Source organism: Balaenoptera borealis (genome assembly GCF_965194805.1).
Source record: "Balaenoptera borealis genome assembly, chromosome: X".
In the NCBI taxonomy this organism is placed as follows: Eukaryota; Metazoa; Chordata; class Mammalia; order Artiodactyla; family Balaenopteridae; genus Balaenoptera; species Balaenoptera borealis.
Window position 1 is genome coordinate 15,817,063 of NC_138881.1, and position 288,358 is coordinate 16,105,420.

The 288,358-nt window shown below is 41.9% G+C and overlaps 3 protein-coding genes and 1 long non-coding RNA gene across 17 annotated transcripts in view; 1 reads left to right on the plus strand and 3 right to left on the minus strand.

The window, feature by feature from the left end:
- Positions 1-2,707: 2,707 nt before the first annotated feature.
- On the minus strand, positions 2,708-30,343 carry RS1 (retinoschisin 1). The gene is made up of 6 exons (XM_082375965.1): positions 28,104-30,343; positions 19,670-19,695; positions 18,954-19,059; positions 11,773-11,914; positions 9,354-9,549; positions 2,708-7,273 (listed from the first exon to the last, which is right to left on the minus strand). The coding sequence occupies exons 1-6, from the start codon at positions 28,153-28,155 to the stop codon at positions 7,121-7,123; spliced, it is 675 nt and encodes a 224-aa protein (XP_082232091.1). The 5' UTR covers positions 28,156-30,343; the 3' UTR covers positions 2,708-7,120.
- A 477-nt stretch (positions 30,344-30,820) lies between these two features.
- On the plus strand, positions 30,821-179,055 carry PPEF1 (protein phosphatase with EF-hand domain 1). 7 transcript variants are annotated; one of them, XM_082375678.1, is made up of 24 exons: positions 30,822-31,237; positions 31,467-31,574; positions 32,176-32,363; positions 32,473-32,525; positions 33,640-33,680; positions 51,106-51,192; positions 54,480-54,579; positions 60,528-60,691; positions 91,159-91,286; positions 106,452-106,512; positions 111,485-111,511; positions 116,095-116,255; positions 125,331-125,445; positions 129,447-129,493; positions 138,572-138,738; positions 141,299-141,335; positions 142,308-142,457; positions 146,704-146,850; positions 154,826-155,011; positions 156,429-156,571; positions 168,781-168,887; positions 176,195-176,358; positions 177,446-177,530; positions 178,434-179,055. In XM_082375678.1, exons 8-24 carry the CDS (start codon positions 60,643-60,645, stop codon positions 178,640-178,642), a joined length of 1,983 nt encoding a protein of 660 aa, XP_082231804.1. In that variant the 5' UTR covers positions 30,822-31,237; positions 31,467-31,574; positions 32,176-32,363; positions 32,473-32,525; positions 33,640-33,680; positions 51,106-51,192; positions 54,480-54,579; positions 60,528-60,642; the 3' UTR covers positions 178,643-179,055. The 7 variants fall into 7 exon arrangements, with proteins under 7 accessions (XP_082231805.1, XP_082231804.1, XP_082231802.1 ...); XM_082375676.1 differs by having other exon boundaries at positions 30,822-31,574; XM_082375674.1 differs by lacking the exon at positions 32,176-32,363 and having other exon boundaries at positions 30,822-31,273.
- LOC309620002 lies at positions 61,149-73,871 on the minus strand. The gene is made up of 2 exons (XR_014239361.1): positions 63,892-73,871; positions 61,149-61,182 (listed from the first exon to the last, which is right to left on the minus strand). It is a non-coding gene; the product is annotated as an uncharacterized lncRNA (long non-coding RNA).
- A 33,315-nt stretch (positions 179,056-212,370) lies between the features above and the next one.
- The window catches only part of PHKA2 (phosphorylase kinase regulatory subunit alpha 2), an 85,133-nt gene continuing 9,145 nt past the window's right edge, over positions 212,371-288,358 (minus strand). For 2 of the 8 annotated variants that reach the window (XM_082375484.1, XM_082375485.1), the window contains 32 exons: positions 264,865-265,023; positions 261,597-261,644; positions 260,497-260,665; positions 257,965-258,047; positions 255,569-255,649; positions 254,347-254,445; positions 252,423-252,569; positions 250,937-250,990; positions 250,213-250,335; positions 246,492-246,587; positions 242,692-242,799; positions 240,577-240,655; positions 237,778-237,912; positions 236,994-237,103; positions 235,681-235,825; positions 235,346-235,424; positions 232,147-232,316; positions 231,196-231,369; positions 227,451-227,539; positions 226,317-226,450; positions 225,752-225,908; positions 223,902-223,981; positions 223,629-223,707; positions 223,399-223,528; positions 222,701-222,802; positions 220,002-220,120; positions 219,189-219,218; positions 217,907-217,960; positions 215,955-216,125; positions 214,345-214,398; positions 213,477-213,677; positions 212,371-213,013 (listed from right to left, as the gene is read on the minus strand). In XM_082375484.1, coding sequence (XP_082231610.1) covers positions 212,843-213,013; positions 213,477-213,677; positions 214,345-214,398; positions 215,955-216,125; positions 217,907-217,960; positions 219,189-219,218; positions 220,002-220,120; positions 222,701-222,802; positions 223,399-223,528; positions 223,629-223,707; positions 223,902-223,981; positions 225,752-225,908; positions 226,317-226,450; positions 227,451-227,539; positions 231,196-231,369; positions 232,147-232,316; positions 235,346-235,424; positions 235,681-235,825; positions 236,994-237,103; positions 237,778-237,912; positions 240,577-240,655; positions 242,692-242,799; positions 246,492-246,587; positions 250,213-250,335; positions 250,937-250,990; positions 252,423-252,569; positions 254,347-254,445; positions 255,569-255,649; positions 257,965-258,047; positions 260,497-260,665; positions 261,597-261,644; positions 264,865-265,023 — 3,630 coding nt within the window. In that variant the 3' untranslated portion in view covers positions 212,371-212,842. Of the gene's footprint in view, positions 213,014-213,476; positions 213,678-214,319; positions 214,399-215,954; positions 216,126-217,906; positions 217,961-219,188; positions 219,219-220,001; positions 220,121-222,700; positions 222,803-223,398; positions 223,529-223,628; positions 223,708-223,901; positions 223,982-225,751; positions 225,909-226,316; positions 226,451-227,450; positions 227,540-231,195; positions 231,370-232,146; positions 232,317-235,345; positions 235,425-235,680; positions 235,826-236,993; positions 237,104-237,777; positions 237,913-240,576; positions 240,656-242,691; positions 242,800-246,491; positions 246,588-250,212; positions 250,336-250,936; positions 250,991-252,422; positions 252,570-254,346; positions 254,446-255,568; positions 255,650-257,567; positions 257,684-257,964; positions 258,048-260,496; positions 260,666-261,596; positions 261,645-264,864; positions 265,024-288,358 lie in introns of those variants that run through there. The other 6 variants (XM_082375486.1, XM_082375487.1, XM_082375489.1 and 3 more) reach the window with 6 other exon arrangements.

The window sequence follows — 288,358 nt, forward strand, 5'->3', positions numbered from 1 at the left end:
AATCTCTAGGAAGTTTGAAGGGGGTATCTGGGAAGACACAGGGCAGGGAGACTTTGAGAACCCTGCTTGTGCCTGAAAACAAAAATAGGGATAAGCCAGAATGATGTAACATCTAAGTTTGTGGTAGATGAAGAATCAGTTGAAATTCTTAATTGCACAGACTTTATAATCCATAATATAAAGTGTAATTCCATACTTTGTACTGTGGCAAGGGTGTGACGTGGTGTTAACCTTTTTAATTTTTGAATCCAAGCTGAATTTAAAGTGTTGAATATTTAAATTCCTCACAAGCTAATTATGAACCATTTGTAAAGTGTTTATATAACTCTTTGTATCTATCATGTATTGGTACATCTTATCAAGTTTTTTCTGGCATGTATTCCATTCTAAACTTCTGTAAAATTTCTATTGTTGCTGTAAATATTATACAAATATCTATTCCATGGTAACCTTAATTATCAGCATGAAATGGTTAATTTTTACTGAGCACAATGTATTTTTGAATGGATCTTCCCAAATGTCTTTAATAAAATGCAGATTTTGCACTGACTGATGTGATTGCAGGCCTTCCCCATCTTGAGCACTGTGGTCCCTCGTGTTTGAACAACAAGCAGCTCCGTGGTAGTTCCTTCTTTGTAAAGAACTCGTTTGAATTCAAATGAGGGATAATGGGCCTTTGAAGTTGGAATCAGTTTAAGGGACAGAAATTATTGTAAAGCAGGGCAAATCCTGTTATTTACTGATGTTGATAATTTTTTTTTTTTTTTTTTGTATTTATAAAGCTTTTTTCCCCTTCTGGCATTTTGAAAACTTTGGTTTCTTTTACACTTGAGTGTTGCCTCATTTGCACGTTGCCAGACGCTCACTTGGTGGTTTGGGGAAGATGGGAAGAGATGTCAACCTCCTGCTTAGTGCCATGGAGGAAGCAAAGATGAACAGCTTAATAAGGATGTCTTCATGTTTTAGAGCAAGGGGTTGGCAAACTCTTTCTGTAAAGGGCCAGATAGTAAATATTTGAGGCTCCATGAGCCATTGGATCTCTGACTACTCAACCCTACTCACCATGCAACTCTGCCATTGTAGTGCAAAAGCAATATAGATGATATGTAAATGAATGGGTGTGACTGCGTTCCAGTAAAACTTTATTTACAAACACAGGCAGGGAACCAGATTTGCCAGCCTGTTTCAGGCCCTCACTTTTGTCTTTAAGGATAAGAAGACCAACTAAGTAAATAGGGTGGCAGGGGAGAGCTTAAATTTTGTGATAACATGTATAAATATTCTCCAACTTTATCTTTCTAAACAAAGGATAGGAGCTAAAACCCTGTGTCACCAAAATCTTCACTCCAAGTTTCTCAAGTGTCATGGAAACTTGTGGCCTGTGATTTCAACTATACTGTTTATCAAGACTGAATCAAAGTAACTGGGGCGGGCTTCCCTGGTGGCGCAGTGGTTAAGAACCCACCTGCCGATGCAGGGGATACGGGTTCGAGACCTGGTCCGGGAAGATCGCACATGCCACGGAGCAACTAAGCCCACGAGCCACAGCTACTGAAGCCAGCGCACCTAGAGCCAGTGCTCTGCAACAAGAGAAGCCACTGCAGTGAGAAGCCTGCGCACCGCAACGAAGAGTAGCCCCCGCTCGCTGCAACTAGAGAAAGCCCACGCGTAGCAACGACGACCCAACGCAGCCAAAAATAAAATAAAATAAATAAATTTAAAAAAAAAAACGCACTGGCCGCCTCCCCCTCCTCCTCGCCTCCAGCTGTGGGCTGAGCCCAACACTGTGTGTTGAGCACGCCAACCAGCACACACAGCTGTTTAAAAAAAAAAAAAAAAGTAACTGGGGCTTGTCATTTTTTTATGTTCATAGCACTTACTATGGCTGGGCACATTGCCAAGTATTTTACTTTTATTATTACATTTATTTTTTGGAAGACAACAAAGTGGGTAGTATCCCCATTTAGTAGATGAGGAAACTGAGGTTTATGGACTTTATGTTAACCTGCCCAAGGTCACCCAGCTAGGATTTGAAACCAAGTATGTTCACTGGAAAGCCCATACCCTTTAACACTACTATACAGTGCGATCACTATGTCTCCATGTATAGAAACTGACATGGGTTCATGACATGGGGTGATTCATGTACCACCCTTCTTCCCATCTCCCATCAAGTGGTAATCGAACTGATTTGAGAATAGAACATTTCATTGAAACAAGTCACTAGAGGTCCAGAGACTAGAGAAATGGCTGAAAGCACAGGATCTGGGGTCGGATTACCGGAGTGCAATCCTAGCTCCATCACCTACATCTTGTGTGGCTTTATGCAAGTTACTTAACTTTTCTATGCCTCGGTTTCCTTATCTTTAAATGGTAATAATAATAGTGCCTACTTCATAGGGTTGTTGTGAGGATTTTTTTTTATTATTTATTTATTTATGGCTGTGTTGGGTCTTCGTTTCTGTGCGAGGGCTTTCTCTAGTTGCGGCATGCGGGGGCCACTCTTCATCGCAGTGCGCGGGCCTCTCGCTATCGCGGCCTCTCTTGTTGCGAAGCACAGGCTCAGACGCGCAAGCTCAGTAATTGTGGCTCATGGGCCTAGTTGCTCCACGGCATGTGGGATCTTCCCAGACCAGGGCTCGAACCCGCGTCCCCTGCATTGGCAGGCAGATTCTCAACCACTGCGCCACCAGGGAAGCCCTGTTGTGAGGATTTAATGAGATGATAACCTGCAAAGCACTTGATAGATTCTCAATAAATACTAGCTGCTACAATATTTTTGCTATTATTTGTGCCCCAGTTGACAGCCCTATGAAGTTAAAAAGGAATGTCACTGAATCTTGACTACCACTTAATACAGAGCTCATTAAGCACTTTAGGTGCGTTTATCTTATTTGATCTTCGCATTAGCCCTGTAAAGTTCTCATAATTAAGAACCACCCAGCTTAGAGCTACTCTTGGGATCACAGGGGAAGCAATAGCCCTTACAGGTGTGCATTTGTCAGCAAGCCTCAGCAACCATGCTCCAGGCAGACAAAAAGATGGGCTTCTGTCGGTGTCTGTTCAAAGGCTCAATTCAGGGGCGCAATCTTCTGGGCTCTGAGACTGGGATCATAGCAGTACCTTTATTTTGAAATACCTTTTACCTCGTCTAAGTAACCTCCTCCCACACTGAATACCAAAATCGGCTCAGACTTTTTCTTAACCTTGCCAACACTTAATGCTACTTCTTTGTTCATAGGATTTCATCTAGTTGTTTAAAAATCTCCTGCAGTATGTTACGTATATTTTAACCACAATTAAAAAAAAATGTCCTGCAAGTATAGGCCACACTCTAGAATTTCTGAAAATATTCTTCAACCAAAAGTTTCCCCCACAAAAGAAATAGTACTGCAAACATAGTTCATGTGTTTAATGGCAAGATTCTGTTGGGCTTCAGATGTCCCTCAATAGAAGTTCTATTTTTTATACATTCTGTCATGAATTAAATGAAGTAAAAAATTCATATGCTGTCATAAAGAAATTACCTACAGATAAATGTTTTATGAATCTCACTGTTTATTAAATTCTGAAGTACTGAGCAATTTCCAATAGGAAATCTCAGCTGACTTCTTTGCAGAAATTGACAAGTTGATCCTAAAATTCTCACGGAAATTCAAGGGACTCAGAATAGCCAAAATGATCTTGAAGAAGAACAAAGTTGGAAGACTCATGCATTACAATCTGACAACTTCCTACAAAGCTACAGTAATCAAAACAGTGTGGTACTAGCATAATGATAGACATATAGATCAATGGAATAGAACTGAGTGTCCAGGGAATTCCCTGGCGGTCCAGTGGTTAGGACTCCATGCTTTCACCGCTGAGGGCGCAGGTTCAATCCCTGGTCGGGGAACTAAGATCCCACAAGCTGCGTGGCATGGCCAAAAAAAAAAAGAATTGAGTATCCAGAAATATAAACCCTCACCTTTCTGGTCAATTGATTTTCCATAACGGTCCAAGGTCATTCAATGGGGAAGGAATAGTCTTTTTGACAAATGTGCTGGGACATTTGGATATCCACATGCAAAGAATGAAGTTAGACCCCTACCTCATATCATACACAAAAATTAACTCAAAATCAATCGAAGATCTAAATGTAAGAGGTAAAACTGTAAAACTCTAGGGGAAAAAAAAATAGGAATAAATCTTCATGATCTGGATTTGGCAATGGTTTCTCAGATATGACACCAATAGCACAAACAACAAAAGAGAAAAAATAAGTTGGACTTAAAATTTTAAAATATGTGTTTCAAGGGACTCCTTCAAGAGAGTGAAAAGACAACCTATGAAATAGAAAATATTTGCAAATCATATATCTGATAAGGTAATTGTATCTAGAATATATAAAGAACTCTTACAACTCAATATTTTAAAAACAGCCTAATTTCAAAAATGGGCAAAGGGTCTGAATAGACATTTCTTCAAAGAAGGTGTACAAACATAGTAGACACATGAAAAGATGCTTAACATCATTACTCATTAGAGAAATGCAAATCAAAACCACAATGAGAGATACTACTTCATACACACCAGGATGGCTACAATCAAAAAGATAATAACAAGTGTGCAGAAATTGGAACTCTCATACATCACTGGTGGGAATGTAAAATGGTGCAGCCACCTTGAAAAACTGAAAGTTCCTCAAAAGGTTAAATTGAGTTACCATATGACCCAGCAATTCCACTCCTGGGTATATACCCAAGATAAATGAAAACGTCCACACAAAAACTTGTACACAGTTGTTCATAGCAGCATTATTCATAATAGCCGTAAAGTGGAAACAACCCAAATGTCCATCAACAGATGAATGGGTAAATAGAATGTGCTTTATCCATACAATGGAATGATATTCAGCCATAAAAAGGAATGAAGTACTGATACATGTTACAGCATGAATGAACCTTGGAAACACTATACTAAGTGAAAGAAGCCAGACAGGAAAAAACCACATATTGAATGATTTCATTTATATGAAATGTCCAGAATAGGCAAAATCTACAGACAGAAACGAGATTAATGGTTGCCCGGGGCTGGGGTGGGCAAGTGGGTTGGAGAGGTGATGGCTAGTGGGTACAGGGTTTCTTTTGGGGGTGATGAAAATTTTCTAAAATTGATTCTGATAATGGTTGCTCAACTCTGAATATACTAAAGTCATTGAATTATACACTGTAAATGGGTGAAATTTGTATGGTATGGGAATTTTATCTCAATAAAGCTGTTCCAAAACAAAAATTTCCAATATAAACAATTATTTGGAGAACCTTTATCCCTGCCTCATCCTGTTTACTTCTTTTTTTCCCTTAACTATACTCCCCTCCTGTGTCTGGTGTGCCAGTTGTAGAGTCCTGAACTCTTAGGCTATCGCCATTTTCTCTGACAATCCGTGTCACGATAAAAGTTCATTCAGCTTTCCTAGTAAGGATCTCTAGGCATTCTGTTCAAAGTGGATTTGTCCATCTGTCCTAAGGCCAGAGAAGGATTTTTTTTTTCCCAACCCTGAATTGATACCTTTATATGTGAGAGAAGATTGAGCAGAGAAAAGCGTTTTTCCAGGTTTAAGTATACAGCATGGGGATTGGAAAGATGCTAGGTTAAATAAGCTGTTATAAGCCCAAAAACACCAGGGAAGAGATTTGGGGATTTTAGGAGGCTGGCCGTTCACAGAGAAGGTGAATACGATGTCCAGGATCGTGTTGGTGTGAGTCCATTCCCTCGGCTTGGCGTTTGAAAACAGAAAGTAACTCAGAGAAATGAGCTGCTAGCAGAGGCTGCACTGCCTCAGGACCAGGACAGTCTTGGATTCCCCAGTCTCGCTGGAGGGCCTTCATCCTCTGATTCCAGCCCTTCTCAGCTCCTGCTTTCAAATCCTCTCCTGCCCACCCGCCCTGTCATCAGCCTCTTCCAGGGAAAGGCCTGAAAACTCAGGCTGAGCTATAAACGACAAAGGCGGACTGTCCTTCCCCCGAGCTCCCTGCTTACGGAGCTTCTCCAGGAGGGGAAGGCCAGGCTGAGCCCAGATGTTACGAGGCAAGGGGGCAGAGGTTGGAAGGTTGGGCTCACCAGCGGCCTAGCCGCATCACGCTTCTCAGATTGTAGGGCCTGACCACTTCCTGCAGACTGTACTCAGCTGATGGGCCTCCTCTGTGTAGCCAGTGATAGCTCCTGGCCAACTGTTTTCCAAGTGTTAAGCTTGTTGAAAAATGGTAGCCCTAGATAAAAGGAAATTCTGGTGTGTTCTGGTCATTTGGGGTTCCTAAATACAGGGAAACTTTGCTCCTTACATATGCAGCCTGTCCCGTGTATTCACCTAACTGGTGACCACAGACTGGGATCATTTGCCTGAGGGGACTGCAGAATGGAGCTATACGTGATGAGAGCTCTGGACCTCCCCCCATCCCTGTGTTCAGGGTTAGGTGTGAGGGGTGAAAGCTCAAAGCAGGGGAGGCCCTCCTACCTCTGGGGTGTTTGGTCATGCACAGCTCTCACGAGACTGGGACATGGGCTCCCATCCACCAGACTCATCTGCGCCACCCAGTCACCCCAAAACTCTGCAAACGCAGTGCTCTAAAGTCCTAAAAGGCCATGATTTAATGAAAACTTAGGAGAAACCACAAGCTTGCTCCCCCTTTGCGTTCAAAGGGAGGCTTTATGAAACTCTATGTTCCTGTTTTGAACGTGGTAAAGCAAAAGAATTTTCAAATTATCAGGGCTGCTTTGCATTCCCCTGGGACTGCACCTTTCACGGTGTCACTGAGACCAAAACCAAAAACAAACCAAAAAAACCCGAGAGCAGCAAATTACTCCTGCTACTTAGGCTTTCGCTTGAAAATTGCTTTTAGGGACATTTTCTTTGTTCTTATTTTCTTCGGCCCTGAGTGGGGAATAAGTTAATTTTCTTTTCCTTTCACTGAAATTGGAAACTATATCTTACAAAAAAGAAAGAAGTATTCTCTGTCCAGGTCCTCATTGAAAGGAGCCTGTAAAATCCAGCCCTTTTGGTCACAGTGGTAAGTCAGCGTTCCCCCATGGGCCGCGCTGCACCCTCCACCCCCTGGCAGGTGCTGAGCTGAGGCGGGCATCAGGTACACTTGCTGACGCACTCCAGCAATTCCATCCGGATGGCAATGCGGACGTGCCAGCCCAGCGGGATGAGCCGGATGAAGCGGGAGATGATGGGGGGCCGCAGCAGGTTCTGGACTGTGGAGGTTCGGTCCGAGTTTCCATAGAAAACCTAAAGAGAGGGAGGAAATCCTATCACCATCACAGAAGGGGAGAGAAAAGGAAGACAGATTCCTGTCTGGAGTTGGCCCCAACTTTTAACTATGGAAAATCTCAGTGCTGAAAGGGCAGAGAATTTGCTGATGTCCCCCAAAATCTGACCTTGAATGATTGTCAGCACCTACATGCTCCAGGCATCAACTTAAATGAATTAAAATTAGGTAACAATTCTTCCTCAGTAACACCAGCTGCTGTTCAAGTGCTCAATACTGTATGTGATTAGTGGCTGCCATATTGGATACTGCAGATAATATTTCCTTCATTGCAGAAAGTTCTATTAGACGGCGCTGATAGAAAATGCTGCTTGGTTCTTATCACCAATTTTGTGATTTAATCCTTTGCATTTTGACAAGAATTTTGAAAAGGAGCACATCACACTTAAGAGAGGAATGTTCCCATGTTCCGAAGGTAGCCAAAGTGGGGCTCAAGTGAAAACTTGTGAGCTGGCTCTAAAGTTGTGAGCCAAAGCTTAACTGTGTGTATCTACATTGATACAAATGGCAAGTACTTTTTAGACTTGGAAAAAAATGTTTTTAAAAAAGAAAAAGACATAAAAACTAGAGAGAAGATTCTCGAAGTGGGAGAGCAGTGCCCAAAATAGAAAAAGGGGTTGCTTCCTGTTTTTCGGGATGTAACATAGCAATTACGCAGTGGCTGTAACATAAGGTACAGTGGATATTTGGCTATATCTTCAAAGAAACTTCTGTGCACTTTTTCCAGAGTCCTAGTGCTCTGCCCAATGACACTGGAACATTTCATTTCCTTCTGGGATTATCTCCTGAAAAAAATCTGGCTGCCACATTGACCTCATCCATACACAAATCAAGAAGGACCTCAGCTGCCATGATCTTGCCTTTATTTCTTCCCAAGAGCAACACCCCACATCCCCTTCTCTAAGCTGTTTGCCCTTGAACCTCTTTAAGTCAGGAGCCCAGTGAAGAAGGAGGATGGAACAGGCTCCAGATCTCACAACTGCTGGAGTGGAGCGCTTCTTTGCAAAGAACTATCAAGGCCTTCAGAAACACAGATAGAGCTTGAAAAAGAATTTTCATATCTTTTTGAAAAGCCAACTAATAAGAACAAAAATGAAATAAAATATCCAAGTATCAAGATGGTTTTTCCTATTGTGTTCAAACTCCTTGAAATTTCAACCCATGAATGTCTTGCTGTACAAATTGTCATCAAGAGAGTACAGAGCCTTCTGATGTTCAGCTGCACATGTCTACTTAACCTGATGAAATGTCCAAATTAGCTGGGGGAAGTCCTCTCAGACAAAAGGGCAGTTAACATTTCCAAACAGCTGGTGAGTTTTTAATTCACTGCAGATAACATTTTATATATATATATATGTAAAATATTGATTATATATTTATATGTGTATATATGTGTATGCATGTATGAATATACATATGTGTGTATATATGTGTATATATTATATAAAATATATAAAATCAAAAGCCTACTGTGTTCAGTCTGTGATGAGCAAGACTTGGGTGGGTCTCAGCCCTCAGAGATTAGTAGGATATAAAGTTGCTCAAAGGTTTAAGTGACTGTTTCTTCTCAGCTGGACTTGTTTTAACCATTTACACAGTTTAGTGGCTAATTTGTTGAGATTGTCGGTCTCAGTAGTAAGGAGAGGCCATATCTACATAAAAGGACGAGAACCTAGCCACATCAGTAGTAGATCAAGCCAGACCCATGCAGCAAAGTGTTCAAGGTCCAGTGACTTTTGCAGAATCCAAATGGCCAGTCTTGATTATTCAAGCAACTCTATGCTGATGTGAGAATTCAAAGACTTCTTTTGCACATACGATGGCACTCATTCACAAACTGTGCTAGACATGAGGGATACAAGAAAAGACCCTTGCCTCGTCGTCAGAGAGCAGATAGTGTTGTGGGGAGGAAGCACGGATGATTCACCATACCGTGGGGTCAGTGTTCTGACAGAGGGTGGTGACAGGGACACAGGGACGGGTGGGAGGGGTGTCCCAGAGGGGCTGTGTTGAAGTTGGTTTGGGGTAAGCCCGACATACCCGGTTGTTTCCGGTCTGGTCCTTATAGTAAATCCAGTTCAGGCTCTCATCGGTCCTGTACTGCACACTGTACTTGGTCATCCACTCGTCGATGTCACAGCGCCCCTGGGTGAGGATCCCCGAAATCACCTTGACCTCCTTCAGATCTATCTGCAACCACTGGCTGCTGTCCTGGAACTTGGAGAGCCAGGCGCACCTGCCGCGGACACAGCGAGTCACCAGGAGCCTTTCCCCGTGAGCGCCTCCAAAGAGCTGGGAGGTGCTGTCTTTTGAGGGGATGCCAGCACCTGAAGAGATCCCACAAAGCTCGGGCAGTCTGAGCTGCAATCTGTTAAGCACCCAGAGGCTTGTCTCCGAGAAGTGTCCGGCCTCTGGGATACTTGTATAGTTTCTCTCTCCCTGCACCTCCACCGCCCAAGGAAAAATTGCCAGATTCAAATAATTTGTCAAAGAAATGCCTTCAACTGTAGCTGAAATCACCTTTGGGGTGTGGTTGAGCATGTTTTTCTTCAAAACATGCGAATCCCTGGTAATCGCACCTTCCAGCCCCCTTCCCTTTTCATTAGTCTCTTCTGATGTTCTTTTTCCGTAAGTCTTTTTTTTTTTTTTTTCTTTAATTTCACTCTCTTCATACCTATCTGCGTCTCCTTCAGGTGCTGTCATCCACGCCATGGTAGGCAGCATGTGCAGAACATGGAACCAAGTGGCTCTGGAAGGGCTTTTCACAATTGTAAAGCAAAGCAACCACTGAAGGAACTGATTTATTTTTTGGTTATATCCTCATAAGTTGTGGAAACCTATAGTTTCCCTTTGTGGTGTGTGCGTGTGTGTGCGTGCCTGTGCGCATTAATAAGCTTCTCGGGGACTCGGCCCTTGGCTGCCTTCTCTTCTAATTCTGGACTTGCTCCTTGGGTGGCTCCTGACTTTTAGGTCCATCTCAGACTTTTTCTAAATTCTAAACCCTGAGAATCAATTGCTAGCTAGACAACTTCTACTGGATGCCATATTCATCTCAAATAAAACATGTCCAAAAAGAGCTCCTAATTATCCTCACCCCAACCCCTCATTCCAGTGTTCATCTCTCTGAATTCTACCCCCTTCCTCTCTGTCACCTCAAACATCTAATCCATCTCTTGGCTCCATCTCCAAATTTCTCAAAGTCATTTACTTCTCTCCATTTCACTGCCACCACTCTAGCCCACGTCACCCTCAGTTCTTGCCTGGACGGCTGCCATAGCTTACTTAACTGGTCTCCTTGGATTCCTCTCCCCACCTCACCCCCCACCCGTACCCCACACTAAACAGCTCTTCCCACAAGATCCAGAAGATTTCACTTAAAACATAAATCCGATTGTGATACTTCCCAACTTTAAATCTTCCTCTGATAGAGTCTGCTCATTGTCTCCCAATATCCTCTTCCCATTTCCTTTAGTAATAGAACCCCTGAGTTTTCTCTGGGCAAGTGGCCACCCAGCTAAGATCACATTTCCCAGTCTCCTCTGTAGCTGGGTGGGACAGTCGGACCAAATTCTGATCAATGGGATGTAGGCAGAAGTGGCCAGCAGGATTATGTATGTATCCTTAAAGGAAAAATATATGCACTCTGCTCTTCTTTTCTCCCTCCTGACTAGAATGTGGATGTGATAGTGGAAGCTAGAACAGCCATCTTGGACCCCAAGGTGGAAACTTCATGTTAGGGTGAGAGAACAAGGTAGAAAGAGTCTGGGCCCCTGATACCATCCAGCTGCCATAACAACCCTAGACTGCCTAATCACCTCCAAGTTAAGTCTCTGTATTTTGGGGCTGTTTGTTACAGCAGCACAAACCTGTATTCTAACTAATGCACATTCAGGGTTCTCCCATTATCCCTAAAATAAGGACCACAGTCCTTAACATGACTTATAAGGCCTTGCACCATCTGATTTCTTTCTACGTCTCCAGCCTCATCTCACCTGTGCGCTAACCTCGCTGGCTTTCTTTACAGTCCCCATCCATGCACTTGAGGGATCTTCCCAACTCAGGGCCTTTGCACCTGCTGTACCCTGTGCCTCTCTCCCCCTTCCCCCCACCTGGCCAACTGCAACTCTCAGGTCAAAGATCTTTTCCTTAGAAAGCCTTCCCTGGTGCTTCAAGTGGACCAGGTCTTTCTTCTTCTCCTCTGCAGCACTCATCACACTTGGCAGATGGCCAGTTGTGTGACAATGTGCTTAGAGTCCCTCCTCTAAACTGCGTGCTTCTCGAAGGCGAGGAGCTCATTCACCTTGTTCACTGCTGTATCCACTGTCCTTGGCAGGTGGAAGGCACTCAGTCAGTATTTGCTGAATAAATAAATGCATTCTGTGTTGTTCATTTATTACAGAGACCTACTTTTTCAAATCACATGGAAAAAAAACTCGCCTGAGCCTCCTGCTCTGCTTACCCAAAGCCTTGACTATTGAGTCGGGCCTTGTTGGCGGTCCAGGAGGAATACCAGCCCACGTACTGCTCCAGGTTGGAGCAGGTGATCTGGTCTGGTGTAACCTCTCCTGACTCGAAACCCAGGGGCTTATGATATGGGCATTCTGGGAAAGGAAAAACAATGCACATTAAAACACTCATATCGCATGGCAAGACTCAACAAACACGACATGATCGAAATGACAAATCCAACCCTCTCGTTCGTGCTTTGTAAGGTGGAGGATGTTTTCCTTGTCAGCGCCGTTCGCAATGGGTAGGACTGGGTCTTCATCCTCTTCACTGCTCTTGCGAGAAGAGAGTGAAGATGAAGTAAAGGGATTGCCATAGAGACTCACAACATTCATAAAAGCAGAGGGAAGTAGTTCCATGGCAACCTCGTGGAGGGGGGGGAGAATTTTGAGAAATACTTCACATCCTCCACAAACTCAGCGACCTAAAAACCAAGAGGTTCACAGGAAAATATCATACTTAAATGTCATACTCTTTATTTTCCTCATTAACACGGGTTAGCCATCCCACATGATGGCATGAAGGTCCCTAATTGTCCTCAGGCAGCATATGATGCCAATTATAGGAACAAAACAATGGTGAGAGGCAAGAAGGGCAGTTATATATTGAGACTGACTTCCTACTTGTAAATTGCAGTTTTTCACTAGTCTAATGAAAAAAAGGAGGGGGGGAATGACATGCGTCTAAGTGACTGTTGAATAAGGAACAGTTGAAAGGAACTGCTTTTTCCAAATAAGAGTAGCCGAAGCTGGTTCTTGTATATTAATTGCTGCCTCTCACAGATTTCCTCTCACTAATATAGCATTCAGTTACCTGGTCAGAGACTGCCAATTGCCAACCCAGTATCCATTCTCCCCTGCTTTTAGACTAAAGAACCCTAATTTTGTTGGGTGCAGCAACGTAGCCAGCTAAAAAAACAAAACAATCTTTCCCAGCCACCTTTGCAGTTAGAAGTGACCACGTGACACAGTTTCTAACCCATGAGATAGAAGCGGATGTCTGCTGGGGAGTTCCGATCAGATTTTGCTTGCCCCCTCTTTCTTCCTCTTGCCTAGAAGGAAGACCTGATGGTTGGTGCAACAGTAGCCATCCTGCACCCTGGGGGTAAGGCCAAGAGAACTGAAGAGACCTCAGCCCTGACATCTTTAAGCTGCTCCTTACCCCTGGTCTTTTTACCGTGTGAGTCAAAGCAAAACTCCTATTTCAATAAGCCACTATTTAGGGGGTCTCTTATTTATAACCAAACCCAGATTCTAGCTGAATTTCTTTAGAAGACAAATGATAAACTTAGGCAAATGCATTCTCCTAGTTTCCCAGTTGTGAATGATAAACTTCAAGTAAGGCAGATCAAAATACTTTCTTTCCATGTATAAATTTGAGTTCAGATTGAAAAGCCAAGTGTATTTACTGGGGCATCATCACCTTCAGCAAAGTGAGTGCTGAGGTCTTTCTGGCAGATAATTTTCAAAAGTCAGTAAAACTGAATGAGGCATGTAAAAACTTGAATGCCATCCTGAGGCTCCAGAATGCCTGCGGGGATAGTCATGCCCTGTCCCCAGAGGCTGAAGACAGAAGGACAGCTTCAGGCCTCTGGCCAGGGCGACTTAACTGCCTTTCTGCCCAGTGAACCAAAGAAATAGGGCCAACTCCCACCAGTAACTGCAGCTCAGCGGGGCTGGGGGTGAGGGGACAGCATTTGTAGTTTATCAAGTACCCGAAGCTTTGGGGGGGCCTATTAAAATAATGTCAAGGGAGAGAGAATAGGAGCGCTTTCTGAGCCACTCCATCACGCCTTGTGTGGCCAAATCATCAGGGGGGCTTGTTAAGAATGCAGTTTCCAGGATTCCACCCCCAGAGTGGCCACATTTTTAACAAGCACACTTTGAAAACCTTGGTCTGCCAGGGAAGGCGTTGGCTGGAGGATTCAGGGGGCCTGGTGCCTGTGGCCTTGGGGGCTCCTCCACCTCCTCAACTCCCCTCTGACCTGGAAGACAAGCTCAGCCATGCCACTGGAAGGAGGGACAAGGCCCCGGCGTCAGAAAGCTGGGTTTCAGTTGGGCCCTCGGTCGCCACTTAAATTCTAACTGTGGATATCTCTAAAGACCCTCCATCCTGAACCTCCCTTTTCTTGCTCCAGGGCCACCAGCTCAGAGGCAAGAGGCAGAGGGGAAAGAAAAGCCATGGCCACCTCTCCCGATTGCTTTATTCTTGGCATTTTGCTCTTTCTCTATTTTCCCCTCACATCTCTTTTGCCATCTCTTCCCAGTTAGCCCATCTAACAGTTAAGAGTTACACTGAAGGGACCTGGCCAGTGGCAATGGTCTTGGAGGCCTGTGAGGGCTTGTCCAGACGTGGATCCTGCCCACACTTTCCAGGGGAGGCGATGAGCTCACCATCCCCATGGTTTCAGCCAGTGTCTGAGAGCCAGTGCCCAACCCCCAGGCCCCAAGCTCCATCCCACTGCCGCCTGGATATTCTCTAAGTGAACAGTTCCATCTGGGTGACCCAAAGGTGCTTCACACTCGTATGTCCAAAACTAAGCCCTTCAGCGTCCAAGCCCCAAGCCTGCCCCTGTCCAGTGCTCCTGTCTCAGGCATTGGCACCTCCAGCTACACAGCTGCTAACCCAGAAAACGCAGTGTTTTGGCCCAAGGCACAGAGCAGAGACTCTGTGATGGGTCTCAGCCTGGGCGTCACCTGGAAAGTTATAGAAGTGCTGGTGTTCGGGCCACACCCCCAGAGATTCTGATGTCATTGGTCTGGGGCATGACCTGGGCATGGGGTAAATCTTCAGGTGATGGTAATGGGCAGCCAAGGTCAAGAACACCTGCTTAGAGCCAATTCGACCTAGGATTGGATCCCACTCTCCCTCCGGTGAGCTTAGGCAAGCTGCTCAACCTCGCTGGGTCTCAATTTCCTCATCTGTGAAATGGGCACAACAGTAGTCCCTGCCTCCATAAAGTTGATCTGGGATTACATGAAGCAGTGTTTGTAGAGTGTAGAGCCTGTAGTGCCTGACCAAAAATAAGCAGCTATTACTGGTGTAATAGGGTGAATTTATGAGAGTATATTAATGTCTTGAGTTGTGTATGTTCGTTTTTTATGGTGAAGACTCACCAGGAGAAAAAAATCTAACACCCCTCTACCCCAGTCTGTCTTGCCTCCATCATCCTCTCTACATCACCCTGAGAAGGTCAGCTTCCTATTTCTAAACATTTGGAGTCTCCTTGCATCAGGAGGGAATAAGCTGTTTGCACACGCATGCATGTGATTTGAGAGAGGAGAAGCCTGTTGACAGCCTAGCATCTCTCAGGCTTATGGATTTGGAAGGCCTAGGCCTCAACAGGAATTAGCTGACTGTCCCAGAGGAGGTGGCCAGAGGCTTTGGGCTTTGACCCTTGCTGGGGGGTGGGGGGCTCGTGGTAGGCGCCTGATCTCAGTGGGGAAATGGTTCCTCTGAGGGGGCTGGACCAGGGATGGGGGGGCGGGAGCCCTGAACTCTTGACACCCTCAGAGACTTGGGAAGGTCCCAGGACTGAGCTTGGTTCAGAGGGAGAAGGGCCACCAACAAGGTGTCTGCCTTCCTCTGGGGGCTGCCGGCCGGGCAGGGAGCTGCCCTCAGCCTGAGCCTGCCTTTGCAGGCCCCTGGGGTGCAGGGGGGTGGTGGGTGGGGAGGTGTAGTCTAAAGGGGATGGACAGGATCTTCAACAATCCTCCTGTCTTTAGACTCCTGACAGCCCATGATAAAGGGGGACTCAAACCGGAGTTATCTGAAAATTGGAAAAATAGAAAATGTAACATTTCTCCTGCTCTTTGTGCACTGGAGTGAAGGGCACTCCAGTTACATGATTACTATTTTCCCTGTCTCCTCCTTTCCCCTTCACCTGGACGCCTCTCCTCATCCTTTGGATCTCTGCCCACTTCCCCAGCTCCCCCGGTCTGTCTAGCTCACCATGCTTTCCTGAGCCGAGCAGAATGCCTGCGTGTGCTAGGCACTCAATAGATATTGACTGGATGGATGAATGGAGGGATAAACAAACTTCATCACTCCATCTCAGGTGGCCACTGGGGATAAGCAAAGAAAATGGCAGGAACAGGAAGCAGGGAGGTCAGGGAGGAAGTGGGAGTTGACTGGCCCAGAGAACTCCCACTGGCCTAATCAAAAAGAAACTGTCAATTGAGTCTAAACTAGTATCAAGCAACATAAATAATGTTGCTGGAGGAATTAAAGGGATCCTCTTTACACACACAGAATATGTCCTTCCCAAGTTTTCTGCTCAGTGGAGGTTACTGTAAGCTATTAAGCCTGTTTCTACACTCATTTTACTCTTAAGGAAACACCTGCCTCTTCTGTGGCACAAGTGTCTCTTCTGAGCGATGATTTGATAATGAGATCGATAAAGTCATAGTCATATGTGCTGTTAATCCAGGCTATGCACACTTAACATACTAGCCTTTCTTATGCAGTAGATAATTTCTCGATGTGTAGACATATAAAGGCCAGACGTGCTTTTAAAGAATATTAACCTAAAGGAACACAAAGAGAGCTCAGGGCCATTCTTGACAAAAGACATGTGAACATTATTATGCACGTGTGTTAGACTTGAATCTATATGACGATGTAGTGGAATACAGAATAATATTTGTAGGAGAATAGGGTATAAACTTGAATATAATATGGAAATATAAAATCCAGAATATAAGTAAAGCGTTGAGTCATTAGATTTCTTATGCTTTGATACCTTCCCTGCCGTATTTCCCCCTCTCAGAGTGACGGGGTAATCTTGGCTCAACTGTGGAAAGGACAGACCTTTTAATATAATAGTGTTAAGCTGAAGATTGGGAGGCCATAATGCACCTAGCTGGTCACCTTCTGTTCTGTGGGTAGGGCCCCCTGGCAGTAACAGCCAGTGTGCACTTGCGAGCGTCTCCTGGCGGCTCTGAATGACCCTCCTGTCCTGTGCTTTCTAGGGTCTTCTTCCGTGCTAAGGCGGGCTCTGGTGGAAGCGCTGAATCTCAGGATCCAGAAGGACCAGGCAGCGTTCCTGACGTTCCAATGAGGATCTGAGGCATTGACAGGCAAGTGAATTCTGGAAGGTTGTGGCTAGTCCTGCTGCCCTGAATCATCTCTTTCATGGAAAAACATATGAACATTAATGAATCAACCATTTAACACTAAGGTTGCATTTTTTTCCTTCCTGGGAATATCTGTGTTGTTAAAACAAAACAAAACAAAATGAAAACCCCAGTGGGGAGAGGATAACACTTAAGCTAAAAGAATTTCTGATTTCCGAACTTCAAGTTCATGGCAACTGTGTAGGGGAGAGAGCCTGGGCAGCCCAGGTCATCTTGCACATTCCTCAGACACACAGCCCTCCTCAGCTGCACAGTTGATCAGGTCAATGAAACCAATCCGTATAAATAATCTCTTTTCAATTTCTTCTTAGAAAGAGCTTCCGTGGACTGCAATTCCAGTACGTCTCATGTCTCTAGTGAAGAGAACATTTGTTTCCACTAAATGGTAAACTCCTCCAGGGTAGAGACAATGGTTCATTTTTGTCTCCCCATCGGCACATAATACGCACATGATGACAGAGGGTGGAATTGAATTCTAAATGGATTATCAAGGAGGGTGCCTCAGTCTTGACTGGGCAGATCACCCCAGCACAGAATGGCTGCGGGAGCTCACGCCGTGGAGCTCAGTGAGACGTCCCTCCCGTGGGAGAAGCCCGCTGAACTCATCAGCACTTACTGCTTTCCTCGCTACTGCGCCCCACTGTTCCCTTCCAGAAGGCTTAGTTCAGAAACCAATTCCTACCCCTTTAGTAAATAGGAAAACAGGCAGAAAAGCCTTTGTGGACGGCCCCCTCCCCCACATTTGCTATTTTAATGCAAATTTAATGAAATAATGCAGAGAAGCTCACACGCTATACACAAACCTCTCTCCTGGAGCTATTATTAGGTGATTATGTAAGGTGAATGACGCGCCGCCGCATGGCACCATCATAACCCTGGAAAGGGGGGGCAAGGACAGTTTCAGCAAAAGAGGTTCCGAGCTGTGGTAAATACTGAGCATGGCACATGTGTGATAGGCCGCCTGAGCCTCTGAAAGTCAGAGTGTGACCTCTTAGGAGGCAGGAAGAAAAGGAGCTGCAGTGTGCCAGGTCCAGGACAAGATGCTTTAACGCCTCATCCATTTTATTCCTCGTAACAACTCCTTACAGCAGGGTCCGTTTTTATAAATAACGTTTTATTGGCGCACAGCCATGCTCGTGCATTTACATTCAGTCTGTGGCTGCCTTCCATTTGAGGTGTTGAGGCCCTATGGCCCACAGAGCCACAAAGATTTACCGCCCGGTCCTTTACAGGCAAAGTTTGCTGGCCCCTGCTTTAGGGGAAGTCATTCATATTGGTCAGGAGAGGCTGTTTATGCTGCAGAACGAATTGTCACAGAAATTTCAGAGGCTTAACACAACAAAGGTTGATTTTTCACTCAGGTGATTCATTGTGGGTCAGCAGGAAGTTCTACTCCACTTAACCTCCCCGGCACCCAGACTAAAGGAAAAGCCACTTTCTCAAGCAGGGAAATGGACCTCATTTCAGAAGAGACACGGCTCCCATTGGCTGGAACTGCTCCTGTGAAGCCACCTGACTGGGAAGGGGCTGAGAATGTGGGGAAGCACGTGGTTGTTTGGTGAGCAATAAATATCCGGGCACAGTAGTATTGCCTCCATTTGACAGAAGAAGGCCAAAGTGGGAGTCCCAGAGTTAAAAAACGATGCAGCCAAGATTCCAACTCTGGTATTTCTGGCTCAAAAGCCTGTGCTCTTCTCAAAATTGCTGCCTATCATTAGTTTATTTTCGATAAATTCCATCAGTCTCTTTCATTGAAAGTTAGGTCCCATCTTACCATCTCACCGAGGCCAACTAGAGATCCAGGAAACTGTTCTGAACAATGACATCAGTGCAGTTTGTTGGAGCAGTGGCCATTGAGATTTGAAGTTCAAAGGCCAACTGGAGAAAACCCAGAGCGTGGCATTCAGGGGGTTTAATTCATCAGGGTTGAAAGAGGAGAAACAGGGTGTTCCCAAGGATACCCCAAGGATCTGGTGCCCCAAGGAGAGGGGACACTCACCCGGTATGCAGTCTAAGGGGGTGGAGCCTGCAGACCACAGGGCATTGGCACCTCCTTGGCAATCGCACTTGCACGCTTTGTGGTACCAGGGATCCTCACCCTCATCCTGCGGGAAGCCAGAGGGGCAGGAGCTTCAGAAAAGTCACAGTCAAAGGCAACTGTGGTCAGCGCCACTGGAAAAGCTCGCATTCAAAAACCTTGCTCATTCATTTCCTATTGTCTGTGGCGGCTTTCACACTACAGCAGCACAACTGAATTATAAACCCAGTTTAACCCACACAGTTGCCACTCATCTTTGAGTCTAGATAAACAAATATTTGCCACCTTGGGTGACGAGCTAAAAATCTCACAGACACACCCACGTAGAGAGCCATGTCCACCCCATTATATTTATCTTCAGGGGCTCGAGGAGCCCCAGTCCGAGGTCAGGCGCCTTACATCTCCTGGAGGTCCCTTCTGGGGATACAATTTTAAAAGGGACTGGATTCAAGATTCCGCCATCTGATTTAAGACCTGGTTTACTTGCATTCACTCATTAAAAAAACCAGTCTTGGAGCTTGTCCAGATAAAACGTGCTATTGCCACCACCAGAAAAAAAAAAAAAAAACCTTTAAAAATACGTTTTAAAAAAAGTGATAATCCTATACATTGTTTTGGCTAGGAAAATCTTCAAAAATAGTATCCACATGAATTCCAGCCTTCTTACTGTAACATACCTCAGTAGACGATAATCCCAGTGTGGCTGAGCAAAAGGACATGAAAGGAAAAATCAAGTTAAAAAAAGAAACAAAAATTCAACAAATGATTCATTACATGGAAAAGCGAAATGATCACAGTCACATAAAAGTTAACAAAGCCCCTTCTGGAAGAAGTCAAAGTAAGTAAATACGTGCCAGGAAAAACATCCACAGATGCTGAGGAAGTAGGGATGTGACACATTCAGGTGATTTAGAATTAGGACATTGTTAAAAAAAATTTTTTTTAATTTTTTTTAGGTTTGTCTATTATCTACAGGAAATATCAAACCACAATCAAAGTGTAAATACCGTATAAATGATGTGGAAAAATTGAAAATGTGTAAAATTTAACCTAAGACTAACATTTAACCTATCTTCATAGAAGTATGAATAAATAGAATGAATGCACAATTTAATGGGAAAGGAGTTTGTCTATATTAGCATAAGCTGATTGTTTACAGCTGAACTGTCCATTGTGGTAGTCACTAGTCCCATGTGGCTATTTGAATTTAAATTCATTAAATTAATAAAATTAAAAATTCAGTTCCTCAGTCACACCAGCCACATTTCAAGTGTTTGCTGGCCACACGTGGCTAGTGGCTCCCCTACTGGACAGCACAGATACAGAACATTTCCATCATTGCGCAAGGTTCCATTAGACAGCGCTGGTTTAACACACCAGGTTCCATTTCCCATTTTCAACAAAACAAATGCCTTTATTTATTTTCTGATTATAAAAGCAGCACATACCTATTATAAAAATCTCAAACAAAACCTGAGTGTAGACAGTAGATATAAAAGTCCCTCCTTAACCACTTTGCTATCTAAAAATTGAATCTGATGCCCACCAAAAATTATCAGATTGTTTTAGAGAGTTAAAGGAATGGTCTCATCCTTTTCATTAGAATTATAAAGCTATTTTTTCAAATTGTGCCTTTCTTTAAATAATATGTATCCATTTCACATACCACTTTCACGTGTCCACTGTGAGCCTGGCCCTGCACCAGAGCCTGGGCCTTCTGAAATGGAAACCTCGCTCTCTGCCCACAAGGGACTTGAGGACTCAGGAGAAGATAGACCACTGGATGACACACATGGTGAGTCCTCTGCTGGGTTATGCATAGGCTGTAAGGGGAGTCAAGGGGGCATATCTTTTCGCCTGGGCGGATTCAGGGCCATCTCTCAGCTGTGGTCAGCAAACTGCTGTCTCTCCTGGTCCCTTGTCCACTGATGATTCGTTCCTAGAGACTCCTTGGTTCACTTGCTATGGGCAGAATTGACCGTCTCAGGTAGCAATGTAGACTAGGGAGCACCATCTTGGTAGGAGGCCAAGCCCTGTGCTGGCAAAGGAAGTGACCAACGACTTCTTTTTGTTTGTTTGTTTATAATTTTTATTGGGGTATAGTTGATTTACAATGTTGTGTTATTTTCAGGTGCACAGCAAAATTAATCTGTTATACATATATCCACTCTTTTGTAGATTCTTTTCCCATATAGGCCACTACAGAGTATTGAGTAGAGTTCCCTGTGCTATACAGTAGGTCCTTATTAGTTATCTATTTTATATATAATAGTGTGTATGTGTCAATCCCAATTTTCCAATTTATCCCTCCCCAACTCTTCCCCCCCCCCCCCGCCACATCGACTTCTTACTTTCACATCCAATGGACTCTTCCCAACACTAACCTTACATCTTCATGCTGCAATGTTGGGTGCTGTCAGTTCCTCCCATCTTCCTTTAGCTTCCATCACACTACTCACCTGCTTCTCCCACCACTCTAAATAATCCTTCTTAATCTCTCTCAAGAGCTCTGCTTCCTCTACTCCCGCCCCCAAGATCCCGACATGTGCATTGAATGGCTTATTGGATATCTCCCCATAGATGTCTCTTACTATCTAAAACTGGACCCAACCAAGTGCTGGCCAGGTCATGAAGAAACCTGAACTCTCATATGTTGCTGGTGGGGGTATAAGTTGGTCTAACCTATTTTTAAAACTCTTTGGTAATTTATACAAAGGCTGGACATATATGTGCCCTATGACCCAGCAATTCCACTCCTAAGTATTTACCCACTAGAAGTGCATACATATGTTCTCCAACAAAGAAAAACATGTACTAGATTATTTGTAACAACAGTATTTGTAAAAAACCCAAACTGGAAACACTCATATGTCCATCACGAGTAGAATGGATACGAGTGGTAGATTTACACAGTGGAACACTATACTGCAATGAAAATGGATGACCTACAACTCCATGCCACAATATGGCCACACCTCACAAACAATGCTGAGTGGAAAGTCAGATGATAAAGTGGACATACTATATGAATCCATTTAAAATGTACACAAGCAGGCAGAAGTCATCTATGCCGCTAGACATTAGGGTCGTGGTCACACTTGAGGTGGGGACTGGCAAGGAGGAAGCCCAGGGAGGGTGTCTGGGGAGCTGGTAAAGTTCTGTTACTTGATCTGAGTGTTGGTTACTTGGGTGTGTTTAGTGGTAAAAATTCATTGAGCTGTACACTTACCTGTACTCTTCTGGATGTATGTTATACTTCAGGAAAAAAAATTTTAAACACTGAACTCATTACATCCTTCCTCAGATTGTTCTCCTTTCTCTATTTCTTAGCCTACTGATGGCTCCACCATCCCCCTACTACCCCATCCAGAAACCTGGGACTCCTCCTAGTTACTTCTTTTTCCTAAACCCCCACATCAAGTGTCTACCAGGAGCCATCTTTCCTCTCTACCCACACTACCACTTCCTCTCTCCTCTGGATATTCTCCTTGCTAAAGAGAGACCTTGCCTCATCCATCCTCCGTACTGCCAATGCCTGACTGTGTCACTTTCCTGCTCCAGACCCTTTGTTGGGTCCCCATTACCATGGCCCCAGTTTCACCTCTGACATTTATTAGTTGTATGACTGCATCTCTCTATTTCCTCATCTCTAAAATGGGTATAATAATAATGTGTCCTTCAAGGGGTTGCCGTGATGTATCTCCTGGCTACCTCTCCAAATTTATTTTTTGCACTCTCTATTACTTATAATTCATCAAATGTGCCAGGCTGTTTCATGCCTGTATGCCTTTGTGCATATGATTTCTTGGCCTCAAATGCCTTCCCCTCCCAACTTTTCTGCCTACTTATCCCCTTCCCTATGAAGAGGACTTTTTCTGTCCCTCACGTAGAACTCACCACTTGCTCTGGCCTTTGTATCCTATTTCTTTCTTATCCACAGGTTTATCTAAGCACCCGTGCAATTATAGAAATTGATATAAAAGATAGCTGATAATGACTGGTCCCAAAGCATTCATTCATTAATTTTCTTTGAGCATCTGCTATATTCCAGGCCTAGCTTTAGGTGCTGGGGAAATAGCAGTAAACAAAACAGAAAAAACACCTGCCCTCCTAGAACTTAGAGTCTAATGTGGGGGGGTGAGGGGATAGTGAATGTATGAATAAAATATATAATACATAAAATAATGATGACTGCTATGGAGAAAAATAAAGCAGGGAGGTGGAGGGACAGGGAGTGGTACTTTGGGGCTTAGGTAAGGCTTCACTGAGAAGGTGATATTGGAGCAAAGACCTGAAGGAAGTGAGATACCTGTGGCCAGAGCCTTCTGGGCAGAGGTAATAGCATGTAAAGACCCCGAGGTAGGCCAGTGCTTGGCATGTCATCTAGGGGAGACATGATGGTGGCTTGGCCCTGGGGTGGTGGCAGTGGAAGTGATGAGAAGTGGCTGGATTCTGACTGTCTTTGGAAGGTAGTGCCAACAGAATTTGCTGACAGATGACGTGGGTGTGAAATAAAGAGAGGTTCAAGGCCTGAGTGCCTGGGAGGATAGAGCTACCATTTACTAGGGGAGGAGAAGATTCCAGGGGAAGCAGGCATTTAGGGGGGATGGGGTAGAGATATTCCGTTTGAGAGACCTACGGGACACCCAAGTGTTGAGGTTGAGTGGGCAGCTGGCTAGAAGATACTAGAGCTCAGGGGAAAGGCCAGATAGGCTGGGTGGTGCCGTGTGCTTCTCACAGTTAATGTGTACATGAAGCCATAGTATCAGTCCCACAGCTGCTCCCCAAGAACTGCAAAGTAGATGAGCAATTGGCATCTAGATGGTTTAAGGGCTGTTAATGCAGAAGGCACTCGGCTCTGCCCCATCTTCCAGAGAAGCTGGGTTGGCAGAAAAGCAGAAAGGCTTTGTCAGCTGTGCCAAGACTCTCTTTTGGGGGGACCAGAGGTGAGGTGTGTGGGTCACTGACAGAGCGGCCTTACTAACCAGATCAAATTGGCCCAGAGGACGTGCCCTGGCACTGAAGAGGGTCTATGCAGCTGCAACTGAACAAACCCAGAGTTCACATGAGGCCCTCTAAATTGCCAGGGCGCTCAGGGCCTTTGCATTACCTGGGTCCATGGGTGGGCCCCCAGAGAGGCTCCAAATTGTGCAGAAACAAAGCAGAAGGCAAAAAGGAAAGGGCGGGGAGGTTTCTACCTGTGGAGAGGAAGAGGCCCAAGAGGGAGACCTGGTTTCAGAACCACCGCCTGTGCTCAATCAGATTTCTGGCGTTGTTTCCCCTCCCGGGCTCCTCTCCCCAGAAAGCGTTTGTCTGTAGGCAGCCTGGGGTTGTGAGGCACCAGATCTTATGGAAATGAGCAGAGAGAGAAGGAACAACAAGCCTTTTACAGGAAAAGCTGTCAACAAGGGAGCAGCAACGTGGCTGCTCTCGTCCCTGAAATGATTTAATCACCCCAAAGCTGGCGAACAAAAGCAAAAATCGTGTTGACGACAACGTCTTATGATACCAGAAAATAACACTGTTGGGATGAGCAAAAGAAAACAGGTCAGCCTTTAAAGGAAAAAGGACAAGGTTTCGATTACATGGTTGCCTATTCTTCTCCTCACTCAGATCGTCTTCGTGATTCCTCCAGGTTACGGGTTTCCACCAGAGGGTCTGCGACGTCTGCCACTCACCAGCCTTAGATTTATGCAATAAGGGACGATTCTGCCCTTTTGCTCAAAGGGCTACTCCATAGGGAAATGCTTGTTACCGCAGCCAGAAAATTCAAGCATGCCTGTTTCTCGAAATGTACCTTGCAAGCCCAGAAAGCAAAGTGTGCATTAGACACACTTAGGGAAGACTATTTCAGTCTGTTTGCTTGGTTGTCACTAAATACGGAGTTTTCCTTTCCATGGAAACAGGTGAAGCCGAGGAGAAAAGCACAAAATTATGAATGATAGAAACTGTCTATAACTACCTTCCAATCTATTTGAGAAACAAGAATAAGACACAGGAGAAAAACAGCAGGCTGCAATAATGTCTCTCTGGCGAAGAAGAAAGAAGGAAATTGCTTCTGGTGTGAAAGTGTTACTCTTTTAGGTGACAGGCATATTCATGGGTAAATCTGTTATCTGTACATGCTTCAACACAGGTGAATGTCAAAAATATATGTTAGGGACTTCCCTGGTGGCACATGCCAATGCAGGGGACACGGGTTCGAGCCCTGGTCTGGGAAGATCCCACATGCCGTGGAGCAACTAGGCCCGTGCGCCACAACTACTGAGCCTGCGCTCTAGAGCCTGTGCTCCGCAACAGGAGAAGCCACCGCAATGAGAAGTCCGCGCACCGCAAAGAAGAGTCGTTCCTGCTCGCCACAACTAGAGGAAGCCCGCGCGCAGCAACGAAGACCCAACGCAGCCAAAAATAAATAAACTTATTAAAAAAAAATATGCTAAGTGAAAGACAAAAGACCATATGTTGTATGATTCTGTTTAAATGAAATGTCCACAAAAGGCAAATCTATAAGAGACAAAGTAGATCAGTGGTTGCCAGTTGCTGGGGGGAGGGGGAAGTGGGGAGTGAGTACTTAGTGTCTACTGGTTTCTTTGGGGGATGATGAAAATGTTCTAAAATTACATTGTGTGCTCCACAAATCTGTAAATACACTAAAAACCATTGAATTACACACTTTAAATGGGTGAATTTAGTGGTATGTAAATTACATCTCAATAAAGCTGCTTTGAAAAAAAATCTGCTATCCCTGATGCTTGATACACCTGATGCTTGATACACCTGTGTATCACCTGTAAGATGAGGCTTGGTGATTTTTTTTTTTTTTTTTTGGCTTGTTTTTATATAATAGCCATGACCAAGCAGTGGAACAATATACTTCAGTAAGGTGGATGTTTTAAAAATCATCATCGGTATGTAACCCAAAATGTACAATGCAAGATAAATAGAAGCTTGCCTCAGTTAAGAGACAGAGGTAGTGCTTTACTATGATGATTTGTGTGTACCCAATGACCCTTCATCCAACGCATAAGTGGAGTCAATCCATTTACCTTATTTCACTGTAGTAAGGATCCACTGCTGCCGTGGAACAGAAACAGCAAAGAGTAAATTAGACAAAGAAACTTTGTCTTCAGGTTCCCAGTTGTGCAGGATACATCTTTCCCCTGTGCGTTGGCCTTATTTCTCTATCTGGATTGTAAACTGATTAAGTGCAGCAATTGTATTCTGCCTTTTTTCTCTGCCTCCTGGCGTATCCCTCTAGCTCAGGGTAGAGCACACCTAGGTTGCCAAGCCAAGTTTTGGTGTGGCTGCTTTCCTTTGATGCCGCGTGAGGGTGGAGGGCCTGGGTTAGGTGGGTAAGAGAATTTAAGTGTTTCAAGCCTACCTGCTGGACCACATTCCATTCCACCAGGACAGATGGGATTCTCTGTTCTTCGTGGAAATTTCTGGAGCTCCCCAGCCATGCACAAAGATTGATAAGCTATAGAACAGGAAAGAGTGCTGTGCCCTGTGCCTCCTGACAGCATGTCTTTTATTATAGTTATCCCCTGACTGCGCGGGTGTAATTGAAAAGTGGCCTGATAACCTTTTCTAGGGCTTATTCCCATTTAGGGGTCACAGAACAAAGATTTTAGAGTTGGCACAGCGAAAACAAGAATCTGCCAGGTGTATCAAGTTCTTACACAGCATTTAGCCTGTCATAGCAGGAACTCAGTAATGGATTCTTGAACTGACATCAATGGATTCTTGAATGAATCAATGGATGAATGAATCTCAATGCCAATCACAAATAAGAGGAGTCTGAGGGTGAGCCCTGTGGATGTCTGAGAACCAAGGGTATTGGGATCTAAGCCTTGAAAGGTTCTGTTTAGATTTTCTTGCTGAGGAAGAGGCACGGAGTAAAGGGAAAACAACAACCCCCCCCCAAAGCATCTTAGAGTAGTAAGAGTTTCTGGGACGAGTTGCTGACTCTTAATTGCAAGGGGGGAAAAATCCCAGACAATTGGTCTAAATGAGCCTTACTTAGAAATGTGTCTTGGGGGTTTGCAAAATAACCTTGGGGTTATATTTTTACAGGTCTTTCCAAATATTGAGAAATGTGACCAACAAAAGTTTTGAGATTGGGTAATCATGAAAGTGAGTATTCTACCAATAAAATATAATGACAGAGTAGAGAAGAGAATGATTTAAACCAGGGATTCTGACTCTGTGTGAGTTTTGTCATGTCTGTCTACCAGGTCATTGGCAGAGCGGAGAGGTCTCCTTCCTGCCCTCCGTATTTATTTCCTGTAACGCACATAAATACACAGTGACCACAAAGAACCAATTTCTAATGTCTGGAATGAACCTAAAAAGGAATTCTGAGTTGATGGGTCCTTAAGAGTTGAGAGAGGCATGGAAGAGCATGATTTCAAAGATTGACAGATAATTTAAAAGTTGAATTGGATGACATTTTAGAGATTTGCCTTTAATTTCTCCTTAATTAAGCATTTCACTCCCGCCAGGGCTATATTTAGAAATTTTAAAATGATTGAGTATATTGAGTCTTTGGGGATTCCTGACTCTCAGTTGGATTATGCTTTCTATTAGTGTCCAGTGGTATTCGGCATGCTATGTTAATCCATATTTAAACTAGGGTGACCTTACATCCTGATTTGCCTGGGACAGTCCTGGTTCACACCTGTTGTCCCAGCAAAATTATTAATAGCATCCTCCACCACTCTCAGTAGTGTCCTGGTTTGGAAGATTAAATTCTATAGTCACTCTAACTTTGACTCCCAAAAACTTTCAAGAATACACCACACTTTCTTATTAATTGTTGCAATTTATAGCTATTTTATACGATTTTTGAGACCCTTCTTTCTGTCCCATTTTAAGCATCCTTTGAACGTTAGAAGGCTCCTCACAGAACCAGAAAGCCAGTGGTGAGACAAAGAGGACTGCATCACACAAAGACAACTGTTGTTCATTAATAACACATATTAATTAATTAGCATGCTTTGCTAATTAATAATATTTTAATTATTCTGGTTGCATTTCTATTAATCAGCTGTATGATTAAGTCAGTTGTATTATTAGGTATTTAATGAGTGCTAATGGTTTGATAGCACATACCTTCAGAGCCAAAGAGAAGTAAAAACAAGAAGCCTTCTATCTTGCGTGGCATTCTCCCCTTGTCCTTGGCTGCTGCTCTTCCTTATCAAAGTGGAGAGCTTTCCTAGGAACAGCAGCTTAACTTGAGCACTGGCCTCATTAAGCATCTTATTTCATTTACTTCTTAGGGCTTTGGCCAAGCCCCGCTAAGTTAACCCACATAGTTACCTGCCTCAATAAGAAGTCTCAGAGGAGAAGCTAATGTCAACTGAGGTCGGTTTAGCAAAGGAAGGTATTGGCTTTATTCTATCTTTAAATGTAAGGGAAGCAGTGGAGGAAAATAGAAACTAGAATCAGAAGACCCAGGTCTTAATCCTTTCTCTGCCATCATCTTCTAGGGGGTGACCTTGAGCAATTTCCTGCCAAACAAACACTAACATTCTCGAATTCTATGAAAATGACATGGATTCCCCCTCTCAGAAAGCAAGTTGGCATCATGTTTACACCTATTCACTCAGGAAAATACTAAATTGGGAGGGGGTGGTCAGTTACACACAAAGATTTACATTGCTGTGTTATATATAATAAGACAAAATTGGAAACAATCTACATAGGGGATTCAGGACAGCAGGCAGGGTTAAGAGCACAGATTCCCAAGCCAGACTGGATGCAAATCCCGGCTCAACCAGTTGTTATGTAGCCTTGAGAAAGTCACTTAAGGTTTCTGGGCCTCAATTTTCTCATCTGTATGATGGTGATAATAATGCCTATTTCATAGAGTTAGTTTGAGGCTTAAATGGGATGATATACATAAAAAATACTTAGAATAGTGTTTAACATAATTAGCTATTATTATTACTATACAGCCAATAAGAATAAAGTTGATGGGGTGGGGAGGGGAGTTGCTTAATGGATACACAGCTTCAGTTTTCCAAGATAAGAAAGTTCTGGAGATCTTTTTCACAACAGTGTGACTTTACTTAGCATTTTGGAACTATACACTTAAAAACGGTTAAGAAGGTTTAAAAAAAAAGTTAATGAAGTGATTGTAATAAAAAGGACAATCATGTGTTATACTCCTGAGTTAGAAAAGGATACAAATTTACCCGCTGTATGAACAAAACTATGTGGAAAAACTCAAAGAAAAATACTGAGTTTCCCCTTCCCTTTTTTTTTTCGTATACATATATATTGCAAAATGATTACCACAATAAGGTTGGTTAACACATCCATTATCTCACAAAGTAACCATTTTTTGTGTGTCTGGTGAGAAAATTTAAGATCCACTCTCTTAGCAAATTTCAAGTATACAATATTGTTAACTGTAATCACCATGCTGTACATTAATCCACTTCCCTCTTTAGTTCTTGGCCACCACTTTAGCTCTTGACCTTTTTCACCTCAATCCCCCAGGGTCCCAGAGACCTTTACTTCACTCCTGTTGTCAAAGATGAAAAAGGTCAATATTGAAAAGATAATACTAACCCCCCAAAGCGAAGCTGTAATGAACTAATACAGAGGAACAAAAAGGAACTAAAGTTTACTCATTCAATCAGCATTTTGGGGGTGTCCACAAGCCTGACGCTTATTCTATACTGTGTATGGATTCTTCATTAAACAGACAAAGGTCTATTTAACAAACCCTACTGCAGTACTAGAAAGAAAAGAACTATTTTTTTCTCTGCTCTGTATTTTAGAGTTTAATGAAAAAATTAAACCTTTAATAATAATAAACCTTTAATAATTTAACTGCAGTCAAAGCACCGCTGTACTGCCATATTTTAGTTGGAGGCTTTGGAGGGCCGGCCTGCCCTGGTTTGCAAGGAAGGGGCCGTGCTGGGTGATCTCGGTTCCCAAGAGCGCCGGATTTCCCGAGGTCGCCCCGGAGCACCGAAGGAGAGGTGGGGGTAGGACCCTGGCGGGGCGGGGTCGCCCTCGGGACTACAGCGCGGCCAGGCCCCCACTTCTGCTGTTTCCTAGGTCGGGCGAGGGCGGCGGGGATGGGAGGAGTGGCTATCTGTCATTACGCTTCTGCGATAAAGACATTCCAAAAAGTAGGCAAAGATTAAAAATAATAATAATAATGGGAGAAAGAAAAGCACTTCTTTAAATAAAGAGTGAAAAATCAGCTTTTTAAGCTTGGTTCCACTGGGGCTCGAACCCAGGACCTTCTGCGTGTAAAGCAGACGTGATAACCACTACACTATGGAACCCCCGCGAAAACCGCTTTTATCGTTACTTTATTCATAGTGTCACATGAGAACCGGCTCCTCGGCTGAAACCCCGCCCATCCGCCGTAACTCCACCCCCGCCGTAGCCCCGCGCCGCCTGCGAGATTTGGTGTTCGCGGCCAGGTGGCGGGCTCCGGCTCAGGCGTCTGGGTCGCTCGTCCTCCTTCCCCGCCGGACTCGTCGCCCCTGCGACCACGGGGAGGCCGGGGCGAGGGGTTACCCTCCTGGCGAGAGCGCCACCCCACTAGTCACCCTTCCCCAAACTTTCCCGCAGCCGGGGCGTCGGCGAGGTCGGCCCGGTGGGCGGAAGGGGACAGTGCCCGGGGCGCGGCCCCTTTTGGCAGCTTCCCTCAGCCTGTGAGGGACCCGCACTTCCCCACTTTCCCCACGGGCACACTGAGCCGCTTCCGGCAGCGTTGGAAGCCTTGAGTCCGGAGCAGGGCGCACAGGAGCACCACAAGGAGTCGAAGATTCAGGCAGCGCGGGGCTAGGGGGGTGGGCTGGGGGGTCATTTTTATATTGGCCTTTGCCAGGGCTGGAAAAGGCAGCTGGTCAGTCTGCCTCTTCCCCGAGGATACAGGCTCTTAATGGTCCCCTGACCTTTTCCACAACATTCTTCCCCTTCCGAAGCCCCAGAGGGGCTAAAAATTACTGGGCTTTTGTTTGATCTTATTTGTCTGGGGTAGGGGAGGGGTGAGGAGGCCGGTATAAACAGGCCGTCTCTTTGGCTGGCGCGGGGAGGGGGAAGCAGGACCGGCCACAAGATGTGAGGGGCCCAATGCAAAATGAAAATATCAGGTTCCTTGATCATAAGTTATTGAGAATTCCACAACCATGACAGCAGAGCATTAAACGCAGCGCGGGCCCGTGAGAGTGCAGCCCATGAGCCTGCCCCTGTGCTTCCAGGACTGTGGTCCCGATAAGGTGCTGGGACCCTCCATTACGAAGGGCGCCTGTATGGTATCGTTTCTTGGTTTCCATTGTCGGTGCCGTTTGCCCTCCCCAGTGCTTCTGGATGGATCTTCGTCACCGTCCTGGGATTGCTCGCCATCCTCAAGCTTGAAAACTCACTTGAAACCATTTGGGTGGGTGGGGGGCGGCTCTTTCAGTGGTGAGTTGGAGTGGCTGAAGGCTGCGGCTGTCCTTTTCCCAGGCGTCTTCCTTTGAGGCTGGCAGAATGATGGAGAAGTGATACTAATTGTGTGAAAGCAACCCCTTCAGCCAACTCCTGTCTTCCTGGGAAGGCCCCTGGAAGAAACAGGTGGGTGGAAGGCGCACTAATCTGGGGGTGGTGATGTGGATTCTAGCGCTGCCTTGGCTACTCACTAGCTGTGTATTCTTGAACATCAGTTCACTTTCCAAGCCTCTGTATACCCCTTTGTGAAATGCATGGGCTGGACTAGACACCCCCTTTCCCCTCTGGGTCTAAATGTTATCTCTACTTTCCGGGTTGGGAAAATGGAGGCACTTATCTGCCATGTAAATTTTTCCACAGAAATAGTTAGAGGCAGGCTGGCTTAGGTTCTTTAGTACCAGGTTTCCTATATCCTAGTTAGCTCCCTGTAATGTTCATCATGGACCCCTTCCAGAATGTCTTTTTGTTGATAGGTTTCGAGAGGCCTCTTGAGCACTTGACGCTTAGGTTGTGAGCCATGAGATGACCATGGGTGGACAGCCACTAGCCAGAGGGTGAATTCATGAAAACTCCATGTCTCCTGCTAGTCAGTGAGCCATAATGACTCCCATGATGCCCAGTAATCAGTACATTTCACCCGCTGCCAAACCCTTGTCAGTTCAAAACTAGGCTGTCAAGAATTGGGCCTAAAATTACACTCACCAGTCGTGGTTTGGTTTGTCTCTAGGGAATACTTTGCCCTTCCTCGAGCTTTCTGTCTGCCCTTGCTCTAAGGGTGGGTTCACCACATGCAAGCTTTCGCCAGGTTCCCACACAAAGAAAAGAGGCTGGTACACCTCTGATGCACGCAACACAGGATTCTGCCTTTAGCAAAAAAGAGGGAGACTTTTGTTCCACTCCTCTGCTGCCTTCAAGGTGTATTCACAATCTCTGTTGCTAGTAAAGTGCAATATGGTTTACAAAGCACTTTCACATACATTCCTGTGAGGTAGCCATGGTAAGTATTACTATCTCCATTTTTCAGCTGAAGAACTTGAAGCCAAAGAGTTCGAATGCCTTGCCGAGACCATTCTGCTGGTGAGTGGCAGGGCTGGGCTCATACTCAGTTTTCTGATACCTAAGTGATGTGGGGAGGCCCTTGTTCATAGAGGCTACATGTTGTTCCCATAAGTGCCATTGGTCTCTTGTAATATTTTGTATGCATGCCAGTGGATACCTTTTTTGTCTTTTGTAATTTTTAAATGAAATCCCTAAAAGCCAGAACTAAGAGCCTGTCGTAAACCGCTGTTGATGACTTTCACCTTGATACCACCAGCGTCATGGCTAGTGCCGCAGCTGGCCACAGTTTCCCTTGGCACTTTAGTCTGTTCAGTCAGATTTGTGAGGCCTGTCACCCCCGGGTCTGCCCATAATCATCTGAACAACTACCAGAGAAACAAACAAACTAGCAAATAAAGACTAGAAGTCACTTCAAACTTTTTGAGTCCTCTGATTTCTCAGGTGTTTAGTGTGGCTTTCCCCAGTGTTTGGCTTCACTGATGGTTTCCTCACTGATGGCTTCCTTCACTGATGGTTTGGCTTTCGTCAACCAAGGAAACCATGGCCCCAAACACCGAGCTGACTTAGGAAGCTCCATTGACCTGATTTCATTTAGAAATGATTGTACTTTGTCTTTCAGTGTATATTCAAGTACTTACTAAGGAAAGTGAGTGGTTACCTTAGTATGGCAGAGTTCACCTTATTTTTCCCCTTTTACGGCTCATCAAAACATTTGAAACTAGCCTGTTGGGATGGGTATTCGTTACTTTTTGCCCACCTACCTTTTCATAGTTAATTACATCCCTCAGTCTTCTTACCCAGTTCAAGTTCTGTGGTCATTTTTATCACTCCTTTGCCCCTTTGTTGCTTGCACTTGTTGGCAAAATCAGTCTGTTAAATCCACCTGTTTCCCCACTCCACCTCTGAATATGGCCCCAGGAGGAACACACCTTCAGGCCTACTGGTTTCACATTAAATTCTTGAGTAAGTACCTCAAATGTGTTCTTAATGCGGCCTAGAATCATGTCTACTTTCCCTGTCCATTCATTTTCCACCTCACTTAGAGGACAGGTTCATGTCTTCTCTCCCTAAACTTCCTGTACCTCCTTCCCCAACCTCACCTACAGCTGATGACCTTGCTTCCTTATTTCAGTGAAAAAAAAAATGCAAGCAACCTGAAGAGAACTTCCACAGGTAAGCCCCACATCTGCTCACCTGCCTGCATCTGTGCCCTCCTAGATCTAGACCAGGGCCCTGCCTCTAGATCAGGGATTTCCTACCACAGCCCTGTTGACATTTGGGACCGGGTAACTCTGTCGTGGGGGGCTGTCCCGTGTATTGTAGGGTGTTGCACAGCATTCCTGGCCTCGACTCACTAGATGCCCATAGCACCATCCCCTGAGTTGTGAGAACCCAAAATGTTCCCTGGGGGAGGGGGCAAAATCTTGGGGGCTATCTGCCGATGTCCGGAGACGCTCTGGGCTGTCGGGGTTAGTGTGCTACTGGCATCTAGTGCGTAGAGACCAGGGATGTAGTGAAACATTCTGCAGCGCACAGAACAGCCACCCACCACAAGAAATAACTGGGCCCCAAATGTCAATCGTGCCATGGTTAAGAACTGCCCTAGATGACTTGTTTGAGTTCCTGTCGACACCCAGCCCTCCACCTGCGCTTGCCTACTCAAGGAAAGCCCTGCAACAACTCCCCTCTTTCTCCTGCATCTTTATTTATTTATTACTATTATTTTTTTAAATTTTATTTTATTTAAAAAATTTTTTTAAATTTTTGGCTGCATTGGGTCTTCATTGCTGCACGTGGGCTTTCTCTAGTTGCGGCAAGTGGGGGCTACTCTTCGTTGCGGTGCGCAGGCTTCTCACTGTGGTGGCTTCTCTTTGTTGCAGAGCACAGGCTCTAGGCACGCCGGCTTCATTAGTTGTGGCACTGAGTTTGTGTAGTTGTGGCACTGAGGTTCCATAGTTGTGGCTTGCGGGCTCTAGAGCGCAGGCTCAGTAGTTGTGGCACATGGGCTTAGTTGCTCCGCGGCATGTGGGATCTTCCCGGACCAGGGCTCGAACCCGTGTCCCCTGCATTAGCAGGCAGATTCTTAACCACTGCACCACCAGGGAAGTCCCTCTCCTGCATCTTTATTTACCTCCTCTATTGGATCATTCCCGTCAGCATACAAACATGCTGCAATTTTTAAAAAAATTTTATTTATTATTTATTTGGTTGCACCAGGTCTTAGTTGCGACCGGTGGGCTCCTTAGTGTGGCTTGCCAGCTCCTTAGTTGTGGCATGCGAACTCTTAGTTGCGGCATGCACGTGGGATCTAGTTCCCCAACCAGGGATTGAACCCAGGCCCCCTGCGTTGGGAGCTCAGAGTCTTAACTGCTGCGCCACCAGGGAAGTCCCATACTGTAATTTTATTCTCATCATTAAAAAATAATCTCTTAATCTCATTGCTGCCTCAACTACTCCCATTTCTCTGCTCTCCTTTATAGCAAAACTCTTAGAAAATGTGTCTTTAGGTGCTCTCTCCGGTTCCTCTCCTCCTCTTGGAAGCACTTTCCCCTCCCAGCTTTTAGGATGCCACCCTCTCCTGATTTTTGCTTCCTACCTCACCAGTCACCCTTCTCAGTCACCTTTGCTTTATCTCATCTCTTTGACCTCTAAACATGGGTGTTCCACAGGTCTCAGTTCGTGGACTTTTCTATTCATTCTCACCACTCTGGTGACCTCATTTAATCTAATGGCTTTAAATATGCTCTGTAACCTAGATGAATTCCAAATTTATATCTCTAGTCCAGACTTTTCTCCCAAACTCCAAATCTACCTGCTATACATGTCCATTTAAATGTCTAATAGGTATCTCAGTCCTATTCTGTCTGTGTCTAAACTCCCGATCTCCACCCCCTCTCCTTTCTCAGTCTTCCTTGTCTCAGATAAGGGCAACCTCGTCTTTCCAGTTATTTAGGCCTCAAACATAGAGAAAAATGGAAGAAATCATACTTGATTCTTTTTTTCCCCTCACACTTCAAATCTAATCTCACTAGCGAATCCTATTGGCTGCACCTTCAAGATCTATCTAGAATCTAATCACTTTCTACCATCTGCCCTGCTACCATACTAATCAAAGCCACCATCACTTTTTGTCTGGATCATTGTCGAGAACCTCATGTTCTGGCCTCCCGGCTTCTGCCGTTTTCTGCCTACAGACTATTCTCCACACAGTAGCCAGTGATCCTTTTTTTTTTTTTAAACTTAGGAATTATTACAACTTTTTTTTTAATTTATTTATTATTTATTTATTATTTATTTTTGGCTGTGTTGGGTCTTTGCCTCCGTGCGAGGGCTTTCCCAAGCTGCGGCAAGCGGGGACCACTCCTCATCGCGATGCGCAGGCCTCTCACCATCGCGGCCTCTCTCGTTGCGGAGCACAGGCTCCAGACGCGCAGGCTCAGCAGTTGTGGCTCACGGGCCCAGTTGCTCCGCGGCATGTGGGATCCTCCCAGACCAGGGCTCGAACCCGTGTCCCCTGCATTGGCAGGCAGATTCCCAACCACTGCGCCACCAGGGAAGCCCGAGTGATCCTTTTAAGACCTAAGTTAGATCGTGTCACTTCTGCTCAAAACCCTTCAATAGCTCCCCACCTTAACTAGAAAGAAAGCCAGAGCCTTACAGTGGCTTGCAAGGCCCTACATGATCTGATCTTCCATTTATTACCTCTCTGATCATATATCCTATTACATTGCCTTTACAAGACCACACTTGCCTGCTTGCTGTTCTTCAAACACAGTAGGACTCTTCTGCCTCAGGGCCTTTGCACCTGCTGTTCTCGCAGCCTTTACTGCTCTTTCCCTAGGTCGCCCCATTGCTTGCTGTCTCATCTTGCTCAGGTATTTGCCCAAATATCTTCTCAGTGAGGCCTTTCCTGACTGCCCTATTTAAAAATTGCTATTTTCCTTTCCCCTTCACCCTGGAAACTCAGTATCCCCCTTTCCTGCTTTATTTTTCTCTACAGTGCTTGTCGCTATCTAATTTTCTAGATATTTACTTATTTCTAGATATTGTCTGTCCCCTATCATTCTCAACTAGAATGAAAGTTCCGTGAGGCATGGATTTGGTTTTGTTCACTGCTGTATTCCACAGAACCTAAGTAGCGCCTAGTACATAGTAACCACTCAATGAATATGTCTTGAATGTATCTGTTCAGGGTTGGGGAATGACTCACGCCAGGTCAGTCCCAATCACAGCTAATCCTGGGCCTTTGTGTGAATTCCTGAGAAGAGACATTTCCGTGTTCACCCTGGACTCAACGTGAGCTAATCCAGAGGCTGGAGGTTCTGCTGCCATCTGATTATTGCATTGTATCAGACGGGGCTCTGAGTCGGGTTTACTGACTCTTGCAACTGAAGGAGTCCTGATGGTTCACGTCTAAAATGTTGGGCATCACCGCAGTGGCTGGCAGTGCTTCCCTGGCTCAGACACTGGAAAGTTTTGTTGCCCTCGGTTCCCAGGAAATGCGAAAAGAGGCTGATGGTCATGGGAATCGCCGCTTTGGCAGGTCAGGGCTTTGGTTTTCCGACGTCCTGGGCAGCCATCAGTTCTCAGATGCAGCAGGGCACTTGTTCCCACGTATTACAGTAACCAGGAAGGTTGAGGTTACAGAGTGGCAACACATCTGTGGCAGATACTGCTAGTTGCTTATCCAATATCCATTCTTCTTTTTGTCAGTAATAAAAATAAGAAGAATAAACATTTCTATAATGCTTGCTATGTATTAGAGACTATTCAAACTCTTTACTCATATTAACTCATTTAATCCTCACAAGAACCCTGTGAGAAAGGTATTGTTACTATGCTTAGTTTACAGATGAGAAAACCAAAGCACAGAATAATTAGGTAACTAAGTCACACAGGTAGTAAATAAAGGAGTGGGGTTTTAACACCCAGGCCATCTGGCTCTATAGGCTGTATTTAACCTTTACACTGCACTCCCTGATTTTGTTTGACTCAGCAATGTGTCCAGCTAAAACAGTTTGATTTCCCAGGTTTGCTTACAGCTAGAAGAGACTGTGTAACACAGTTCTGGCCAATGACTTGTATGGAAGTAGTTGGGCTTACAAAACCATTTCTTTAAAAGGAGATAGACTCAGCTGGTATGCCCCATTTTGCCCTTAGCTTCACTTTCTCCTCAGAATGCAAATGTGATGCTGGAGGGAGAGCAGCCATTTTGTGACCATGAGTTGACAGTTATGAGGAAGAAAGCTACATTGCTCAGCAGAAAGAAGGAAGGTACCTGGGTCCCAGCCCCAAATTTACTACTTCCAGACTCCTGGTTATACGTGAAAAGTAAAATCCCTAATCTTTAATGCTACTGTTTAGTGGGAGTTTCAGTTATACGAGGGAAAATACAATCACTACTGATTCAGCATTTCCACATTTCTCTCCTATACCATTTTGACAGTGTCTTTAATCTGCCCACCAGCTACTGAGGGACTGCTCCTCACTGTCCCAGTCCCTTGATTGAAGTTGTTTATTGTCACATACCTGCAGTATGTCTAGGAGCTCAGTGTTTGGTAGTGTGGGAATTTTTTGGGTTGTTTTTTTTAAGTGTATGACATGGCCCCATCTCAAGGAGTTTGAAGAACATTAATTAACCCAAAGGACTGATTTATTCCAAGATATTAATGGATGATAATGGCTTGATGTGGTTTTTCCTAACTTTGGATGTTACTGAATTTTAATTAGACCCTGTCTTCTTCTTTCTTAAAGAAGAAACTCAAAAGAGAAGGCAGAGGGGCAGGGTGATATGCAAAAGCCTGTCTAAAAGGAAAGATGGCCTCGTGTAGTATTCCCCTCAACACCAGCTATATATAATCTACAAAATCATCTGCAATCACATTCAATGAGCTTAGATTTGATAGCCGCTCAAGAGAGAAAGAGATCAGCTGAAAATACTTTGTCTCCCCCTCCCTTATTTATGTGACTTGAGATGCTTCCAGTTTCTAAAGTCACTCCCCTGGGACTATGCGTCCAGCCAATGCTAATTGGTGACGGAAATGAAATTTCACTCTACTGCCACCAAACTTACTGTCTTTAGATTTAAGTGGATTCAGCTGTGCACACAATGGGACTTGCCTCTAAGCTTTCCTCATAGTCTGATGGGAAGATTTCAAGAATGGTGGAGGTGTTAAACAAAGATCATCTTATCTGTTTGTATTACTGATTTTAAGTGTTTGTGATTTTTTGGATACAGTTAGGGTACAGTCTGAAGGCTATATATAATAATAAAACCAAAACCAATTAATAGGTTGTTTAACTCAGTTAGAGGCTGTCTGCAGGCTAGCAGCTTTCCTTTGCTAAATCCCGTTAAAATGCAGTGAGTTCTATTTTGTGCAGAATGAGCAGGCTGCCATGACAACTGTCTGTGAATATTATTTCAATATTAGTCATAGGTTTCCAGTGTCTGCCTCCGGGTCCAACGTTCATTCTAAAACCCAGATGCACATCTGTTCTTAAAGGAGTTCTCCTGGACGTGTTTACAAAAAACAAAAACAAAACAGTTTCAGCCGGCTGGGGTTTTTTTCTTTTGGAAGAGAAATTTGAATGAATTCACACAATTGCAAATGGTAGATTTTATTGCTGTTTCTTTTCTTTGGGAAAGGCGATTTGGATATGAATTTTTTATTGTACTTGACTGTAGATTTGATTAAATAGATTAAATAGGAGCCCGGAGATTACTCATATTGCCTGTCTTTAGTTACATGCCCACCTGAACACTCCCTTTTGCCAGGAGAAGAGGATGTGCGAGCTGCCTAGGCCTGTGTTATGTGCCCAGCCCTGGGCAGTCACTGTTGCTTGGGAAGTGGGCTCATGCTGATTGAATTAAGCCAGTCAAGTCTCACACTTAGAGTGGAGGGTGGTGTCAATCCCATGCAAACCACAGGGCTTAGAATGGGGAGAGGGTTGATCTCATAAAGGAAAATTGGGGTACTATTGCGAGGGATCGAGGGGAATACTTGTCGGCCACCTGGTTAGGCAACAAAATGCTGAGCAAATAATAACATTTACTGAATACTAACTGTAAGCCAGGCATCACTCAAACAGCTTTACGAGTGTATTGCTTAGAGAATATTTGGCTGCGTGTGATGAGGTAAATGATGAAATAACAGGGACTTAACACAGAGGGCTTGGCTTTTATCTCATGTGATATGAAGTTAGGAAAGAAGCAACTTCACATCATCATCTGTGTCCCAGGCTCATCCTTCAGTCTTTCTGCAATATCATTCTCAGCATGAGCCTCTCTTCCTAAGGCACTCAAGAGGGCTGCTCCTTCTCCAGGCATTATGTCATGGTTCCAGGCACAGTGGGGGAAGGGCAAAAAGGAAAGGGCTCATGACAGCTGAGTCTTGTCTTTTTTAGCAGAAAAATTGCTTTTCTGGGAGCCTCAGCCAGTAGATTTCAGCTTATATCGTATTGGCCAGAACAGAGTCACATGACCACCCCTAACTGCGAGGGATCCTAGCAAATCAAGTTTTGGTGGCTGAGTCCATTGCCACCTAGAATAAAATTGAGACTTTATTGGTAAGGAAGAAAGGAGAATAGATACTGGCTAGGCAACTAGCAGTGGCTGCCACAATATGTATGAACCCATTTATTCCTTACATCAACCCAGTGTGGGTGGTGCTATTACTATCCTGGATTTTAAGAAACAGGCACAGAGAGGTCATGTAATTTTCCCAAGCTCACACACAGCTGTTAAGTGGTGGAGCTAGAAAATTACCCCAAGCAATCTGACTCTGGAACTGAATTCTCTGATGCTCCCAGACACATCCCGACCCACCGGTCAGACCACATTTCTTCTCCAGGATGTGTAACCACTCAGGAAATTTAGGCCTCTCCTAGAAATGGTAGCTAATATCTGTTTAGCACTTTATAGTTTATGAAGAATTTTCCACTTAGATTATTCCATTTAAATATTATTATCCCCATATTAAAAATGAGAAGACTGAGGCCCAGAGAAGTAATAAAAGTTACCTAAGGTGCCCAGCTTGTAAGTGGCAGAGCTGATGTTTCCTCGAAATTACAAGAACTTACTCCTGGTCCCCTTTCCTAATCCTCCTATTCTTCCACGCACAGAGACTTCATTTTTAATTTTTAAAAATGACAGTAGTTTGCTCCAGACCCTATATTAACTTCGCAACCTTCTCAGGAAAAACAATGCAGAGAAATCTTGGCTCTCTCACCAACTGGTTTTCCTAGTGTCCTTTTCATGTAGCCATACCAACAGGATCATGGCGTATCAGCAGGAATTGTGTTTAGTAGTGAGAAACAGAGACCTAAGCGGGGAGGTTATTCTTATCTCATGTAATGTAAAATCCAGAACTTCATTCAAAATGTGAGAGTATTCATTACAAATAGCTCTTATCTACCTGTTAAAGTAAAAGAGTCATTAAACGTATAGAAATTGCCTGTCCTTAGTTACATCAGGTTAATTTGTATTACATTTCCTTAAAACCACTTTGTAAATCAAACTTATTACAAAATAAGAATAACAGTCCACCTCACTGGGGTAAATTAGTGAAGTTTTAGTACATTACTGATACCTCAGTTTGCTTATAATTGTTATTTCTCTCATTCTTTCCAAATATTTGAAATCTTTAGCTTATGGCATTGTTTGATTTATACATCACAACATTCTCTTGTTCTGGTGATACTACTGAATTGACCGTAAAAATCACAAAAGCATTGTAGAATATAGTTTGACTTTAAAAGTCATGAAAGAGTGGGTTGAAAAAGAGAGATTTAAACAAATATCATACTGTGTTATGAGGCAGTGCCTCTCAAAGTGTGCTTTACCATCACTTGGGAATTAATTAGAAATACAGATTCATGAGCCCTACTCCAGACCTACTAAATCAGAACCTCTAGGGGCTGGGCCCAGGAATCTGTGTTTTAACAGGATCCCCAGGTTATCTATAAGTACATCAGAGTTTGAGAAGCACTGTTTTAGAGAGTTTTATGTAAATGACACTCACAGATTGTGCCCTCTTTGGGATATTGGTGAAGATACTAACTTCAGCTTTAGTAAACTAAGACCTATATTAAACCCTAGATTCTCCTTTGAAAGTCTCCAAATCATAGAGTCCAGTTATGTACTCCCGGTCACTGAACCTTAATTCAAGTGTATGCTTGACTCCATTCCCCTATCAGCACTTTTTCAACTAAGTAATCAGTATTTGTCTTTCCGATGTCAGTTTAAAGATCAACCTCAGGTACTTCCCTGGTGGTCCAGTGGTTAAGACTCCACACTCCCAATGCAGGGGACATGGGTTCGATCCCTGGTCGGGGAACTAAGATCCCACCTGCCGTGCTGTGCGGCCAAATAAAATAAAATTAAAAAAAAAAAATGTTATCTTCAGAAGCTTTTGCTTGACCTCCTGACTCACTCTTATAATACATGTACTTCTCCTTTGCAATTTCACATTTATTTTTATGATTATTTGATTAACGTTTACTTCCCCCACAAGGCTATAAACTTCATGAGGGAAGGAACCAACCTTGTCAGTTCTGTTGGTAGTATATCCCCAGGGTCTAGAACAGTGCCTTGCACACAATAGATGCTCAACAAATATTTGTTGAATGAATGTATGAATAAAACCAAGACAAGAATAAGTTTTTGTTTTGTTTTGTTTTTGGCTGCGGCTTGTGGGATCTTAGTTCCCCAATCAGGGGTGGAACCCGGGCCCATGGAAGTGAAAGTGCCGAGTCTTACCACTGGACCGCCAGGGAATTCCCAAGAATAAGTATTCTTAAACTAAAAACTTTTCCACAGTCTTCACCATAAACTCTTAGTCATCTGAGGCAATACTAACAAGTGTTTTGAAAAGAAAGCCGTGGATCTTTCCTCGGCCTTGCTTTAGGTAATAGTTTCAACATTCCTCTATGAAACCAACTGTTGTTGTCTGTGTTCATAAAAACAAAAATGGTTGAAAGGGAGGCAACGGTTGGCAAAAAGAAAGCTTGAAGAACCTGGGACCTGCCTTCCCAGTACGCAGGAAGTGGTTCTCTCAGCCAGGTTGTGTTGTTCACATTCTGCTGGCAGGTACTGTCATACCTGCCTCCATCATTGTGGGGTTGCCAAGGCAACCTATTAAAGACTAATTCTAGAATCTACCTCTGGAAAATTCCAGATGAGCCTGAGGAATCCTCTTCAAGTAAATCTACAAGCGTGACGATGGATTGTGTCCTGAGCCTGCAGGTCAGACTAAAAGATTCAGCAACCAGCAAAGTGAAAATCTAGGAGTCTGTTTTCCTTCAACCTGTGTGGAACAGGTAAAACTTAGAGGGAAGGATAAAAACTCTTAAAGTAGCAGATAAACTGAATGAAATCTGGGTAGACATGGAACTATATGTTTAAAAGTTAGCCTTCCTCTGTCTAGTTGTTTGGCCAACTCTAGTAGAGTTAATGTTTTGTGTATGGAGTTTGTCATACTTTAATATATATTGTATTGGAGCTATCTTTTAGAAAGGTATTTATTTGTTATTATTATTTTGGTCACACCGTGCAGCCTGCGGGATCTTAGTTCCCCAACCAGGGATCAAACCTGTGCCTCCTGCGTTGGGAGCGCAGAGTCTTAACCACTGGACTGCCAGGGAAATCCCTGGAGCTATCTTTATAGGGTGGAATTGGATCACCTTGATGTAATAGAAAGAGTACTGGCCACCAAGTTGTACAACTATGATGTTGGGGAGACTACTTAAACTCTTTGGGCCTGGTTTCCTCTCCCATAAAATGAAGGGCCTTTCTGAACAAGTCCAGAGGACCAGAGTATCTTACCATATCACAGGCTCACCTGTTACAGAGCTCTGGGCCAAGGCCCTCGTGATGATCTTGCAAGGGGACTCCGTTGTCTGTGCCTAGGTCAGTTTTGCCCAATTCGCAGTGCTTTGACATGAGAGGGAATTGCATAAATGTGTATTCTTTGTTTTACATTTGTCTTGGAATGACAGATTATAGCTCCTGCAGAAGGAAAAATAGAAGGAATTACATTGCTCTGCCATTGACTCATGCTAGATGTCAAACTGAGGCGCCTGCAAAACGCAAGCACATGCAAGCTAAACGAACAGATTGTGGCAATATTTAAAAATATCACAACTCTCTAAATAAGAAGCAGTTCTGATAAGCCTATTTGGAATTCATGCAAAACACCCATAAACTCTGAAAATCTGAATTGTACATTGCCAAGGTAGATTACTCTGTGCAGTAATTATAGATAAAGGCATATTGGATTATATGATAATATGTCTCCCTTGGTTTACAGATACCCCTCTCTCCTGGGCCTCTTCCTTTCCGGACTGTTGCTTTTTTAGTCTCCTTTGTTTGCTCCTTCCTTCTCATTCCCTTTAAATGTCCCTATTCCCCCGGGCTTCTGATTTTGCCCCTATAGCCTTGTGACTTTACAAGCTCTCCCTGCCTGTTTTATCTTCTCTAATCACTTCAGCTGTTATCGGTAACCTGATGACCTCTTTAATCAGAATCTGCAGACCTGATTTATTTTCTGGGCTTTAAAAGGAGCTTCTACTGGCTATGGGACATTTTAACTCGTTATTTTTCTCCACCATAAACACGCCTGTCCCCCTTCATGTCCTACCCCATACCCGGTAACACTCTCTACCGCAATTAATGGCGTCACTCACTAGACCATAAATGACGAGAGGGCAGGGACCATGTCTGTCTTATCCACCACTGTACCCCCAGGGCCCAGTGCAGTGCCTGGCACCCAGTGAGCATTGTTGAAGAAGTGATGAATCCATCTGGTATTCCAAACTAGGACCCTTGGAATCATTCTGGATGCCTCTGTCCCCCTTGCTACCTGTACCCAGTCTGGGACCTGTGGGACTTATTACCTAAAAGACTTTCACATTAAAAAGCAAAAGGCCTTCACATTTGGCCCCTCGTCTCCACTGCCACTGCTTTAATTCAGCACTTATCATCCATCTCCTGGATCCTTGCAGGAGCTTCCTCATTGGTCTTTCTCTGTCTGGCTTTTTCCCAGCTCATCACATCTGACCTTCAGAGTGATCTTCCTAAAGTGTGAATCTAATCAGATTACTCTTAGGCTCCCCTTCACTTAAACAGAGTTTGCAATCTGGCAGCCTCACCCCAGAGTCTATACAGTGTTTTGAGAAAATGAGAATTACTGCATTTCATTGATTCTAAGATGCACATTTTTTCACATTTTAGCACCTCTGAAATTGGAACGTGCCTTAAAATCGATGGAGTGTCATTGTTTGATGGGTGGCTTTTTTCTTTCTTATTCGTACATAAAATAATAATACACTTTGTAATCGATGGCATCTTATAATTTGTAGAAGTATACTCATACTGACATTTAAAAATAGGGAGATTTTACAGAAAAGTATGTCAGTTTCTCTTGAAAAATTACACTGGGTAACACTGGGCCAGGATTTCTGGATGGCAGCCTAAGAGGGAGCTACTGGTAAGTAGCAGCTGCCTCATTTAGACAAGAACTCTCTAGAATGTCCCATCATTTCCACCCAGGCTGCTTTATTCATTTATATTATGTACTCCAGCTTATGTAAGCATTTGAAATTGCAATCCCTAACTGACAGATTAAAGTATGAATTCTTTGCTGCGATTTTCAAGAACAGTCACACTTGGCACCAGTCTGCCTCCTCAGGTTCACATCCCCATCCTCTGCTGTATACACCCTCTATCCCCTAGTCTCAGGAAACATTACTCAAATGTAACCTGCTCCCGAGTTCCCTGGAATGCCTTTCTCCACTTTGTATGCTCCAGGAAGCATTACCTGACTTGCCCTGGCAGGGCTCATATCCTTCTGGGCTCCAATAGCACATGGCATATCTCTGTACCTACACCTCCTGTCTTGAAATTATTTGTGGACGGGCCCGTGTCCCTCATTACACTGTGAACCTGGTAGGGAAATGAATCAGACTGTGTTCATTGTTGTATCCCTGCCTCGTAGCTAGAACTTGCTCAGTAAGTATCTGTTAAGTAAAGGATGGATGGGGTGCGTTTTCTCACTGGGATCTCTGTTTTTTGAGTTTTGCCCATGTATAGAGAGCTAAAAGTGAAGTCAGAGGGAAAGGCAAGTGTTTTCCTTAGTGCTCGTAGTTTACAGCAGCAGACACTGCTTCTGGCTGTGCTTTAAGAAGGCCCTTGGCAGTCAGAGTCAGCCCATGGACACTTTAATATCTACAGACCCAAAGGTGCTAAGCCAGAGCCAGCTCTGAAGTTTTTTAAAAAATTTATTTTTAAATTAGTGTACAGTAAAACCAACTTGTACAGTTCTGTGAATTTTAACACATGGGTAGATTAGTGTTACCACCACCATAATCAGGATACAGAACATCGCCTCCAAAACTCCCTCTTGCTATTCCTTTGTAGTCATATCCCCCCCCACCCCATAAACCTTGGCAACCATTAATCAGTGTTCCATTACTACAGTTTTGTCTTTTCGAGAATGTCATATAAGTGTACTCAACGTTTTAAGCCTGGCTTCTTTCAGCATAATGCCTTTGAGATTCATCCAGCTTGTGTGTATCAGTAGTTTGTTCCTTTTTATTGGTAAATAATATTCCATTGTATGGATGTCCCACAGTTTGTGTATCCATTCACTCATTGAAGGACATTTGGGATGTTTTCGGTATTTGACCATATGAACCTGTGTACAGGTTTTTGTATGAATATAAGCTTTCATTCCTTTGGTGTAAATATCCACGGATGGGTAGGATTGCTATGTCATATGGCAAGTGCCATATGCATGTTCAACTGTATGAAAAACTACCAAACTATTTTTTCAGAGTGGCTGCACCATTTTGCATTCCCACCAGCAAAGTATAAGAGTTCTAGTTGCTCCATATCCTAGGCAGCACTGGATATTATTAGAAGTTTTAAAAAATCTAATAGGTGTACAGTGTTAGCTCACTGTGCTTTTTTTTTTTTAACGTCTTTATTGGAGTATAATTGCTTTACAATGCTGTGTTAGTTTCTGCTTTATAACAAAGTGAATCAGCTATACATATACATATATCCCCATATCTCCTCCCTCTTGTGTCTCCCTCCCTCCCACCCTCCCTATCCCACCCCTCTAGGTGGTCACAAAGCACCGAGCTGATCTCCCTGTGCTATGTGGCTGCTTCCCACTAGCGATCTGTTTTACATTTGGTAGTATATATAAGTCCATGCCACTCCCTCACTTTGTCCCAGCTTACCCTTCCCCCTCCCTGTGTCCTCAAGTCCATTCTCTACATCTGCGTCTTTATCCCTGTCCTGCCCCTAGGTTCATCAGAACCTTTTTTTTTTTTTTTAGATTCCATATATATGTGTTAGCACACGGTATTTGTTTTTCTCTTTCTGACTTACTTCACTCTGTATGACAGACTCTAGATCGATCCACCTCAATACAACTAACTCAATTTCGTTTCTTTTTATGGCTGAGCAATATTCCATTGTATATATGTGCCACATCTTCTTTATCCATTCATCTGTTGATGGACACTTAGGTTGCTTCCATGTCCTGGCTATTGTAAATAGCGCTGCAATGAACATTGAAAAATATGGAATGCTTCACGAATTTGCGTGTCATCCTTGCGCAGGGGCCATGCTAATCTTCTCTGTATCGTTCCAGTTTTAGTATATGTGCTGCCGAAGCAAGCACTCTCACTGTGCTTTTGATTTTCATTTCTGCTTCCTTGAATCCAGTCTGGGGGAATTGGAGGGGAAAAAGTGGTCAACTCACCACCAGCGTGGTGGTACTTCAAACTCTGATCTTCCTCAGTATGGCTTCTGCTATTTACTTTCTAGAGTCCTTGTGTTACTTATTTATTGCTGTATAACAAATTACAAAAAACTTAGAGGCTTAAAACGCTCATTTGTGATCTCACAGCTTCTGTGGGTCATGAATCCGGACAAAGCTTACATGGGCCCTCTACTTCAGGATCTCTCACAAGCTGCTGCAATCAAGGTGTTGGCTGGGCTGCAGTCATCTTAAGGCTTAATTGGGGAAGGATCTGCTTCCAAGCTCACGTGGTTGTTGGCAAGATTCAGTTCCTTGAGGTCTGACTGAGGGCCTCAGTTCCTTGCTGGCTTTTGGCCAGAGACTTCCCTCAGTCCTGTGTCATGTGGGCCTCTCCAACACGGCAGCTTACTTCATCAAAAGCACACGAGTTGTGAAGGCAATAGAGAGAGTCTGCTAGCAAGACAGAAAGTCACAGTCTTTCATAACTTAGTCACGGAAGTGACAGGCCAACACATTTGCCATATTCTGTTGATTAGAAGGCAGTCACTAGGTCAAGCCTTATACTGAAAGGGAGGAGATTACACAAAGGCATGAACACCAGGAGGCAGGGATCATTAGGAGCCATCTTGGAATTTGCCAGTCTTCAAATAGCTGGCCCATGGATTCTGTCCAGGTTTTGGTTTTTTTAAAAATAAATTTATTTATTTAATTTATTTATTTTTGGCTGTGTTGGGTTTTCATTGCTGTGCGCGGGCTTTCTCTAGTTGCGGTGAGCGGGGGCTACTCTTCGTTGCGGTGCACGGGCTTCTCATTGCTGTGGCTTCTCTTGTTGCAGGCGCACGGGCTTCAGTAGTTGGGGCTTGAGGGCTCTAGAACGCAGGCTCAGTAGTTGTGGTGCACCGGCTTAGTTGCTCCGTGGCATGTGGGATCTTCCCGGACCAGGGCTCGAACCCTTGTCCCCTGCATTGGCAGGCAGATTCTTAACCACTGCACCACCAGGGAAACCCTTTGTCCAGGTTTTATAGCTTCATTCCGTGGGAGAGACAGGATAGAGTGGGTAGAGTGTCCTTATTCCCTCTTACTCTCTGTGAAGCTTTTTCATTTGATTTATGAACATTCAAGGTTAATGTAAGGAGTTTTTTTGTTTGTTTTGTTTTGCTTTGTTTTAAACTCAAGCCATCTAGGACATAGCTAGGGTTAGATTATCAGTGGTCAAAATTTAAATCCTGGTATCTACTAATCTTGTATTTATTAAGTCACAACCATGGAAAGCTCAACTTTTGTACCCAAGATGGAGCCTTTCAATGATGAATTTATAAACTTCAACACAGGACAGCTATTTCAGCCTGCCATTGTGGCTGCTGACCAGGTGACCCCAATAGACAGATCTGCCCAGCCCTGACCTTTATGAATTTCTTTCACCTGATAGTGACTTATAACCCACCTTTGATTTATTTTAATAACTTTCTAATGACTTGCCAAATATGACCTCTCTTTTCTCCTACTTAATGTGGTTTTTCAGTACCCAGAACTCATCCCTGGAAATATGCTTGATCCTTTCTCTTTATGAAAATGTAAAACTACTTAGTATTCCTTCCCTCTCTTCAAAAGAAAGCAGGCTCTTTAAATCAAGGTTCTTCAAATGTTTTTGATCATGAACCTCTCGCAGTGAAAGCTTTTTGAGAATGGACTTCTGATACAGTTATATTTATTTACTTACAACTACTACTACTGAACTCATATTTGTTTACATTACCAAACATAAACGAAAATAGAAAATTCAGAAAGAATAAGAAAATATGAGTTCTAATATTGTACTTTCTATTGTCCAACACACCTTCTGTGTATTTACTGTGGGGCAGGTACCTCAGTTTGGAGACTGCTAGGTGCTAGGAAGCTGGGATTGGGTGTGATTGCTTACCACTGGTCCTGAAATGGAACAGGACCCTGTGGAGCCCTCCCAGGTACAGATCCTTTCTGTGTCCCCTGTTTCTTGTTTGTACGAAATAGGCTTCATTCAGTCTCCTTGACCTTCCTGGAGTTCCAAAGGGCAGATTCAAACAGTTGCTAATCAGAGAAGGGAGGGAATGCAGAAACAGGGAAGGAGCTGTCAAGAAACAACAGTGCAGCAGGGTCCTGGTTCCTCCTCAAGTAATACACTAACAATACCTTTGAGTTCTTCTGCAGGGAACTAAGGCCCCACCCAGGTGGAGGATGGTAACTTCAGGCTGAGCACAAGCTCCCAGGAACTCTGCCCTGTTACCTCACCACAGACTTTAAAGTCTGAACACATTGGAAGATAAGGAAGACTCTGACCACCCTCCCCAAATGATTCTCCCTTTAAAAACTTTCATGGTTGAACAGAATCTTCAGAGTTGGTTTTTGGACACTAGCCCACCTTCTCCCCAGGTTGCCGGCGTCCTGAATAAAGCAGCCTTTCCTTTCCAGCCAACACTGAACCTGAGTTTGGTAACAGCCCCAGCACCAGAGGGCTAGCTGAGAGTTGTCAGAGCTGGAAGGCCAGCCCCATCTGAGTTCCCCACTTTGGCGCTATCAGGTATTAAGGTATCAGGGGCCATGAGTGGGCAGACACCTTAAGTACTCAGCACCAAACAGATCTGCACACATCATTTCTTTTCTCAGTCTATTCCCAAGTCCAGCTGCTTTGCCTAGATTCTAGCATATTCCCCAGGGTGTGTCATGACCAATTATAGGAGCTGCCCATTAGAATGACTTTTCCTTGGTAGAAATTGGAACTGTGGCCAGCTTCAGGAAGCTTGTGAAATAGTAGAGGTTTGCCTGCAATGCCCAATTTCTCCCTTGTGAGGAAACCAGTCTTCTCTGTTCCTCTCTGTCTTTCTATAGCTTGCTACTACCATAGACTAACCGAGCATCCTGGTTTGGATTCTCTCAGAAGCTGACCCTGAGACAAGCATTTGAGACCAAGTTTATTTGAAAGGTGAAGGCAAACCCAGTAGGGGAGTGGGGAAGTGAGAAAGGAAGGAGAGACCACCAAGACAGCCAAGAAAGAGTAAGTCCAGCCTGCAGAGGTGGAGAGGCCACCATTTTTCAGTCACAGCAGATGGACAGTTTTCTCTATCTGCTTATAAGTCTAATTGCAGCATTATAATTAGGGACTCACTTCATTCTGATTTTTGTTTCATCTCTCCCATTTCACATCCTTGTTAAGTACATACCTACAAGAACACTCTCTTTTCTCCCTCACCTCTTTTCTTCTGGGTAACTCCTAACTTCTGGCTGTGAAATCATCAGGTCTCAGGGCATCACTTCTTCTAGAAAGCCTTGCTTCATCACCCTTTCTGGGGTAGGGCTCTTTCTCTGTGCCTCATACCTGTCCTATTAGAGACTTTGTCATACTGTATTGCTTTCATTTATTCATGTAATAAATATCAATTATGCGCCTGGCACTGTTTTAGGTTCCTGGAGCTTATATTCCAATAGGGGAGTTACTCTTTATTTGTAATTTTATTTTGATTTCTTATTTACCTATGTGTTTACCTCACCTAATCATACCCATTTTGTTCACCATTTATGTCCTTGCTTCTCAGCACAGTGCCTGCCACATAGAGGGAGCTCAATAAAAATGTGTGGAATTGAGTAGAAGAGCCCAGTGCATCTTAGTTCAGGATGATTTGTAATTTCTATGGCCTTTTCCAAGGGGGAAATTGAACTCTCACCTTTCCTATTGGCTGTTTTCATATGACGATGTGCCCATTGACAGATAAATTGACCCAACTTGCCTGTTGGGGGTATAAATCTGTTATTGAGTGAGTTAATGGTATTTTGCCCATCATTTTTTCTTTTTTCAGGCCGGGAGAACATAGCCCTGCCTAGCTGGAGGAAAGTCAGAGAGCATCTGCGAAGAGGCTGGAAGCTTCATTTTGCAGACACACAAGGTGCTGACTGAAGCAGTATAGTGTAATGATCATAAATAGAGGTTCTAGAGTCAAAGTGCCTTGAGTTCAAATCCCAACTCTGCCACTCGCTTGCTGTTTGACTTTGGGCTATAGTTCCTAATACGTAAGTAGGGATAATAATAGTATATACCTCATAGGATGGTGTGTGAATTAAATAAGATTAACACCTTTAAAATTAACAAGTGACTAGAATATGGTAAGTGCTCAATAAATGTTATTATCATTATTGTGATTTGTTCCCATACATCAGTGCTGGTTCATTTAACAATTGGAAGCTGGCTACAGGACTCTTTGTGGTGCTCAAAGTAACATTTTAGTGTTCTTCATACAGTGGAAAAATATGGTGAAGTTCTTCATTTTAAGCAAATTCTAAATTTTAGACAAATCACATAAAGATCACAGCCAATCCAATTCATGGTCCAGAGACTGGCTGTTAAAATAACCACCTAAATCATGAGTTCTTTCCGTGATTAAACAAATATTTAGTGAGTACTGTAGGGGCAGAAAAATTTTCCCTTCTTCCCTTCTAGGTTCTTTGGCTAGTCTAATAGTTAAATTGATATAAGACAGATTAACAGGAGAAAAACAAATTAATTATGTACACATGGGAATCCCATAAAGATATGAAGACTCAAAAGGTAGCCAGATAATTGGAGCTTATATAACGTCCTGAGCTAAGGAAAAGGGTGGGGGTCTGGGGATACAAAGAAAAGGAAAGCCATTCGCAGGCAGGCAGAGGAGAGGTTTGGAAAACAGAGGTTGCCCTGTAATACAGATAAGTTTGTTAGGTAAAAAGGTATCTCTGGTAATAGTTCTCTTCCTGGCACAGGGCCCCTTTTCAATGTAAATTTAGGCAGTTGAGGGGGAGGTAAAGAACTTTTCCTGGATCTGTTGGGTTTTTGATTGCCTTTAGCTCAAAATAATTCTCATGCCAAAGTGGCATATTTTGGGTGGAAAAACCTGCTCCCCTTCAGTACCTCTTATGCATTTGGAACTGGAGATGCCAAGAGGAATGAAATGGATCCTTTTCCTTCAGGATTTCACATGTAAAAGGACAAATTACAGCACACTTTGGAAAGTTCTATAATTGGACACACACATGGCTTTGAGAGCCAGAAGACAGAATGACTAACTCCCCTTTGGTGATTCAGGAAAGGCTTCACGCAGAGGAGGTGACATTTGAACAACTGTAACTAGACGTAGCCATCATTTAATCACGTGGATTGAATAGGCATTTGGCTGGAAACCCAGCCATATAGTGACATTGTCCACTATTTTTGGGGAGCCTGGGTAATTATATTCTCATTTACAGTGTGTATGGCAGCCTCACATCAGGTTCTAGTCTTGGAGTCCCTGCCATGGAAACCTGTATGTTTGTATTACCTCATAATGAGGCCCTCTGATAATATTTAATATGCTAATAGGAGTACAGAAGCCCAGAACTGCCTTTCCAGTTATTTTTAAAGTGACTCCATTAGATTGAATAGTAAGCTAGGTAACCACTTTACTGGATCTCCTGTGGTTCTCAATTGCGGAAAGGAATTGACTAAAGACCAGCTTGGGTGGAGTTATCAAATGATTATGGCTGGAGACCTTTAAATCCTAGCTCATGATGCCTAAGGCCAGTAAGCTCAAAAATACATACGCTGTGTAACCAGTTAGGAAGAGTTTGGGAGGAATATTGCTGTTGGTGCAGCTGCAGTCAGCATGAGACTCTAGGAACAAGATCACTCACCTCTGGATTGCCTCAAAGGACAGCAGAACTGAGGCTGGTGACATCCAGTACTGACACTGGCACTTCAGTTTTTCAGTCGTGTCTTCCTCCTCTTCCTTCTCAAACTCAGCAAAAATCACAGGTCAACTTTCCTTTTCCGTTTTGCTGATGATGGGAGGTGAATCTCCCTCTCACAGATATATTTTTTACCGAGCAAGGGCCCATGTGCCCGTGGCGCAGAAAGCCAAACTCTGACAGTGGGTGTTTGTAGCAAAGTAAGGGTTTATTGCAGGGCGCCACGCAAGGAGAACGGGCAGCTTATGCTCAAAAGACCCGGACTCCCTGATGGCTTTCAGGCAAGGGTTTTTAAAGACAGTGTTAGGGGAGAGGGTCATAGGATGCATGATCAGCTTGTGGAGCTTCCTCTGATTGGTTGGTGGTGAGGTAGCAGGGTGGTGTTTCGGGAATCTCAACCTTCTGATTCCAACCAGTCTGGGGTCTACATGCTTGTGGTCAGCATGGAGTCACCATCCTCCACTGGGTGAAGGGTCTTAGTTTCTGCAGAACAACTCAGAGATATGCATTAGATTATCTGTATCCCTTCAGGAGGAGCTAGGAGTCCTGTGACTGTTGTCCTCATCATTAACTGCTTGTGTCTGCTCTTTGGAACTCAGTGAAGCCTAGGAGACTAACGCCTTTTTCTACAAACAAGAAACAGGGGACATGGAGGGGCTTTTGTACCTGGGAGGTCCCCTGCAGGGTCCTGCTCAGTTTCAATCCTCCCTTTTCTTTGATACTCCTCAACTTGAGGGGAACAGGTGCGGGGCAAGAAAGGGAATAAAGTTTGGGATAGAGAGTTTAATCATAAACTCCACAGAGGAACTCTGTGTTAGGGGGACTCCATTTCACCTTCTTCAACAAGCAGCTAATTGAATAACTGGAAGAATAAAAATGTCATAGAAATGAATTTGCAGTATGGCACCCAAAGGCTACTCTCTTAAACCCATGCCTTTTCAAATCCTAAGGAGTAATGTTTAGTGTTCCCACTTCCTTTTCTTAATCGTGCCCAGGTTACTATAATGTTTCCTAAAAATTATCCTCAGTTGACCTAAAGATCAGCTACTAAGTGCTTTTCTGCCCTTATTTACCAAAATTTATTTTGTATTTTGTACTGATCAGATTGTTTATGCAAACAGTGGCCTGGTCCCCTTGGAAGCAGTCATGTGACCACAGCGCACTACTTGAGTGCATCCCTTTATCTCTTCACTGGGAACAGGGCAGGGTTGGGGCAGACAGCTGCGGCTCACTGGCCAGCCTAGCCTCTCCTGGATCTGCGGCTCTGGGCTCACCTTCCAGGCTGAAAGGCAAAGTCTGTTCGAGTTATTTCTTTGTGTGTATGCATGTGTATTTGTTTTTTGATTTGTTTAAACAAGAGCTCTCCCTGCAGAGAGCTGCAGAAATGTGAGATGTATGGAGCGTGTGTGTGTGTGTGTGTAAGTATGTGTAGGGGGATGCTCCAGAGAGAGCTGGAATTGTACCTCTTTTCTTTCAGATCTCTGCATCCCTCACAGAGAAGTTTTTTTCTGATTTTGTTTCTCTTGAAACACCTGGGGTGAGGATAAACCTCTGCATCGGCCAAGCAGAAGAAACAGGTAATATGTTTGTTTGTTCTTAGGTATTTTGGGCAAGCAGAAGTCTACATTATAAACATACATTGTGTAGCAATGGAACAGGAAATGTGTACTACTTGAAGTTTATTTTATTGCTTTGCAATTTCTCAGAATGATTTTTCTCAGATATGCTGATTACAAATCAATTGTCATCAGCTTAAAAAGGTATACAGGTGACTTTGCATTCTGAAGGGTTGTAGCCTATTTCAGAGGAACTCGATACTTGGGAAAACTCTGTGGTCACTTGGGTGAGAGCTAGAAAATGAGGGAGGGGATACTTTGAGAAACCCTTCCAGGCCCCTCATGGGTCATTGCCCACTATACAACTTCATGTTCAGAAAACTTCCTTTAACTCCCTTGCCCTCTTGTTGGCACAGAGGACCACAGGATTTCCATCTATCTGTAAGAAATGGAAACAGAATTCCTTGCAGTGTTCAAGAATTCTCTTTAGTGATTTAGTGCTTCTGTAGATTGATCAAATTGGATCCTGAAACCAAGGCACAGCTAACTTTTTGGTGGACAGACATTTTTGTTCTTTAAGCATGAAACAGAATGGGTCTTTAGTTCTGCCACTGTTCAGCTGTGCCATGGAGTCTGATATTTAATTTCTTAGTCTTAGTTTCTGCCTCTCTAATACGGGAGTGATGATATCCCCTTGAAAGTTGCTGTGAAGATTAACTGGAATAATAGAAATATAAAGTACCCACTGTGCTGGGTAAATAGTCCCTTAATAAATAGTAGTGATCTTAGCTGTTACTATTATTACTGGTAAAGCATTTTCTCAGATCTTAGCGGTCTCAGGGGAAAAGAGTCCTTTTCTCTGTGAGTCTATAATTATCCCAGAACCAGTAGACAGACACCTGTGGGGTTTAACCTCTGGGAGGTCCCAGACAGTGCATTCTGAAGGAAGAGATGTGAGAGCAAACACGTTTTGTTTCAACACGTCAACCACAGTGGGTACCACCCGTGCATGGCTCCTCCTAACTCATCAGCTAAGAAGAATTGCTCTTTGTTCCAGTCGGTTTTTTCCACCATTGATCTTCTCATTAGCCTTTAATACAAGTCTGTAAGGTAGGTGTTATTATCCCTATTTTCTTATGAGAAAACTGAGGTGCAGAGGAATTAATGACTAGCTGAGAAGAATTTAAACTCTGGTTCGTCTGACTTCTAAACCCCAGTCTCCATTGGGCCAGCATTAGGCAGTTAGGAACAATAGATGTTCTTGAAATGCTTTACCTCAAAAGTGTCCCCTGCTAGGCTATTTGGGAAAGAGTGCACACTATAGCTGTTTCTTAGAGATTCGTATTAGAGCTGCATATTAACATCCAGGAGGCTCTGAGGAGTTCTGCAGTAAAGGAACCTGTTTAATCCTACTTCTCCTGAACTTATTTGATGGTGGGACTTTTTTTTTTTTTTTTTTGGGTCTTATTTCTAGAATCATAAACCACATAGAACTCCTCTTCCACAAACACACTTTGGAAAGCCTGGCGCTAGGCCTAGCTGCCTCCTGACTACAATCCTGTCTGATAGAACAACACACACCCTCAGATACATTCTGGTGGTCAGTATCGTTTCCTCCTTTTTCTTACCCTTTCATGGACCCAGGAATAATCACCAGCTCCATCTTACAGAACTCCCTTTATTCATTTAAGACTCCACACAGGAGCAAATGCTACAGTGTTCTACTGGAAGAGTAGTGGTGGAAGGGGCCTCTCTAGAGCGGTCTGCCAGGGACTCCTCTACCCAGCTCTATGCCCATTCGTTATCTTTAGTCCACAGACATCAGGCTGTAGAACCTCCGTTTCAATGAATGCCAAAGAGAATGCAGCAGGGTAAGCCTGAAGAGACATCTGTCCTCCATGCTTGTGTCTCACAGTCCAAGGGGGAGGAATTAGACCTGCTCACCTCCCACTCTGGGGGCTGGGGTATGGTGCCAGTTGAATGACTATGGGTTCTGGATTTGGGTTTCTTGGGGGCAGGCTGGAGTACAAACTTCTCACAAAAGTCAGCATCTGTAGGAAAAGCTGAGCTTCTAGCATGGGAAACTACACAAGTCACATCTAGAATGCCAGAGGCGGAGCAGAATCAAGGTCAAGGTGGCTGAGCCAAGGTGTGGGCGTTCAATAGAGATGCACTTTGAAAGAAAATCAAGAATAAATAAGAACAACTTGGGGAGGCTGGGCTAGCACTTGGAGGGTGCTTGGAGACCAAGGTTGGGTTGGCTCCAAGGGCCATCTTTTGTTCTTTCCTTGTATTTTCACCTTGGGAAATGAATAGTGGTTAAGATGAAAAGAACTGAACAACGTCAAACAGTTCTCCCCCACTGTACCCTCCCCCCCACCCCCCACCCCCCCCCATGCACAGTGAAAACCTTTTAGCAGAAGCATTAGAAGACTTTCCTTTTGCAGATTATAAGTGAGTGCCAATGATGAGTCACTATTTTACGTTTATGCTTTAAAACCACCCTTGGTATATATTGGTAGGGGCAGCAGCACTGAGCAAGTTTCAAGCTGTTTTTTGCCAAGATCCACCTTTTAAGTGGTTTATGTCACTGACTACGGCATCCTTGGGTCTTTGTGAATGCTGCAGAGACTACCCACCTTTTGAGCTGGAGAACTCCTTTCAGGCCCTAGGGAAATCATTTCTTCAGAGACCTCTTTAGCACACTGTTTATCTGATGCTGACAGAGGGCAGGGAGTGGAAGAAGCTTAGTTTGTCCCAAATAATGGAAAATTCCCAAATCATTTTTATCAGCTTTGCACCACCCAGGGTTGTCCTCAAAGGGACATACACTGCTTACAAACGTGTGTCCCTCTCAGCCTTTAAGTGGGTGATTGCAGTTTAGCTTGGGTAGTGTAGGGGAGTAGTAAAGTGGCACCTGGCCTTAACCAGCTCTTGTTTTGGTGAGAATTAAAATGACCTGACTCTTTTGTTTTACCTGTTACCTAAGGAAATTAAATTATTTAATAATGTAAAAATTCTAATAGCAAATTATTTTTTCTAATAACCCAAGAATTCTAGAACAATGCTTATTTCTTTCTATCATGATTTAAAGTTTTTCTTTAAAAATGAATATATAAGTACTACCCATTTTCTGGTTTAATAAAAGGCTTTTGTGTAATCAAATAGCATGTATCTGTGCACGAAATGATGGACTAATAATTACTTTTAGCATTAATTTTTTAAAGGACCCTGGCTTAGAAATATGCGTTCCCTTATTCATTCATTCATTCATTCATTCATTTGGCATTTATCAAGCACCTGCTATGTGAAATGCACTGTGTAGGTGCCAGAGATTCAAAGAGTGTTTAGAAATAAAGGTACCCATGGAGCTTACAGTCTAGCAGAAATATATTCAAGTTTGATGCTTTTTAGTTCCTAGTGAATCTTTTATATGGACTTTTGTTTGTTGTGTAATGAATTGACTGAGGAGTGGCTGAGAACCAAATGCCTTTGGAGAGAGATTGCGCTTTTTTTCTGGAAAAAAAAATTGAGTTTGAAATATATCACTTCCTATCGTAGCATCAGTGTTGCCTACTCAATGCCTAACTCTTACGTATTCATAAAAAGGGGTAGAAAAAAATAGCATAAAGATGGAAGCAAAGCCCAAGGGAGATATGGAGAGCAGTGTTTCTCAAACTGAGATATGGGGAGTGCTTGTGTCGAAGTCCCATGAAGGGTGCACTTTTAATTGCACATTCCCAGGCCCCCTTGGACTGCTTGAATCCAAGCATTGGCAGTAAAGCCTGGGAGTCTGCATTTTAAAATAATCTCCCCTGGTAAGTTTTGTGGTACTCATATAGGAGAGCATGGATCTAGGCACTTGGAGAAACTCACCAGGACCAAATGAACTACTTCAAAGGGTGAGGAAGAACCCAGCAGACGTGTTCTCATAGGCACTGCAGATAACCTTTGAGAAATGTCTGAGAATGGAGAGAACAGAGGTGATGGGTAAATAATGCCCCAATTTCAAAGACAAGCAAAGAGTAGATGCCAGAAGCCACTGCCTTATAAGCCTGACATGACCTCTGGAAAAATTCTGTTCCAAACAGATGGAGTCAAAGCATTTAGAGGGAAATGTGATGATCACTAGGCATCACCATGGGTTCCCTAGAACACTGTTTCCAGTAGAGAATGTCAAACTTTGCTGCACATTAGAATCACCTGGGGAGCTTTTAACACCCCCTGATGCCCAAACCCCACTCAATACCAATTACGTCAGAATCTCTGGGGATGGGACCCAGGCATCACTGTGTTTTAAATCCCCAGAGACTAATTTGGTGAGGTGCCGTCTGAGCATTGGGAGTTTTAAAAGCTCCCCAGGTGATGCTAATATGCAACAGAGTTTGACAGCCAGTTTGTCTATATGACTTTAGACAAGGGGCTTGGTTTTCTTGCACTTTGTGTAAATTCTGGGTAATTTTAAAAGTCTACCACCTTTAAATGTCTATAATTATGTTGTTAAAAGTAATGGCAAACTGATTTCCTTCCTTCCTTCCTTTCTTCCTCCCTCCTTCCTTCCTTCCTTCTTCTCTTCCTCCTCCTCCTCTTTTTCTTCTGCTGCTGCTGGCTAGCCTGGAATGTCAAGGTGTCAAATTATATATCTTAATTTCATTAAAATAGCGAAATTTACGAGGACGTCTCATAGATAAGTAAGTGGATGCTTACGATGGGTAAATTTACCACCTAACTGAAGGAGTAGGAGAGTGTGAATGTAATGGGTCTGTAGTAACCCTAGAGATTGGTCTGGAGTGGAATGCCACAAGGGTTTTCTGCCCTTGGAGCTGACCCTGTTGACATTTTTTACCCCTGATGTAGATAAGAGAGGTATGTAAGAAATGCCTATCAAATTTGGAAATAACCCAAAGTTTAGGAGGGTTAATTAATTCAATACATAATAGAATCAAGCCTAGCTCTGATCAGAATATGTTTATTAAGGTTATTGTTGTTTTAAAAATATTTCCATAATTCAAATATTTTGCTCATTTTGTTTTGCCCCTTTCTTTCATTGAGTCGCAATCTTGCAGCGTTTAGTGTAGTACTAACGAAAAATAGGCATGCCTGGCACAGTCCCAAGTCAGTTGTTCTTTGACTTTGTTACTATCAAGAAATGCAAATAGATTAGCACAGGCTGGTTTGGAGCATCACGAAATAAAGGAAACATCACCCCAAAAAGGCATGAGGTGGGATTACTACAGAAAGGAATTTTGTTGAAAACTCCCATGGAGTGATTGTGGAAAATCCAATGTAGCAGTCTCAGCTGAGCCATCGGAAGGCCTGGTGAGTGCGAGGGCAGACTTTGGACGGGCCTCAGAAATGCCTGGAGAGCTTGTTTGAAAAGGGAACTTCCTGGATTCTGATGCTTTAGTTTCTGGGGAGGCCTTGAAGCCTCCTCTTTTTTTTTTTTTTTTAAAATAAGTGCCCTGACTGATTCTGAGAAATAGTGTCAAAGAACTCATTTTGATTTGAATTTTGGCATAGTTGTATAAATATGTTGTTGTTGTCTCATAGCCATTCTCCAATTTGTGTTTTTAAAAGCCCAGATAGATTTAACTATTTTGAACTTAAAAGCAAAACGGTTAAATTATGTCATATCCTTCATATCCCATTCCCTTTATTTCAATTAGAAAATTGTATGATCCTACATTTCCATTTTTCTTTTCATTTTAATGCTTTATTTTATAGAGTATTGATCTGACCTAGACACGGGGAAAATGTAATTTATGTGTTGCAGAAAAGCAATCTATAGCTGCTCTGTTGCTGCTTCTGTGTTTTGGAAAATAAACCAGGATTAGACTATGTCTGATCACTTTCCATATCACATGATGAACAGCAGTTGAGAAGAAGCGTAAAATGAATCTTGCTGAGCAGCCCTTAGATACCTTGTTAACGGCCGCTTTCCTCCCTCCCTCGTGTGTCCTCCTCATCAGGATCTGTGACCGAAGTGGATCAGTCAGGAGGGGCTCCTCGCAGAGTAAAGGGAAGCACTTTTCACCCTGTTTTAGAGTGAGAAGTTGATTCATGAACATACATGATTAACAAGACATGGGCTGTGGCACTTCGTCTTCAGTGAAAGACAAGAAATCTGAGAAAGGTGAGTGCTAGGAGTGTGCCTGTCTTCCTGGATCAAAAGGGGAGAGTGAGCTGGGTTCACTCTCTGCCCCTTTCTCATTTACACACACAGTTCTCAAGCTGCCCAGAGTGATTTTGCATGAGGCATCATCACTTGAACTGAAGGTTAAATATTGGGATAACATTGGAAACTACCTTTAGGAAGATGTAGCTTTGAATTTATGATGTGCCATAAAGTATTATCTGAGAGATATTTTATGTTTGATTTGATTTCAGTTGAAAATGTACCAATATAAAATCTCAATTTAAAACTCAGTGGCAGGGAACAAGAAAGCCTCTCTGTACATTTATATCTGTTTATTCAGTACGCTTATAAACAGCTCTATCCATACCTATGTGACATTTGGTAGCACCATTGAATTTTTTTTTTTTTTTAACATTACTTCCAATTTCCAATGTACTTAACTTTTTAAAATTTATTTATTTATTTTTTTATTTTTGGCTGTATTGGGTCTTCGTTTCTGTGCGAGGGCTTTCTCTAGTTGTGGCAACCGGGGGTCACTCTTCATCGCGGTGCGCGGGCCTCTCACTATCGCGGCCTCTCTTGTTGCGGAGCATGGACTCCAGACGCGCAGGCTCAGTAGTTGTGGCTCACGGGCCTAGCTGCTCCGTGGCATGTGGGATCCTCCCAGACCAGGGCCCGAACCCGTGTCCCCTGCATTAGCAGGCAGACTCCCAACCACTGCACCACCAGGGAAGCCCACCATTGAATTTTTATTAGATTTTATAACTCAATGATCAGATTTTTTATAGCTATTCAATACAGAACTTCATGAGATTTGCTTCATGTTTTTAGAATAGTCTACATAGAATTTGAGAAATGCTAGATTATCTGCTTCCTGGAAAGTGTGTTGTTTCTAAATAGATGATGTGCCCCCCACTACCCCCATGTAATTAGAGGCTTCAGTATTTCCTTTGTTTATTTTGTACTGACGTTCTTTCTCATAGATACTAGAATCTAGTTGAAACTCACTTGAGTGTTTAAGGGACATAGTCTCCACATGCAAATTAAACCAGAAACAAACAAGCTGGGGTGCTTATGTGAATAACTTGCTCTTAAACTCCATTCCTTTGTTATCTAGGTTACAGATAATTTTCCCAATTTCTGTTCCACATCTTGGTTTTAGCAGTTTACTCAGGCTTAAGATGCAGAGTTTAGGATGCAGAGTATTCTATTCTAATTAGTGTGGAATGTTTTCCTTTGGGAATCAAATGTTGGTCTCCCTCCCAGCTGACTTGTGCCAGTGAGTTAGCAAGTTAATCTCTGACAGTGGGACAACAGGAGATGCACTAACTCTTTCAGCTCTGTCAGCATGTCATGAAATAAATCTTTCAAAAGCTCCAACTGAACTAATTCCATGGTAGTAATTTATTATGAGAGTACAGAGAGTTATTCTCTTTTTATACCTAAGATTACCCAGAGTTTTAAAAATTTAGCCATATTTCTTAGGTTAAAAAAAAGCCAAGCCCAACTTGTAAACGTAAATTCTCTCTTTTTGAAATACTGTTCAGCTTTTAAAATGTTACATGTAAATGGGAACATTAACTTCAATTTTTGGATTGCTGTTTCTTTTAAATAATTTATTGAGGTGAAATTCATGTAACACAAAATTAACCATCTTTTTTTAAAATAAATTTATTTATTTTATTTATTTATTTTTGGCTGTGCTGGGTCTTCGTAGCTGCGCGGTCTTTCTCTAGTTGCGGCGTGCGGGGGCTACTCTTCGTTGCGGTGCACGGTCTTCTTATTGCAGTGGCTTCTCTTGTTGCAGAGCATGTGCTCTAGGCACACGAGCTTCAGTAGTTGTGGCACGTGGGCTCAGTAGTTGTGGCTCACGGGCTCCAGAGCGCAGGCTCACTAGTTGTGGTGCACGGGCTTAGTTGCTCCGTGGCATGTGGGATCTTCCTGGACCAGGGCTTGAACCCTTGTCCCCTGCATTGACAAATGGATTCTTAACCCCTGTGCCACCAGGGAAGCCCAAAATTAACCATCTTAAAAGGAACAGTTCAGTGCCATTTGCACAAAGTTGTGTAACCACCACTTCTATCTAGTTCTTGAACATTTCCATCACTCCAAAGTAAAATCCCTTATTTATTAAGCAGTTTCTCCCTACTTCCTCTTCCCCCAGCACCTGGCAACTACCCATCTGTATTCTCTTTCTATGAATTTACCTGTTCTGGACATGTCATGTAAATAGAATCATACTCGATGTGACCCTTTTGTCTGGCTTCTTTTACTTAGCATAATGTTTTTGAGGTTCATCCGTGTTGTAGCATGTATCAGTACTTCATTCATTTTTAAGGCTGGATAATATTTCATCGTATGTATATATCTCATTTTTTAGTCCATTCATTTGATGGACATCTGGGTTTTTTCCACCTTTTTGGCTATTGTGAATAGTGTTGCTATGCACATGAGTGTACGTGTACTTATTTGAGTCCCTGTTTTCAATTCTTTTGGGTATATACCTAGTAGTAGGAATTTCAGGGTCGTATGGTAGTTTTGTGGTTAACTTTTTGAGGAAATGCCAAACTGTTTTCCTGGATCACTTTTTAATAATAGCAGCTTTATTATTCACATACTACACAATTCACCAGTTTAAAGTGTAAACTTCAGTGAATTTTTGGTATATTCATAGAGCCGTACAACCATCACCACAGTCAGTTTTAGAACATTTTCATCCCCCGCCCCCAAAACCATTAGCAGTTACTCTCCTACCCTATATCTCCCCAGCCCTAGGTAATCACAAATCTACTTTCTTTCTCTATAGATTTGGGCTGTTCTGGACATTTCATATGAATGTAATCAGACAATATGGAGTCTTTCGTGTCTGACTTCTTTTATTCAGTGTAGTATTTCAAAGTTCAACCATGTTGTATCATGAATCAGAACTTCATTCCTTTTTATTGCTGAATAATATTCCATTGTATGATTATGTTACATTGTATTCATCCAATCATCAGTTGATGGGCATTTGGATTGTTTCTATTTTTTCGCTATAGTGAGCAATGCTACTATGAACATTCACGTAAAAGTTATTATATAAAACAGGTTTTCAACTCTCTTGGCTATAGACTTATGAGTAGAATTGCTGGGTCATATGGTAGCTCAATGTTTAACATTTTGAGAAACTTCTAAACTGTTTTCCCAAGTGGCTGCACCATTTTATATTCCCACCAGCAAAGTATGAGGGTTCTTATTTCTCCACATCCTCAGCAACACTTGTTATTGTCTGTCCTTTTGATTATACCCATCCTAGTGGGTATGGAGTGGTATCTCTTTAGGGTTTTTATTTGAATGTCCCTAATGACTAATGATGTTGAGGATCTTTTCATGTGTTCATTAGACATTTGTAGATCTTCTTTGGGGAAATATCCATTCAGATCATTTGCTATTTTTTTTTTTGGCTGCGTTGGGTCTTCATTGCTGTGCACGGGCTTCCTCTAGTTGTGGCGAGTGGGGGCTGCTCTTTGTTGTGGTGCGGGGGCTTCTCATTGTGGTGGCTTCTCTTGTTGCAGAGCATGGGTCTAGGCGCGCGGGCTTCAGTAGTTGCAGCACACAGGCTCAGTAGTTGTGGCTTGCGGGCTCTAGAGCGCAGTCTCAGTACTTGTGGCACACGGGCTTAGTTGTTCTGCAGCATGTGGGATCTTCCCAGACCAGGGCTCAAACCCATGTCCCCTGCACTGGCAGGCAGATTCTTAACCACTGCACCACCAGGGAAGTCCCATTTGCTAGTTTTTTAATTGAGTTATTTATTTTTATATTTTTTTGTAAGAGTTTTTTTAATATTCTAGTTACAAGTTCCTTATCAAATGTATGATTTGCAAATATTTTCTCCCATTCAGTGGGTTGTGTTCTCATTTTCTTGATGATGTTCTTTGAAGCACAAAGCTTTTAATTTTGATGAAGTCCAATTTATTTTTTCTTTGGTTGCTTGTGCTTTTGGGCCAAACTCAAGATTATTTGTGCTTATGTTTTCTTCTAAGAATTTTGTATTTTTAGGTCTTACATTTAGTTCTTGATCAGTTTTGAGTTAATTTTCATATATGTTATGAGGTAGGGATACACATTTATCCTTTGCATGTGAATATCTAGTTGTCCCAGCACCATTTGTTGAAAAGACTATTCTTTCCCCATTGAATGATCTTGGCACTCTTGTCAAAAATCAATTGACCAGGGCTTCCCTGCTGGCGCAGTGATTAAGAATCCGCCTGCCAATGCAGGGGACACGGGTTCGAGCCGTGGTCCGGGAAGATCCCACATGCCACGGAGCAACAAAGCCCATGCGCCACAACTACTGAGCCTGTGCTCTAGAGCCTGCGAGCCACAACTACTGAAGCCCGCGTGCCTAGAGCCTGTGCTCTGCATCAAGAGAAGCCACTGCAATGAGAAGCCTGCGCACCACAACTAAGAGTAGCGCCTGCTTGCCGCAACTAGAGGAAGCCCACGCGCAGCAGCAGAGACCCAACCCAGCCAAAAATAAATAAATAAATAGATGAATGAATGAATAAATAAATAAATTTATTTTTTTAAAAAATCAATTGACCATAAATGTCAGGGTTTATTTCTGGACTCTTGAGTTCTGTTCCATTGATCTATATGTCCATCCTTATGCCAGTACCATACTGTCTTGCTTACTGTAGATTTTGTAGAAAGTTTTGAAATTGGAGGTGTGAATCCTTCAACTTTGTTTCTCTTTTTCAAGATTGTTTTGGCTTTCTGGGTCCCTTGCATTTCCATATGAATTTTGGGATCAATTTCTCAAAAGAAACCAGCTGGAATGTTGGTGTGGATTACGTTGAATCGGTAGATCAGTTTGGGAAGTATTGTCATCTTAACAGTTAAGTCATCTGTTTCATGAACACAGGATAGCTTTCCATTTATTTAGGTCTTTAATTTCTTTCAGCAATGTTTTGTAGTGTTCAGAGTTTAAGTTTTACTCTTCTTTTGTTAAATCTAGCCCAAGTATTTTATTCTTTTTGATGCTATTATAAATGGAATTGTCGTTTTAATTTCATTTTTGGGTTGTTCATTGCAAGTGTACAGAAAAACAATTGATTTTTGTATATTGATTGATCTTGTATCCTGAGACTGCTAAACTCATTTATTAGCTCTAATAGATTTTTAGTGGATTCCTTAGGATTTTCTATTTATAAATCATGTCATCTGCAAATAGAGGAAGTTTTGCTTCCTCCTTTCTATTCTGTGCCTTTGATTTCACTTTCTTGCCTGACTATCCTGGCTACAGTCTCAGTCACTGTTAAATAGAAAAGCAAGAGTAGGCTTCCTTGTCTTGTTCTTAATCTTAGGGGGAGGGCATTCAGTCTTTCACCTTTAAGTGTGATATTAGCTGTGACTTTTTTGTGGATGCTCTTTATCAGGTTGAGGAAGTTCATCCCTAATACTAGTTTATTGTTTTTTTTAAATTAAAAAGTGGTATTTAATTTTGTCAAATGCCTTGTCTGCATGTATTGAGATGATCATGTAGTTTTTGTTCTTTATTCTGTGATGTACTGTACATTAATTGAATTTCAGATATTGAACCAACTCTGTATTCCTGGCATAAATCCCACTTGATCATGGTATATAATCCTTTTTTTTTTTCTGTTTGCAGTTGCCACCTGGTTTTATTGAAGAGGTCTTGCATGTATTACCTTTATAAACTCTATTTTTTTTCTCTTCAGTTGAAGTATAGTTGATGTATAATATTATATAAGTTTCAGGTAAATAATATAGTGATTCACAATTTTTAAAGGTTATACTCCATTTATAGTTATTATAAAATATGGGCTATATTCCCCATGTTATACAATACATCCTTGTAGCTTATTTTATACATAATAGTTTATACCTCTTAATCCCCTAAACTCTGTTTTTAAAAAAAAATTATTTATTTATTTATTTGGTTGCACGGGGTCTTAGTTGTGGCAGGCGGGCTCCTTAGTTGTGACAGGTGGGCTCCTTAGTTGTGGCAGGCAGGCTCCTTAGTTGCAGCTCACCGGCTCCTTAGTTGCGGCTCACCGGCTTCTTAGTTGTGGCATGCAAACTCTTAGTTGTGGCATGCATGTGGGATCTAGTTCCCTGACCAGGGATCGAACCCAGGCCCCCTGCATCGGGAGCACGGAGTCTTATCCATTGCACCACCAGGGAAGTTCCTAAACTCTATTTTTTTAAACAAGCACTGTTTTACTTATTCCTGAATATAATACACCTATATTCATGATGCATGAAAATACTGAGAAAGCACAAATGCTCTGAACGATAAATGTGTTTTTTTTTTTTTTTTAAAGATTTATTTATTGATTGATTGATTGATTGCTGTGTTGGTTCTTCGTTTCTGTGCTAGGGCTTTCTCCAGTTGTGGCAAGCGGGGGCCACTCTTCATTGCGGTGTGCGGGCCTCTCACTATCGCGGCCTCTCTTGTTGCGGAGCACAGGCTCCAGACGTGCAGGCTCAGTAGTTGTGGCTCACGGGCCTAGTTGCTCCGTGGCATGTGGGATCCTCCCAGACCAGGGCTCGAACCCGTGTCCTCTGCATTAGCAGGCAGATTCTCAACCACTGCGCCACCAGGGAAGCCCCAATAAATGTGGTTTTATATAACATGAAGTAATATGTACAATGGTTTCATTCATTCATTCTGCCAGAAATACTTACTGAGAACATAGCAGGCACTGGAGTCTCTGTTCCATGCTGAGAATTTACAGGGGAATATGAAGGACGAAATCTCTCCCATTTTAAACATGAATCCAGTTAAAAACATTGAGGGGTCTTCCTGGTTATGTGGAGATCTTTCTTGTAATTTTGGGTGTCTGATATCTTCTGCCAGTGTTCAGTAGGTATTCTGTGAGAATTGTTCCACAGGTAGATGGATTTTTGATGTATTTGTGGGAGGAGGTGAGCTCCATATCCTTCTATTCTGCCATCTGATTCCTCTCCTACATTAGACATTTGAATGTTGTGAGGGACAGACTTTATCTTAGATGATTCCTAGTTTAGGTTAACAGATAGGTTATCAGAAATGGAAGCTGATGTCAGAAAATAGCGTATCCTTGATACTTTTGTATTCTGATCATATATGTTATGTATAGAGCTCTTATTATAGAGTGTAGCTTCTTTCATCCTTGACACAACATTGTTCCCATCATCTTGGGAGAACACCACAGGAAAACTTCGTATCATTTCATAAGTTGATCTTGTGGCCAAGGTTATCTGATGTTTCTGTGAGCTTTTTTTTCCTTGAATTCCTCAGTGGTCATAGTGAGATGTGATTGGCATTTATCCTCGTGCTTGGGTGATCAAATAGTCATGCACCTTTGAACGTCTTCGAGTGAGCAAGTGGCCAACGGTGCACGTTGAGGCATCATGGCGGATGGACACCAGCCTCCTCCCAGTGTTGGCAGGTGGTCTGAGCTTTGTGGCCAGTGGGAAGCGGTTTATGAGAAAACATGCTTAGGCAAGGCTAAAGGAAGGGTGCGAGCTTCTGTGCCCTCTCCAAGCCACCATGAGTTCACCAACCTGGAAGCTCTCTATGTAATCCTTTTTATATGTTACTGGATTCAGTTTGGTAGTATTTTGTTTCAGATTTTTACATCTGTATTCAAAAGAAATGTTGGTCTCTATTTTTCTTTTCCTGTGATGTCTTTGTCTGGATTTGATATCAGGGTAGTACTGGCCTAAATGAGTTGGAAAGTATTCCATCTCTTCCATACTTTAGAAGAGTTTGTGAAGAATTGGGATTAATTCTTTAAATGTTTGGTAGAATTTGTCAGTGAAGCCATCTGGGCATGGGCCTTTCTTTGTGGGTAGTTTTTTGATTACTTATTCTACTCTTTACTTGTTATAGGTCTATTCAGATTTTCTATTGTTCAGTCATTTTCAGTAGTTTGTGTCCTTTTAAGAATTGGTTCATTTCATCTTAGGTATTTATTAGCACATACTTGTTCAGAGTATTCCCTTATTCTTTTTATTCTTCCATTATCGCTTGTTGAATATATTAATGTTTATTATACTTTCATAATAATAAATCTGCTGAAAACTGATGTACTGTGTTTACTTACATTTACCATCAAAAGTTCTTCTCATTCAGAATATTGTAAGATATAGAAAAGCAGTTGGAAATAATTAATAATTACTCCTCAGTCTACTACCCAGTTTTTTTTGGTATAGTGTATATATATTTTTTTTAGTGTATATTTTTGATCACCCTAAATAATAATTTTTTTATAGCCTCGCTTTTGGCACTAAGACATTGTTATGTAAACACTTCTCAAGTTGTTATAAATGTTTTGTAAACATCATTTTAGCCATTACTAAATGTTTCATTAGTGGATAGGCCATAATATAGTTAATTATTCCTTTAATATTGGACATTTTTTTTTTACTAATATAAATAACACATTGAAGAATTTCTTCATGTAAATGTTTTTCCTTATTTTAGATTATTCCCATATTCAAGTGATTAGACATGAAATTTCTGTGTCAAGGGCTGTGAATGTTTTGAAAGGTCTTGATAGAAAATAATAATTATTATTTCCTTATTACTAACTGTATTCCAAAGAGTGTGCTATATATATTTTACTTAATCCTTACAGTAAACCTGAGTAAAGTGTTATTCCTTTTTGTACTGATGAAGAAGCTTGTGCTCAGTAAGGTAAGTACTTGTCAAGGTTATATAACTAACAATTGCCGGAGTTGGGATTTGAACCCAAAGTGTTCTGACTACAGTGTTTTTTGCCGTCAACCATTACACGCTTTTATCGTGCCTTCCAAAGTTGCTGTTCTTGGAAACTAGCTTCAATTAAATGTACTTATGTAAAGTACCTTTTATTTGCATAGTGCTTTTATAGTTGGACAAATCCTTTCACATACATTTGATCTTCACAACCTGTGAAGGGTTGTTCTCAATTTGCAGAAAAGGAAACTGAGGCTTTGAAAGGCAAAGTGATTTGCTTAAGAACACATAGCTAGTAAGTGGCAGAGCCAGGCCTACAGCTTACTTCTGACTAGTGTGAAGGGTTTTTCCCTACTTTGGTCATTCAGCTGCACCACAGTTCTCTGCCTCTGGAGTATCATGGCATTTTTGAGAAAGAGTAGCCTGCATATAAAATTGAGACTATCCCTTTCTTATGGGCTATCCCCCTTCCATGTAGAGAGGTAGCATTGTAGTTGTATTATTATTGTTATTTTGATTCTTTTGTGATATGCAATAGGGAAGAGAGTAATAACAGCTATCATTTATGAGTGCCTACTACATTTATTATTTCTATTTCTTGCCAAAACTCTTGGAGGAAGCTTTAATTAATTTCTTTTTCCACATGAAGAAATCGAGACTTAAAGAGCTGCCCAAAGTCATGTACTAGTTGATGGCTGAACCTGAATTGGAACCAGCTTTGACAGATTCCAAAGTTCATGCTCCTTTTGATATGCTGCCCTGACTTGTAAAATTGGAATTTATCCAACACCCAGAAATTAAGCATTGCAGTTTCCTTCTTCTGAACTTCACTTTACACTTAAAATTTTATACCGATGGGTTTTGAATTAATAATCTGTTGCCTTTTTTTTTTCTTGTAGACCACTTTGAGAACACTATATTTTCTTTTATTTTTTCCCTTGAGACCACTTAGAAATGAATGCATTTATTCATTTTCTCTAAGTGCTACAAAGGCTACCTAGCATTTCTGGCTTTGAAGTTTGATGCTTTAAGCTATGACAAATGGAAATTTTCTCTAATGGACATTGTTCTCCTAAAGAATATTTGTTCTGTATTTTTGCTTAAAAATTTAAAAATACTAAACAGCAATCTGTTAAAAAATAAAATTCAACATAGCAAATTTGAAGATCTAATTGACTTTATTGAATGATTCATGAATCAGGCAGCATTCCATCTAAAAAATAGAAAGGAGCTCCAAAAAGCTGCAGAAAAGGAGAGGTTTTTAAAGGCAGAAAGGGAGTGGGACAAGGAAGTCATAAATGAAAAGAACGGAATATTTCAGGCAAGTTCACCTTCCTTTGGGGGAAGACAGGGGTCTATCAGGTTGATTACCTCACTAGTGCTGGCCAGGAAATTCCCCACTGGATAAGATTACATTCCTAGGAGAGGCTGAAACTGCAATTAGGTTAGGTATTAAGTCTCAGTTTGACGACATGGAGCTTAGCACAAGTAACTCCATTTGGGGCCTGTTGTTTCTTTTTTAACAATTCCCCCTTTTTCATCAGACTCTCAGCCTGAAAGATATGATAAAAATGTAAGATGTTAGTGCCACTCCCAGCTACTGCTCTGAGTTCTCACAATTTTTGTTGATCTTTTGTGTGCTATTCACAGATCATAATGTTATTTGCTTAATCTCTGTGATATACACAGGCCACAACTTCAGGTTCACAATTGTTAAGTTGGTCATTCTCTTTATTCCTTTTCTGATGTTCCAGTGTTAGGGAGATCATTTGCTTGGTGGTGAGTGGCTGCAATCATGCATTTAAAGCTTTTGAGAGGGGACTTCCCTGGTGGCACAGTGGATAAGAACCCGCCTACCAATGCGGGGGACACGGGTTCAATCCCTGGTCTGGGAAGATCCCACATGCTGCGGAGCAACTAAGCCCCTGTGCCACAACTACTGAGCCTGCGCTCTAGAGCTAGAGCCCGTGCTCTGCAACAAGAGAAGCCACTGCAAGGAGAAGCCCGTGCACCGCAACAAAGAATAGCCCCTGCTCGCCACAACTAGAGAAAGTCTGTGCACAGCAACAAAGACCCAACACAGTCAAAAATAAATAAAATTAAATCTTATTAAAAAAAAAAAAAAAAAAAACTTTTGAGAGAATACAGTGTAGCAGGGAGACTACTATGATTATGATAAGCCGGATAATTCCCAGTGTTCCGAGTGTACTTCGAAGCCATGGTCCCCAGGACCCAAACCAATCAAAATCAAATAAGTCAAAGAAAGACCCTATTGAAGGAGTCACCTTTTTAAGTGACTTGTTCAGTGATCGTATGTAGCTGAGTTTCAACTTCCCCAGAAATGTTAATCCAGGTGCAGCAGGTGGTGTTGGCCACAGCAGACACCTCCTTACAAAGCTAAAAGATAATCTAGGGCTATCCAATTATCAAAAACAACTTGGGCCAGAGAGTCTAAGAATTTTCACTGAGCAGCTATTGCTTTAGCAACAGATTCTGCAGTATCTTCAAGAGTTAAGGAGAGGTTCCTGATCATAGCCTCGTTTGCATTTACTTCTAACCAGGGCAGTAGGTACCTGCCAAAGAAAGCAAATCCTGGATCATGAAAGCCTCCTGGTAGGTTCTTTCTAACTTGACAGTGCAAATTCAGGAGAGTTGACCAATGAGGTGTCTCTGTGGACAGTTAGGGGCACAGTTAGGTAACCGAAGAGGCATTATTGCCCAGTTATGCGCCAGCCATCTAGGTATTCATAGGCCCAAGGAGAATGATAATCACCACAGACAAAGATAAATCCTGTCAGGGCACAAACCACTCCCACTAAGGTAATACTATAAATGGACAGATCAGTTTTTTTGATAATGACAAATCTAGCAGTGAAAAGTTACCCCCTTAGCAATGGGCTGGGAGATACAGGTGATGGTGTTACCTTTCCAGGCCAATGCCAGGGTAAAGGAAAGAAAGAGAAGAAGAAAGTGTTTCATGTTTAAAGTATGAAGTCTTGATCCAGCATCTTGGGAGGAAGCAGTCCACATTGATGTCAGCTACTTCTCTTTTTCGTCGATTTGGTTTGGAGGTCTCTACCATTTGTGCAGGGCCAGATGTCAGGCGGAGCCTTCTTCAGCTGTGAGATGTGTCCCCAAGGTTCAAGTTCCTAAAGTTTGGCTGCCATCTGGGTAGTGAGGAAGACCTGGTATAGTCCATTCCAAGGAGATTCAAGGGCAGTCTTTGTTCTTAGTGATTCCAAATCAGAAGGGTAGGAGAAAATTGGAAACATTAGTTTGGTGAGTTATAGCCAGGTATTTGAGGAAACTAGAAGAATTCAGGATCCGGTCTAATTTACAGGTATTTAACAAAATCTCAAAGACAATTACCAGGATTAGAATCTAATATCTACAAAGATGCAAACATAATCTTTATAACTACCCCCATTTTTAAAAAACAAAGATAATCACCGTAAAACTAATTTATTTGCATTATACTTGACCTGATTATTTACATAGGTGTAGCAAGAATAGTGCTTGACCATATGAGTTCTTTTTAAGACTGCTTTGCTAGAACCTTGTAAGTAAGGTACCAGGTCGATTTTTCCAAGGGGCTTTATTGGCTCCATAAAGTCAACCTTAGTTCTTTAAAGCTATCTGGTCATATCTGAGTCTATGTACATCTCTCTCAAATATAACATTCCAGTTAAAGTTTTGGTAATATAACCAGTGTTTCCAGTTGTGTCCTGTTGCAAGGAGAACAGATTCTCATTGGACTTATGTAAATAACTAACTATTTTGCCATAAAAAGAATATTCAAGAGTTTCCAAATTCTGGAGGGATCAGGTAGGGAGAAAAAGTAAATGTTTCATCTTTGTTTACAAAAGTATACTTTACCAAATTGTTATAAGTCATAGATAGCTTAAGAGAAAAAGTTTCCTCAGATCTGGAAAAACAAAACATTAAAGAACCAGTAGTGCTTCAAGCAAGAAGGAATAAACATTATAATCACCCTTTTCGGTTCATTCAGTCCCATGTTATTAATTCTTGTTCTGCTTTAATCCAGTTTTTTTCCATTAGTTCTAGAAATTCTTATCCAGTTCAGTTTATGATCTTAAAGTTATCAGAAACGTGTGTTTGCCAGAGTCCTTTCCATGAATCTCCTTGAAGATGAGGCACTTTTGCAGCAACATTTTTGCAAAAGCATCTGAGTTAAAACAATAACTGTCTGTAAATGACAGAAAACTTTAAAAAATGCCCATTGTTAGAGATCTGATGAGAGTTTATTATAATAGAATTAGCAAGGAAATTTGTTTATTTCTGTGACACTCAATATTGTAAAATGATAACTGGAATTATGATGATAATATTATACCAGGACATACATATCAGACTTTAGGAGTTGCACATAGTTTCTGGAACACTTATAACATATACCTGTACAATTACAACATAAAGGCTTAGTATTACTTTTTTTTTTTTTTTTTTTTAATAATTGAGAATCATCCATTAATGACTCAAGGTCTGTAGGAATGTGGGAGGGATAGATGCAATCCTAGTTGAATAATTACCAACTTTCACGGTGGTGAGAGGGAATGGGAATAGAGGTTTTTTTTTTTTTTTAAAGTACAGATTATTTTTTAAACTTATTTATTTATTTATCTATGGCTGTGTTGGGTCTTCGTTTCTGTGAGAGGGCTTTCTCTAGTTGTGGCAAGCGGGGGCCACTCTTCATCGCGGTGCGCGGGCCTCTCACTATCGCGGCCTCTCTTGTTGCGGAGCACAGGCTCCAGACGCGCAGGCTCAGTAGTTGTGGCTCACGGGCCTAGTCGCTCCGCGGCATGTGGGACCTTCCCAGACCAGGGCTCGAACCCGTGTCCCCTGCATTGGCAGGCAGATTCTCAACCACTGCGCCACCAGGGAAGCCCTACTTTTTTTTTTTTAATAGATTATTTATTTATTTATGCATTGGGTCAATTATGAACTCTCTTTTTATTTTAGCATTATATGGCCTGGCAAATTTATAAATACTTTTTATAATTTTTTATACTTTTTATAATTAAATTTTCTCTTAGTAAATTTCTCAGCGTGGCAGAAACCATGTTTACTAGGAGACCCAAATATCTTTAGTTTCCCTGTAAAAGGAAGCCAAAAGTGGATAAATCTATGTTCAATAATTAATACTTCAGTATTCTATCTTATTTGGAAATGATCTGGCTATTCATTGACTATCCATCATTTAATTTAACTTAACTTGGCAAAACTTTAAGTTTTCAGGTTACCAAAAAGATTTGGAGAAACCGTTTAAAAAGTTCACCTAAAAACTTTTATTCCATTTACATCTATTCAATTTATTTATTTCACTTACTTTATATAAGTGCTTAATTTCTTTGAGCCAATTAAATAGAGCTCTTTTACAAATTAATTTTGGCAATACCCTCTGAAGGTAGAAAATACCGTACATCTACAATACATACATAGACACACATAAATAGACAGTTGCAAACAGGGACCTTATAGCTTCTGTTTTAAAATTACTGCCATGAATCAGGTACAGTAATTCACTAGCTGTAAAATAAGTTGAATGAATCTAAGTTGTTTTTCTGGTAGAGGGAACAAGTTAAGGTTATCTGCTCAGATGGCTAAAGCATTTTTACTAATATTTTTGGGGAACACACTTAAAAGATTTTTTATTTGCCTAGGTTTCAAACGACCATTTCCCCTTCCCTTTACATTCTGATAAGAATTACCTCCCTGAAGTCTGTAGAACATTTGTATCTCAAAGGTACAGAAAAAGAATGCGAGTTCCTCTAAGGAGTACTTTGGTTTCCTAAGGCCAGATTGTTTACAATACTTATAAGCTTTTTGAGATAAATAGGAGAGATTTGGGGATTGGTAAAAGGAATTAGGTAGACTGTGAACTGCCTCTGGAGCTATATTTCTAGTTTTGCAAAGATTTGTAAGATAAGGATAGTCGCTCTCAATTCCCCAAAGAATTGGGTTGCAGCCTAAATGACATCATAGGTTGATCCTCTTATTCAGCTACATTATTCTTAATTTGCTTTTTCATATATATATATATATATATCAGGGACAAGATTTCTAACCAAGATGGAAATTAAAAGATTTCTATGTTCTGGACTTAGAGCTGTTTTCCTTTGGAAGATTTTGGTAAATCCTTTCACAAAGGCTTTAGAAGGTTTTTCTTTCCTTCTGGGTACATAGTTTCATTTTGGTTTAGTGGAGGACACCTAAAAAAAATATTCCTATCAGACTGTGAATATCAGCTTCCAATTTCTGACCAACTTTTGACCACAGAGCTACTTTAAAAAAAAAATCCTTTTAAATATCTTGTCAGTTTTCAGTTGGGACAAACAGTAAATATTTCTGGTAGTATTGAACAACCCCGTGGACTTAAGAGGCATCCCCAAAGAAGGTGCAAAAACTATTTTATTTTCTTCTCTTTTTGGGTACTACAGACAGAGATCTGGGAGAGCTGACTCTGGTAAGAATTCTCACCCTTAGCTGGCTTCTGCCAGTTTTCCCAGGATCCCATTTGCAGGCTCCAAGGGGGGTTTAAAGTAGAGGGTGTAGCTCCAGTATCTACCAGATGTCAAGGTTTTTCATTAATTTAATTTTAGTTTCCCTTAGCTGCTTAAGGGAATAACATAGCAGTTTACCATGAAGTCCCTCAGAGTCTCATCAACTCTGAGAGGGGTCCATATGGGGACCCTCCTTCAAGGGTAGATATGGGGGTATATGTAAGGCCTCTAACTTGGCAGACTTTCATTTATGGTCTTGTAGTCTCTTTAGGAAAGACAATTTAGACTGAGGATTACTAGAATTAGTACTCAAAGGACGATAGAGGCGAGTAGTAAAAGTTGCGTCTGTCTTGCAGTCTTTTGTTTTAGGTACCTCTTGTGTCTTTAATTTTTCATTAGACTTTTTCAATGAATTTTTCGATGAAGCTATTCTGGGGTCCTGAAGCCTTTTGGAAGGTTCTACGTACCAATTAAAATAGATGTCCCATTCAGTTTGTTTAATTTGGGAACCCTACTTTCAACTGCACTTCTTTTTTTTTTCCTTATTAGTCATCCATTTTATACACATCAGTGTATCCATGTCAATCCCAATCTTCCAATTCATCCCACCCCCACCCCCTGCCTCTTTCCCGCCTTGGTGTCCATACGTTTGTTCTCTATATCTGTGTCTCAATTTCTGCTCTGCAAACCAGTTCATCTGTACCATTTTCTAGGTTCCACATACATGAGTTAACATACGATATTTGTTTTTCTCTTTCTGACTTACTTCACTATGTATGACAGTCTCTAGATGCATCCACGTCTCTACAAATGACCCAAGTTCATTCCTTTTTATGGCTGAGTAATATTCCATCGTGTATATATGTACCACAACTTCTTTATCCATTCATCTGTCGATGGGCATTTAGGTTGCTTCCATGACCTGGCTATTGTAAATAGTGCTGCAATGGACATTGGGGTGCATGTGTCTTTTTGAATTACGGTTTTCTCTGGGTATATGCCCAGTAGTGGGATTGTTGGGTCATATGGTAATTCTATTTTTAGTTCTTTAAGGAACCTCCATACTGTTCTCCATAGTGACTGTATCAATTTACATTCCCACCAACAGTGCAAGAGTGTTCCCTTTTCTCCACACCCTCTCCAGCATTTGTTGTTTGTAGATGTTCTGTTGATGCCCATTCTAACTGGTGTGAGGTGATACCTCATTGTAGTTTTGATTTGCATTTTTCTAATAATTAGTGATGTTGCGTAGCTTTTCACGTGCTTCTTGGCCATCTGTATGTCTGCTTTGGAGAAATGTCTATTTAGGTCTTCTGCCCACTTTTGGATGAGTTGTTTGTTTTTTTTAAAATTGAGCTGCCTGAGCTGTTTATATATTTTGGAGATTAATCCTTTGTCTGATGATTCATTTGCAAATATTTTCTTCCATTCTGAGGGTTGTCTTTTCGTCTTATTTATGGTTTCCTTTGCTGTGCAAAAGCTTTGAAGTTTCATTAGGTCCCATTTGTTTATTTTTGTTTTTATTTCCATTACTCTAGGAGGTGGATCAAAAAAGATCTTGCTGTGATTTATGTCTAAGAGTGTTCTTCCTATGTTTTCCTCTAAGAGCTTTATAGTGCCTGGTCTTAACATCTAGGTCTCGAATCCATTTTGAGTTTATTTTTGTGTATGGTGTTAGGGATTATTCTAATTTCATCCTTTTACATGTAGCTGTCCAGTTTTCCGAGCACCACTTATTGAAGAGACTGTCTTTTCTCCATTGTATATCCTTGCCTCCTTTGTCATAGATGAGTTGACCATAGGTGCATGGGTTTATCTCTGGGCTTTCTATCTTGTTCCATTGACCTATGTTTCTGTTTTTGTGCCAGTACCATATTGTCTTGATTACTGTAGCTTTGTAGTATAGTCTGAAGTCAGGGAGTCTGATTCCTCCAGCTCTGTTTTTTTTCCTCAAGACTGCTTTGGCTATTCGGGGTCTTTTGTGTCTCCATACAAATTTTAAGATTTTTTGTTCTAGTTCTGTAAAAAATGCCACTGGTAATTTGATAGGAATTGCATTGAATCTGTAGGTTGCTTTGGGTACTATAGTCATTTTCAAAATATTGATTCTCCAATCCAAGAACATGGTATATCTCTCCATCTGTTGGTATCATCTTTAATTTCTTTCATCAGTGTCTTATAGTTTTCTGCATGCAGGTCTTTTGTCTCCCTAGGTAGGTTTATTCCTAGGTATTTTATTCTTTTTATTGCAATGGTAAATGGGAGTGTTTCCTTAATTTCTCTTTCAGATTTTTCATCATTAGTGTATAGGAATGCGAGAGATTTCTGTGCATTAATTTTGTATCCTGCAACTTTACCAAATTCATTGATTAGCTCTGGTAGTTTTCTGGTGGCATCTTTAGGATTCTCTATGTATAGTATCATGTCATCTGCAGACAGTGACAATTTTACTTCTTCTTTTCCAATTTGTATTCCTTTTATTTCTTTTTCTTCTCTGATTGCCGTGGCTAGGACTTCCAAAATTATGTTGAATAATAGTGGTGAGAGTGGACACCCTTGTCTTGTTCCTGATCTTAGAGGAAATGCTTTCAGGTTTTCACCATTGAGAATGATGTTTGCTGTGGGTTTGTCATATATGGCCTTTATTATGTTGAGGTAGGTTCCCTCTATGCCTACTTTCTGGAGAGTTTTTATCATAAATGGGTGTTGAATTTCGTCAAAAACTTTTTCTGCATCTATTGAGATGATCATATGGTTTTTATTCTTCAGTTTGTTAATATAGTGTATCACATTGATTGATTTGCGTATATTGAAGAATCCTTGCATCCCTGGGATAAATCCCACTTGATCATGGTGTATGATCCTTTTAATGTGTTGTTGGATTCTGTTTGCTAGTATTTTGTTGAGGATTTTTGCATCTATATTCATCAGTGATATTGGTCTGTAATTTTCTTTTTTTTAGTATCTTTGTCTGGTTTTGGTATCAGGGTGATGGTGGCCTCATAGAATGAGTTTGGACGGGCGTCCCTGGTGGCGCAGTGGTTAAGAATCTGCCTGTCATTGCGGGGGACACGGGTTCGAGCCCTCGTCTGGGAAGATCCCACATGCCACGGAGCAACTAAGCCCGTGCACCACAAATACTGAGCCTGCGTGCCTGGAGCCCGTGCTCTGCAACAAGAGAAGCCACCGCAAGGAGAAGAGCCCGTGCACCGCGACGAAGAGTAGCCCTCGCTCGCCGCAACTAGAGAAAGCCCACGCACAGCAACAAAGACCTAACAAAACCAAATAAATAAATAAATACATTTATTAAAAAAGAAAAAAACGAATGAGTTTTGGAGTGTTCCTTCCTCTGTAGTTTTTGGAAGAGTTTGAGAAGGATGGGTGTTAGCTCTTCTCTAAATGTTTGATAGAATTCACCTGTGAAGCCATCTGGTCCTGGACTTTTGTTTGTTGGAAGATTTTTAATCAGTTTCAATTTCATTACTTGTGATTGGTCTGTTCATATTTTCTATTTCTTCCTGGTTCAGTCTTGGAAGGTTATACCTTTCTAAGAATTTGTCCATTTCTTCCAGGTTGTCCATTTTATTGGCATAGAGTTGCTTGTAGTAGTCTCTTAGGATGCTTTGTGTTTCTGTGGTGTCTGCTGTAACTTCTCCTTTTTCATTTCTAATTTTATTGATTTGAGCCCTCTCCCTCTTTTTCTTGATGAGTCTGGCTAATGATTTATCAATTTTATCTTCTCGAAGAACCAGCTTTTAGTTTTATTGATCTTTGCTCTTGTTTTCTTTGTTTCTATTTCATTTATTTCTGCTCCGATCTTTATGATTTCTTTCCTTCTGTTAACTTTGGGTTTTGTTTGTTCTTCTTTCTCTAGTTCCTTTAGGTGTAAGGTTAGATTGTTTATTTGAGATTTTTCTTGTTTCTTGAGGTAGGCTTGTATAGTTATCAAGTTCCCTCTTAGCACTGCTTTTGCTGCATCCCATAGGTTTTGGATTGTCGTGTTTTCATTGTCATTTGTCTCTAGGTATTTTTTGATTTCCTCTTTGATTTCTTCTGTGATCTCTTGGTTATTTAGTAATGTATTGTTTAGCCTCCATGTGTTTGTGTTTTTTACGTTTTTTTCCCTGTAATTCATGTCTAATCTCATAGCCTTGTGGTCAGAAAAGATGCTTGATATGATTTCAATTTTCTTAAATTTACTGAGGTTTGATTTGTGACCCAAGATGTGATCTATCCTGGAGAATGTTCTGTGCGCACTTGAGAAGACAGTGTTATCTGCTGTTTCTGGATGGAATGTCCTATAAATATCAATTAAATCTATCTGGTCTATTGTGTCATTTAAAGCTTGTGTTTCCTTATTAATTTTCTGTTTGGATGATCTGTCCATTGGTGTAAGTGAGGTGTTAAAGTCCCCCACTATTATTGTGTTACTGTCGATTTCCTCTTTTATAGCTGTTAGCAGTTGCCTTATGTATTGAGATGCTCCTGTGTTGGGTGCATATATATTTATAATTGTTATATCTTCTTCTTGGATTGATCCCTTGATCATCATGTAGTGTCTTTCCTTGTCTCTTGTAACATTCTTTATTTTAATGTCTATTTTATGTGATATGAGTATTGCTACTCCAGCTTTCTTTTGATTTCCATTTGTATGGAATATCTTTTTCCATCCCCTCACTTTCAGTCTGAATGTGTCCCTAGGTCTGAAGTGGGTCTCTTGTAGACAGCATATATATGGGTCTTGTTTTTGTATCCATTCAGCGAGCCTGTGTCCTTTGGTTGGAGCATTTAATCCACTCACGTTTAAGGTAATTATCGATATGTATGTTCCTATGACCATTTTCTTAATTGTTTTGGGTTTGTTTTTGTAGGTCCTTTTCTTCTCTTGTGTTTTCCACTTAGAGAAGTTCCTTTAGCATCTGTTGTAGAGCTGGTTTGGTGGTGCTGAATTCTCTTAGCTTTTGCTTGTCTGTGAAGCTTTTGATTTCTCCGTCAAATCTGAATGAGATCCTTGCTGGGTAGAGTAATCTTGGTTGTAGGTTCTTCCCTTTCATCACGTTAAGTATATCATGCCACTCCCTTCTGGCTTGTAGAGTTTCTGCTGAGGGATCAGCTGTTAACCTTATGGGAGTTCCCTTGTATGTTATTTGTCATTTTTCCCTTGCTGCTTTCAATCATTTTTCTTTGTCTTTAATTTTTGCCAATTTGATTACTATGTGTCTCGGCATGTTTCTCCTTGGGTTTTTCCTGTATGGGAGTCTCTGCACTTCCTGGACTTGGGTGGCTATTTCCTTTCCCATGTTAGGGAAGTTTTCCACTATAATCTCTTCAAATATTTTCTCGGGTCCTTTCTCTCTCTCTCTTGTCCTTCTGGGCCCCCCTATAATGCGAATGTTGTTGCATTTAATGTTGTCCCAGAGGTCTCGTAGGCTGTCTTCATTTCTTTTCATTCTTTTTTCTTCATTCTGTTCAGCAGCAGTGAATTCCACCATTCCATCTTCCAGGTCACTTATCCGTTCTTCTGCCTCAGTTATTCTGGTATTGATTCTTTCTAGTGTAGTTTTCATTTCAGTTATTGTGTTGTTCATCTCTGTTTGTTCTTTAATTCTTCTAGGTCTTTGTTAAACATTTCTTGCATCTTCTCTATCTTTGCCTCCATTCTTTTTCCGAGGTCTTGGATCATCTTCACTATCATTATTCTGAATTCTTTTTCTGGAAGATTGCCTATCTCCATTTCATTTAGTTGTTTTTCTGGGATTTTATCTTGTTCCTTCATCTGGTACATAGCCCTCTGCCTTTTCATCTTGTCTATCCTTCTTTCGATGTGGTTTTTGTTCCACAGGCTGCAGGATTGTAGTTTTTCTTGCTTCTGCTGTCTGCCCTCTGGTGGATGAGGCTATCTAAGAGGCTTGTGTAAGTTTCCTGATGGGAGGTACTGGTGGTGGGTAGAGCTCTCAACTGCACTTCTTAAATGATCTTTTCTAATTGGAATGTTCCTCTTAATGGCTGTTGTAATTTCCCTGAGGGCCAGTAGTAGTTTGGTAAGATCCTTAGCTGCAAATGAAGTTCAATCCACATTTCTGTCCAGCCATATTTAGCTGCAAATGGAGTACCACCCACATTTCTGTTGGCCATATTTTGGGGCCCCTATCCTGATGGTTATCAAGCTAAGTTCCCAGGATACAAAACAATGATCTTGTCTAATTCTAGACTGTTTTTAGTAAGATTTTGTCATTTTTGTAGATATTTATAACTTCCTGGATCACAGTTTCTTTTTTTTAATTAATTAATTAATTAATTAATTAATTTATTTATTTATTTATGGCTGTGTTGGGTCTTCGTTTCTGTGTGAGAGCTTTCTCTAGTTACGGCAAGTGGGGGCCACTCTTCATCGCGGTGCGCGGGCCTCTCACTATCGTGGCCTCTCCCGTTGCGGAGCACAGGCTCCAGACGCGCAGGCTCAGCAATTGTGGCTCACGGGCCTAGTCGCTCCGTGGCATGTGGGATCCTCCCAGACCAGAGCTCGAACCCGTGTCCCCTTCACTGGCAGGCAGACTCTCAACCACTGCGCCACCAGGGAAGCCCTTTAATTTTTTAAATAATTTATTTTTGGCTGCGTTGGCTCTTCGTTCTTGTGCGCGGGCTTTCTCTAGTTGTGGCGAGTGGGGGCTACTCTTTGTTGCAGTGTGTGGGCTTCTCATTGCAGTGGCTTCTCTTGTTGCGGAGCACAGGCTCTAGGCGGGTGGGCTTCAGCAGTTGTGTCACGTGGGCTCAGTAGTTGTGGCTCGTGGGCTCTAGAGCACAGGCTCAGTAGCTGTGGCGCATGGGCTTAGTTGCTCCGAGGCATGTGGGATCTTCCTGGACCAGGGCTCGAACCCGTGCCCCCTGCATTGGCAGGCGGATTCTTAACCACTGCGCCACCAGGGAAGCCCTGGATCACAGTTTTTAGACATAAAATAAGCATATGTGTCAGAGTGTGGCACACTTAACTCCTTAGAACTTAAGGATCCCAGTTATTATTATTATTATTAATTTATTTTTAGCTAAACCTTTGGGTCTCTCAGAGCCAAACTAATAGCTAAGACGGATATGCTGCTGGGTTGGAGATTGTGTGGTGTTTTACAGTGTACCTTATTGCACAGAAATTTTCTTGAGGTTGGTGGGCAACGTAGTGTCAATCTGACCCATTCAGTGGCCACCTTATCCTAACACGGGAGTCTTTTAGAGTTAGGTGGCAAGCACTCTAACAGCTTTCAAAGTGCTAGACTCGTGTCCGTCAATTTTTGCAGCTGTTTTTTGGCTTCCAAGATTCCCATTAGCAGTAGCCTTTATCTACACAAAACAAGACAAACATGTACTTCAACACACCAGCAGTAACCAAGAGATGTTACTGTGGACTGGCCAGGAGAAGGCGCTGTGTGCACCACCAGCAATTCCTAACTTGGAACTGGGGAAAGGGGTGAACCAGCAGACCCCCAAAATGAAGACTGTGGACTGCACTGGGTTTCCAAAAAGGGGTAATATGTACTGGAAAGCCAGTTAGATCAGGAGCTTCCTGCAAAGAGAGCAGAACTCAGAATTGAGAGGAAATTACCCACAGCCCTCAGAAATGGTGAGAAAGACAGAGAAATCAGGAGTGTTCACGGGTACCACACCTTTGTTTCTCATTGTAGCTGAAGCCATCAGAAGTCTCCTTCAGTCCTGCCGGTGCCGCCACCAAATCTGTTAAAAAAACAAAATTCAACGGAGTAAATTTGAAGATCTAATTGGCTTTATTCAGTGATTCATGAATGGGGCAGCATCCCATCTAGAAAACAGAAAGGAGATTCAAAAAGCTGCAGAAAAGGAGAGGTTTTTAAAGGCAGAAAGGGGTAAGATAGGGAAGTCATAAACAGAAAGAAAGGAATATTTCAGGCAAGTTCACCTTCCTTTGGGGGAAGACAAGGGTCTGTCAGGTTGATTACCTCACTAGTGCTGGCCAGGAAATTCTAGACTGGTTAAGATTACATTCCTAGGAGAGGCTGGAAAATACAGTTAGGTTATGTATTAAGTCTCGGTTTACTGACATGGAGCTTAGCACAAGTGACTCCATTTTGGGCCTGTTGTCTCTTTTTTAACAAAACAAAATATTTCTTTAACTCTTGGAATAAAATCTAGTTAACCTAGCTGTTTAAAAAATCTAATAATCAAACCATTCATAACTGCCCGAGGGATCCCCTCCCTTCACCCCCGGCCCTGTGTCCCCCCAGCCTCCTCTTTCCTAGTGTTAACTCCTTTACAGTGCTGCATATTTAAATTTGGGACTTTCATGGAAAAACTATGAACACCACCATTTCCTTTATCTTTGTTGTTCTCTAAAGAATTTTCTGAAAGAAAATTTAGGGGAGCCCTTGCCATCCTTCTTGTTATTGTTGTTGGAGGATTCTTGGCTATAATTGCCATCAAACGGTCTTTACTGGCACTGTGTAGTCTAGCAGAAATCCCTGTGAGCTGGGACCTCCTTCATTTTCCTCTTCAGTGAAATGGAACATCAGATAAGATGTTCTTTAAAGTTCTTGTCCCTCAAAGGACTATGACTGTGCTCCGTAGCTGCAGGCGCATGTGTAGGAGTGAGGGGCACTGCTCTTCCCTTCTGCCTCCCCGCTCACTCCCTTAGCTCATACTTCATTAACATCTTAACAGCTTCTAGTGCCTTTCCTCTTTTTTCCTTTTTTTTTTTTTTGAGTAAGGGGTTTGACCATTCTGCTTTGTTTTTCCCCCAACATCTTATTTTAAAAAATTGCAAACCTTCAGAGAAGATGAAAGAATAATACAATGAATACCCCATGCACTTCACCTAGATTCACGTTGTTAACTTTACCATTCTCTCTCTCCCTCTCTCTCGCTCTCTCTTCCTTCTTTCTCTCCAGCTCCATTTCCCTCTCTATTTGAAAGTATTGGTAAGTTGCAGACATCAGATATTAACCTCTGTATACTTTAGCATTAATGTCCTAAAAAGAGGGATATTCTCTTCCATAACTACAATACTATATTACACTGAAAAAATTAAAATTAATAGAGTAATATTCTCTAACATATAGTTCATATTCAGAATTTCCCAGTTGTGCAGATTTGCCCTTTGTAACTGTGTTTTCCTTCCCTTTGGAAGAAGAGCTCTCCCTAGCCCTCTTGTCCTCTCCAGTCACCCTGCTCTTTCTCCTCCCTTTCGGAGAGCTTGCTCCTGAAGGGTGCATTCACACTGCTGTCTCCTACCTTCTCATTTATCCCATCCTGTGGAATATGATTTAGACAAGTTCTTGAATGACCTTGAAATCCCATGGAGCATTTTCAGTACTTACTTTGCTTGACTTCCTGGCAGCACCTGGCACTCCTGTACACTCCCGTCTTAAAATACTCATGGCCCTTAGCTTCAGTGACAGCATCTTCTCCTGGTTTCCTTTTATGTCTCTGTTTTAACTGTTTATGAGGGCTCCATTTTCTCCCAACTTTTAAATATTGGGGTTCCTCTGGGTTCCTCTTGGCCCTCTTATTTTGTCACTCTGATGCTCTCCTTGGGTGACTTTACTCCCATGGCTTTAATTATCATCAGTATGCCAAAACTGCCATATCTTTATTTTCAGCCCACGCCATATACTATAATCCCTAGTTTGTTGGCATCAATTGGGAATCATTTTAAACAAGTACTTTTCTTTGTAAAAGGAGACTGCTTTCTTCATCTGAAATTATGATCCCTCTCAATAACAATTTTTAGTTAATTACTCACTTTTTAATATGATAATGTGTTGGCCTTGAGGTTTATATAGGATTGATACTACAGACACATTTATTGCCTACATGAAACAGGCAAACAAAAAGCCAAACATCCTTTTTGTTCTTTATACCATTCAAATTCATCTTTATCTTTTTCTCTATTTGCTGTGTGATTAATCCACCTCTGCTTTAGAAATGTCAAGTATTATGAGACTCTGACATGGACTATTTAGATATCCACTCTAGAATCATGAGCCTTTAGAAGGTAGAAAGTACTGCTGAAAGGGTATGAAGCCCCACCTCTTTATTTTTTTTTACCAGATTCCAGCCTTGACTAGATAATTCACAAAGAAGCCAGCCTTATAGTTGGATCCTGTTAATTATTAGAAAATCCTGTTACAGACAGACACATATCAATTCAGTGTAAGAAAGAGCAGTACCTCAGCCCCAGTTGCCAGTTTTAGGTATGCCTTGTTTTATTGCACTTTGCTTTATTGTGCTTCACAGATATTGTATTTTTTACAAATTGAAGGTTTGTGGCAACCCTGTTGGCACCGTTTTTCCAACAGCATTTGCTCACTTTGTGTCTCTGTGTCACATTTTGGTAATTCTCACAGTATTTTCAACTTTTTCATTTTATTAGATCTGTTATGATGATCTGTGATCAGCGATCCTTGATGTTACTATTGTAATTGTTTTGACATTTTTTTAGCAATGAAGTATTTTTTAATTAAGGTATGTACTTTTTTTAGACATAATGCTATTGTACACTTAGTAGGCTACAATATAGTATAAACATAGCTTTTATATGCACTGGGAAACCAAAAAGTTCATGTGACTCTTTATTGCATTATTCATTTTGTTGTGGTGGTCTGAAACCTAACCTGAAATATCTCCAAGGTATGCCTGTATTTCCCGTAATCAGAACACTTTTCTATATGATTATGGCTTTATACTGCATTATCTTTTTAGCAGCTACAAAAGACAAAAATTTAATGCTCATTATATTTGATCTTGGATGAATAAATGTAGCAGTATAACTCAGATTAGTAATTAATAACAAGGGAGACATAAAACAGAATTGTAGTCAAGATATTTAATTTATTTTTCTGAGTGAGGATTAAAGGTCGTTATTGAATTGTTGAATAGAACATACTTCCTACAAGAAAATATTTCAATGATTTAAAATGATAGTAAATCTTTTACATAGCTAAATTTCTTATACAATAGTAATTTTTAGAAATTTGTATTTTCACGATAATGATTGTTTTAGAACAATCATTCAGCTGCTCATTCCCATTTCCTGGCCCCTGTGGCCACCTGGATCAGCTCCACCTCTGCCATCTTTATGATCATTATCCCATTCTCTGATCTCTCAATTTTCATTGAAACCTCTGGACTTTAGACCCTTCCCATGTGTCTCTGTATTCCCACCCCCTCTTGTCTTCACTTTCTTACCCATCCGTTTCTCCCCATCTTCTATTGGCTATCACTTCTACCAGTTAACAGAATATACACAGTAATCATGTTTTAGGCCATTTAAAGGAGAAGTAATAGGTGAAATGTTTGTTCCTAGACCAATTGCTAGCAAACTTTGGCTACGGTTCCTTGATGGGAAAGCCAAGGATATTAGTGAATTGACTTGGATTTTTTCTACAAGTATAATTCAGATTTTTTTTTTTTTTTGAGTAGCCTTTACAATTTGTCTTTTGTATCCAGAAGCTTCTGATTTGAGTGTTCATATTTACACATCCTATTTTGTCCTTTAATGGTTATTTTCAGCTTTGCTATAGGCTAGGTAGGCTGCAGCTGGGGCATTAAAAAAATAGAGGGACGAATTAGAGTATTTTATAATTGGAAAGAATCTTAGAGGTCACATAATCCCAAGTTATCATTGTTCACATGAGAAACCGAGGACCAGAGAGGTTAAGCGATTTGCCTGAGGTTACACAGTTGGCACCTGGTTGAGTTAGGACCAAAACGGAAATCTCCAGATTACAAATTCGGAACTTATTTTTATTATCCCATGTGGATGGGTTGGTGGGTGGGCGAGTATGTGGGTAAATAAAAAGTCAAAGTAATGACCTCTATTTCTTGCCCTTCTCTGACTGGAAGGCCATATGTTTCCAAGAATGATAAAACTATGATCTCTTTTGTCATTTGGGAAAGTGATAGTTTTGTTTAAAATATCTGTCATTGTTTTGGAGGCTGGACCTCATGCTTTCCTCTCGTTTCCCTCTTGTTTAAGAAAAATACTTTCCAAGGACAAGGATCCTATGTTGTGCCCTTGCTCTGCAGGGATGTCAGAGTTTCTGGAGGAACGAGCCTCATAGGGTCTCTGCCTTGCTGCTCAAGAAGCAGGCTTTGTGACCATCTCATGGCTGCTGGGCATGTGCTTTGAGCTGTTTTTCCAGTGAAGTTGAAAGTCTCGCTGGGACAGACACATACTCTAGCAGATGGCAGATATCTGTAAACAAAAGTAACAGTGAAAACTGTGGTCCCAGAGTTGAGCCATACCCTATTCTCATCGTGCTTTGAACAGCTGAGGTAATAGATGCTTTTCCTCCTTGTTTAAAGCCTTTTGCCACTAGGTGGTTCATTCTCTTTCCAGTTCATTTGAATTCATTTTAATCAGTTCTATCACACTTGTGTCTCTCTTCCTGCTTGGATATCAGACCCCTTAAAGTTACATTAAATATTCACTCATCCTGTTGCCTCCTCAGGAGGCCTCTGATAGCAGAATTTCAAAAGCAGAGTCTTTAAATGCCTTACCGTTCTAAATATAAAACTTCTTATTTAAAGGACTGTCAAATAAACTCCTATTTAAAAAACAAAACAAAACAAAACATAGGATTCACCAATTAGCATGAAGAGAAACGCAAGACAGGAAGTTTTAACTAAACAGTAATTTCATTCATTCATTCATTCAACAAATATTTATCAAGCATCTACTATGTTCCAGGGACTGTTCCAGACTCAGGGTACACAGCAGCTAACCCAATGGACCAAAATCCCAGCCTTTATGGAGATAACATTCTAGTGAAAGGAGACAGACAGTAACAAATGAGTAAAATATATGCTATATCAGATGGTGATAAGTGCTGTGGAGGGAAAGAAGGAGATAGGCAATGGGGGATGGGTGCCATTTTACAAGGGGTGTTCGGGAAAGGCTTCACGGAGAAGGCAACGTTTGAGCCAAGACTGTGGACTCTAAGGAAGTGATCCCTGTGCGTCCTGGTTGGCATGGCTCTTCTGCTCCTGGCTCTTGGGTTCTGAGGTGGTAACCTGTTTGTTCACACTAGTTTGTGAATTTTTTAATGAAATATTATGTGTAATTAGGAAGTCTTTGAGGGTACTAGAAGTTGCTAACCTCTCTGAACCTGAAGTTTCCTTATGTGTAACATGGAGATGATAATACTTGTGGGGACTAAATGTCTTGTAGTAGACCATTAACGTATGGTAGCTACTTTGTTCTACTGTTAATTATAGAAATAACATTAAGCTTAATTTTTTTTGGTGTTGCTAATACTAAATAGAAGAGACTTTAGTGATCATTTATTCCACTACGTCATTGTGCGGACAAAGAAAGTGAGGCACAGAAAAAGATCAATAGCTCTATGGAGGTTAAGAGGTTGAGAGGTGGGTGCAATTCCTTGCTGTCCATTTCAACTTACTGGCTAAGTGCCCTTAAGTAAGTTAGTCTCTCCCAGCTTCACAGTATGGCGAGGACTGACTGCAGAGATGAGTCCATTGCCTGGCCCTCAGTAAGTGTTCAGTAAATAGCCCTGGAACAGTTCCATTGTGCTTGGTGAACAGAGCCCCTGAGCTGAGCATTGGTTGGTCATGACAGTGACTGTCCCACAGAACAGACCTTTCAGGTGAACCTGGGCTCTGCATGATGATATGGTGAGAACACTTGAGATTTCAGACATGGTACTACCAATTATTCACTTTATGATATTGAACATCACTTGATTTCTTCTCCCTGTGGTTTTTCCCTATAAAGATAACGGTACTTGACCTTATGCCTATTTCCTGGGGTTTTCTGAGAGCTGAATAATGAAACAAGAGTCTCCGGAACCCAACAGCCTTGGAGAAGCTCATAAACACAAACCCTCAGATGAATAGTGTATACTCGTTATACCACAGCAGTACTAAGCCGAGAGGCTGGATTGCTGCTTCAGAACTCAAATTGTTCTTGTTAGAGTTAACTCTTAATTCTTATGTGCTAACTGGGAAAAATTATGGCATGAATGAAAGGAGCCAGCTGGTGTTGGTTACTCGTCACTCTAAAAGTTGAGAAAGGCATAAGAGACTATATTTTAAATCTCATTCTCTCTCACCTGATTTCTTTCTTCAAAACTATGAAGCTACAGGATGGTTCAAAGGCTCCCAGCCCCAGAAGAGAGTCAGTGTGCCTGAATAATCCACAAACAAGACAATACTTGTCACTATAGTTGCCATTTATTTAGTAAATGCTTTACACTGGGCACTGGACTAAACTCTTCACCTGTAGTATCTCATTTCATCCTCATAGTAACTCTGTGAAGGAGGGAGGTGTGTTCATTTATTCATCTTTTATCAGTTGAATCGCAGGTGGAGAAGGTGGAGTGAATCATACTTCTCAGTATGTTGTACATTGTCATCATTGGTCTGCGCAAGGCCCTTTCTTATGGTAGTTATTTCATTAGCTTATTCCCCTTTAACCATATACTCTATGCTCATTCATTCACCCACCCCCCACAAATAACCAATTTCTTATTTTTAGTATCTTTTCCTTTCCGTATATTCTTATGAAACGTATATTGTGGTTTCGTGTGCGTGTATCTTAAATTTATATAAAATGGTATCATTTTATTGTATTCCATTCTGTCTCTAACTTTTTGATAACTGTTCTAACTGAAGCACTATATTTTGAAGACCCATCCACGTTGCTACATATCGCTTCCAGTTGTGGCATAATACTCCATGGTGTACACCCACCACAGTCACATCTTCTCCTTCCTAGCAGTGGACAGCCAGGTTGCGTTGGTGTCAAACTCCCTTCGGCCGCCAGCAAAGAAGCATTGTATCCCCGTATGTCTCCTTTATGGGCTGTGTGAGAATTGCTTCGGGGTATATAATGAAGAATGGAATTGCTACTTCATAGGGCGTACATAGACTTCAAATAGTGCCAGACGAGGAAACTGAAGCTTTGAGAGTTCTAATAACTTTCCCAAAATCACATAGACAGTAGTCAGCAGAGTTGGGATTCAAATTCAGGCTCCAAAAGTGCTACTTTTGATGGCTGGGTCATCATTATTCCTGAGCATTTGAGACTTGAGGACATTGTACAAAAACATAAAGGAACATCTCGTTGTCTGTAGTTTTTATGTTCTTAGAACCTAGGAATCCAGGTGGACTGATTTTTTCTGAAGCACTTACCTTCCCCCCATAGCTCCATAGTAACTGTTTTTCTTTCCCTTTCGTATCCTGTGGGTCTGCAGCGCTAAAAGCCGCATTGGTCATCCAGAACTGGTACCGAGGTCGTAGGGCTCAGCTGAAGACCAGACAACGCTATGCCCTCACCGTCTTCCAGTCCATCGAATACGCTGATGAACAAGGCCAAGTGCAGGTCTGTTTTGCAAGCTTGTCTCTTATTTTGGTAAAATGCTTCCCTTTACCCCTTTTATTGAAAGAATGAAAGTTTGAGTGCATTTTAAGCTGAGGAACCTTGGTGAAAGACTTTTATAGAAGATATAGTGACATTGTTTTGGAACTAGCTACTGAGAGAGTATGATTTGGGAAGAGGATGGTGTTTTTCAGTTCTGAAGTTCATCTTTTTAAGAGGGCTGCCAGATGTCTAGTTAACTAATAAAAAATGGTCTTATTCTGTTTTTTTGGTATGTGCCCTAATAGTAAAGTTGTTACTTTATGAAGTAAAAAAATTACTTTAAGGAGTTAAATAAATGGAAGATTTCCTGGGAGCAGGGAGCAAACATATGAAAATTCTAGAAGAAAATATAGATGGGTGAGGAAGGACTTTGTCAAGCTTGCAAAAGCGGTATGTAAATCCAGCTTTAATGCTTATTAATAGAAAAAAAGTACTTTTAACAATAAAAAGATCTTGGAAAGATCTAGTACAACATATTTGTTAATGAAAAATTCAACTTGTGGAACAATATGAAGAGTTTTGTTTTTTTAAATTTTTTTTAATTTTTATTTTTTATTTCTTTTGGATGACCACAACAAAAGCAACAATGATTGCAATTACCAAACACGAAACACACTCATACTATGTCATAATATTGACATTCAGTCCAGTAATCCTCCACTGTAACAGCTCCTTTACTTTGCAGTGAAAATTGATTTGTATATTCTTTGCCTCTGAGTCCTTGTGGGATTTTCTTTTTTTAATTCAAACAGAAAGTCACAAAAATTATAATCATCCTCATCAGTTCACTGAGTCCCATGTAATTAATTTTTTTTTCATCTTGATCTTTTGTTAGCACTTTTATGAGTTCATCAGTTTTTCATTAGAGTTCTGAAAATGCTTATTCATTCAGTTCAGCAGTATAGTCAGTTACCAGAAACCTGTACGTGTCAGAGTCTTTTCCATGAATTCCTTGAAGATGAAACCCTTTTATAGGAACATATTTGCAAAAGCATCAGAGTACACCCAGAACTGTCTGTAAATGACAAAAGACTTAAAAATGACCACGGTTAAAGATTTGATGAAAGTTCATAATAATGCAATTGACAAGGAAATTTAGTAATTTCTGAGATATACATTTTAAAGTAATAACTAGAATTATGACTTATAACATTGTACCAGAACATATAAGATTTTTAGAAATTTCATGTAATGTCTGAAACATTTATATTAACATATTTCCACATAAATAACCCAATGAAAGTTTAGTATTAGTTGTTTTCTTTGTTTTTTTATACTGCAGCTTCTTATTAGTCTCAGTTTTATACACATCAGTGTATACATGTCAATCCCAATCACCCAAGTCAGCACACCACCATCCCCACCCCACCGCAGTTTTCCCCCCTTGGTGTCCATATGTCTGTTCTCTACATCTGTGTCTCAACTTCTGCCCTGCAAACCGGCTCATCTGTACCATTTTTCTAGGTTCCACATACATGTGTTAATATACGATATTTGTTTTTCTCTTTCTGACTTACTTCACTCTGTATGACAGTCTCTAGATCCATCCACGTCTCAACAAATGACACAATTTCGTTCCTTTTTAAGGCTGAGTAATATTCCATTGTATATATATACCACAACTTCTTTATCCATTCGTCTGTCGATGGGCATTTACGTTGCTTCCATGACCTGGCTATTGTAAATAGTGCTGCAATGAACATTGGGGTGAATGTGTCTTTTTTAATTATGGTCTTCTCTGGGTATACGCCCAGTAGTGGGATTGCTGGATCATATGGTAAATCTATATTTAGTTTTTTAAGGAACCTCCATACTGTTCTCCATAGTGGCTGTATCAATTTACATTCCCACCAACAGTGCAAGAGGGTTCCCTTTTCTCCACACCCTCTCCAGCATTTGTTGTTTGTCGATTTTCTGATGCTGCCCATTCTAACTGGTGTGAGGTGATACCTCATTGTAGTTTTGATTTGCATTTCTCTAATGATTAGTGATGTTGAGCAGCTTTTCATGTGCTTCTTGGCCATCTGTATGTCTTCTTTGGAGAAATGTCTATTTAGGTCTTCTGCCCATTTTGGGATTGGGTTGTTTGTTTCTTTAATATTGAGCTGCATGAGCTGTTTATATATTTTGGAGATTAATCCTTTGTCCGTTGATTCGTTTGCAAATATTTTCTCCCATTCTGAGGGTTGTCTTTTCGTCTTGTTTATGGTTTCCTTTGCTGTGCAAAAGCTTTGGAGTTTCATTAGGTCCCATTTCTTTATTTTTGTTTTTATTTCCATTACTCTAGGAGGTGGATCAAAAAAGATCTTGCTGTGATTTATGTCAAAGAGTGTTCTTCCTATGTTTTCCTCTAAGAGTTTTATAGTGTCCGGTCTTACATTTAGGTCTCGGATCCATTTTGAGTTTATTTTTGTGTATGGTGTTAGGGAGTGTTCTAATTTCATCCTTTTACATGTAGCTGTCCAGTTTTCCCAGCACCACTTATTGAAGAGACTGTCTTTTCTCCATTGTATATCCTTGCCTCCTTTGTCATAGATTAGTTGACCATAGGTGCATGGGTTTACCTCTGGGCTTTCTATCTTGTTCCATTGATCTATGTTTCTGTTTTTGTGCTAGTACCATATTGTCTTGATTACTGTAGCTTTGTAGTATAGTCTGAAGCCAGGGAGTCTGATTCTTCCAGCTCCGTTTTTCTCCCTCAAGACGGCTTTGGCTATTCGGGGTCTCCGGTGTCTCCATACAAATTTTAAGATGATTTGTTCTAGTTCTGTAAAAAATGCCATTGGTAATTTGATAGGAATTGCATTGAATCTGTAGGTTGCTTTGGGTAGTATAGTCATTTTCAAAATATTGATTCTTCCAATCCAAGAACATGGTATATCTCTCCATCTGTTGGTATCATCGTTAATTTCTTTCATCAGTGTCTTATAGTTTTCTGCATATAGGTCTTTTGTCTCCCTTGGAAGGTTTATTCCTAGGTATTTTATTCTTTTTGTTGCAGTGGTAAATGGGAGTGTTTCCATAATTTCTCTTTCAGATTTTTCATCATTAGTGTATAAGAATGCAAGAGATTTCTGTGCATTAATTTTGTATCCTGCAACTTTACCAAATTCATTGATTAGCTCTAGTAGTTTTCTGGTGGCATCTTTAGGATTCTCTATGTATAATATCATGTCATCTGCAAACAGTGACAGTTTTACTTCTTCTTTTCCAATTTGTATTCCTTTTATTTCTTTTTCTTCTCTGATTGCTGTGGCTACGACTTCCAAAATTATGTTGAATAATAGTGGTGAGAGTGGACATCCTTGTCTCATTCCTGATCTTAGAGGAAATGCTTTCAGTTTTTCACCATTGAGAATGATGTTTGCTGTGGGTTTGTCATATATGGCCTTTATTATGTTGAGGTAGGTTCCCTCTATGCCCACTTTCTGGAGCGTTTTTATCATAACTGGGTGTTGAATTTCGTCAGAAGCTTTTTCTGCATCTATTGAGATGATCATATTGTTTTTATTCTTCAATTTGTTAATATGGTGTATCACATTGATTGATTTGCGTATATTGAAGAATCCTTGCATCCCCGGGATAAATCCCACTTGATTGTGGTGTATGATCCTTTTAATGTGTTGTTGGATTCTGTTTGCTGGTATTTTGTTGAGGATTTTGGCATCTACATTCATCAGTGATATTGGTCTGTAATTTTCTTTTTTTGTAGTATCTTTGTCTGGTTTTGGTATCAGGGTGATGGTGGCCTCATACAATGAGTTTGGGAGTGTTCCTTCCTCTGCAATTTTTTGGAAGAGTTTGGGAAGGATGGTGTTAGCTCTTCTCTAAATGTTTGTTAGAATTCACCTGAGAAGCCATCTGGTCCTGGACTTTTGTTTGTTGGAAGATTTTTAATCACAGTTTCAATTTCATAACTTGTGATTGGTCTGTTCATATTTTCTGTTTCTTCCTGGTTCAGTCTTGGAAGGTTATACCTTTCTAAGAATTTGTCCATTTCTTCCAGGTTGTCCATTTTATTGGCATAGAGTTGCTTGTAGTAGTCTCTTAGGATGCTTTGTATTTCTGTGGTGTCTGTTGTAACTTCTCCTTTTTCATTTCTAATTTTATTGATTTGAACCCTCTCCCTCTTTTTCTTGATGAGTCTGGCTAATGGCTTATCAATTTTGTTTATCTTCTCAAAGAACCAGCTTTTAGTTTTATTGACCTTTGCTATTGTTTTCTTTGTTTCTATTTCATTTATTTCCGCTCTGATCTTTATGATTTCTTTCCTTCTGTTAACTTTGGGTTTTGTTTGTTCTTCTTTCTCTAGTTCCTTTAGGTGTAAGGCTAGATTGTTTACTTGAGATTTTTCTTGTTTCTTGAGGTAGGCTTGTATAGCTATAAACTTCCCTCTTAGAACTGTTTTTGCTGCATCCCATAGGTTTTGGATCGTCGTGTTTTCATTGTCATTTGTCTCTAGGTATTTTTTGATTTCCTCTTTGATTTCTTCAGTGATCTCTTGGTTATTTAGTAATGTATTGTTTAGCCTCCATGTGTTTGTGTTTTTTACGTTTTTTTCCCTGTAATTCATTTCTAATCTAATAGTGTTGTGGTCAGAAAAGATGCTTGATATGATTTCAATTTTCTTAAATTTACTGAGGCTTGATCTGTGACCCAAGATGTGATCTATCCTGGAGAATGTTCCATGCACACTTGAGAAGAAAGTGTAATCTGCTGTTTTTGGATGGAATGTCCTATAAATATCAATTAAATCTATCTGATCTATTGTGTCATTTAAAGTTTCTGTTTCCTTATTTATTTTCATTTTGGATGATCTGTCCATTGGTGTAAGTGAGGTGTTAAAGTCCCCCACTATTATTGTGTTACTGTCGATTTCCTCTTTTATAGCTGTTAGCAGTTGCCTTATGTATTGAGGTGCTCCTATGTTGGGTGCATATATATTTATAATTGTTATATCTTCTTCTTGGATTGATCCCTTGATCATTATGTAGTGTCCTCCCTTGTCTCTTGTAACATTCTTTATTTTAAAGTCTATTTTGTCTGATATGACTATTGCTACTCCAGCTTTCTTTTGATTTCCATTTGCATGGAATATCTTTTTCCATCCCCTCACTTTCAGTCTGAATGTGTCCCTAGGTCTGAAGTGGGTCTCTTGTAGACAGCATACATATGGGTCTTGTTTTTGTATCCATTCAGCAAGCCTGTGTCTTTTGGTTGGAGCATTTAATCCATTCACGTTTAAGGTAATTATCGATATGTATGTTCCTATGACCATTTTCTTAATTGTTTTGGGTTTGTTTTTGTAGGTCCTTTTCTTCTCTTGTGTTTCCCACTTAGAGAAGTTCCTTTAGCATCTGTTGTAGAGCTGGTTTGGTGGTGCTGAATTCTCTTAGCTTTTGCTTGTCTGTGAAGCTTTTGATTTCTCCGTCAAATCTGAATGAGATCCTTGCTGGGTAGAGTAATCTTGGTTGTAGGTTCTTCCCTTTCATCACGTTAAGTATATCATGCCACTCCCTTCTGGCTTGTAGAGTTTCTGCTGAGGGATCAGCTGTTAAGTTTATGGGAGTTCCCTTGTATGTTATTTGTCATTTTTCCCTTGCTGCTTTCAATAAATTTTCTTTAATTTTTGCCAATTTGATTACTATGTGTCTCAGCATGTTTCTCCTTGGGTTTATCCTGTATGGGAGTCTCTGCACTTCCTGGACTTGGGTGGCTATTTCCTTTCCCATGTTAGGGAAGTTTTCCACTATAATCTCTTCAGATATTTTCTCGGGTCCTTTCTCTCTCTCTTCTCCTTCTGGGACCCTTATAATGCGAATGTTGTTGCATTTAATGTTGTCCCAGAGGTCTCTTAGGCTGTCTTCATTTCTTTTCATTCTTTTTTCTGTATTCTGTTCAGCAGCAGTGAATTCCACCATTCTGTCTTCCAGGTCACTTATCCGTTCTTCTGCCTCAGTTATTCTGCTATTGATTCCTTCTAGTGTAGTTTTCATTTCAGTTATTGTATTGTTCATCTCTGTTTGTTTGTTCTTTAATTCTTCTAGGTCTTTGTTAAACATTTCTTGCATCTTCTCGATCTTTGCCTCCATTCTTTTTCCGAGGTCCTGGATCATCTTCACTATCATTATTCTGAATTCTTTTTCTGGAAGGTTGCCTATCTCCACTTCATTTAGTTGTTTTTCTGGGGTTTTATCTTGTTCCTTCATCTGGTATATAGCCCTCTGCCTTTTCATCTTGTCTATCTTTCTGTGGATGTGGTTTTTGTTCCACAGGCTGCAGTATTATAGTTTTTCTTGCTTCTGCTGTCTGCCCTCTGGTGGTTGAGGCTATCTAAGAGCCTTGATGGGAGGCTCTGGTGGTGGGTAGAGCTGACTGTTGGCTGTGGTGGTCAGAGCTCAGTAAAACATTAACCCACTTGCCTGTTGATGGGTGGGGCTGGGTTCCCTCCCTGTTGGTTGTTTTGCCTGAGGCAACCCAACACTGGAGCCTACCTGAGCTCTTTGGTGGGGCTAATGACAGACTCTGGGAGGGCTCACACCAAGGAGTACTTCCCAGAACTTCTGCTGCCAGTGTTCTTGTCCCCACGGTGAAACAGAGCCACCCCCCTCCTCTGCAGGAGACCTTCCAACACTAGCAGGTAGGTCTGGTTCAGTCTCCCCTGGGGTCACTGCTCCTTCCCCTGGGTCCCAATGCGCACACTATTTTGTGTGCACCCTCCAAGAGTGGGGTCTCTGTTTCCCCCAATCCTGTCGAAGTCCTGCAATCCATTCCCTCTAGGTTTCAAAGTCTGATTCTCTACGAATTCCTCCTCCCGTTGCCGGACCCCAGGTTGGGAAGCCTGATGTGGGGCTCAGAACCTTCACTCCAGTGGGTGGACTTCTGTGGTATAAGTGTTCTCCAGTCTGTGAGTCACCCACCCAGCAGTTATGGGATTAGATTTTGCTGTGATTGCACCCCTCCTACCGTCTCACTGTGGCTTCTCCTTTGTCTTTGGAATTGGGGGTATCTTTTTTGGTGAGTTCCAGTGTCTTCCTGTCAATGATTGTCCAGCAGCTAGTTGTGATTCTGGTGTTCTCGCAAGCAGTATGAATAGTTTTATCCCATATATGTGAAAGAAAATGAAACATACCGTAAAAGTCTGGAAAAAGATATACAGAAAGTATTTACTGTGGTTATTTCTGGGGAGAAGCATGGTTGGTGGGTGGAAGTTGGTGGAAGGGGACTTCTCATTTTCATTCTGTATCATTTGTAGTTTTCAACAATCATATATTTATAAATTTATCACATAATAAACATAATTAAAATAAAAATAATAAATAAATATTTAAAATAATTAAAATTTCAAAAAGAATTAAAGAAATTGCTGAATTTATTCATGGTACCTATAAAAGTTATATACTATGATTCAGTCAGGTATTCCTTTAGCAGTTCACAGCATTGACTGTCCTTTTAAGTACTGTAGAATATAGTGATGGAGATAAAGGGAGGGTGAGCTCTCAAATTGATATGCTTTGTACACAAACATTCCAGTATTAGTACATTCTTTAAATATTGAGTCTTCTTTAATAACAAATTTATTGGGATACAATTCACCCACTTAAAGTAGAAAATTCGAGCCTGAACCAAGATGGCGGAGTAGAAGGACGTGCTCTCACTCCCTCTTGTGAGAACACCAGAATCACAAGTAGCTGCTGGGCAATCATTGACAGGAAGACACTGGAACTCACCAAAAAAGATACCCCACATCCAAAGACAAAGGAGAAGCCACAGTGAGACGGTAGGAGGGGTGCAATCACAGCAAAATCTAATCCCATAACTGCTGGGTGGGTGACTCACAGACTGGAGAACACTTATACCACAGAAGTCCACCCACTGGAGTGAAGGTTCTGAGCCCCACATCAGGCTTCCCAACCTGGGGGTCCGGCAACGGGAGGAGGAATTCGTAGAGAATCAGAATTTGAAGCCTAGTGGGATTTGATTGCAGGACTTCGACAGGACTGGGGGAAACAGAGACTCCACTCCTGGAGGGCACACACAAAGTAGTGTGTGCAGTGGGACCCAGGGGAAGGAGCAGTGACCCCAGGGGAGACTGAACCAGACCTACCTGCTAGTGTTGGAAGGTCTCCTGCACAGGCGGGGGGTGGCTGTGGCTCACCGTGGGGACAAGGACACTGGCAGCAGAAGTTCTGGGAAGTACTCCTTGGCGTGAGCCCTCCCAGAGTCTGTCATTACCCCACCAAAGGGCCCAGGTAGGCTCCAGTGTTGGGCTGCCTCAGGCCAAACAACCAACAGAGAGGGAACCCAGCCCCACCCATCAGCAGTCAAGCAGATTAAAGTTTTACTGAGCTCTGCCCACCACAGCAACAGTCAGCTCTACCCACCACCAGTCCCTCCCACCAGGAAACTTACACAAGCCTCTTAGATAGCCTCATCCACCAGAGGGCAGACAGCAGAAGCAGGAAGAACTACAATCCTGCAGCCTGTGAAACAAAAACCACATCCACAGAAAGATAGACAAGATGAAAAGACAGAGGGCTATGTACCAGATGAAGGAACAAGATAAAACCCCAGAAAAACAACTAAATGAAACGGAGATAGGCAACCTTCCAGAAAAAGAATTCAGAATAATGATAGTGAAGATGATCCAGGACCTCGGAAAAAGAATGGAGGCAAAGATCGAGAAGATGCAAGAAATGTTTAACAAAGACCTAGAAGAATTAAAGAACAAACAAACAGAGATGAACAACACAATAACTGAAATGAAAACTACACTAGAAAGAATCAATAGCAGAATAACTGAGGCAGAAGAACGGATAAGTGACCTGGAAGACAGAATGGTGGAATTCATTGCTGCGGAACAGAATAAAGAAAAAAGAATGAAAAGAAATGAAGACAGCCTAAGAGACCTCTGGGACAACATTAAATGCAACAACATTCGCATTATAAGGGTCCCAGAAGGAGAAGAGAGAGAGAAAGGACCCGAGAAAATATCTGAAGAGATTATAGTGGAAAACTTCCCTAACATGGGAAAGGAAATAGCCACCCAAGTCCAGGAAGTGCAGAGACTCCCATACAAGATAAACCCAAGGAGAAACACAGCGAGACACATAGTAATCAAATTGGCAAAAATTAAAGACAAAGAAAAATGATTGAAAGCAGCAAGGGAAAAATGACAAATAACATACAAGGGAACTCCCATAAGGTTAACAGCTGATTTCTCAGCAGAAACTCTACAAGCCAGAAGGGAGTGGCATGATATACTTAACGTGATGAAAGGGAAGAACCTACAACAAGATTACTCTACCCAGCAAGGATCTCATTCAGATTCGATGGAGAAATCAAAAGCTTTACAGACAAGCAAAAGCTAAGAGAATTCAGCACCACCAAACCAGCTCTACAACAAATGCTAAAGGAACTTCTCTAAGTGCGAATCACAAGAGAAAGAAAAGGACCTGCAAAACAAACCCAAAACAATTAAGGAAATGGTCATAGGAATATACATATCCATAATTACCTTAAACGTGAATGGATTAAATGATTCAACCAAAAGTCAGAGCCTTTCTGAATGGATACAAAAACAAGACCCATATATATGCTGTCTACAAGAGACCCACTTCAGACCTAGGGACACATTCAGACTGAAAGTGAGGGGATGGAAAAAGATATTCCATGCAAATGGAAATCAAAAGAAAGCTGGAGTAGCAATACTCATATCAGATAAAATAGACTTTAAAATAAAGAATGTTACAAGAGACAAGGAAGGACACTACATAATAATCAAAGGGATCAATCCAAGAAGAAGATATAACAATTATAAATATATATGCACCCAACATAGGAGCACCTCAATACATAAGACAACTGCTAACAGCTGTAAAAGAGGAAATTGACAGTAACACAATAATAGTGGGAGACTTTAACACCTCACTTACACCAATGGACAGATCATCCAAAATGGAAATAAATAAGAAAACAGAAGCTTTAAATGATACAATAGACCAGATAGATTTAATTGATATTTATAGGACATTCCATCCAAAAACCGCAGATTACACTTTCTTCTCAAGTGTGCATGGAACATTCTCCAGGATAGATCACATCTTGGGTCACAAATCAAGCCTCAGTAAATTTAAGAAAATTGACATCATATCAGGCATCTTTTCTGACCACAAGGCTATGAGATTCGAAATGAATTACAGGGGAAAAACGTAAAAAACACAAACACATGGAGACTAAACACTACATTACTAAATAATCAAGAGATCACTGAAGAAATCAAAGAGGAAATCAAAAAATACCCAGAGACAAATGACAATGAAAACATGACAATCCAAAACCTATGGGATGCAGCAAAAGCAGTTCTAAGAGGGACGTTTATAGCTATACAAGCCTACCTCAAGAAACAAGAAAAATCTCAAGTAAACAATCTAACCTTACACCTAAAGGGACTAGAGAAAGAAGAACAAACAAAACCCAAAGTTAGCAGAAGAAAAGATATCATAAAGATCAGAGCAGAAATAAATGAAATAGAAACAAAGAAAACAATAGCAAAGGTCAATAAAACTAAAAGCTGGTTCTTTGAGAAGGTAAACAAAATTGATAAGCCATTAGCCAGACTCATCAAGAAAAAGAGGGAGAGGACTCAAATCAATAAAATTAGAAATGAAAAAGGAGAAGTTACAACAGACACCACAGAAATACAAAGCATCCTAAGAGACTACTACCAGCAACTCTATGCCAATAAAATGGACAACCTGGAAGAAATGGACAAAGTCTTAGAAAGGTATAACCTTCCAAGACTGAACCAGGAAGAAATAGAAAATATGAACAGACCAATCACAAGTAATGAAATTGAAACTGTGATTAAAAATCTTCCAACAAACAAAAGTCCAGGACCAGATGGCTTCACAGGTGAATTCTATCAAACATTTAGAGAAGAGCTAACACCATCCTTCTCAAACTCTTCCAAAAAACTGCAGAGGAAGGAACACTCCCAAACTCATTGTATGAGGCCACCATCACCCTGATACCAAAACCAGAAAAAGATACTACAAAAAAGGAAAATTACTGACCAATATCAGTGATGAATATAGATGCAAAAATCCTCAACAAAATACTAGCAAACAGAATCCAACAACACATTAAAAGGATCATACACCATGATCAAGTGGGATTTATCCCAGGGATGTAAGGATTCTTCAGTATATGCAAATCAATCAATGTGATGCACCATATTAACAAATTGAAGAATAAAACCCATATGATCATGTCAATAAATGCAGAAAAAGCTTTTGACAAAATTCAACACCCATTTATGATAAAAACTCTCCAGAAAGTGGGCATAGAGGGAACCTACCTCAACATAATAAAGGCCATATATGACAAACCCACAGCAAACATCATTCTCAATGGTGAAAAACTGAAAGCATTTCCTCTAAGATCAGGAACAAGACAAGGATGTCCACTCTCACCGCTATTATTCAACATAGTTTTGGAAGTCCTAGCCACGACAATCCGAGAAGAAAAAGAAATAAAAGGAATACAAATTGGAAAAGAAGAAGTAAAACTGTCACTGCAGATGACATGATATTATACATAGAGAATCCTAAAGATGCCACCAGAAAACTGCTAGAGCTAATCAATGAATTTGGTAAAGTTGCAGGAAACAAAATTAATGCACAGAAATCTCTTGCACTCCTATACACTAATGATGAAAAATCTGAAAGGGAAATTAAGGAAACACTCCCATTTACCATTGCAACAAAAAGAATTTAATACCTAGGAATAAACCTTCCAAGGGAGACAAAAGACCTGTATGCAGAAAACTGTAAGACACTGATGAAAGAAATTAAAAATGATACCAACAGATGGAGAGATATACCATGTTCTTGGATTGGAAGAATCAATATTTTGAAAATGACTATACTACCCAAAGCAACCTACAGATTCAATGCAATCCCTATCAAATTACCAATGGCATTTTTTACAGAACTAGAACAAATCATCTTAAAATTTATATGGAGACACCAGAGACCCCGAATAGCCAAAGCCGTCTTGAGGGAGAAAAACGGAGCTGGAGGAATCAGACTCCCTGGCTTCAGACTATACTACAAAGCTACAGTAATCAAGACAATATGGTACTAGCACAAAAACAGAAACATAGATCAATGGAACAAGATAGAAAGCCCAGAGGTAAACCCACGCACCTATGGTCAACTAATCTATGACAAAGGAGGCAAGGATATACAATGGAGAAAAGACAGTCTCTTCAATAAGTGGTGCTGGGAAAACTGGACAGCTACATGTAAAAGGATGAAATTAGAACACTCCCTAACACCATACACAAAAATAAACTCAAAATGGATCCGAGACCTAAATGTAAGACCGGACACTATAAAACTCTTAGAGGAAAACATAGGAAGAACACTCTTTGACATAAATCACAGCAAGATCTTTTTTGATCCACCTCCTAGAGTAATGGAAATAAAAACAAAAATAAAGAAATGGGACCTAATGAAACTTCAAAGCTTTTGCACAGCAAAGGAAAGCATAAACAAGACGAAAAGACAGCCTTCAGAATGGGAGAAAATATTTGCAAATGAATCAACGAACAAAGGATTAATCTCAAAAATATATAAACAGCTCATGCAGCTCAAAAGTAAAGAAACAAACAACCCAATCCCAAAAAGGGCAGAAGACCTAAATAGACATTTCTCCAAAGCAGACATACAGACGGCCAGGAAGCACATGAAAAGCTGCTCAACATCACTAATTATTAGAGAAATGCCAATCAAAACTACAATGAGGTATCACCTCACACCAGTTAGAATGGGCATCATCAGAAAATCGACAAACAACAAATGCTGGAGAGGGTGTGGAGAAAAGGGAACCCTCTTGCACTGTTGGTGGCATTGTAAACTGGTATAGCTGCTATGGAGAACAGTATGGAAGTTCCTTAAAAAACTAAAAATAGAATTACCGTATGATCCAGCAATCCCACTACTGGGCATATACCCAGAGAAAACCACAATTCAAAAAGACACATGCACCCCAATGTTCACTGCAGCACTATTTACAATAGCCAGGTCATGGAAGCAACGTAAATGCCCATCGACAGACAAATGGATAAAGAAGATGTGGTACATATATACAACAGAATATTACTCAGCCATAAAAAGGAACGAAACTGGGTCATTTGTTGAGACGTGGATGGATCTAGAGACTGTCATACAGAGTGAAGTAAGTCAGAAAGAGAAAAGCAAATATCGTATATTAACACATGTATGTGGAACCTAGAAAAATGGTACAGATGAGCCGGTTTGCAGGGCAGAAGTTGAGACACAGATGTAGAGAACAGACATATGGACACCAAGGGGGGAAAGCCGTGGGGGTGGGGGGGTGGGGGGGGTGGGATGAATTGGGCGATTGGAATTGACATGTATACACTGATGTGTATAAAATTGATGACTAATAAGAACCTGCTGTATAAAAAAATAAAATAAAATTCAAAAATTCAAAAAAAAAAATTAGAAAATTCAATGGCCTTTAGTTTATTCACAAAGTTGCGCAATCGTCACCACAGTATATTTTAGAACATTTTCGTCACCCCCCAACCAAAGGAAAAAAAAAAAAAAACACCTCTATACTGATTAGCACTCACTCCCCATTCCCATCCTCTGCCCAGCCCCTGGCAACTGCTAATCTGCTTTTGTCTTTATCGATTTGACTTTTCTGGCCATTTCAAATAAATGGAATCACACAATATGCGATTCTTTGTGACTGGCTTCTTTCACTTAGCATAATGTCTTCAAGGTTCATCCATGTTGTAGCATGTGTCAATACTTCATTCCTCTTTACTGCTGAATATTATTCCGTTGTATAGATATAGCACATTTTGTTTATCCTTTCCTCAGTGGATAACTCATTTGGGTTGCTTCCACTTTTTTGGCTGTTATGAATAATGCTACTATGAATATCTGTGTGCAAGTTTTTCTGTGAACATATTTGTTCAGTTCTCTTGGGTATATACCTAGGAGTGGAATTGCTGGGTCATCGAGTAAGTCTGTGTTTAACTTTTTGAGTAATTGCGAAACTGTTTTCCAAAGCAGCTGTACCATTTTGCATTCCCACCAGCAGTGTATGAGGGCTTTAATTTTGCCACATCTTTGCCAACATTTGTTATTATTTGTCTTTTTTGATGATAGTCATCCTAGTGTGTGTGAAGTGGTATCTCATTGTGATTTCTCTTGACTCTTAATTGACAAATCCATCAACAGCGTTAAAATCATACATTTTGATATTTGTATGGAAGGTCTTCCTTCCCTCAACTGCCATATCTACCCCCAGATTGATAAGGTTCCTTAGTGTTCACTCTTCATGGGAGACAGGGCTTGGAAGTTATTTGTGCTGTATACATGCAGGTCTTTGCAGGTAATTGGTGGGCATAGAGGCAGTATCTAGGTGATGGTTGGAATGCTGGTAGATTTCCATCTTTCCCTTCCTCCCTCCCTTCCTTCCTTCATTTACCAAATATTTTTGGCATTAAGAATATCCCTTATTCTCACCACCGAAAGGAATAGAAGAGATCATAATGAAAAAAATCTAGCAGCTGTCTTAAGTGGGTTTCCTAGAAGCAGAGTCTGAGATAGGGACTTCTGGTACAAGTGACTTCCTGAGAGAGTATTCTCAGGGAAAACCTATAAGAGAGTGAGGAAAGCAAGATAGGACAGGGAAGAAGCTAGGCAAAAATATGGTTTCTGGAGAAGTCTGACCTCAGCCTGATCCCATTGGGAGCTCTGAAGTGTGAAATGCATCAGTTTGTCCCACCCAGTGGCAAGGGAGGTGGGGGTCTGGGCTGTGATACTCTTGCTTCAGTTAGTCATTTTCTATGGGCATCCCCCCAGGAGGGAGGGATATCTGATATCCTAAGCAACTCTGGGGGAGGTGCTGCCCATCTGCCAAGGGCAATCCTGGGGAGGAGGAGGGCAGGTAGAAGCGATACCCATTAGCATCTATGGCAGCTGGGAGATGAGAACTTCAGAGGAGTAAAGGGGACTTGCATGGAACACCAACAGTACCTGTTTGGGATTCATTAATTGATCAATGTATTTTTATTTTGTCCAGCTATCCAACTTCTTCTCCTTCATGTTGGAAAACTATACACGTGTACTTGAGGAAGATTCAGGTAAGTAAAAAGTTTCGTCTTTTGAAAAGCAGTCATTAAATATTGAATTGTCTCATCAAGGAATGTAAACTCTGAAGATGGGAGAACACTAAGAAATTAAAAAGATGCCCATCTGTCTTGTCTGTGTGACACCAAGCAACTGGTGAAATCAGTTTAACTGGCTTTTTCCATCCTTGATTGCTGTCAACTAAATTGACCATTTAATTTTTTCATTTTCAAAAAACTGAATTAGATTTCATTTTACATTAGTATGTTGAATACCTTCTCTGAACCACAACATACTGATGTACAATAGTAGCTTAGTAAAGAGGATCTTATTTTTAATCTACAGAACTTTTGTGGTGAGAGATCAAAATATCTTGACTATTTCATGAAACAGATCTGGGTGAAGGATTAAACACAGTTGGCACCATCATGTCTCTGTTTTCTCCATAGCTAGCTAGCTGTCTGTCAGGCTTTCTATTTATCTATCATTTATTTAGTCATTCTGAAATGACTAAGTAAATCATTTCAGATATATACAATATAGGTGTGATTCAAAATGATTTTAAAATTATAGTTATTGAGGGACTTCCCTGGCGGTCCAGTGGTTAGGACTCAGTGCTTCCACTGCAGGGGGCATGGGTTCAGTCCCTGGTCAGGGAACTAAGATCTCACATGCCACACGGCATGGCCAAAAAAAAAAAAAAATTATAGTTATTCACAAGTCATGTATTTCTCTGCAAATTAAGATCTGCCTGTTGTTATCTTCAAGGTAGGCACTTGACTTAGAAGCTCATTTTTCTTTAATTTGGGCCAACCATTTTTGTTCTAGTTAAAAATGTGTATGGCATCTAAAGCATCTTTTAATCTAGTGAGCACCCTTCAAAGGGGTGAAAGAAGGGTGTTTTAATGGTATGCTCTGAGCTAAGTAAATATGTGTGAAACTAAAGCATTTAATGATCTGTAGAAGGTTTCTGAATGGTGGAATAGCGAAACCTGAGGAGTGGGGAGTGGGTGGGAAGTAGGTATTTTGCCATTTTTTTTCTTTTAGCTAATTACAATTTGAAGACAGTTGTTTGTGCTTCATGTTCTTTGGCAAAAATATTTCTGAGAGGAAATATAATAATAATGAAATGAAACAGCCCTCTTTCTGCTAATGACCTAATATTTTAATCTGAGCTCTGCATCAGAATCACTTATGGATATTCATAGCCACAGATGGCTGGGTTCCAGCCCAAAGATATTTACTCAGGCTCTATATTTTTAAAAATCTGCTTAAAAAATTATGCAAGTGATTTAAAAATATTTTAAAAATTTTATCAGAGAAGGGGACAGTGGTTTAACTTTCTTATGTAAACTTTTCTGGAAGAAAAGTATACAAATTACAGGAAAGTACACAAATGATAAGTATATGACTTAATAAATTTTCTCAGAGTAACCTCAGCCTTGTAACATGCACCCAGAACAAGAAATAAAACATTATCATAGCCACAAAAGCCCCCTCCTGTTCTCCTCTACTCACTACCCAATCCCTGCACCCTCATCACTACTTTCCTGACTTCTACCTCCTAGATTAGTTTTGCTTGTTTTTGAACTTCTCTGTATAAATGAAAACGTACAGTTTTGCTTCTTTTACTCAACTTTATATTTGTGAGAGTCATCCATTTGGTCATTCTTATTGCTGAATAATATTTAATTTTATGAATATACCAAAATTTATCCATTCTATTGTTTATGGACATTTGAGTTGTTTTCAGTTTTGGTAATTTAAATGGTACTACTATGCACATTCTTGTACTTGTCCTTTTTAGTGAACATATGTATTCTTTTCTTTTGCTATATACTCATTTTCAGTTATCTATTGCTGTATAACAAACCACCCCAAAATTTAGTGCTTTAAAACAACAACCATTTTATTGCTTGCGATTCTGTGGGTCAGGCATTTGAAGGGCTCAGTGGGGATGGCTTGTCTTTGTTGCATGTGGTGTCAGTTGGTCTCACTCAACTTAGCTGGGCTGGAGAGGGAGGTCCAAATGGTTTTCTCACATGTTTGGGACTTTGGTGTTGGCTATGAGCTTGGATACCTCAGTTCTCCTCATGCAGCCTCTCTGTCCAACAGGATATCCTGGACTTCTTTACATGGCAGCTAGATCCCAAGAGGGCAAAGGCAGAAGCCACAAGGCCTCTTTAGGCCTCTGCTCTGGAACTCACACAAAATCAGTTCTGCCATATCCTATTGGTCAAAGCAAGTCACAAGGCTAGGTGCAGATTCAAAGGGGTTAGGAAAGATCCATCTCTTGCAGGGAGCAGTAGCAGCAGCATTATCTTGTAAAGGGATATGAATACAAGGAGACGTGATTCGTTGGGGACCATTATTATAAAGATGTACCACAACCCAGGAAAGGAAGTTTGGAGTTATAGGACATACATATGGTCAGCTTTATTAGGTACTGATAAACAGTTTTACAAAATTGTTGTACCAAGTTATACTGCCAACAGTGTATGAGAGTTCCAGTTGTTCAGTATCTTTGTCAACACCTGAAATTATCAGTCCTTTTCATTTTAGCCATTCTGGTGGGTATGTAGTAATACCACATTTCTGCTTTAATTTGCATTCCCCTGGTGAGCAGAGAAGTTGCTCACTTGTTTGAATGTTTAGCAGTCACGTGGACATCCCATATGGCAAAGTGCCTGTTCAGGTCTTTTGCCCATTTTTCTATTGGGTATCTGCCTTTTTCTTACCAATTTGTAAGAGTTCTGTAGGTATTCTAAATATGAGAATGTGAATCTTTGTTAGATGAATTTATTGCAAATATCTGCTCCTAGTCTTTGGCTTTTATCCATCCCCCTAGTCTTTAATCTTTAAATGATGTCTTTTGATGAGTAGACATTCTTGATTTTTTTTTAAAATTAATTAATTTATTTTTATTTTTGGCTGTGTTGGGTCTTCGTTTCTGTGTGAGGGCTTTCTCTAGTTGCGGCCAGCGGGGGCCACTCTTCATCGTGGTGCGTGGGCCTCTCACTATCGCGGCCTCTCTTGTTGCAGAGCACAGGCTCCAGAGGCGCAGGCTCAGTAGTTGTGGCTCACGGGCCTAGTTCCTCCGCGGCATGTGGGATCTTCCCAGACCAGGGCTCGAACCCGTGTCCCCTGCATTAGCAGGCAGATTCTCAACCACTGCGCCACCAGGGAAGCCCGACATTCTTGATTTTAATGTAGTACAATTTTTTTCTTTTATGGTTAGTGCTTTCTGTATCCTGCTTAAGAAACCCTTGCCTGATATGAGCGTGCGCGCATGTGTGTGTGTCTGTGTGTGCTCATTTGTGCAAAAATAAATACAGGAGAAACCTACAGGGTAAATCAGAAACTAATGGCATTATTTACCTACAGGAAATGGAGGGACAGGTGGGAGCAGGGCAGAAAGAATGGGGAGAATGGGGTTTGGGTAGGAGGGATGAGGGGCAAGTGACACATCTCTGAGAATACCTTTCTGTAGTTCTGAATCTTAGAACCATGATAATGTTTCACATCCCTAAAAAAAAAATAATAATTAATTAAAAACAGGAAGAGAGAGAGAATGTGATTCCCAAGTGGAATACACACTGTGACAAATGAACTTAATTGTATTACAAATGAATAACCATCACCCAAAGGAGGTGGGGAAGAAACAAAATAACCTAAGTGACATTGGAAAATAGCGTTTAACCATAATATGCCTTGATGAGGTTTCATTTTTATTTATCCTGTGTGGGGTTTGCTGAGCTTCTGTTATATCTAAGTTGATATTTTTGTCAGGTTTAGGAAATTTTCATCCATTAATTATTTAAAATATCTTTCTTTTCAAGTCTAAATATCTTTTTCTTTGTGAATCCTTGGCTTTTAAACTTAGAAGGCCCTGAAATATTTAAAATGTGGATTACCATGGCTGTTTTTCTAGATTTTTTATGATTTGACTTTTAAAAGTTTTAACATTTCATAAATTTTGAATTTTTGATATTAAACTAAAAAAGGAAATTTTGGTGCCTAGTGGTTGAGAATAATTAAAAAACACACCTACGAAGAAAATGTCCAAGTAGTTAACCAAATTTTCCCCACGACATTTATTTCATAATGTATCTTTTCACCATGTTTTGTAGTGCCTCCTTCATAATATATTCATTAAAAAATGTGTAATAGGGCATATTTCCAGGCTGTCTGTTATCTTACACATCTCTCTATTATAGAGTCCTAGTATCATACTGATTTAGTTATTATATGTATCAGAAAAAGAGATTTACAGATTATTGCTGTATGTTGATTTCACTTTCAAAATTTTTTCCAGCTTTATTAAAATATAATTAACATATAACATTGTATAAGTTTAAGGTGTACAGTATAATGATTTCTTATATGCATATATTGCAAAATGATTACCACAATGTTAGTTAACACATGCATCAATTCACATAGTTACAATTTTGTGTGTGTGTGGTGAGAGCTTTTAAAATGTACTCTCTTAGCAACTTTCAGTATATAATAAAGTATTGTTGACTAGAGTCACCATACTGTACATTACTGTAGGTTGCTTTCTGATGGCCCTTTTTGGTGGGAAAGTTCCAGACAACCTCTACCTAGGCCTGTTTGGCAGAAGTGCTATGACCCCTAAGCAGGGTATATTTAGGGACCAGAAGGTCACTTAACATTTCCAGATACCAGGGCCAGTTTAATGGTTTTAACTCTGAGGCACAGAGTATGCTGAGACATTCTGGGTGTTCCAAAGGTGAGAGGTGACCTACATGTCCTACTGCTTTGCTCAAAGCCAATTCATAGGACTTGATGGGGAGACGCTGCACATCCTTTCCCCAGTCTGAGTTTTTACATCAGCCTCCTCCCACAGGTAGAAAGCCAAAGCTGCTATATACATAGCAACAGGTTTAAACAGAGTCTGGTGGAAGTGGGGAGTGGGATGGAGTGAGTGGAAGTGTTGTTTTGACTTTTCTTTCTGCTTTCCAGATCAATCAAAATGTGCTATCAAGCCAGGTATTTTATATTTTTTGTTGCTATGGTGAATAAGATATTTCCCCCACTGTATCTCCCTAATGATTATTGGTAGTATTTAGTAAAGCGTTTGGTTTATGTCTGTTTATTTTGTATTGTGATACTATTGAACAGTAACATTAAATAATAATAATAATTATTATTACTACTCATATTTATTAAATGCCATGTGCCATGTCTTTTAAGTGCTTTAAATATATCATTTCATTTAGTTTTCATGACAAACCAGTGGAATTAGTATTCTCATCCCCCTTTTGTGGATGAGAATACTGAGGCTTATAAGGTAACCTCCCAAGGTTATTCATCTTATCAGTGGTGAAGCTGTGATTCAAACCAGTGAGATTAACCGCTGTTATTGTTTTAATTCTCCTATCAATTCTGGGAGTTTTTCAGTTGATTTTCTTGAGTGTAGATATTTAATCACACTGGTCACAAGTAACTTTATATCTTTCTGTCCAAGAGTCACTGCTCTTATTTTGGCTTCATGTTTTATTATATTTGCTGGAGATAGCAGAACAGTGTTAAAATGAAACAGTGAAAGTGGGCATCCCCGTTTTGTTAATGATTCAATGGAAAAACCATTACCGTTGATTTAAATTTTTAAAAATACATTAAGGAGGTATCCTTCCATTCCTAGTTTTCTGAGTTTTTAAAAAAATCAAGAACAGGTGTTGAATTTTACAAAAGGTCATTTTGGCATCTATTGAACTTATTGTATGGACACTCATGATTTTAATCCAGATTCATAATTGAGAAATGAAGTAACTATAAACATGGTTCAATTTGTGCTTTTCTTTTTCCAGCAACGTCTGGAGCTTGTATTCAAAGTGACATGCGGGTGGTAGAGGCAGAAATTGTTTTTTTAAAAAAAATTATGAGCTTTAGATTTTTCCTAGTCCAGATTTTGAGTCTGTACTGGGCAAAAGAAAAGATTGTGTGTAGGGGGTATTTTTGAGGTATTTTCTTTAGAACAACTTGTTAAGGCATCATTCAGTTATAATTCAAGATTTTATTATATTTAATTACTATAGATTCATGTTGACAGAATTAGAAACCAAATAGGTATGGATTAATTCTAATTACATGTTGCACAAATATTCTTATAGTTGGCATTCATTAAATTATTATTAGTTATAATAGTTACAGCCCACAAGGACAGTACATGCATTTGAAATGTTGACGCTTTTGATTGTTTTCACATATGATGCACGTTAGCTACCCATGTTAGGAAGAAAATCTATGTTATTCTTTATTATGTGGATAAAAACCAGCAGAAGGATTATGATTTGATGTTTATTGATATTTCATATTGAGTAGTTTTGATTAAGAATTGGTTTAGGGGGCTTCCCTGGTGGCGCAGTGGTTAAGAATCCGCCTGTCAATCCAGGGGACACAGGTTTGAGTCCTGGTCCGGGAAGATCCCACATGCCACGGAGCAACTAAGCCCGTGTGCCACAACTACTGAGCCTGTGCTCTAGAGCCCGTAAGCCACAACTACTGAGCCCACATGCCACAACTACTGAAGCCTGGGCACCTAGAGCCCGTGCTCTGCAGCAAGAGAAGCCACTGCAATGAGAAGCCCGTGCACCGCAACAAAGAGTAGCCCCCGCTCGCTGCAACTAGAGAAAGCCCGCGCACAGCAACGAAGACCCAATGCAGGCAAAACTAAATTGAAAAAAAAAAAGAATTGGTTTAGGGAATTCCCTGGTGGCCCAGTGGTTAGTACTCCGCATTTCCACTGCAGGGGGCCCAGGTTCAATCCCTGGTTGGGGAATTAAGATCCTGCAAGCTGCGCGGCAAGGCCAAAAAAAAAAAAAAATTGGTTTAGGGAAATGGTGCTTTTTCATATATTTATCACTGAACTTATAAGAAATGAGGGTCATCAAATGTATGAAAGGAAGGGCCAGACTGGACTTTTTTTTTTTTTAAGAAGAAAAGCAATATTTTTATTACAGTCTTAAATAACAAGACTGAGTTTTAATAACCAGAACTGGTGGAATTGACTTGTGTCAGTTAGCTGATGAGAAAGGGAAAGTTGACAGAACATTGGTGAAGGCAATGGTCGGGAAAAGAAAATCAGTTCTTGTTTATACCTCACCAGTTGGGATTTCTCAGTAAGGTAGTTATAAGATGATATAGTGTGGGAATAAAGACGCAGACCTACTAGAGAATGGACTTGAGGATACAGGGAGGGGGAAGGGTAAGCTGGGACAAAGTGAGAGAGTGGCATGGACATATACACACTACCAAATGTAAAACCGATAGCTAGTGGGAAGCAGCCACATAGCACAGGGAGATCAGCTCGGTGCTTTGTGACCACCTAGAGGGGTGGGATAGGGAGGGCGGGAGGGAGACGCAAGAGGGAGGGGATATGGGGATATATGTATATGTATAGCTGATTCACTTTGTTATAAAGCAGAAACTAACACACCATTTAACACACAGTAAAGCAATTATACTCCAATAAAGATGTTAAAAAGAAAAAAGATGATATAATGCAACTGCTGAGGTTGTTTTTGGTTTTGTTTGTTTGGTTGTTGTTGTTTTCCCAAGAGAAGCCTGATTTTTCAGTAAGTAAAGCTGGGAAGAAGAAAGGTTTTTTTTTTGGAGTAAGATGCTCTTCTAAGAAAGACTACCAAGTAGAAATGATCATTAAGATAGTCAAGTAGAATAGTTTGGCTTTTCTGCCTACAAAATGAACCTGAGATAAAATTTACCAAGATGCTCTGCATTTCTAGTTTTCAAACATAAAATGAAATAATTAAGTTTTCTCAAATCTCAAACCAAATCCAAATGAGAAAAATAACCTCTGCTGGACCACATTGAAGACAGACATTATTACTCCTAAATTTAACTTCTTATAAAACATCATCAATTACCACCAAAAAATATTGGAGTACACAATAATTTAGAAAACATTTTAAAATTACCAAATATTATGACTTTAGAAAAAAATTTCAAGTTTAGTTTTTAATTGTAATCTCTCAGCATAACTGAATAATGAAAAACAATGTATTCTATCTATATCTGCTAACATCATACCTTCCAAACCTATAGAGAACTTCTTATTTATTTATTTATTTATTTTGGGCTGCATTAGGTCTTTGTTGCTGCGCGCGGGCTTTCTCTAGTTGCGGTGAGCGGGGGCTACTCTTTGTTGTGGTGTGCAGTCTTCTCATTGCAGTGGCTTCTCTTGTTGTGGAGCACGGGCTCTAGGCTTGTGGGTTTCAGTAGTTGTGGCATGCGGCGGGCTCAGTAGTTGTGGCACACAGGCTTAGTTGCTCCGCGGCATGTGGGATCTTCCCAGACCAGGGCTTCAACCCGTGTCCCCTGCATTGGCAGGCGGATTCTTAACCACTGCGCCACCAGGGAAGCCCTAGAGAACTTCTAATTAATGAGCTTAGTAGCAATTCAGTGTTAATGAGCTGAAGAGTATGTCATTGTCCTATCAGTTATCTGTTACTGCAATAATACTGTGTATTAAACAACTATAATAGCTCAGTAACATGTAATAAACATTTCTTTTTGCTCACAAGTGTACAGATCAGCTGAGCACTTCTGCTGATCTTGGCAGACTTGATTTGGCAGTTTTTTGGGTCTCTCAAAAGAGAGAGCATGGAAGCATACAAGGCCTCCTGAGGCCTTGGCTTGGAACTGGTACATAACACTTCCACCATATTCTTTAGTCCAACTCAAGTCACAAACCCAACCCAGCTTCAAGGGCTGGGGAAGGAGACTCTTGATGAGAGTGGCTGCAAAATCACATTAAAAAGAGCATGACTAGAGGCTGGAGTAGAGAATTGGGGATACTTTTGCAATCAATCTACCATATCACTTTTCATCTTTCTCCACCTGAATTGGCCAGATTTCTTTTCTTGGGCTGACTGTTTCATAGGCAGTCTAGCAAGAAAGAGATCCTGGGTCTCAGCACCTACTGAAATGGGCAGTGGAGGTAATCTGTTACACAGAAATATCTCTTCGAGAGAGAGAGGTCCTTTGGGAATTTCTGCCTATGGTTTGTTACCAAGAAGAAAAAGAAAATCATGTCAGAAAATTGGTTTTTATGTGACGAGAGAAACAAATCAATTACAGTTAAGTAAAATTTGAAGTGTTTAACAGGGAAAATTGAATGTTGCCATTTAATTTTCTGTAGATCCTGAATAGCCACAGATGTTTGAACCAAATACAATGCATTGTTATGTTTCCAGCCCTATTTGTAAAAATCTGAGATATTAGAGTGGGCAAAAAAAAATGTAGAGTTAGAGCTTCAGAGCATCAAAATACCTTGATTGACCAGTTTTCCCTGTGCTCCTCCCTCTCCTCCCCACTGATGAACTCACTGCTTTGGTAAAATGTCCACCTGGGAAGGGATAATGATGATTCATGTGAATGTACCTACTGATCTCAGAACAAATCATTCCTCATGGTTATACGTGGGATATCTTGGTATTCATAACATTTAGCACAGTGCTTTACATGGGCTAGGTATTCAAGAAGTTATTTATTGCATTTTAAGTATGGAAATGTAGATTTTTTTCCCCCCTTTTCTGTCTTTCCATTTCCAGAATTAGTAACTCACCTTCTTGGCAGCAACATCCAGGACAAGGATAGACGGGACTATTTGAGGTTGATAGACGTCCCAGACTCCTACCGTGGTCCTCGGCTGCAATTTCCTCTCACTTTTGCTGATATTGATTTACTTATTGAGGCCTTCAAGCAACAACAGGCAAGTAGAAGCAGATACTGTCCTGATTCTTTTTTTTTTTTTAATTAATTAATTAATTTATTTATTTATTTATTTTTGGCTGTGTTGGGTCTTCGTTTTCTATGCGAGGGCTTCCTCTAGTTGCGGCGAGCGGGGGCCACTCTTCATCGCGGTGCGCGGGCCTCTCACTGTCGCGGCCTCTCTTGTGGCGGAGCACAAGTTCCAGACGCGCAGGCTCAGTAGTTGTGGTTCACAGGCGTAGTTGCTCCGCGGCATGTGGGATCTTCCCAGACCAGGGCTCGAACCCATGTCCCCTGCATTGGCAGGCAGACCCTCAACCACTGCACCACCAGGGAAGCCCTGTCCTGATTCTTGTACATAACATGTGCTCACTGACTATCTGTTGAATGAATAGATGAAAATACTACAGCAGAAATGCATTCCCTTGGGAAAAAACTTCACATTAAGTGAGAGCTACCCTCTGCTTTGCTTAACCCATTAAATACAAGTCTCCTCAGGTGCACAGAAACCTCCTCTCTATCTATAGGCTTACAGTATTTCCTTGTTCTTTTTTCTGAGGTATAATTCACATACCATAAAATTCACCATTTTAAAGTGTACGATTGATTCAGTGCTTTTTAGTACATTCACAAGATTGTGCAACAATCACTAATATCTAACTCCAGAACATTTTCTTCACCCCCAAAAGAAGTGCCGTACCCATTACCATTCCCTCCTCCCCTACTCCTGGCAACCACTGTTCTACTTTCTGTCTCTGTGGATTTGTCTCTTCTGGATATTTTGTACAAACGGAATCATGTAATATGTTTCCTTTTGTATGTGGCTTATTTCCCTTAGCATAATGTTTTTAAGGTTCATGCATGCCATAGTATGTTTCATCACTCCTTTATTTTTATGGCTGACTAATATTCTATTATATGAGTATACCACATTTTGTTTATCCACTCATCAATGGATGAACATTTGGATTTTTTTCTACCTTTTGGCTATTATGAACAATGCTGCCATGAACATTTATGTGTAAGTTTTTATATGAACATATGTTTTCAGTCCTCTTGCGTCTGTACCTAGGAGTGGAATTGCTGAGTCATATGGTGACTCAATGTTTAACGTTTTGAGGAACTGCTAAATTGTTTTCCACAGTGGCTGCACCATTTTACATTACCACTAGTAATACGTGAGGGTTCCAGTTTCTCTACATTTTTTGCCAACACTTGTTATTTTATGTTTTTTAAAAATTTTAAATTTTATTTTTATTATAGCTATCCTAGTTGTGTGTAAAGTGGTATCTAATTGTGGTTCTCATATGCATTTCCCTAATGGCTAAGATGTTGAGCATCTTTTCATGCTTACTGGCCATTTGTACACATTCTTTGGAGAAATGTCTATTCAGATCCTTTGCCCATTTTAAAATCAGGTTATTTGTCTTCTTACTATTGAGTTGTAAGGGTTCTTTATATATTCTGGATACAAGTCCCTTATCAGATATACAATTTGCAAATATTTTCTCCCATTCTGTAGGTTGTCTTGTCACTTTCTTAATAATGTCTTTTGAGTCACAAAAGTTTCTAATTTTGATGACGTCCAATTTATCTCCTTTTTTCTTTGGTTGCTTGTGTTTTGGCATCATATCTAAGAATCCATTGCTAAATCCAAGGTCATGAAGATTTACCCCTATGTTTTCTTTTAAGAATTTTATAGTTTTAGCTCTGACATTTAGCTCTATGAGCCATTTTCAGTTAACATCTCTATATGGTATGAGGTATGGGTCCAACTTCATTCTTTGCATGTGGATATGCAGTTGTCCCTATACCTTTTGTTGAAGAACCTGTTCTTTCCCCATTGAATGGTTTTGGTTCCTTTGTAAAAAATTAATAGGCCATAGCTGTCTGGATTTATTTCTGGACTCCCAATTCTTTTCCATTGGTGTGTGTATCTATCCTTATGCCAGTACCACACTGTCTTGATTACTGTAGCTTTGTGGTAAGTTTTGAAATCAGGAAGTGTCAATCCTTTGCCTTTGTTATTCTTTCTCAATATTGTTTTGGCATTTAGGGTCCCTTGCAGTGAATTTGAAGATTGACTTTTCCATTTATGCAAAAAAGCCCACTGAGATTTTGGTAGGGGTTGCACTGAATCTGTAGATTGCTTTGGGTAGTATTGTCTTCTTGACAATGTTAAGTCTTCTAATCCATGAACATGGGATGTTTTTCCATTTATTTGGGTCTTCTTTAATTTCCTTCAGCTATGCTTTATAATTTTATACTTTTCAGTGTACAAGTCTTTCACTGCCTTGAATTTATTCCTAGGTATTTTATTCTTTTGGTTGCTATTATAAAACGAATTGCTTTCTTAATTCCCTTTTGAACTGTTCATTGCTGGTGTATAGAAACACAACTGACTTTTGTAGGTTGATCTTTTACTCTGCAACTTTGCTGAATTCATTTATTAGCTCTAATAGGTGTGTGTTTGTGTGTGTGTGTGTGTGTGTGTGTATTCTTTTGGATATTCTATATACAGGATCACATCATCTGTGAATAGAGTTTTACTTCTTCGTTTCTGGTTTAGATGCCTTTTATTTCTTTTTCTTGCCTAATTGCTCTGGCTAGGATTTCCAGTATAATGTTGAATAGCAGTGGTGAGAGCAGACATGCTTTTCTTATTCCTCATCTTAGGGAGAAAGCTTTTAATCTTTTCACCATTGAGTTTGATGTTAGTTATGGTTTGGTTTGGTTTGGTTTTTAATAAATGCTGTTTATCAAGTTGAGGAAGTGTCCATCTATTCCTAGTTTTCTGAGTGGCTTTATCATGAAAAGGTGTTGGAATTTGTCAAATACTTTTTCTGCATTAGTTGAGATGATTGTGTGTTTTTTTCCCTTCATTATAGTAATGTTGTGTATTACATTGATCAGTTTTCTTATGTTGAACCACTCTTACATTCCTGGAATAAATCCCACTTGGTTATGGTATATAATTCTTTAGAAATTCTGTTGGATTTGGTTTGCTGGTATCTTGTCAAGGATTTTTGCATTTTATTCGTAAGAGATATTGGTCTGTATTGTCTTCTTGTGTGGTGTTTTTATCTGGCTTTGATATCAAGGTAATACTGTCCTCATGAAATGAGTTAGGAATTGCTTCCTTCTCTTCTATTTTTTAGAAGAGTTTGAGAAGGATTGGTGTTACTTCTTTAAAGGTTTCATAGAGTTCACCAGTGAAGCTGTCTGGTCTTGCACTTTTCTTTGTTAGGAAGTTTATGATTACTGATTCAATCTCTACTTGTTCTAGATCTGTTCAGATTTTCTATTTCTTCTTGAGTGTTTTGATAATTTGTGTGTTTCCAGGAATTTGTCCATTTCATCTAAATTATTTAATTTGTTAGTATACAATTGTTCATAATATTCTCTTATAATTCTTTTTATTTCTTTGAGGTCAGTGGTAATGTCCCCATTTTCATTTCTGATTATAATTATTTGCATTTTCTCTCTTTTTTTTCTTGGCCAGTCTAGGTAAAATTTTGTCAATTTTGTAGCTCTTTTCAAAGAACCAACTTTTGGTTTTGTTGATTGTATTGGTTTTCTGTTCTCTATTTCATTTATCTGCACTCTAATCCCTATCTTCTTCCTTCTGCTGGCTTTCCGTTTAATTTGCTCTTCTTTTTCTAGCTCCTTAACTCATTACTGATGGGGGGATTTTTGTAGAAACTAATGCCTGTGGCTGGCGATTTTTATTTTGGCTGGCCAAAAAGTCAATTCTGTTATTTCACTAACACTTTGCAGGTTATTACATTCAGTAGTTATATCTGACACACCTGTAAAGTCTTCTAATTTTCGTGAAATGTTGTCTTCTATCCACTCTTCTGTAGAAGCAAAGGAACATTCTCCAGCACCACGAGTTTCATTTTCACTTTCCGTATCAGAATCAATCACTAAGGTTTTTTGTCTTTTTGTTGGTGTTATATTCACATTGTCTGAATCAGAACTATATTCTGAAGAACTGTCATCTTCTGGACGCTAGTATATATGTTGCTCAGACAGTCAGAGAAAATATCTGCATAAAGTTCACCGAACAGTTCTTCTTCACTCAGAATTTCACAATGTGTCATTTTTGAAAACTTTACGTTTATAATATACACAAGGTTGGAGCAAAACCTAATGGAGCAATATGTGAATGATAATGACAATCATAAGTTATATAATGAACCCTTGATCAATTTTAAGCTCTAACAACTTTGCATGGTGATGTTAATTGTATCACTCTCTAAAAACGTATTGATATGTCTCTGGTCAATAATGTTCAGGTAACAAAAGACGTATTAATGTGTCTCTGGTCAATAATGTGTTAAGCATTAAGTCAGGCTTTTCATTCGAGATCTTTCTTCTTTCTTAATGTAGGCATTTACAGCCATACATTTCTCACTGAGCATTGCTCTTACTGTATCCCGTAAGTTTTGGTATGTTGTGTTTTAATTTTTGTTCATCTCCAAGTATTTTCTAATTTCCCTCATGATTTCTTCAACATATTCAAGAGTATGTTGTATAATTTCCACATATTTGTGAACTTTCCAGTTTTCCTTCTGTTATTGATTTCTAGTTTCTTTCCATTGTGGTCAAAGAAGATACTTTGTATGATTTCAGTCTTTTAGAATGTATTGAGGCTTGTTTTGTAGCCTAACGTCTGGTCTATCCTAGAGAATGTTCCATGTGCACTTGTAAGAAAATGTGTAGTCTGCTGTTTTGGGTGGAGTAGTCTATTGATGTTTCTTAGGTCTAGTTGGGTGTGAGGTCTCCGAAGTTTCTTTTCTTTTAGGCTGTGTTCACCTAGTGTTTTGACAGAGATTTCCTTGAACACCAAGAGCCATTAAGAAAGAAAGAAAGAGAGAGAGAGAGAGAGAGAGGAAGGGAGGGAGGAGGGAGGGGGAAGGGAGGGGGAGGGAGGGAGGAGGAAAGAAAGGAGGAAAGAGGGAAAGAAAGAGGGAGGGGGAAGAAAGAGGGAGAGGGAAAGAAAGAAGGGAAGGGAACAGAAGGGAAGGAAAGGGAAGGAAGGAAAATCTAGTCTTTGCTGATTGGCTCTGTGTTGGTACACTCCTTTACTGCTTAGCCTGGCTGTTTACAAATCCATCTTAGCCTTTACTTTCTGCTTGCACTGTGCCATTTTTAAGTTGCCTCTTTCTTAATTCAGCATTGGTTGCTGTGAGCTTTGACTGTTTTCCAGAGTTCTGACAAAGTTGGATCTGACAGGTTTTCTTTGTTTGTTTGATCTGGTTTTTTGGCTTTATTTTTCAGTGTTTCTGCAGAGGGATGGGATCTTGGAACTATCTACCTCATTATTTTCTGACACCACCCCAGAACCCTCATTCTCAGGTTAGGACCTTAAGGGTGTACCCTAGGAGTAAGAGTGAATGAGAAGTACTGGCTCTGTAGGGACTGAAGCAAAATTTTGAATCATCTAATTCCTGAAATTGAATTGAGATCATCCTAGACAGCTAGTGCTCCTAGCCATCTGCCAAGAGAAAGTTTAAACCCTCTCTGGAAGAAAATAGGGGCTTAAATTATTTCTTCAAGTTTTCATGTACAGTATCCAGAACTTAACACAACTGTTAACCAGGCACAGGAGGATGCAAGATTCACAAAAGAAAACTGAGGCAAACAGCAAACAATGGAAACAAACCTATAGAGTTTTTAGATAATGGCATTATCAGACTCAGGGTTGAAAATAAATATGCTTAATATGCTCAAGGACATAAAAGCTATGACAAAAATTCAAGGAGCTATAATAGAAAAGATAGACAATTTTGATTTTATAAAAATGAAAAAAATATGATGCTAAGGGAAGAATAAAAGGTTCAACATAGTGTACAGTGTGCTCCCATTTGTTAACAAAATTAATAAGCATTATATACTTTGATTTTTAAAAATTGAGATAAAATTCATATCACATAAAATTGATTGTTTTAACCATTTTAAATAAAGTGTATGATTCATTGGTTTTTAGTATATTCACAATGTTGTGCAACCATCACCACTATCTAATTCCAGAACATTTTTATCATCCTCAAAACAAAACCCTGTGCCTCATTCCCTCTTCTCCCTAGCCCCTGGCAACCACTAGTTTACCTTCTGTCTCTGCAGATTTGCCTAATCTGCGCATTTTATATAAATGGAATCATATAATATATGCCTTTTGTGTCTGGTGGCTTCTGCTTGGTATAATGTTTTCAAGGTTCATTCATGTTGTAGCATGTATCAGTCAGTACCTCATTCCTATTTTTGTTCGAATAATATTCCTTTGTGTGAATATACCACATTTTATTTAAGGGATTATGTATTTATACATGTGTTTGCATATTCATATGTGGTTATATTGATTTTTTTAAAATTTATTTATTTTATTTATTTATTATTTTTGGCTGCGTTGGGTCTTCATTGCTGCGTGTGGGCTTTCTCTAGTTGCGGTGAGCGGGGGCTACTCTTCGTTGCGGTGCGCGGGCTTCTTATTGCAGTGGCTTCTCTTGTTGCGGAGCACAGGCTCTGGGTGCAAGGGCTTCAGTAGTTGTGGCGTGCAGGCTTCAGTAGTTGTGGCTCACGGGCTCTAGAGCACAGACTCAGTAGTTGTGGCACATGGGCTTAGTTGCTCCGTGGCATGTGGGATCTTCCCGGACCAGGGCTCGAACCCGTGTCCCCTGCATTGGCAGGCGGATTCCTAACCACTGTGCCACCAGGGAACCCTGGTTATATTGATTTTTATATGCTTGCAAGTGCATAGAATATTTTTTTGAAAGATACTCAAGACACTCTTAACAGCAGCTGTTTTGGGGAATAGGGAAAGGAGACTGAAGTCTGGGGAAGAAGGAAAATTGCTTTTCATTATTATACTCCTTTTTGCTGTTTAAATTTTTATTTCAACTTTAGAAATGTGGGGGGTTTTTTTCATTTAAAAACTAGTTACTTTTTTAAAAAGAAAATCCTTTAAAAGTAATATTCTCCCTCAATGCCTTTAAAAGAATGTGAGTATTTTATTTAAGTTGCCATTTAATCTGAATATATTTGTAAACATAGAAATCAACTTCTGAGTTAACTCTTTTGAGTATTTAATATTGCTGTAAACACGATTATAATGCTACTGAAAGAGAAGTAGACTGGCTCTGTAGGGACTAATAATACCAAAGTGATTTTAACCAATCGAAAAAGGACCCAGAAAAAACATTTTCATAGTAGGAATTTTCTGTTGTTGCAATATATCCTCAATGATTATTTGTTAATTTAACTTAGTAAAACAACTGCCTTTTCAGACAGTAATTCCTCTGATTAGCACTACAAATGGTCCAGAAAGTCTACAGTGGCAACTTAAGGTAACACTGAAGCCAGTTTTGGGAATCAATAAATTAAATATGGAAATTAAAATAAATCATTCTATCGAAGTGTTTTGCCTGTTCCTTTAAAATCTGGCTAAAGGAAAGTTCAAGATTTGACTCACGGATTTAGAATGCTTTTGTGGGGAAAATCCTTAGCAATCCATTAGGTTTGGAGAGACAGGAAATGTGGGTTGCTCCCCACTAATTAACATCCAGGGGACCTTCTCTTTCCTCCTAATTCTCACATTGCTTTCAATCCTGCTTCCTGGTTTTTTTTTTTTAAATAAGTTTGGAGAATTTCATGATTAAATAATTTTAATGGGAAGTGGAAATGGAAAATAATTTCATTATTTTAATAGGAAGTGGAAATGGAAATTTCAGGGCACCATGAGATAGCATTGTTCCAAAGGGTTCCATCTGTCCTGAATCCCATGCCCAAAGCGTTATCTGAACAATATGTAGATATGACCTCTCTCTCAGCCTCCAATAATCTAAACCAGTGCTGTCCAATAGGAATATAATGTGATCCACATACATAATTTAACATCTTCTAGTAGTCAATATTATAAAGGCAAAAAGAAACAAGTGAAATTAATTTTAATAATGTGTTTTATTTACTCCAACATATAAAATTATCATTTTAATATGTAATCATATTAAAAGTTTTTAATGAGACGTTTTACTTTTTTTTTTCATACTAAGTCTTTAAAATCCAGTGTGTATTTTGTGCTTACATTACATCTCAATTTTGACTGACCCCATTTCAAGTGGTCAATAGCCCCATGTGACCAGTGTCTACTGCATTGGACAGTACAGGTACAAACAGTCCTGACTAGAAAGTGGTGTTAGCATCTGTTAAATTTGTATCAGCTATATCACTTTTTGAATTATGTATTTGGAATAGTTTATAATTTACAAAAAGAGAGAACAACACACTGTATTTAAAAACAAACAAACAAAAAAGCCTGGAAGAGAAAACCCAGTAAATCTGTCCAAAACAATGCTGTCATCAACACTGTAACTGGAGGAGATCAAGGGATGAATAGTCATAATAGGAGCTAATCCGAATGGTTTATCTGAGTTGGCAGTATGTTCTATACTTACACTTGTATATAAGTGTGCTTGCTGTCCTGTAAACTCATGTCTGTGCACCAAATATTGAGCCACACCTAGGACACCTGGCTCAGGAGTCCCTTGGGGCCTGTCTGGCTGCCTTGTGAGACCTCCTAACCCAGCACCCCCATCTAATTCCCAGCCCTGGGGCAGGAGGTCGCAAGCAAATGCAAAGCAGCTCCTCTTGAACAATCTCTCTCTGCTTCTCTCTTTCTTTCTACTTCTCTCTCTTTTCCTTCCTTCTCTTTTCTTTACTTTTTTGCCTGCACATTTCCTTAGGGCAAGGGAGTCTCCTTTTTTTCTTGTCACCTCTCTTGGGCTATAAGGACCAAGAATAATAAGAAATGTTCTGTGAATGGGTGATGTCAATTAAGAACATGAGAATATAGACGTCCTAGGAACCATTCATTCATTCAACTTACACATCTCTAGTGAGGGCTTATTATGTGCCAGATACTGTGCTAGGATAGTCTATTTAAAAATAATTTAGAGATTGTCATGAACTATAGCTACCTGAAATGTGCTCATATGTTCCACCTATATTGCTTTCTGTGCACTCATGCCTTTTCTCCTAATTCATTATATCTATTTCCTCTCCTTCGCCCTCACAGATACTTCATGCTTATTATGTCTTAGAGGTGCTATTTGAAACCAAGAAGCTCCTGCAGCAAATGCCGAATTTCACTCACACAAAAACTTCTCCCTCCAAAGAGATAACAATCTGTGGTAAGTTTCAGAGCAGTGTTGCCAAATTAATATTTAGGAGCCTCTTGGTTCCACATCATTGGCCTAACTTGAAAACTGTGTAAATTGGACTGTGTTAAGGGAAAAGTGTTAATATAGAGTTTTCTATCATGATAGTACTGTTTCCTATCTTGTCTTTGTTTTGCATACCAGCTGGCAGGAATTAATTATGTGAGAAATTAAAGAACTCATAGCTTTTTATAAAGGCAGGCAGCATTTTAATACAGAAAACCACCCATGGGTGGAATAAGTGTTCTTTGCCCTCCGTCTGGCTCTCATTATCTTTGTTCAATGCAGCTTCTTCTAGGTGGGCCTCTGCATGCCACTTATGCTGGGAAGAGAAAAGCCCAAGGCAGGGTGGAGACTAAACTCTTCTTTGCCCTCGGCTGCTGTTTTAGATTTTTCCAACTGGTCTCTGCAGCTTTTAGAAGAGTGGGAATGTCCCAGAAATCTGTTACTTGCTCTTCTAAATAACAAGAGCTGAGATTTTGTTATCTATAGGCCAGTCTGACAGGATGCTGCCTCAAGAAGCAGTACACACCGAAATGCAACACAGTTGGTGCTCAGCGTGCTTGCAACTGTCTGAGAATGGAGTGCGTGGAAGGAACAGCAATTCCCTTAACTTCTAATTAAGCCTTTAGGTTACAAAACAGTGATTGTTATCTTCCAAATCAATTTTTAGCCCATGTTTCTTTTACTCTGGCAGGTAGAATGGATTTGACAATCTAATTAAACTATTTCCATTCTAGCCTCTGATAGTGGTGACAGGGACTTGATGTAGCAGTACATGCTCCATGACATGTCCTGACTCAGGCTTTTGAAGAGTCCTTAATGGTTCAATTCCAACCTAATCAGGCCACCACATCTCTGCCTTCCAGATGATGCATCTCAGCAGTGGGGACCTTTTATTCAAGGCCTCATCAGCTCTTACTTTTCATGGAGATAAAGAATCTTGGGTCATGAGGCTCAGGAAGCCATGCCAACCCATGAAGCCTCTGGAGCCAAGGCGAGGTTTGCTCTCAGAGTGTATGTAATAGGCCAAACAGAGAGTGTGATCTGCTCCCATATGTTTCCAGTATACCTCCAGTTGCCATTGGAGACTTATCTTTGCATAAAAGGATCTGGAAGAAGACATGAATTAATTAGAGGGCATGTAAGTCCTGGAATCACGCAGTGTAAGAACTGAATGGTTCTTACAGAGACCATCTAGTCTATCCCTTGCTCTTACGGATGAAATTGAGGCCCAGAGAGAAAAGTGTATTGCCTTCCATGCATTTCTATGTAGTAACTTGTCCCCCTCTCTCCACCTCAGCTTACTCAGCTGGTTAGTGGCAGAGTCAGAATTAAAAATCAGATCCTCTGCATCCCAGGTTAGAGCCAACTCCATATCTGCTATCCCAACTCCCATCATGCACTGCTCTGACTGATGTTTCATTTTCCATCATGAGACAAGGACTAGGGAATGGATTGATTGGACAGTTCCATTATTTTAAAGATACCCACATCTTGGGCATTTATTTCCAGACTTTTTCCATGTAGCACCATTGATAGAAGGAAAAACCAAGGCCCATAGGTTCCCATAGCATAGGAATTATTATTTTCTGTCTTTAATAGCCCCATTGAACTTAGAAAAATTTGGTCATCATTTAAAATAAAATTAAAAATCAGGGCCATATTTTCATAAACATCCTCTGTTTAAGACAGTATTAGGAAAGGGGGAGAAATTATGATGAACCTTTACCATTATTTTAATTTCCAGATGCATTTTTTTTACATGCACATCTAAACGTGCTACATAGTTCTCAACGTGCATGAAATATAGTAGGTGTTTTAGTTTATGTTATAAATGATAACCAGTTATGCACTTATATTTTTGTATGCAGTGGAAATATCTTTCTGTGGCTGCCTTTCCATGATACATTGAGTTTTATCTCTTGCTGTCCAACTAGAATTTAAAATATTTTTAGGGACTTCCCTGGTGGTCCAGTGGCTAAGACTCCGTGCTCCCAATGCAGGGGGCCCAGGTTTGATCCCTGGTCAGGGAACTAGATCCCATGCCTCAACTAAGAGTTCGCATGCCGCAAATAGAGACCCTGCATGCTGCAAGGAAGATCCCACATGCGGCAACGAAGATCCCACGTGCTGCAACTAAGACCCGGAGCAGCCTAATTAATTAATTAATTAAAAAATAATAAAGCAGCTTATGAAAAAAATGAAAATAAAAATATTTGTATAGCCTCAACTCTTAATATGCTGAAACCAATTCATTTATTAGCATACCAGCTGCAACAGTTCTGACTACCCAAATCTTTGGGTTTCTTTGTTTTTTGTTTTTTTTTTTTAATTGGAACCAAAGCTGCTAATAGTAGCTTGTTTTTCTGATATGAAGTGAAATACTTTGTCCATTAAGGCATTGCAGATATTCTAAAGCTCCCAATTAACCAAATTCAACAGAATACCTGACTCACAACATTTTTATTATTATGCTTGTCTCCCTCTCAGAAATTCCTCCCTGCCATCAGAACTCATATTTTTCTGATGTGGCCTCGGAAGCACTAACCACACACAGATTTGGCGAACATATACATGCCTCTGCTCTGTCAGCCAGAAAGGCACCTTTATTCTCAATGGTGTACATTGGTGCCTCTCCTTTAAGGCAGCATAATGTAGTGGGGACCATTTATTGAATGAGCTCATATTTTCTTAGCTAAAGTTTTTTTTTTTTTTTTTTACCATCTTTATTGGAGTATCCTGAAGAAAATTAGGAAAACAAAATAATTTTAAAAATATATTTAACTGATAAGTAAAGTCCTTCCGTTTTTATTTCCTTAGATTTGGAGTGAGAGCAATGAGATTTAAGTATACGGTAGTATTAATATGCTCTTAATATTGTAGTCATTTTATAAATAACTGCTGGTGACGCAGGATTTTAATTTTATTATTCCCATTATAATTGGGGTCATGTCTTGTATATATTTGGTTAATTTTGGTTGTAGCATTTTAAGCAAACTGAGGAAAAGTATTCCTAAATTAAATTATATTTAGTAATTAAGTTGGATACAAGGAATAAAAATTTATGATCAGAGGTTATGAAAGTCAAATATTTACCTAGAAATAGTTATCCAAATAGGGCTTTTGAATATTCACATATTTACTCTTGTTTTTAAATTAATGGCTTCATCTATTTATATGGTTTCCCTTAGTTGGCTGAGTTTTATAAAGCCATGCTTTCATTTTTATTTTCTCTAATAGTCTCATCAACAGAATGTCAACTATCTACTCAAAATTTTTAAGTTTCAGATGCTACTGCTGGAGCATATTCTTGAAAATGTGGCTTTAAAAAGCTTTGCATTTAGCAATTAAACTTAATTATTGAGTGCCTACTATGCAGCAGGTACTATGGGAGGCATTTGGGGTTTAATGCCAAGATAGATGATACTGCTGTTCTCCTAGAGATTACAGTGTAGGTAGCACAGAACAATCACTAAGAGCTTCAGTTTTGAAGAGAGATAAAGTTGAGTTTGAATTCCAGCTCTGCTACTTGGTAGCTGGGCAACTTTGCATAAGTTACTTAACTACTCTGAGCCTCATTCGTAAAATGAGTATGATGAAAACAATACCCATCTCATAGAGTGGTTGTAAGGATTGAACAAGATAATTCACGTAAACCCTTAGTCTAGCACTTGGCACAGAGTGAGCTAAGAACAGCATAAATGGCAGGAGTGAATAGGTAATTGCAACATTGGATGCTGTCCCCTATAGGAAAGGGGACAGAGTTTCCGTAGAGTGCTATGGAAACAAATTGTCTGTTGAATTAATATCATCATAGGGTAAAAACCCGATGTCCTGAAAACGCTTGGAGTATACCAGTAGTGTTTCAGTTTTTAAATTCTGTTACATATCTTTTCAAATTAGAGTTTTTGTCTTTTCAGTTTTTAAATTCTTGTTTCCTACTGAATAGCGATTTTTCATTTCATTTCCAGGTGATTTGCATGGGAAACTGGATGATCTTTTTTTGATCTACTCGAAGGTAAATGATTATTTTGCTAAATATTTATATTTTTGTTGGGGGAAGGCAGCCCTAGGACAAATAACAATATTAGTTTTATTAGGGATAGGTACAAATACAGATATAATAGGACAGTTTTTATCCAAGAAGTTGAAAGTTTTGGTTTTTTTCACACGTTTCACAAAAAAATTTTAAAGATTTAATTTGGGTCTTTGTTTAATATTATTGTTATCTGTAGATCCATTAGGATTTGTACCTGATTGTATTTATGTTCTTTATTACATCGTAAATGTCTAGATGGCACAGGAAGGGGAGGGAAACAGTCTGTTTTATTTTATTGTTATTTGGTTCAGAAGTGAGCATGCCACAGCAGTCTTCTCCTCCATTGTGCACTAATGATGCATGAAAGGAATCCCCCATAGCAAGTTCCAGACTGCTCTTCTCTTCTCCACCCTGATTCATCATTGCCAGGCTCAGCTGCTCTTCCAGTGCTATGACTCCTCTTCGTTGGTTGGGTTTTGTTTGCGGGAGCCCGCACAGAGGGCACAAAGCAGCTTGGCCAGCATGGAGTTTCTCTGCATCTCTTTGATTGGATTCATTTCTTTCTCTGAGCCAGCAGTTGCAACCTAAATGTTTGCTTCTGGGATGATTGCATATAGAAAATTGATCCTGAGGTGACCTCTGCCTTCACAGTGGTACCCGTTTGTCTCTCTTTTTGATTAATACATCATCCCCACAACTAGCATGTTGAATAATTGGGCACAGCATAGGTGTCTCAGATGGCCTGAAAGAAAATATATTCTGATTATTATGATGGGAAATCAATTTTACTCTTTGGGGACTGTGAGAGCTTGAGTAAGCCACATAACCTCCATGACCCTTAATTTCTTTTTTGGCTGCAATATTCTTTTTTCTTTTTTTAAATAGTATTGACATATAGTTGATTTACAATATTGTGTTAGTTTCAGGTATACAGGAAAGTGATTCGGATATCCGAATCACTTTCCTGTACACCTGAAACTATGCTATACAGTAAATCCTTTTTATTTACCTATTTTATATATAGTAGTGTGTATCTATTGATCCCATACTCCTAACTTATCTCTCCCCCACTTTCCCCTTTGGTAACCATAATTTTGTTTTCTATGTCTGTGAGCCTGGCTCTGTTTTGTAAATAAGTTCATTTGTATTATTTTTTAGATTCCACATATAAGTGATATCATATGGTATTTGTCTTTCTCTTTCTGACTTACTTCACTTAGATGATAATCTCTAGGTCCATCCATATTGCTGCAAATGTCATTACTTCTTTTTTTTATGGCTGAGTAATATTCCACTGTATATATATGTACCACATCTTCTTTATCCATTCCTCTGTCGATGGACACTTAGGTTGCTTCCATATCTTGGCTATTGTGAATAGTGATGCTATGAACATTGGGGTGCACATATCTTTTCAAATTAGAGTTTTTGTCTTTTTCGGATATATGCCCAGGAGTGGGATTGCTGGATCATATGGTTACTATATTTTTAACCTTTTTTTTTTTTGGCTGCGTTGGGTCTTCATTGCTGCATGCGGGCTTTCTCTAGTTGTGGCGAGCGGGGGCTACTCTTCATTGTGGTGTGTGGACTTCCAATTGCGGTGGCTTCTCTTGTTACGGAGCGTGGGCTCTAGGTGCGCGGGCTTCAGTAGTTGTGGCGCACAGGCTTCATTGCTCTGCGGCATGTGGGATCTTCCCAGACCAGGGCTCGAACCCATGTCCCCTGCATTGGCAGGCGGATTCTTAACCACTGTGCCACCTGGGGAGTCCCTATTTTTAACTTTTTAAGGAACCTCCATACTGTTCTCCATAGTGTGGCTGCACCAATTTACATTCCCACCAACAGTGTAGGAGGGTTCCCTTTTCTCCACACCCTCTGCAGCGTTTATTATTTGTAGGCTTTTTGATGATGGCCATTCTGACTGGTGTGAGGTGATACCTCACTGTAGTTTTGACTTGCACTTCTCTAATAATTAGCGATGTTGAGCATCTTTTCTTGTGCCTGTTGGCCATCTGTATGTCTTTTGGATAAATGTCTATTTAGGTCTTCTTTGGCTGCAGTATTCTTTTTTTTTTTTTTTTTTTAATAAATTTATTTATTTATTTATTTTTGGCTGTGTTGGGTCTTCGTTTCTGTGTGAGGGCTTTCTCCAGTTGCGGCGAGCAGGGGCCACTCTTCATCGTGGTGCACGGGCCTCTCACTGTCGTGGCCTCTCCTGTTGCGGAGCACAGGCTCCAGATGCGCAGGCTCAGTAGTTGTGGCTCACGGGCTTAGTTGCTCCGCGGCATGTGGGATCTTCCCAGACCAAGGCTTGAACCCGTGTCCCCTGCATTGGCAGGCAGATTCTTAACCACTGCACCACCAGGGAAGCCCGGCTGCAGTATTCTTGAGCTTCCACCCCATAAGAGGTTGTCTTGTGAATAAAATAACATAAATATCCAAAAGCATTTTTTAAAGTACTAAATTATAATAGAAATACAAGGTTTTCATTTCATTCATTCAGAATGGGAGCTTGGAAGGGAATGGAGGAAGCCAAACCAGGAGTGGATGAATGGAGCTAGCACTTAGGAAGAGATTCGGTTGAGACTGCAGGAGGCCTAAGCAAAGGTCTAGGACCTGGTAGCCAGAGAGTGGGGTCAGGAGAAATAGAAGGCCATCCAGGTAGTGAGTTGGTGTCCGAAAGTCCAGCCAAAGGTTTGCCGGCAGGGAACTGAGGGTTCTGGTAAATAGGGCAATTCTGGAGATCAGCTACGGAATCCAGTCTGGGCAGGGAAGGAAGAGAGGCCAGGATGGCAACCAACTGGGAGAAATGGGTGGAATGAAGGATTGCCATGCTCTCTGAGGTCAGGGCAGGAGGCCCAGGAAGCAGGATGGGTGGGAAGTTGCAAGGGGAGTAGTCCTAGGGGATGAGTGGGTCCAAGGTGGAATCCAGAATGTGGGTGGCTGAAGTGAGTGAAAGAGAATATTAGGGATGAGGATGTCAAGCAAGTGGAAAGCAGATGTGTTAAGTGGGTTGGCCATAGGACTGAGAGATGAGATGCAGAGGAAGGAAGTTTGGTCAGAGCTCATGGGCCTGGAAGGAGGAGAGGCTGGCAAAGTGTTAGTCTGTTGGTGGCTCTAAGGAGCAAGTGGACCCGCCCCAACTCCTGACCCTGAGGTCTCCATCCTGTGGAAGAGTGGGTCCTTTCCTTCCAGAGGGCTGCACGAGTCAGGAGTCTAGCACCATCCCGAAGGGAGGCCCAGATTTCCAGAGGGAAGTCTTTCTGAATGAGTTGAAGGCAAAAGGGAGTTTATTTATGCAGTTTGAGGAATGAGATTTGTTTAAGTCTACATAACACCATATAAATGTTCAGAAGTACAGTCCTGCTATTTTTGACAATTACAATCTGAGGAAGGAGAAGGGGGTGGAGGTATGTGGGGAATAGCCACAACAGAAAATCTGGTAATTATTTCTCTAGAGGTCTTGGAAAATACAAAAAAGGGAAAATAGTTGAGTAAATTAAATGTGAAAAGTGACTTCCTAGGCAATTAGAAAATTTCTCAAGAGGTAGTTGAAGATATTAAGGTGCGATCAGGGAAAGGACTCTGGAGTAGATAGATGCAAAAAGAGAATGTTTCTTTAATTCCATTGGCAAAACTAAATGGAATGTATAAAACTGGAAGGTGCTAATGTAAAGATTGAACAGGAGGAGGTGGGTGGTAAGAAGTACTATAAAAAGGACTAAAGGTGAAATTATAGCATTCACATGAAAGCAAGAAATATTTTGAGTGTTAACCAATGACGGTGTTCAGGAAGTGGAGATTGAGAGCCCAGCGATGAAAGAGTATGGAACTGTTTTTGGCCCCAAAGATATCACAGTTTAGTGGGGTAGGTCAACTAATGAAAAAACAAGACAGTTCAGGGTGAGACATGTTATAACTGGGGTAAGCGAGTTTCCAAGGGAGCACATTGGAGGGGCACCTAAGTCATGGGAGACTTCTTGGAGGAGGTGACATTTAAGACAATCCCTTCAAAGAGTTTTAGTAATTTAGTAAGTGCCTAAATCATGAAGGAAAGTTTTGAAGGATCAGAAAAGATTTTATTCCCACACCCTTTTTGTGGTGTGCTGCAATAAATGTTGGAATCCGTACCAGTGATCGTTTTTGATTGTTTTGACATTTTTGGTTTCTTTAATATTTGGTTGTCCTTACAAATTGTATCATTTAGCACCTTAAGACTAAGCTAGACAGTTTCAGCTCACAATCCTATCTGGGTTTGAAGGGAATTCTTTCCTCTGGGTGCCACATGGTTAACCATGGCACAGCTTTCCTAAAAGGGCATCCCAACTTTATATGGCTTCAAATGTCATCAAGTGAAGCAATTTACATGGCATTAGTTAGGTCATATTTTTAGACTTTATTTTCTGCAAAGGTTAATTTTAATCAGCCACTCTTGCTTAATTAGAGTGACCAATTTGGAATACTTCGTTCAGAGCCTTTTCCTCATTGACTAGAAAGCTTGAAATTTTAGACCAAGTATTGGCAAGTTAGTTTGTTAAATTGATGCTGTGTGTGGAAACCTCCTACAGTTGAAAAAGAGCTGCACATGGACAGAGAGAAGCTAATTACCTCTCAACCCTGTGGGTGTCATACTGATTCTGTCCATGGAAGCCACGCAGCCTTGTTTTCCTTTTCTTTCTCTCTTCTCCACCATCCTCCACCCCACCCCCTATGCCCCAAATTTTCCAGCTGTGAAGGTCATTAAATATTTTCTTTTTTCTCTATTGCTGATATGCTTCCCACTGCCACAGTAGTCAATTTTTTACCTTTTGAGATTAAGGCAGTGTGTTATAATCAGAACAGATCTCTAAAATAGAGTTTGCAAAAGAAATAAAAATTAAAATAATGTGGAGTTGAGGTCCAGAGGTTATTGTTTGATGTGCCTTGGGGAAATGTCCAAAAAATATTGTGATAACTTCTAGATGTCTTATGTAAAATACTTCAGTGGGAAATAGGTCTCCTTATCTCTACTCAAGTTAATTAATTGTGATCTGCTATTTTTTCCCCCTGAAGGTCATCTAATGCTGTTCAGAGTTGTAGTTACCCCAGGTTTTCTATATTTGTCAACTTGATCACCATGTCATAGATGGTTTGTTGTGTATCAGCTGCAGAATAAGCCAGAGAGTTTGATTTACTGGAACTGAGTGAAGGATGGGTTCCCTCAGCAGCAGTGTTTCCTTCTTTGAAGGAAATCCAGAGAAGTCTCAGTAGCGTAGCTAGAAGCCTAAATATCCTAGAGACCCATGTCCCAGAAGACTTAGCTATACTTTTTATCTGTTTTCCAATTCTCTTATTATTCTAAGACTAAAACGTATTTGAACTCAGACTATATAGAGTCATACAACTAGTCCTGGATCAACAATGCAGTTCTTATACATCCAAATAAGTCTTGCCTTTGCCTTCAGAGGCTCAACACTTACAGAAGTTCAGTATATATTTAGGACCCCTTTTAGAATCACTTTCAGAGACAGTGACATTTTCTACTGAACGAGCTTCATTATCACAAATCAATCTTTTGAAGACGTGTGATTTTTTGAAAAGGTTAAAACTTATTGGGTGTCAAGCGTGCCATGTAAGGTGGATGGCTTAGCTGACCCTTACTATTAGGGGCTTAAAATTAGGTTTGACTAAAGAAATTCAGTATTCATTGCTCATAGTAGAGGTGAAATACCTATAAAGTTTGTTTTAACTGGGGATGAGTTCTACTACCAGAAAATTGGTCATCCCAGTGGAAAATATGTTTACATATTTTCTCAAATTTTGACTGTTGTTACTTTTCTCAAATTTTGATATTAAGGTTTTATTGATCTTATGAAATAAATTGGAGAGATTTACATATTATTGCTATTGATTTATATTTAATTATATATTGCAAGGTTCATTGTTCACATCTGTATTCTTTCCTCTTAGTCTTTCCCTGGCTTAAGGACTTTTTATGGTTACTGCTATTATTTGGTTAGAATATTGTCTTGAGTATGTTCCTCTATGGGGCATGTGGGTGTTAGATTCTCTAAATGCAAGCTGCTTGAATGCAGGGACTTTGTATTGTTTACTTCTGTGTTTCTAACACCCTGAAGCTGTATCTAGTACATAACAAGCAATCAATACATGTTCATTGAGCATAGGAGTCATGAGCTCTTTCAAACTTCAGGCTGAAGTCTCTTTTTAACCATAGAAAATTCCCTCTCTTATTTATGTAATTATTGCCTCTTCTCCATCTGTTCCTTTTTCCTGATTCTGGAATGCTTATTATTGGCACATTAGTTCTCTTGGCTCTGAACTCTAATCTCTTACTCATTCCTCATGATTTCCATCATTTTGCCTTTTGCTCTGTGTGAGAGATTTTTTATCTGCTTGCTCTTTCAGGTCAGTAATGTATTTTTCAACCCTTCTTTCTTTTAGTTAGCGCCAATCTATTGCTATTTTAAATTTGAATAGCATATTTTTCATGCCAAGAATTATTAACTTTTTGTTCTTTATTTCATGGTACTCTTTAAAAAAAAAAAGTGTCCTCTGTCTCCTCCAGCGGTCTTGTCTCATTAGGGGATTGCACTTTGGCAGATCTGATTGGTCTGCCTCTCTCTGGTTACTGGATCCCCTTAAGTACTAGGTTATTTCCATTTTTACTTTTCTGCTTAAGCTAGGTTAAGCCTCTCCATAGTGGGAGGCACAACACTTTCTACTCCTGCATCAAGAGTGTGAGAGGAAGTCTCTATGTTCCTAGGTGTCTCTAAATATAAGTATTAGTATTCTTTTAGCTTCAGAGATGTAAAAGAAGTTCTCCTATACTTTTTCTGGTAAGATCCAGATCCCTCTATCCCAACCAAGACCACACACATGCTCTGAGGCAGAGTCTCCCCTTAGTCAAGGCGTCCACATGTCCTCTCAGACCGAGTTCTTCCATGGCTCTCTGCTGCTGCTCCTTGAGCCCCCTTCAGTCCTGGACATCCCAATAGAACCTATAGCCTTCAGCACCTCTCAGACTTCTCCAGCTTACTCATCCCAGCCAGCTGAAGGCTGAGGGAAGGAAGTGTATCAGAGGTGCAGAATCATTCCCCTTTTCTTTAAGTTTTGATGACCAATAGCCTATATTTTTATAACTGGCTCACACTATCTAAGCCCAGTGTGAATAAGGTTATGTGAGTTAATGTATAAGAAAATGTAAAATAATGGGATCTTAAAAATAGAAATAACTTGGAGGCCATAATAAAACGAATCTCTTAATTTGTATGGTGCTTTATGGTTTTCATGAAATTTTATACACACAGTCTCATTTGAGTTCCAGAGTAGCCCTGTGTGATAAGTATGGAAGTTATCATTCTCATTTAACAGATGAGGGAACTAGAGTTCATAAAGATCAAATAACTTGCCCAAGGACAGACACATGAGTAAAAGTGGAGCTGAATTAGGGAATAAGTCTTCTGGCCCAGAACACTACACCAGTGCTTGCTTGTTTGTTTCCAGTTGCCTTCAGGACATGTTTCATTGCATAATGATTTCTGGAATCCCTAAGTTATTTGCTACAACTTGTATTATATTTTTTCAACTATTTCTATCATATTGATATGAAAAATTTTAAATGTATATAAATACTAGGTGGTGAGTATAAAGTAATAAGATTTTCTTATGTAATTTGAAATCTAACAAAAAAGGAATTTGAAAATCATTTGAGAAAGATTAATATAACTAGAATACGTGAATTATTTCTTGAAGGTAACTTTTTTGAAGGAGGACATATATTAGGATGTATGAGTACTTAAAATTTTCTCTTTGTAATGTATTTTTTAAACATTTGAATTTATCTTACTATGCAATAGAAATGCACTCAACCATTTCCCTACCAGGCATGACGTGTTTTATCTTGGAGTTGAGTAGTACAGAAGTAAACGAGTAAATAGCTGCTCTAAAGACCAGACCTTTGTCCTGATCCCAGTCCTTTTTTGTGCTAAGACTGTATTTTAAAGTATTATCTCATACTCAAGAGTGGTAATCAAAATATTTAACAACAAATATGGCCCTGGTCAGTGAGAAGTCAAAACACACGCCTGCAACACCTGGTGTGATTGTATCGGAGTGTACTGATGGTGTGTTAGCCCTGCTCACAGTTGGGCAGTACCTTACACTTTCCTGAGTGCTTTCATACCCGTTCTCTCATTTGATCTGGGGTAGGGGTGTGTGTGGAGAATATAGTGTCATTCCCTTTTTTCAAATTGAGAGAATCACAGCCCAGAGAAGTTAAATATAGGGTCCCTTAGAATGAACGACATTTGGCTCTTAGTTTAGTGTTCTTCCTTGGGTAGAAGTTTCCCTCTTCTACCTAAGAAAGAGATGAGAGTAACCATTTTTATTTTATTTTATTTAAATTTTTTTTGTTTGTTTTTTTAAATTAATTAATTTATTTTATTTATTTATCTTTGGCTGTGTTGGGTCTTTTTTCACTGCACGCGGGCTTTCTCTAGTTGCGGTGAGCGGGGGCTACTCTTCGTTGCGGTGCGCGGGCTTCTCATTGCCGTGGCTTCTCTTGTTGCAGAGCACAGGCTCTAGGTGTGTGGGCTTCAGTAGTTGTGCCACGCAGGCTCAGTAGTTGTGGCACACGGGCTTAGTTGCTCTGCGGCATGTGGGATCCTCCCGGACCAGTGATCGAACCCATGTCCCCTGCATTGGCAGGCGGATTCTTAACCGCTGCGCCATCAGGGAAGCCCGAGAATAACCATTTTTAATAGGACAAATATCAGGTTCTCTCAGAGAAAACTCATAGTAGGTGGTGGTGAGTAGAATGAGCAATCCCCATCCCCCTGGAGTCTTCCTGTCCCAAGCTAATCCTTCACTTCCAAGGTCCCTTGCAGGAGATGCCTGCCCTGGAAAGTGAAACTGGCTTGAGTGAGTGAGCAGATTTTTCCCAGTGGAAGAACTGACTCAGCCTCTTTTCTCCATATCCACATGGACATTAAGTACAAAGCGTTACTTTTAAAAGTACATTCTTTTAACTGCTTGTTTTTCTCCTTCTTCCTTCCACAGAATGGTCTCCCCTCAGTGAGCAACCCATATGTTTTTAATGGTGATTTTGTGGATCGAGGAAAAAATTCCATGGAGATCCTAATGATCCTGTTTGTGAGTTTTCTGGTCTACCCCAACGACCTGCACCTGAACAGAGGCAACCATGAAGATTTTATGATGAATAAGAGGTAACCTAGGCCTGTGGATTTCCTCTTTTGTTTCCTGTTCTGGAAAATGCTGCCATGTTTAGCTCCTAGCGGAGAGTTAGAGGTGAGTGTAGAGAAGCAGGGATGAGGAGAATCTCAAGGAAGAGCTCAATTCTTACAGCGATTTACCTCCCCCAGTCTTCTGCTGTGTGAGTGAGTATAAATTGCTCTAAAGTTCCCTTCCTATCTTTTCTTCCCGTTCTTCCTTCACCCTTCTATTATGTTCTTCTTCCCGTGCCCACCCTTCACAAGCCAAATTGTGTGCTGAGTAGATGTGTTAGGCCAGGTTTGGAGGTGTGGTAGGTTCTATGAGCAGGTTTAGATGGACTCATTCTCTTGCTACTCTTTTGGCTTGCATCACATGTTGTCTCAGAAACTAGTACTGTGTTTTTCACTGATGTGTATATTTTTTATGACACGGTGATTGCTTTTGGCATAGTTGTTCATAAACATATTTGAGAACAGCTGTAACATAGCATTTCAACTATCTGACTCACTGGAGTTTTGGGGAATAAAGATTGGTTAAATGGTTTACCAATTTTTGTTGAAAGGCACAGTAAGTGACAAATGTTCTCCTTTCTCTTCTTTCCTCATCCTCCTCCTCTTCCTCTTCCCCTTTCCCTTCCTCTTTTTCTTCCTCTCCTTCTCCTTTTGTTTTTCTTGTTTCTTGTTTTATGAAAAACAGAATCCAGTTTGCTCTAGGGAAGTAGAAGGCATGGCATGTTTCATGCTTTGGTCCTGGGCTTTTGGGTGCCTAGATCAAAGCTCAGCAGCTGATTAGTTTTGTCTTTGGGGCAGTTTTGGCACTTGGCCTGAATACAGTTTCAATTCTAATTCTCAAGTACAGAAGCAAATGATAAGATTATGAAGAAAAAAAAAATCCCAAAATCTCAAGGCTACTTTCAGAGACCCATTATATATAATATAGCTCAATAAGTTTATTTGGGCATGCCATTTATCCTTCCATTTATTTAGCTAGTCAATTGTATTTATCTAGTGCCTGCAATGGTTAGTAAAAGAGACATGGCCCCTGCCCTCCTGTAGTTTACATCTAGCAGGGAAGACACGAGTTGAGCAGGTTTTTCAAGCGTGATGAGTTTGTAAAGTGGGGGATCCAATCTGTCTGAGGGGTGATTGGAAGGTTCTCCCATAGAAGTATGGCATTAGCCTGAGACCTGGAGGATGAATTAGGCGATCAAGAGAGGACCATGGCAGGGGGGATGAGAAACTGTTCCACAGTGAGGAGACAACTTATGCAGAACTTGAGAAAGGACTTTTTAGACTTGAAAGAAGTTCAGGATGGGAGGAACATAGACTGAAGGACAGGATGGTACCTGATAGGGCTGGAGACGTAAGAAATGATTGCAAAGAAATTTGGGCTTTCTCCTGAGGACAAGAGAAAATCATTGAAGAGTATTATACAATTTGTGTTTTAAAATGCAGCAGGAAGATTAGTTTGGAGAGGGACAAGAATAGATATGGGGAGGCCAATTAGGAAGTAGTTGAAGAGATAGATGATGGAGTCTCACTTAGACTTGGGTGGTAAAGATGGAGACGCAAAGCAGTAGATATATTCAGGAGGAAGTTTAGGCAATGATTTAAGGCTTGGTAACGTGATATGGGGGACTTGAAAGGAGAGAGAATCAGGGATGACCTCCAGGTTCCTAGCTTGAATTTGCAAGATCACTGTTATTGGGAACATGATAAGTGGAGAAAGTTGGGATGAGGGAGAAGGATGAGTTCAGTTTGGGGTAAGCTGATTCGAGGTGCTGTTGAGTAGGCAGGACTGAGTTCATCTTGGAAAACATAACGTTACACTGTAGAAGCTTCACATGACATGATTTGCATGGAAACCTGGAGTGAGTATGCTGTGTTCTGACTTCACTGTGTTGGGTGTTAAAGGTATATATTATTATCCTGAGGCAAGGAAAGTAATTGAAAAAAAATTTTCATCATTAATTCTCCCTTAGTGACTGCTATTCAGGCATTAAAATTCCTGACACTTTCTATTAAAACCCTCAGTACCATTACATGAACTATATCAGAGAGTATAAAGAGCCAACTTGTTATCTTCTAGGCTTTTCTTTGTCTTTATTTAGTCTTTTTGCCCCCTGATCATTCATTTGCTATAAGATATAGGATGTCTGAGAAATTCTATCTAAATGAAAAGCATTCTCCCACACACTGTCCCCCAGTGGCCACAGCACGCGTCTCTGAATACTTACAGTACTTACACACCTGTGCATACCATGTATTTCTTAAGTTGTCTTGTAATTGTTTCATGAAAATTTATCTTCTTTTCCCAACCATACTCTAAGCTCCTTGAGGATAGGGACAATGTCATGGGCTGCTTTTGTTCTTTCCCATCGTGCCTAGCAAAGTCTTGGATAAGTAATAGTTCCAAATAAAGTCTAGTTTCTTGAATTCTTGATACTTGTGGTAGTGAGATGTCAAGGGCTCCCTTTTTTGCATGACTTGACTCATGTAAGTAGGAGTTCTCAACATTCAATGAAAGAGTTGAAATCCCATTGTTTTTTTTCAGGTATGGCTTCACAAAAGAAGTTTTGACTAAATATAAGGTAAGGCTCTTTTTTTTTTTGCATTTTCTTTGCTGTTTATACATAGAAGTTAAAAAAAAAAAAGCTTCAAGAAGGGTGATGGGAGAACTAGTCAGAATTCATGCCAATAAAATAAAAGCACAAAAGGAAGCCCTGGCCATAGTGAAGACCTGTTTTTCTTTCTAGACACAAGCTTTTTCATTGTGACTTCTGTGTAAGTTTTAGCATAGATACAAACATATTCCATTGTTTTAAAGGTACCTGGGATTTGTTTTACTCAGGTATGGTAAAACATGCAGACATGGAAATGACTGTCATGAAGGAAAAGGTTTTTACTCACAGTTCCTTAGAAACTGGAGGCATGGCACACCACACCGGGCGGCCACATGGGGAAGCACTCCGGGGGTCAGTCAGAGGCAGAGGGAATGCGGGCAAACATGGACAGGAGCCTTTATTGTGGTTTCCTTGACATGGACAAGAGCCTTTATTGTGGTTTCCTTGGGAAGAAATGGGTGAGGCATTGTAAACAGGTTTAGGATTGGCTAGTTTGAATAGTTTTAGCAGGCTCTGGGGCTTAGGGCTTGTCCAAGGTTGTCTGGTATCTGGCCCTGGGGTGACTGGAGCTGAGAATAGTGACCCTGGGTGTCAGAATTCCATAAAGGACTAGTTGGGAGGATAGGCTCTGGATAGGTTGGTTTGCATATGAAAGGTAGCCTCATTTACATACAAAAGGCAAGTCCTTTACTACCTCTAGGAATTAACTAGCCCTGGGAGGGGCAGTCTCTTCTCAAGGGTCAGCAAGGCACCAAAATGTCAAAGTATCAAAAATACAGACTAAAAAGACATGATTAAGGCATGCTTGTTGGTTAGTGACTCCATCCTGACCTTCTTTGGGTGGCATGAAAACTGTGGGTTTTTTTGTCCATATGTTGGGACTATTCAATAAACTTGAACCTATCAGAAAAACAAACTTATTCAAGCTCTTACTTACAGCTACATGGGAAAAAAATCTTACAAATCTTGGAAGACATCTATACCTGGCTCCCAATTGGTACAATCATTGACAATGAAATCCTGGTCGTACACGGAGGGATATCAGAGTCCACAGACTTGAATTTACTCCACCGTATAGAAAGAAACAAAGTAAGAAGCAGTGTTTGCATGAATGTTTTCTCAGAGATTTATAAAGGGATACGTACCTCCCTTCATTTATTATTTTGTATTGATTCGTGTTTTAGTGGTTGCTGTAACTCTGAAAAGATTAGTACAAATTTTAAGAAAATCTATGATTGCATGATAAGGAACTAAATGGATAACTTCTATATATGGAAAATGCATTGTTAAAAATTCATGGTGAAAGTGGAAAAATGAGGAAATATCGGCATTTCGTATAGTTTCTAAAAGTGAAAAATCCTGATTTTTGAAAAGTTAAAATTTCTACTTAATTAAAGTTGTGGTAAAATATACACAACATAAAATTTACCACTTTAACCATTTTGAAGTGTATAGTTCAGTGACATTAAGTACTTTCACATTGTCCTGCAACCATCACTACTGACATCACCATCCATTTCTAAAACTTTTCATCTTCCCAGACTGAAACTCTACCCATTAAACACTTGACTCCCCATTCTACCTTCCCCAGCCCTTGGCAACCACCATTCTACGTTCTGTCTCTATGAATTTGACTGCTCTAGGTGCCTCACAGAAATGGAATCATACAGCAATTTATTTCTGAATTGGTGGGATTTCCCTTATATATTCCAAATGGCTCAGGGTAATCTGGGGGGGAATATTTTAATATTTCAACTTAAGCAATCGTATTCAATACAGCAGAAGCAGAGCAGGAATATGTATTGACACTCTGAGGGTAGTGGGTGTGGGGGGCCTGTGAAGCTTCCAGCCGTAGTGAACAGCGTCTTTGGCTGGGCCTTGCAGAGTGACTGCAATCGTCTTCCGCCTGTACCAGAGCCCAGCCAACACTCGCAGACTAGGGGGTAGACAGGGTGCCAGGTGGGCATGAGGACCAGTGGCAACTCTGGAGCCAGGTGATCTTGTACGGTCCTAGTGAGAAACCTAAACCCTTACTCCTCAGGACTGATAATCGACTTCCAACCAATCTAAGCAAGTGGGGTCTAGAGCCAGAATTTAATTTGATATGGACAGAAATGTGATTCCTGTTCACCTTGAGTTTTTTTTGTCCTTGTTTTTAATATTTATTTATTTATTTCTGGCCGCGTCGGGTCTTAGTTGTGGCGTGCGGGCTCCGGAGTGCGTGGGCTCTGTAGTTGCAGCACGTGGGCTCTGTAGTTGTGGTGTGCGAGCTTAGTTGCCCCATGGCACGTGGGATCTTAGTTCCCCAACCAGGGATCGAACTGGCGGTGCCTGCATTGCAAGATGGATTCTTAACCACTGGACCACCAGGGAAGTCCCACGTTGAGTTTTTAGAGCCCTTATACCTTTATACACATATGAATGATAATATTGTTGCTAACTCCTTCTCATCCTTTTAATTTCAGCTTAAATATACACCCCTCCTCTGGAAAGCCATCCATGACCTCCACACTAGATCAGGTCCCCTTCTGTATGCTTTCAAGCCCCTTGTACATATCCTTCATAACAGTTACCAAAATTAAATAAGCAGTTGTGGTACTGTTTGTTTACCATCCTCCCCTGCTTCTCTAGTTCACTGATACAGCCCCAGCACCAAGATGTAGTTAAGTATTAATTAATGTTTGTTGAATATCTCCTAAGAGATTTAAGACCAAAGTAGGGCAAGTATAAGATAAAACTGGATAAAAATCTTTTTACAACCCCTTTCCTGATTCTGTGGTGATTTTACATACCCCAGTCCCCAGCCTCACCCAGTGATGACCATACTTCCTGGTTTACACCTGTTGTCTTGGTGTAGTTATTAATAGCACATCCCTTTACTCTCAAAAGTATCCCAGTTGCAGTAAATTTTAAGGCACCTAGTTTAAGGCACCTTCCTTATAATATCAGCAAATAAGCCAATAAGACGTTTCAGTCAACATGGGGTAGTCACTGTTAACATAATGAGTGGATATGATTCTAGCCAGGAGCAAGGGAACATGATGTTTTTGTCAGTCAGATATTGACCAGCACGTGGCAGGAATGCGACACTCCACCACCACTTGCCCTGTGACAACAGCGCTAATCAGCCATGGCAGCCAGTACCAATTGATCAGATTGAAAACTTTTCCTTTCCTGAGGTTAGCCTGAGAAGCCTGGCCTCTCTAGGGCTATTTGAGATATTAAGAGCATGTGTCTGGAATGCCCATAACTTTCTCTGTGGAGACCCTAAATTGAGAGCCACGTTAACCTAGGCAACACCATGGAGCTCTGATATCAGACAGATGTAGCTAGCATTACATCCATTACATCCTGCTTCTGCCACTTCCTGGCTGGGTGACTGGGCAAGCTGCCAACGATTTCTAAGCCTCAGTTTCCACATGTATACATTGAAGCTAAAAATACCTACTGTATTGAATTGTTGGGAGGATTAAATATAATTACCTAGATGAAGAAAATGGCATAGAGTAAGCTTTGAACATAACTCTCTTCTGCAACTCTCTCCTCTTTTTCCTGACACTTAAAACTAAGGTTTGAATTTCAGTCACCAAGACAGACCCTGGGGAGAAATTTTGGGGCCAGGAATTTTACCAGGATACCTCAAATTTCACCCCCTTTGGGGATCATTGTTCCACCTACTGAAAAGACTGGCTTTAAAGGTAGAAATTTGACTTGTGTATTTTTTGTCTACCCTGCCTAGAGTGAAGTTGAACTGGTAGCACGTGCTTGTTGTGTGAAATGTAATTGAACTGTAATGAAAGTAGTAGGTTCAAGCCTTTGGAACTCTACCAGATGAGATACAAAAACAGGTTTTCAAGTTCAGTTTTATAACCCCCACTTACCCATCTGTTAGGACCCTCCAAGTGTAGGGGTGACCATGCTTCCTGGTTGATACCTGCTGTTGCGGTATAATTGTTAATAGGAGAGGGGTAGGGTTGGGGGAACCTGATGACAACCTCCATTCTAGGTTCATTAAAGGTATTTTGTAAGGTAGGCAGGTTGGGGAGGAGGGTGAATACAGAGGGACAGAGAAGGAAGACTCTATAACACTAAGACTCTGGTTTAGTATTTTTCAAACTCCCTGGCAGGGGTTGTGGGAAGGGATGGCTAGTAGGACCCCCAGGAGAAAATGATGATGTGGTACCTTAGCAGGGGCTGGACAAAGTATCCTGATCCCAAGTGGCCTTGAAAACGGTGGAGCCACATGTACTTGAGAGACCATGTGGCTTTGCCCTGCCTGATGACCTTATCAGAAGTGACTTGTGTGGAGCCACGTCCAGAGTGTCCTCCCAGAATATTCTGCTCTGCCTAAGACCTGGCGACATTTGCTGGTGGGGAGACAGGGAGGGTAGGCTGTGAACTCACTAATAATAGCTGAAATTGAACTCCAACCATCTCAATGAGACAGGACCTCAGAATAAGGTTCAATTTTATTTTTGAAAAACAAAGGTAAGCTTTTACATACACCCTAGTTTATAGAAGAAACTTAAGTGCCTACCACAGAGAATTGTCCATCACTGAACTAAGGTCACCAATGTAATAGAAGTATTATTTCAAATTGTTTTGTATAAAGCTATGGTACTACAAAGAAACAAGTATAAAATTACAGTCTCAAGTTATGTAAGGGAATGTAGAAGGGATTATAGTAATTGATGTACTATCAGAGAGATATTTTATTTCCAAAGAAATACATTGCCTTTGTTACTAGGATTAGAGAATGTAATCAATTGCTGGCAGGTCAGACTGAGAACCCAGTGCATTTAAGTCGAAGGGCTTCCGAAGTTTTCAACTTATGTCCCCTCTGTGCACTTTCCTGGGCACAGATGTACTTTCTCTCATTTCTCCTGGAAAGCACAAACAAAAGGAAAAGCAACCATCCTCTTAAGAGGTGTTTCTGAACTCTAGGCCTGTTAGTTCTCTCTCTTAGCCCCATGTATAGATAAAGGCTCAGAGGGAGACTAGTTTTCCCTTAGCATCTTCTTTTTCCTGTCAGGACACCACAGAACATGTCTCTACTGACATCTGTGCCTCTGGGGTCTTTTAGAAACTCTAATGGGAAACTTTCCCTTAGAACAGTATCTCTTTCTGAAAAATGTACAAACAGAACTTAACAGCCCCACTTTTAGAGCTCAGTGGATCAATAAGATGAAGGAGGTAGGTGAGATGGAAAAGGGGACCATGTGTTTTCCATTGGGTCGAGGCACAACAATATAGACAGAATAGCAACTAGTGCTGAAGTTTCTACATGCAACACCCTGAGCATAGGGTTTGGCTAAAGCATAAGTTTGTTTTGTAGTTGAAATCTGTGCTGATGCCACCAATTCCAATAGATGGAGACCGTGCTACTGAGAAGAAAAATAAAGTGGGTACAACCATTACAGCTCGGGGAATCAGAACAAATGGATCCCTTTCTGAACAATTAACAAAGCATGAATGGGAACAGGTAAGTAATCAAACTGTTCACTAAAGTGGCAGTGAAGATGCAGCATAGATGATGTTGTTCTAATAATATATAAAAAGTGACTTACCTTTCTAAGCAGATCATATCCTTCTCTCTAAATTCATTACTATATTTTTAATAGCTTAATTGAAATATCATTCAAATACCATATTTAAATGGTATTTAAAGTATATAATTCATTGGGTTTGTTATATTCACGGTGTTGTACAACTATCCCCACAATCTAATTTTAGAACATTTTCATACCTGAAAAAGGTACTTCACATACCTATTACCAGTCACTTCCCATGCTCTCCCCACCCCCGACCACCATCCCTGCACACTTAGACCACCACTAATCTCCTTTTTAAAAAAAAAAAAAAATTATTTATTTATTTGGTCATACTGGGTCTTAGTTGCAGCAGGTGGGCTCCTTAGTTGTGGCACGTGGGCTCCTTAGTTGTGGCACATGGGCCCCTTAGTTGCAGCCGGCAGTCTTCTTAGGTGTGGCATGCGGACTCTTAGTTGTGACATGCATGTGGGATCTAGTCCCCTGACCAGGGACCAAACCCGGGCCCCCTGCACTGGGAGCGCGGAGTCCTATCCACTGCGCCACCAGGGAAGTCCCACCACTAATCTCCTTTTGGTCTTAATAGATTTCTCTATTCTGGACATATTATAGAAATGGACTCATACAGTATGTGATCTTTTGTCTCTGGCTCCTTTTACTCAGTCACAGTAAAAGAAGTGCTTTTGCTTTGTGCTTTTGGTGTTGTATCTAAGAAGCCATCGCCTAACCCCAAATCATAAAGATTTATTTCTATGTTTTCCTCTGAGAGTTTTATAGTTTTAGTTCTTATGTCTAGGTGTCTGATCCATTTTGAGTTAATTTTTATGTATGGTGTGAGGTAGGTGTGCAAATTGATTTTATTGCATGTGGATATCCAATTATCGCAGCACCATTTGTTAAAAAGACTTCCTCTCCTTGAATTTTCTTGACACCCTTACGAAAAATCAGTTGACCGTAAATATGAAAGTTTGTTTCTAGACTCTTAATTCTATTCCATGGTCTATATGTCTGTCCTTTTATCAGTACTACACAGTTTTGATTACTATAGCTTTGTAGAAAGTTTTGAAACTAGGAAGTGTGAGTTCTCCACCTTTATTCTTCTTTTTCAAGATTATTTTGATTATTCTGGGTCCCTTGAATTTCCATATGAACTTTAGAATCAGCTTGTCAATTTCTACCAAAAAAGAGCTGGGATTTTGGTAGGGATTGCCTTGAATCCGTGGATCGATTTAGTTACTATTGCAATCTTAACAATATTATATCTTTAATTTCATGAAGGTGGGATGTCTTTCCATTTGTTTAGATCTTTAATTTCAGCAGTGTTTTGTAATCACTGTACAGTGAGGCACTTGTTAAAGTTATTCCTAGTTTATTCCCAAATATTTTTGATGCTATTATAAATAGAATTGTTTTCTTAATTGCATTTTGGATTGTTCATTTCTGGTATATATTGACTTTTGTATACTGTAGACTTTTTGTATACTGTTCACAATACTCATGTTGTGAACCTTGATAAACTTGTTTGTTCATTCTAATGGTTTTTAGTGGATTCCTTGGGACTTTGTATAAACAAGAGCATGTTATCTGTGAATAAAGATAGTTTTGCTTCTTCCTTTCCAATCAGGCAGCCTTTTATTTCTTTTTCTTGCTTCATTGCCCTGTCTAGAACCTCTAGTACAGTGTTGAAAAATAGAAGTGGTGAGAGTAGACATCATTGTCTAATTCCTAATATTAGGGGGAAGCATTCAGTCTTTCCCATTAAGTATATTAGCTGTTTGTTTGTATATTAGCTGCCCTTCATCAGATTGAGGAATTCCTCTTCTGTGCCTACTTTCTTGAGTGTTTTTACCATGAAAGAGTGTTCGACTTTGTCAGTGCTTTTCGGTATCTATTAGGATGATCATGTATTGTTTGTCCTTTATTCTACTAATGTGGTGTATTACATTGGTTGATTTCCGATATTAAACCAACCTTACATTTCTGGGATAAATCCCACTTGGTCATGGTGTATAATCCATTTTGTATGTTTCTGGTTTCACTTTGATACTTTTCGAGGCTTTTTTCTTTGTAGGCAATTTAAAAATTACTAATTCAGTCTTCTTTCTTGCTATAGTTCTATTCAGATTTTCTACTTCTTCTTGAGTAGTTTGTATCTTGGTATCCTTGATAGCTTGTGTCTTCCTTGAAATTTGTCCATTTCATCTAATTTATCTAATTTGTTGGCCTAAAGTTGTTTGTAGTATATGCATATATGTGAAATATATATATATTAAAAAAATTTTTTTTTAATTTCTGCAAGGTTGGTAGTGATGTCTCCTCTTTCATTTCTGATTTTAGTAATTTGAGTCTCTTTTTTTCTTGGTGGGTCTTGCTAAGGTTTGTCAATTTTATTGGTCTTTTCAAAGAATCAACTTATGGTTTTATTGACTTTTCTCTATTGTTTTTTATTCTCTCCTTCACTTATTTCTGCTCTAATCTTTATTATTTCCTTCCTTCTGATTTAGATTTATTTTGCTCTTCTTTTTCTAGTTTCCTAAGGTGAGAGGTAGTGTCATTGATTTGAACTCTTTTTCCTTTGCTAATGAAGCTGTAAGTTTCCCTTAAGTACTGCTTTAGCTCCATCTTGTAAGTTTTGCTGTGTTGTGCTTTAGTTTTCAATCATCTCAAAGTATTTTCTAATTTCTCTTGTGATTTCTTCTTTAACCTATATGTTTTTTAGGAATATGTTGTTTAATTTCTGTATATTTGTGCATTTCCCATATTTCCTTCTCTTAATTATTTCTGCTTGAATTCAATTGTGGTTGGAGACCATACTTAGCATGATTTAAATCCTTTTAAAACTTATTGAGGCTTTTTTTTTTAATGCTCTAGCGTATGGTCTATCTTGGAAAATGCTCCATGTGCTCTTGAGAAGAAAATGTATTCTGATCTCATTCAGTGAAGTGTTATATATATATAGCTGTGTTTTAATATAATATTTATAATAATTGGTTTGAAATCCTTGTCTGCTAAGTCAACTTCTAATCCCCTCAAAGGCAATTTCAATTGTCTGCTTATTTTCCCCTGTATGTGTGTGTGGTTTGTTTTTTTTTTTGCATGTCTTGTAATTTTTTGTTGAAAACTGGATATTTTAGGTAATATAGTAACTCTAATTATTTCCATGCTCCTCTGGGGCTTGTTATTATTTGCTTTCTTGCTCATTTATTTGTTTAGTGGCTTCTCTGGACTAGTTTGGTGAAATCTATTCCTTCTCAGGGTGTAGCTTCTGATGTCATGCCTCACAGAGTGCTGCCTTGGGCATGCACACAGTTTCCCTACCAGGGATGGTTGTAGCTTTAGCTAGGCTTTCTTCAACTATCTCTTTCCCTGATTTCCCCTTTAAGCTTTGGCTCATCTGCCTCTTTTTGTATCAGACACAGCTATTAGCCTTCACTAATTGCTAGCTGATTGCGCTATTGTTTTTAATAATGCCCTGGGGCTCACAAATAGCTTCACAATCTGATCCCATTAAAGTTGGACTCCTTTGCAGGGGGAGGGTGTTGACAATCTTCAAGGCTTATTCTGGCCTTAAGAAGGTTCTTTCTCATCTATTCCTTTCCCTGATTCTATCAATTAAACTTCTAGCTGAACTACTCTTGCTACTAGTATTATGAAACCACTAGCCTTTTTCTAATTGCTTACCCCCAAGAAGCCTTCATTTCTTGATTCTGTACCCTTATACCTTGATTGCTGAAAATGTTGAACTAATGTGATTTCTTTTCTTTTTTTTTTTTTTCTTTTTTGGCTGTGCCACGCGGCATATGAGATCTTAGTTCCCTGATCAGGGATTGAACCCGCGCCCCCTACATTGGAAGCGTGGAGTCTTAACTACTGGACTGCCAGAGAAGTCCCTAAAATGTGATTTCTGATGTAAAATAATCTCTAATCAATGAGGAGAAAGAGAGGCGGGAGGATAGAGAGGGAGAGGAAGAGGTAATAAGAGAGAAATAGAATTCATCACTGGCTTGTGCATTCAAAGTATTTAAAAATCAAAGAAGTATGAGAGGCATCCTATAGCAAGTAGGAAAAGATGCCTCCTTAAATTTTGATATCCAAATTCCAAAGACCAAAGGTTATAGTGAATAAAAAGGATGATGTCAAAAAGATTGGAGTTGCACAAGAAGAAAATCAGGGAGTCTGGAAGCTTGGATGAGTTAGAATTGTAGAGAGATAGAGCCTTAAGAAGTGGGAGGGAGGAAACTGGTGGTCATTATGCTGTAATAGAACCTCCCCTCACCCCAACAATGTAGATGAGGCATCTTACAGACTCAGTGTACATGACTGGAGCTGGCGCAGGGTAAAATTGACCAGAATCTCATTCCCGATATTTTAATAATTTCAGTTGTACCTTTAATTCTCTTTCCTCATATCCTGGTACATCATGGACATGCACACTTTAGTTACCTAGAGTTGAAATTTCCAGATAAAAACAGATTTCACAATTACTTTATTTCTTAATATCTGTGAGCTGTGTTGCAGTAAAGATCGTAGGCTATTTGTTCCATACTCATGGAAGTGCATGATTCTTGGCAGAGCGCTGTAATTCAAATTTTATCTTATATTCCCTGAGATGTGGGGGATGTATGTATTCATAGCTGAGTCATCGTATAGAGACAAGCGTGACCTCTTCCTTCAGGACAGACTTGAAACAACAAAGAGGCCAGAAAGGTTTAAAAAATAATTTTAATTATTTATGTCCTGAGTGACTCCCTTCTCTTAATCCACTTAACAAGTAAAATTTATTGAGTACCTGCTATGTGTCAGGCACTGTTCTAAGCTTTTGAGAAAGTGACCTAAGATCTATTCCCTCATGGAGTTTATGTTTTAGGGGGAGGAGCTAAGTAATATGTATATATGAAGTTATATTATTTATATAATATTACATATATAATTATATAACAATAACAAGTAACTATGTTAAGTGAGAAGTTCTATGGAAAAAATTAAAACTAGAGCAAGGTTAGGGGAAACAGAGAACTGGAGGTAGGGGACAGAGTTGCAATTTTAAATAGGGTAGTCAGCTTCATTGAGAAGGCTCCCAAGAGTGAAATGGCTTTTTTGTCGTCACTTGGCTAGTCACTGAATGATAGAGCAGGATTTGATCCCAGGTCTGACTTTAATGCCCATGCTCTTTTTCTGAAGGGAAAGATGACTTAAGAGTGATAGGAGATCTCAAGAAAGTAATGAACTACTCTAGTCTCCCCTCATCCAATGAGGCGATGGGTAGGCAAGGAGTAGGCATCTAAAGCCATCTGGGTACCCGGCTGGAAGGTTTGGGCTGAGCACAGCTTTTAAGACGACATGTTCAAAAGCTGGAAGGAGGACACATAACTAAGGGAAAATACAAAAGTGAATCTACAGTATTAGTGTCTTAGAAGAGAAGCGTTTAGATACATCTTTCAGAGCTATTATCTCTCCCCAGAAGCATACTTTTGAAAACTGGATTACTTAAAACTGTAGGCAAGCATGGGACACTTGCAGGATTTATTTCGGATTTAGGAGGTGTAAAGGCTGAGACACAAACAGATTTTTGTTGACCAGGTCATACAAAAGTTGTCATTCAATAAAAACCTTTCCAATCTTTGGTTTGAAAATTTTCAGGAAGGAATGTTGTAAATACTTATTCTTTCATGCACTCCCAAAGGCCCTTGCATTTCAGTGGAGAGGATGTTGTTGAGAGGAAAGAGATTGTCTCTGCTGAGGAATTTGTTTCACCAACAAAGTGACTTTTATAGCATTTTTTGTTTGTGAGCCTCAGAATTAAATCTATATTGTGGTCACAGTCTCTATAAAGTTTATGAATGAATGAATTCTGGACAGAGAAAAGAAATGCAGAACTCATTGAATGGATGGTTCTGAAGAAGCTCACTTCTATAAAATTGATACCCCTTATGACCTTGAACCAAAGAAAAATGAATGTTAGCTATATCTTCCTCATTTCATTGAGGAGTCAGCTAAGGCCCGAATAGGTTCCATGTTGACATAGGTGACACTTGAAGAGCTAACTCCATGGCCAGTGCTTATTCTAGTTTAACAGGGTCCCATCATATGTACATTTAATTTATGTAAATTTCAAGTATATACATATGGCAAAAAGGAGAAAAAAGTGTAAAATTTTAGTTTCATATAATTTATCATATGTTCTACATTATCACATACATAAAATATTCACACATCCATATGTCTGTATAGGGTTTTATATACAAAATCATGTATACTGTGCTTTAAGAGTAATTTAGAAGGTTTTCCTGGGGTAATTTTGGCTGTAAATGACTTGCATCTCATGTAGGAATTTAAAAGTTAATCCCCTCCTTATAAAACACGCTTCCTTGTGTTCCATGTTTTCTCCTTCATTATACTAAAGGTCAGATCATGTCTCCCAGACATGAATTCATGGTGTAAGATTCAGATATGGCTCAGTTTCAAATGCAAGTGTTATTTTCATCATAATCACCAGCAAAGTAAATGGGTTCTATTATATTTATTTGTAGGGTAGGGTTGTGCCAGTGTTGGAATTCAGTGGGGGAGAAAGGAGAATCCTGATCTGAATCTTCTTAGGTGGTTTTAATTCTCACTTCAGTCAATCATCAAAAAATCAATCATCTGCAAGTGTCCGGAATGTGCCTGGTGCACAGTTTCTCCAGTTCTGATGAGGTGCTTAGCATTCCAGAGAAGTTCTCCTACCAGTTCTGTTCTCTCCACCTCACTGTCTTTCCCCTCACTTATTTCTAGCTCCCCTTCAATACCAGACCTATAAATGGGTGTACAGTCAGGTTTAGTGGGACAACCATTTCTGGTCTTTTTAAGATCTGATTTGGACCCACTAGAATAACTGAACAACTTAAAATACATGCTTCTTCATGCCCTTCAAAGAAACATGTGGAAAATACAGTCTATTAGACTATGAAAAATTAGAAAATAAAGTCTGTTAGAACTTTGAGATACTTCACAAGTCATCTGGCCCAAACCTCTGATTTTAAAGAAAGTAAGACCCAAAGACTTTTCTCAAGGTTGCATAGCTTTAGCTACAAAGCTAGTTTTTCACACTACTGCTGAAGCTCCCATAGGAGATGTTTGAATAAAGAAACATTATATGTAGATCGGAGCTACAAACAGGGAGCCCCCAATTTTTTATGAAAAAATTCTTAGAAACTTGGGTCTTCAGTCCTGAGCATCATGCAGCCTGCACTTGCCTCTTTCATCCCCACAAGGAAATGTTATGCTAATAACATACTTGTGGAAAACCAGTCAATGGCTAAATGTACTGCTGAAGCTGAGAATGTGCTTATCAAGGGGGGCAAAAAGTGAAGGAGATGCTTTACAAGATATTCTTGGATGAACAGTTGCCTATATTTGTGATGGGGAAAAGGCTTTATCATGCTATGTACTCAACAGGAAAAAAACCAGGGCCAAAACCATAGCTGGGAGACTTACCTTATCTCTTTGAACATATTAAAAACACCAAGTGCCTGTATGTTCACTGTGGGGAGCTACTTTCTCCTTTGAACATGGCAGTGAAGTTCTTTTTAAGAGAAAAGACCCTGTAGGTTAAGCAATTGTGAAGCAATTGCGATGGAATTTAAAAAAAAAAGAAAAAGAAAAAGCCCAAAGGCTGATCCTTCATGGTTACTAAGTATTGCTACATTGGTTATTGGGGATGGGTAGAAAGGGCTTGTGGTGGCTGTGGGCATTCAAATTATTCTGGAAAAGATTCATGGAGGAGATGAGTGTGAAACAGTTTTGAAGGAGGAATGAAAAATAGTGAGACTTTGGGATAACTTGGGATAATATTTCTGGAAAAGAAGTTGGAATCTAGAAAGATAAACTCTCACTTCGAAGTGGCAGCCTAATCTGATTTGTTGTTCCAAGGTTATCGACATTCTGTGGAGTGATCCCAGAGGCAAAAGAGGCTGTTACCCAAATACAAGTCGAGGAGGGGGCTGCTATTTTGGACCAGACATTACCTCCAGGATTCTTAATAAATACCAGTTGAAGATGCTCATTAGGTCTCATGAATGTAAGCCCGAAGGGTATGAAATTTGCCATGATGGGAAGGTAAGCTAACAGTGTTGGTGACATCATCACAGACATCCTTCCCCCAAGCCTAGTCTTTCTTCACAGGATGTGTCTGACCTCAAAGCCCATGGGAAAATGTCTTCCCTAGGCCCAAAACAGAACTCCATGCTTTGGTAGACAGAAACAGGAGACTGTTGGGTTCACAGAGGTTGTTTCAAGGGGCCTCACTGTCCCTCACCCTAAGAGATATTTGGTTTATTTCTCCGATCTTCCCTAATCCCAGAGATAGAAACTCTGACACATGGCACTAAGTACACACACAGAAAGGCTTTGTTCTGTGCTAATCACAAGGCAAATCTCCAGTAGTGGGGTTAAGAATGTACTTATCCTCACTGAGCACAGAAAGGCAGCAGTGAATCCAGTTTGCTCTCTTTCACCTTTTGCACTTTCCCTGTGCAGAGCAGAACCACAAAACATACTTCTCTTCTATTCACTGAGTAGGTGAGCTCTAGCAAGTCCCTGGCTGTGGGCAGTTTCGCTGCGGCCACTAAAATGGAATGCGTTGTGCTTCTCGGTGGTGTCTGATAGGCTAGAGAGGCGAGGCCTGAGGAGCTGGTTTCTGGTCCCAGGTTGTCCTGGGCTGCCCCCTTTTCTCGTAGTGAACAGCAATAATTAAAAAGGAATACCAAATTGCATGGCCTTTCCTTCTAGCTCAACACTTTCACTTTTCCCAACTCTTTTAGTTCATTGGAGGCTCATACTGACATTGCGAGATGGTAAGGCAAGTATTATTTAGGGTTTATTTGTAATAAGAAAACGGGGAGAAAATAGCAGTGGTTTGTCTGAAGTGACCTGCTCATTAGGGCAGGACTGGGCCTAAACCAGCTTTCCTGTCACTGACAAGTATTACCCTCCCAAGGCTCCCCATCCTCCGCCACGCCCCCAAGGCTGGTTCCTTCCCGACAGAGTGGTCATGGTCCCTTATCTAGCCACTATTTCTCTGACCTTAGAGCACTGGTTTTGTGGGGCGCCCTGAACCCTCTAAATCAGTCAGCTATAGACAAAAGAAAAGGACTGTGATACTAGACAAGTTTTATTTTGAATGGTCAAATATCACAAGGAAAGAAAATAAAGGCTTTTACCCCCTTGGAAAATTAGAATTTACAAAACTGAGCATTAAGGAGGATTGTAAGATACAGAACTGAAACTGTACACAAGATTGCAAGGCCATGCACTGTGGGGATGAGTGGCTAGAAGTTAGTGCTCCTGGAGACAGTGATTTAAAAGCCTTGTTTCTCTTCAATGGAATCACAGGAAATCCCATCAGACTTGGATGATTTGTATGGATTTTGAACTTTGATTTTTGCTTTTTAAGAATTGAGCTGTTTCTGACTTTATTGAAGGACCTTTTGAGAACTAACTCTATGTGAACCTGACACTCTTTCTCTTTAACCAGGTTATTACTGTATTTTCTGCATCTAATTATTATGAAGAAGGTAGCAATCGAGGAGCTTACATCAGAGTGAGTTCTGGTACGCCCCCCCGATTTTTCCAGTACCAAATGACTAGGGCAACGTGCTTGAGGCCTCTTTACCAAAGGTGTGTATACTCTAAGGAGATTTTTGAGCTCTGGTACTAGTGACCAAGTAGAACCAGTCCAGAGTGACTAAGAGCAGCCATGGGAGTGAAGAAAATGGCTTACTCGTTACTCATTGGTATAAACAAAATGGAAATAATTCCAGAAGCCAAGTGGTGAATGCGCTCATATTTGAAACCAAGAGCAGCAATTTTCAGTGTATACATCTCTTTAGATGGATAAAGCAATCAGCATCCACAAACAGTCCCTAATTGAATATAAGGAAAAGAAAGTCTCTGCACCCACCCAGTCCTGTAACCTCCAGCCTTCTCTGCCCCAGACAGCCCAGTCTGCTCTTGCCTCTTTGTCTCTTCTCTACCCAGAAGTGTATATGACTGAGTTGAGTATGTGTCTCTGTGTGATGGCATTCATAGCTTATCTCCCTTTCCTCCCTTTGACATTATCTTTTTAATATTTTGTATATTATAGAATGAATATGTTTATTGTTAACAAGTGAGACAAAACAAAGATGTATAAAGAAAATGTTAATGATCTTCTCTCCCAGTACTTCTCAGCAATTCTTTTCCCCAGAGGCAACTGAAATTAATAGCCTAGAGAGGATCCTTCCGCCCTCTTCTCCTTGCTCCTACAAAAATAGACAAGCAATTACTCATTCATTGAATTAAAAAAATGTTGAGCACCTACTATGTGTCAGACACTGTTCTAGGCACAGATGATATTGAAATAAACAAAATAGGCAAAAGTCTTTTCCCTCATCAAAGCATATCCCTGTGGGAGGAGAAAGGCAGTAAACAACATACATACATTTTTTTTTTTAAAACAAAGATAGAATCACACTGCACAGTCTATTCTGCAACTGACTCTTTCCCTAAAGATTATATCGTGAACATTACTCCAAGTTCATACATATAGACCTAACTCATTCTTTTTGGTAGATGTATAATATTCTGTAGTATGTGTATACCGTAACAATTATGGATAGCTAAATCGTATTCAACTGATGGCCATCCAGATTGGTTCTAGGGTTTTGTACTTAAAAGCAATACTATAACAAACATTCCTCTGTGTGTGTGTGTGTGTGTGTGTGTGTGTCTGTCTGTCTGTACATATATATATATATACACATATCCATAAGTTTTTAGTGCTTTTTTTTTACATAAGATTTCAAAATATATGATTTATAATGTTTAAAATTTTGCTAGATACTCCAAAAGAGTTATAACAATTAACAATCTGGAAAACAACATATTAATTTCTCCACATCCTCATTAGTCTCATAAGTTATTACCCTTCTTAATTTTTGCCAAGCTGATGGATAAAAATGATAAATCTCATTGTTTTAATTAGCATTTTTTAGACAGCTGAGTTTACCCATCTTATATTTTTGAACATTGCATTTTCTTTTCTTTGACTTTCCTGTTTATAATATTCCCCTATTTTATATTGGGCTGTTTGTCATTTTCTGATAAATTTTTAGGAATTCTTTGCATAGGAGGGATAGAGGATTTTTATGGGCATGATGCATATATTTTGTTGGTGTCTTGATTTTGCTTTATTCTATGAAATCACATTTTATAATTTCATTATAACTTTTGGATTTTCCCCTACAGTAGAAAAATGTCTCCACATAAATTTTATACACACACACACACACATATATATATATATTACATATATATATGTAATTTATTTTAACAGCTTTGTTGAAAGTTTACCAAGTTAAAGTATACAATTCAATGATATTTGGTATATTTACAGAGTTGTGTAACATCACCATAAACTAATTTTTGAACATTTGTTCCATCCTAAAAAGAAAACTTATATCCATTAGTAGTCACTCATCATTATCACCTCCCCATCCCTGGCCACCACCCCCCCATCACAACTCTAGTTAACCACTAATCTACTTTCTGTCCCTATAGATTTGCCTATTCTGGACATGTCATGTAAATAGGATTACACAATATGTGGTCTTTTGTGACTAGCTTCTTTTTCTTAGCACAGTGCTTCTGAGGTTCATTCATGTTGTAACATGTATCAGTACTTCAGTCCTTTTAATGGCTGAATAACATTCCATTGTATCAATAGACCTCATTTTCTTTGTCCATTTATCAGCTAATAGAAATGTGGGTTGTTTCCACTTTTTGGCTACTATGAATAATGTTGTTTTGAACGTTGGTGGACAGGGTTTTGTGTATACATTTGTTTTCATTTCTCTTGGGTATATACCTGAAAGTGGAATTGCTGGATTATATAGTAACGCTTATGTTTAACATTTTGAGGAACTTGCAAGCTTTTTTCCCAAGGGGATGCACAATTTTACATTCCCACCAGCAATGTATGAAGATTCCAATTTCTCCACATCCTTGACAACCCTTGTTATAATCTGTCTTTTTGATTATAGCCATCTTAGTGGATGTGAGGTAGGATCTCTTGGTTTTGATTTACATTTCCCTCATGACCAATGACTTTGAGGATCTTTTCATGTTCTTATTGGGCATTTGTATATCTTCTTTAGTGAAATGTCTCTTTCAGATCCTTTTTCCATTTTTAATTGAGTTACTACTCTTTTTATTATTGCATTATAAGAGTTATTCATATATCCTATATTCATGTCACTTATTAGATATATGATTTGCAAATAGTCTCTTCCATTCTATGGGATGTCTTTTCACTTTCTTGATGTTATTATTTGCAGCACAAAAGTTTTTAATTTTGATGAAATCCAATATATCTGTTTTCTCTTTTCTGCTTGTGATGGGGTATCTAAGAACCAACTGCCTAAGTCAAAGTCATGAGGCTTTATTCCTATGTTTTCTTCCGAGAATTTTATAGATTAAGTTCTTATATTTGGATATCTGATCCATTTTGAGTTAATTTTTGTGTATAGTGTGAGGTAAGGGTCCAACCTTATTCTTTAAAATGTGGATATTCAATTGTCCCAGCAACATCAGTGGTAAAGACTATCCTTCCCCGATTTGACTGTCTTGGCACACTTGTCAAAAATCAATTGGCCATAAAGGTATGGGTTTATTTCTCAACTTTAAGTTGTACTCCATTGACCTATATGACTATCGTAATGTGAGTAACACCCTGACTTGATTACTATAGCTTTTTGGTAAGTTTGAAATTGGGAAAGGTGAGTTGAATTTGAGTCTTCTTTTTTAAGATTGTTTTCCATGTGAATTTTAGAATCAGCTTGTCAACTTCTGCAAAAATGCCCGCTGGGATTTTGATAGGGATTATTTTGAATCTGTAATATCAATTTGGGGCTATTGCCATTTTAACAATATTAAATCTTCCAGTCCATATTGTTCTATTTACTTTGATCTTCTTTAATTTCCTTGAAAAATATTTTGTGCTTTTCAGTGTGCAAGTCTTGGACTTCTTTTGTTAAATTCATTTCTAAGTGTTTTATTCTTTCTGGTGTTGTAGTAAGTAGGATTGTTTTCTTTTCTTTTTTTTAATTTTTAAGTTTAATTTTATTTATTTTTTTATACAGCAGGTTCTTATTAGTCATCAATTTTATACACATCAGTGTATACATGTCAATCCCAATCGCCCAATTCATCACACCACCATCCCCACCCCCCCGCCGCGGCTTTCCCCCCTCGGTGTCCATACGTTTGTTCTCTACATCTGTGTCTCAGCTTCTGCCCTGCAAACCGGTTCATCTGTACCATTTTTCTAGGTTCCACGTACATGCGTTAATATACGATATTCGTTTTTCTCTTTCTGACTTACTTCACTCTGTATGACAGTCTCTACATGCATCCACGTCTCAACAAATGACTCAATTTCGTTCCTTTTTATGGAATATTCCTTTTTATTCCTTTTTATGGAATATTCCATTGTATATATGTACCACATCTTCTTTGTCCATTCGTCTATCGATGGGCATTTAGGTTGCTTCCATGACCTGGCTACTGTAAATAGTGCTGCAATGGACATTCGGGTGCATGTGTCTTTTTGAATTATGGTTTTCTCAGGGTATATGCCCAGTTGTGGGATTGCTGGGTCATATGGTAGTTCTAGTTTTAGTTCTTTAAGGAACCTCCATACTGTTCTCCATAGTGGCTATATCAATTTATATTCCCACCAACAGTGCAAGAGGGTTCCCTTTTCTCCACACCCTCTCCAGCATTTCTTGTTTGTAGATGTTCTGATGATGCCCATTCTAACTGGTGTGAGGTGATACCTCATTGTAGTTCTGATTTGCATTTCTCTAATAATTAGTGATGTTCAGCAGCTTTTCATGTGCTTCCTGGCCATCTGTATGTCTGCTTTGGAGAAATGTCTATTTAGGTCTTCTGCCCATTTTGGGATTGGGTTGTTTGTTTCTTTAATTTTGAGCCGCATGAGCTGTTTATATATTTTGGAGATTAATCCTTTGTTGATTCATTTGCAAATATTTTCTCCCATTCTGAGGGTTGTCTTTTCATCTTGTTTATGCTTTCCTTTGCTGTGCAACAGCTTTGAAGTTTCATTAGGTCCCATTTGTTTATTTTTGTTTTTATTTCCATTACTCTAGGAGGTGGATCAAAAAAAATCTTGCTGTGATTTATGTCAAAGAGTGTTCTTCCTATGTTTTCCTCTAAGAGTTTTATAGTGTCCGGTCTTACATTTAGGTCTCGAATCCATTTTGAGTTTATTTTTGTGTATGGCATTAGGGAGTATTCTAATTTCCTTCTTTTACATGTAGCTGTCCAGTTTTCCCAGCACCACTTATTGAAGAGACTGTCTTTTCTCCATTGTATATCCTTGCCTCCTTTGTCATAGATGAGTTGACCATAGGTGCGTGGGTTTATCTCTGGGCTTTCTATCTTGTTCCATTGACCTATGTTTCTGTTTTTGTGCCAGTACCATATTGTCTTGATTACTGTAGCTTTGTAGTATAGTCTGAAGTCAGGGAGTCTGATTCCTCCAGCTCTGTTTTTTTCCCTCAAGACCGCTTGGGCTATTCGGGGTCTTTTGTGTCTCCATACAAATTTTAAGATTTTTTGTTCCAGTTCTGTAAAAAATGCATTAGTAATTTGATAGGGATTGCATTGAATCTGTAGGTTGCTTTGGGTAGTATAGTCATTTTCACAATATTGATTCTTCCAATCCAAGAACATGGTATATCTCTCCATCTGTTGGTATCATCGTTAATTTCTTTCATCAGTGTCTTATAGTTTTCTGCATATAGGTCTTTTGTCTCCCTAGGTAGGTTTATTCCTAGGTATTTTTTTGTTGTTGTGGTTGCAATGGTAAATGGGAGTGTTTCCTTAATTTCTCTTTCAGATTTTTCATCATTAGTGTATAGGAAAGCAAGAGATTTCTGTGCATTAATTTTGTATCCTGCAACTTTACCAGATTCATTGATTAGCTCTAGTAGTTTTCTGGTGGCATCTTTAGGATTCTCTATGTATAGTATCATGTCATCTGCAGACAGTGACAGTTTTACTTCTTCTTTTCCAATTTGTATTCCTTTTATTTCTTTTTTTCTCTGATTGCCGTGGCTAGGACTTCCAAAACTACGTTGAATAATAGTGGCGAGAGTGGACGTGCTTGTCTTGTTCCTGATCTTAGAGGAAATGCTTTCAGTTTTTCACCATTGAGAAGGATGTTTGCTGTGGGTTTGTCATATATGGCCTTTATTATGTTGAGGCAGGTTCCCTCTATGCCCACTTTCTGGAGCGTTTTTATCATAAATGGGTGTTGAATTTTGTCAAAAGCTTTTTCTGCATCTATTGAGATGATCTATGGTTTTTCTTTTTCAATTTGTTAATACGGTGTATCACATGGATTGATTTGCATATACTGAAGAATCCTTGCATCCCCGGGATAAATCCCACTTGATCATGGTGTATGATCCTTTTAATGTGTTGTTGGATTCTGTTTGCTAGTGTTTTGTTGAGGATTTTTGCATCTATATTCATCAGTGATATTGGTCTGTAATTTTCTTTTTTTGTAGTATCTTTGTCTGGTTGTGGTATCAGGGTGATGGTGGCCTCATACAATGAGTTTGGGAGTGTTCCTTCCTCTGCAATTTTCTGGAAGAGTTTGAGAAGGATGGGTGTTAGCTCTTCTCTAAATGTTAGATAGAATCCACCTGTGAAGCCATCTTGTCCTGGACTTTTGTTTGTTGGAAGATTTTTAATCACAGTTTCAATTTCATTACTTGTGATTGGTCTGTTCATATTTTCTGTTTCTTCCTGGTTCAGTCTTGGAAGGTTATACCTTTCTAAGAATTTGTCCATTTCTTCCAGGTTGTCCATTTTATTGGCATAGAGTTGCTGGTAGTAGTCTCTTAGGATGCTTTGTATTTCTGCGGTGTCTGTTGTAACTTCTCCTTTTTCATTTCTAATTTTATTGATTTGCGTCCTCTCCCTCTTTTTCTTGATGAGCCTGGCTAATGGTTTATCAATTTTGTTTACCTTCTCAAAAAACCAGCTTTTAGTTTTATTGATCTTTGCTTTTGTTTTCCTTGTTTCTATTTCATTTATTTCTGCTCTGATCTTTATGATATCTTTTCTTCTGTTAACTTTGGGTTTTGTTTGTTCTTCTTTCTCTAGTTCCTTTAGGTGTAAGGTTAGATTGTTTATTCGAGATTTTTCTTGTTTCTCGAGGTAGGCTTGTATAGCTATCAAGTTCCCTCTTAGCACTGCTTTGCTGCATCCCATAGGTTTTGGATTGTCGTGTTTTCATTGTCATTTGTCTCTAGGTATTTTTTGATTTCCTCTTTGATTTCTTCAGTGATCTCTTGATTATTTAGTCACGTATTGTTTAGCCTCCATGTGTTTGTTTTTTACGTTTTTTTCCCTGTAATTGATTTCTAATCTCATAGTGTTGTGGTCCAAAAAGATGCTTGATATGATGTCAATTTTCTTAAATTTATTGAGGCTTGATTTGTGACTCAAGATGTGATCTATCCTGGAGAATGTTCCGTGTGCACTTGAAAAGAAAGTGTAATCTGCTGTTTTTGGGTGGAATGTCCTATAAATATCAATTAAATCTATCTGGTCTATTGTGTCATTTAAAGCTTGTGTTTCCTTATTAACTTTCTGTTTGGAAGATCTGTCCATTGGTGTAAGTGAGGTGTTAAAGTCCCCCACTATTACTGTGTTACTGTCAATTTCCTCTTTTAGAGCTGTTAGCAGTTGCCTTATGTATTGAGATGCTCCTATGTTGGGTGCATATATATTTATAATTGTTATATCTTCTTCTTGGATTGATCCCTTGATCATTATGTAGTGGCCTCCCGTGTCTCTTGTAACATTCTTTATTTTAAAGTCTATTTTATCTGATATGAGTATTGCTACTCCAGCTTTCTTTTGATTTCCATTTGCTTGGAATATCTTTTTCCATCCCCTCACTTTCAGTATGAATGTGTCCCTAGGTCTGAAGTGGGTCTCTTGTAGACAGCATATATATGGGTCTTGTTTTTGTATCCATTCAGCAAGCCTGTGTCTTTTGGTTGGAGCATTTAATCCATTCACCTTTAAGGTAATTATCGATATGTATATTCCTATGACCATTTTCTTAATTGTTTTGGGTTTGTTTTTGTAGGTCCTTTTCTTCTCTTGTGTTCCCCACTTAGAGAAGTTCCTTTAGCATTTGTTGTAGAGCTGGTTTGGTGGTGCTGAATTCTCTTAGCTTTTGCTTGTCTGTAAAGCTTTTGATTTCTCCATCAGAATCTGAATGAGATCCTTGCCGGGTAGAGTAATCTTGGTTGTAGGTTCTTCCCTTTCATCACTTTAAGTATATCATGCCACTCCCTTCTGGCTTGTAGAGTTTCTGCTGAGAAATCAGCTGTTAACCTTATGGGAGTTCCCTTGTATGTTATTTGTCATTTTTCCCTTGCTGCTTTCAATCATTTTTCTTTCTCTTTAATTTTTGCTGATTTGATTACTATGTGTCTTGGCGTGTTTCTCCTTGGGTTTATCCTGTATGGGACTCGCTGCGCTTCCTGGACTTGGGTGGCTATTTCCTTTCCCATGTTAGGGAAGTTTTCCACTATAATCTCTTCAGATATTTTCTCTGGTCCTTTCTCTCTCTCTTCTCCTTCTGGGACCCCTATAATGCGAATGTTGTTGCATTTAATGTTGTCCCAGAGGTCTCGTAGGCTGTCTTCATTTCTTTTCATTCTTTTTTCTTTATTCTGTTCCGCAGCAGTGAATTCCACCATTCTGTCTTCCAGGTCACTTATCCGTTCTTCTGCCTCAGTTATTCTGCTATTGATTCTTTCTAGTGTAGTTTTCATTTCAGTTATTGTGTTGTTCATCTCTGTTTGTTTGTTCTTTAATTCTTCTAGGTCTTTGTTAAACATTTCTTGCATCTTCTCTATCTTTGCCTCCATTCTTTTTCCGAGGTCTTGGATCATCTTCACTATCATTATTCTGAATTCTTTTTCTGGAAGGTTGCCTATCTCCGTTTCATTTAGTTGTTTTTCTGGGGTTTTATCTTGTTCCTTCATCTGGTACATAGCCCTCTGCCTTTTCATCTTGTCTATCTTTCTATGGATGTGGTTTTTGTTCCACAGGCTGCAGGATTGTAGTTCTTCTTGCTTCTGCTGTCTGCCCTCTGGTGGATGAGGCTATCTAAGAGGGTTGTGTAAGTTTCCTGATGGGAGGGACCGGTGGTGGGTAGAGCTGGCTGTTGCTTTGGTGGGCAGAGCTCAGTAAAACTTTAATCCGCTTGACTGCTGATGGGTGGGGCTGGGTTCCCTCTCTGTTGGTTGTTTGGCCTGAGGCAGCCCAACACTGGAGCCTACCTGGGCTCTTTGGTGGGGCTAATGACAGACTCTGGGAGGGCTCAGGCCAAGGAGTACTTCCCAGAACTTCTGCTGCCAGTGTCCTTGTCCCCACGGTGAGCCACAGCCACCCCCTGCCTCTGCAGGAGACCCTCCAACACTAGCAGGTAGGTCTGGTTCAGTCTCCCCTGGGGTCACTTCTCCTTCCCCTGGGTCCCGATGCACACATTACTTTGTATGTGCCCTCCAAGAATGGGGTCTCTCTTTCCCCCAGTCCTGTTGAAGTCCTGCAATCAAATCCCACTAGGCCTCAAAGTCTGGTTCTCTAGGAATTCCTCCTCCCGTTGCCGGACCCCCAGGTTGGGAAGCCTGACGTGGGGCTCAGAACCTTCACTCCAGTGGGTGGACTTCTGTGGTATAAGTGTTCTCCAGTCTGTGAGTCACCCACCCAGCAGTTATGGGATTTGATTTTACTGTGATTGTGCCCCTTCTACCATCTCATTGTGGCTTCTCCTTTGTGTTTGGATGTGGGGTATCTTTTTCGGTGAGTTCCAGTGTCTTCCTGTCGATGATTGTCCAGCAGCTAGTTGTGATTCTCGTGTTCTCACAAGAGGGAGTGAGAGCTGGGATTGTTTTCTTAATTACATTTTTGGATTATTCATTTATAGTGTCTAGAAATACAGTTGATTTTTGTATGTTGTGCAATCTTAATGAACTTTTTTATTAGTTCTAATAGTTTTTTTAATTTATCTTTTTAATTGAAGTGTAGTTGCTGTACAAAGTTCTAATAGTTTTTAGTGGAATCTATGGGATTTTCTACATAGAAAATCATATTATCTGTGAATGGGGATAGTTTTACTTCTTCCTTTCCAATCTGGATGCCTTTTACTTCCTTTTCTTGCTTAACTGCCTGGCTAGAACCTCCACACCAATATTGAAAAGAAGTGGTGAGAGCAGATACCCTTGTCTTCTTCCTGATCTTAAGAGGGACATATTCAGTCTTTCACCATTAAGTATGTTAGCTATGTGTTTTTTGTAGATGCCCCTTATCAGGTTGAGGATGTTCCCTTCCGTGCCTAGTTTGTTGACTGTTTTTATCATGAAGAGTGTTGGATTTTGTCAAATACTTTTTCTGAATGTATTGAGATGATCATATGGATTTTGTCCTTTATTCTATTAATATGATGTGTTACATTGATTAATTTCAGATGTTAAACAAACCTTGCATTCTTGGGATACATCCCACTTGTTAATGGTATATGATCCTTTTTATGTATTGCTAGATGCAGTTTGCTAGTATTTTGTTGAGGATTTTCCATCTATATTCATAAGAGTTATTGGTCTGTCATTTTCTTGTGATCTTTGGTTTTGGTATCATGGTAATACTGGCTTTATATAATAAGATGGGTAGTATTCCCACCTTTTCTATTTTTTGGAAGAGTTTGTGAATGATTGGTATTAATTCTTCTTTAAATGTTTGGTAGAATTCACCAGTGAAGCCATCTGGCCCTGAGCTTTTCTTTGTGAGAAGTTGTTTGATTACTTATTCAGTCTTATTCCTTGTTCCAGGTATGTTCAGTTTTCTATTTCTTCCTAGCCAATTTTGGTAATTTGTATCTTTATAGGAATTTGTCCGTTATCTAATTTGTTGGCATACAATTGTTCATAGTATTCCCTTATACTTTTTATTTCTGTAAGGTCAGATGTGATGACCCCTCTTTCTAAAATCATTTGATTTTAGAAATTTGGGTCTTTTTTTTTTCCTTAGCCAGTCTAGCTAAAAGTTTGTCAATTTTATTGATCTTTTCAAAGAACCAATTTTTGATTTTGTTAATTTTCTCTATTGTTTTTTTATTTCTCTATTTTATGTATTTCTCCTGTGTTCTTTATTATTTCCATCCATGTACTTGCTTTGGGTTTTAGTTTAATCTTTTTTTTTCTAGCTTTTGAAGATAGACATTATGCTATTGATTTGATATCTTTCTTTTTTAATATAGGTATTTATGGATATATATTTTCCTCTAAGCACTGCCTTAATTGCATCTCATATGTTTTGACATGTTGTATTTACAGTTTCATTCATCTTAAAGTATTTTCTATTTCTGTTGTGATTTCTTCTTTGACCCATTGGTTATTTAGGATTGTATTGCTTAATTTCCTTACATGGTGATTTTCCCAATTTCTTTGTTATTAATCTCTAATTTATTTATTTATTTGTAGTCAGGAAAGATACTTTGTATGGTTTTAATCATTTTAAATCTATTGAGACTTACGTTATGGCCTAACATGGGGTCTATTGTGGAGAATATTCCATATACGCTTTAGAAGAATATATATTCTGCTGATGTTGGGTGGAGTGTTTTATACAAATCTCTTAGATCCAATTGGTTTATAGTGCTGTTCAAGTCTTTTATATCCTTTTTCATTTTCTGCCCAGTTGTTCTATCTATTATTGAAAGTAGAGTATTGAAGTCCCCAACTATTATTGTTGAATTGTCTATTTGCCCCCTCAATTCTGTCAGTTTTTGTTTCATGTAGCTTTGGGCTCTGTTGTTAGTTTCATATATGTTTTATAATTATTTCATCTTCTTGACTGATTGGTTCTTTTATCATTATAAAATATCCCTCTTTATCTCTAGTAATAGCTTTTGTCTTAAAGTCTATTTTGTCTACTATTAGTATGGCCACTCTAACTCTCTTCTGGTTGCTGTTTGCATGGTATACTTTTTCCTTTCAAACTCTTTGTACCTTTGAAACTAAAGTGTGTCTCCTGTAGACAACATATAGTTGGATCTTATTTTTTTAATTCAGTCTCACAATCTCTGCTTTTTTATTTAATCCATTCAAATACGATGTTATTATTGATATGGTTGGATTTACATCTGCCATTTTGCTTTTTTGGGGTGACTCATGACTACTTTGTTCTTCTGTTCCTCCTTTATTTTGAATTTATTTTTGTAAATGGTCTGAGGTAGAAGTTTAACATCCAGACATTAATTGTGCTAGCACTATTTTGAAAAATCGTCCTTTTCTACTGAATTTTAATACCTCCTTTGTCATATATATTGTTCCCATATATATTATAGTTCACTATATTTATGAAAATTCTATTCTATTCATGTATGCATCTGTCTTCTCTTGTGTCAATACCTGCTGTTTTGTTTAAGTAACTTTAAGGTAAATTTCAGCATCTGCTATAGCAAGTCCCTCTTTGTTTTCCTTCTTGTCTTGGATATTCTCATACACTAATTGTTCATGTGAATCTTTGAAATCAAAAAGAAAATACCAGTGATAATCCTTTTAAAATTTCACACACACATACATATAAACACATTCACCACCTAGTAATATGTTATGTGTTAAGTTAGACAGTTCATTTTAATGTAGAAACTGGTGAGTGGCAACAAATCATATTAAAATGAAACAGAACAGGATGACTTATGTAACTTTCACCTAATAATTATTTTCTTAACATAGGGTGAATGCTGTTGAAAGTAGTGCCATCAGGATGTTAAAAGAGAGAATGATTTCACGAAAAACTGACCTCATTCGTGCTTTCCAACTTCAAGACTGCAGTAAATCAGGTAAAAAAATTATGTAATGCTTACCATTTCTTAACATACCAGGTTACCTACAAATTAGTTTTCATTTTCTTTGTTTCCTTAAGATTTTAGTTTTCTACTTTTACCAGCAAGGAATGATAGAGATAAAAATGAAATATAATCCATTATATGCTTGGACAAAAGCATATTCCTCCTTTTCAGTAAGCTTCTTTCAACTTAAAAAAACAACAACAACCCAGAATTAGACTTCTCTTCTGGTAGTATTTTGACTAGACACTCTGGAAGGTCCTCCTGTTAAGAAACAGCTAGATTCTAGAGGATACAGAATTTTAATGCATTTACCAGCCTCACAGTAATTAAGATAAATCTCTAGGCTGCATTTCCTCGCCCCATTAAAGGATTTTTAAAACCACATGTTGGAACATGGAGCAGCAAGCAAGCACAAAAGGCTAGATTGTCCTGGGGGCAAATACTAATATTGGTGTAGCAGTCAATCCTGAGACTAAACCGTAGGATAGTAGAAAGATGGATAAACTGCATTTGAGACTTACAACATTAAGCCTAGATCCTCAAAGTAGTCCTAGGTCTGTAGTGCCCCCAACTCCTGGCAAGCAAATGCAAATCCATCTTCATGGGAAGCATCCCTAATTTGGGCCACTAGTATATCCAGAGATTAGGATCAACTAATATGAGGTCACAACCGAAGATCACCAAACAAACAAGGGGACAAGCTACCATGAGGGAGAGTCAGCAGAAACAATAAGCAACAGATTAGTTTCCCAAGGACATCATATATTGGAATTATCAAATATAAAATAAAAAATTACTGAGAAAGAAAATGTTTAAAGAAATGAAAGATGGAATCACAAATATGCATTTGAAAATGATTTAAAGAAGAACCATTTTTATTTTATATAGATATAAAAGCTCATTAAGAAAACATAGTGAGTGGGTTAAACAGAAGATTAGACATTGCTTAAAAAAGAATTAGAAAGATTAAGAATCAAATGTGTAACATACATCTAATCAGGGTCCCAGGAGGAGAGAATGTAAGAGAGAATATATTTGACATGATAATGGCTGAGACTTTTCCAGAACTGTCGAAAGACTCAAATTCACAGGTAAAGAGGAACAGTGATTCTCAAATAGGATAAATAAAATTAAATTCACACCTACACACACTTGTGGTGAAACTGCAGAGCACCAACAGCGAAGAGAAAATCTTAAAAGGAAGCAGAGGAAACACACGGTGCTACAGAGACAACAATTAGAGTGACGTCAGACTTCTCAACAGTTGCAACAGAAGCCAGTAGACAGTAGAATCATATATACAGGTGGTCCCCAATTTATGGTGGTTCGACTTACAATTTTTCAACTTTAAATTGGTGTGAAAGCCATATGCATTGAGTAGAAACCATACTTCGAATTTTGAATTTTGATTTTTTCCCAGGGTAGCAATATGTGGTACAGTGCTCTCTCATGATGCTGGGTAGTAGCATTGAGCCACAGCTCCCAGTCAGCCACAAGATCACAAGGGTAAACAACCAATACACTTACAACCATTCCATACCCATACAGCCATTCTGTTTTTCACTTTCAGTACAGTATTCTATAAATTACATGAGATATTCAACACTTTACTATAAAATAGGTTTTGTGTTAGATGACTTTGCCCAACTATAGGCTAATGTAAGTGTTCTGAGCACATTTAAGGTAGGCTAGGCTAAGCTATGCTGTTCAGTAGGTTAGATGTAAATATTAAATGCATTTTTTACTCACAATATCTTAAACTTATGATAGGTTTATTGGGATATAACTGCATTTTAAGTCAGGGAAAATCTGTACAAAACATTGAAAATAAAATTTATGAAAAGATGCAACATGAAAACACTAACAAAAACAAAGTGGGAATAGCTGTATTAATATCAGACAAAGTAGACTTCAAGGAGATATACATTACTAGAAAAATAAAGGGACACTTTATGATAAAATATTCAGCTTTCCAACTAAATCCATTCTAAATGTGTATGCACCTATTAATACAGCCTCCTTCAAAAATATGTAAAACAAAAATGCACTGAACAAGTAGAAGTAGAAAAACCTACCATCATAGTGGGAGATTTTAACACTCCTCTCTCACAGGAACCGAAAGTATAAACAGACAAAAAGATTAGCAAACTTTCCCTAAAAGACATATTGAATATATAGAACTCTGCATCCAACATTGCAGAATATACATTGCTGTCAAGCACAAATGGAACATTTACAAAAATTTACCATTAAATGGAACATAAAGTAAATCTCAACAAATTTTGTATTGGAAACGTATAGAATAAATTCTCTGACATAGTGAATTGAGCTACAACTCAATTACATAAGGTAGCTAGAAAATCCCCTTGGGCTTGGAAATGAGAAATACACTTCTAAATAACCCTTGGATCAAAGAAGAAATCACAGTGGAAATTAGAATGCTGAAATTGAGTAATGAAAATACAACATATCAGAACTTATGGGATGCAAATTAGAGAGGCATTGATATCCTTCAATGCATATATTTTAAAAGATGAAACTGTGATCAACAAAGTAACAAAAAGTGGTTCTTTGAAGAAAATGTTGATATAACCCTCATAAGGAGAGAAAGAAAGAGGGACCAAATAACTGATGCCAGAATTGAAAGGGGGGACATTACTACAGACTTTACAGATATTAAAAAGATCATAAGATATATTTTGGAAATTCTTATGCTAATAAATGGAAACTTTAGATTAAATGGACACATTCTTAAAATATATATATGTACACACACACTTATAAAAACTGACACAAAAAGAAATAGAAAATCTGAACAATCCTATAACTATTAAAGAAATTGGATCTGAAATTTTGAAACTTTCCACATAGAAAGCTCTGAGCTCATATAGCTTCATTAGCCATTACAGTATGCATATTTAATATTTTAAGGAAGAAATGAAACCAGTGTTACAGAAACTCTTCCAGAGAATAGAAATAGAGGGAACACTTTCTTTTTTTTTTTTCGGCTGCGCCACATGGCTTGAGGGTTCCCAGACCAGGGATCGAACCTGTGCCCTTGGCAGTGAAAGCACAGAGTCCTAACCACTGGACCGCCAGGGAATTCTCAAGGGAACACTTTCAAGATGATTTTAGGAGGTCAGCATAACCTTGATAGCAAAACCTAACAAGAACATTATGGAAAAGGAAAATTAAAAGCTAATATCACTCATACATTTAGATGAAAAAAATCCTGGATGAAATAATAGCAAAAGGTTAGTGTATCACAACAGAGTTTAGTTTATTCTAGGAACACTAGGAATTCTAGGTTGTTTTAGCATTTGAAAATCAATCAGTGTAATTCACCACTTAACAAAACTTAAAGAAGTAATATAATTCTCTCAAGAAAAAAATTGTTTCATGTATTTTGCCCTGGTTTCATGGGTTTAAAAAACATTTAGAAAACTAAAAATGGAAGTAAACTTACTTAATCTCATCAACGATATCTACCAAAGCCTATAGAAAATAGCATACTTAATGGAGACCTTAATGTTGAAACCTTTCCTTCTAAGTTTGGGAATGAGGGAAGGATGCTGTAGCAGACTGAATAATGCCCCTTCCCATAATATATCCACATTCTAATCCCCAGAATCTGTGACTGTTACCTTATTTGGCAAAAGGGACTTTGCAGATGTGATTAAGTTAAAGATCTTGACCTGAGGAGATTATCCTGCATTATCTAGGTGGGTCTGATGTAATCACAATGGTCTTTATAAGAGGGACATAGGAAGAGTCAGAATCAGAGAATGTGATGTGATGATGGAAGCAGATATTGAAATAATGCACTTTGAAAATGGAGGAAGGTGCCCCAAGCCAAGGAATATACGCAACCATTAGAAGCTGAAAAAGGCAAGGAAAGAGATTCTCCCTTCAGAGCCTCCAGAAGGAACCAGCCCTGCTGACACTTGACTTTGGCCCAGTGAAACTGATTTTGTACTTCTAACCTCCAGAACTGTAAGAGAATAAATATGTGTTATTTTAAGCCACTAACTCTATGGTAATTTGTTCGAGCAGCAATAGGAAACTAATACAGAGGCCCCCTCTCAAGACTCTGTTCAACTTTGTACTAGGGATGCTAGCCAGTACAACAAGGCAAGTTAAATAAAATGATAAGGATTAGAAAGAAGAAATAAAATGTCACTATGCATAGACAACATGCCAAATAAATCCACAGAAAAACTGTTAGAATTAATAAGTGAATTTAGCAAGTTGTAGAACCTCAAGGTCAATAAACAGAAATTGATTGCACTTCCATATACTAGTGTATCAGTCAGAATCTATTCAGGAGACAGAAACCACATCAGTAATTTGAACGAGGAAACAATATAAAGAATTATAAACTAGTGAAAGGTGATTAATTACTAATAGGAATAAAAGAGAAATCTAAAGAATACAAGAACAGAAAGTGTAGGGAACAACTATTGTCTCTAAGGCTGAGAGAGAGTATCCAAGGAAGGAACAAACTTGGAAGAGTCCCCTACTTCCAACCAAGGCTAAGATTCAGACCTCATTGGAGAGGGTGTCACTGTGGCCCGCTGGATGGGGTGAAAGTTCACTGAGGTGTCTCAGGTCAGAGTTGGTCTGTAGCTAGTGGGCTAGGAAGAGAATGGAGCCACCCACTGTGGTGCCATCAAAACTCTCTTTGGGCTATGCACCACTGTGTTTCCCACACACTGCTGGCAAGGGAACCACCCACTGTGGTGTCCATGAAATTCACTAGAGAGTGGGTGCCACTGCATTTCCCACACACCTCTAGCAGCCATGCTATGCTGTAGAAGCAAGAAGCAAAGTACACCAGAACCGTTTCTTCTGCTATGTCTTAGAGCATTCTTCCTGCACCCTCTGCTGACAAAGCCTAACATTATGCCAGCTGCCAAAGGAGAAATATTTACAGGGTTCAGCTCCAATATCACAAAATAGGGCAAAGAAAGGTAGATTTTTAAGTGGGTGGAAGTAAATTGATAACTGGTATAGGCAGCCATTAACTTTTAGATAATGAAAATCTTAAAAGATACCATTCACAATAGATAATCAAGTACCGAGAAGGAAACCAAATGATTGATGTGTGAGATTTCTAAAATATTATTAAAAGAAATAAAAAAGAACTGAAATACATGGGTGGGTATTATGGGTGGGTATTATGTTCAAGGGCCAAAGTTGTCAAGATATAAATTCTCCCCAAATTGAGCTATAGGTTTAATGCACCAAAGGGGCATGTACAGAATGTTCTTAGCAGCACTGTTTGTAATAGCACCAAACTGTAGATTATCCAATGTCCACCAACAATAGAATGGGTATATAAATTTTGAATATGTGGAATACTATACATCAATGAAAACGAAGACACTACAACTAAATGGAACAACATGGCTGAATCTCATGAACTTAGTGTTGAGCAGAGGAAGTAAGATTCCTCCCAAAATATTTACTTTATGATTCTGTTTATATATAGATCAAAAAAGGCAAAAAGTAAACTATAGTGTTAGAAATCAATATAGTGACTCTCCTTGGGAAAGTGGGAGGTGATAGTAATTATGAGGGGCCACAGAGGGGGCTTTTGGATATTGGCAGTGTTCTATTTCTTGTCCTTGGTGGTGGTTGCATAAGAAACCCCTTTGTGATAATTCACTGAGTTCTGTATTTGTTTTGTGAACTTTTCTGTATGCGTTAAACTTCAATTAAAAAAAAAAAGAATTATGTCCTTAGCAGGTAAGTATGTGGGGAATCGTCTTGGTGGGAGTGTAAAATGGCTACTCTTTTTTTTTAAAATTAATTTATTTTTGGCTGTGTTGGGTCTTCGTTGCTGCGTGCGGGCTTTCTCTAGTTGTGGCAAGCAGGGGCTACTCTCCCTTGCAGTGGGTGGGCTTCCCATTGTGGTGGCTTCTCTTGTTGCAGAGCGTGGGGTCTAGGTGCGCGGGCTTCAGTAGTTGTGGCGTGCAGGCTCAGTAGTTGTGGTGCATGGGCTTAGATGCTCCACGGCACGTGGAATCCTCCTGGACTAGGGATCGAACCCGTGTCCCCTGCATTGGCAGGCAGATTCTTAACCACTGCGCCACCAGGGAAGTCCCTGGCTACTCTTTCTTTCTCTTTTTTGCTTTTTAAAAAATTTATTTATTTGTTTGTTTGCGTATTTATTTATTTATGGCTGCATTAGGTCTTCGTTGCTGCACGCGGGCTTTCTTTAGTTGCGTCGAGCGGGGGCTACTCTTCGTTGTGGTGCGCGGGCTTCTCTTTGCGGTGGCTTCTCTTGTTGCGGAGCACAGGGTCTAGGTGTGTGGGCTTCAGTAGTTGTGGCACACGGGCTCAGTAGTTGTGGCACGTGGACTCCAGAGTGCAGGCTCAGTAGTTGTGGCGCACGGGCTTAGTTGCTCCGTGGCATGTGGGATCTTCCCGGACCAGGGCTCGAACCCGTGTCCCCTGCATTGACAGGCGGATTCTTAACCACTGCGCCGCCAGGGAAGCCCCCTGGCTACTCTTTCTTGAAAGCAGTTTGGCAATATATATCAAAAGCCTTAAAAATGTACATACCCTTTGATCCAGCAATTCCACTTCTAGGAATGATCCTAAGAAAATAATGGAATAGTTTCACAGCCATTAAAAGAATGATGTAGATCTATGTTTATTAACATAGATGCATGTCCATGATTTATTGTAAGTAAAAAATCAGGTTAGAATATATATGTTTGTTATGTGTGTGTGTTGCCATATGTAATACACATATGTAAAACATATGGTATAAAGTATATTTGGCTTTAAGATAAAATATATATACATTTATATATACATGTTTATATACATGGAAAAACATGAACATATCTTTAATAATCAGAAAAAATAAAGGTATTTATACTTCAAAAAACTACATATAATTTTAGGAGATGAAAGGATATTACCTGGGAAAATGAGACATGAACAATATGCCCAGATGCTAAAAATAAAAGTAATCTTTTATCCTTTATATCCTTTTGTGTTTTCAAATCTTCTATTATAAACATACCTTACTTTGTTTATAAGAAAAAGGGGAAAAAATCTAGTATACCCAAATTCTGATTGCTTACGCATAACAGTAAGGGAAAGATCTGCGGAACCCCAAAGGTTATTCCTCCCTCAGAGTCGGGGGGTCTGGTAGGACAGATCGTAAAGGGGAGCAGAGGCACCCAGGCCTCAAAACCGAGGCTGTCTGCTTGCTCCATTGATGAGGTTGCATTTTTAATCAAATTATCAACCAATTATATGAGCTTTGTTGCTGTTGTTGTTAGGAAAACTTTCTGTGGGCCAGTGGGCTTTTTCCATGGAGAACGTTTTGGGGCTGAGCTTGCCATGGAGATCCCTGAGCTCACGTCTGGTAACCACAGACAAAGATGGAAATATTGACTACATGTCCAGCTTCCAAGATATCCACATTCAGAAACCTGTGAAAGAGGTAAGTGAAACACAGCCCCCGGCTAAAACCTGGCTGGCGTCTAATAGCCTTTGGACAACTTACAAGAGTTCCTTAGTTCTTTGAAAAGTTGGGAGTGGAATCGTCTAATGGGTGGGCGTGGCACTCTTAGGAAAGACCTAAGGGGGATCTTCCAGATACATTGTGATCTGTTCAGGAAGTTTGTGTGTTCTAAGGATAGGCAAAAAGAAAAAAGAAGAAAAGACTTCTGCAAGCAAATCTGTGTCAAATATGTGATTCTTCTCTTAAGTGCTGTCCAGCAGAAGGGCATATATGACATCTATTCTTTCATATAATACTCTTTAAAATACTCAACATACTTCTATTAACTGTCAGTAAGTATAGACTTACTGATATGACATCTTATACCTTAAAGAATTTTAAAATTTAGAATTTCTTATTAAAATGGGGATACCCCAGGAAGAGTTGTCAGACCCCCAGTACTTATTAGTTAACAACTCATCAGCAATTAGTTACAGTATTGGGCTGAAAGTGAGCTGATGGGAGCTAGGACTGGGGTGATTGTTTGCAGGAGAGTTGAGAAGTTGAGCAGGAAAAGGGAAGTAAAACTGCACGTGAGAAACTAAAATACCCACAGAAAGGAGGCTTTTGGCTTCACTTGAGAGACAGTTTACCATGGTGGCTAAGCTCCCAGGCCTTGGCTTCAGGCCAAGATTCAAATCCCACTTACCAGCTATGTGAACCTTGGGAAACTTACTTTACCTCTCTGTCTTCCAGTCTGTAAAATGGGCATAATAATATTTCTGTTCCTTGGGGCTATTGTTGAGGACTGAATGAAATAATCCATAGAAGCTGTCAGTGCAGAGCCTGGCACACAGATTCGCTTTGGCCCAACCCCTAAGGAACAGAGACTGCAGGCGCTACAGAACACAAGAGCATGGTCTTTTATCTGATTCAAGAGGGTTGGGCCTCCAAGGAAGGCCTGCCTTCTCAAATTTCTATCTAAATCACATACTTCGAATTGGTGACCATGTTGTGTGTTTGTTACTTTTACTAAAATTGATCTGTTATAAATTCTATATGTCTTAACACTTAGTCTTTATTTTAGGTTCAGCCTACTCTGATTGAAACAGTGTACAGATACCGATCTGACCTGCAAATCATCTTTAATGTCATTGACTCTGATCACTCAGGTAGGTTCACTTTGATTGGTTCAGTAGCAATAGAAAGCAAAGGCTAGTCTGTTTCTTTTAAACCAGAATTCTGTTTTCATCTATTGCATTCTTCATCCAAACTTGATTTAACTCAGGGGTGGGGGGTAGGGATAAACTCATGTTTAATATTATTGTTTTTTTTAGTTTGGCCACAGACTCTCTATTCGAGTCCATATGTTATAGGCTTATATATCCATTAGTCAGACAAGAATAGCTCCTTTTATAAATCACCAGCACAGATGAAAAGATAATCCACTGTCCATTTAAAAATTGTAGTTATTCCTGGCAATAAAAATCATTCCTAGAGTTCTGATTCTGTTTTGGTGACTAAGAACTCATTTTCTGCTTAGCTTTGATGCGCAATTATTTATTTTCAAACTTAAAAAAAATCATCAGATAATCCCCAACTGCAGAGACCATTGAGTACCAAAAAATCAATAATCAAAACACAAAAGTAAATTACTGCCTATAGAAAATGGCAGAGCCACTGTTTGCAATCCTCTTTTTGAGTCCCAGGGTTAATTCTCCCTCTGCTTTGATGTAGCTCTCCTCTCTGCCCTCCTTCCATGTCCCTCTCCCTTAGATTTTAGATCTTGTAATTTCTATACTACATATAGTACCACATCTACAATCTCCCCCGCCCCATTCCTTCACTGTTCACTTATTCCAGCTTTAGAATAATCTCAGGATCACTTGGTAGTTGAAAGTGACATATTGTTTCTTATATTTACAATCTTACTTTTCCATTTCCTTCAGTGTCTCGATGGTCAGGCATGTTAGTGAGCTGCTAATTGGGACTATTCAGTCAGTATGGCTTTCCGCACCCCTCCCTAAGGTGGGTCTTAAAATGAACACTCATGACCTTCTCCTATATTCTTTTAGGCCTGATCTCCATGGAAGAATTTCGTAGCATGTGGAAACTTTTCACAAGTTACTACAGTGTCTGTATTGATGATTCCCAGTTAGATGAGCTCGCCGAAAGGATGGACTTAAACAAAGATGGAAGCATTGACTTTAATGAGTTTTTAAAGGCTTTCTGTGTAGTGCATAAATTTGACAAGTTGAATAAATCAGACACCAATGTTGCTTAACAAGAATTAGGGCTTTCCCTCCTTGTAAACAGTTGGCCCAAATCACTGACAGAATCTTTGCCACGACCCTTGAAATTCATAGTCAGTAGTAGAGAAAAGTAGACCCCAATTCACACCATGAGCAGATGTATAATGTGGGTATTGGAAGTCCCTAGTAAACTGCTATTGGTAAGACTAGGTTAAATGTCAGCTGATAGGATTTGGCTCCAGTGGCGGGACTCACACGCTGCCAGGTAGAAACTGGATTTGAGCCTAGTGTTGGTCTCTTGGATGCCACCTAACCAGGAGACCTGAGCAGTTTGTAAACATATTGAAAAGAACCCACAGAATACCAGAGGAAAGTACAACATCTGTGAGTGGTTGAGGAATGGGAGGAGGAATACCGAACTATTAAAAATATTTCCATCTTTAAACTGTAATCTTCTTTGGAGATATCATAAACCAGTGATTTTCAGCTGTGGGGGAACCACCTTCAGGGATGGGAGCCATATCAGAATCTCGGGGGAAGCTGTGGGAGTGTATTGTTTGAAAAAGCGTATTTTTTTCTTGTCTGTTGGAGATAGAAAGTGAGTACATTCAGATTGAGCCCTGTAATTAATATGGTTTGACACCTTCACTGGTAAGATGGGGCCTTGGTGATGCATACATTGTGCAATTTATTCTGCCATTCTGATTGCCTATCAAACACAATAAGAGATTTCTGTTTGAAGGTGAGTATATGTTTCATTTTTTTCTTGAAGTTTGAGAACTTCAAGATCTATGAATATGCCAGGTTAGATATCCTGCTACACACACCAGAAATAATGGATCACATATAACAAATATCTTTTAAAAATGCATAGCTGAGCTGGCAAGTAAGTAAAAGAAACCCCAGGGGCCGGGGGGTACTTCCCTGGTGGCACAGTGGATGAGAATCTGCCTGCCAGTGCAGGGGACACAGGTTCGATCCCTGGTCCAAGAAGATCCCACGTGCCGTGGAGCAAATAAGCCTGTGCACCACAACTACTGAGCCCATGCGCCACAACTACTGAGCCTGTGCACCACAACTACTGAAGCCTGTGTGCTGCAACTACTGAAGCCTGCACGCCTAGAGCCCATGCTCCACAACAAGAGAAGCCACCACAATGGAGAAGCCCGTGCACCGCAACAGAGAGTAGCCCCTGCTCGCCACAACTAGAGAAAGCCTGTCTGCAGCAATGAAGACCCAACACAGCCAAAAATAAATAAAATTTAAAAAAAAAAGAAACCCCAAGGTTAGGGAAAAAAAGAGCATAATTAAAATCATAGCAATATTAACTTTGGACAGGATAGACTTTAAGGCAAAGAATAATATCACTAGGGATAAAAAGGTCATTACTGAACGCTAAAAGGAATGATTCACCAGGAAGATATAATAGTTTTTAAACTGATATGCATCTAAAAACTTAGAGCTTTAAAATTGATAATGCAAAAATTGACATAACTACTAGGAGAAATTGATAGAGGGAGATTTTTAATATACCTCTGTCAGTAATTGAGCATGTAAATAAAAAACTTGTGTATAGAAAATTGGACAACCCAGTTAATCCACCTGATCATGTATGTATATGTATACTCTGCAATCAGTTTTAGAGAATACACATTATTTCCAAGCACTTGTGGAACATTTATAAAAATTGATCATGTATTAGACCCCAAAACATATCTCAAATACTAAGCAATCAGTTAACAAAGATACTACATTTTCTGGTCATTGTGCATAATTTTCCTGGGGAAAAATATAATTTACTAATGCTAACTCAAGAACAATAGGAGGGTCTAAAGAGACACATAACCATTAAAGAAGTGTCCGTTTGGCTAGGCTGAACTACATTTCTCAGAATTCCCTTTCTTGTATGTTTTTGGTTAAGGTGGGCCACAGTGGAGATTCCTGAGAGAGTTGGAAGGCAAAGAGAAGCGGCAACCATTGTGTAGCTCCCACACACTCTTGCTGAGCTGCTGATTCACCTTGTGGGTGTGAAGCAGCAGCTAGGCCTGCAATTGCTCTACATTCCCCTGGATCCCCTGTTAGCTGCTCTGATTCCCGGGACCACTGTGTGTGTTTAGCTCCGTGATGGGTGCCCGGGCCAGGTGTGTGTGTTTAGCGCCGTGATGCGATTCTCGGGCCAGGTGTGTGTGTTTAGCGCCATGATGCGATTCTCGGGCCAGGTGTGTGTGTTTAGCTCCATGATGAGGTTCCTCGGGCCCAGTGTGCGTGTTTAGCGCCATGATGAACGGCCCTGGCTTCTTCAGGTCGCCAAGGCCTCAGGCTTTAGTCCGTTCTTGCGGGGTGCCAGCTTGTGCCTGTGGGTTTGAGACTGCTCCGGATCTTCCCTGACTGCCTGCCCTGTGGACATCGAGCTCCGGAATCAGGTATGGTGTCAACAGCCTTACGGAGCCTGCTTAGCCAGCTCCCCCATTTGCACAAGCCACTTCAACTGTTTATATACACACAGACGTATATATATCTCCTACTGGTTTGGCCTCTGGGTGAACCCTGATTGATACAGAATTTGGTACTGAGAGTGGTTCTGGAAAAACAGAATCTTAAAAAAACGTGTGCTCTGAATGTGTATAAGCTGACGTGTGCAGAGCTTCTGCTGCATTATCTCACGTGAAAATCCACTGCTCATCCCGGAATAGTTGTTTTAAGAAACGTCCAATCTCTGGCAGAACCAGATGAGTCTTTTTTTGTTGCTTCCTGAATGTCATTTGGTTATTTATTCTCGGGCTTCCTTCTGCAACTCTCATTTTCTCCCTTGGGTTTCTAATCCCTGGAATTAATTGTATGCCTGTGTTGGAAATTTTACCTAAAAACGTCCTTTGATTTTACTAAAGGTTATCATTTAATGTTGTAAACTTATGCCTGACACGAGTTGTGCTTAACCACACTTCAGTTTTACAAAGTATGTATATATACGTATATGTATATATTTTTTAAATTTGTATGTATAGAGTTGTGAAATATCATTTTTAATTTATATTTCTTAATTGCAAATGAGATTGAGCATCTTTTCATTAGTTTGTTGGTCAGTCTGTTTTCTAAGAAAATGCTTATTCTTATCCTTTGCTCATTTTTCTAATAGCTATTTGTCTTTTTCTTACTGATGTCTAGGAACTTTAAAACCCTTCTTGGTACTAATTCTCTGTTCTTGATTTGGGAAGCAGATATCTTATCCCAGTCTGTGACTTGATTTTTCACTTTCTTTCTGACACATGTTTTCAAGTAAGTTTTAAATTTCAATTTATTTTATTTCAATTTATCACTCTTTTCCTTTATAATTCGTGCTTTTTGCATCTTGTCTAAGAACAAAAATATCCTTTCCAACTCTGGGAATACCATAAAGATACAGTGGATCCTTATTTGCGGATTTTGTATTTGCAAATTCACCTACTCTCTAAAATTTATGTGTAACCCAAAATGAGTATTTACGGTGGTCATGTGCAAAGGAGTGAGTTTATTTTGAGTTGTACACATTCCCAGCTGTGGTGGGACAAGGCGACGTTCTGCCTTCTTGTGTCTGCTCTCATACTGTAAACAAGTGACCTTTTTGAGGTGTATTTAGTGCCTTGTTTTTTGCATTTTTATGCTTTTTGTTGGCGATCTCGGTGTTTAAAATAGCCCCAAATGTAGTGCTGAAGTACTATCTAGTGTTCCTAAATGCAAGAAGGCTGTGAGGTGGCTTAAGAAGAAAATACGTGTATTAGGTAAGGTTCACTCAGGCCTGAGTTACAGTGCTGCTGTGAGTTCAGTGTTAATGAGTCAACAATATATATTAAACGAGTTGTCTTTAAACAGAAGCACACATAAAATAAGGTTATGTTATTGCTCAGCCGACTGAAATGTTGTGACCACAGGCTCGCAAGGACCAAACCCTGTATTTCGCAAAGGAGCAATGCTTCAGTATTCACTAATTCATTATACAGCGATTATGTAGAACATAACTATGGCAAATAATGAGAATCAATTATATTCTCTAAAAGTTCCATATATTCCCTAAAAGTTCGTAGTTTCATAGGGTTTAGTTCTATTCTTAAGATCTGATTGCTTCCTTTCTAGTCTTCAGTCATTTTATGTGTATTTCTTTTATAATCTCTTTCTGTTTCTCTCTCTGTATTTGGAGCTCATGGGGAAAGAAATGGATGTTTCTTGTATGTGCAGACTTGAACAAGTTGGATTGTTCACTCAGGGGCTTTGACATTTTTTATTGTGAACTCATTATTAGCAGGGCTTATATTTTTTTCTGTGAAAATCCCGTGGTATTTGGGTTGTGGGAGCATCTCTTCAGAGAAGTTTTTTGTTTGCTTCTGCTTTGTGTGTCAGGAGTATCACTGCTTGAGGAATAATTCTTCCATTACTTTTTCGTCTGCAGTTTCTGCACTATGTGGGTAGAGTAAAAGTGATGTGAATTCAGGTCCTGTGGTTTTGAATTCTCGGAGAGCTTTTCTTTTTTTATCTCCCACCCAAAGCCCTGTGGTCTCTCTTGTTTTTAAATCCTTTCATAAACAGAATAGTCTTTTGAGGGTCTTGGCTTTATATAAAGTTCTCAGTTCCAATTCCCTACCTCCCAAAGCCCAAAGCTTCATTTGCTACACCTGTGTGGGAATTAACACCAAACCCCTAGGTTCTAGAGACAAATACCCCCTAGTAGCTCAAGCACTTACCCCTGTGCTTTTTCACTTCCCTTTTTGTCTTTGACACCTGGGGATTTGCTTTTATTTTTTGTGACCTTAGCTGTACTTTTTAATGTAATTATGTTACATTTTACTCAGTACTTCTAGGTGATTATAGTAAAAGAATGTTCAGGTTGTCTGAGTCCACCATATTGCTAAAAGCTGAGAAATAGACTTTTTGTATCCACTGCTATTTGTTAATAATCTTGAGACTTCATATTTTTACCTGGACAGTGTTCATAATATGCCATGGGGCTTGAATTATGCAACATGTGTCATTTACTGGGTCTCAATTTTTAAACTTTGTTAGAACTTATTTCTAAATAATTTTCTTCTTTACTGTTTTTTTTTTAACATAAATGGGATCATATTATACAATCTTTAAAAAACAGGGGCACACTTTTTTTTCCTTCTACCTTTCCTCCCCCAACATAAGCATGGCCCTCACCTAGGGAAGTCATATTAACTTCCTATATGGCCTTCCATATTTTTATCTGTCCCCTATAGACCTATATAGAGCTAAATATGTCCTCATATGTGCATGTATTTACATATACAGTACTACATAATCAAGGTGGTTTATTGTTATATGCTCTATAAAAATGGTATTTTAGTATACATAATTTTCTGCATTCTGCTTTTCTCAACCAACAATACCTAGTTGAGATCCCTGTAAACTGTAATTCTTTTTCTTTTTTTTAATGTACAAATCATGAGTGTAGTGCTTGGTGAATTTCCACAATGAATACACCTATGTAACCAGCACCCAGATCAAGAAACAGAACATTACCAGTGTCCCAGAATCCCCCTCATGCCTCCTTCCATATACCCCCCTCTACCCCAACCTGGCGGTAACCACCATCCTGACTTGTAACAGCATAGATTTTCTTTTAAGCCTGTTTTATGCTTTATACAAACGGAACCATTCAGTACATACTCCTTTTTAATGATATATTTATGACATTCGTACTGTATGTAGTTACAGTTTGTTCATTCTGGTTACTGTATAATATCCTGTTGTGTGAATATACCAGAATTTATCCATTCTACTACTGATAGGCTTTGGGGTTATTATGGACAGTGCTGCCATGAATGTTTTTGTCCATTAATTTATTCTTTTTAATGGCTATTATAATTCAGTGCTATGAAGGATCACCCTTTATTCAGCCATCCTGCTTTTTTTTTTTTTAATACAATTTTTGTTTTCCCGGTCACACCATGAGGCATCCCTGATCAGGGATCGAACCCGTGCCCCCTGCAGTGGAAGGCAGAGTCTTAACCACTGGACCACTGGGGAAGTCCCTGTTTTCTGTCTTTTAATAGAATATTTTAAGTTTCCTTTTATGAGACTGTGTTTCTCATATCAAATTTATTCCTAAATATGTTATCATTTTTGGCCACTATTATAAATGAAAAACTTATCCCCGTTTGCATTTCTAGGTAGTTATTGTTAGAGTAAAAAATTCTATGTTTCGTTGTAATATATCTGATACCCAGCCTTCTTACCAAATATTGTTATTAATTTTAAAAGTTTTTTAATTGTGTTTCTTGGGTTTTCGGTGTAGGCAGTTATAGTATCAGCAAACAGATATAATTTATAGATCTTTCAAGGCTACCAGAGATAGGAAACAAAAATACAGAATGCCCAGTTAAATATGAATTTCAGATAAACAATAATTTTTTAGAATAAGGATGTCTGGAAATATATATTGCATGGGACATACTTATCCTGAAAATGCATTCATTGTTCATTTGAAATTCAAATTTAACTGGGTGTTCCATATTTTATCTGGCAACCCTACACTTCTTTCCCAAAGATTATACCTGTCTTATTTTCTTTACATGTTGCATTCGATGACATCTCTAAGACAGCGGTTCTTACCCCAGGTTGCATTAACATCGGCCAGAAAGCTTTTAAAAAAAATTCTAGTGCCAAACCCCTATGGTCAGAGATTGAATTGGTATATATTTTGGAAAGCTTTCCAGATGATTCTTATGGGCATCCGGGGTTGAGAACTACTACGGCCTTAAAGTAATGTTAAATAATAATGGTGTTAGTGTGCATTCCTGTCTCCTCCTTGATTTTAATTAAATATTTTTAGTGTTTTGACATTTAAAATAATTTTTGTTGTTGGTTTTTGATGAATATCCTTAGTTTCCATCTATTCCTATTTTCCTTAAAGTTTTAATTAGGAATGGCTGCTTTTAGCATCTATTAATATGCTTATATTTTCTCTTAGTTTTTTGATATAAAGACTCATATTGTGGGCTTCCCTGGTGGCGCAGTGGTTAAGAATCTGCCTGCCAATGCAGGGGACACAGGTTCAAGCCCTGGTCCGGGAAGATCCCACATGCCGCGGAGCAACTAAGCCCATGCGCCACAACTACTGAGCCTGTGCTCTAGAGCCTGCGAGCCATAACTACTGAAGCCCATGCTCCTAGAGCCCGTGCTCCGCAACAAGAGAAGCCTGGGTACCACAACGAAGAGTAGCTCCCACTCACCGCAACTAGAGAAAGCCCACGTGCAGCAACGAAGACCCAATGCAGTCAAAAATAAATAAATTTTTTTTTAATTAAAAAAAAAAGACTCATATTGCTAGGTTTCTTCATATTGAAGCACTTTCTAATTTTTTAATTTCATATCTGAGTCTATTTGCTACTATGTTTTTAGAATTTGCATCTATATTTATAAATGAAATTGAGGTTGAGAATTTGTTATTGTTGAAATTAGCTTTGTCTGGTTTTGGTATATAAGTTATGCTGGCCTTGTGGGGAACTGGAGAACCTTATATCTTTCTTCCTACTGCCTGAAATAGTTAAATCCTTGCTACTCAAAGTGGGGTCCATGAACCAACAGCATCCGCCTCCCCTGGGAACTGGTTAGAAATGCAGAGTCTTGGGCCCATCTCAGACCTAGTGGATCCAAATCGGCATTTTGACAAGAGCCCCACATCACTTGTGTACACATTCAGTTTGAGAGAAGCAGGTGCAAAGAGCGTCAGACTCATTTGTCCACAAAAGGTTAGATAAAATTCAGCTGTGGGCCTAGGTGGTCTTGGTGCCTTTTTCATGGTGGACAGCTACTCTCCTTTTCAATCTCGTCCATGGTAAATGATCTTGATATGTTGGTCTATTTTGGTGGCTTCAGTTTTGCGAAGAAATCATCCATTTCCTGCATATTCACATTTACTTGTTGCTGTTTTTTTTTTTCTATGCATTACTGTATTTTTTATGTCAATGACTCATAAGTTTTCTAATGTCATAACATGGGCGTTTTTATCATCCCCAGCTTATAAATAAAGAAGCTGATAAGTTAAAAAACCACTAGGTCCCATTTTGTTATAATATGCTATGGGCAAGACATAGCATGGTTTTTCATATTCTAAACTCTGGACCCCTAGACACTTGTGTTCCATGGCTGGCCATCTTTTTGTTGTTGTTGTTGTTGCTAGTTTCTGCTTTATAACAAAGTGAATCAGCTGTACATATACATATATCCCCATATCCCCTCCCTCTTGCGTCTCCCTCCCTCCCACCCTCCCTATCCCACCCCTCTAGGTGGTCACAAAGCACCGAGCTGATCTCCCTGTGCTATGCGGCTGCTTCCCACTAGCTATCTATTTTACATTTGGTCGTGTATATATGTCCATGCCACTCTCTCACTTTGTCCCAGCTTACCCTTCCCCCTCCCCGTGTCCTCAAGTCCATTCTCTAGTAGGTCTGCGTCTTTATTCCCGTCCTGCCCCTAGGTTCTTCATGACCCTTTTTTTTTTTTTTTTGAGATTCCATATATATGTGTTAGCATACTGTATTTGTTTTTCTCTTTCTGACTTAACTTCACTCTGTATGACAGACTCTAGGTCCATCCACCTAACTACAAATAACTCAATTTCATTTCTTTTTATGGCTGAGTAATATTCCATTGTATATATGTGCCACATCTTCTTTATCCATTCATCTGTTGATGGACACTTAGGTTGCTTCCATGTCCTGGCTATTGTAAACAGAGCTGCAGTGAACATTGTGGTACATGACTCATTTTGAATTATGGTTTTCTCAGGGTATATGCCCAGTCGTGGGATAGCTGGGTCATATGGTAGTTCTATTTTTAGTTTTCTAAGGAACCCATACTGTTCTCCATAGTGGCTGTATCAATTTACATTCCCACCAACAGTGCAAGAGGGTTCCCTTTTCTCCACATCCTCTCCAGTATTTATGTTTGTAGATTTTTTGATGATGGCCATTCTGACTGGTGTGAGGTGATATCTCATTGTAGTTTTGATTTGCATTTCTCTAATGATTAATGATGTTGAGCATTCTTTCATGTGTTTGTTGGCAATCTGTATATCTTCTTTGGAGAAATGTCTCTTTAGGTCTTCTGCCCATTTTTGTATTGAGTTGTTTGTTTTTTTCATATTGAGCTGCATGAGCTGCTTGTAAATTTTGGAAATTAATCCTTTGTCAGTTGCTTCATTTGCAAATATATTCTCCCATTCTGAGGGTTGTCTTTTCATCTTGTTTATGGTTTCCTTTGCTGTGCCAAAGCTTTGAAGTTTCATTAGGTCCCATTTGTTTATTTTTGTTTTTATTTCCATTTCTCTAGGAGGTGGGTCAAAAAGGATCTTGCTGTAATGTATGTCATAGAGTGTTCTGCCTATGTTTTCCTCTAAGAGTTTGATAGTGTCTGGCCTTACATTTAGGTCTTTGATCCATTTTGAGTTTATTTTTGTGTATGGTGTTAGGGAGTGTTCTAATTTCATTCTTTTACATGTACCTGTCCAGTTTTCCCAGCACCACTTATTGAAGAGGCTGTCTTTTCTCCACTGTATATGCTTGCCTCCTTTATCAAAGATAAGGTGACCATATGTGCGTGGGTTTATCTCTGGGCTTTCTGTCCTGTTCCATTGATCTATATTTCTGATTTTGTGCCAGTACCATATTGTCTTGATTACTGTAGCTTTGTAGTATAGTCTGAAGTCAGGGAGTCTGATTCCTCCAGCTCCGTTTTTTTCCCTCAAGACTGCTTTGGCTATTCGGGGTCTTTTGTGTCTCCATACAAATTTTAAGATTTTTTGTTCTACTTCTGTAAAAAATGCCATTGGTAATTTGATAGGGATTGATAGGGATTGCATTGAATCTGTAGATTGCTTTGGGTAGTATAGTCATTTTCACAATATTGATTCTTCCAATCCAAGAACATGGTATATCTCTCCATCTGTTAGTATCATCTTTAATTTCTTTCATCAGTGTCTTATAGTTTTCTGCATATAGGCCTTTTGTCTCCCTAGGCAGGTTTATTCCTCGGTATTTTATTCTTTTTGTTGCAGTGGTAAATGGGAGTGTTTCCTTAATTTCTCTTTCAGAGTTTTCATCCTTAGTATATAGGAATGCAAGAGATTTCTGTGCATTAATTTTGTATCCTGCAGCTTTACCAAATTCATTGATTAGCTCTAGTAGTTTTCTGGTGGCATCTTTAGGATTCTTTATGTATAGTATCATGTCATCTGCAGACAGTGACAGTTTTACTTCTTCTTTTCCAATTTGTATTCCTTTTATTTGTTTTTCTTCTCTGATTCCCGTGGCTAGGACTTCCAAAACTATGTTGAATAATAGTGGTGAGAGTGGACGTCCTTGTCTTGTTCCTGATCTTAGAGGAAATGCTTTCAATTTTTCACCATTGAGAATGATGTTTGCTGTGGGTTTGTCGTATATGGCCTTTATTATGTTGAGGCAGGTTCCCTCTATGCCCACTTTCTGGAGAGTTTTTATCATAAATGGGTGTTGAATTTTGTCGAAAGCTTTTTCTGCATCTATTAAGATGATCATATGGTTTTTCTTTTTCAGTTTGTTAATATGGTATATCACATTGATTGATTTGCGTATATTGAAGAATCCTTGCATCCATGGGATAAATCCCACTTAATCATGGTGTATGATCCTTTTAATGTGTTGCTGGATTCTGTTTGCTAGTATTTTGTTGAGGATTTTTGCATCTATATTCATCAGTGATATTGGTCTGTAATTTTCTTTTTTTGTAGTATCTTTGTCTGGTTTTGGTATCAGGGTGATGGTGGCCTTATACAATGAGTTTGGGAGTGTTCCTTCCTCTGCAATTTTTTGGAAGGGTTTGAGAAGGATGGGTGTTAGCTCTTCTGTAAATGTTTGATAGAATTCACCTGTGAAGCCATCTGGTCCTGGACTTTTGTTTGTTGGAAGATTTTTGATTTTTAATCACAGTTTCAATTTCATTACTTGTGATTGGTCTGTTCATATTTTCTATTTCTTCCTGGTTCAGTCTTGGAAGGTTATACCTTTCTAAGAATTTGTCCATTTCTTCCAGGTTGTCCATTTTATTGGCATAGAGTTGCTGGTAGTAGTCTCTTAGGATGCTTTGTATTTCTGTGGTGTCTGTTGTAACTTCTCCTTTTTCATTTCTAATTTTATTGATTTGAGTCCTCTCCCTCTTTTTCTTGATGAGTCTGGCTAATGGTTGATCAATTTTGTTTATCTTCTCAAAGAACCAGCTTTTAGTTTTATTGATTTTTTTTTGTTTTCTTTGTTTCTATTTCATTTATTTCTGCTCTGATCTTTATGATATCTTTTCTTCTGCTAACTTTGGGTTTTGTTTGTTCTTCTTTCTCTAGTTCCTTTAGGTGTAAGGTTAGATTGTTTATTTGAGATTTTTCTTGTTTCTTGAGGTAGGCTTGTATAGCTATCAAGTTCCCTCTTAGCACTGCTTTTGCTGCATCCCATAGGTTTTGGATTGTCGTGTTTTCATTGTCATTTGTCCCTAGGTATTTTTTGATTTCCTCTTTGATTTCTTCAGTGATCTCTTGATTATTTAGTCACGTATTGTTTAGCCTCCATGTGTTTGTGTTTTTTACGTTTTTTTCCCTGTAAGTGATTTCTAATCTCATAGCGTTGTGGTCCGAAAAGATGCTTGATATGATGTCAATTTTCTTAAATTTATTGAGGCTTGATTTGTGACTCAAGATGTGATCTACCCTGGAGAATGTTCCGTGTGCACTTGAGAAGAAAGTGTAATCTGCTGTTTTTGGATGGAATGTCCTATAAATATCAATTAAATCTATCTGGTCTATTGTGTCATTTAAAGCTTGTGTTTCCTTATTAATTTTCTGTTTGGAAGATCTGTCCATTGGTGTAAGTGAGGTGTTAAAGTCCTCCACTATTACTGTGTTACTGTCAATTTCCTCTTTTAGAGCTGTTAGCGGTTGCCTTATTTATTGAGATGCTCTTATGTTGGGTGCATATATATTTATAATTGTTATATCTTCTTCTTGGATTGATCCCTTGATCATTAGTTAGTGGCCTCCCGTGTCTCTTGTAACATTCTTTATTTTAAAGTCTATTTTACCTGATATGAGTATTGCTACTCCAGCTTTCTTTTGATTTCCATTTGCTTGGAATATCTTTTTCCATCCCCTCACTTTCAGTCTGAACGTGCCCCTAGGTCTGAAGTGGGTCTCTTGTAGACAGCATACATATGGGTCTTGATTTTGTATCCATTCAGCAAGCCTGTGTCTTTTGGTTGGAGCATTTAATCCATTCACGTTTAAGGTAATTATCGAAATGTATGTTCCTATGACCATTTTCTTAATTGTTTTGGGTTTGTTTTTGTAGGTCCTTTTCTTCTCTTGTGTTTCCCCCTTAGAGATGTTCCTTTAGCATTTGTTGTAGTGCTTGTTTGGTGGTGCTGAATTCTCTTAGCTTTGCTTGTGTGTAAAGCTTTTGATTTCTCTGTCAGAATCTGAATGAGATCCTTGCCGGGCAGAGTAATCTTGGTTGTAGGTTCTTCCCTTTCATCACTTTAAGTATATCATGCCACTCCCTTCTGGCTTGTAGAGTTTCTGCTGAGAAATCAGCTGTTAACCTTATGGGAGTTCCCTTGTATGTTATTTGTCATTTTCCCCTTATGATTTCAATAATTTTTCTTTGTGTTTAATTTTTGTCAATTTGATTACTATGTGTCTCGGTGTGTTTCCCTTGGGTTTAGCCTGCCTGGGACTCTCTGCACTTCCTGGACTTGGTTGGCTATTTCCTTTCCTATGTTAGGGAAGTTTTTGACTATAATCTCTTCAATATTTTCTCGAGTCCTTTCTCTCTGTCTCTTCTCCTTCTGGGACCCCTGTAATGCAAATGTTGTTGCATTTAATGTTGTCTCAGAGGTCTCTTAGGCTGTCTTCATTTCTTTTCATTCTTTTTTCTTTATTCTGTTCTGCAGCAGTGAATTCCACCATTCCATCTTCCAGGTCACTTATCCGTTCTTCTGCCTCAGTTATTCTGCTATTGATTCCTTCTAGTGTAGTTTTTTTTTTTTTAATTTTTATTTATTTTTGGCTGTATTGAGTCTTCATTGCTGGGCGCGGGCTTTTCTCCAGTTGCGGCGAGCGGGGGCTACTCTTCGTTGTGGTGCACGGGTTTCTCATTGTGGTGGCTTCTCTGGTTGCGGAGCACGGGCTCTAGGCGCACGGGCTTCAGTAGTTGTGGCACGCGGGCACAGTAGTTGTGGCTCGCGGGCTCTAGAGCACAGGCTCAGTAGTTGTGGCGCACGGGCTTACTTGCTCCGCGGCATGTGGGATCTTCCTGGACCAGGGCTCAAACCTGTGTCCCCTGCATTGGCAGGCAGATTCTTAACCACTGCGCCACCAGGGAAGTCCCCTAGTGTAGTTTTCATTTCAGTTATTGTGTTGTTCATCTCTGTTTGTTTGTTCTGTAATTCTTCTAGGTCTTTGTTAAACATTTCTTGCCTCTTCTCTATCTTTGCCTCCATTCTTTTTCCGAGGTCCTGGATCATCTTCACTATCATTATTCTAAATTCTTTTTCTGGAAGGTTGCCTACCTCCACTTCATTTAGTTGTTTTCCTGGGGTTTTATCTTGTTCCTTCATCTGGTACATAGCCCTCTGCCTTTTCATCTTGTCTATCTTTCTGTGGATGTGGTTTTTGTTTCACAGGCTGCAGGATTGTAGTTCTTCTTGCTTCTGCTGTCTGCCCTCTGGTGGATGAGGCTATCTAAGAGGCTTGTGCAAGTTTCCTGATGGGAGGGACTGGTGGTGGGTAGAGCTGGCTGTTGCTGTGGTGGGCAGAGCTCAGTAAAACTTTAATCCGCTTGACTGCTGATGGGTGGGGCTGGGTTCCCTCTCTGTTGGTTGTTTGGCCTGAGGCAACCGAACACTGGAGCCTACCCCAGCTCTTTGGTGGGGCTAATGGCAGACTCTGGGAGGGCTCACGCCAAGGAGTACTTCCCAGGACTTCTGCTGCCAGTGTCCTTGTCCTCATGGTGAGACACAGCCACCCGACGCCTCTGCAAGAGACCCTCCAACACTAGCAGGTAGGTCTGGTTCAGTCTCCTATGGGGTCACTGCTCCTTCCCCTGGGTCCCGATGCGCACACTACTTTGTGTGTGCCCTCCAAGAATGGGGTCTCTGTTTCCCCCAGTCCTGTCGAAGTCCTGCAATCAAATCCCGCTAGCCTTCAAAGTCTGATTCTCTAGGAATTCCTCCTCCCGTTTCCAGACCCCTAGATTGGGAAGCCTGACGTGGGGCTCAGAACCTTCACTCCGGTGGGTGGACTTCTGTGGTATAAATGTTCTCCAGTTTGTGAGTCGCCCACCCAGCAGTTATGGGATTTGATTTTATTGTGATTGCACCCCTCCTACCGTCTCATTGTGGCTTCTCCTTTGTCTTTGGATGTGGGGTATCTTTTTTGGTGACTTCCAGTGTCTTCCTGTCGATGATTGTTCAGCAGTTAGTTGTGATTCTGGTGTTCTTGCAAGAGGGAGTGAGAGCACGTCCTTCTACTCTGCCATCTTGAACCAATCTCCTGATTTATTACTCTCTTACTCATGGAAATTGTTACTAAACTTTTAAGAGCTTTCAAGACAAGAAATTAAGTGGGAGTTCCCTGGTGGCCTAGTGGTTAGGATTCTGGGCTTTCACTCCTGTGACCCAGATTGAGTCCTTGGTCGGGGAACTGAGATCCCTCAAGTGCACGGCGCAGCCTTGGGTCCTTGGGTTGTAGATAGGCACTTTTCCACTGTGTGCTCCAATGACCTTCTTTTTAAGTGCATGGGGCTGGGGAGCAGGGAGGTAAAAGGAAGGTGGAAGGCCTGCTTTCTTCTTGTTGGCATTTTTTCTGATATCTTTTTGGCATCTTATTTTCTATCTTTGTCAGTTTATGTTTTTCCTCTAAGATGCGTACACCTGGATTTTTATTTTTAACTTTGACAGTCTTTGTATTTTATTGGGTGAATTCAGTTTAATCAACTTTGGTGAATTGACCGATAGACTCAATTTTACTTTACTCATCTTACTCTGTGTTTATTTATTAAATTGTTGTTTTATTCATTTTTTCTAGTTTAAGTTGCCATTCATTACATTTTCCCCCTTATTAATACCTACTATGAATAAATCGACTTCTAATGGAACCTAAAGTTGTATAGGTTTTGTTTTACTTTTAAGCCTTTCACAGAGTTTGAAGTGACAAAGTAGCAGAGATCAATTCATGGAATTGAAAATCAAAATGATGTCCCTTTGACTCTAATCCAAGTGGTCTTTCCACAATACCAGAGATTTAGAACAAAGCCAAGAATTTGTAACTAAATAAACATGGCTCATGCTCAAGTCAGCTTAGGGTCAGGGTCTGTCCCTCTCTCTTGGGGTACATCCGTGAGGTATGTGCATGTCTAATGAGCGAGAACTGAGCATCTCAGGTGGAAAGGGTGGCTCCACAGGCTTGGTATGGCTAGAACTGCAGGCCTGTTGGCTGTGTTCTCCAGGAGGGCCCTTAGGAAGGCCCTGGATTTCCTGCCCTTGTAGAATGAGTCCTTACCACTAGAGAGGCACTCCTTTAGACTCTGAGCACCTTAGGGCAGGGGCAGAGCTTTGGGCTCTGTGTCTAGAGGTCTAGAAAGGTGCCATTCTGGGGGCCCCTATGGCTTTGGGGGCTGTCACCAAGGGAAGAGGGCCCCAAGTTATCAGAGTGGGTAGTCTCTGCCTTGGGCATAGGCTCGAGGCCCTGTTCCCAGCATCAGCAGTTAGGTCCCTTCCTCTTCCACACTGCTGCCTCCTTGGGTCCTTGCCCAGCCATTATCCTGGGGGGCTTAGACTGCCATGGTGGGATCAGAGGACATGGCTCTCCTCCCGGGGTCTCTGGACCTCTTGGGAGGGGAGTCGTCTTAACAGGAGTCCATGAGATGTTGTCATTTTATAAAGCCTTCCAGAGACTGTTCATGGAGCTCTGATAAGTCATCTTGGGCCAATAAAAATGTCACACTTCTTTGCTTTTGGCAGGAATCCCAGCTCCTCATCTTGGGAACAGCATTTATCCCTTGCACAGAAACTTCATTTGGCCATTATGTTGGTCTCCAATTAATAAATTACAGAAGAAAAAATTAATTTATTACTTGCAGCATGGTAGATAAAATCTTTGAAAGCATAGGGAACATGGGGTGATAATAAAAAGATCCCCATTGGAAAAAGTTGGGGATCCCTGAGGCCACTTACATGTTGGGTCTGAGTAGATGAAATAGCTCTTCATTCAAAAGCTCCCAGGGAATCCACAGAGCGGGGCACCCGCTCCCTCCGCCACTAGCCCCCTGCGTTTGGTGTGAGGATCCGAATGAGGTGGCAGTGTTGGAACTTGCTGTAGCCTGAACGTGTGCTGAGTGATGAGGGTGGTTGCCTCGTGGTTGGGGGGACTCTGTCTACACAGGCTGGTGTGGCTCAAAGTGGCAGGTGGTCCCTCTTCACCTGCCTGCACTGCAAGTCTCCCAAGGTGCGAAAACTGCTTCCCTCTCCAGCAGTGTCAGTGCAGCAGGGCCCCTAAGGGAACACACGGAAGAGCACTGGACGGGGAGTCAGATGGCTCTGCCGCACTGGGTTGCTAACGTGCGTGAGATGCATTTCCTCACCCGCAACCAACTTGACCGGACAGGTTGCAGGGGAAGGCTCTGTGGCTCCCACAGCCTGTGACTTCTACCTCTGCCAGGTCTCTGGCCTGTGGCTGTCTGTAAAGCACGTGTGGCCCTGCTCCCCCAGTGCCCGGCAGTGCCACCGAGGGTCCGCTGCTGGGGGGCGTGGTGGCGGTGATGGTGATGAAAGCTCACACGTTAGCATTTCCTCTGAGCCAAATGCTAAGTGCTTCACGCATATTAGCTCAGTGATCTTCGCAGCCACCCTAGAGGTAAATACTATTATCATCACTCCTATTTCATGGACACAGAGAGAGGAAGCCAGTTGCCCCGCGTCATGCAGCTGGTAAGTGGTCTGTGGAGACGGCCGTGAGGCAGTGAGCGTGTGCTCATTGGGCTGCGCTGTCTGGAGGCTGAGTTAACCAAAAACTGCACAAGGACCTGGCAAGTTCATTTTAACCTGGAGTTTCAACCTCTTGCCTCTCACCGAATTTCACTTAAAAAAAAAAAAAAATTGAGATGCTAGCATTCATCGAAATGGCCAGATGTCCCCACCTTTTCTTTCCTGGTGGCCCCGGGGCATCCACCTCTGGCGCTGGTGAGCTGATTCCCTTGGTACCCGCCAGGTGCCCACCCCTGCTCTGCTTCCTGGCTGCCCAGCTGGACCCTTAGCCACCATAGGCTTGAGGCTTTCCCCCAAAGAGGGAGAATCAGTGCGGGGCGGGGGAGGGGAGAGGAGCAAGGGATCCTCAGCCAAAGTATAAAGACCCCAAATGAACCTAATATAAATGGGAATTCTGAGAGTGTGTGATGCACTTCACCACCGTGACTCATGCTCTGCTAAGGTTTCCGCGAACAATATGTTCACAGTCTGATTTAATTTTAGCCTCGCTTCACGGCTGCCTCGGTGAGCCGCCGGAGCACACCCCATCCCTCCCTACCGTGATGCTCCACAAGCTGAAATGCCTCTGGGGGGGGTGGGAGAGGGCACTGGAAATGGTTTGCCGTGGGTGCCATTGGTTACATCAGGCGCGGCGGGCGAGTCTCGAGGGGACGTGGGCAAGGAGGGCGCCTCCTCCACCAAGCCCGCAAAGCTTTGTGCGGTGTCTGCGTCTCGGGCTTCCCCTTCGTGCAGAGGCTGGAGTTGAGATGCACGAGCGTCGGGGCCGGAGTGTCTGGAGTGATCGATGGAGGGGGAGAAACAGGATTTAGTCAGGGCTCCCTCGTGCCGAGGTGGAGGGAAACCGAGGCTGCCTTCTGGCTGGCTCGTGCAGGCGCCGGAGCTTCTGCGTTGGAAGGGGATCGCTTCACACATGTGGGGATGAGCCCACAGTTACATCCCTGATCGCAGACAAAACCAGTAGCTCCCCTCCCCTGCAAAGCGGGAAAGCACTAGTGTGCATGTCAACTGAACATGGTGCATCTGCCTCCACTGCCTGGCATTCTGCGTAATTCACACCAACTGGCCTCTGTTTCTTGAGTCACCAATGGTGGCAGAGGGCGGCCTGATACCGCGGGCTTCAGGGTTGCCAGACAAAATACAGGGCACCCAGTTAAATTTGAATTCCAGATAACAAACAATTTTTTAGTATAAGCATGTCCCAGATATTAGCCGGGACATGCGTGTACTAAAAATTGACTCTTTGTTTACCTGGAGTTCAAATTTAACTGGCCATTCTGTGCTTTTATTTGCTAACTTTAGCAACCCCACCCGGCCTTTGAAGTCACACAACTTCTGCCCCTCTGTCTTTCTGCCAGGAGCAGAAGGAGCTCGGAAACTCTGGGGAAAAAATGACTTGAGTATTTGGAGCTTCTGTTTCTCCTGCAGAATGAGAGTAAGTGCGGCCACGATGGCACAGGTCAAAGAGAATGCAGCCGAGCGCCTGGCACACGAGGCAGAGGCAAGCTGCAGTGGCCGCCCACATCCCGGTCAGCGGTGCAGCCCTCCCCTGCACCCACCGTCACTAAGTACTCACAGCTGCACTACTTTCCCCTGAATTGCCCTAGGTTGATGGACCCCCTGTCTAGGAGGTCATAACCCGCCACCCTCAGGCACCTGCAGCAGCCAGTGGCCCTTGACGTTGAGAGACACCTGAATGATGTTTCCAAGGTCTCTGTGGCCTGTCACCTGGTCCTTTTGCCTTCAGGCTAACCGTACCATCTCAGCAATCCTCTCCTCTTTGGTTAGTTTTGTATCAGGGAGGGTCAAGACATAATCCTCAACGGTTGCTGGTTCCTGTCAGAATGAAGAGCTGACCTCAGCTGCTCTAAGTGCCACCCTACAGCGGCTCACTTTCCCTGTCTCCCTGTCTCCTCCACATGGCACGAGAGGTGTCAGCTGCCGGGGCTGAGCTGGGGGAAGCTAAGAAGCAGACCCACAGCAGTGGCCCAGGCGAAGACCCCCGCTCAGCTGTTGTTAGCTCTGTCTGTCCCCTAGATTGTGGAGAAGAATAATGATGATGATTGCCAACTGAATACCTTTTCTGCCTCTTTCTTTTCTCCACTCAACCTACTCTTCATCACTGGTCCAGCATGACCTGCTCCTATTTATTTATTTAGCTCGCTATTTTAAATTTTTTTTATTTTTTAAATAAATTTCTTTATTTCTTTATTTTTATTTTTGGCCGCATTGGGTCTTCATTGCTGCGCACGGGCTTTCTCTAGTTGCGGCAAGCGGGGGCTACTCTTCGTTGCGGTGTGCAGGCCTCTCATTGCGGTGGCTTCTCTTGTTACAGAGCACGGGCTCTAGGCGCGGGGGCTTCAGTAGTTGTGGCATGCGGGCTCAGTAGTTGTGGCACACGGGCTTAGTGCTCCGCGGCATGTGGGATATTCCCGGATGAGGGCTCGAACCCGTGTCCCCTGCATTGGCAGGCGCATTCTTAACCACTGCGCCACCAGGGAAGTCCCTGGCTCGCTATTTTTTTAACAATAAGCACATGCAAACCCACTACCCCAAACAAAAGTCAGGACCCTGACACTAACTTCAACCTGGTCACCTGGTTCTCACCCCATCTCATGCCTGTCTCCCCAGCCAACAGAATCTTGCTAAAGAAGACTGTGTGCTTTGTTCTTCTCTCCCTTGCTTTTCTATGGTTTCATATGCATCTGTATATGTTCCTAAAATGTGTGTGTGTGTTTAGTTTTATAAGAAGGGTGTCATGCTGTTTGTAATCTTTTTGATCATCCTGCTGTATTGCTAAGATTCATCCATGTCGTTGCATCTCACAGTGCTTCATTCTTTCTGAATCCCTCAGAAAATCTGACCAGGTGAAGATATTCCCACCTGCAGACAGGTGAAGCCCTTGCAGGCATTTGCTGTCGTGAATAGTGTGCCACAAGCATCACCGACACTTCTTGTCTCACTTTGAAAATTGCTGCCATATTGTTGAATTTGCTAGTATTCTTTTATTATCTTTTTATTAACATGTAGTTCTTCTGTAGTCATGTCCCCCTTTTCATTCATAATACTTTTTGTTTCTTCTGTTTTCTTGAGCAAACTTGATGAAGGTTTACCTATTTTGTTATTTTTCCTAAAAAGGTCACCTTAGGCTTTGTTGATCTCTCTTGTATCTTTGTTTTCTATTTCAGTAATCTGTGCTTATTTTATTATCTTTGTTGTTCTTTCTCTAATTTCTTAAAATGGAAACCTAGCTCATCAATCTTGAGGTTCTCAACTTTTCTAATACAAGTATTTAAGGTTATAAATTTCGCTCAAAGCATTGTTTTTTCTGTATCTCACAAGATTTGATATGCACCAGTTTCATTTTCATTCACCTCTGGAGATTTTTTAAAGTTTCATATGAATTCCTCTTTAGCCTGTGAGTTACTTAGCAATTTTAAAAACATTTGTAAATGTCTCGGGGTTATTTACATTTTTAAAGGTCAAGGATTGTGGTCTGCATATTTCTTTCTTTATTGAAGTATACTTGATTTTACAATATTATATTAGTTTCAGGTGTGCAACATAGTGATTCAATATTTTTATAGAATATAGTCCATTTATAGTTATTATAAAATATTGGCTATATTTCCTGTGCTGTACAATATATCCCTGTAGCTTATTTATTTTTATATGTAGTAGTTGGTGCCTCTTAATTCCTTACCCCATCTGTCCCTCCCCCTTCCCTCTCCCCACTAGTAACCACTAATTTCTTCTCTATAGTTGTCTGTTTCTGTTTTTTTAATATACATTTATTTTATTTTTTAGATTCCATATATAAGTGATAACAGAGTATTTGTCTCTGTCTGACTTATTTCACTAAGCATAATGCTCTCTAGGTCCATCCATGTTGTTGCAAATGGCAGAATTTCATTCTTTTTATGGCTGAGAAGTATTCCACTGTGTATATATATATACCACACCTTCTTATCCATTCATCTGTTGATGGACACTTAGGTTGCTTCCATATCTTGGCAATTGTAAATAATGCTTCTGTGAACATTGGGGTACATGTATCTTTTTGAATTAATGTTTCGTTTTCTTTGGATATATACCCAGGAGTGGGATGGGGTGGGGACCACATGACCAGGATCGTAGGGTGGTTCTATTTTTAGTTTATTTGAGGAACACCCATACTGTTTTCCACAGTGGCTGCACCAATTTACATGCCCATCAACAGTGTACCAGGGGTCCCTTTTCTCCATATCCTCACCAACATTTGTTATTTGTGTGGTTTTTTTTTTTAATTTTAAATTTTATATTGGAGTATAGTTGATTTACAATGTTGTGTTAGTTTCAGGTATACGGCAAAGTGATTCAGTTATACATATATCTATTCTTTTTCAGATTCTTTTCCCATATAGGTTATTACAGAGTATTGAGTAGAGTTCCCTGTATTTGTGTTCTTTTTGATGATAGCCATTCTCACAGGTGTGAAGTGATATCTCATTGTGGGTTTGATTTCTATTTCTCTGATGATTAGTGATGCTGAGCATCTTTTCATGTGCCTTTTGGCCATCTGTATGTCTTCCTTGGAAAAATGTCTATTCAGACCTTCTGCCCATTTTTTGATTGGGTTGTTTTTCTGATATTCAGTTGTATGAGCTGTTTATATATTTTGGATATTAACCTCTTACTGGTCATATCATTTGCAAATGTTTTCTCTCATTCAGTAGGTTGTCTTATTTTGTTGATGGTTTCACTTGCTGTGCAAAAGCTTTTAAGTTTAATTAGGTCCCATTTATTTGTTTTTGCTTTTGTTTATTTTGCCTTAGGAGACAGATCCAAAAAGATACTGAAACAATTTATGTCAGAGTGTTCTGTCTATGTTGTCTTCTAGGAGTTTTATGGTTTCCGGTCTTACGTTTAGGTCTTTAATACACTTTGAGTGCATTTTTGTACATGGTGTGAGAAAATGTTCTAATTTCATTCTTTTACATGATGCTGTCCAGTTTTCCCAACACCACTTTTTGACGAGACTGTCTTTTCTGCATTGTATATTCTTGCCTCCTTTGTCCTAAATTAATTGACTATAAGTGTGTAGGTTTATTTCTGGGCTTTCTATTCTGTTCCATTGACCTATGTGTTTGTTTTTGTGCCAGTATCATACTGTTTTGATGACTGTAGTTTTAAATTTATTTATTTATTTATTTATGGCTGTGTTGGGTCTTCGTTTCTGTGCGAGGGCTTTCTCTAGTTGTGGCAAGTGGGGACCACTCTTCATCGCGGTGCGCGGGCCTCTCATTATCGCAGCCTCTTTTGTTGCGGAGCACAGGCTCCAGACGCGCAGGCTCAGTAATTGTGGGTCACGGGCCTAGTTGCTCCACGGCATGTGGGATCTTCCCAGACCAGGGCTTGAACCCGTGTCCCCTGCATTGGCAGGCGGATTCTCAACCACTGCGCCACCAGGGAAGCCCTGATGACTGTAGTTTTGAGTATGGTCTTAAGTCAGGGAGTGTGATTCCTCCAGCTCTGCTCTTTTAAAAAAAAATTTTTTTTTTTATGGCTTAGTATATAATCAAAATTTTACTGTTCCACGTGTGCATGGAGAACCCAGAGTGTATTCTCAAAATGTTGCATTGACTTGTCTATCTGTCCATTTGATCAAGGTTAATTGTGTCATTCAGGTCTTCTATGTCCTTGATGATATTTTGTTCTGCCTAACTTGTCACTAGTCAAGATATATGTTGAATTCTCTCACTAGGAAGATGGATTCATTGGTTTCTTCTTGTAGTTCTGTCAATGGTTCCTTCATATATTTTGGAGTTATTTTGTTGGGTACATACATGTTTAAAATGGAAGTCTCTTCTTGGTGAATTTGCCTTTTTATCATCACATAGTCACCTTTTTCATCCTTAATACTGCTTTTTGTCCTGAAGTCTATTTTACCTGTCATGAACACAACGATACCAGCTCTCTTTTGGTTAACATTTGCCTGACATGTCCTCTTTCATCCTTTTCCTTTCAACCTTTCATGTTTGTATGCTTATAAACAGTACATATCTCTCCATATTAACCTAATTTGTTGACATTTGTCTTTTAACTGGTGAGTCTGGAACATTTAATCATGATTCTCTTGTAGCTTTTTTCTAACACCTTCACCTATATTGTGGCTTGTCTCATCTTGTCTATGTTTCTCTGCTTTAATCCACCATGTAGGGAGGTCGGAAGGCAGGGGGAGGTGGTTACAGTTATGGCAACAAGTAGAAGCGCCCAAAGTATTTAGTGAGCAACACCTTTCCTACAGCTGCAAAGGGCCCTGGACAAGGCACAGGAAATTTTAAGAAACATGAAAGAGGCCAAGACAATGACCCAGGGGGTTAAGTGTTCAGGACAAGCTCCAGGTTGCCCATCCAGCAGCCATCCCTCCCCTTCCTTGTTAATAGGACCCCAACTTTGTGTCAGGTATTTGACAGGTGATGTCTCAGAAGGTGGCTCCTTCCCCCAGGGCCACAAATAGTTGTATATTCAAAACTATGGTAGCTCTAAAGCTCTCCTGTTAATCCTTATTGTCTTTGCCAGTGATCAGTCTAAAACAGGCATGTGACTGAGTTCTGGCCAATCAGAATTATGGGAAAGTCTATTAGAGGGCTTCTGGGAAAGATTTCCCTGCCTGGAATGGGTTGAGGGAGAGAGAGAGACTCAAGAAGAAAGCCCTGCCCCTCCCTTTCTGGTTGTCTTTTAAGTGTGTGATGCTTGGTGCTGTGGCAGCTGTCTTGCAACCATGAGAGAAGGAAACAACACATTCTGAGGATGATAGAGAAGGAAGATGGGAAGGGCATGGATCATTCATGACATTACTGAGCCACTGAACCAACCCTGCAACCTCCCGGCTCCAGACTCCTTGTTAAATGAGATGATGATTATCTTTATTGTTTAAGCCACTGATAGCTGGGTAGCCTATGATGTACAGCTGAAAGTATCCTGAGAGATTACTGAAGAATCTATCCACTAGTATCATCCTGCCTTTTAGAGTTCTGGGAAGAGACAGGTCTTCAGAGCACATGTGTCCCCCCACCCACCCGCCACGGCCCCGGGCAGTGCCAGCCCATACTTAAGCAAAAAACATGACGGGAGGGGGTTGAGGGCCTTTTGCTCTCCCATCTCCTTTCCCCTTTAGCTCCCCATCACACTGTCTAGTTCAGAGGCTGAGATTCCACAAGTTATTGCTTTCACGGAGGCTAAAACATGACTTATGAAAGGCAAACACCCCTGAAAAGGCTGGGAATGGCCAATGACCATCAAGGTTTCTTTCCTCTAATACTTCAACAACATGAGTCTCTCAGAGGAAACAGAAGACTGGCTGGAGTGAGGACAGTGGGGGAGAGAAGGCATTTGGGGGCTGTTTTTAAACAGGAATTCTTTGAGTGTTTGCTAGGTTCCAGGAGTTTTATTCTATCTAATTTTTTCAAAAAAATTCAAACAAACAGTTACTTAGCACTTACTATGGTACCAAGTGATATCCAAGGACTTTAAGAATTAATACATTTAATCCTTGTAACAATCATATGAGATGGAGGTACTATCACAGGCCCCACTTCACAGAGGAGTTGGACCCCAGGCAGGCAGGCGCCAGCTCAGGGGCGGTGCTCTGAACCATTCCCAAGCAAGGCAGCTCTTGTGGTCTCAGCAAAGCAACGCCATGTCCTGCTGGCTCCCTGGCTCTGCCCCTCAGCTGCTGCCTGGCCTGCGCCCATCCCAGATGCTCTCTTCTCCGAGAGCAGCAATACTTCTCCCAAGTAAGGGAGGAGGCTCCAGCCCTCTCTTGTCACACCAGGCCCTTGGTGACAAGTTCCAAGAGGAAGGAGGAATTCAGAGGTTGAAGATGAAGATAGGGCTTTGAAACTCTTTGCTCCTTCTCCCCAGAGTGCCATCCCCTGCCTCTGTCTGCCCTGCTTTGTCCTTGGTCCACGGCAGAGAGCCCTGCTCAGGGCGGAGAAGAGGGCAGTGACCTTGGCCTCTCTAGAGTGTAACTAACACCTGAATTGGGCTTAACCCGAGCTTTGCCAGGTTGCAGTCTTTTTTTTTTTTTTTTTTAATTAATTAATTAATTTATTTATTTTTGGCGGTGTTGGGTCTTTGTTGCTGCGCGTGGGCTTTCTTTAGTTGCAGTGAGCGGGGGCTACTCTTCGTTACGGTGCGCAGGCTTCTCATTGTCGTGGCTTCTCTTGTTGTGGAGCACAGGCTCTAGGCATGCAGGCTTCAGTAGTTGTGGCACGTGGGCTCAGTAGTTGTGGCTTGCGGGCTCTAGAGCTCAGGCTCAGTAGTTGTGGCGCATGGGCTTAGTTGCTCCGCGGCATGTGGGATCTTCCCAGGCCAGGGCTCGAACCCGTGTCCCTTGCATTGGCAGGCGGATTCTTAACCACTGCGCCACCAGGGAAGCCCCAGGTTGCAGTCTTGATGGACCTTCTTTTAAACAATTTTTTATTCCCATTATCTAATTTTTAATGGTCCTCCAAATCCTTAAATGGAGAGTTCTAATTATCCCCTCTTGACAAACGAGGAAACGCGGCTCAGAGGAAGGACTTGCTGTCCACGGGTATGCAGCTAAAAAGCAGCCTGTCTGGATCCATAGCCCACATTCAAAAGCACCTGGGCTGCCTCCATGGGGATTGGACTCTGCAGACCTAGGTGGGAGGCCCTGTGGGGGAAGGTGACTACAGCCACTGTCTACTTAGCCTTTGCCACGTGCCAGTGGCTTACACGCCTTATCATGACATTAGTATATATACGTTATTATGATTATTATTACACACATTATCCTGTTAATCTCTGGAACCTCCAGTGAGGACGGTTTATATAATCCCCACCCCATCTCACAGAGGAGACAACTGAGGCACCAAGAGACTATGTACAATCCAAGGGTGCCCAGCTCCCAGCAGCAATGTGGGGATCTGACTTCTTGCCCGGCTGACCCCAGAGTGCCTGGGGGAGAAAGGGCTGGGGGCCCAGGAAGCGGTCAAAGCCAGGTTCGATGCCTTAAGGCAACCGCTGCCTCTGCCTTGCTTCCAATTTTGTCAGAGGCTCACCATCTGGTCAAGGTCTCTAGGGTGGCAGGGTCCACATTAAAACAGATACTCTGGTTAAGAGCTTTGCAGTTTCCAAAGCACTAACCACGTTTCTTCTAAATTGAAATGGACCCTTAGAGAAAGTGGAGCAGGACATGGCCTCCCGGCTTTAGCTGGGGAGCTAAGGGCCACCTAGGGGCCGGCTGAGGGCCACGCTCGGAGCACTGTTAGTCTAGCCCCGAGCTCTGTGCCCACCCGAGGCCTGGCGCCTGCCTGTACGGCGCGTCTGGTTCTTAAGTAGGCTGGAATGCATCCCCTGCAAAAGTTGTCTCCGTATCTGCCGTCCAAGTCTTGTGTAATCCAAGAAATGAGAGGCTGTCTTCTGAGGTAAATTTGTAAATGAAATGCAATATTCTTTGCCCAGATCTAGGTAAACATGGAGTCTTGAAACACAGGCTTTTTAGTCCTGATCTAACGCGGGAGAATTTATGAAATTCACAAGCCTCTTGAGCCTCTGTTTCCCCATCTGTAAAATCCTGGTGCTAAGAATGGTCATCTAACTAAGCAAATGTACGGGGGTGAAAGTGTGTTCTTTTCCAATGTCTGAGGGATGTGCTACTCGACCAGATGTTCAGTTTAAATGTCTGCCGCCTTCCTCTATCTTTCCAACATACCTGGGGCTTACCAGCTGTTAAGACCCGCCAGAGTCTCGCCTATTCCCAAGAGGACTCAGAGCCAATCCTGTTGGCCTCACCTATTCCCACCACCATTCCCCTGACCCCGGCCTCTGAGCGGGAGCAGCTCTCTTCCTCCCGAGGATGACTCACTACATTTCTTGCTTGCTTGCTTTCTCCATTGTGCCTTTTTTAGCTTCAGAAAAAGAAATGTGTCAAATTTAAAACTCAGCACAGCGCAGCTATTTAAAGTGCAGAGGAAGCAGCCTTTGAATGGCTTGCAGAATGTGAAGCCTTTAGAGACTAGAAGGCCTCAGCCACCCCATTCTTCCTCGTGCTTTCTAAGGCCCGGCTTGAAAGGCAGCTGGGCACTTGGGGATGGCAGAGAAGAGGTCTGATGTCCCCTGGGTTGGGGACGGGGAGAAACTTCTGCAGGGGCGGGGACAGCAGGAGACTGCAAGCCTGGGCGGAGCCCTGGGGACCATGTGCAGCCACTGTTCCCTTTGCGGCCCCTCGCTCTGCACAGAATTTGCAGCCCTGGCACAGGAAGTGTGGCAGGCGGTGGCCGGCCGATGGCTGGGTGCACGCATGTGTATGTTTGCTTGAAAATGGTCTAAGGACCACACGGGGTTTTAGGCCTGAGAGGGAGAGGAAGGTTGAGGAAGGGAACAGGGATAGTTTTCCTCTGTCATTCAGTCATTCGATCACCTCCATTTTCCAGCTCCAGGAGGAGCTTGTCTGCTTCTCCAGCGGGGTGGAAGGAAGTTAAATCACCCTGGGCACTTGCCCCTTTCGTCTCACCCTCCCAGAGACACAAGTCTCTCCAAACCTGCCGTGAAATGAACCCTTCTCTCCTCTGCCCCTGCTTCCCTGTGGAGCAAATCTCTGGAAGGGTTGGCATTCCTCTGTCCCAAACCCCCCAGTGATTTGGGTCAAAAGCTAAGGTCTACACTCCTCCCCTTGATGGCACCAGTCTGCACCCTCTGGCCTCCTTCCTGTTCCAAAGACATGTTAGGTGCATTCCTGCCTCGGGGCCTTTGCACTGGTTGTTCCCTCGATCTGGCACATTTTTCCCCTTGGTTTCCCCTAAGTTCAGGCCCTCACTTCTTCCAGGTCTCTGATCAAATCCTGCCTTATCAGGGGTCTTGTCTACTCATCCCATATGACAGTCCCCGCTGCCCCCAGGCCTCTCTGCCCTCTTTGTCTGCTTTCATCTTGTCCAGCCTCTTGTCATCCCCTGACACATTATGCATCTAATTGCTCATTCGTTTATCATCTGGGCCAGGAGAGGAAGGAGGACTTGGGGGTTGGCTTCTCAGCCCCCTTGGCCGAGTTACATGGAGACAGGGAGATGGGCTTGGCCTCGTGCCCTCCCCTGCACCCCACCACCCACCCCCTCCCCCGCGCCGGGTTCAGACAGCTATAGGCCGAGGTCCAGTACATTCTTGAGAAGCTCTTGCCCCGTCACCCAGAACGTTTTGCAGGTGGGTATCTTACTCATCCTTGACCTGCTTGCGGAGGGAGGCCCATCGCACCCAGGGGAGGGTTTGGGGCTGCCCTCTCTTCTTCTTCCTGTGTCGTCATTGTTGAGAAAACAGGGCGGTCCTGGTGGAGGGCTGGTGGGTTTACTCTGCAGATTCTCCACTGGCCCCGTGCTCAGAGTGAACCCTTTGCTCTGGGCTCTTGACTTGACCCCCTCGCCCTGTTGACCTGCTTATTTTGTCTCTTGCCTTTACTAGGCGTGCGCTGCCGTGTCCCAGCCTGCCGAGCACAGCGCCAGCCGCATAAGTGTGTGCTGACGGCACAAAAGCCATCTCTGGTCTCAGGGGACCTGGGGACACAAACGTGTGTGTGTGTGTGTGTGTGTGTGATCGCTGTAGCACACGTCAGCTTGCTGCTTTAGGGGGTGAAAAGCCCACAGACCCTTCTGGAGACTCGGGCTGCAAGGTCAGCTCAGGCTCCAGTGCTCTGCGCCGCCGGGGCCGCCAAGCCCGGCTTCATCTCCGGCACCGAGAGCCGCCTCGGCGCCTGCTGGGCCGTTTTTCACTCCAGATGGAGCTCTGTGGTTAATGAGGGGGAGAGCACTTCGGCGGAGCTGCCACGGAGGGCGGGGAGCGCCAGAGGCCGACTCGCCTCCGCGGCTGGGCTCTCTGGAGCTCAGGAGACAGTGGCTCGGATGCTTGCGAGAATTCAGGGGTGGAACCTCGGTGACAGCTGGGGGAATTTATTCACACTGTCAGGACACAGGCTTACACTTCGAATCAGTTCCAACTCTTTATTTTTAAATCCCCCAGCTGGCTAAAGACTTAGAAGGAAAGATGAGACAGTCATTTGCGTCTTGTCCCAGATGGGCTGTCACTCAGAGGGCCCGGGAACAGGCTACCAGGGCTGGGCTGGTATGCCGGGAGCTTTGCAACGGCTCCTTGGAGGCTGAGTGGCAGGAGGTGGCCTGCTGCACAGGCCGGGTAGCAGCAGCGACCCAGCCCCTGCGGCTTAGAAACATTTCTACAGGCAGAGAGAAGCTGTGATTGGTCCAGCCTGAGCCCAGAGGGGGCACTGGCCGCCTGCTGCGCACACCCTCTTCACTCCCGCTGACCAAGCCTCGCCAAAGGGCAGACCCCAGGAGAGCACATGTCCTGCTTCTCTGGACACAGGAATACAAGCCAAGGGTCCTGGCTGTAGTGGACGCTTAGTTTTAGATGCTCAGCATCGGAACGCCCTTCCTGGGTCTGGGGGGGTGGTCCCCCATGTTATGAAGCCGGCCCCACCTCCACCTGAGGAGGAGGAAGTTTCAGATACTGGCTTTTCCAACCTCCCTCTCAGCCGGCAACCCCGCCCCAGCTGATGGAACACACCTGCCAGAGTCTGACTTGACAGCTAGTGACTGTATGAAACCTACTCTGTTGACAGGTGGCAGCCTCTATATTTAAAATAGTTTCTGAAAGAGAGGAGGCGGTGGTCCTAGTGACATTGGTCAGCGTTGGGGGCATCTGTGGTGTAAGCTCCAGGGTGTGAGCCCGGTGACCTGGGGCCTTGTTCTTGGCTGGGGAGTCACCAAGTCTGGTGATCATGTGACTTATCCTATATCCTTTAAGAAACGTGTTTCCTACCCAGCTAGAGTTGCTGTCTGTAATTTGCAACTAAAAACTCTGACAGACACAGTGGTGAAAGGTGACACAGAGGCCATGAGAGAATACAGCCAGTGACTATGAATTCTCCTTGGCAAGTCTATCCTGGGTTTGTATCTGGAAAGGTCTTTCTAAAAGGAAAAATGGAAGGCGTAACCATTGCCCCGCACCCATTTCAGAAGCAGCTTGGGGCCACACCCTTAGCCCACCAGCTGGAGGCGTCTGGCGGCCACCCCGCTGAGGGACAGGTCAAAGACGCTCAGGATTGAGGGCCGACGCGTGGCTGTCCTGGTGGAGCAGTGCTGGGAACGCTTCCATGGGACGCTGGACAACGTGCCTCCTTAGAGGTCTTCTCAAACGAGACGGGCGTTTCTTCATCCCCGCCGTGCTGGTCCGTATTCTGTGGGCCGAGTGACGCCTGGGTAATACTGTAATAGGCCCCCAGTAAGTGCCTTCTTGAGCAATTCATTTTTCAGAATAGCTGACACGCTGCAACAAGACGACGGAGGGAGGAGTCATGTGACTTCAGAGTTCACTGGTTCCCATGATTCCAGTCCTTCTAAGAAGGCATTTTTGCCAAAATTGCACATATGTTCCTTAAAAACATACACAGTTGTTTTCTGATGGAATTTTTCCCTCTCCCAAACTATCAAACGCTGTGTGCATTAGGTTTGAGAACAGTCTCTCTTGCGGTTTCAGGTGGTCTTGTTCCTCAGAGAATTCTCTTGGTAACTTAAGGATACGGCTTCTCCTAAATGGCTTTGAGGGAACAAGGGGACACTGGGCTCTAAGAAGGTGGCAGCGTGGCTTTACCTTCCCCTCACAAGCAGAGTTATCAGTGGCCAAGTCCGGGAGAACAGAAGGCATTCTGGGAACATGCGAAGTGCAGAGCTGTACAGAACAGATGGCAGGGACTTCAAAAGCATAAGAGTCACCTTGAAAGATAATGGTGCCAAGGGAGGGGGTGGGAGGCTTTTGTACCTTTTGACAACAAGGAAGCAGGGAAGACAAAAGCGATTTGCCAGACTCCCGCGCAAGTCAACAGAACTGAGAGATGCTCTGCTGTAATTTACATCAAGGGAGGCCGAGCCACCTGTCTTCTTGTCCAGAAATAAATGGCATCAATCAACTGACAAACTTGTTTCTCTTGCCTCCTGATCTTCTGGTCTTTTTTCTTTCCTTTTTTACATAAGGAGCATTTACATCCTCTCTATCCAGGCAGCTATTGCGTAACGATCTCTCCTTTTATTCGCCGCACCTCAGGAGAGTTGCAGACGCTCTGACCTCCGGACTGACGTCCACTGGGGAGATGCGGGTTTGACCGGACAGCCTCCCGGCTCCCCCAGCCCAGCCTGGGTTGCTACTGGGCATATCTGGCTTCCTGTGACTGGAATTCAAGTTGATTAGTTTTGTTACTTCTTAGCTGCAGAAAAGGGTTTACCAAGAAATAAAATGAAAATGCTCTGTGGCCCGGCACCCTCTTAAACAGAGCTCTCTTATTTCTGCACATCTGCAATACAGTCATCATCAGTATTTTAACCCCAAGGCCCTGCAAAATCCAGAACTGCTTTCTATGACATTCAAGTTCTTCTTTTTTCCTATAAAATTTATGTATTCATTTATTTATTTATTAATTTATTTTTGGCTCTGTTGGGTCTTCGTTGCTGCCCAGCCCCAAGGTGCCAGGGGCTCCTGGTGTGGAAACCTGGGCCCATCCGCAGAGGCCAGGATGGTGGCAGGACAGGCCTCTCCCATCCCCCTCGAACATCTGTTCCTTTTCTTGGTGGTGTGGGCCTCAGCTGCTTGTGAAAGGGATCAAGCTTCAGAAGCCTGTTCTTCTTTGAAGCTGACAGCTTGATGCCTGTGGAAATGTGGTACTATTTCAGGATTTCATTTGAAAGAGGTTTCAAAAGAGTGAATCGAAGGCTCAGTTGAATTGCTTATTATGGCTCTTGTCCTGGCCGCCCGCGTCTCGCTTGGTGAGCCCAAACACAGCATCCGCGGCTTTGCGCGTCATCCACAGGCAGGTGATCGTTCTAAATTAGCACCTGGCTCATTCTGGCGGGCTGTAACTCTTCTCGAGCCTTTGCCCAAGAAGCAACCGGGCCTTTAGCGGCTTGTACCTTTCTTACATTATCTGTGTTTGAAATGATCCACCAGGGAGTCTGTCTGGTGAATGACATGAGTCTTGTTTATGTCAAGCATGTCTTAAAGACACCAGAAATAAAGGCCATGAAAATGCGACTATGAAACGTGGGTGGCTGTGACCCCCCCTGGACCCGCCGAGGAACATGAGAGCAAACAGGCTTCCAAGGGAAGACGGGGCACAAACAGGAAGGCTCTGGGCACTGCGGGGGGCTCAGGGGGCACGGCGCCAGGCCACCCACACCGTCTCTGGGGTCTGCCATGCTGATGGCAGGGCTCTGGGCCGGCCCTACTTTCCCAGCCCGGCCCTCGTCCAGCTCTGTCACGCCCCCCCGCCACGCTAAAGCCTGGTCATCTGTTCACATTGGCTTTCCTGCGCAGGCTGAGGGCCTTGAGCGCTGAATCACAGACAGAGCGTCCCACACGTGCCGATGAATGACAGAAGGAACCATCTAGTAATCTGAGGAGAAAGGTTTGACATACCGACAGTAATAGGAAAGGGGGGGGGGGACGCGGGAGTCCACTGGAGCAGAAATTGAAAGAGAGTTTGGGCACTTTTCTTTACGTAACTACTCTGTACCTCAGCAAGGAAAACATTATGGTTTCAAACAAATATGAAGCCAAGGCATCGATGTCCTGTGTAAACAGTGCCTGTGCACCACCGAGCGGGTGAGCCAAGACTCGTGTTCCAGACTCTCTCCCCCAGGGGCAACTACAAAGTGTTTGGCTTGGACTGAAGCAAGGCTCTTTAGCAGGAACCCTCCCGGCCTTTCCTCTGCTTCAAGAACACTGGTCAGTGCCGCATCTTGACTCTGAGGGGCACCGGGCACCTTGCTGTCCTCTCAAAGCAGCCTGAGCATCGGCTTTCTCCACCTTCACGCAGACTTCCACGCAAAGATCCAATGGCCAGGTTTCCATTTCAGAGGCAGAGTCATCACCAATCTAAGCCGTCACTCCCAACCAGCCAGAGCGCACCACGAGGCCACCAGGTGACTGTCCTTCAAAGTCCATTATTCACAGAAACGGTTTTCCCTGCTGTGTGTCATGCCCACCCCCCCATCCCCGTAAGACACCTGGAGAGAAACTCCATCCATCAGGACCTTGGCAAAGACTGGCGAGGCCCTGCCCCATCAGGATTTGCCCTCACTCCTCTGCAATCAAGGCCTCCAGCCACACCCCCACCTGAGAGCCTTAAGGCAAAAGTGCTGCTGTGAGAAGGGCTTGAGGCCCCAGCCTGGCTCTGCCGCAGAGGGAAGCATTGTTTCTGAGCACACCATGCACTTCTGTGGCATCTGGTGCTGCAGACTCATCACGTGGCTCCCCCAGAACACGGGGGGCGTGCCGCTCCCTGCCGGCCGTCACCCCATGAGGGGGGCGGGGGCACAGGCCTTCCAGAGGGACTCCCTGCCTATGCCAGCCCCAAAACAACAGTTGGCCCAGCTATAAGAAGAGCTGGCTTCTCCTCTGCCTTTTTTCTTTTTTTTTTTTTTCGGTTAGATTCTGGAAGATGATGTGGGATTTTTTCATAAGGCAGGAGGAATCCCTAACTCATGGGTGGCCAAGATAAAATCCTTGAAGACCATGAGCCAAAGTTAAGTGGGAGCAATTTTCTAAATCTTGGTGAAAGAGAATTGTCACGCAAAGGTAGCTATGCCAATAAGACAGACAGCAACAGGCCAAGAAGGAAAGCAAGGCACAAGAAAACCAAACCTCTGCAGAATGAGTTGTTCTATTTGCTAAACATTTTGACCCACAGACAGACTGTACCCTGTTAAGATGTGCCCCTTGTCAAGGTCCGCAGCTGCTGGAAGGATCTTTCCATCTTGAAGATGTGTCACTAGCTCATTGAACCTGTTCGGTAACTCTGTGAAAGCCAATTTAAGCTGCCTTCTCACTTCACTCTGCACTCAAAAGAGACCAATTTCCAATACCTCCTCAGACTCCAGGAGACCAGATGCTGTGACAAACTTTCCAGCAAAATGAATGTAGACGATGATCCCAGGGCGCTCCTCGGGGCGGGCACAGGATTCTGTGGCTTGGACGTATACTGCTTTCAGGTGTGTCACTGCCATCTCCTCCCTGCCAGTGCTTCTGGTGGGAAATGCTTTTGTGACAGCACAGGGGATCTTGGGGAACACAAGAAAGTTCCCATGAGAAAGTGACAGACTCAGAGCGCCGAGGCCCTATTGCATCTGGCAGCCTGAACTGGGCAGCAATTCCTGCAAATGAGAAGCCACCGCCTTCGTTAGGTAGGTCATTGTCCCATAAGCCCCGCTGGGAGCACTGTCGTAAAAGAAGTGGCAAATGCCCGTGGCTTGGTCCTTCTCCAGCGTGTCCGTGGCACTGATCGACATCTGCAGCAGGAAAGGGCAGAGGCAACATGTGAGCAGAGCTGGCACTCCTGGCCTAACAGGGGGACAGATGGCCTCTGCTCTGGGCACCGTGTCCCCACCCGCCCGAGTTGGCAGCACATCACTGATTCTAGGATGAGAGGACGGCTTCTTCTAGCTCGACTTTGGTGCAGGCTAAGTGGTTGGTTTACTTGGGGCCAGACATGTCACGAGGCTGGTACTGACTGGCACTAGAACCTATGCTGAAACGGGCCTGTCCATCTCCAAAGGTCTTTAGATCTCCCAGTGGCCACTGTGCCATTTTCAAACCAAATGGTTGACATTTTCCCACCATCTGTGATGACATTATCTTTGTTCGAGAATATTCTTTCCTATTGGTCACAGGATCTCCAGCCTCCACAGAGATAAATGCCAGCCAAGCCGGCTGCACCGCCTCTGTCCCCACCTTGGCTCTGGGCACACCCACCTGGTCCTGCAGGAACAGCTGGTTGGCCATGTGCACGATCTGGTCCACGTGGATGACGCCCCCGATGCTGTTCATCTCCGTGTCCGAGAGCAGCGTCAGCACCATGATGGCCTCCACCAGCAGCTGCCGGTACTCAGGCTGCGGCACTCGGTTCAGCACCGACTCGACGTGGACAGCAAACTTGATCTCCTGTGGGGTCATCTGCCAGAGGGACCAGCAGGGGGTCACGAGTGAACTGAGCACAGACACGGTCCTGTCACCCACGCTGCCCACGGCACCCAGTGGCTCAGCATAAACGCTGCCCACAGGAATCCTCTGGAGCAGGAAGCCGAAAGCTCTGCCCTGGGCGTCAGGCAGCCTTGTCCTAGCATTAGTCACCTATCCCGCTGGAATGTGACTTCCAGGGGCAGGGCCATTTCTTATTTCTCTTTCTTCATTATTCCTTGTGGCGCATAGCATGGTGCCTTGGGTGGTGTAAAAACTAAAAGATCAATTTTTTAGAAGAATGAACGGGGGAAAGAAACCAGGGAAGATGACTGTTCTCAGTGGAGAGGGAGTCAGAGGAGGCTGTCGTGGGTCCAATGAGCATGGCATGCAACTTTGCTCTTCCCTTAATAGAGTTTTCAGAAACAAATCTAAAGATGTCGCTAGTCCAGACATGCTGTGTCTGAGGGGAAAGAGAAAAGGTGATGCGAACAAACGTGGGGGAAAAAAACTTTGCAAAACTTGAGGGTTAAGAGTCTAGAAAGATCCGATCTACAACTGCCCTGTCTGTATGTAACAAGCTTGAAAGAAGGGTGAGTGGTCAGAGTCCAAGAAATAAAGCACTTGGTGAAAACTCACGGCGTTCGGGTTTTTCCCATCCTACCTCTCGCGTCGTCGAGGATGGGAGCACATAACCGTCGATGGACAGACCGTGGCACTGGAGGCAGAAATTTCACATTTCAGTCAGATTCCAGAACGTGATTAAAAACGGCGCACACACACTCAAGTCGCTCTGCCCTGGAAGCCAGCACGAGGACTGGAACACGCCAGACTGTCGGAGTTATTTTTAGAGGGCTTGTTCTCACTGCCCACAGGCTGTGTTTTTCGATGGAACGATTCTAGGGAACCAGCAGGCATCATTCAGATGTCACCCGAACAACGCCCCAGGGAGCTGCCAGGTCCTCCTCTGTGGGAGCTCCGAGTTTCACTCGGCAACCTGGCCCTGGCGGCTGAGAGGCCCCCTTTGGTGCCAGATAAAGGGAGCTGTGCATGTTTCCTGCTGGCGAAGTGATACTTCTATGCCTTTGCAGGCATCTATTTTTGAGATTTCTATAATAAGCACCAATCACAAAAGACTAGAGCACATGCACAGACACGCACACGCACGCCCGTGTATATAAATAACCAGCGCTGGCTCGATACAAAATGCTGCTTTTTCATAATAAAAGCGTCTTGGTATGAAGCCAGTGGAAGCCCGGCCCCAGGAACAGTTCTGGTCTCACCGGCTGCCTCCTGACTCCCTGTGCCCTGGAGACAGCAGCTGCGCCGCCTCCGTCCCCGGTGGGCTGCAGATGGAGCGGCAGCAAACGCTCCTTCCTCCTGACAAGAGGCCTCTTCGGGCCCTGCCCCCACGTGGGGACCGGAGTTCAGCTGTGAGGACAGGGACCCCTCTGACCTCGCCATGCCCAGCTCCACAAGGAAGACCTCACAGGGGACATAACGCAGCCGAACGGGGCTGTGGCTTTGGGAAGGGGCTGCAGGACGGGGTCTTAGGGATGCCTTTTCTCTCTCCTCGCCTCTTCTACTGTGAAATGAGCTAACAAAAATAGTTTAGGGAAAAACTCGGTCCCGCCTGTGGTTCTTGGTCTGCACAGAAGCTTCTAATGGAGGCAGACAAACCCTCTGGTGGGGACCAGGGAGACACCGGGACGCTCTGAGGCTGATGTGGGAGGGAGACAGGAGGTGGGTGCAGGGACCAAGGGGCGTGGCTCCTGCGGCTGTTCTGGGTCAGCCGGGTTACGGCGTTTCATCCAGAGCTTTCCCTGCCTTCTCTGGTTCTTGCCTACCTTCTGACTTTTCTGCGTTCCTAAAATACGTCAAAGGTGGCCCCCCACAACCTGGGCTGCCACCTTATCTACCTTGTTGGGTTTCCAGCCAGCGTTTCTCAACCAGTGGCAATTTGCCACCCAGGGGACACTCGGCAACGTCTGGGGACATTTTGGTTGTCACACTAGGGGAGGGGGTGCTACCAGCATCTAGTGGGTGGAGACCAGGGATGTCGCTTAACATCCCACAATGCACAGGGCAGCCCCGGAAGTGAGAATTACCCAGCCCCAAATGTCAGCGGTGCCGAGGGGGGAGAAACCCTGCTCTAGGCCGTGAGCGACCTAAGGCTGGGGGTTATGCGCCTGTTCTGCAGCCACCTGCTACCTGTAGGCGCCAGCACGCCTCAGCACCCGTGCCTACGGAATGCAGCACAGCGGCCAAGCTCACCTTCTGAAGGATCTTCCACACCTTCTGGTAGAATCCCACGGGGACCCTGTTGATGGCCCCGTCCAGCCTTCTCCTGCGCAGCCACTGGCCCTGCCGCTCCCCCCAGCCGATGTGATGCCCACCTGAGTCTGACGATGACGTGCCCGTGGGTGAGGATGGGGTGCTGGACCTCTGCAAGACAGAAAAGGCACGGCCTTCAGAAGCCTCACAGCCGGCACCCCACGGCAGTGCTGGTCACCGAGAGGGCGGCTCCGTAAACTAGTCACCACCACCAGCTGGATTCACTCTTTCCTGCCCCGGGTCGTTTACTAAGCTCCTTCCGTGCACTCTTCCCAGCCCCCAAGACGTAGCACAGCATCAGAGGCCCCTGACCCAAGGGAGAGGCCGAGCAGGTCAGGGGGTGGGCTCTGGGGGGGCTGCGAATCCCGACTCCACGCCAGCTGCTCCAGTCTCTAACTCGCCGCGAGCGCCGCTCAGCCTCATCTGAGCAGCGGGGCACAGGTGCGCACCCCGAGTGCAGATGCGGGAAACCCTGGGAGCACGCCCGGCCGTGGGGTCAGCAGGCACTGCTGCTGGAGGGCTTGGGGAGACCTCGGATCTGGAGGAGGGGACTCCCTCGGGCGCCGCAGCCCAGGGAGACCCAACGCCACAGTGACCGCTTTCCTCCTGCGGTGCCGCGGAGAGTGGTGGTCACTCCCCTGCGGTGCAGCTGCCACGAGAACACAACACAGCGCAGGGCGAGGCTCTGGAGCCCTGGAAGGAGGGAAGGCTGGAACCCACGTTTGTGGCGCGGCCTCAGAGACTATGGTATTTCCACCTTCCTTTTCAATCGCTTTCTACTTTGCCTGTTCTCAGCATGGCGCTTTACCCTCATTTGGGGCGATGACCACCTCCGAGCCGGGAGCCCTTGCTGAAGCAGGAGGGGTATCACCTCCTTCCCACCTCCTCCCCGAGGCTGGATTTATTCCGGCCTCCGCGAGGGAAGCGCTGGGGCAGGGCCAGCAGTTCTGCCTCGGGAGCCGCAGGCCCGCCCACGACTGCGGAGGCAGCTCTGAGAGGCTCCTGGTGGGGCCTGAGACCAGGCCTGAAAGCGGTTCCCTCAGCGCCGACCTCCCTGCGGCAAAGCTCACACCTGCTTTCTTCCCGTGGATGGAGTCTCACCCCTTGGCCTCTGGGTCGGGGAAGGGATAACCTTCATCCTTACACATTATCTTTGTTCTGGACTATCTATCTGGCACTTCCATTTCTCAGTGTGCAACATCAAATTTAAAGGTTTAAAAATGAAATCCCAATGTTAAGCAGACTAGCAGGGCAGGAGTCTTATTGGAGCGCGCATTGTGACTTCATCGGATCTTATTTTGAAAAGGCTTTTAGGCTGGGTTATTCCATTGGGCTCATTACTGCTATTTAAATACGGCAATGATTAGATACAAATAAAAGTAATTACAGCCACACTCATCAATGACTCAGCTGGTTTTCTGCTCCTAGTTTCGGGAGGAAGATTCAGACTCGCCTCTGCAATTAGAACAGTTCCTAGTCCTCCGCCTCATCTGGGGCCTCAAGCCAAGCGGGGGGCCTTCTGCATACAGAGTGCCAATCAGCACGTGCAGGCAGCGGTTCACCCCCCGTGACTCAACAGAAAGGCCCATAACCACTGCCTCGAAAGTTCCAGAAGCTCCTGGGAACTGGTGAGAACAGTGCTCCTCAGTCACACCCCGCCGAGGAGCATAAGCAGAGAGCTCAAGATGGAAAAACAGAGCTCAGTTCCACAAGTTCTCGGCTTGCTTTCTAGCCTCTCCTCGCAATCACAGTCAAGTGGGAACACTTAAACCTGTTCACATCTTCGGGAGTTAGGGAGGTGGTGGGAGCACGAGAAGGGCAACGAGAGGATTCAGACACCATAAACGGGAAGGAGGTGGCGAAGAGGACAATGGCTGGGACACACTGTTTACCAGAGACTTGGAGGAGCGTGCGCTGCCGGCCGGGGCCTGGCTCACAGAAAAGAGCTACAAAACAAAGAGAGTCCACTCAGTCACGTGCAGTGACGCCAAAGACGTGACGCACGCAGAGAGAAGGAACACACAACAGCCTCAGAAACAGCGGAGGAAGGAAGACGCAGAGGATGCGGGTGGCCGGAAGTTCTCACTCACCCCCCCAGGCAGATGGCCTGCAGCGCAGCGGGCAGAGCTCTGGGCTCGCGCAATAGAGGTCCCGGGAAATGCTTTCTCTGAGTGTGAAGTGTTCCCATATCTAGTCGGATGTGGAGGGTGCCTCATCAAGTTAGCACACGACTTATTTTCCAAACTCCCAGCCATGAAATGCTAATCTTTTATGTTAATTTTGGAAAGAGAATAATATATTTCTTTGAAGTAAGTGGCCAAATACAAAACTTGTACTGGCTAACTGAATCTAAACCCATCAAAGAAAAAAGGTGATCATTCTGTCCCCATAATATGCAAGGACGGCATTAAATGGAGACGGAAGGAACCACCCATATTCAGCCACAGTCAGCTGCCATCGGGATGTAGGTAACAAGAGGCACGGTGCCACCGAGTGGTGGGCAAAGGAAGATGTTTGGAAAATCTGTTCCTTACGTGGAAAGAGCATAAATTCGAACGAGACAGCACGGATGTTTTTCCCTGGGACAACACAGAGAATCCGCGTGTCAGTATGTGACTCCTCTGCGCTCTCTCACACAGACATTAAATCATTAGGAAAGGGACTCTGATCTTCTGGACGGAGGAGGCAAAGGAAGTATGTCACAAGGGTGACATAAAAGAACAGCATCCTTACTTTTTTTTTTTTCCTTCCAGGGTTAAATTCCCCCAGGCAATCTGGGAACAGGAAGTAGCAGTATTCTTTCTACTGCTATAATCAGTGACCACAATCTACTTGTCCCTATTTCTTCCCTTTTTTTTGAACAGAAACTCCTGCCGAGGCAGAACCCGGGACCATCTCTTTCACATAGTCTCCTGTAAAATCCAAGAGTTTGATACACGGATTTGTTTAAAGGCGCAGGGCAAGGTCATTTCTCTTGCTTTCAAGTCCAGTGCTCTGCCTGTCCCCAGGGCTGCCCCCCACAGCCTGCAGAGTCCCCTCCACCCAAGCATGTTGGATGGGCAGAACCGTTCTCCACGCACTCAGACCCTCTGTACTCACAGCCTTGCTTTCCCCATTCAAGCCAGAAAGAACATGAAGCACAGTAAAGGAGGAAACAAGACAAAGAGGTTTCACCTGTTCATCAGCACTAAATCGCCTAGTCATCTGAAAGTAAAAATACATCAGAAAATAAACAAAAACCAGTTTCAAATCAAGGATGCCTTACTACTTCTAACACCCTCTAGATTATCCAAGGAAGTGTTGCTCCAGCTGCAGGGTGTGACCCTCAGTGCCTCACAGACTCAATCTACTGAGTCATCATTTGAAATGGAGAAGAAAATCCGAGTGCGTCTCTCACTGCAGGTCATGGTCAGAAGGAAACTCTATTTCCTACTGTAGATCACTGTCAAGTCCTACCACAGTAACCGGCACATTAGGACTGAAAGGCTGTTGACTTGCAGTCCTGGGGGATCAGTTGAGAAGGAATTTATTGTGAATTAAATAAAGGTGAGCACAAAAGAGAGACACCTGTGGATGGTGGAAAATAAAGGTATTACGAGCATTCCACTCCATTTCTAGACTCCTCTCTCTGTTTCACTTGAAGGACACATTTGATGGAGAGATGATTCAGTTACCTTTTGCGTGACCCTACTTTTTAAATGGCTGTGATCCATTTGAATGACCAGTTCTCGGCAACAGGCAAACATGGGGAAGGGTATTTTCCAGAATGCTCGCATAACACCTTAACGTTAAGGATGAGCACGTGTGGGTGCACGTGAGTGGCTCTGGGATGTCTGGGTACAGGGTGTGTTCAGATGCCAGGACAGAAGGGATGGCACATCCTTTACAAAGCAGGCTGTACCCTGCATGCCTTGGGTTTCTCTCACTTTCTGAGTTGAGCCCAGATAGGAAGACCACTTCCTTCCTGGCGCCGAGAGCTCTTCTTACCTGTTTCATCTCACTCCTCAGCCTGTTGATGCCACTCCTCTCGGTTTTGGTGGCTCCAGTATGTCCCACCTCATGGATGGAGATGGCAGGGCTGGATGTGGAGGAATGGATAGGCCGCACTGGAGGGGAAACACACACATGGTTCTTAGAAACGATATTTTGTCCACCCTGAGAGGAATACATGCATGTGCTTTTTTTAAAAATTAATTAATTATTTTATCTTATTTATTTTATTTTTGGCTGCGTTGGGTCTTCGTTGCTGCGTGCGGGCTTTTCTCTGGTTGCGGCAAGCGGGGGCTACTCTACTCTTCGTTGCGGTGCGCGGGCTTCTCACTGCAGTGGCTTCTCTTGTTGCAGAGCACGGGCTCTAGGTGCGTGGGCTTCAGTAGTTGTGGCTCACAGGCTCTAGAGCACAGGCTCAGTAGTTGTGGCGCACGGGCTTAGTTGCTCCGCGGCGTGTGGGATCTTCCCGGATCAGGGCTCGAACCCGTGTCCCCTGCATTGGCAGGCGGATTCTTAACCACTGCGCCACCAGGGAAGCCCGCACGTGCTTATTTTATCCACGTCTCTCTCTCCCACTTGACCATGCACTCCGTTAGAGGTGGCCGTGTCTGCCCTGGCCAGCGCTCTGTTTCCAGCACCTGGGGCAGCGCCTGCTACACAGCACAGGCTCAATATGTGTTTGAGTGAATGGGTGACAGAGTGAACGTCACTTAAGCAGCATGCAGAAAACACTGAGCGGCCAGAAAACCCTTCAATGATTTGGATATGTTTTTTAAAATAATTTTTTACTTCTTCAAATGCACCCCCTTCCTTGCAGAAAACTGAGACCACCTAATTAAGGTCCAGCCTTGGGGCCGGAGAGGGAAGTCCTGGGAGAACAAGCCAACCAAAGGCTGGAGGTGGCGAAGGCACACAGAAGGGGCAGGGAGGACCCGTCACCTGGCTCCACTCTGCTGCCCGCCCTGCCCCACTACCCGCTTCTCCGCGGTGAGCTCACAGCGATCATTCTCAAAGGCACGTGCGGCCATGTCGCTGTCCACATGGAATCCTTCTTCAGGTTAAAGCCTCACAGGGGCACACAAAGCCCTACCGACGTGAGCCCACCTGCCCCTCTCAGCTGTCCCCTCCAGGCCAGCCACTCGGCACTGGGCACTGCACAGGCGGCTCCCTCCTGGCCTGCCTGCTCCCCTCTGCCAGGTGCGTCCTCTCCTTCTGCAGGCCCGACTCTAAGGTCATTTCCTCGGGCAGCATCCTCTGCGTGTCCTGCCTTCCCACCCAACCCGCCCCCGAAGCCATGGGAGTAGGGCACTGCCAGAAGAGCAGAGACAAATGAGGTGCCAAAGGACAGCACAGAGGGAGGACCCACAAAGGAGACACGACGATTAGCCAGAGAGGGAGGAGGGACACCAGGAGAGTGGAAAACAGAACCCAAAGGGGTCTGGGAAGCTACAGTGGGGCCTGTATAGGGTGGGCATTAGCTGAAAATACTCATCTCGGGCATCTCAGGATGCAATAAAAATTCTAAGACTATTTGAGTTTCCTAATTTATAAAAATTGAACAATTACAAAGGACAATTAACAAATGATGCTATATGCAAAAAGACAGGACCTCTTCTGGCCTTGCTTGCAATTAGACATATTTATGGTTTCAAGTGGCATTACTCTGTTCCTAGTTTCATAAGCTTCTATAGCTTTGTATCTAATAACAATTTTTAGTAATTATCTGTGTCAAACCACATATATTATTTTGATGAGCAGAACACATTAAATATTAATCTTATATATTTACATTTCAAGGACTGTGCATTTGAAAGAACTGAAAATTACTTTTGGAAAAGGATCTTGAGCATTCCTCAGGAAAGGAGAAAACCCACCAAAACACATCTGATTGCACGATGCCAGTTTTGTTTGCCTGCTGGCGCCCACTCTAAAGAAAAGATCCGAAGTACCCAATGTCCTTATTAAATAAAAAGAATGACAGCCCATACTGCATTTCTTTGGCTTGATGAAATAAATTCACAGATGTGTCTGCAAATCATTTCACTTTATTATGAGGAGGGTAAATGATAATTGCTTCAATTATAATTAGGGAGCATTTGCGAACAGAATTCCACCAGGACTTGGGCGATTATATTTCCTAGCACTGCAAACAGGGTTCTGGTACAGATAAAAAGTGAGAGAGAGCAAGGAGGGGACGAGGCAAACTCACTCAGCAAGAAGGTGCTGTGAGGCTGCAGAGGGCTTTTATCTGGGTCCACGAAGGGTGATGGGGGGTCTAATTGAAAACCAACCCACACTAAAGGTGGGGCACTCAGGTGCTGGGAAAAGACAGCCCTTGTCACCTTGAGGTGACACCTTGGTCACCTCACCTGCTCCTAACCCCTGTGCACAAGTGACGGTGCCTGGACCAACTGCAGAAGGAGGGAGGCCGCAGGCCAGGGTGCGCACCACGCCCACATGGGACCGCAGCTCTCCCAGCCAGCCCACGAGGGGTCACAAAGCCCTACAAGTCACAACCTTAAACCTAGAACTCTGTCCATCTCAGTGAAGTAGGAACCTTATACCCAAACATTATGTCCCGAATCGCGATTACTGATGTTGATCTGTATAGAAATGGAGCAGTTCCAGGCCACGTTGGACACGTCAGTCAAGCCCTCTCTGACCCCCTCCCCTCAGTAAGACGGGCATTTACTTACCGCTTCTTTCAACACCAAACTCTTTTCCACTTAAAATATGGTGTAGGAGATTTTTCATATCGAAGGGGCTGAGGTTCATCAAACTTTCAGAAGCTTCTTCTCCTAAAAACAAACATCGTGTAAGTGTCCCGACACAGGACCGGTGGCAGGGGAAGGTAGAGTCGCGTGGGCGTGGGGTGGTGGTGGAGACACAGGGTACTGTGGTAGGTCTCCCTGCTCAGGATTACCTCTCTACTGCTTCAGGACTGAAAGGTACTGATCCTTGGTGATTCTAAATGCTGCTATTTAAGTTGTGTATTTTCTTAACTCAGACACATAATTTTTCACACTGTAATAACCCCCAATGTTGGAATGCATCTTGCAGTTGATTTACATATTTAAATTGGTAGGATTTCTCCCAGCAGAGGTTTTATGAAATGGGGGGGTGACATCTTACCACAAGGAGAAACAGTAAGGAACTCAGATGTCAGGAGCAGAGCAGAGCAGAGCAGAAGATTCTAGTGCCTCATTTTCCCTAACCTATGAAATTCAACACCCTGTGCTGGATGGTTTGGCGGAAGTTACATCTAAACGAGAGAATCTGGTGAAGCCGTGAGCCCACCCAAAGGCTCAGAAGCCCTGGTTCCAGAATACTTGGGCAGGGCTCCCCAGGGGCGGGTGGGTGCAGGAGCTGTGGGAGCCGCGCATGAGAATCGCACCTGAACAGTTCAGGCTCCGCGCCAGCTCCGTGGCCATCACCTGAATGATGAGTCCAATCCGGAGTCTCAGCATCTCCACGAAGAGGCTGGGCTGTGCCCTGACATACATTGCCAGGTAAACCACAATCTCCTGACACAGACATACGTGGAGACAGGGCTTCAGAGACTGGCCGGGGGCGGAGAAGCCCCTGCTGCCCAGAGATAGCCCCGCCCCTCCATGGCCAGCTGACCTGCGTGAGGACAGCGATGCTGATGTCCTGCCCGCTGGCTTCGTAAATGAGTTCTGTGAGCTCCTCGGGGGGAAGAGGCCTAGGAAGGAGCATCAGGACACAAACGCCATGAAAGATGCCTCCTAGTCCTCTATGGAATATCCTCATTTTCCTGCTGGAAGCGCTCCAGTGACAGTGTCTATAAAAAGACTCTCTTCCTGAGTGGTGGACAGCACTGATGTTTTCCCCCCAGGTACTGCCCCCAGACCTGAGGCCCCCAGGTTGAAGACTTACGCAGAGATGGTCTTCTCCCGGGGTTCTGGCGGCAGGCCCACCGTGAGCTGCTTCTGGTGCGACAGCAGGTCCGTGCAGGCCTACACATTTAGGAAAAGGGTGAGGGGGAGAAAGATTAGCAAAGCCGGTGGGGAAGGATCACTGCCAATACGATCATAAACTTACCTTTACAAACTTTATGACCCATGCTGCTATTTATTTGAAAATTCATACACAGACCCCAGACTGAGCAACCCAGCCAGAGCTGGGTCCCCGTGATCTTTGTGTCCCCAAAATGTGGCCCCAGGCCTGGCTCTGCAGGGCCTATTAGTGGGTATTTTATGCTCACCCCCTGTAGCAAACACACTGGAATCCCTGATATTCCATAAGTAGGATGAGCTGCTGTGAGTCCTAAAATACTGATGTTAAGAGTTAATGACCGGGCTTCCCTGGTGGCGCAGTGGTTGAGAGTCTGCCTGCCAATGCAGGGGACACGGGTTCGAGCCCTGGTCTGGGAAGATCCCACATGCCACGGAGCAACTGGGCCCGTGAGCCACAACTACTGAGCCTGCACGTCTGGAGCCTGTGCTCCGCAACAAGAGAGGCCGCGATAGTGAGAGGCCTGCGCACCGCGATGAAGAGTGGCCCCCGCTCACCGCAACTAGAGAAAGCCCTCGCACAGAAACGAAGACCCAACACAGCCAAAAATAAATAAATAAAGACAGACCAAGGAACATAATTAAAAAAAAAAAAAAAAAAAAGAAAAACAAATATCGTATATTAACGCATGTATATGGAACCTAGAAAAATGGTACAGATGAGCCAGTTTGCAGGGCAGAAGTTGAGACACAGATGTAGAGAACGGACATATGGACACCAAGGGGGGAAAACTGCGGTGAGCTGGGGATGGTGGTGTGCTGAATTGGGCGATTGGGATTGACATGTATACTATACACTGATGTGTATAAAATTGATGCCTAATAAGAACATGCAGTATAAAAAAAACAAACAAAACAACTAATAAAAAAAAAAAAAGTTAATGACCATATTAGAGTCCTAAATTGCCAGTTTCCCCATTATTCACATATAATAAATACCATCACCTTACTAAAACAGTGAACCTGGGGACTTCCCTGGTGGCGCAGTGGTTAAGAATCCGCCTGCCAATGCAGGAGACACGGGTTCGAGACCTGGTCCGGGAAGATCCCACAAGCCGCGGAGCAACTAAGCCCGTGTGCCACAACTACTGAGCCTGTGCTCTAGAGCCTGCGAGCCACAACTACTGAGCCCACGTGCCACAACTACTGAAGCCTGCGTGCCTAGAGCCCATGCTCTGCAACAAGAGAAGCCACCGCAATGAGAAGCCCGTGCACCACAATGAAGAGTAGCCCCCGCTCGCCGCAACTGGAGAGAGCCCGTGTGCAGCAACGAAGACCCAATGCAGCCATTAAATAAATAAATAAATAAATAAATAAATGGGAAAAAAAAAGAACTTGAATGTCATAGAAAGCAGTTCTGGATTTTGCAGGGCCTTGGGGTTAAAATACTGATGATGACTGTATTGCAGATGTGCAGAAATAAGAGAGCTCTGTTTAAGAGGGTGCCGGGCCACAGAGCATTTTCATTTTATTTCTTGGTAAACCCTTTTCTGCAGCTAAGAAGTAACAGAACTAATCAACTTGAATTTCATTTCCTCTGCCTGTCTTCTAAGAGCAGTGAGAGGTCAGGAGAGAAGGACCAGCTCCGTCTGTATATTAAACAACGCGTTTCCTTTACAAATGGAGGTGCTTGCCTCCAGCTTTCATAATAGGAAGAGGGCACCGGGCTAGAAAGGACAGACAGACACCCTTCACATGCATGGTTGCTCTGACCTCAGCCAGGACTTCCACTTTCTTCTTGAGTAGGCCAGAGATGTAGCGGATCAGACCCCACTCCTGGTTCAAGCCGGCTTTTCCATAGAGCTCGCTGAGGAGGTTGTGAACAGTGACCCCGTGCTGTCCAGAGAGATTTGTGTCCCAGCCGGGACCCCTGTCAAGAGATGGAAAACCCCAGAAGTATGGCCCAGAACGTTTCAAGGCCAGATTCTCTTGCAATAGAGCTCACTTGGCAGGGAGGGGAATGAATCACCACGCAATCTGCCAAGTGCTTGGGGGCTTCCCAGTGCCTCTGAGTCTCACCGAGAGGGCTGTGTCGTCTTCTGTCTATTTGAAACAGAAGCCTAACATCAGGAAATGGTGAGATCCTGGCCTCACCCAGCCTTCTCATCTTGGGAGGACAACACTAGCAGGTAGAGAAGGGGATGGGAGTCTGCTCACGGTGAGTCTGGGTAGCTTGGGTGACTATGACCATGATGCGGCTTGCTGGAAGGCCAAGAAGCCTAGGACGAAGAGCAAGGAGAACAGAGAAAGCTCAACCTAGTGAAGCCCACCCACTTACTTTATTACATACAGAATGTACAGAATGTCCGCTTGGTCCTGTAGGTTCGAACAATCTTTTAGCTGCTCAGTCAGCTTCTCACAGTCTACGTCGCCGTGGTCATCTCTGGGAAACTGGAAGTCATCTTCGGGGGCCTGTCCATACAAAAGCCAAAAAGCAGGGGAGGGGGGCTGAGCATGCGAACTTCCAGAAGATCAGGAAGTGACACACCAACCTGGTCTTGGAACTCTGCTGCTGTGCTATGCTTCAGGTTTTCATTGTATCTTTTGGGGCTTTTTGTTTATATTTCTGATCGGTGAATCATTGTGTTAGTGGATGTCTGCAAGAGACTGAACTGAACAGGTTAAAATATGTGTAAATTTTATTTATGTAAAGGTCAAAAACAGGCAAAACCAACCCCTGGTGTTAGAACTCATGCTAGCAGTTACCTTTTGAGTGGAGGGGGAGGAAGCGACCGGGAGGGACACAAAGGGCGCTTGTTACGCACACAGGTCTATTGGCTCAGTGATAATTCACTGAACTCTATACTTATATTTTATATACTTTTCTCTATGTATGTTAAACTTCAATAAGATGTTTTTTGAAGGCAAAACACACACAAAAAATATGTGAGTTTTAAACAACCTAAAATTGTGGTTAGGTTAAAATAGTCTCCAACAGACGCTGAATCTTTCTGATAAAATCAAAGGGAACTTTGGATAAAATAACAAATTATGGGAACTAGTGGGGAACACCCTGGGATTTTATTCTCCAGAGGAATCTTTTTCTGGTTTTGTGCCCTGCTCCTCAAGTAGCCCGGCTTTGGCTGGCTGGCACAGATAGGACAGGCCTGGTAGTGAGCTAGCTCATTTCCTCTAATGTGACACAGATTCTGATGGGTAGGCAGAATGTCAATAGCCATCTCCTACATGCAAAATATAAAGGTTTGCATCAAATTCAGTGTGCATACTGACACAAACCAGAAGCCAGACAACTAATTGAGTGGGTGCACATCAAAACCCAGAACTTCTAATCCTGAAAGTCCTGGATACCAAGAAATGTGCTCTTTTGAGTTCAACCATTTAAGAGTTCTTGGGACTACACCAGCACCAAAGAACATTACACTTTTTGAAAAAGTGATTCTAAATACTTTACCTTTTTTAGGAGCGGCTGAGGAGAATCAACAAGATTCAGTGATTTACGGTGGGCACTTAGAACTTTAGTTGGCAAAGCCATGGGAACAACTAGAAAACAAAAGAATAAAGAGAAAGCTCTTCTGAGCAGGAGGAAGGATAAAATACTTCTTTTAAGAGGTACGGCAGCTACTCCCTATTCAGTACAAACCAAATAAGGAATGAATACTTACTTAGTTTCACTGATTTCAAAAAGAATTTTTCATGTGGCCACATCATGTGCTAACTCTGGAAATAAGAAATGAGCAGGACACACCTTGCTTTAAGGAGCTGAACTCCACTTTTCTCTCTTAGAATTCAGGGAAAACTACATAGCATCTAGGACTGGAAGGAGCCTTAGAAATGATTGAGTCCAACTTCTTTTTCTTTCAGATGTGGAAACTGAGAACCAGAGAGGGTTCGTCCAAGGTTTGTCCAATGACCTTGTCATTTGTCCAAGGTCACTGGCCTTCTCATAATCGAGGTGTACCAGCCTCCTGTCCACTGTGTGTTTCACTTTGCCACTGCTGGGTGTTAGTGCTTATGTTTTTTAACCACCTTTAATTAATTAATTAATTAATTAATTTTGGGGGCTGCGCTGTGCAGCTTACAGGATCTTATTAGTTCCCTGACCAGGGATTGAACCTGGGCCCCAGCAGTGAAAGCACTGAGTCCTAACCACTGGACCATCAGGGAATTCCCCTTTTAACCACCTTTAGATGTTATCAGTATTTATTCATTAAGCCATCTCTGTCTGCCAGGGTATGTCATATCATCTTGGGAAAATAGGAAGCTTTCAAGGTAAAGATGAGGTATATTTAAAAGGCATTTATAGGGCTTCCCTGGTGGTGCAGTGGTTAAGAATCCACCTGCCAATGCAGGGGACATGGGTTCAAGCCCTGGTTTGGGAAGATCCCACGTGCCACGGAGCAGCTAAGCCAGGGCGCCACAACTACTGAGCCTGCGCTCTAGAGCCCACGAGCCACAACTACTGAGCCTGCGTGCTGCAACTACTGAAGCCCATGTGCCTAGAGCCTATGCTCTGCAACAAGAGAAGCCACCACAATGAGAAGCCCACACATCGCAATGAAGAGTAGCCCCTGCTCGCCGCAACTAGAGAAAGCCCGTACGCAGCAACGAACACCCAACGCAGCCAAAAATAAAAAATAAATAAATTTAAAAATAAATAAATAAAAGGCATTTATAGACCGTCAGGTAACACTAGTGGATTAAACATAAGTTTTAATTTTACTTCCTCTTAAACCCCCACTAACACTACAAAAATTAATTAAAAAAAAGGCAAACCCTAAAGAATAGGGAAGCAGGAGAGAAGACAATAGTAACATTTTGGAAGTGGGAAAGCTGATGGATGAAAACATTTAGTAGACACAAGGCAACCAAACCCAAGACTGCAGTGGGGAAAACCAAGAACCAGTCAGATTTATAACAGAGAATCCTCAGAAGTCTAAGGAGCTTGCTGCACCATGGACCTCTAGAACTTGGGGGTCCAGAGAGGGTAACCAAAAGAAGGAAGACGGAGAAGAAGGTGTGTGAGAGGCAGTGAGCTCCCTAGATGCCTTCTGCAACTTCACACAGCTTGGCAACTGCCTTGCTCACCCTGATAGAAGACTAGAAGGTCTCTCTGAAGAGGGTAAAAAAGGGGTGGTATGTGTGTCTCTGGAGGGGATGCTGACCCACATGTCTGAAGGTGTGGGTACATTCCTTGGGGGAATAAATGACTGTATAGCTCGAGGCAATCAGACCCTTACAGGTTACAAAGGAGATTGCAAAGGAGATTGTAGAACATCTCTGGGAAATCTGCCCTGCTTTCACCCATAAACCCAACAGGCCCCATTTACAGGTATAGGCTTGGAGATTCTTATACGCACGAGCAGATAACCAAGGAACACCCAGCACTGGAGGAAAGACTCTACTGTGGAAGATAGAAACCAATACAAACAGGAAAAATTGACTTGGGGGAAATGGAAACCATTTCGGGAGAAGAAAATGTAAAAACAAAAACAAAAAGCCCTGCCATTAATTCTTAGAGTAATAAGAATTATATTGCATTCATGAAACAAGAACAGATACAATTCAGAGAACAAAGATTTAAAACATGACAGCAAAAGTGGAAAAACTCAACTGAGCAGGTGGAACAAAAAGTTGAAGCAATTACTCTCAGAACAGATCAAAAGACAGAGAAATGGAAGACGGGAGAGAAACGAAAAAGTCTTCTTCAGGAGGTCAACATTGGAATCATAAAGTACCAGAAAGGGAGGACAAGAGAAAATGTAGGGAAGGAAATGAGTCAAGGAATTTTTCAGAAAAACTTTACAGGACTGAAAAACATAAATTTCCAGATAGAGAAGGCCCAATGAGTAGCCAACACAGTGGATGAAAATACACCCAGAACAAAGCACATCATTGAAATTTCAGAACCTGAGAGTAGAGAAAATCCTAAAAACTTGGAAAGAGAATAACCGTTTATATTCAAGGATCAAAAATCAGAATGGGTTCAGATTTCTCAGTAGCAACACTGATAGCTAGAAGACAATGAAGAGGTGCTTTCAAAATTCTTAAGGAAAATTTATTTTCAATCTAGAATGCTATACCCAGCCAAACTCTCAAATGGATAATTTGTAGATATTTTCAGACTTGAAAGGTCTCAACAATTTTACCCACCATGCACTGTTTCCTAGGAAACTACTGGATGTCCTCCACCAAAATAAGATAGTAAGCTAAGAAAGAGGAAAAGTTGAGATACAGAAAACAGGAGAGCCAACAAAGGAGACAAGGAAGTCTCCCAGATGATGATGAAGGAAGATCCCAGTGATAAAATCTACATCCTGGATGTGGAGGGTGACCAGGCCAAAAGGGGCAGTGAACTCCAGAAACAAGCAAGTTAAGGGCTGTCATTACTGTGCCCTCTTCCATTGCACCATTTTTTAAAACCTATTGAAACTGTTCTAGAATGTATTCCACCAAAGGAATAAATTGAGAAAGGGGAACATGCCAGAATCAAGAAACAGGGAACCCAACTGAATAGACAAGCAAAGGATTATAGTAAAGAAAAGTCCCAGGATGCCAGGTATGCAAGAGGCTTAGAGTGCAATCAGCCAGATGGGAGGAAACTTTTGGACTCCAAGAAAAGCAGTGGAACCGTGAGATTCATACATATGATTCACCTTGTGGAAATTTGTATTGCGAGGCCATTGGAAGGTGTAGAAAGGAAGCGAAGCAAACTAAAAGACAGGGCAACTATTAACTTTAGAAAAAAGGAAAAATGATAATGTAGTATATTATTATACTGAGTTGGGAATAATATTTGCATACATACAATGATAGAAATAGTGAATACTGATTTAACTAAACCTTAATACAACTGCATGGACAGGTTAGGGGAAGTGAAGCAGAGGAGTGGTGATTTAACACAGCTGAATTCCTCACCTGCATAAGAAAAAGTCAACAGATACTGAATAAAATCGATGCATCAAAGACAGCACTACAGACACATTATTTAGAAATATGTAAATACCAGAAGAAACAACTAAGAGTTGAAAGTGGTTGCCTCTAAGTAGAAGGACTGGGGGCAGTGAGGAGGGGAGAGGTGAGGCAGGAAACAGCTGCATTTTGTTGTCGTTTAGGATTCTTTGAGTTTTACATTATGCTCATGCATTACTTTGATAAAAGAAGTTATTTTAACAGGCAGAAAAGAGTTAATAATGTACATGGAATTTCCAAACCCTTTGCTTTTGCCATCACGGAAAGTATATCCCGAGTGGAGTAGATGGCACTGAAAACATGGCTGTCCTCTGTCTTCTTACAAAGAGGTGGCAGATAGCACTTCGAGGATGTGCTTTGCAGGAGGTGGTTGATATACTGGTCAAGTTCATCCCGGCTTTCTATAATTACACAGGTAAGAAAAAGAGCCAATGAAAACAAGCTGCAGAAATAACCTAAATGCATAACAGTGATTACGTGTAGCATGAAGTGCTGAGTAGATTTAGTGAAAGACAACATTTTGATATAGATATTTGACCTCCACTCTACCCCTGGAAAGAGATTTACATAGATAATGCATGTATTCATAAAGTTATTATTTGGAGAAACTTCATCCTAGAAAAAGAAAATACAGGTCCAAATAGTGTTTACATCACATCATCCCAAGATGAGCTGAATATGTAGACAATCGGAGGGCCAGCAGCCAACATCTGATCTTTTGGTTTTAATTTGTCATGAGTGAGCTAAGCATTATGGAATCCCCAGCCGCAATCCCAAGTACTATCTAAAAGTGAAAAACAGGTCACTTCAACCCAAAACCTTCCTCAGTTTGAGAAGTGTTATATACAAAGGATTTCATCACTTATATCCAATCAAACCAAGATCATTCTACCGTTTCTTTGAAAATTCAAGCAGTGTGTTTCTTCCTTTATATTTTGTGAAAAGTCCGCATTCCTGAAACTCTTTGTCCCTCTAGGTTTAAAAAAGCCCCCCTTTTACAGTTTAGGTTTATTAAAGTGGCATTTTATTCATTTTAATACGTGAAAGTTTCCAAAGACTCTTTTTTGTCATGTTAATTACAAATCATTTTCTGTGCTTGAGTTTTAGGGCAATTTTATCACAATGCCAAGGTTGAAATAAAATTCAGGGACCACCTGCAAAGGCATTCCAAGCCATACCTTGATTATAGGTGTCTTCCAAATATCCTCCCAAATCTGAATCACTATCAAGACTGAAGCTCCCTTCACTGGCATCGGCAAACAACTTCTCATCACAGTCTGGATCCAGGAAGGTCAGATACGTGTAGAAGGAGGTGGTGAGAAATTCCGAAAGACTCCCTAATTTTACTCTGCCAAGGAAACACTATGTTAGAGATATAGGTGGATGTGGACAAACTTCCACTATGAATCATCGAGAGACTTTTCAATAACCAGGTGGCGCTTCTGCCAGAATCAGTAAACACGTCACTCTGCAGATTGCCCCATACAAGTAGTCAGCCAAGAAATTAAAATGAAAATTCAATAGCAAGTATGAAGTGGAAGCACACAGCATATTAAAAGCCAAAATGCATCATGCTGATTTCTTATTCCCAAACCCAACACAAATAGAAATCTATTTTATTGAACCAACCAAAGTTTTACAAAACATATTGAGCGAAGCACTTTTAACCAGAACCAACCCTTGGGTATTTTTCGCCCTAAAACAACTGGACCAGGACAAAACCACAAGCAACGATTCTTTGGATGCCCTCGTGCTACCTTTTATGAGTCCCTATCACTCAGCCACACAAGGCCCGGGGAGGAGTGGGGGGGGGGAAATGTTGGGAGAGGCACGTCTCAGAGCCAAAGTTCTCTCTAGAAAGAATGTGATGGCTGGGCCATCCCCGGATAGAGACAGTGGCCCAGAGTGGCCCTATTATCAGGCTGGGGAAAGTTCCACCGAAAACTGGGAGCTGGGTTTGGCAGTATGCGGTTCTGCTACAAAGGTAGCAGCCTCCGAGTTCTTGCTCCCTGAACCTGGTTCACCCCCAGGTTCGGGGGGCAAGTGGGATGTCCACTGTACAGAAAGAAAGCCGGCACTATGTGCTTCTTAAAGTGTTGGATCTGGAGGCAGAAAAGTGTAGGATGCCTCAGAGCTACCAGCATCAGATTACGACTTGTTTAAATGGCTTAGTTTGAGGAGAGTAAACAGAAGCATGCAGCTCAAATGAATTCACAGGTGCGTGAGCTTCCACGGGCAAGTACACTAGGTCAAGAAACATTGCCTGAGGGAAAGAAAAGCCTTCCCTTAATCAAGTAAAAACTTTTTCCCCCTAGAGCCCTGGGGTCAGTTCTAAGGATTGTTTTGCCCTGAGGTTGGAAACAGTAGGAGATGAGGTGGAGCCAAGGGACCAGTTCCTCTCTGATGAAGTTGAAAGGAATCAGGTCAAAGGCGGAAAGGCAGTAATTTTAAACCCTCTGATAGCAAGCGACCCCAGGTGGGTCCAGAGGGTAGAGTCTGGCATGTAGAGTGAGTTCAGTTTTTTAAATACCCTCAGACCTAAAAAAGAGCCAAAATGACATTCAACTTTAATTATGAAGAACTAAGTAGGAAAGGTAGCTGATGGAGCCTAGGCATTCCTGTTTCTTTCCATGGTTCTCTGAATTGTTTGCCATACTCTGTAACCGGGAGGCCCTCCTGATTCCTGTAAGCCCCCATCCAGCTCGGTATGGTGGTTAGAGCCCCGTTTCTGGACTCACACAGAGCTTCTGCACCTACTCATCTTGTGCCCCTGGCTCTCTGAGCCTACAGATCCTTGCCCATAAAATAGGAATACAGCCTGCACGACAAAGTGAAGACAACGTGAGACAACAGGTGCAAAGCCACAAAGGACACACTGCAAGGGCTCAATTAACTGCACACGGTATCCTTTTGACAATGATTAGATTTCAGTTAAAGAATTCATTTTGGAAAACAGTTAATTATGGGCGTATGGTATTGTCTCTCGGTTATGACGCCATATGCCAGGTGGTAACCTATCCAAGCTGGATATGAAATGGACGAAAGCAGATGCCAACTGCAGTTACGGCACCAGCCCTGGGAGCTAGATAGCAGAATGCTGGGGATGGCCTCGCTGACACTCATGAGAGAGGCCAGGAGAAGCTTGGAGCGAGGGCCACTTCGAGTCTACAGCAAAACCTGCAGCGAGCTTGGTGAGCAGAGGTGCCAAACCCAGTGCTTAGAAATCCAGTGACTCAACCCTGAGGACATCAGCCTAAGTGAAATAAGCCAGTCACAAAAAAAACAAATACTGGATAAGTCCACTTAGATGAGACACCTAGAGACAGAAAGTAGACCGTAGTTGCCAGGGGCAGTGGCGGGGGGTGGGGGGGGTGGGGGTTCAGTTTTACAAGATGAAAAGAGTTCTAGAGATTGGTTGCAAACTATGTGAATATACTTAACGCAACTGAACTGTACACTTTACAATGGTTAAGATGGCAATTTTTACGTGTATAATTTTAAAAAACTACTGTGGCAGCAGGGTCCCTGGTGTGGGAGGATGTGAGAAGAAGGGCTGACTTCAACTCCCAAACACTTTTAGCAACTGGCACTCCATCAGGGACCAAATGGCAGCCTCCCCAAGCTCCAGAAAGGCCACACATTACTCGGGCCGGCTGCATGGTGAGGTTATCCTGGGGCCCTTCTGGCATATTCCAGGAGATTCACAGAGATCAGGGCATAGATGCTACTGAAAAATCCTCTGCCTTGTGACAGTCATGGGGTACAAAAACGAAAGGGGTTTCCATGGGAGGTGAGCCCCCTATCCCTCAAGGTGCTTCACTGCGATAGCTGGGAGCACCGGCTGGACTGTGGGCCTGCAAACCGGAATGGGCGTCGTTCCACGGAGGATGAGGGGACAGTGGTCTAGGGAGGCCCATTCAGGTGCTCTGCTCTGAGGGCCACGAAGGAATCTGTAAAGTTCTGTGAATTATTTTTAAGGTGTTAGCACACTCAAGTCAATTCAAGGAGTGATTTGATTACTGAGCACCTGCCAGATGCTAGGCACTGGGTGTTTTCTAGCACGCCTTTTAGTAGAAACAGACACAGCATTCCATACATGCATTCCCAGAGTGCCACTTCGGAGAGACTTGATATGTTCACCTCTCTATGCCCCAGGCCTCCTGGCGCCCATAAAAGCTTCACAAACACCCACCAACTGATGCTTAGAGATGATTCCAGTTTCACATGGGTGACTGGATTAGATGTTTTAACTCCCTTTTTACTCTAAAGCTCCACGCTTCTATGTTCGGCAAGTGATATGAAAAATGGGAGAAGGGCAGCAAAAGACTTTAAGAAAGGTCAATGTTACTTTTGCTTTTTAAAAAAATCACAAATTACCTAGCTCCTCCAAAATATCCATCCTCTAGTTTTCGAATTGTAGAAAGAACAGCAGAATGAATATCTGAGCCATCGTTTGCTAAAAAAAAAAAAAAAAAAAATCAGTTAGTTTAGTTAATCTGGGAATACTTTGTTTGGGTATGCACTGAAATGTGTTCATCAACAAAATCTAATTAAAATATGTATGGCACAGAAGATTCCTGACCTAAGAAACCTAACTGCTAAGAACCCCCTTCAGTACTTAGCTCTGTCCATGGGACTCATTTTAAACATTTTGAAAAGGGCCCAAACCACCAGTGGGCCAGGAGTCAAGCAGATCAAGTTCACGGCGTTACTGAGCATGGTGTGGGTGACGGGGAAGGTGAGCGTGGGTCTGCCCGTCATCCGCCAGCAGGTGCACAGGTGGGCTAGCTCGATCCTCAGCATCTCCACCATCATCTCATTGTCCAGGGCCAGGTAGAAGTGATGCTGGTCAGTGAACTGCAAGTCAGAACAGGCCAGGTTCAAGGCTGTCCTTCATTTCCCTCCACATAACCCCCGCTGTCATTCACGGCAGCACTAATCCTTGCATTTTGTTTCCAGAGAAGAGGCTCAACCCTGGCTGTAATCCACCCCCATAATGGGGCTCTCCTCGCGATCAGACAAATCGATCTGTCGCCTGCCCAGGAGCCAGGGCTACGTTAGTGCTAGCACAGAAGGGAAAGCTGCACAACTAGATCTATTTACAGCTCCTTGGATGGGGATTTAGGGACCTGGCCCAACACCGCTGTCCCTGAAAGTAAATCAATAACTCCTTAATTCCTACACTGTCCAGGGCTGCTGGGCTCGGCGATGTTTTCCTGGTGGGGCCACTGAGAGCAGGTGAGACGTGGAGACTGTGTTTACCTGATTCACGGCCTGGTTAATGTGAACTAGAGGCACTGTTGCCTGATGTTGATGAAAATCATTGCTGTCCTGGCCTCTGGACCAGTGCACACTCAGCTCTGGTCTAAAATCTGTTACGAAGGGAAATAACTCACAAGATTTAAGCAAGCAGCACAGGCTGGGTGAAAAAGAGCAACTTGAGGCTACTGACCCATGACCCTAGGGCCCAACTATGTCCCCAGGTAGTTGGGGGGCTACGCCCCATGTTGACAAAGTGATCCCTCAGTTGGCCTTTCTAGCTGCCCAAATGGATGAAAAACGCTTCGTTTGCATTCCACAGGACTAGTTTCCTTTGGAAACAAAAACTCTGAAGAAAAGTTCCATAATCAGTATATTCAGGATCCCGTCAAGGGGGTTGGGACCTGAAAAATCAGACTTCCCATGTGGGATTCTGCTGATAGAGGACCTGCTGACAGCCTAAGCAAGGGTTAAGGACTATTGCAATTAGGGCACAAGGGCTGCGAGTCAAGTGGCATGTCACTAGCGGATTTGTAAAGTGGTATGAATTTCATACTGGAATTGATGGGACGCTCGATTCGATTCAAGCCGCATCTATTGAGCACCTACCACGAGTAAAGAATTGTATTAGGTACTGGGTGTCATCTTATGTCTCTGTTTGAACACATGCATGCACATTCTGCCACATTCAAAGTACCTCCCCAGACAGAAAAGACAGCTTAATAAACAGATGCTTGTTGGTTTGTTACTGGCCTGCTCTCCTCACCTGGGGTGTGAAAGTAAAGATTTGGTTCCTAATCACATATAGTTTAGATGTTCCAAGGACACCAATGTGCCGATATGGTCGCCCACTCAATTTCATATTCTTATTCCGTCCTATTTAGAAAATAAAAGAGAAATTCGAGCTAGAGCAAATACAGTGACATCTAATCCAAGTGATTCTGGCTAAGACTTATTTATATGTTAAACAACTCACTTTGGGGTTTGGTTTTTCTAATACTGTTATCCTTCTTTGGGACAAGGATGAATTAAAAACAAATCCCATCCCCCTTCTTTTCATGCATATAGAAGAACAGCACCCGGTGCAACATCTATATGGAATAAAATTATTAAAAGGACTTTATTAATGTTCACTTTTTATTTATTTAGTATTGAACCATGATCCTAAACAAAGTCAGATTTTAGAAAAAGTAAAGAGAACCCATCTCCCATTTTAATAGGTAAATAAGCATTTTCTTAGACCACAGATAAAATTTAGAAACATTACGAAGACACAAATGACTGTTCCAATTGTGAATTTTCAAAGGTGGCTCCTTATTTTACAACAGATCTGATGAATCACACGGCCACCTGTGGTGACATCTCCTGAACAGGCATGAGAGGAATGTGCTTGGTGGCCATTCCTCTTCACGTGGAAGCTGTCAAACCACCTACTTTAGTGCTTTGCCCAATTCCTTTGAATTTACACATATCACAGTCTCCCCCAGATCCAAAACCTAGACCCGAGATGCCCCCTCGCCAAAAATGCCCTGCTATTTCCCCAAACCTACCAAGCTTGGCATATATGTGACTAAGAATCCGGCCTGGCTGGACTCGGATTGGATGAATGTCGGCAATACTCTGGATGCTCACCCCATGTTTCCTCAGCAGCTCCTTAATGTGGTTGTTCTCTGCCAGAACAGTCACTGTGAACAAGAACATAGCATCTGCATTAGACGGTGGCCCTCGCCCCCTCACACGGATGAGTGCTGTTGTCTACTCTCCTCTCTGGCCTGTGACAGCATGCTCTCCACGTGCTGGGTGGTTTTGAAAGGGAGAGCGCTTGTCCTGTCGCTCTTCCGGGTTCTCTCTGGCCTTGCCTCCCCTCAACACCCACAGTGCATATTTATCAAGTGCCCTCAATGTGCAAGACAGTCTGGGACTTCTAGAAATGGTCTTCAACAGGTCCCAAGCTGAATTACCCATCTCAAATGATGTCTTGCCTCCCTGTGGGTCTGCATTTATTCGAAACCTGTCTTGTGTTCTTTTCACATGGGGTCAGGAGTGGAAACAGCTTTGCAAAGGGGATACCAGAAGAAGTCTGTGCCTCTGCTCTCAAAGACAGAAGAGCAATATAAAAGAGTGGCGTGTGCAGCAGGGGATGCTCTGACCGAGGGGGAGGGAGGGGGAGGGGGGAGGAGGTTTTATGCTCTGGAGAGAAGGAAAAGTGGGCCTACCAGTGGGCTGGTGGTAGTGGGGCAGCCTGGCCCACTGGGAAACACAGCACAGGGCCCCCCGCTAGTAGGGAAGAGCCACCCCAGAGCTGGGCCATGCACCCAGTGGGCCGGCCTGGGCCCCAACTCCAGTGAGTGAGGCTGGGCATCTGGCTCTCTAGCAGGCAGGGCTCTGGGATGCCTGGGATGTGGGGGCCGGAGGCGGGCTCAGACCCCCCATACCTGCTGTACCAGTACTGCTGGCTTTTAAGAGAAGGGACAGTGCTTTGGCAAAAGGAAGGAGTCCTGGGGAGGGAACTGGAGAAAGGGAGTTCTGGCCACAGAGAGAGTGGCCAGTGCTGTGTCCACCTGCAGCTGAGCCTGCCAGGAACTGGAGGGGCTCGGGGCGGTGCTCAGGCCAGAGGAAAGACTTGGTTACTGTTAAGGTAGCTCCCTGAGCCCAACCACTGTACCCTCAGGCTGGTGGCACCTGAACGTATGATACATATAAATGCCACTGAGACCTGAATGTCACCTCCTTATATTTACATAGCACATGATGCTTCTTCAAAGTATTTTAATATCCATGATCTCATCTGAGCTTCACAGCAAGGCCCTGAGGGGAAGCCTTGCTGCCCGGCTGGCCAGCTGTAGCTGAGCAGGGACGTCAGCCATGCAGGACTGGGCGAGCAGCTTCCCCTAACATCCGTCTCTTCAGAAGCTTACAACACCGTGCAGAGATCTCCACGTATCAGAGCCACAAGGCGGTCACTCTGTACAAGTGACTCTTTCAGAGGAGTGGCTTGACCAAGACCTGTAAGCCTGGTGATCTGAGAGAGCTGCACGCAGAGGAGTTTCTGAAACTGCACTTCTCCTTCCTCCAGACCACAGCCTCTGATATTTTCTACTCTGTTTTCTTCTATTGCATTAAAAAAAAAAAATGGTGCTCAGGATCCATCAATGCACCCCAGCCTGCAATTGGAAGAGTGGCCTTGTGGACTTAAGGGATCACTTAGCAGCATGTGCTCTGGTGACGGGCAGAGACTGTGGGGTCAGGCTGCATCAGGCCACCTGGATGTCACAGCTGGGTTTGCACCTCCAGCTGTCAGCCGCGGGTCCCTGAGTAAGTTAACCCCTCAGCCTCATGTGTAAGAGGGGGATGATAATCATGATCGTCACACTTTCTACCTGATCGGAATGTTGTGATGGTTGGGTGCGTCTCTCGGTGGGCCTGGGGCACAGGATCGACTGGGTGATGACCTGCGCGACCTCTGCTGTATCACGGACAGGCGCAGCCAAATGCGTCCGTGGCCACAGAGAGGGTTGCCCTTCATTTGCTCAATAATTGTTTTTAATGTATTGAGTGCGTGTGTATCAATCAACATAGAAGCTACAAAAATGATAAGGCCCTTGTCCTTAAGAAATGTACAGTGTCCTGTAGAGGACACAAGGCGTAGGCACGACACGCTATGATACTAGCTGGTATATAAGTCACTCTACGAGGTTTGTGAGCTCCTGGGGAGTCCTTCCTAGGAGGGGAAGTAGGGAGAGGGATCGGCCAGCAGGGAGCATTCTAGGCCTGGCCCTGCACTGAGGGCTTTCCCTGTGGATCTCAATTCCTCTCAAGACCACCCTGTGAGAGAGCACCGGTCATGAGAGCCCGAGGCACACAGAGGTGAAGTCACATGGCTAGTCAGAGCCAGTGTCGCAGCAGTAGCCCAGGCTGGCCTTGCACTTCTGCGGAAGAGTTGCCATCTGGAGAGGAGGGGAGATGGGTGGAGGGAGGTGAAAACATGGGCCTGCAGCTCTGGAAAGAAGTCAGACCTCCAAGGGAGGAACGAGTGAACCCTCATTTGGGTTTTGAGTTTTCAACAAGGTCACGTTCTACTTTTTAAAGAATAGCAGTTATGAAAAATGATGCTCAATGAATCACTTGTGCCCCAGTTGCAATCAAGGTTTAGATTCAAGAAAACAATTGCTTTGTAGAAAGTAACTTTGTGATCGGGAGCAGCTGAGTTACAGAACATATTTCACAGAACTAATATATGCTAAAATATATACATATGCAGATTTTTAAAAATTAAATAGGAACACTTTGCTTTAAAAATAACATTGGTTTTACAAAGTTAAATATGAATAGTAAACATGCTCACAAACCTTGTACTACGACATCAGGTTTGACGGAAGTGGAAAATCTTCTATTTAAGGGATCAATTTCACCAGTGGCAAGGAATCCCTAGGAAAAGAGGAGCGTTAACACTATGACTAACTGAAATTTCACCTTAAACCTAAGTTTGAAAATAAAATATCTGGGGGCTCAAAATCTTCAGTGTTTTATTCCTTTATAATTTTTCAAGGCAATTGCTTATTTTCTCTGAACTACAGTATACCATTTAGATGGCGCTGATAAATGTATTGCGTTTTTGGCACCCAGCTCTCCAGGGCTAGTCAGAGACGCCCAACTTGTGTGAGTGAAAAGAACAAGGGTAACTCATGCTTCCTGAGCCCTTACCCCGCGCCAGGTACCGTGCTGAGCCCTGTACATGCATCGTCACACAGGCCTCCTAACAGGGAGGCACTACCATTCGCACCATCTTACAGGTGGGGAAACCGAGGCAATGTCCTTAGGGTAAGGACTTGGCCCAGAGCTGACTGTCCTGAAACACAAAACTCCCCTCCCTGCTTGCAGAGTGCTCTTTGAATGTGGATCTCCTCATATTTTCTATAAATGATGGGAACCTTAAGAGAATGGATCAAGGTGTTCTGCGAGTTCTGAGGAGAAGCTGGACCTAATGCTGGGCCTAGATGAGGGCCTTTACATTGAGAGGAGGAAACAGAAGCAAGTTTGTTTCCCATCTCACTGATACAGAAATCAGAGCTGCACCATATTGCAGAGATGATAAAGCCCAAGCTCTTTACTTTAAAGATGAGGAAACGTAAAAAAAAAAATCTATATTTAAATAAAGCTGTACAACATTAAAAAAATAATAATAAAGATGAGGAAACCGAGGCCCAGGGAGATTAAGAGACCTGCCCGAGGTTAAAGAGCTAGTCAGAGGCAGGGTTGGCTTTCCAAAGGAGATATATGTGCTTCCCTACTCTTAAAGACAAAAGTATAAGACACAGTCTCCACCCCCAAGAACATGTCCATGAAACTGCAGAGACAATCATATCCATGAAGCAACTACTCCATCTCAGCACCTAAGGGCCACTTGCACTGTGATACCTTCACTTGGGTCTTCTTTCACCCACCAGGAACTCCAGTGACATCCAACCCTTTGCTCCCCCCCACCCCCGCTCTCCACCACCCCCCGCCCCCCACACCCCTCCCCAGGGGTCCAAAGCACTCAGCTGGGCAGGATCCTCCCAGGAAAGATGAGCCATCTGATAAAAATCACTCACACTTAGGACTGGGGAGGGGATTCATTTTTAGCTGGCACAAAAGCATTTGTATTTTAAAAACTTAAACCTGGGGGCAAGAAAATGCTCAACAAGAAGGAATGAGTCAGAGGCAGCTGACCTTCTGTGTGGCGGTGTTACTGGCTGAGGGAGGGAGCAGCCGACACAAAATCCACTACAGAAGAACCAGCCCGCTGCCCCTTCCTGCAGAGAGCACTGGAGCGTCAGAGTCCTCCTGCTTCCTGCACCTAAGACCGTGTGGAGCAGTTCCCCAAACCCTGCATCTTTCATACATGTGCTGATCCTGGCTGAGAAGCTTCCGGCCCTCCTACCGACCATCAACTCAACCAGGTTCTAGCCACAGACCAGGAATGCTGGTGGGAAGGGGCGCTGGGGGAGGGACAGAGAGTGCTTGGCTTGCAGCTAAGCCCCAAACGGTTTACTATAAATACGGACACAAGCCTAGGTCTCAAGCCTCAGAGTCAACCCCAACCAGCTGACTTGAAAGCCATGAAGATGCCAAAGACGGGGGACGTCCCTGGCGGTCCAGTGGTTGGGACGTCACCTTCCAGTGCAGGGGGTGTGCGTTCCATCCCTGGTCGGGGAGCTAAGATCCCACATGCCTCACGGCCAAAAAACCAAAACATAAAACAGAAGCAATATTGTAACAAATTCAATAAAGACTTTAAAAATGGTCCACATCAAAAAAAAAAAATCTTAAAAAAAAATTTTTAAAAGAATGTAATCTTAAAAAAAAAAAAGATGCCAAAGATATTCATAGCCACACTGAGCAGAGAGCCCCTGTGTTCTTCCAGGGTCCCCTGAACTTCCAATCACATGGTTTCCAGTCTGTGAAGCCCCCAAGTCCCTTACCTCTGCCAACAGGGAGCTGAGGATGTACAAGGACTGACCCCACAGATGGGGCACCTTCCCCAGAGGAACTCTGTCCACCGTGTGAGGATTCTTATACTCTTCATCTACCTGACAAAGAGAGGAAAACCCAAAGTCAGAATGTCAGAGGAGAAAATGGCCAACGTCACTACATGGGGAGCGCACGGAGGATTTACAAAATGCCACTCATTTGATCCTCCAAACCAATTCTATGCGAGAGCTGGGATAAGGAGGCCATGGAGGTTGAGGCCCTTGCGCGGGGGGCCACGTGGCTAAAAGCAGCAGAGGTGGAACTCAAACCCAGGCCTGGTCCCAGCCAGTGCTCTTCCCGCAAGCACACTGATGGCAAAAGGCAGAGAGATAGGCACTGGAAGCCGGGCCTGCTGCCTTTGAGCACAGCTCTGGGCAACAAGAAATGTCACAGCTCATACTTATATTTGGCTGCATTATGGGTACAATGATCTAAAACATCAGCCAATAGCCACGGCAGTGTAGTTCTGGATGCTGAGTCAGGTTTCTATCTTGCTCTCCTCAGGGGTTCATAAACTCAGTGTGCAGATGCAAGAAAATTACCAGAAGGTGGCGCTATTGATTGAGGAAAAACAATTGTACTATTAGATCACTAATTTTCCATCAGGGACTCAAAAAGCTGAATCCATTGGGGGTTTTGACTCATCAAAATAAGCTACAGTTCTCTTTCTGATGGACAGTGCTGGCTACGTGTTGTAAAAGTTAGTCTGCAAATTTCTCTGTTGTAAACTCCATGCTGACCTTTGGGTTTTGGGTCATTACAACGTTCGTTGGTTGGGGGTAATGTTAGTGACCACTTCCTTCTCCAGAAAACATAAGCCAATTGAAGGAAATAGGAAACACATCTTTCTCCAAAGGGGAAAATCACATCATGAGGCGAGTCATTCTCTGCTTGTGAATTAATCAGTGATGTTGTTAATATATGCAGTAAATTTTTAAAAATTTTCTGTAGTAAACTAAGAAAAACTTAAGCTCATAAACGGAACAGAATTAAATGTTACCAGTAATAAAATAATCAAATAGGATAATACGTGGAGGGAGATTCTCCAAAACATCATTGTGGTTATATTTGGGAAGTAAGATTCGGGAGAAATATTTTCTTTCTATAGAATCTTGTATGTTTTGCAGTATGCAGAATTACTTTTACAATCAGACTGTACATTAAAACTTTTTGAAATGTAAGTAGTGTTAAGAAAGATTACATAGATCTGGAATGGGAAATAGTCGATGCAAAGAACAGAAGGTAGACAAGGTATCTGGGTCAAAAGACAGCTTCGCTCTGCCCTCCTCCCACCCATTGCTGGCTCCTGCCTCCCCGTGGAGGTATGTGTCTCCCCCTCTCCACCTCAGTCCTTCCAACCTGCTTGCAGGTCCTCTAATGCACCAAGCCTTTGCCGCCGGCAGTCCTCTGTCTGCCCTCCATCCCATGGATTCGCTCCTCCGACCCCCCTAGCCTGCAAGTTCGCAGAGGCAGAGCCGGCGTCGTGACCCCTCTGTGCCCCAGTACCTAGCCTGCTGCCCAGCCCGGAGCAGCTGCTCCAAGCAAGTCTGCTGGGTATGCTTGCGTTAGTCTCGAGCTGTCCAGTGGAGGCCCCGTGGGTGGTGGCGCCTTGCAAAAGCCTGTCCAGCTGAGGAAGTGAGTGACGCTGAAACTCAGGCTGGATGGCGCCTTGGCCCAGGGCTGTGGCCACTCCAAAGGTGAGGCTCTTTTTCTAATTTGCACAAAGGTGCCATATGGGTCGGGGTAGCCCTGTCTGTAGTGGTCTCAACATGTTACTGATGTGATGGGTGAACCTTCCCAGCTGTCAGCCGGAACCAGCACAGATACAAACTGTGCTCAAAATAAAAGAACGTTCAAAATCGGTGCCTAGCTGATGTGTAAACACACTGGATAAAGGAGGATACTGAAATGACAAGTACAAGCACAAAGGTCAGTGTAGAGATCAGAAGAGAAAAGTTGCAGAGTAACCTTTTCCAACATGTAGCCAGAACTGTTCACCAGAAAGAAAAGGAGAGCTTATAACACCTAGCAGTTACTACAGTCAGGAAATGTGCCTTTTAGTAGAACATGGATAGATGGTTATTCTCTATCATAAAATAGGTGAAATAACCCTGAAGCTATTTATTTTCCCTTGCTATGCTTCCATGTTCCAAATTACCTCCCATTACTAATTTTGTTTTGTCAAGTGCCTCAATACTGGAAAAGGGGCAACCTGAACACGCAGTTGCTAGGAAGTAACTACCCAGCCCCCACTGTCAGGCCCCCCCCCCACCAACACATACACATCACACATAGTAAAATCAATACGTCTGCAGGAAATCTAGGTTTCTAACAGTTAGAAAGAAAACAGCCCCTGCAGGCTCCATGGCCTGATCTGTACAGTGAGGGACTCTCCATTCCCTGGAAATGCACCACCCATTAGGAGGCAGCGTGGCGTTGTGAGGAGGCCCTGAACCTGGGGTCTGGTTCCAGGCAGAGCCCAGTGCTGTCTGAGCTCTGCCTCTCTGAACTGAGGCAGATAATTTCAAAGGCCTTTGCCAGTCCCCTGACCATGTGCTCGTGGCCTGATTCAACCACAAACCCGTAGACCCAAGCTGCTGTGTGACAGCAGGGTTACGCTCTAGTGCAGGCCCTGTCAACCGGGGGAAGGACACTGCTCTCTGAAATCTCTTCCTCCCCAAAATGCAATAATGAAGCTTTGAAGCAACAGGAACATTCAAAAGAGAAATAGCCTTGAATCGAGAATTCTTTTCTGCTAAACATGAGATATGTATGGGGAAATCTTCCCATTAAGATATATAGGTCCATCATGACCCAAGTTAGGAAAGTGGATAGAACAAAACTATCTTTGGGCATCTTCTTGGAACTGGCCAGTTTCCCTCTTCATGATACAGAATGGCTTCTAAGTGATTACTCAAGCTCTAGCTCAGGAACTGCTTGACTCAAAGGAAGAGATTCTCAGCTACCCTATACAGGCAGACCTCAGTTCCAGACCACTGCAATAAAATGAATATAAAGGGAGTCACACAAATTTTTTGGTTTCCCATTGCATATAAAAGTTATGTTCACACTATACTGTAATCTATTAAGTGTGAAATAGCACTATGTCTAAAAGAAATGTACGTATCTTAAACATATTTTATTGCTAAAAAATACTAACCATCATCTGAACCTTCATCAAGTTCAGCAGTAGTTACATTAAAGATTACTGATCACACATCACCATAACAAATATAGTAATAATGAAAAAGTTTGAAACGTTGTAAGAATTACCAAAATGTGACAGAGACACGAAGTGAGCAAATGCTATTGGAAGAACTCAATTAAGGGTTGCCACAAACTTCAATTTGTTTAAAAAAAAAAACGCAGTTATCTGCGAAGTTGCAGTAAAGCGAGGTATGCCTATACATCTCTCCCCCTCTCCCAGGGAGATTCTGTCTGGTTTCTTCTTCCGTGGAAATGTGTGAGAACATGGTGCCTAACAGTGTTTTGTGCTTTTTAGGGCCTGTGTGGCCTTGGGCTCAGAGAAGGACAGGTATCCTCTGAAGGTCCTCAACTAACGCCTCCCTTGGGCACCAGCCAGGTCAAGCATGGCTCCAAAGCCGTAACTCCTGTGATAAACAGGAACACTACTGAAGGCTTTAGAAACCACTTCTCCTGGAGAAAAAGTATTAGGTCTGAAGGGGGAATGAAAAATACCAAAAGGTCAAGCACCATCTCACTTTGTACTAGATAAGCAGCACCTGGTTACCTTGTTAGGCGGGATGGCGTAGAGCTCAGGCACCAGGTAGATCCCGTTCTTGCCTCTGATTAATATTCCCTCCAGGGCCTCTCGGTATTCTTGGACCTGGAAAATAGCCCCATCCCCCACGGTAGGAAACAGCAGTGCAACACAGAAAAACAGCTCTCTTGGCAACAAACAGATCAGAAGTAGGACACAAGGCTAAGAAATGCACAAATACCTTCAGCTCAAGGGCTGCAGGAGGAACCTGGACTCTGGCTGACAGCAAATGTTAGGAGGAGCTAAATGCGACTGGCCTTTTATGTGTTGTCTTTAATTCGTGATTTAAATACTTCACTCTTAACTTCTCACATATTTAAATTTTGTCTCACCAGCTAGACTATAAGCTTTATGGAGTGGAGGCCAGATGTTAAGCAGTGCATCCCATTTCCACCTGCTGGTAGTTTTCCACTGAAGAAGCCCTTGTTCAAACATTTATTGCTCACAAAATATTTGCTGAACGAATAAGATGTGAAGAAAAGTGTAGGTTCTATGATCCATGTACCCCAATTTTTAGGACGTGCTACTCAGTAAAAGCTGTTGATGTAAACATTTCTATTAAATTAAAAAGGCAGTGATAAAAACCTATACATTAAAAGGGAAATGGAGAGAAAAAAACCCTTAACAGCCACCCAGCTATCTGACACATTTCATCTTTGGAGAGCTCAGTCAAATGCCTTCCAGATCTCATTTTCTTTTCGTTTGAAATTTATGGACAGCAAAGCACGACAGGGTGCATCACTTTAAAATGTGACTGGGCAGCAAGTGGAAGAGGCAGCACAGGGGGCTAAGAGAAGTAAATTCTGTGAGACCTACAAAATAAGGTACTAAACAGGCTTTTCTGTCTCCTTAGCTTTTTTTTTGCTGTTGTTGTTTCTGATAATTGTCAAGCTTGTTCATAATTGAAATTCCAACTCAATCTTTTTGAGATCTTTCAGTCTTGGGATAAAAGGACAGAAAACGTAAGAACCGAGATAATCACTAAAGCATAAGAGTGAGAATCAACAAAGGGGGAACATTAATATTTGAAGTTTACTGCCGCTTCTGAAACACCTCTGCATTCCTCAATAGAGGCAGCTTTCAAAAACTAAAACGAATCTTAGATTGCATATCCTACCCCAGAACATGTGATCTGAACAATTAAAAAAACAGCCAAGTGTTTGAGTTTGTCAGTCCCATAAACTTCATGAGGACAGGTCTGTTCTGCTCACCAAAGTATGCACGGCAGCAAATGCTAAAGAGCCAATGAATGAACAGATATTCACTGAGTACTTACTATGTACTAGGCATGGGGCGTACACCAGCGAACTGGACAGAGACCACCTCTACCAGGGTCCATTGACAACTAAGCGGGAAATACAGTTACAGGTGCCAAGCTGTTATAAGAACCGTGGGGCATATAAAAGGGGCACCTGACCCAGCTTTTAGGCTTTCTGAAAGGAGACACTTAAAACGAATCACGTGAAGTAGGGAGGGGAAGTTGGGGGTTGAAAGCATATCCTGGGCATTTGAGAGGAGGGGAGAGACAGCATGGCCTGCTCAAAGGACTGAAAAAGTTTCCATGTGCTTGGATTACAGAACTCAAGAAAGGAAATAAGTAACAAGAAATTGGGGGTACCCTGGTGAAAACGAGGGCCAGATCTTACGGGATCCTACAAAACATGTGAAGAGCTTGTACCTCATCCCAAAAGCAGTCAGGAAGCCATTCAAAGCTTTTAAGCAAAGCAGTAGCATAATCTCTTTCTTAATAAGATCTCTCTGGCAATGGTGTGGAGAAACAGCAGGAAGCGAGGCTGGGAGACCAGTTAGGAGGCTGATACATTAATTAAGACATTAGCTAAGAGTACCCTTAAAGACGGCAAAACCACGGCTGGTCTGAAAAGAACAGCAGCAACAACAAAACCTGCACGTCCGTGGAAGACTGTTTGGTGGCCCCCGATGAACCCCGCCTCCTAGTCCTCCAGCCTTTATGTAGTGCCCTCCCCTTGAATGACTTAGGATAAAAGGCCCTCAGATGTAACACATTGGGTTAGGCTAATCAACAGAGAATTTCCTGTCACCTGTTTTATCCTAAGCCGAAATTTGCTCCTCTCCTTGTGTCCTCAGATTAAAAAAAAAAAATGACCCTGGCATCTACCCTTGTCAAGGTTCTACATGGTCAGGATATTATAGAAACCATACTTAACTTTTCCCAGCCTGTGTCCCTTCCATATTTAATATCTAATTGTTTCAGCCAAACTGATAATGATCAAGACACTCCAATATGGAAAAGGGTAAGACACTTGATCCCTGGCTTATCCTAGATAAAATCCCTAAAAATAAAAGCCTAAGTTTTAACAATGTCTGGCATTCTATGTGCCCACTCAGGCTACATCTTTGTCTATGGTTTACCAATCTTGGGCCTATGAATGCCTTGACAGCTGGCACATAGGTGGTATTTGTTTATTGGGATCAAAATGTTAACTTGAAACTGGGAACAAACGAATATTTTCAAATGAGTGCTAAACAGTTTCATTCCACAAGCCCTAGTTGGGTCTATGCCCCTTATCGGCAGGAAGTATCCAGAGTGGTAATCGCCCTTCTTCCCTTAAGATGGAGGAATGATCAAAAGATAGGGGGGACTGAAACCAAGGGTAATCATTAGTCAAATCCATTTTACCTGTAACCTGCCTTCACTAATGAAAGTCCTTTTATTACTTGCAAGTCCTCCAAGCAGCACTTAGCCTGAATAATAAGATGTTTGCCCGAGTTGTTGTCTAGGAACTTGGAGTCAGCTGTGTCTGGTTCCAAATGATCTGGTTAAGACTGGTTAGGACCACTGACCCTCCAGTTGGGCATGCCCAAGTGTCCGCTGACCTTGTGGCATCAGAGGGCTGAAAACTCCACCCTCAGAGCATGCTAAGCACCTCCATTTTGGAACATGCAGAGCCCTGTAGCCTAGTTACACTTGGGCAGAATGACAATTACTGCACCTTTTTCCAATCACCTTTCCCCAGCCTCAGACCGCCCTGCTGCTTTATTCTTTATCCCATAAATACACCGAGCCCCTTGCCTTCGCTCAGGTAGACCTGAGACTTTCTCCTTGCATGGCTGCCTTGCGAATAAACCCTCTTTTTGCCGCAAACCTCGGCATCTCAGCGTTTTGGCTTGCTTGTTGCACTCTGGCAAAACAAACCTGGCTTGGCAACAATAGCCCTTAAACAACAGAATGCAACAGACGTTGACACTTTGCCAGTTCCAGGCCTAAACCTTAAGAAAGCTTGGCAGCTTCTGCTTTTGCATTCTGGGAGAAGATGACCACCATGTAAAAAGCTTAACTGTCCAGAGACTGCAATACTGTAAGAAGCTCAAGCTAGCTACGTGGAGAACTAAGGTCTGAGCCAACAAGCTGCCAACCATGTGAGGGAGGCCATCTCGGATGTAGATCCTCCAGCCCCACTGAACCATCCCAGGTGACACTAGGTAAAGCAGAGAAAACCTGTCCCAGCTGAGCCTTGCCCAAATTGGAGAATAATAAGCAAACAAAAGAGTTATTGTTTTAATTCACTACGTTTTAGGAAAGTTTGTTCAGCAGTGACAGATAACTGACACAGTGCCCTGAATTCTTGCATAACCCTATGTTCTAATAGTAATCAGCACACCAGTGGAATGAAAATGCTGATTACCAACACAACACCCAGCATTTTCTCACCTGAACAGCATCACCGTTGAAGACCCCATCTATTATGAAATAAGTCCAGAACACAGGCCATTCACATTCAATGTTTTCAAAGAGCTTGAGTTCGGCAGGGTCATAATGCAATCGGTTTGGGTCCTGGAACCAAACAGGTAAACCCTCTAAAAGGTAATGTCAGATTACATACATAATACCACTATACCTCACTGGGTGTCCCTTGCTTTCTGATTCAATGAGCTTTGAGGCTGGCATGATTAGGATTCTGCTATAATGGGGAGATGCCATTTTTGGCAGTTTTCCATGGTAAAATTTCAGAAAAGTAAATCAAATGTACACAACACTCCTGGGTAGTTTATTATTTTAAGCTTACTATATCTCTATAACAAATAAATAGCAATTTGCCTCTCACAGTGCTGGGCAGACTATCTGTTTTATTGATATCATTCTATCAGTCACTATGGCAAAGGAACCCAAGGAGGCCACAGGTAGCCTTTTAAAAAAAGTGTGAGCCACAGGACTGTTTGTCCTTGTCTACAAGCTGGTTTTAAACCACCAGCTTGCTGTCCTCCAGATGATCTTACTATTCTATTGCCTAACTCCAGCTTGCTGACTCCAAAATTAAGACTTCCTTCCAATATTCCAACATGTAAGTTTTATAATCAACAGAGGGAGAACACCCCAGTGGCAACTTAGATATGAAGCAGTTAAGGAATCAGAAGAAACAATCTTTAAATACAACCTCTCTTGGGGTTTTATAACCATCTCGAAGGAAGCGACAGCATCCATAACGCCCCTAAGAAGATAAAAAAGATGCATTTGATGAAACAGAAGAATTTCTTTGCCTCTTTGATTCAAGTCAGCCCTTCACCCCCTTTCTCATGAATCTTTTAGTAACAAAATGGGTACCAAATGCTCTTTGCTATCAGTACAAAAACTTATTTTTAAGTAATAAAGTAAATTCAGGTTTGATCAGTGCTTGGAAGGGAATGCCAAAACCTTCCATTAGAGTGGCAGTCAGGGCTGAGAGATTAATTACCGATACTTCACTGAATGACCATCCTTTCATTCTGATTTGCTGTATCGTGCAAAGATGCAAAGGGACCCTTACTGCTTGGAGAAGCCACCAAGGCAGATACGTGGATTGATTGGACTGCTTCTACTGGAAAGACTGGAAAGCCACAGGACATTCCAGACTCCTCGCGTTAGGCTCTGGATGCAAAGAAGCCTGCACCCGGCGAGAAGTAGGTGAGGGAGGTGGTGGGGCTTCCTGTGGCTTAGGGCCATCGCTGCTGGTTTTCCTGCTGCAGGCTCCAGTGTTCCACTCCAGCTTCTCGGGGGTCAAGAAAGAAGGACAGTGGCAGTGCTCCCTGAATCTGCCTCCCTAATCCCTGGATCGCAGTTTTGGGCGTCCACTGCCCGGTTTCTTAAGTGCGTGGGGCCGCTCTAGCACCGGCCGTGGAGGTCCGGTCTTGAACTGCTCCCCTTGAAACACTTCATTCCCTACATTAATTCCCTGCCTACTTCCACAAACTAAAGAGGTTCTGTTTTCTCCACTGGCCCCTAACTGAGACAGTGCCTTCTATTGGGGATATGGTTGGAGACCCTTTACCCCTTTGTTTCCAAAGGCTAAAAGCATTTTTCACCGAATCTAAGCAGGATCATCAACATGCAGATTTCAGTTTAGGAAACTTACATTATTCAATCATTTTACTGATAACTTCAGTTGGCTGGAGTACTGAATAACCTTCTCAGTTTGGTGTAATGTGTCATAGTTCCTGCATTTCACCTCGGAGCAGGGATTTTTCTTAACCTCAATTTAACTTTGGGATCTCCAAGTCCCCAGAAATTGTGTGTAAAGTTTGAGGATATTGGGACATGTACATTTTTTTCTGGCGGGGACTTTACCTTTCAAGAGATTCTTAAAAGAGTCTGTCTGGGATCTCTAAAGGGTTAAGAAGCTCTGCCTTAGAAGTACAGGAGTGATACGAATTGGGGTTTAAAGGTGCCAGCTTGAACTGAAGCTCTGCTACTTAGAAAGAGAACCAAGGCATTGATCACTCCAAGACTTATCCAGACTCAGCTTTGGATACCTCAATCGTGAGTCGACTTAGATACTGAGCAATTGACCTCATGGAGAACCAAGGCCTGGGTGAGCTGCTCCACGTCACTGTCTGAAAGGGGCACTTAGCACAGGGCAGAAGGGCACCAGTGTGACCAATGCTTACCTGGAGCTTGGAAATAATTTCATTTTTGGTCACATTCACAAGGTTCACATCTTCCACTGCAAAGGCCGGGAAAGAAATAATGGAAAGAAGCCCAGCATCAATCTCTTTAGATGTCGATGCTCTTGGCAGCATGGAGAACAGAATAGACTGAACGAAAAACAAACAGGTGGCTTTAACCTCGGAAGCACTAATAGTTACATACAGTATCTAGAAACAACGACTTTACCCCAATGGAACATTTGAATGAGTTTGCCAATTTTTAGTAGAGCTTTTTCCTACCAACATGGCCCCTGCTGGGCGACCTCACTACCCAGCCAATGCTTCCTGCTCCTTGCAGGAGAAAAGGGGGCTGGGGAGAGCAGTAGTATGCCTGGAGCCCGTGCTGAGAACTGTTTGTCTCCCTTCCTTTCGTGCCTTTTGTTGACTTCGCTGGGCCTTTAGGACATGCAGGGAAGGGACTAAGGACTACCTTGTCAGTAGGCTAGCGTGTCCTGGCTGTGAAGACAAGAGACAGAGAAGAACACACATATGGGACCAGCCTGGAGAAATGTCTGGCTTCTGTGGAATGTGACCAGTTGGATTGGGTGACTTAAAGGAGTCAAATTCAGAAGACCACACGAACAGGCAAAATGGTTTAGTCAAAACAGAATTAGTTTAGTCCTAGAAAGAATGGGTTACCTAGTGGCACTATAATATGGCCTCAATTATAAGGTGGTTGGATTAGGTACTGTAAACTAAAGGAAGGTGAAATTATAAAGAAAAGTTTGGGAAGGGAAGGGAGCTAACACTGAGATCTAACATGTACAGACATGGGACTAGACCCCTGCAAACATAAGCTTATTAAATCTTCTGTATGAAGAAGGAATTCAAGAACTATGTCCAATTCACACGTGAAGACTCTGAGACACAGAGACTCATGCCTAAGGGCATGCAGCCAGTCTGCAACAGAGCTAGGATTCTAACCCAGGTCCAGCTGGCTACAGAGCTCATGCAATCTCCACTAGGGACTACACATCTATTAAGATGCATACCAGCTTGACTTTATTAAACCACACTCAAAGAAATAGCAGACTCCCCATTAAGGACTATATAATGGAGGGAAATGGAAAGAGCTAGAAGGAGTCAAATATGGGGGGGAGCCCTTCAGCTTCAGAACAAAGCTTCATTTTCTATAGCCAACTGACCCCCAAGCCCAGTTCTTTAATTAGTCACTCTCCCTCGGCTCTCTGCCTGAAACACACACTCCCACCGGAAGTGCTCTGCTTACAGGTTTTTATGTATCTCACTCCCACAGCTCTAGCACAGTACCTGGCATGCAGTAAGCCCTCACTAAATAAGAGTTTGCTGATGTGTCAGCAACTGGTGACCTACTGTCTGCTAAATGGAGTCCCCTAATCTGCATCAAATCACACCTTTCTCTGACTGGTATTTCAGGGAGATTTTACTAACTTGCCATTTCTCCCATATCATCTCTCCTCCACCATCCATTCTGCCCATTCCCACTCCCTCCCCAAGTGAACTACTGCCTGCTAGTCATCCAATTTGGGGACCTCAGAAATAAACCTGAGAGAAAACCACCTACATGCTCAAAAAACATAAAACCGATTTTGCCTCCAACGGAACAAGGTTGCCTTGATTATTGACTCCATATACAACATCATCACTGTGTCTTATGTTTGCACAGTCCTTTCTGGTTTACAAAGTACTCTGACAAACTAAGTTGATTTACTCTGATCCTTATGACCACCTTGTGCAGCAGGAGGAGAAGGTCCCAGTATACCCATTTTATGGATGAGGGAACTGAAACTCAAAGAAGCCAAGTACCATCAAGCTAGGAAGGTGAGGATCTGAACTGGAGCCCAAGTCTTCCACTTCATGAGTCTCCTTCCCTACTCTCTGGAACGTGAGAGCCTTGAGCCATTACCTGGCAGTGTTCGACCTCATCAGGCAGAACGTGGATCACGGACTTGCGACCTCCATGGGCTCCAAAAAGGTCCAGTTCGTCAATTGCCTCTAGGGCTGCCTACAAGCACAGGTATGAATTACTTTTTCTTTCTAGTACACATACACTCCCATATCTGGCACCCCTTTTTCATTAAGCAATCTAGCATATATGTTTTCCCAAAGGTGATAAAACAAATCTTTAAAATCCACTAAAGTGTCTTATACTCGTGTTCTCTCCTTATTTTCAGTGGATAAGAGCTTTCCTGTGTTTTGCTGCTCACTGCAGGAACAAGAAAGAGAAAATGGAAAACCATTTCCCAAAATGAAATTACTATTCTACCCAAAAATGAAACATTAACAACACAGCATTGGTGTGTAAGGGGTGGAGGGCTAAATTCATGGGCGGCTTTTCTTTCACCTATTTTAGCGGTTGACTTCTAACATTAGCATATTTGGCACTTAAGAATGTTAACTTTTTTTAGTATTAAGTATGTTTTCTGTCAGTTGACCTTAACAGAGCAAATTTATTGTTGCTTTAAAAATTCTAGTTCTGGAGTCTTTACTCTGTCTAAAATTATGCTTCAGTCTTGAGGAAGAGGGGAGGGAGGAGGCGTGCTAAATGTCTAGGGCAAGACATGTCAACTGGTGGCCAGCAGGCTGAATCTGCCCTACAGGCACATTTTGTTTGGCCGGAGGAAGTTTTTAAAATGATTTTGAATTAGAATACCTATAGAGAGAGTTTGCAGCATCCTCAATACCCCCTGATATTTTTCTATCTGGCCGGCTTCACTTGTTTATATTACTCGCCTCACCTGACCCTGTAGACTTTAAAACTTGTGAGTCTTGTCCTACAAAGTGGTCATATTCTTCATTCCCCTTTATGACCCAGAAAAGAAGACTAGACATCATACATCCAGCTTCTTCGACAACAGCAAGAGCTTAGATGCGTGGGTGATAACAATGGATAGTAAGGAGGGAATGCACTTATTTTCAGGTACACGCAGATTTCGGTGTAAGAAACCTACATTTTTTTTACCTATAATTTCAGTTGGCTGGGGTACATGTGCCACTTGAATTCCATACTTGCTGCTGACTTTTGAAAAATATGCTAATCAGATCAAATCCAAACCCCTAATGATGAGAACCAAACCAAAGCAGTTAAAGATGCACAGAAGGAAGAACAAACAGGACGAGACTGTCACCTTGGCCATTCCTACAGAGCTTGCATTCAGTTCTGGAATGCCCTGATTGGTCTTATCTCCACGTTCCCACATTCCATAATCCTGTGGGAGAAAAAGGGAAAAAGAGGTATATGAAAAGTGCTATGGAAAAATGATTCGTTCATGTCGCTGCAGGCATAAAGAAACATGAATATCTCTTCTCGAAGGCTACTAAATTCATGGCTTTACATATTCGAGCTGTGTTCTCGATTTCAGTTCATTTGACCTCTGGGTAGAGTTTTGGAAGTAAATACTCAAGTGGAACAAAAATGCATACAAAGACACTCTCAATTTTCTTACTTCTAAAGTTAGTAATTTGTAAGAAACTCTTGACTTTTAGAGACCAGAACATTTTATGTTAAAAGGCTGCCCTTTACTTATCTAATACGTTTGAACTTGTATTAAATTGTAAGATGGAATAAAGAAACTTTAACAAATGGGTTGTAACTAGGTGAAGCCAACCAAACTATTTAAAATAATTTAATACCTATTTTTAACATTACCTCTTGGGAAAAAAATGCTCAGCAACTAACAGGAGCCAAAGTCAAAACTGAGGCTCAGAATACTGAACTTTCCTGGTATTTTGAAACAAATTAATAGGAACTGGCTTAGAACAGCCCGTCCACATAGAGGACTTGACACATGCATACCTAACTTTTATAGTTTATATTTTCACTGAAGAAACCCAAGCACTGGATACCGTTTTGAAATAATGCTATATGCACTACTGAAAGATTGCAACCCAAGAAGAACAGGACCAATGCCAAAATTTTGGCATTTATTATTATAGAGAAAGATGAACATTTTCAAAATGAGAAATTTTAGACTTAGACACACGAGAGTGACTTCAGACTCTTCCCTGCCAAGCAGGCCTTGTTGCCGAGCCCCAGGACCCCTTCCTTTAGTACTCCTCACAGCTGGGCCTTTCCGCTCCAACCCGTCCTCACTCCAACCTTGGAGCCAAGTGACTGACTTATCCTTAAAAACTGCTTTGATCAGCTCACTCCCCAGCATGAGTCTAAAATGATGACCTGTTTATTCCCTAGTGGATCACGTTCAAATCTCTCTCTCTGTATGGCCATACCTCTATTATCCAGCCCCACCTCCTGCACGTCCACAAGCTGACTTTACTTTCTGCTATTCTTAAGTACTCAGCTTTCACCCTAAGAATACTCCTTCACTCTGCACCCCTTGTCCCCAAGCTGTTCCCATGCTCACAGCCTGTTCCTGCCTCTGTTATTGTTCCTGCTACTCCCACACCCTTTTCCCCCTCCCTTCTGCCAATCTAAACCCTACTCATCCACCGAGGTCCAGCTGAAGTCCTGCCCTTTCCACAAAGACTTCCCAAGTTTCTTTAGACCAGGGTTTGTCAACCTCGGCACCACTGACATTTGGAGCTTGATCATTCTGTGTGTGTGGAGCTGTCCTGTGCACTGTAGTATGTTCAGCAGAATCCCTGGCCTCCACCCACTGGATGTCAGTAGCACTCTCCCCAGAGTGACAGCCAAAAATGTCTCCAGACATTGCCAAATGTCCCCTGGGAGGGGAAGACTGCCCCTGGCTGAGAATCGCCGCTTTAGACCTGGGGTCAGCAAACTACGGCCCTTGGACCAAAAGAGTTTGCCGCCTGTTTTTTGTAAATAAAGTCTATTTGGGACACAGCCACGTTCACGAGTTCACGAGTTGCCTATGGCTGCTTTTGTGGTACAATGGCAGAGTTGAGTAGCAGCAACAGAGACTGCAGAGCTGAAAAAATTTACTCTCTGGCCCTTTACAGAAAAAGTTTGCTGATCCTTGCTTTAATGGCTTTTTAAAAAAAAAAAAACCAAAAAAACAAAAAAACAAACTCTACCCTTTCCTTACTGCTCTTATGGTCAGCTTTACAGTTTAGCTGTTCTCTAGAAGTGTGTCAGGCTCCACTCTCTGTAGCAGACAAAAGCCTGGAGGAACTGAGTTTCTACATATTTGCACCCGCACACACCTGGCCCAGGGCACACATCTGGCTCCAGCTTCTCTACCTGTGGGCTGCCTGGGGTGATCCCCACGGCACCGTAGCTCCTGCCCAGGTGCCGATGGTGTTGCCCTCCATCCTGATTCAGGCTGGCCTGTGGACGTGCCACAGGACATTTTAGAGTCTTATTTAAAATAAGCGTGATGGATTCAAACAGAGCATGTGGCACATTCCAAAAACAAAAGCTCCCCAACTGAGCTCCTGGACAGAAATGAGCACTTTGTGTGCAGAGGTGACGTAATCTTATAGCTCTAATCTTGCTAACCTTCTGGTCAGCCCCAAACAGCCTGGCCCTCAAAGAGCTGTATGATTTTTATTCTTTTTGACACTGGGACACCTGAAAAAAAACACTGGGTTTGACACTTACAGCGACTTTATATGCAGCTTCTATGTAAAAAACAAGATTCTGTACGAAGGCCACCTCGTCAAGAGTGAAAATAATACGTAAGCCTAGTAAAGAAAAACAAACAATGGAGTTACGGAATTATGTTGTGAAGAGAGAGCTGCCAATTACAAATTACAAATATTCCACTAGGAAATAAATCCTTTTACCCTCATTTTCATTTTTCTTACTAGGGCATCAAAAATTAAGTATGAAGTAAACTGTAACAGTTAATGTCTAATCTCGGAAGGAAGGAAGGATGCGGGGAGGGAAGGGAGGAAGGAAAGAATGGCTCCACTTTTATGTGTGTGCCTAGAAGTAGAAAGGATTGAAAGAGAAGATGTGGGGCTTTCGGGTATGTGTTGGATTTGTGCAGAGAAGATTCCACAAAGCAAGCATTTTAGCCCAGAGCAACCACTGGCTTATCTTTGAGTGAGCCAAAGGGCGGGTACTTTTCCCCAATGGCAGATGGGGAAAGTAGAGCCCTCAACTACAGGAGATGGCTTTTCACCTCATGGAAAGGCCAGCTCCCAGGATCTGCCCAGGCGGCTACATCAACGTGCTAAAAAGCAGGCAGTGACCAGGAGAGCTGGTTTTTTGCTTGGGTCCTTGAATGTATAGCTGGTTATGACAAATACATGTTTTTTTTTTTTGGTTTTCCTGTTGGATTTTTAAATTTTTATTTTATATTGGAGTATAGTTGATTAACAATGTTGTGTTAGTTTCAGGTGTATAGCAAAGTGATTCAGTTATACATATACACGTATCTATTCTTTTTCCAATTCTTTTCCCATTTAGGTTATTACAGAATATTGAGCAGAGTTCCAACATGTACTTTTATTTTTTTTAATTAATTAATTTATTTATTTATTTATTTATTTATTTTTGGCTCAGCTGGGTCTTTGTTGTTGTGCGCAGGCTTTCTCTAGTTGCAGTGAGCGGGGGCTACCCTTTGTTGTGGTGCGCAGGCTTCTCATTGCGGTGGCTTCTCTTGCTGCGGAGCACGGGCTCTAGGCGCGTGGGCTCAGTTGCTGTGGCTCGCGGGCTCTAGAGCACAGGCTCAGTAGTTGTGGCGCACGGGCTTAGTTGCTCCGTGGCATGTGGGATCTTCCTGGACCAGGGCTCGAACCCGTGTTCCCTGCATTGGCAGGCGGATTCTTAACCACTGCGCCACCAGGGAAGCCCCCAACATGTATTTTTAAAGTATGAATTCTTGAAGCTGGTATGGCTACGGTAAGATATGCACCCTTAACATCACTGGGGGAAGCTTAACTAGTAAACTGCTCTGAAAACAATTTTGCAATAAGTATGAATAGCCTTTGAATGATATCTAACTAAGGGAAGGAAGCAAATAGAGATGGGGGTCAAAGTTGGTATTGCAACATAGTTATAATAGCAAAAAAAAAAAAAGAATAAAGGAATAGTTAAACTAATTATGGAATATCCACTGATAAAGTCACTAAAATTATATTTATAAACAGCTTGTAATATCAAGGGGGAAATGGTTAAGTTATAATGCTATGTAATAAAAAGACTATATTTATGCATACAGTATGACCTTAAATATGTTTTTAAAATGCATAGAAAAAAAAACTTGGAGGAGACACATTCAAATGAAAATTGGCAGTGAGATTTTTTTTCTATGTATTTCGTTATATTTTCCAAAATATCTACAGTGAGCTCATATTAACTTTCATAACCAAAACATATTTTTTAAAGTGCCTGGTTTATTCACGAAGCCATAACAGTATTATTTACTGACTTCTCCTATTTTTAGAGTTTCACATTTGCAGCCTGAAATAAATGGGAAGCCTCTAACTCAGGAGCGTGAATTTAGGGGACTGGAGATAAGAACTCTGAGACACAGCAGCTAAGTGACCTAACTTGAGGCTATTTGGTGCACAGAGCGGGGCAGCAGCTTGGAGATCGGGAGGCCTGGTGTCCAGGCCTCCATGAAAGCCAACAGCTTGGGCTTCAACGAGAACAATGCTCACCACCCAGAAGTTTTCTGCCCACCATGGGTGCTATGGACTGAAAGACAACTCTGGGCACACTGCTGACTTCTAGAAATTATGTTGTTTGTTTATAATTTGGACAAACGAGGGTGTGTCTAAAGAGGGTGACAGGGTAGTGAGAGGAAGAGTGGAAGGGCTTGCTACTCCTGGAGAAGAAAAAAACTCTAAAATGGAGCATGACACCGTCTGCAGATATTTGAACTGTTGAACGTAGATCTGATCTAGGTTGGTCCAATAATTAGGCAACAGAGACAGCAAGGAAGCTTTGGGATCAACCAGTGAGATGCTGACAGAGCTGGCGCAATGGCCCTCGTCTTACAAGGGTTCAGGAGGCTGACTGTCAAACAGAGCCACAGAGTAGCGCGCATAATGCAACGCAAAAAGAAGCATGCTTTTTCTTTACAGAAATAGCTTATTTTGAATACTGATCAATGCCTGCCCCTCCCCGCCCCCTTCTGGATTGTCACTCCCAGTACAATGAGGTCAATCAGCCCTGGCTCACCGGAGGCAGTCATCTGGGCCAGAAACAGGAGGAAGAGGGAGGTGGCATCAACCTGGAGGTGGCCCCACTGGTCGTCGCCCACCACGGTGCTGCAGGTGGCGGTGTCGTACTTGGCATGCAGGCTGTCCTTGGTACTCTGAGTGTGCTTGAACCTCTCCACTTTATCCACCTGAGAAAGCAAGTCGGCTGCTCACAACTAAGGGGTTCATGGCTGCCAAGGTCAATCTCTTGGATCTAGACCTTTTATCTGTTACCTCTGGGAGCCAGGGGGATGGAAGGCAGGGGATGGATGTTCACTAGTGAGCACCACACAGAGAGGCTGTGCGGGGGACTCTTCCTGCCCATCACCAGAAATGTCTGAGCCCAGTGCCATTTTAACAAGTTCTGCAGGGCTGAGGGGTCAAGCCGCAGGGTTTCCTTGTCTGATATCTCCAGCATGAGCTGTGACACACAGTAGGAACTCAATGAGAGGGAGGGAAGAGGGGAGGGAGAGGACCCTCCTCTTCCTCTTTAAATTTCCAATCTTGTTTCCTTATGTTGAAAGGGAAAGAGCAATGTCGTCTTTGAAGACTAATGAGGCACGTGCCAATTAAGGGTCGGGACTGTATCATATTTATCTTGGGATCTGTGTAGATCCTAGTATGATGTTCTGTATACAGTACATGCTCAACAAATTGTTTTATTTACCCCTCACTGAAAATACCAATAATATTAATGTCAAGTTTTAAAAACTCAAGCATTTCAACTCAAAAGAAACCCTTTTATAAACTCAACAGAATAAACAATAGTACATGGCTTTCTAGGAGTGGCTTTTAAAAACAACGTTTTCTTCCCTGTTTAAAAAAAAAAAAGGGCACGTTCTCCTTTTACACAAGTTAACTCTTGAAAAGAGATTCTGAGAAAGTATTCTTTGACTCTGGTTCAATAGCATAATAAAATTACTGAAGATAATTTTAAAAGGAGAAAGTAAGCAAAATATTTTCAATTTCTCTTCATCTTGAGAAGAAAAGTTCAAAACACTTTAAGAGTGTTAGCTGTCACCATGAATATGAAGTGCCCACTCAGATGACCCAAAAATACATCTGTCGTTTTCCGCCTACCTGTCTCATCATGCACTGGAGAAGACCCCGCATCAGTTTCACCACGTTCTATGGACATAAAATGGAATAAGTAATAAGGCCAGCTTCCCTGCTCCATGAAAACAACCTCCTCACCACGTGGCTGGTAAGCCAGTGCTGCCTGGAGCCTTCCCCGAGAAGGCGTAGACATGCATTCTGATTGTTTACATTATTTCTACCTCTCCACTCCATCACAAAGAAATTCTTGACGAAGTGACTTATCTCAAATAAAGGAGCTGGACCAGATGGCACCTCCTGGCACTGAAATCCAGTGACTCCTGCTATTTTAGCAAGATAATTTTTATAAGCCTAGTACCCTGGAGCTTTATATCACAATTCTTAGTAATTTATTTTTGTTATACTAAGGATGAAATAAGTCCACCATGCCTGCCCCAAAATAATGATGCTTTGCCAAAATAGCCATTTGTGACACCATTACTGGACTACTGAGTAAAGTTCTTACAAAATGCAAGTAGCTGCCAACGTTTCTTAATAATATGTATTATTATTATAAATAATATCAATATCACTATGATAATCAGATGTTCTGTCCTGGTATTGTACAAAACACTTTACCAGGATTCCCACTAATTCTTGCAACACCCTTATGAGGTGGGTGTTAATATTTCCCCACTTTATAGATGAGGAACCTGAGGCTGATGAAGCAACATTGCTAAAGCCTCTCAGCTGGCAGGAGGTGCAGCAAGGACAGAGCCCAGGCCCTCCGACTCCAGAGTTTGAGCTCCTAGTCAATACACTGTGTTGCCTCCCACTTCCTCCACAATTCAGGCGCACTGAAAGACTGGTCTTAATATGTCCTATTAAAAACTCTATATAACTACTTCACAAGTGGCTGGAGAATGGGATATTTTTAGGTCAAAGTAGCCTGGCTGAAAGAAGTTCCCACCCAGGGCCATCAGCGTCTCCTCTCCTATAGAATGCACATGGTTTGCAGGGGAAGACATAGTGAAGGGCCACGAAAGTTAATTGCCAAAGTCTGAAATGGATCACCCTTCAGATTCTTCCATCTCTAAAATCCTAGGAGTCTAGGGTATAATCTCACTTTATGTCACAAACTCTTTTGATGCAGAAAATATTACCTCATAATTAAAAGGTATAATTAACACTGTTATAATTAACACTTCCTATGGTGTGCAACATAAACATTTGCCAATCGACTTCCCCTCAAATAAAGAAAAGTTATTTTCCATTGTGAACAAGCACAGTGGTTCCCAACTGGTGGTGACATTACCATCCCTGGGGGTGGGGGAGCATCTGGAAATGTGGGGTGGAGGCATTTTTATTGTCACCATGATGGGGGTGGGAGCTACAGCCATTTAATGAGTAAGGACTAAGGACACTACATGTCCTGCAACTCATGGGACAGTCTCACACAATAACAACTGTACTGCCTAAGCCCCAAATGCAATAGTGTCCCTGTTGAGGATAATTGGAAGATCCCATGTTATTTTCCATAATCAAGGGAGATGTCTCCTTTAGTTATTAACCACACTCAACAAATCAAACAACGTGGCCTATTTGTGCCTCTCTATCGTCAGTCACAGATCGGCAAATCTAGTCTACTCTAACCCAGATCAGAAATTGCTTACAGAGGAGAGGTAGTGGTGTGTGTGTGTGTGTGTGTGTGCGCGCGCACACATGCATGTGAGTGTGAATAGACAGGCATGGGTTTACTCGGATTTTGTGTCAGAGGAGGATAGAAAGTTTGGAGGACATGAATATGAAATTATTATACTGTTAAATGAATGATTCACTTATGTAATAGCCACCCAAGTTCTTAGAGGAGCATTCAGTGCTTGCTGTATGCATTTTATTTTCTTCTTTTTAAAAATTAATTAATTAATTTACTTATTTATTTATTTATTGGCTGTGTTGGGTCTTCGTTGCTGCGCGCAGGCTTTCTCTAGTTGTGGCGAGCAGGGGCTACTCATTGTCATGATGTGCGGGCTTCTCATCGCGGTGGCTTCTCTTGTTGCGGAGCACAGGCTCTAGGCATGTGGGCTGCAGTAGTTGTGGCACGTGGACTGCAGTAGTTGTGGCACGCGGGCCCTAGAGCACAGGCTCAGTAGTTGTGGCGCACGGGCTTAGTTGCTCTGCGGCATGTGGGATCTTCCCAGACCAGGGCTCGAATCTGTGTCCCCTGCATTGGCAGGCAGATTCTCAACCACTGCGCCACCAGGGAAGTCCCTATATGCATCTTAAATACTACCCATTCTTGCCTTACCTCCAAGACTGGGTGATTTCATTACCTCATACTCAGCATGTCTAGTCAAATCCAAACTGTCCTTTCCTTGCTCGCACAGACAGGCTTCCTCTCTTAGCTTCCCTACTGCTGTCAAGGCTGCCCACCACTCATGCCCACTTTGGTTGCTATAAACAATCACCAATTGGGCCGTAAGAACTCTCTCTGGACCTGACAATCCACTGGCTGTGCCAGCCAATGAGAAATGATGAATCGAAGACAAATCCCAAAGGCTCTCATGCCAAGAGATCTATACTTTTATACATCAATGCTCCTTACTTCAATGCTATTACTCAAAACACTCTGAAAATACTTCCTGTGCTCAGGCGCAGATTATTTTCTTACATACTTAGTGATGGCAAGTCTTCACCTTTGGTGGGTATGATGGTTTCCGATTTTGGAAAACAATAAAAGGTCTTCATTGTGCTGTATGGTAACACAGGCACAAAAACTGGACAACACCAATGTGGTTCAAAATTAAAGGGTGACTATAAATTAAAAAGACTGCTTTGGAATGACTCAAACTGAGAGGCATTTTTAAAGGAAATTCCAAACATGTTTTAAGCAGTGGCAATAATGTTTGGATAAATATCCTTTCAACATGATTACTCCAAAGAGTATACACTTTGGAATGTGTAGTTCTGGTGTGCTGACTCTTTAAAAACTATTATATTAGTTTATAATGACATCTTGTATATAACTATGTATAAAACTGATAGAGCAAGAGTGAGAGAAATGTAGCTAGTTAGAAATTTGGATGTCTATTCAGTGTGATTTTTGTTGTTTTTTTATGGAGGGAAAAATCTCAAAAGGAGAGACACATCAGAGGTTGAGACCACCAAAGTGCCTCCCCAAAACACACTATAGCAGAAATGGAGGAGAAGCCTGTACCAGACTGTTCTGCATACCACAGCTACCTCCTTGTAGGCTTTTCAGTTCAAGGAAAAGGTGCTGAGCGGCCAAGCCACGGCTGCCCGTCAGCCTTACCTGCTCCAACTCGTAGGCCTTGGCCTTGTCCTCATCACGGTCAGCATTCTTGCGGTAGGCCATGCCCAGGCCCCACACGGCCAGGATGCTGTAGATGTTATCCCGCACCCAGGCGTCCTTCTGCTCGTGACTGGCTGACAGCAGCCCCGTGACGGGATTCTATCAGAGAAGAGACATAAAACGATTCAGCACCGCCCTTCACCTAGCTCCTGGGCAATGAACGCTCACCCTAATTGGGGCACGAGGGCTGGGGCGAGAAGTGAAGAGACCAGCGTTCCGGTCCTTGCCCTGCCACCAACAGCGTGATCTTCGGTGAGAAGTGACATCACTTTTTCTAGGCTTTGGTTTTCTCATCTGTATAATGAGGATATTAGACTAAAAAAATCTCTGAGGGATCTTCTAACTTGTGAGTACTTGTTCTTTTGCTTTCAGACCAGACCATACTGTTGTAAGTAACAAATAGAAGAAACAGCAAACAGAAAAAGCCTTCAAGGCTTTTATAAATCTGTGCATTATAGAATTAGATCTTCCTCTCCCTTTGTGTTTCCACACCATTTGGTAAAGCATTGAACATGGGAGCAAGAGGCCCCACTCTACCACTCTACCTCTGTGTGACCGGGGAAGCTGCCTACCTTAAAAAGGAGATGCTGAGCAAGGGGCCATCAGGGGCTTCCCTGGTGGTGCAGTGGTTGGGAATCCGCCTGGCTGTGCAGGGCACATGGGTTCGATCCCTGGTCCGGGAGGATCCCACGAGCTGCGGAGCAACTAAGCCCGTGCGCCACAACTACTGAGCCTGCGCTCTAGAGCCCGCGTGCCACAACTACTGAGCCCACGCGCCTAGAGCCCGTGCTCCACAACAAGAGAAGCCACTGCAATGAGAAGCCCGTGCACCGCAACGAAGAGTAGCCCCCGCATGCCGCAACTAGAGAAAAGCCCGAGCAAAGCAACAAAGACCCAACGCAGCCAAAAATAAATAAATTAATTAATTTTTTAAAAAAGGGGGGGCCATCGGGGTTCCTATGTAGCTATGGTATCACCAGTATTTAAAAGGGCAGCTGAGTCACTAAAAAGCCAGACCTTCACAAAAAAGTGTACACAAATGTTCTTCACAGCATTATTCATAGTAGCCCAAAAGAGGAAACAACCCAAGTGTCCATCAACTGATAAATGGATAAACAAAATGTGATCCATACGAACAATGAAATATTATTCAGCAATAAAAAGGAATGAAGTACTAATACATGCTACAGCATGGATGAACCTTGAAAACATTACACTAAGTAAAAGAAGCCAGTCACAAAAGTCTACATACTGTATGATTCCAATTGTACAGAATGTCCAGAATAGGAAATCTATAGAGATAGAAAGTAGATTAGTAGTCGTCTAGGGCTGTGGGTAGGAGTGGGATGGGAGGAAATGGGGAGTGAGTGAGTGAGTGACTGCTAACAGGTTTTTTCCTTTCTGGGGATGATGAAAATGTTCTAAAATTGACTGTGGTTATGAGGTACAACACTGTGAATATGCTAAAAACCATTAAATTGTACATGCTAGATGAATTGTATGGTAAGTAAATTATATCTCAATAAAGCTATTACTTTTTTAAGAATCTAGTCTTAATAAACTCTGTGCCTAGAAATAAAATGGATAAGATAGGAAAAGAGTCACATAAAATTAAAGCCTCTGTTGACTTTTCCTGAAATTATGCAAAGAAATATGTATCTAATAAAATACATCATAGCAATCAAACCTTGCCAGCTTAACTTATTATTCAAAAGGGTACCAAATTATTTACAAGAGGGCTCATTAAAAAACGCTGCTGGAAGACGGGAATAAAGACACAGACCTACTAGAGAATGGACTTGAGCATATGGGGAGGGGGAAGGGTAAGCTGTGACAAAGTGAGAGAGTGGCATGGACATATATACACTACCAAACGTAAAACAGATAGCTAATGGGAAGCAACCGCACAGCACAGGGAGATCAGCTCTGTGCTTTGTGACCACCTAGAGGGGTGGGATAGGGAGGGTGGGAGGGAGGGAGACGCAAGAGGAAAGAGATATGGGAACATATGTATATGTATAACTGATTCACTTTGTTATAAAGCAGAAACTAACACACCATTGTAAAGCAATTATACTCCAAAAAAAAAAAAAAAAAACAAAAAACGCTGCTGGGGGGCTTCCCTGGTGGCGCAGTGGTTGAGAATCCGCCTGCCAATGCAGGGGACACGGATTCGAGCCCTGGTCTGGGAAGATCCCACATGCTGCGGAGCAACTAGGCCCGTGAGCCACAATTACTGAGCCGGCGCGTCTGGAGCCCGTGCTCCGCAACAAGAGAGGCCACGATAATGAGAGGCCCGCGCACTGCAATGAAGAGTGGCTCCCACTTGCCATAACTAGAGAAAGCCCTCGCACAGAAACGAAGACCCAACACAGCCATAAATAAATAAATAAATAAATAAATAAATAAATAAATAATTAAAAAAAAAAAACGCTGCTGGCTACTTTCAAAGTGATACTGCCAAGGTTACTGGGTAAAAAAAATATTGGCATAGTTTCAGATGATCCCACCTAAGGAATTAAATATTTGACTTCCTCCTTTAACTAATCTATGCCCTCTTCAAAAACATCTAAAACACAACTGATATGCCTTCAGGGGCAGCAACATTCAGTGTATTGACACTGTTCTACAGCCAACAAATACAGATCAATGATATTAAAGTCAACCAGAAGTGAAGTCTAGGAATGGCTGAGGGAAGGTATGAGTCATTCCAATAGTGGACTATTGGAGTTCTTTTTTAAAAAATCACTATGCACCAACAAGGTATAGCATAAGCATTTTTATCTATTCTGGGTCCTGTTGGATAAACTCAGGGCAGGAAACCATCAGGAGGTGCACAGAAAGAACTCAGCCCCTTCCTGGCGTACCCATCAACCGTGAGTCCACTGAGACAAACAGCCTTCCAATGACACAGCAGTGACCGCTTACACACAGTGCCAAGTGTGGTTTGGATTATGAAATGTCACTGTCCTGTTAACTGAAAGTCACCTCTTTGGTTCTTTAGTTTGGGTTTAACTGTAAGTGGATTAGTTCATCCCCAACCAGAGCTAGACTGTCTCAGCCTCATTCCACTACAGAGAAGCAGTCTGGGTGTTTCAGGGGATCCCCATATTCAAAACTGCATACACAAGCCATGTTAAACTAGAGTGCTGCTGCACTCAGCAAAAGGAATACTTACTATTATGAACTGAAAGCCTGTGTCTCCCCAAAATTCATACGTTGAAATCTAATTCCCAATGTGACAGTATTTGGAAGTGGGGCCTTTGGGAGATAATTAGGTCATGTGGGCAGAGCTCTCATGAATGGGATTAGCGCCCTTATAGGAAGAGGAGGGGGCAGCTACGAGGAGAGCTACAGAGAGTCAACGGTAGTGTCCCAATGCAGTATTAGAGGAGGTAGCACAGACCTGCACTGGGACTCAGCACTCCTGCTGTAGGGGAACTGACAATGACATCATCCTTAAACTGTAGAAGAAGAGGTCCAAAACAGATGAGCCTAACATAAACTGTGCTTCATCAACGGCAAGGGGCCAACAGCTGGGCAGTTTCTCTCTTAACTCCAGTCATTCGTCGGCCCCTCTCCAACATTTGTTCATTTCTAATTTAGGGGAAGTGCCTTTCCTGGCTCCTGTTTATGGGAAAAAAGGGTAGGACCCTAAGGCCTGGAATGGACTGGGCCCAGGGCTTGGCCCCTATACTGTGGTAACAACACTAAAACCTTGGTGGCTTATATTTCTTGCCCATGTCTTGTGTCCGTCCCTGTTCAGCTGTGGTTCTGCTCTGTGTTACCTTCCATCTAGGAACCAGGCTACTGGGACAGCCTTATGCCCACAACACTGCCCATCTCACGGCAGAGGAGAAGAAAGACACAGTGAACCATGAGCTGCCTCTTACACCTGCTGGTTAGAACTGACACATATCACCTCCTCTCTCATCTCACTGATGAAAGCAAGTCACATGGCCATTCCTAAGTTCCACAGGGTAAGGATGTGGAAGCCTCTCCCAGGGATGAGAAGCAAATAACTGTGAACAACCATTATGTGAATAATTATTATTATTATTTTTTTTTAGGTATAAAAATTATATTTATTTCAACCAAGGAAAGAAATCACAAGTTATGAATTTTAAAAGCTGACCAACATCACAAAATCTGTAACTGCCTTAGATACTTCTGTAATACTTTTTATTTTTGAATTGCTGAATTTTATTTTATTTACTTTTTAATACAGTTTAATTATTTTATACATATTAGTGTATCCAGGTCAATCCCAATCTCCCAATTCATCCCACCACCACCACCACCCCTGCCACTTTCCCCCCTTGGCGTCCATACATTTGTTCTCTACATCTGTGTCTCTATTTCTGCCCTGCAAACCAGTTCATCTGTACCATTTTTCTAGGTTCCACATATATGCGTTAATATACGATATTTGTTTTTCTCTTTCTGACTTACTTCACTCTGTATGACAGTCTCTAGATCCATCCACGTCTCTACAAATGACCTAATTTCATTCCTTTTTATGGCTGAATAATATTCCATTATATATATATATGTACATTTTTTTAACATCTTTATTGGAGTATAATTGCTTTACAATGGTGTGTTAGTTTCTGCTTTATAACAAAATGAATCAGCTATACATATACATACATCCCCATATCTCCTCCCTCTTGCGTCTCCCTCCGACCCTTCCTATCCCACCCCTCTAGGTGGTCACAAAGCACCGAGCTGATCTCCCTGTGCTATACGGCTGCTTCCCACTAGCTACCTATTTTACATTTGGTAGTGTATATATGTCCATGCCACTCTCTCACTTCGTCCCAGCTTACCCTTCCCCCTCCCCGTGTCCTCAAGTCCATTCTCTACGTCTGCATCTTTATTCCTGTCCTGACCCTAGGTTCTTCATAACCATTTTTTTTTTTTTAGATTCCATATATATGTGTTAGCATACGGTATTTGTTTTTCTATTTCTGACTTACTTCACTCTGTATGACAGACTCTAGGTCCATCCACCTCACTACAAATAACTCAATTTCATTTCTTTTTATGGCTGAGTAATATTCCATTGTATATATGTACCACATCTTCTTTATCCATTCGTCTGTAGATGGACACTTAGGTTGCTTCCATGACCTGGCTACTGTAAACAGTGCTACAATGAACACTGGGGTGCATGTGTCTTTTTGAATTATGGTTTTCTCAGGGTATATGCCCAGGAGTGGGATTGCTGGGTCATATGGTAATTCTATTTTTAGTTCTTTAAGGAACCTCCATACTGTTCTCCAGAGTGGCTGTATCAATTTACATTCCCACCAACAGTGCAAGAGGGTTCCCTTTTCTCCACACCCTCTCCAGCATTTGTTGTTTGCAGATTTTCTAATGATGCCCATTCTAACTGGTGTGAGGTGATACCTCATTGTAGTTTTGATTGGCATTTCTCTAATAATTAGTGATGTTGAGCAGCTTTTCACATGCTTCTTGGCCATCTGTATGTCTGCTTTGGAGAAATGTCTATTTAGGCCTTCTGCCCATTTCTAGATTGGGTTGTTCATTTTTTTAATACTGAGCTGCATGAGCTGTTTATATATTTTGGAGATTAATCCTTTGTCCGTTGACTTGTTTGCAAATATTTTCTCCCATTCTGAGGGTTGTCTTTTTGTCTTGTTTGTAGTTTTCTTTTCAAAAGCTTTTAAGTTTCATTAGGTCCCATTTGTTTATTTTTGTTTTTATTTCCATTACTCTAGGAGATGGATCAAAAAATATCTTGCTGTGATTTATGTCAAAGAGTGTTCTTCCTATGTTTTCCTCTAAGAGTTTTATAGTGTCCAGTCTTACATTTAGGTCTCGAATCCATTTTGAGTTTATTTTTGTGTATGGTGTTAGGGAGTGTTCTAATTTCATTCTTTTACATGTAGCTGTCCAGTTTTCCGAGCACCACTTGTTGAAGAGACTGTCTTTTCTCCATTGTGTATCCTTGCCTCCTTTGTCATAGATTAGTTGATCATAGGTGTGTGGGTTTATCTCTGGGCTTTCTATCCTGTTCCACTGATCTATAGTTCTGTTTTTGTGCCAGTACCATATTGTCTTGATTACTGTAGCTTTGTAGTATAGTCTGAAGTCAGGGAGTCTGATTCCTCCAGCTCCGTTTTTTTCCCTGAAGACTCCTTTGGCTATTCGGGATCTTTTGTGTCTCCATACAAATTTTAAGACTTTTTTGTTCTAGTTCTGTAAAAAATGCCACTGGTAATCTGATAGGGATTGCACTGAATCTGTAGATTGCCTTGGGTAGTATAGTCATTTTCACAATATTGATTCTTCCAATCCAAGAACATGGTATAGAGTTCTCCATCTGTATGTGTCACCTTTGATTTCTTTCACCAGTGTCTTATAGTTTTCTGTGTACAGGTCTTTTACTTCCTTAGGTAGGTTTATTCCTAGGTATTTTATTCTTTTTGTTGCAATGGTGAATGGGATTGTTTCCTTAATTTCTCTTTCTGATCTTTCGTTGTTAGTATATAGGAATGCAAGAGATTTCTGTGCATTAATTTTGTATCCTGTGGGGCTTCCCTGGTGGTGCAGTGGTTAAGAATCCGCCTGCCAATGCAGGCGACACAGGTTCGAGCCCTGGTCTGGGAAGATCCCACATGCCACGGAGCAGCTAAGCCCGTGCACTACAACTACTGAGTCTGCGCTCTAGAGCCCACAAGCCACAAATACTGAAGCCCGCGCGCCTAGAGCCCGTGCTCCAAAACAAGAGAAGCCACCATAATGAGAAGCCCACACACCGCAATGAAGAGTAGCCCCCTCTTGCCACAGCTAGAAAAAGCCCATGTGCAGCAATGAAGACCCAATGTGGCCAAAAATAAATTCTAAAAAATAATAAATAAATAAATAAATAAATAAATAAATAAATAAAATTTGTATTCTGCAACTTTACCAAATTCATTGATTAGCTCTAGTGGTTTTCTGGTGGTATTTTTAGGATTCTCTATGCATAGTGTCATGTCATCTGCAAACAGTGACAGTTTTACTTCTTCTTTTCCAATTTGTATTCCTTTTATTTCTTTTTCTTCTCTGATTGCCGTGGCTAGGACTTCCAAAACTGTGTTGAATAATAGTGGTGAGAGTGGACATCCTTGTCTTGTTCCCGATTTTAGAGGAAATGCTTTCAGTTTTTCACCATTGAGAATGATGTTTGCTGTGGGTTTGTCGTATATGGCCTTTATTATGTTGAGGTAAGTTCCCTCTCTGCCCACCTTCTGGAGAGTATTTATCATAAATGGGTGTTGAATTTTGTCACAAGCTTTTTCTGCATCTATTGAGCTGATCATATGGTTTTTATTCTTCAATTTGTTAATACGGTGTATCACATTGATTTGCGTATATTGAAGAATCCTTGCATCCCTGGGATAAATCCCACTTGATCATGGTGTATGATCCTTTTAATGTGTTGTTGGATTCTGTTTGCTAGTATTTTGTTGAGGATTTTTGCATGTATATTCATCAGTGATATTGGTCTGTAATTTTCTTTTTTTGTAGTATCTTTGTCTGGTTTTGGTATCAGGGTGATGGTGGCCTCATAGAATGAGTTTGGGAGTGTTCCTTCCTCTGCAGTTTTTTGGAAGAGTTTGAGAAGGATGGGTGTTAGCTCTTCTCTAAATGTTTGACAGAATTCACCTGTGAAGCCATCTGGTCCTGGACTTTTGTTTGTTGGAAGATTTTTAAACACAGTTTCAATTTCATTACTTGTGATTGGTCTGTTCATATTTTCTATTTCTTCCTGGTTCAGTCTTGGAAGGTTATACCTTTCTAAGACTTTGTCCATTTCTTCCAGGTTGTCCATTTTATTGGCATAGTGTTGCTTGTAGTAGTCTCTTAGGACGCTTTGTGTTTCTGTGGTGTCTGCTGTAACTTCTCCTTTTTCTTTTCTAATTTTATTGATTTGAGTCCTCTCCTTCTTTTTCTTGATGAGCCTGGCTAATGGTTTATCAATTTTGTTTACCTTCTCAAAGAACCAGCTTTTAGTTTTATTGATCTTTGCTTTTGTTTTCCTTGTTTCTATTTCATTTATTTCTGCTCTGATCTTTATGATATCTTTTCTTCTGCTAACTTTGGGTTTTGTTTGTTCCTCTTTCTCTAGTTCCTTTAGGTGTAAGGTTAGATTGTTTATTTGAGATTTTTCTTGTTTCTTCAGGTAGGCTGGTATTGCTATAAACTTCCCTCTTAGAACTGCTTTTGCTGCATCCCATAGGTTTTGGATCGTTGTGTTTTCATTGTCATTTGTCTGTAGGTATTTTTTGATCTCCTCTGATTTCTTCAGTGATCTCTCGCTTATTTAGTAACATATTGTTTAGCCTCCATGTGTTTGTGTTTTTATGCTTTTTTCCCTGTAACTGATTACTAATCTCATAGCATTGTGGTCAGAAAAGATGTTTGATAAGATTTCAATTTTCTTAAATTTACCGAGGCTTGATTTGTGACCCAAGGTGTGACCTATCCTGGAGAATGTTCCGTGCACACTTGAGAAGACAGTGTAATGTGCTGTTTTTGGATGGAATGTCCTATAAATATCAATTAAATCTATCTGGTCTATTTTGTCATTTAAAGCTTGTGTTTCCTTATTAACTTTGTCTGGATGATATGTCCATTGGTGTAAGTGAGGTATTAAAGTCCCCCACCATTACTGTGTTACTGTCGATTTCCTCTTTTACAGCTGTTAGCAGTTGCCGTATGTACTGAGGTGCTCCTATGTTGGGTGCATATATATTTATAATTGTTATATCTTCTTCTTGGATTGATCCCTTGATCATTATGTAGTGTCCTTCCTTGTCTCTTGTAACATTCTTTATTTTAAAGTCTATTTTATCTGATATGAGTATTGCTACTCCAGCTTTCTTTTGATTTCCATTTGCATGGAATGTCTTTTTCCATCCCCTCACTTTCAGTCTGTATGTGTCCCTAGGTCTGAAGTGGGTCTCTTGTAGACAACATATATATGGGTCTTGTTTTTGTATCCATTCAGTGAGCCTGTGTCTTTTGGTTGGAGCATTTAACCCATTTATGTTTAAGGTAACTATCGATATGTATGTTCCTATGACCATTTTCTTAATTGTTTTGGGTTTGTTTTTGTAGGTTCTTTTCTTCTCTTGTGTTTCCCGCTTAGAGAAGTTCCTTTAGCATTTGTTGTAGAGCTGGTTTGGTGGTGCTGAATTCTCTTAGCTTTTGTTTGTCTGTAAAGCTTCTGATTTCTCTGTCGAATCTGAATGAGGTCCTTGCCGGGCAGAGTATTCTTGGTTGTAGGTTCTTCCCTTTCATCACTTTAAATATATCGTGCCACTCCCTTCTGGCTTGTAGAGTTTCTTCTGAGAAATCAGCTGTTAACCTTATGGGAGTTCCCTTGTATGTTATTTGTCATTTTCCCCTTATGATTTCAATAATTTTTCTTTGTCTTTAATTTTTGTCAATTTGATTACTATGTGTCTCGGTGTGTTTCCCTTGGGTTTAGCCTGCCTGGGACTCTCTGCGCTTCCTGGACTTGGGTGGCTATTTCCTTTCCTGTGTTAGGGAAGTTTTTGACTATAATCTCTTCAAATATTTTCTCGGGTCCTTTCTCTCTGTCTCTTCTCCTTCTGGGACCCCTGTAATGCAAATGTTGTTGCATTTTATGTTGTCTCAGAGGTCTCGTAGGCTGTCTTCATTTCTTTTCATTCTTTTTTCTTTATTCTGTTCTGCAGCAGTGAATTCCACCATTCTGTCTTCCAGGTCACTTATCCGTTCTTCTGCCTCAGTTATTCTGGTATTGATTCCTTCTAGTGTATTTTTCATTTCAGTTACTGTACTGTTCATCTCTGTTTGTTTGTTCTTTAATTCTTCTAGGTGTTTGTTCTTTAATTCTTCTAGGTCTCTGTTAAACATTTCTTGCATCTTCTCCATCTTTGCTTCCCTTCTTTTTCCAAGTTCCTGGATCATCTTCACTATCATTATTCTGAATTCTTTTTCTGGAAGGTTGCCTATCACCACTTCATTTAGTTGTTTTTCTGGAGTTTTATCTTGTTCCCTCATCTGGTACAAAGTCCTCTGCCTTTTCATTTTGTCTATCTTTCTGTGAATGTGGTTTTCCTTCCACAGGCTCCAGAATTATAGTTCTTCTTGCTTCTGCTGTCTGCCCTCTATATGAACAATTATTATATAAATAATTGTGAACAACTCTGCTGCCATGGTGACCTCACCTGCTAGCTGTGATGGCCTGGGAAACCCCCCCACCTGCCGCCTCCACAGCCCACTCATTACTGAATCTAAAGTGCTCAGAGATTAAAATGGTGATGAATTACTGGCCTTTCGCTTTTGGGCTTATAAGAAAATTGTTAAAGTAATAAACTGAAATCCTACTCTTTAGGGTAGGGAGAAGAGGGGAAAAGAATTGAGATATTAATATCAGACAAAGTAGACTTCACAGCAAAGAAAATGACCAGGGATACAGAGAGATGTTAGATAATAATGAAAGGGTCAGTTCACTATGAAGATATAATAATCCTAAATGTGTGTGCACCTAACAAGAGGAAAAGGGATACACACATAGGGCCTAGAACAGAATAGAGACCAGAAGTAGATCCACACGTATATGACAAATTGACCTTTGACAAAGGTCTAAACACAAAGGGAGAAAGAACAGCCTTTTTAATAAATGATACTGGAACAAATGAACATCCATATGCAAGAAAATGAATCTGAATCTAAATCCCACACCTTACACAAAGTTAACTCAAAATGGATCACAGATCTAAATGTAAAATGTAAACCTATAAAACTTCTGTAAGAAAACATAGAAGATGGGACTTCCCTGGTGGTGCAGTTGTTACAAATCCGCCTTCCAATGCAGGGGACACGGGTTTGAGCCCTGGTCCGAGAAGATACCACATGCCGTGGAGCAACTAAGCCCATGCGCCACAACTACTGAGCCTGTGCTCTAGGGTCCGCGAGCCACAACTACGGAGCCCGCGTGCCACAACTACTGCAGGCCATGTGCCTAAAGCCTGTGCTCCGCAACAAAGAGAAGCCACAGCAATGAGAAGCCCGCACATCACAACAACGAGTAGCCCCCGCGGGCCACAACTAGAGAAAGCCCGCGCACAGCAACGAAGACCCAATGCAGCCAAAAATAAATAAATAAAATAATTTTAAAAAGAAAGAAAACATAGAAGAAAAATCTTCATGACTTAAGATTAGGCAAAATTAGCCATGACACCAAAAGCACCATCTATAGAAGAAAAATCGATAAACTGGACTTTATCCAAATTAAAAACTTTTTCACTGTGAAAGACACTTAAGAGATAAAAAGACAAGCTATAGACTGGGAGAAACTATTTGCAAGTCACATGTTCAACAAGGGAATTGTATCCAGCATATGGAAAGAACTCTCAAAACTCAACAGTAAGAAAACAACTTATTTAAAAATTGGTTGAAAAGAAACTTGAAAAGGGCTTCCCTGTTGGCACAGTGGTTAAGAATCCGCCTGCCAATGCAGGGGACATGGGTTCGAGCCCTAGTCTGGGAAGATCCCACATGCCATGGAGCAACTAAGCCAGTGCGCCACAACTACTGAGCCTGCACTCTAGGGCCTGTGAGCCACAACTACTGAAGCCTGCGTGCCTAGAGCCCATGCTCCGCAACAAGAGAAGCCACTGTAATGAGAAGCACGCACACTGCAACAAAGAGTAGCTCCCGCTCGCGGCAGCCAGAGAAAGCCCACGTGCAGCAATGAAGACCCAACACAGCCAAAAATAGATAAATAAAGTAAATTAAAAAATAAAAGAAGGCCAACATCATTAACTATTAAGGAAATGCAAATTAAAACCACTGTGAGATAGCACTACATACCTATTGAAATGGCTAAAATAAAAAAATACTGCCAAACCACATGATCATTTCAACAGATGCAGAAAAAGCATTGGATAAAATTCAACATCTATTCATGTTAAAAACTCTTACCGAAGTGGGTATAGAGGGAACATATCTCAACATAATAAAAGCTATTTATAACAAAGCCACAGCCAACATAAGATTCAATGGTGAAAAGCTGAAAGCCTTCCCGCTAAAATCTGGAACAAGAGAAGGATGCCCACTCTCACCACTTCTCTTCAACATAGTATTGGAAGTCCTAGCCATAGCAATCAGCCAAGAAAAAGAAAGAAAAGGTATCCAAATTGGAAGGGAAGAGGTAAAACTGTCATTATATGCAGATAACATGATATTATATATAGAAAACCCTTAAGACTCCACACAAAAACTAGTAGAACTAATAAACGAATTCAGCAAGGTAGCAGGATACAAGATTAACATACAGAAATCTGTTGCATTTCTTTACACAAACAATGAAATATCAGAAAGGGAAAGTAAAAAACAATCCCTTTTAAAATCACATAAAAAAATATCTAGGAATAAACCTGACCAAGGAGGTGAAAGACTTATATGCTGAGAACTATAAAACATTGATAAAGGAAATTATAGATGATTCAGAGAAATGGAAAGATATCCCATGCTCCTGGATTGGAAGAATTAATATTGTTAAAATGGCCATACTACCCAAAGCAATCTACAGATTAAATGCTATCCCTATCAAATTACCCATGACCTTTTTCACAGAAGTAGAACAAATAATCTTAAAATTTATGTGGAACTATAAAAGACCTAGAATTGCCAAAATAAGCCTGAGGAAAAAGAACAAAGCTGGAGGTATAACCTTCCCTGATTTCAGACTATACTACAAAGCTACAGTAATCAAAGAAGCATGGTACTGGCACAAAAACAGACATATGGATCAATGAAACAGAATAGAGAGCCCAGAAATAAATCCATACACCTATGATCAATTAATCTTTGGCAAAGGAGGCAAGAATATACAATGGAGAAAAGACAATCTCGTCAGCGAGTGGTGCTGGGAAAGCTGGACAGCCACATGTAAATCAATGAAGTTAGAACACTCCCTCACACCATACACAAAAATAAACTCAAAATGGCTTAAAGACTTAAATATAAAACATGACACCATAAAAATCCTAGAAGAGAACATAGGCAAAACATTCTCTGACATAAATGTAGCAATGTTTTCTTAGATCAGTCTCCCAAGACAACAGAAATAAAAGCAAAAATAACAAATGGAACCAAATCAAACTTACAAGGTTTTGCACAGCAAAGGAAACCATAAACAAAACGAAAAGACAACCTACGGAATGGGAGAAAATATTTGCAAATGATGCGACTGACAAGGGCTTAATTTCTAAAATATACAAACAGCTCATACAACTCAATAACAAAAAAACAAACAACCCAATCAAAAAATGGGCAGAAGACCTAAATAGACATTTCTCCAAAGAAGACATACAGATAGCCAATAGACACATAAAAAGATATTCAACATTGCTAATTATTAAAATCAAAACTAGGGACTTCTCTGGTGGCACAGTGGCTAAGAATCCGCCTGCCAATGCAGGGGACACAGGTTTGAGCCCTGGTCTGGGAAGATCCCACATGCCGCAGAGCAACTAAGCCCGTGTGCCACAACTACTGAGCCTGTGCCCTAGAGCCCGCGAGCCACAACTACTGAGCCCACGTGCCACAACTACTGAAGCCTGCACGCCTAGAGTCCATGCTCGCAACAAGAGAAGCCACTGCAACAAGCTCACACACCACCACGAAGAGAAGCACCTACTCGCTGCAGCTAGAGAACGCCTGAACACAGCAATGAAGACCCAACGCAGCCAAAAATAAATTAATTAAAAAAATAAATAAATCAAAACTACAATGAGGTATCACCTCATACCAGTCAGAATGGCCATCATCGAAGTCTACACATAACAAATGCCGGAGAGGGTATGGAGAAAAGGGAACCGTCCTACACTGTTGGTGGGAATGTAAACTGGTACAGCCACTATGGAAAACAGTATGGAGGTTCCTTTAAAAACTAGAAAGAGAGCTACCATGTGATCCAGCAATCCCACTCCTGGGCATATATCTGGAGAAAACTGTAATTTGAAAAGATACATGCACCCCAATGTTCACAGCAGCACTACTTACAATAGCCAAGACATGGAAGCAACCTAAATGTCCATCAATAGATGAATGGATAAAGAAGATGGGTGATATATATGTATGTGTGGGTGCGTGTGTGTGTGTATACACAGACAATGGAATACTACTCTGCCATAAGAAAGAATGAAATAATGCCATTTGCAGCAACATGGATGGACTTAAGAGATTATCATACTAAGTGAAGTAAGTCAGAAGAGAAAGACAAATACCATATATCACTTACATGTGTAATCTAAAATATGATACAAATGAACTTATTTACAAAATAGAAACAGACTCACAGACATAGAAAACAAACTTATGGTTACCAGAGGGAAAAGGAGATGGGGAGGGATAAATTAGGAGTTTGGAATTAGCAGATACAAACTACTATATATATAATAGATAAACAACAAGGTCCTATTGTATAGCACATGGAACTATATTCAATATCCTGTAATAAACCATAATGGAAAAGAATATGAAAAAGAATATGTATATATATAACTGAATCACTTTGCTGTACACCAGAAACACAACACTGTAAATCAAGTATACTTCAATAAATAAGTAAATAAATAAATAAAAATTTAAAGTATAGAAAAAATAATGCCAATACTAAGTGTTAACAGGGGCATAGAGCCACTTGAATCCTCATACATTGTTGGTGGGAATGCAAAATAGTGCTGCCATTCTAGAAAAGAGTTTGGCGACTTCCAATGAAGTTGAACAGACATTTACCCTATGACCCAGGAAACCTGCTCCTAGGTATTTACCCTGGAGAAATGCAAACCTCTACATGCATGTTTAAAGCAGCTCGATCCATAACTGCCAGAAACTGTAAATAACTCAAATTTCCTTCAATGGGTGAATGGATAAACACACTGTGATATGTCCATATAAAGAATACTACTCGGCAATGAAAAAGAACAAACTACCGATACACACGACGACTTGGGTGAATCTCGGGGGCATTATACTAAGTGAAAGAAGCCACTCTCAAAGGTTACATACCATATGATTCCACTTACATGACAATCTTGAAAAAACAAAACTATAGTGACAGAGAACAAATCAGCGGTTTCTAGAGATTAGGGTTGGGTGGTATGTGTGACTATAAAGAGGTAGCAGGAGGGAGATTTTTTAATCGAAGGAACTGCTTTGTATTTTGATTATGGTGGTGGTTACGTGACTCTACGCATGTTTTAAAATTCATAGAACTGTAGTCTTTCTTTAGGAAACTCTGAAGAAGCATGAATCTTGGGAATGATTCAAACAGGTGGTAAATCCTAATTTTTGCTTTATAAGTAGAAAAGTGGGTAAAACAGGGGAGTTGCTTCAAGCATAGGAAATGGCTTATCCCTAGATTGAGAGATGAGATGGGTGAAACAGAGAACAGTAAACTCAAAGGACAGAGGTGAAGCTTAAGGAGGCAGAAGTTAGGGCAGTGAATTTCAGTGAGGGTAACGGTACAGTGGTACAAGGTGACCGAAGAAGACAGTGTACATGGCTCCCTAGGGTGGTGGGTGTGTAGTTTAAAAACATATATTCAATGTTAAAATTATCAACCTGAAAAATAAAAATAATGAAAGCTCAAGTCTTCGTCATATAAGCTCAAGAAACAACACTTATACAATCTTCTTGGTTGGTGGCAATACCAAGATGATACTGAGAGCAATCAGGGGATGGGGAGGATTAACAACAGAAGAGAGCAGCGATGTTGAAAAGGTGGCATCCACTGCTCCTGAGAGGGCGTGTGCATGTGAGAGGAGGGGCAGGTAAGGGCTGCAAAGTGGATGCTGACTCGGAACAGCAGAACACTTAAGGACTCAGACAACAGGTTGAAACAAAACTAGATAGAATTCAACAAGAATTTATTTATTGGGCTTACGTGTTCGATAAATGTCTGCTTAACTAATTTTAGTAGCAATCACTCCCACACATTTGCGTTGACTCAGCTCCCTTTACACATACACTCCCACTCCCAGGGCCCCAACAACTCTTTAAACAGAACCTCTTCTCTTTTTTCCAAATCACCCCCCGCAACTCCCCCACTCCCCCATCCCAGCAGCTACCCTGTGACCCAGCCACATCTTGCCCCAGTATTTAGGTACAAGAAATTTCAACCATACAACACTGCCTGCAAGTTTTAACAACGACCTACGAACAGCATGTGAGTGGATACCAAAAAATCAAGGCCATGTTAATGGAAGTGGAGTTTTCAGAACAAGGGAAATGAGCATCTCACTGAACTGCCAGCCTGGCAGAGCACACCTGGCATACCGTCACTGCCGAGCACCACGTTTGAAAAGGGATATTCCCTACCTGGAACATACCCACAGGTTGACCAGGGCTATGAAGAGGCTGAGAGCCACAGCTCATGAAGGGAGAATAGGGTGTTTAGAGAAGGTTTAAGGGAGAGCAAGTTAGCATCTTCAAACTGCTGAAAGGTTGTCCTCTGAAAGAGGGATTCAATTTTTTTGGCTACTCAAGTCAGATTTCAACTCAACATAAGAGCTTCCTAACATTTAGAATTTTCCAAATAGAATGGACAGGGTTGTAGGTAATGTGAGCTCAGTCTCTGGTATTATTCGGGCAGAAGGTCCCTGAAGGCCGTTCCAAAAGGGAGGCATAGTATATAATGCTGTGTTTAAGGCCACAGACCCTACACTGTGTAAGATACACCTGGGTTCAAATCTGCTCTGCCACTTATTAGCTATGCGATCTTGGGCAAATTACTTAACTTATCTGGCCCTTGGTTTCCTTTTGTATAAAAAGGAGGGTTCGAAGCAGACTGGAGACCATGGGTCGGGCCCCCTCGGGCACTTTACTTCATCCCCATTCTAATGGAAACCACTGTTGCCTCTGCCTGTCCAGTAACTGTTCCCCCCTTTTCTGGTAATGGCCTATAATTTCCCCTGCTCTGATTCAGTGTGGTTCTGGGGAGGGGAGGCGGGGTTGACCCCATCACTGCCTGCCCCCTGGCCACAGCCACAGCTGCAGGGAAGGACATGTGACCCAGCCTGGCCAATCTAGGCACAGTTCAGGGATGTGCACACGACCCAAGCTGGACCAACTGAGAGCCATTCACAGTCAGGACTTTCTCTGGGGGCACTATAGGAAAAGCTTTCTATCTACAGAGGGCACCAATCTGAAAGAATATAACCTGGAGCTGCCAAGGGACCACTTCTGCCACCACTTGAGATGAGCCTGCCAGAGAATAAAGCCCACTCTGAGTCAAACAGGGCCAAGTAATACAAAGAGATATACTTGATCATTTGAGCTCCTAAATCCAGCCATGCCTGAATCTAGCCCAATCCCTTGGGATTTTCAGTTATTTGAGCAATAAATTCTCTTTTGTGCTTAAAGGCCATTTGAGGTGGGTTTGTGTCAGTTACATCTGAAAGAATCCTGACAGATACAACTACAAATGCCTATTAACTGGTCACGGTGAACTAGATACCGTAAAAACATTTGACGCTATTAAAGAAATCTGAGATTGAGGCAATATTAAGGCAAAATACATAAGCTAGATGGTAGCACCAAACTACTTAATTTAACATTTTGCAGTTCAATTTCTAGCTGGAGGGCACACAGATGAATGCTGTCATCTACCCACCAAAAACGGCACAGAGAGGATAGATTCCTTCTTCTCCTCCCTCCGTCCCAAAAGGAAATCGGAATAGCTCCTTACTGATCTCTCTGCCTCTAGTACTGGTTCCCTTCCAATCCATCCTCCACAAAGGGAGGCCACCGAAAGACCTAGAATCTCAAGACTTCATTGCCCTGCTCAGAATTCTCCAACCCTACAAGATAGAACTGAAGTCCCTCGGGTAGCCATACAAGGCTCATCATGTGCTGGCTCTTCCTCTCACATCCAGCCTCATCACCCATCGCTCCCTCCTTAGCCCCCTAGAAAACCCAAATTAATATTTCCTGCACGTGCTCTGCTCTCGCACTTCTGGGCCTGTGCACACACTCTTCTCCCCGCCTGTAATGCCCTCCAGCAAACGCCTCTCCTTCACATGCTCCCTCCTCCATGAAGCCTTCCTGAAGCTCCCTTTCCTATGCTCCAAGGGACAGAGGTCAGAGGTCTCCGGCTAACTCCTACCCTTGGTCCTCTTTCCTTTGGATTAAGAATAGCTAAGTGCATCCCACCACCTTGCTCAGTTCCAAGGGAGGAATTTACTGTTCAATTATTCAAATGAAATGCCCAAAAGAAACTAGGATAAATGTTGAAAATACATGATTACTCCCCCAGCTCCCTGTTCCCTACTGCCCCCGGGCTGGTAAAGCAAAAAATAGAATGTGAGAATTTCTGTTACAAAAACTCCGAAAACTGGTTAGATTCATTTGTTGTATGGGAATTTTGTTCTAGCAACTGCTGTTTGAAATGTTAAAGGAGATGGGGAAGGGCAATGCCTTGGACTTGGGAGAGGTTTTTTAAAGTGGGAATTACAGCTGCAGTAATCAAGACAATATGGTACTGGCACAAAAACAGAAATATAGATCAATGGAACAGGATAGAAAGCCCAGAGGTAAACCCACACACCTATGGTCAACTAATCTATGACAAAGGAGGCAAGGATATACAATGGAGAAAAGACAGCCTCTTCAATAAGTGGTGCTCGGAAAACTGGACAGCTACATGTAAAAGAATGAAATTAGAACACTCCCTAACACCATACACAAAAATAAACTCAAAATGGATTTGAGACCTAAATGTAAGACCGGGCACTATAAAACTCTTAGAGGAAAACATAGGAAGAACACTCTTTGACATAAACCACAGCAAGATCATTTTTTTTTTTTTTAGCAAGATCTTTTTTGATCCACCTCCTACAGTAATGGAAATAAAAACAAAAATAAAGAAATGGGACCTAATGAAACTTCAAAGCTTTTGCACAGCAAAGGAAACCATAAACAAGACGAAAAGACAACCCTCAGAATGGGAGAAAACATTTGCAAATGAATCATCGGACAAAGGATTAATCTCCAAAATATATAAACAGCTCATGCAGCTCAAAATTAAAGAAACAAACAACCCAATCCAAAAATGGGCAGAAGACCTAAATAGACATTTCTCCAAAGAAGACATACAGATGGCCAAGAAGCACATGAAAAGCTGCTCAACATCACTAATTATTAGAGAAATGCCAATCAAAACTACAATGAGGTATCACCTCACACCAGTTAGAATGGGCAGCATCAGAAAACCTACAAACAACAAATGCTGGAGAGGGTGTGGAGAAAAGGGAACCCTCTTGCACTGTTGGTGGGAATGTAAATTGATACGGCCACTATGGAGAACAGTATGGACGTTCCTTAAAGAACTAAAAATAGAATTACCATATGACCCAGCATTCCCACTACTGGGCATATACCCTGAGAAAACCATAATTCAAAAAGACACATGCACCCCAATGTTCATTGCAGCACTATTTACAATAGCCAGGTCATGGAAGCAACCTAAATGCCCATCGACAGACGAATGGATAAAGAAGATGTGGTACATATATACAATGGAATATTACTCAGCCATAAAAAGAAACGAAATCGAGTCATTTGTTGAGACGCGGATGGATCTAGAGACTGTCATACAGAGTGAAGTAAGTCAGAAAGAGAAAAACAAATATCGTATATTAACGCATGTACGTGGAACCTAGAAAAATGGTACAGATGAACCGGTTTGCAGGGCAGAAGTTGAGACACAGATGTAGAGAACAAACGTATGGACACCAAGGGGGGAAAAACCACGGTGGGGTGGGGATGGTGGTGTGCTGAATTGGGCGATTGGGATTGACATGTATACACTGATGTGTATAAAATTGATGACTGATTAAAAAAATAAATAATTAAATAAACAAGACCAAAAGACAACCCTCAGAATGGGAGAAAATATTTGCAAATGAAACAACTGACAAAGGATTAATCTCCAAGATTTACAAGCAGCTCATGCAGCTCAATAACAAAAAAACAAACAACCCAATCCAAAAATGGGCAGAAGACCTAAATAGACATTTCTCCAAAGAAGATATACAGATGGCCAACAGACACATGAAAGAATGCTCAACATCCTTACTCATTAGAGAAATGCAAATCAAAACTACAATGAGGTATCATCTCACACCGGTCAGAATGGCCATCATCAAAAAATCTACAAACAATAAATGCTGGAGAGGGTGTGGAGAAAAGGGAACCCTCTTGCACTGTTGGTGGGAATGTAAATTGATACAGCCACTATGGAGAACAGTATGGAGGTTCCTTAAAAAACTAAAAATAGAACTACCATATGACCCAGCAATCCCACTACTGGGCATATACCCTGAGAAAACCATAATTCAAAAAGAGTCATGTACCAAAATGTTCATTGCAGCTCTATTTACAATAGCCAGGACATGGAAGCAACCAAAGTGTCCATCATCGGATGAATGGATAAAGAAGATGTGGCACATATATACAATGGAATATTACTCGGCCATAAAAAGAAATGAAATGGAGGTATTTGTAATGAGGTGGATGGAGTTAGAGTCTGTCATACAGAGTGAAGTAAGTCAGAAAGAGAAAAACAAATACAGTATGTCAACACATATATATGGAATCTAAGGAAAAAAAAAAAGGACATGAAGAACCTAGTGGCAAGATGGGAATAAAGACACAGACCTACTAAAGAATGGACTTGAGGATATGGGGAGGGGGAGGGGTGAGATGTGACAGGGTGAGAGAGTGTCATGGACATATATACACTACCAAATGTAAAATAGCTAGCTAGTGGGAAGCAGCCGCATAGCACAGGGAGATCAGCTTGGTGCTCTGTGACCATCTAGAGGGGTGGGATAGGGAGGGTGGGAGGGAGGGAGATGCAAGAGGGAAGAGATATGGGAACATGTGTGTATGTATAGCTGATTCACTTTGTTTTAAAGCAGAAACTAGCACACCATTGTAAAGCAATTATACTTCAATAAAGATGTTAAAAATAAAATTTAAAAAAATTAAAAAAACAAAAACAAAAAAAAATTTTTTAAAAACCTGTCAAGTGCCAACTGTATTCAGAGAGGCAATAAAAGAAAGAAAACGGAGAAAAATAAATAAATAAAGTGGGAATTACAGTAGCATTGGTTTTAAAATGACTGCATCTGTAATTGAGACTACTGGTTGTGTGAGTAACCTTTCTTTTTTCCATTATTTATTTATTATTTACTTTTTAATAAATTTATTTTATTTATTTATTTTTAGCTGCGTTGGGTCTTCATTGCTGCATGTGGGCTTTCTCTAGTTGCGGTGAGCGGGGGCTACTCTTTGTTGCGGTGCACGGGCTTCTCATTGCGGTGGCTTCTCTTGTTGCAGAGCACGGGCTCTAGGCGCACGGGCTTCAGTAGTTGTGGATCGCAGGCTCTAGAGCGCAGGCTCAGTAGCTGTGGCGCACGGGCTTCAGTAGTTGTGGCTTGCGGGCTCTAGAGCGCAGGCTCAGTAGTTGTGGTGCAAGGGCTTAGTTGCTCCGCGGCATGTGGGATCTTCCCGGACCAGGGCTCGAACCCATGTCCCCTGCATTGGCAGGCGGATTCTTAACCACTGCACCACCAGGGAAGCCCCTTTTCCATTAGTTTAAAAGATAGGTTTTGCATAATTTGATATGTAAACCTCAGGCTTTCAGAGAATAATGTTGAAAATTTAAGCTCTAACATGCAGCAGCCTCATGCTTTACCTAAGGAGATCACAGGTGTGCAATTTTCACTTTCAACTGATGTCTTTTTCTAAATTGCTGCCGATTAGATTTCCCCCTCTGGGTTTACAAATAAAGCACAAGCTGCCAGCTGTCCTGGGCCGACGCATTTGTATCATCTCACACGACTGAATGATGGTTTACAGGGAAACAAACTGGGTCGGAAGCCAAGCGCTGCAGGCATCCACTTCATTGTAGCTTTGTTCTAGCTTCGTTCCAGATCCCAATGCTCATCTTAAAACTTTCAAAATTCACAGAAACCATTCTGGGCCCCTTAGCTACAATCAAATGTGCAAATGACTTTACTACTCTTTTAGGAGATTTTAATTCTTTGACTCTCTTGCCAATTCCTTAGCTATCAGTCCTTAGCCTGGTGTTGTGGAAACTTACAGAACACATTCAAACTCAGTAGGGCTGTCAGAATCCTCCTGGCCACACCTGAAGTCCGAGGTATCAAGGGATTACTGGGTGCCACACTAGTAACCTTTCACCTGAACAGGAAAATTGCAAATGTCACCATTCGATATTTTCAATGACTTTTATTCCATTAGGTTCGGGTTCAGAGCATGGTGGCATCACACACGTCACTCTGCCTCTGGGCTCTCCGGGAGTCCATAGATGGGCTTTGTGGGGGCAGGGAGCTGGAGGTCCTTAGACTCCTGGAACTTTTATGGAGCGTTTTTCCCAGGAGAAGATAAGATATTCAGCCATCATCAAATTCTCAAATGGGTCTGTAACCCATTTGATCAAGGAACACTTCTCTAAATGTATTTTATGAACATTATGTTCTCCCTACATATTATGAGGCAGATGTGATATTTACTTCACTCTATTAGTGAATGTAACTTTATTTCACAGCAATCTGGTATGTCTAAAGTATTTATCTCTACTCTTTGGCCTGTTTCCAACAAGACGGAGCACTTATCACGGGGCTGTCAGCTCACCAAAAGGATGACCTTGAAAAAGGTCCCCTCAACTCCCTTGGCTGGAATTCTTCAACTGTAAAAGGAGATTAGGTGATCTGACTAGATGATCTTTTGGATCCCTGCAAAACTTGAAACAATTCTAAATCTCTCCCTCGTATGGGTCTATTATGGTCCTTTATTTGTAAATGGAAGATTCAAGGACTTTTTTCATTGAATTACTCTAATGTTTTTATCTGGCACTAAAATATTTAAAGGCTGTCCTGAAAAGAGCACAGCAAAAGCCCCCCTCCTGGCTGCACCTAAAAAGAACTGAAGTGGGAGATGGCAGAAGGCAGGGCTGGGGTTGATACTAGGTTATCTATCGAGTGCTCTCTTTCTCGAATCATCGACACACAGACCAGACAACCATCTGTCAGACAGTCCCTGTCTGACTATGGACGAAAAATGTCATTTCTGCCTTTCTTGGACTCAGTGCTGCCCGGAATGCTTGTGCATGCCCTGGTCCACAACTGTTCTCATTCCCATCGTGACTATTAAATAAATTCCTGCTAGATTAAACTGAACTAAGGACAACGGACAGATAGGTTGCAGCAACTTTGGCCCAGTCTCTTTTTATGGAAATACTATTAGGTTCTAAGAACCCCCAAATGATGGTTGTATGGTAGAGGTCTGATGAATAATAATAATAAGAGCAGTGGTCATTTATTAACTGCACATA

Coding starts and splice junctions, on each gene's coding strand:
- RS1 (XM_082375965.1), bottom strand. CDS start 28,155: ATGCCACGCAAGATAGAAGGCTTCTTGTTTTTACTTCTCTTTGGCTCT. Junction 11,915..18,953: donor CCCCTTAGACTGCATACCGG/GTGAGTGTCCCC, acceptor TTCCTTTCCCAG/AATGCCCATATCATAAGCCC. Junction 9,550..11,772: donor CTCAATAGTCAAGGCTTTGG/GTAAGCAGAGCA, acceptor TGTCCGCGGCAG/GTGCGCCTGGCTCTCCAAGT.
- PPEF1 (XM_082375676.1), top strand. CDS start 60,643: ATGGGCTGTGGCACTTCGTCTTCAGTGAAAGACAAGAAATCTGAGAAA. Junction 91,287..106,451: donor ATGAACAAGGCCAAGTGCAG/GTCTGTTTTGCA, acceptor TATTTTGTCCAG/CTATCCAACTTCTTCTCCTT. Junction 111,512..116,094: donor AAAATGTGCTATCAAGCCAG/GTATTTTATATT, acceptor TTCCATTTCCAG/AATTAGTAACTCACCTTCTT.